This window comes from Emys orbicularis, chromosome 6 (assembly GCF_028017835.1).
Source record: "Emys orbicularis isolate rEmyOrb1 chromosome 6, rEmyOrb1.hap1, whole genome shotgun sequence".
Lineage (NCBI taxonomy): Eukaryota > Metazoa > Chordata > Testudines > Emydidae > Emys > Emys orbicularis.
This window is the reverse complement of record NC_088688.1, coordinates 51,653,937-51,942,294: the sequence shown is the minus strand read 5'-3', so window position 1 is coordinate 51,942,294 and position 288,358 is coordinate 51,653,937. Positions and strand designations below refer to the sequence as shown.

At 41.8% G+C, this 288,358-nt stretch overlaps 4 protein-coding genes across 5 annotated transcripts; 2 read left to right on the top strand and 2 right to left on the bottom strand.

Annotated features, from left to right (window-relative positions):
- Positions 1 to 111,600: 111,600 nt before the first annotated feature.
- Positions 111,601 to 131,170, bottom strand: LOC135879829 (V-type proton ATPase subunit S1-like protein). The gene is made up of 7 exons (XM_065405865.1): positions 131,076 to 131,170; positions 121,528 to 121,568; positions 120,581 to 120,642; positions 118,564 to 118,796; positions 115,308 to 115,358; positions 113,247 to 113,490; positions 111,601 to 111,903 (listed from the first exon to the last, which is right to left on the bottom strand). Exons 1-7 carry the CDS (start codon positions 131,168 to 131,170, stop codon positions 111,601 to 111,603), a joined length of 1,029 nt encoding a protein of 342 aa, XP_065261937.1.
- A 7,823-nt stretch (positions 131,171 to 138,993) lies between these two features.
- LOC135879932 (small ribosomal subunit protein uS12) lies at positions 138,994 to 142,121 on the top strand. Of its 2 annotated transcripts, none has more exons than XM_065405968.1 (4): positions 138,994 to 139,083; positions 139,573 to 139,732; positions 141,483 to 141,603; positions 141,928 to 142,121. In XM_065405968.1, exons 1-4 carry the CDS (start codon positions 139,080 to 139,082, stop codon positions 142,072 to 142,074), a joined length of 432 nt encoding a protein of 143 aa, XP_065262040.1. In that variant the 5' UTR covers positions 138,994 to 139,079; the 3' UTR covers positions 142,075 to 142,121. The 2 variants fall into 2 exon arrangements, with proteins under 2 accessions (XP_065262040.1, XP_065262039.1); XM_065405967.1 differs by having other exon boundaries at positions 139,573 to 139,803.
- Positions 142,122 to 144,073: 1,952 nt separating this feature from the next.
- Positions 144,074 to 146,798, top strand: LOC135879933 (small ribosomal subunit protein uS12). The gene is made up of 4 exons (XM_065405970.1): positions 144,074 to 144,146; positions 144,613 to 144,772; positions 146,044 to 146,164; positions 146,602 to 146,798. The coding sequence occupies exons 1-4, from the start codon at positions 144,143 to 144,145 to the stop codon at positions 146,746 to 146,748; spliced, it is 432 nt and encodes a 143-aa protein (XP_065262042.1). The 5' UTR covers positions 144,074 to 144,142; the 3' UTR covers positions 146,749 to 146,798.
- A 14,799-nt stretch (positions 146,799 to 161,597) lies between these two features.
- Positions 161,598 to 279,750, bottom strand: ATG10 (autophagy related 10). Its single transcript, XM_065407012.1, has 11 exons — positions 279,699 to 279,750; positions 277,127 to 277,252; positions 271,642 to 271,704; positions 269,639 to 269,667; positions 258,671 to 258,684; positions 249,182 to 249,202; positions 203,931 to 204,053; positions 193,739 to 193,836; positions 162,466 to 162,563; positions 162,050 to 162,169; positions 161,598 to 161,636 (listed from the first exon to the last, which is right to left on the bottom strand). Exons 2-10 carry the CDS (start codon positions 277,250 to 277,252, stop codon positions 162,058 to 162,060), a joined length of 684 nt encoding a protein of 227 aa, XP_065263084.1. The 5' UTR covers positions 279,699 to 279,750; the 3' UTR covers positions 161,598 to 161,636; positions 162,050 to 162,057.
- Between the last annotated feature and the right edge of the window lie 8,608 nt (positions 279,751 to 288,358).

The window sequence follows — 288,358 nt, the reverse complement described above, 5'->3', positions numbered from 1 at the left end:
TCTTTGACTCTGAATCAGTAATTTTAATATGTTAGATTCAGGTTAAAGGTGTCATGCTGTCTGGAGTGGCTCACAACTGTGACTGACAACCTTAGGTCAGACTGTCAGAAAACAGGACTGCGACCCCAAGCTCGTGGGATATTCTATAATTAGATTTCACCAAACCAGTCACTTACCCCAGATCAACTGAAGCTCCAGATCTCACACCAAAGACAATACTGGCAGCCAATTCTCTAAACTAACTAAAGATTTATTAGTGAAGAAAAAGAAATGAGTTATTGAGAGGTTAAAGCAGGTAAAATGCATTAACAGGTGAGCCAAAGTCTGTAAATCCAAATGATAGGAGAGACATAATAATCTGCCAGTTTCCCAACAGCCTTTTCAGCGCTACCCAGAATAACTCTGGGGATCTCCATCTTCTTGTTCAGTTATTCTATCCTGTTAGAATCCAAACAGTCCAGATATACAGGACCATTCCTTGAATCCATATTTATAGCTTCTTCTCCAGAAAACAATTTGAACAGTGTATTTACCCACATGGGCTTTCCTTTTGATGATGAGTCTGTGAATTCCGATTGTTGAACACAATGACCCTGGCTTTGAAGTTAGCACTCTTCTTCATTTGCATTTGAGTTATTTGGTCACAGGGATATACATAATGTAAATGCCTTCCATTACATTATAATAGGAATAGATAAGTGAAAACAATACAAGTAGCATTCCATTAGTTTTCAAGAAGTTCTAACACCTGAATACACATTTAGATTAACACACACTTTGATCTAGAATTATTTAATTACCAAACATGCATAATGTTAGTGTAATATAATTGTAAACAGGATATAGATGGGCAAAAACAATACAATTAACATTTCCTTTCATCTCTATTCACACACAAGTGAATTGGCCTATGGCTCTGGTCTGAGCTGGTCTGTCACCATCACAACAGGTATCTGATCGAATTCTGCTCTCAATTACACATGGATTTCAATGTGAGTTTCAAGCAGTACTGGTGATATACTGGACCTGACTCTCCTTTCTTTTACACTAATGTAATTCTACTGATGTCAACGGAGTTTCTCTTCTCACAGCAGTGGAAACGTGGTGTATCAGGCCCTATTGATTTCAGTGGGTTTGCACCAGGGTAAATTAGAGCAGAATCTGGCCCATTAGCTATATCAATTATTCTTTAAATGTATTAGCATAAAAATCAGTACATTTATCTATCTCATATATAAAGAAAATGTTCCTTATTAAAGACCAAAACTAAAGTCTGTCCTTTTAAACCAGGTCTTTCAGTATTTGTCAAACTCTTTATAATGGAAAAAGTCCTGGTTCAGTTTTACTATATCAAACATCTCTTTCCACAACATGAATTGAACCCAGTGGTTAATATTTAATAACAAAGCTTGGGTCAAATCAAGATGCTACAGTGATAAACCCCATACAAATGCCTAGAATAATAAAAATACCAATCTTCAGGATCTGTGAAATGTAAAGTCTCTGATGTTTATTCTAAACACTGTGAGAATTTAATCATTTGTATACACTTCTATATCCTTTGAGATTCAGCTTAAATTGCCTTCAGATATCTGACAGAAACAAGCATATGGTTGTCAGATTTTTCAAAGTAATGTACAAATATTAACTAATCAGTCCTCACAACACTGCTGTAAGGGAGGTATTATGGCACCCATTTTATACGTGGAGAAAGTCAGGCTACAGAAACAAAAGAGCCAGTGGCAGAGTTAAGATTAAAAGTCAGGTGTTCTTGCCTCTCAGCCCTATATTTGATCCAATAGACTCTGCTACATTACATTCAGGAGTTCAGATATTTGAAAGGCTTTTGAAAGGCAAAGTATCTGTTCTGCTTTAGATGCCTAGGGCAAAACTTCCAAAAGCATCTTATTGATTTAGAAGCCTATGCGTAGGGAGCTGCTGAGTAGAGCTAAGCAAATAACTGACTTTGGGGGAGGGGGGGAGTAGGATAGTTTTGAACCAAAACCATTTTGACATTTCGGGGGGGAGGGATGTTGGCTGAAATTATTCACCAAATTTAATCCAAATTGTTGAATAGTTTCAGAACCCCCCAAAAATTTATTTTCAGCAAATTTACTATTTGCTAAAAAAACTTGCATAGCTGTACCCCCATAGTGTTCAAAATCACTTTTGAAAATGGGACTCAGGTTCCTAACTCATTTAGGCAAATTTCACATCTAATTTACATTTAGTACAGCATCACCTTTTTCACAATGCCTGATTTGATCTCAAACCTTCATGACAGTGCTCAGTACTGTACTCAAAAGTGAAGCTCAAGTATAATACCTATATTAAACATGGCCTGTGGTTTATTCACTTTGCAGAGTGCCCATACAAGCGCCTCCACCCCACTTTTTTCTTGCAGTATCCCTGTGCAAGGCAGCCACTGCACATGTTGCCTGCTGGTCAAGTGCCCTCTGTGCCAGCGGTGACTAAACTAGCACAAAGGGGTGGTGTGGTGAACGGCTAATGAGCTGCCCAGGAGCCCCTACTCGAGTAGCATGGAAGTCAGTGAATTGTCATTGCAACACACACATGCTACTGTACATAAAGCATTACACATAGACCCAACTAAGAACAGAGAGTCTAAATTACTGATAACAAAGTAACACATCACCCCTGTGCAAACCCCAAGTAGACAACCTCTATGTAAGGTTCTCATTGGGTCCCAGAATGAAATCTTTGCCCTTCAAGCCCTGAGGCATCCTAGGCTCGAGTTTTATCCACTAGAGCATTATAAATGGAAATAAGAGTTTCTTTCTGTAAGGAAATGACTTAGGAATCTAAATCCCATTTTCAAAAGTGACTTATGCACTACAAAGTCTCAAGTTATGATCTATAAGAACTTGAGTAAATTAGCTCCAGAATAATAGACAGTAATTTCCTATGATCTATTTCAGAACTGAACTCTACAATCTCTACTTCAACAGCATAAATTGATCAGTCACACACAAAGGTTTGTTACTGAAATGTATGAATTTTAAAAAGCCATTAGACCTTGGTTTGGAGTAAAATGACAGGTGCTCTATGCAGAGCTTGTCATTTGATAAATTGATGTTTCCTGACACTTTAATTGATGTTTTTTTTAAGTAGTACTCCTGACCTATGAAGTTCTCTGTCTAAATACTTCTGAAAATTTGATTGGTTCCAGGTCAGCAGATCTTTTTCACTGCTTCTAGTGCTCTTCTGCTTTTCATCACCCTACCTTGAAATAAATGAGATTGCAAAGATTTCCAAAAGGCTGAACTGCTAAACAAAGGCATAGAGAAGTGCTTTCGTTTACATCCTTTGATGCACTAGTTCTAAACAGATTAACTTTGATTTTAAGAACAAGCAAGTCTGTTTGAAAAGGCAATATTTTTCTCCTTTGGGACACCAGTAAGAGCCATGGGGAGTTGCACAGGAGTATTTGAGGGCAAAATTTGGGCCTAAAGTTTTATTTATTCAAAACAGCACCATCAAATTCCATAAATCTATATTTTAGTGGTCCATATGAACCAAACAACATCATATAAAGATCTAGAAAATGTTTCATTGAATACCTGAAGAAAGATGCAAAGAATTTTCACTCACATTTAAACTTGTTATAATCCGACTCTGGAAAATTCCAAGAATCAGTGGTTGACTAGGGTATAACAACAAACATTCTTGAACTTCTACAGTAAGCAAGTAGATTTCAGGTTTACTTTTAGGTAGGAAGATAGAATAGGGTTTTCCAGTGGAGTGGTTGGTACAGATATGAACACTTCCACCAAGTTAAAATGGACTATTTATCTTGTTCCTTACTGCATTGTTTTTACATCAAACAATTCCTGCACAATCATCTATTTTTCTCATGAGCAGGGTGTAGCAGAATAAAGCTTTCTCTCCTCCTCTGTCTGAGATGAGGCTTCTACATGGTGATATTATTTTATCATCAACTAAAATGTTGTACACAGTGAAAAGCGTAACATCACCAGACATGTCACATTCCATTTATATGCTGCAAACATTTGGCAGAAATATTCCCTGGTTTGCATCTACTTTTCTCTAGCTTGCCATTTTACACTCTGTGCAGTAACTGTCATTTTAAAATCTGTCTGCCCACAGAAGCAGTTCCTCATGGGCAAGCTGGGGAGATAGATCCTGTCTGCCTTGTGGTGGGGACGAAACCATTGAGAAGTGGGGAAGAGGGAAAACCCTCAAGAAATTAAGAAACTAGTAGGAAGTTAGGGCAGAACACTTTTCTCCTACGTTCTTGAGGGCCTTTTCCTCTCCCTGTTCCTGAATGGTTGACTCCCATTCAGGCCACTGAAACAATGAACCTGCCCTGCAATGCAGACTAGACTGCTGAGTATTGCATGAGGAGGGGAGGAAAAAACACTTAACAGATTAGGAGGAAGAGGAACCAACCATCCCGTTTGCCTTCCCTTGGGAAACAGCAATTTGGGACAGTTGGTTCCTCTTTCTTCTAACCTGTCTTTTCTTTTTGCCCCTGCTGTCAATGGTCCAGCCTGCAAGAGCCCAAAAAAGAGCCCCAGACAAAGCCTAAGCCCAGACTTAATGCTGGGGTCTCATCCTCTCTTCAGCAAGGTCAATCGCTCAGTCACGTCCACATCTCTCAGGCTTTTCTAAGTGGAAACACTGACATAAATTTGCTTTTCATATTTTTAACTGAGATGTTGAGACTGATTCTCCTTTTCCTTAGACGCATGTAAACTGGAGTAACTCCACTGAAGTAAAGTTACAAGAGGGTAAAATCAGGGTGAAAGAGGAAGCAAGAGAAGTGGAAAGAGAGGTCATTTTTCTCCAAACTAAAAAGTGAATTCTCTCCATTTAAAGCCGTAAGTGCTTTCCCAGGATTAGCAGCACATCTAGTGATTCTAGAATCTGTTACTGAGAGTCCCAAGTTGATTTCCATCTGCATGAAACCTTGTATGAAATACTTTCATTTCATGTGCATAGGTATCTTGAAAATTAGATAAAAGATCCTTACCATCTGTTATCAAACAGGAGGTAACTGCAAATCTCAGGCAACACAAAAGTGAACTTTTCCCAATAAGGTACTAGCCAGTGAAACAGGGAGAACACAGTTTTGCAGCTCTTCAAAGCCATGATAGGGCAAAGGTTACTTGGCAGCATCATTCCTGCATATTTCTGGTAAAAAAATAATCAGAACACCAGGGCCAAACTTTGCCCTTGGATATGCATGCAGCTCCCTCAGACTTAATCCTTTTAGCACCTTTATTGATGCTCATCTCCCAGTGGCTACCAAGGACCTTGTTAGGCATACACTGTAAAGGTGACTCTCTATGACATCACATTTCAGCAAGGCACCATGACTCTGAAGGAAGTTTCACCAGTTAGAATGGAAGAGGGACCTGCTTTGCTGACAGGTGGGTTGCCAAAATTCTTCATCTAGAGTGGTGGTAAACCTAAAGTTGAATAGAACAGTTTTCTACCTCTGTAAATGAAGTTTCTGGAAAAAAGATTATGACCACATATAAAGAAATGAAGGTAAATATTTACTGGCATCCTCTGAGTACTAGCCTACAACTCCCCTTAACATTAAACTTAAATAGTGCATGTATGTAAAGGGAAGAGTATACCACTAGTAATGAGCAAACCACAGAAAGTTCAAAGAATCAGTTCAGGTAAGAACCCCAAAGTTTGGATGCTTATCCAAACCTTATCTGAGCTATCTGTATCTCTTGGTTCTACAAAACTGAGCAGGAAATCTTGCAAGAACCGTTTTTCACATACAATTATGTGAAAAACTATACTTTGAGTCTGGTTGGGTTGGGATTCTCTTTAGAATGGCTTCCTTCCAGCAGTATTTTGCCATTTCCATTTCCATTGCTGGTAGGACAGAGGTGCATGAAAATGAAAAATAAACCAAACATTTCTGAACCTCAAAAAAAAAAAAAAAAGGGCCGGTTTGGATTTCAGAAAGTGGTTTCAGTTGTCAATTAGTTCCAACCCATATAATCATATCCTGATTCTTCAGTCTCTTTTTGCCTGTTTTAGTAATGTCTGTCTCTTTTTATTTCAAGCAGCATTTGTGTATCTCATGCTGCCACACCAGTACATAACAATATCCTAGCCAAAATTTATCTACTTTTGAGAGAAACGTCTCAACTCCTGCAGTTTCTTAAACGCTCCACTGTATGTTTTGATGATTTAGTTTTCACTTATGGATATTCTAGACCACCATTCTATTCCAAAGATTGACACTCAGAGCAAATGGAGTCATTAAAGATAGTGCTGATACATATCACTCTATTCAATGAACACACCCTTATTTAGTCATGTTACACTTCTGTATCACCTTGGTTATTTCACAAACAGTGGCATAAGCTCACAGTAAGTACTTTGCTTTTCTATATTTCTAACACTCTTTCCTCCAAGGGTCTTGAAGTGCTTTGCAAACTTCAATTAAATAATCCTCAGAACCCCAGTTTGAAGCAGGAACTATCTAGTTTCTGATAGTAAGGGGATACTTTATTAGAGTAGGTCATGTCCCAATTTAAATCAAATTCTCCTATTTCCATTCATAAGGCAAAGCTAGAAATATGACATTTATAAGAATTGGCAGATGGTTTATGCAGGGAGAAGGATTTATATATGTATGTGTGTATAGATATCTGTTGTTGAAATCTCCACTCTTTGTTGAAACCTTTCCTGAGCAAGCTGCTGGGACTATATGGTGTCCTTTCTAATACAGGACAGATGGACAGTATGACATGGAAAGACATGTAGGAAGCAGAATTTCACCACTGTAAAGGTCACGTCAGAAGTAAGTTCGTCTTGCTAAACTGAAACCAAATGAAAATACGAGTTGTCTTGTAATTAGCTCTTTTCTTTTCTCTTTTCTTTCATCCTCAATTCCATTTACATAGTCAGGATGGAATTACTATGTGGTTACCTACCACAGCTTCTTATTCAGAATCTGGCAAGATGTGTTATTTGCTGCATAAAAGAGTGCTATCACTGTGGCAGTTTAACTCACTGATAGCCATTAAAACCCAGTCCTGGCTTCATTGGGCTCTGTCTTCATGGAGCCTTCTTCAACTTAAATGTAAGTCTGAACTTCCATTGAAGTTAGTAGGAGATTTGCCATTGACATCAATTGGGGAAGGATTGGGACCAAAGCCAATAAATCACCCCCTTCTTTTGCCTGGGTCTCGGTTTAGCCATATCAAGGCCTTATGCCCTTACCAGTTCTCTGCCAGGAGCTAGAACTATTTCAGTAATGTGAAAACAAAGCATAGTCTTTATATTTAATTGACATTGTCATGAATTCAAGTCTAAATATTGAGTAACTCAAGAAAAATATTAATGTTCATACTGATTAACTTTTAATGACTGTTTAACAAAGTCTAAGTATTTATTCTTGTGACTCACCGATGTTCAAATTTTAATAAATATGTAACATTGGCGTCAGTATTGTGCAGTGCAGGGCCAAGCAGGGTGGTGATTCTGGACTGCCAGGTGCAGGGAGCATTCTAAGGGTATGTCTACACTGCAAATAAAAAAAAGAAAAACCCTACGGCAGCGAGTCTCAGACCCGGAGTCAACTGACTTGGGCTTGCGCTGCAGGGCTAAAAATATCAGTGTAGATGTTCCCGCTTGGGCTGGAGCCTGTGAGGGGGCAGAGTTTCAGAGCCCAGGCTCCAGCCCAAGTGGGAACATCTACACTGCTATTTTTAGCCCTGTAGCATGAGACCAAGTCAGTTGAACCAAACTCTGAGATTTGCTGCCATGGGTTCATTGTTTTTTGTTTGTTGGGATTTTTGCGGGAGAGAGGGGGATGTTTGATTAGCATTGTAGACATACCCTATGAGGTGCAGGGATACACATTTCAAACTTGGGTGCCTAAAACTGGTCACCTAGCTTCACATTGGAGCACCTAAATGTGAATATAAATGCCCCCAAAACAAGTAATTGTTTACCAAAGACAGGTTTTTAGGTGCTTAAATTGTAACAACAGACTTAAGATTTCTAGAATAAAGATTCTCATACCAGAATAAGAGGCTAGCCAATGCATCTGAAAAGCAATCAGTTATTAACTGATAATGCATAGTTTAAAAAGTATTTCTTAAGGGCTTGTCTACACTTCCAGCGGTACAGCTGCGATGCTGTCGCACTTACTGAAGATGCTACCTACGCTGATGGGAAAGATTCTCCTGTCAGCATAGGTACTCCCCCTCCCCCTCCCATCAACATAGTGCTGTCTACACGAGGAGTTCAGTCATTATAACTGCGTCACTCGGGTGTGGATTTTCTATACCCCTGACTAACTTTGTAGTGTAGACCAGGGCTCCACGCTGAGAAGCATTCAAAAAAGATATGTAAGTGTGGATGTTCTGATTACACAAGATAGGATCAATTTTCATAAGTGGTATAAAGTCTCATGCCTCAGGCATAAACAAACTACTAAGTATTTGAAGTTGGAAGAAACTTCCCCAAAGGGGAGATTATTACAAAATTGTCCACTGTGAGGTTTAGAATCATAGAATATCAGGGTTGGAAGGGACCTCAGGAGGTCATCTAGTCCAACCCCCTGCTCAAAGCAGGACCAATTCCCAACTAAATCATCCCAGCCAGGGCTTTGTCAAGCCTGCCCTTAAAAACCTCTAAGGAAGGAGATTCCACCACTTCCCTAGGTAATCCATTCCAGTGCTTCACCACCCTCCTATGTTGTTTCTTGCATGGTCCTTTGAAGTATCTGGTATCTGCCATTGTCAGAGGCCCAATTTAGGAAAGCACTTTAGGAACGCATGTGCTTAACTTTAAGAATGTGCTTAAATCCAATTGATTGTATGAAGTGCGTGTCCTTAAGGGCTTTCCTGGTTAGTGCTATTTCCCTGAATTAGGGACTAAGGCTGTGTTTACAAGCTTATGTTGGCATAATTTACGTAACTTGGTGGGGAGGAATAAATCACCCCCCTGAGCGACATAAGTTACACTGACATAAGCGCCAGTCCCACCGACATAGCTTCTGCCACTCACGGGGGCTGGAGTAGTTAAGCCAATGGGAAAGCTCTCTCCCATCTGCTTAGAGTGTCTACATTAGAGAGCTTACAGCGGCACAGTTGCATCAGTAAACTCTCTAGTGTAGCCATGCCCTAAAAGGGGCTACTGAATTATAAGAATCATTGGGTCTGCTCTTGTATGGCAATTCTATGTTCCTAAATGCCTCACTTTCAGCACCCACCATTGACAATTTGACCCTGAGTGCTCTTAAATCTCCCAAAGTGAGGGACACTTAGCACTTCTCAAGGCACCTCATGGGATTAGACCCTTAATCGCTGATAAATAAATTGAGAAGTAACATAGTACAATACTATACCCCCAATATTTTTCACCTTGCATGACCTAGGAGAGGTATAAATTCACAGGTGGTTATATTTTCTGATGACTCAAACACTGGGGAAAATGAGCTGCAAACACACAGGGTGGAGCCGATTTTGGAAATCCAAAATGGTTTGAGAGGATTAAAGTACTGGCCAAGGAAGCCCCTATAATAAACACAATGTGCCAAAGAGTACAGCTAGGAAAGGACCACATGGAAAGGACCACAAATTCATGGTGATTATTATATGAAAGGAAACTGTTTTTCAGCCAATGGTGAATACAGTCTACTTGTGGTGTGCGCATATGGGAAATTAGTCTGGCACTCGGTAAAGCACAGGTGAATAGTAATTTGGAATATTGCATGAGATGGCAGTCACGCATTTAACAAGGATATTGCAAAGGCAACTATAAAAATATAGGGAAGATGTCTATGTTTTTTGAAATTATACGCTGGACTTGGTTTATACACTATAGCTTAGAAAAAATGACATTGGAAGAATATCTTAGAGGCCTATATGATCCTGGAAGGAAAGGAGGAGACCGTTGCCAATCAGCTGTTTGGAATCTTAGCTAATTTTAAAACAGGATATTGTGGATTGAAGTTAAGCAGGAGGAAAACAATTTGGTCAGAAATGTTTAAAGAAAAGGGGTGGTTAAAATTCAGCAATACCAGAAAAAGCTCAACAGAAACATAATCACAATGCAGCCTGTAAATGAATTTCTCAGGTTAATGTGGTAAAAGTTCCCAGGCCCATAAGGCCTAGCCTTGATACAATTCCTTTCTTTTAAATATTCCTACAATCCCATGTTTCTATTTCAAAAAGGCTCTCCTTGATTTACTTTCCATATGGAATTTCAAATTCTTTGGTTTTTTGGTAACACATTTCAGTAGCACAATTGCTCCCATACAATGAAATAACCTCTATTTAAAAGAAAAAATATATAATTTAAAATATAAAAAATCTACTAAATTTCTGAAGTACAATGAAACCAACTTATTGCAAGAACAGTAGTTTGCACCACATCCCTTTTTATGCTGACACAGTCCAACAATTCTTTCATTATTAAAAATGTCCAAATATATGTTTTCTTTCTCTCTCAGCTCAGACTCTGATCTTTTTACACCCATCTGTTTCTCTCTCTTGACTCTGTGGGCTCCTGGCTATTTTATGAGTCTCCAATATCAAATGGTTTAAAGAAGAAATGTCTCTGCTGTAGTTGTCATTTACTTTATCCCACATCTCTTGATTAGAATGTCACACCCTCCTTATATGAGACCATTACTTTAATCCAAGGAACAGATTTTTTCAGTCATCCTTGTTCCTGAAATGTTCTCTTTTTCCTAAATTCCTTGAACCTTCCTCATCTGTAAATTTACCTTTCACCATCTCCAGACCATTGTCAAAATATGCCCTCATCTTGACCATGCCTTCACCAAAATCCAACCCACTTCAGCTCAGTCATCCATGCATAGTTGTAGTTACTCCAAACTGCTGTGCTTGATTTTTATCAGCCAGAGAGCCAATGAGACTTTGGAAATATTGATTTTTTTTTTCTGACCTGCGCTGGTCTGGTCTGGTCCTTTTGTTTGTAATAAAATTATTCTCTTCCAACCTGCTTCAAAATTGCCAAGATATCAACTTTGACATCCTCATGCATAATTGGGATTACAAGACAATAAACAATGCAAGGCTGAATGTTCTGTTTGACTTGTAAATTCCCCAACAGTCTGCCAAAATCAATGGAGCTACTCCAGCTTTACACCAGTGTAACTGAGGGCAAAGTCTGATCCAGTGTCTTCAGCATTGCACAAATTCTGAGAATCAAGAGCTACCCTCATTAAAATATGTAATATTACTTTGCTTTCTATTTGTGTTGAAAGCAATTTGGGCCTGCTTATAAAATTTCTTATAATTTACATTTTTGTATCTTGGCTCCTGTTGGTGTGAGGCAGAGCAGTTACCAATAACCCTCCTACATCTTGCACACACATGTTGGCCAAGCAAATTTTTGTATTCCTGGCTGTGGTCTATTTCACGTCATATTTATGCCAAAGGGATATATTCAATATAAGGAACAACCTCTTTCTCTTTGGGGACCAAATTATTCCCTCAGATGTACATATTTGATTCCAGTATTCTTTAATGTGAATCCCATGTTCCCATCCAGGGCAAAATTTGGCCCTCAATGTGTGTACTGTTCTTTTCTACTTTTGCAGATTTTTTTTTTGCAGTAACAATAATAACAACAATGAGTAATAAATCTGAAGAATATTTTTTGGATCTGCAGTATTGTGGTTCCCAACTTAGCAGGATTGCAATACACAACAGTTTGTATTTCAGTACATGACCACACTGTGAACATGAGTCACAGCTGAGAAAAAGTTATGAATTTTTTTACTAGAGGATTTGTTCAGCTCTTTTTGTGAGATATTTCTGTTGTCTTTATCCTCCTTGTAATTCTCTTGATTGCTGTTTGCTCTTTCACATATTCTATTCAGACATAAGAGGAGCAGAAAGTTTCAGACACATCTTCATCCTCATCTTCTGAGTCTCATAAATATGAGACAGTGTTCGCTGAGGTCTTAGAAGCTTTTTCTTCCAGGTTACAAAAGCGAAAGTGTTCTCCAAAATGGAGCTGAGGAGAGACAAAAGACTTTGGGGATTGGCTGTGCTTGTTCCACTATTTTCACACTGGAGATCCTTTGTGAATTTGTTGGAGGCCACCTAGGATATGTCCCCACAGCAACTGGGAGGGTGCTTCCCAGCGTGGATAGACACACACTAGCTCTGCTTGAGCTTGATGCTAAAAGTAGCAGTGTGGCCACAGTGGAACAGGTGGCAGCTCAGGCTAGCCACCCGAGTACGTACCCATGTATCTGTCTATGCTGGGAGTCACCCTCTCTGCTGCTGTGTAGATATACTCATAGATTCATTTGACCATTTTCTTTGTAAAAGTCATATGATTTCTTGGAAAGGCAGAGGAACAATTTGATAGGATTTGTACAAGGAAGAGGTGGCAACCAAGAGGCAATGATTGATGGACCTTACTGGTAGGCACTGAAATAGATTGTATTGGATACCTGTGTTTTCAAAGAGATGTTTTATAGATTATAAAGCCAGAAGGGCCCATTATGATGATCTAATCTGACCTCCTGCATAACATGGGCCACAGAACCTTGCCCAGTAAATTCTATGTTGGCAAACAGGTGTGGGTTGTAGTTGCCATGATGATCAGCAGTTTAATCATTAGTTGTGTGCCTGGAAGAGAGATACCTAGCTGAGCCTTTCTATGCAATAATCCCAAACTTGGTAGACTTTTATTGCTCATCTCCCTGGTTTATTACTAGTTTTTTAAGTAATGTAGCTCATGTTATGACTGTCATGAAGTACAAAAATATGCAGTGTGTTCAGATCAATCCCTCTAAAACATTGTTGAAAGATACTCTGCTCGATGAATACTGGTAATTTGTTCATATTTTTTAAAATTGCCTGCCCAGTTTTAACATCTCCAAAAACAAAGCAATGGAGTTGTATGTTCAATATATTGTGCAACATATCGCATACAACAGATCATATTCCCACACAGTGATATTAAACCACAGGCTTAGTTTTAAACAGAACCATGCACTATAGTCCATCCACCATTTGCATGGATGGAAAGAAAATTGCAAATGTAGAGAAGATAACTCATTCTCTTATTGATGTCTTTTGCTTCAGGCCAATAAACCAACAATGATGTCAGTTCAGTCACTAAATTACCAAGTGGGGGAAAACTTCAAAACTCAGCAAAATGCCCTTTGGGAAAGGATACATAATTGTTAAATTAAAGCCTCCACTCCCACACTCTTAACCACAAAGAAAGAAGGAAGCTTTAACCCACTAGCCAAACTGCTTCTAAAAGAGAAGTACACAGAAAAGTAAACATATGTTAACATTAGCTAAGTGGGAGAGTTTCTGATATCTATTCCCACCTATAGTCAGAAGTAGTGTATGTTCTTATTTTCCTATGAAGGCTTTGGAACAATGATTTTAATTACACTATTTTTCAGCCACAGTAGAATAACATTTTTCTAGCATTAAAAAAAAAATCTAAGGTTACAGCTATTCCAGCAGAAAACAATCTTCTGAGACTATTGAAATCCAGGAAAAATGTTTAGTCCTGGTGCTAAAGTTAATGCTGGTGATTCAACACTGTTCCTAGAACATTAGCACATATGGTCTGGGAGTGTGATAGAATCAGCCCTTTTGGGGAAGGAACCATCAGTAGGATTCATTTAGTGCTGAGTTTCCTTCTCCAGTATGATCCTCCTTTATACACTCTACTTATTTTTCACTCCTGAGTAATTTGAACTTTTATAAAGGCTGGCTCTGAAGACCTATACTGATTGCCAAAAAGTTAACTCTTCTGAAAATGGAAAGCTCCAAATATTCCTATGATAAAAAACCAGGCCAAAGAAATGAAAGGAATGTTTTTGCAGCTTCAGGACGAAAGGGCCAAATTCATTCTATAGTTTACTTCAGTGGAGTAACTATCAGGAATGAATGTGACCCATTATCATTTCAGATAAAATGAATATTGCATGTTTAGTATGACAGAGTCTCAGTTCACTGATATCTTCAATTGATTTCTCAATATTTCAAATACTGGGCTGCTTTAAATAAGTAAGGCACCTCACATCTGATTTCCTTAAGGTATATGTCACTTTCATTGAAACTGAGTGCAATAATGTTTTCTATTTTGCAGAAGCATTTTAGGTTCTATGTGTATTACTTACTAGATGTAAAACCAAACCAAAATCCTGTATTTCATCATACCCAATCTTTGGAAAAGTTCAGATCTGAACTTCAAAGCAACTCATTTCTCCACAAGAGATTAAAATTCCATTCCTACTTGTCCCCCTCACAAAATCAGGTGCTCAGATATTCTGGAGGCAATCAGATGCTACTCTGAGGAATGAGGTGTGCTAAGATGGGTAGATATAGGGGAAGTTTCGATCTGGATGCAGACTCAAACTTTTTAACTTGGGGGGGGGGGAGAGTATCTACATTTATCCCTGCATTTTTTTGTTCTTTTCAAGACTTTCTAATACAGATTTAAAAACAGAATAAAAATTAGAGCACTATAGAGACCTTAGCAGCAACACATGTGATCAGTTTACAGAGCTCTTGCTGCCCCTTCGAGGGTTAATCAGACATATATAATACTGTTCCCTGGAACTTTTGGAAAGCTGCTTAAGGGATGATTCCAACAATATGAAAGGTTTCATTTTTGCAAAGTTTATATTGGCCTAACTGTGTTGGATTTTATTTATCACATCCTGTGGACCACATTCACTCAAAGTTTTTTGAAGACAGCTTAGAGCTGAAATGGTAACCTTTTCTTCCTCTCATCTGTGAAAACTGAAACAAAGATTAATAGAGAATTAAGTAATAATAAAGTAAATATTTTTACTGTTTATTTTAAACATACAGATTATAAATTTTCATTTACATTTTGTTTCACACACATGTTGTGTGGAACATTGTGATCGCATGATTAGATAGCCAGAAAGTGCTGTTAATTCTAAGCTATACAGTTTGTGCTGAAACAAATCGGTATATAGGTTGCTTTAGGAAAATCCAACTGGAATATATAGTTACTAAGGACTGAAATCATACAGTTGTTGAAGCAAAAGGGACCCAGAGGAGTAATGTACAGGCAGCCTGAGGCCTGGTCTGCCCGAGAATATTAGATCGGCCACACTACATCACTCAGGGGTAGTCCATACCCTGAGCGGCATAGTTAAGCCAACCATGTAGACAGCATTAGGTCGATAGAAAAATGGGAAGAATTCTTCCATCGACCTACCTATCACCTCTCAGGGATGTGGATTACCTATGCTGCCAGAAGAATCCCTCCCATCCACCCAGATAGTGTCTACGCTGAAGTGCTACAGCAGCACACCTGTGCCACTGGAACATTTTACATGTAGACAAACCCTTAGATGTAAAAAAAGATTAAAGGAGTGTGAGTGCCAAAACACTCCACACTCAGCCCATAATGTCTCGGAAGTCACACCCAGAATATGTTAGTGCAGAAGCCCAGCAGGGAAATGCAAAGTGCTATCCACCTGAATGAGCCTGTGGAAAGGCGTAAGATGGAGGGGTGGAGTGGTACATTGAGGAAACAAAGAGGAAAAACAGTCCTGCTCGTCTCTCTACAATTAAAATAAACATCTAAACTCACCAAACTGAGGCTGTATCCTCTGTTTTTCTAACACTTCATTGAAACTGCCCCCTCTGGATCCATAGCAGGTGTACAGAAAACAGGGGAATATCATATTCTGGGAAACAAAACTAACCAGGAGACTAAAGCTACTGGGCCTGAGTCTCATTTACACAAAGGTCACTTTACACCATTCCAGCAATGTAAAGGAGCCTTACAGTGGAGTAAATTACATTTACACTCATGTTAAGGCCATTTTTATCCTGGCAGAGTGACATAAAGAGCCTTAGTGTAAATGGGAACAAGGCCCCCTCATCATCTTATTTCTATACTATACACTTTCACACTTAAAGTGTTGAATTGAAAGTACAAATCCGTGGTATATAAATAGGAACTGGTTCCCAATCTAATCCACCACAGGGCTCTCTGGTCCTCTTGGTGGAATTCCAACTACCAAGCACTACATTTATTTAAAAGAATAATTAGCTCTTATGTAGTACTTCATGGCCTACATTTTTGAAAGTGGCTAGTGATTTTGGCCCAGCCTTCGATATCTTTCAAGGACCAGATGTTCAGAAAGTGTGAGCTATTTTAGGTACTTATATGACTCCCATTACTATAGTGTCTGAACACCTCACAATCTTCAGTGTATTTATTCTCACATACCCCTGTGAGAGGCAGGGTGGTACTATGGGGAACTGATGCACACAGAGGTTTAGTGACTTGCCCAAGGTCGCAAATGAAGACATTGGTAGAACAGGGAATTGAACCCAGGTCTCTCTAATCCTAGCATAGGCCCTAAACACTAGACCAGGGGTCGGCAACCTTTCAGAAGTGATGTGCCGAGTCTCCATTTATTCACTCTAATTTAAGGTTTCGCGTGCCAGTAATACATTTTAACGTTTTAGAAGGTCTCTTTCTATAAGTCTATAATATATAACTAAACTATTGTTGTATGTAAAGTAAATAAGGTTTTTAAAATGTTTAAGAAGTTTCATTTAAAATTAAATTAAAATGCAGAGTCCCCCGGACCGGTGGCCAGGACCCGGGCAGTGTGAGTGCCACTGAAAATCAGCTCGCGTGCTGCCTTCGGCACGTGTGCCATAGGTTGCCTACCCCTGCACTAGACTATCCTGTCTGTCTCAACGCAGCTGCCTTCTCACTCAGGCCCCTTTTTAATAAGTTTCACATTGGCCATCTGAAAACTGAGGCACCGAAAATCACGAGTCACTTTGAAAATGTGTGCCTCCAACTTCAAATTACTCTGCACACACTAAATAGTTAATTCTAACTACACCAATGAGGTAGGTAAATAAGGAAGAACCAATTCCCATTTTATATACAGAAATTGACTCTGAGAGGGTAGGTGATCTGTTCAAGGATACAGCACCCTAAATATTCCATGTATAATTTCACAGAAATCTATTACCATTAAACATTTTTTCTGTGAAAAACTTAGTAAAACAAGTTGATTTGGCAATTTAGTCAGTGCCTTTTGTTAGATTAAATAAGGTGTAAAGCATAGCATGACATGAATTAATACATAATCCACATAAAGATCAGATTCACTAATGCACTGTGGCCTCTTTGTGTTGCTGTACTGGTGGATTTTAACTGTAAAGCCAGCATAGCCAGCTACAGGAAGACCACCCCAGTGTAGATGGATCCTAGGATGTCATAGAGCCAGCAAACTGGCTTCTTTGCCACTCTCTCCCTAATGCCAGCATAAGAGGACATGGCTGGGAAGACGGTGGTGTTCAGGATTTCCCTATACTCCAATGATGCCAGGTTGCCATATTGGCAATTTAGCATGATTGGCAGCTGAAGTAATTTAAAGCAGCTTCCAGGGTGCCCTAAATTATGCCAGGGGATTGTCCCACCTCACAGCAATCCTAGGATCAGAGGAGAGCAAAGGCCACCCATCCTGACCTAGGCCATGCACTTCCCAGGCATAGCTGAGGATCTGAGCACTAGTGTTGTTAAGCATGAAGAAAACGGTATAAATAATAGTGCTTTATGAAGAATATTCATTTATGCCCAGTTCAATGCTTTTTAAACCCCCTGCCTGCAAATTCACTACAAAAGATGTGGGAATAACATTAACTCCTCCTGCAGCAGATGATCCATAAACGGCAGTGCAAGTAGGGCGGTATGGTATGCCGTACCAGCAAGACATTTATAGCTGGTACGGCGTACCAGAAAGATGAGCAGCAGAACGTGGGGTCATTGGGCGGCCCCACGCTGGCAGCTCCTCCGGCGCAGATGTATCACACCCAGAACCTTCCACGCAGGGTCTCCTCCGTCTGTACAGCAGCCCCACCAGAGGACAGGGCGGTGGGTGGGGCTGGGGGTGGTACAGCCGCACTGGAGGACCTGCAGGCGTGGGGCCACCTGGTGCCCCATGTTCTGCTCCTTTCACTGCTGCAGTTCTGAAGGCACAGCGGGAGGAGGGCAGAGCCCCTCCTCCCCAAGTAAGGGGAGTGGATCATGGGGAGGGGACAGGGAAAGCATGGGGGCCCCAGGCTGCGGGTGGGACAGGGAGGAGTCGTGAGGAGGTCACGTGCCCTCCGTGCCCCCCCCCCCCCCGAACCAGTACGAAATGGATTCCACTTGCACCACTGTCCCTAAAGATGTGACCTACACAACATCCTTCCAGAGCCCAATCTGTATAATAAGGCCTGGCCTTTGTATAAGTGTTCTGCATTTTCTCATCCCTGCTATACCTCCTGGCAAAAAACAAATCCCAGTATAACAAAAGAACTTCCCATATACTATGGGATATGGCTATTGAATTGTCTCATGATCTTTAGGGGCTGCTTTGAGAACTTCATTCCTGGATGTGCTAAGTATTCTTGAATTTTAATATAAAGCACACTTATGGTTTGACTTTTTAACCAACTGGCTGCTTTGCAGATTTTTCTCTGCAGGGATTGTGCTGTACAGATGGAATGGGCAAAGTTTTCCCATGGAACTGTGCCTTTCAGAAGAGAGAATACACAGTCAAGTCCAAAAGTTTGGATCCAAAAACGAGTGCAGGCTCAAACTCCTATTGTCAGCCAGATGGAAAGGAATCATTAATACCAAAGACAGCAGTTTTGTACTGAGAAGGAGACCTGTATTGTTACAGATGTCAAGAGAATAGTCTACAGGGGGTGGGAGGAGAGAGCTGTTTACTGTTTAGTTCTATCAACTTTCCCTAGCAGCTGATCTCTAAATCAACAAAGCTCCACATTCAGATACCTAGGGAATCACACAGATACCCTTCTAGTGAGAGTCAATGGCCTCAAGCCATCAACCATATATGAGGGGGAAGCCCTAGAGAAGAAAGAAACACAAAACTGAGACTAAGAATTACTTTTTTAGAGTTTAAAGTAAACCAGTGGTCCAATTTAATGCTATGCCTCCCGGGAGAATGCACACCCCAAAGGAAGAGGGGCCAAAGGTGAGTTTACGCTAATCTATTGGTGCCTTTCCAGCCCCTGTCTGCCACTGGAGTAGTGTACAGGGGTTGGAGCGGGGGAAAGACTCTCCTCAGTTTTCTAAGACTAAAATGTCAAACAATTTATTCTTCCTGCTTTGCCTTCTCTGAACCTGCTGAATGCATAGATACCACCTTCTGTACCTGGAATCTTAGGTACTGCTTACACAGTGACAGACTAGAAAAGGAAAATCTGTCACCACATCTACTTACCCAACATGAATGACGGGCCAAATTCTGTTTCCCTTATTCACCCATTGTAGTCACAGTGGGTGAAATCCATCCCCATTCAGAGGGCCAGCACAAGACCTATGCAACACTTGGTTACCACTTGCACCCCATAAGGCCCTTTGACATTAAAATCTAGGAAGCAAACTGTTTTTTCAATTTATAAATACAAATGGTACCCATCTCAATCTCCAAAGGCCCAACCATTAGTTGCCACTGTTGCCATGGATTACATGTACAGTGTGTTCAAAGGAGATACCATGTTTTCATTCTTTAAGATAACTGTAAAACAGGTTGGGGGGAAATGTTTGGTCATTCTAAATCTAGGAGTCACCACACTAAAGGATAAACCTGAAATACTTCAGATGTTAGCCACAAAGACAACTGTAATAATGAAGTGCTTCTGCTGCTTATTTTGCAACACTGAAAAATGCTGTTCATAAAACATCTTGTTCTATAGATTTCTAAGTAGCCCATGGAGATAAATGTTCTGCTTCAAAAATGTTCCAATAAATAGATCCGTTTCTGCAGAAGAGCATAAAGTCCTATGAATTGTAAATCCTAGAAGGGAGGTGTCTAAAAAGAAAATAGGTGGTCACTGTGCATGTGACCCATCCTTAGTAGTAAATGGAAGGGGCATCTCAAAACACTTTTACAATCCAGTCAAGAGGACCAGTAACCAAACACTGGCCATTCAAACCATCTGAGAGGAGATGGGTGCAGACTGGGACATGAGGAGCAGTAAAGATACTAGGATTCAAGCAAGCTATGCAAGGAAAGGACAGAAAGGGAGCAATCACCATTGCCCTTATTTGTAATTGTTTTGTGTATGACACTTCTTGAATAAGCCAGAGAATGCATTAACTACTTCTAAAGCAATGAAAAGTAATATACAGTATTTAGAATTCTTTTCAATAAATGTGTGTTCATTTTTCTTAAATTCAGTATATTGTACACTAGCAAGGTCTGAATACAGTTCTATAATACAACTTTGTAATATTCATTTGGCATCAATAAAGTTCAGATAGTCTGAAGACACACACACACCCCTTATAGCTGAACACCCTAAACTCCAAACTCCATTACCAATAACAGATATGTAAGGATTATTGTGCGTAGAAAGGAAGAGTGCAATATTATAACCCACACTGTAAGACAATCATAAATCAAATTCATTATTATTAATAATTATTCATCTTCTTAGCTCTTATCTTAACTCTTCAGGACAGGGACCATAGTTTTGTTATATTTTTGTACAATGCCTAGCATATTGGGCCTGAGGTCTCTTGGTGATCCTGTAATATAATATAGTATTTTCCATTTGAAGAAACTTCCCCTATAAGTATGCTATTTCACAGGGTTTTTACATTTTCCTCCTACATGGGCAAAAGTGCAAGGATCACACATGCTGATATAAGACATAAAAGGATCAATTAATCGAGGTAATGCAAAGGACTTGCAAGGATTATGCTTTGCAAAGGACATGTTCCACTCATGATCCCTGCTTTCTGACATCATCCATGCGTGGTTCTTGTACTTTTGTATTTATAGGTGGTACTGATCACTTTTGAAGATAGGAAGGGGTCTAAGTGAGCCACTGGTACAATCTAGCATGGCAATTCCTATGTACAATACAGGTACATATATATTATTTAATTAGCACTCCAAAAGTATGTACAATATAATTCACATACTCTCCATCTAGAAAGTATGTGTATGTACAATGATTATAAATATAATTATTTCTCAGATTATTCATTCCAGATTTGTAAAGTGTTATTTCTTAAGATTTTCTCATCAGGCAGCTCAAGTTCAGTAGGAAAGAAATCATGAGTGATCAAGGATAGTCACAAGAGACTGAGGTTACTCCACATCCTGGCCTACACAACAGCTTTGATAGAAACCCAGGTGCAAAGGGACAGGCATCTGCGGATTACTTTGGAACCAGAAGGAGACCCTCAGCCAGGAATAGGAAGCCTCTCTCCATTCTGAACCTGAGTTCCTTTTCTTTTCTTGAACACACCTGCACTTTCCCAAATGCAGACTATATTTCTCCTAAACAAGAGCCAGATGAGAATGGTGAATGGAACAAGAAGTTCCTCCTGTGGAGCGAGGGGGAAGGAAGTAAAACATCACTGTTTTTTACTATACTCATTATATCTGCTAGACCTGTGATTCTTATCCTGGATCTTTGTGTTTATTTATTATTATTAATTATGTTGTTCAGGGAAGGTTGTTTGGTTTTTTAGGCTAGATTGTGACTTTAAGCACAGTCCTGAATGAGAGGTGATGCATAAACTGCACCACTTCAAAAGCCACTGTGGCTTGGAGACATACCTAGCATTCGCAATGACTCCCCCTTCTTGTGAAAAGGTGTAGTAATTTGCTGCTGGCCTATATTAATAGCAAATTACATCATGCTCCATTTAGCTGCACTGATCAACAAGTCAGGGACAATCCCCACCCACCTGCTCCAGGGATAGAGTAAGTAAATGCCCATCATCCACTTAGTCCTACCCACCCCGACAGGGAGGGAGTTGTAAAGGGAGTTCTTACTTCCCCTTCTTCATTTGCACAGCATGTAATCTGAATCACAAAGCCTAGCCCAATGTATTTACGTGAGTCTTGCTTGTATTGTCCTCTGTGAGCAGTGCTGCTGATTGGGGAGATAATTGGTGCTGAGGGAAAAGGAGTGAGAATGAGTCAACAGAATGATTGGGCACTGAATGAGGAAAGGTGGCTAAGTGGCGAATGAAGCAAGGAGTTTACTACATTTTAGTAGAATCCTCAAGAAGGTATTAAATGAAATTTTACTTAGTTCATGAAAATCAAAAATGGAAGACTTATTCAGTCATACCCTAATAATGCAGGTCATTCTGTACAATACATCTAAATTTGCAGATGATTCCAAATTTGTTGTAAACACAAAGGAGACTAGGGTGAAACTATAAAAGGACCTGGAGATGGGATGGGATTCCTCATGAACATAAGCAGAGTGAATAGAAATGAGGAAACATCATGGTTTATAAACACCTGAGGAAAGCAACAAAACAAAAGAGGAGGAATTATTTTGTTGTCCAAGGAAAAAAACCTCCTTGAGGTCACCTTAGTCAAAGAGGGGGACTGAGTTAACAACTGTTTAAAATCAGGAAAATATCTGTGTTCAGATTTTAACTTTCAAAGATGCAACTGCCCTGAGTCACCCAGCTTCACAAGGAGGTGGAACACTGTGGATGGACCTACTTCCTTTCATCAGTCTCACTCCTTGACACTGAACAGCAAATGGTGAGGTAAAGAAAGTTCAAACTGGATTCATTACTGGAAAGCAATGCTTGGGTAAGCTAAGATACCCTTTGAATTGTATGGACTCAGCAAAGTCAGAACAGGAAATGGGGTTATCATCACCATATGTGGACAGTGTCGACTTGGTCCTTTGCCCCCCAAGTCTCACTCTTAGCTGTGCCAGTGGCAGTTATATTCTTTTATATTCAAATCATTTCTGAAAAATTTCTGGGGCTTTCCTAAAAGGTTTATTTAAGATACCCAAAATATAGTAAAAAGCCTAGAGAATGCCTCACTCTTAAGTTAGACTGTCATGCAGAACTGTAAACAAGCAACACTACTGGGAAATTTGATATGTTTCAAATGGAACTCTCCAGCTTGCAAAATCTGCAGTGAGACCTGTCAGCTGTAGAGGATCAGAGTTACAGAATTATCTGCCTGAAGACCTCTCTCTTTAAAGGCTATTCAAACTAAAGCCAAGGTAACTGAATGCAGCACTTACTCAGTAACCATTAAACATATAATCAAACATAGTCTTACAGAATAAAGTATTTCCAGTCTTATAAAACAAATTGCCTTAAATCTGAGGGAGCAAGAAAAGCAGAGTTTAGAAATCACTCTGCTGAAAAGAAAGCCTGTGAATTAATCATGTAAGCATACAAAAACATTAATAGTTTTGAACACTGAACGTGAAAGAACATTTGTTCACCAGAGGTCACTCTTCCAACTCAGGGGGGAATTTTAAAGAACACATGTTGGAAAATTTGCCTCAGTATTTTTGTTATTTCACCCTTGGGCACCATTTGCCTATGAAAATAGATTGCAATGTAAAGCAATTAGCCTGGTAGCCAATGTGCATCATGGTGCTGAAACCCTTCAGGAAAGAGTCAGTGTTGCTTAAAGTAACAATAGCTCAGTGCTGGACCTAATTCTCATGAACAAGTATTTACTTTTTTTTAAAAGTCTGCCCCAAGCTAGGATTAGAATGAGCCAACTCCTAATACAAAACTATGCTCTAGTGCCAGCACTACAAAGGTAGCTGTAACCATACCCTCCCAAGAAATCTAATGTGGAAGGACAGGAGACACTAAGGGGGACGTTTAATGGGTAGCAACATGTGAGGGCATATTTGTGGAGACAGGAGCACGTGGGCCAACACATCTGTGCATGTGAGGTTCTTTGAAACCAATACTGACCTGGTGGGGATACCTGTAAAGATGATGGCGGGGGGTGGGAGAGAGAGCAAATGATATCAGGGAGGTTAAAACACAGGAAAAGTAACTGGGGAAGCAGCTGCAAAGAAGTTCAGTCATGAGCCCTTTTCTGACCCCATTTATGCTCTGCATTTCCTGAATTGTGAGGGAAAGGTGATGTAAAGTAGCGTTTTCTTATTTAAACTTTAAACCTGGAATTTGGTGCCTCTCTTTCAGTATTTTACCAGGTTAAGCACACAGCTATCTACGTACACTGATGCATAACTATTAAACCACATTATTCTGTTGTCAAGAGATACCATCTTTTGTATGTAAGAGAGTTCAACAGTTGTGTGGTACCATTTTTAACTAAAAATAATACGAAATAACTTCCTCTTATTTCACACTAAGTAATTAATTTATAACTAAAGGTTTTAATTTAAATTACAGTAAGGTATAGTCTATGAAAAGTATATGTGAACAGCATTAAGGTTTTGAGTGTAAATGCACAATAAAACCCACATTAAAGTTATACTCCTTAAAGTTGCCTGCATATCTCTCTCTCTCACACACACACGATAGATAATAGTGCGGGCCTCATTTTCTGGCCCAATGAAACGGCTTTGTGCCACTCACTGGAGTGACACAAAGCAGCCTTAAAGGTGTCCTAAGTGGCCAGCTGGGGATTCTCCTTATGTGGGTGAATCCCAGCGCAACACAGAGTTGGCATAGCTAGGTCTCTGCCAGCCCCCTGGTCAGCCTTCAGCATAGCATGCTCGGGGTGCACTGAGGAGGGTGCATAGCCGAAGCATACTGCATTCTGGCAACTCCTAACTTCTGGAACAGCCCCTTAGCAGCTGTTGCAGGTGACTCAAAGTTAGAGGAACATTAGGGCTTCTCTAACGTACATGGGGCCAAACTGGCCCCTAGCAACTCAATGATATAATGCAGTGCAGTGTATAAAAAGGACTAACACAGAAATGAAATCCAATCAATATAGTTCTAGAGCTACACCTCTACCCCGATATAACGCTGTCCTCAGGAGCCAAAAAATCTTACCGCGTTATAGGTGAAACCGCATTATATCGAACTTGCTTTGATCTGCCGGAGTGCGCAGCTTCCCCCCCCCCCCCGCGTTATATCCGAATTCGTGTTATATCGGGCAGCGTTATATCAAGGTAGAGGTATATTATTATTTACTAACCACAGTACAGTCAGGGCGCACAGTGCTGCTCAGCAGCTGAACTATGCAAAACAAACAACAAGGCTTTCTTTCTCAAGGAGACAATTCTCTACAGTGGGGAGCATGTTATGGCTAGAATGCTTCATAAAATTCAAAGATTATTAAAGGGTAACAATGAGTATTTTCTCCTTCTGATATTTCCTAAATGAATTTACAAAGAAGTCTTACATTATACCACCAGCTTCATTTAACCTCATTAGTTTTTATAAGATAGTTTGATGACTGTGATCTTTAACCTACCAGGGAGTCCATAAAGCTTAGCTTTAACACTTCAAAAGTGCATTTGACTAGCAAACAGTCTTTTACTAACCCGTGTTTTCAAAAGCAGTGAAAACAAAACCATGAGAAGACATTTTTTGGGGGAAAATATACAAGGTGTAATCAGTATTGCAAAAGACAATGGGGAGAGAAGAAGCAGAATAGCTGGAAATTATGTTCACAATGCTTTAGAGAGAGAAGAAACAAAGAAGGGAAATAATGCTAGTCTTAAACGGAAAGTGCAGAGACAATTGGAGGACTAAGTCCCATTAGCCTCCTGTCTCTAGCCTACAAATTGTTAACCTTGGCAGTGAGCAAGTGACTTACTGCAAATTGGATTCCAACCAAGTAAAGGAACGAGCAGGCTTTCAATCAATCCTGCACACTAATAATGCTGAATGAAATACTGACAAAGATGCACAAATATAATCTATCGCCATGCAGGCCATTTTTCCCTTTTTTCCCCTTCTTTTTAAAGTTAATTTAGTGCTCATGAAAGGTGTCAGATTGATAGGCCAAAAGACTGAAGTCTTTTGTTTTTCCATAGAATAGGCACAGGCAAAGCTTCCACATGCAACCCAGCCAGTAAGTTACATCCCAGTTCTGGCTGGAGCACCTTTGGAGGGGGTGGAAAGAGAATTCAGCGAAGGTTTCTCTGCTGGGACTGCCATAAAGTTAATTCATGCCAACTGTAGCAGTGTTGTTTTTTCTAACATGGTTTTGGAGCCTAAGAACTGAACTGAAATCACTAATACAATGGTCACCAAACAGTGAGTATATGGTAGGGACTTCCAAACACTCCCAACTTTTGTCAGCATTGAACCAAAGGCCTGGAGGTGCAAAGCTCTGTTCCCCTTCCCCCCCTCCTACCACCTTATCATTTGATTACCTGAGCCATCCTGCGCTCTCTGTGTAGACCACTTATTGACAACAGGAAAAGCTTGTGACCTATTAATGGAAAAGAAACCCCTTCCATTGACAGGTCTTCAGAACTGAAGTACAGATATGGTCGATACATTTAGTTCCTACCAAAACATAACTTGGTCTTCACTGTATATGCAGTAAGAAGAGCAGAAACAAGAGAGAGAGAAACAAGATACATTACCCAGGCCTCTGCTTGCAAAGAGAGAATGGAGAGGAGAAAGCATTGAACACCAACTGGAAGGAAGTAGTTGAACTAGGGTGACCAGATGTCCCGATTTTATAGGGACAGTCCCGATTTTTGGGTCTTTTTCTCATATAGGTTCAAATTACCCCCTACCCCCATCCCGATTTTTCACACTTGCTGTCTGGTCGCCCTAAGTTGAACCAACTCACATTTGCAAGGTGGTCTTGTCTTCATAGCTAACATGCCATGACCTATAAGAGTTAATACAGAAGCTCAATTCAGCCATGAAAAGGAAAAGATCACCATAGATAATAATGTCATTGATCAAGAAAAGTATGTCTCAGACAGCTGTTCAGATCTGAAAGAAACCAGATGGAAGAAATGAAGAGAAAAGCTAAGCCAGGCCAGAGATTCATCAAGAAGATGAAAAACATCATGAGGGGTAATGTTCCAAAAGGAGGTGCATAATCAGCCATGCTTCTGCTGATGGCATCTGGCTCAGCGGCATATCTTGCCACCAAAACAAATGAAACAAGAAAACTGTTGCCTGCCAAAGGTATTATTGCTATGAGATAATAAAATGAATCAGTGGATACAACAATAAACACAAGTAATATTCATTACTGTAAGAAAACAAATGCAATGACATCATCATGCCTAGTGCGGGATGTGCTGGGAGAAGGTTCAGTAAAATATGGGAAATAATAAAGTCTATTAAACCATCATGGAGACAGAGAACTCTTACTATAGAAGTAATAGGGATTTTCCTGAAACAGGCGATTGTCTAGAGGCTGATGATAAATTTAATACAGTGATAAAAAGAGAGAGTGGAAACCACAGGATTATTTAGGTAGGAAAGGAGAAGCATTGACTGAGGTATTCAAAATTATGAATTGCATAGTGAAAGAGTTTCAGTCATTCCTTTTACCTTCTACAGTGACTTAGAAGTGGAACACCTCATGAAATTACTGGACACTAAATGTAGAACCAAAAAAAAATATTCAGTTGATTTATACGTGTGATAAATGAAAGGCGGGGTAGCTCCCTTTTATAGACACCCAGCCAGTCAGTTAGCTATAAAATCCCTTTTAGTAGTTGTTCTCTACTTGCTTTACCTGTAAATGGTTAAAAAGTCTCCCTTTTTAATTTTTAAAAGTTCTAGCCTTCCCATTGGCTCTTTTGGTCAGGTGCCCACTCCCTAGTTAAAAAGCTAAAAGGAAGGGAGTGGGCACCTGACCAAAAGAGCCAATGGGAAGGCTAGAACTTTTAAAAATTGGGAAAAAACTTCCCCTTTGTCTGTCTGTGTTGTTCTCGGGGAGAGAGGAAACAGGGCAGAAAGAAAGCTTGGGCCAGGCATGAAAATCATCAGATCATACCTAGAAACGACTCATTTGAAACCCCAGATATGTAAGTAGATCAGGAAATGTGTAGGAAGATGCGATTAGGTTTATCTCTTTTTATTTCTTTATGGCTTGTGGACTCCTCTGTGCTAACCCCAAATGCTTTTGTTTTGCTTGTAACCATTAAGCTGGATCTCAAGAAAACCATTCTTGATGCTTAATTATTGTATTTTCTCTTTTTATATCTAGCAATAGCCTAAGTTTCCAGATGTATTTTCTTTCTTTTTGTTTTTAATAAAATTTACCTTTTTTAAGAACAGGATTGGATTTTTGTATCCTAAGAGGTTTGTGCACATGTTGTTTAATTAGCTGGTGACAACAGCTGATTTCCTTTGTTTTCTTTCTCAGCTCTTCCCCGAATGGGGGGGGAGGTGAAAGGGCTTGAGAGTACCCCACAGGAAGGAATTCCCAAGTGCACTTGGGTGGTGGCAGCATCTACCCATCCAAGGTCAGAGAAAAGCTGTAACCTTGGAAGTTTAATACAAGCCTGCAGTGGCCAGTATTAATTTTTAGAATCCTTGCGGGCCCCCACCTTCTGCATTCAAAGTGGGGAATCAGCCTTGACAGTGCGATATACAGAATAGTCACCCTATAAGATATATTTGTGCAGGAGATCTTGAGACAGGTTAGATTTTTAAAGTTGCTGGATCATTTCTAATACCTACTTGTAGTCATGCCAGGTAAAATAATGATAAGAGTAATCAAATGTTTCTTCAGGATGTAAACTGATTTCCCTTGGGTCAGGAAAGGAATTTTTCCCTTAATGTACAGCATTGCACAACTGGTTGAGTAGATCATGGTTTTGAATTATCATGTGCTGCCAGAGGCAGTATACATGATTCGATAGAGCAGTGATCAAATCCAGTATGGCAAATCCTATCTTCCTATTTCATCTATAATTTTCCATTTTGTTCTCTACTGTAGGCAATCATTGCACATAATGTCACAATTCACTTACTGTAGAACTTGAAAATTGCAGCAACGGAATCTGTAACATTTCACTCCATATTCTTTATGAAAATATGCTTATGATTTGAATGCACATAACTGAGATATACTTTGCGATATCATTGGAAAGGTTATGATTTACTGAATGTGATTATCCAATGTGTATTCCTGTATCATTTCTGTATCTGAAGTTAGGAATATTGACTATGTATCTGTATTTCAGCTATGCTACTTTGGGTGAAGCCCACTGCTAACACTTCAGGTACAACAATGGAAAAGTCAGACAGAGCTGATGGCCCATCAGCGAGGACAATGGACTGTGATAAGCTTGGCCTTCCTGCGGACCCTCCATACTGCCACTGACTCATGGACGCTGTGATCTAGAGTTAAGTGGTCTTGTCACCTGATACTAAACATTACCTGGGACTTCTTGTAACTTTCCTCAGGAAGGGAAGAGGGGTCAAGTTTGGGAAACAAAGGATTCCCACCTTATCTAAATCCTATTTAAGGGTAGAGAGGAAGGCAAACTGGATTGCTCCTCTCCATGGCCTGTCTGGCCAAGAAGAAAGACTGCTAGAGCCACCTGAAGGGAAGGCAAGGGGAGAGTCCAGACTAAGACAGGGGTCCAGTCTGAAAAGGAATATAACAGGAACTCTGAACCACAGAAACTTTGCAACCTGCCTAAAATAACATTTAGGGTGAGAATGTACATTCTGTAACCTGTTTCTTAAGTATATTGAGCCCAGCTTGCGTATTTTGTTTTATTTGGTCAGTAATCTGCTTTGTTCTGTCTGTTATCTCTTATATTCACTTAAAACTCACCTTTTGTAGTTAATACATTTATTTCTTGTTTATAATATAACCCAGTTTATGTAATTTCTACCTAGCGGGGCAAGAAGTTGTGCATATCTCCCTCCACATTGAGGGAAGGGGCGAATTTCATAAAACCTTTGGGTTTGTACCCCTTAAAGGGAGTGGGCACCAGCGTGTTGGGGCAAGCCCCTAAGGCTGAATCTTTCTAGAGCGGATCTCTCTGTCTCTCTCTGTGCAGCTGGGTGTGGCCCTGCCTGTGTGCTTGACTGGAAGAGGCTTGTGAGCCTAGCCCAGCAAGGCCAGGTAAAGGGGACCAGGTTGGCAGAATAGGCTGACTCAGTGGCATTCCAGCACATCAGGTGACACCTCAAAGATCCCAAATCCGTCACAGAATCATTCTGATATTAAATAAAAAGAATGTTGTATCTTCAAGAATTTGCAGTTTGCTTTTTCACAGTTCCTGAAAAAATTATGCTTTACATGTTGTTAGAGAGGGGAAGAAAACCAAGCCTCCTACAGCCAATTTTTTCTAACTCAGGTTTCTAAATTAGGCACCTAAATCCATATTTAGGCATCCGAATAAAATTGGCTGATTTTTGGAGAAATCCCTGATTTAAATGCAAATCTCAACTGCAACTATGGAGCTGTTTTAATGCCTCCATAACCCAGGCACAGCCAGGTTTTCTTCTAGGAGTTCATTTATACTGGGGAAATAAGCAAGAAAACCACAACATCATAATTTCTGAACTAAGCGTTCTTTGGAAGAATTCTGGTATTTCCAGTGAGTATGAAGCTGCAAATAGTAAAGCAGCCAATGTTCATTACATGCAACAGAAATAATTCTGTTCTGCAACAGATAACTGGATTTAAAGTCTTTACAAGCAAAAACAAAAACCATGAAGACAAAAATCATATGGATAAATCCACTATTATATAGAGATGAGAAATGCTTATCTGGAAAGTCACAGGACTTAGGGTGCCAATGATAAACAACTCTGATAGGACAAATGATGTGTCATGAGAATACATCTAATGAACTAATAGTATTAGATAAATTGAAAAGCACAATCGTGGCTCTTCCTCTTCTCTAAATTCACGGATAGAATTCTCTTTGGGGGCTTTATTGAGGTTCCATTTGCTTTGCTTTTCTTAAGCTTGATCATATCTTTACTTCACTGCCACTCTCTGTCAACCAGTTTATCTCAAAATTGACTTCCATTGTAATGAACCTGCTGCCTCACTGCTGGGCGCTGTGTTAACCCCCAACCCACTTCAACTTCCAGCCAGTAGAGAGCTCCAGAATCTGGAGTACAGGACAGGGCAGTAAAACCAGAAGCCTGGCTCTGGAGGGAGCCAGAGGCTGCAGGTGAGCAGGAACAGCAGCCTGGAGGCAGTAGCCTGGGAGCTGGCTGCAGAGACAAGGCTGGGCAGAAGGCAACCAGAGAGTCAGAGAAGAAGGCTGCACATAGACGTACGTGGTTACTGGCAAGGGGCCAGCAGGACCCTCAGTCGGTGAACAGAAGGCTGCAATCTCTAAGCAAGATGACATTGCAAGGGGTTACACCAGGGCTCTGTTACAGTCATACCTTTGGACTGGACTGCCTCCTTGGGGTGGGTTGTGAAGTGTTGGGTTTATCTTTTGATAGTTGTAACTGTCAAAGCAATTGTGCCTAAGGTATTTACACCTTCTATTTCTGGCAGCCCTACTGCAGAATCCTTGTACTTATTCAAAATGTGCAAATGTTCTGGGGAACCCATCGAGGTCTGGAGCCTAGTGCGTGGAGCACCTCCAGAGCTTGCCTCCAAGCTCCTTGTTTACCCACCACGCTACCAAGTATCTGAGGGACTGGTGTACCATAGCACTCACAACACCACCTTGCGCTGGAAGCAGGGACACTATTTTCTCCCTTCATTCCACTGTCTCCCTTTCAGTCTCACTCCTAATTTCTGCCCTTAGGCAGCATAACAGCTGCTATATTGCCCAGTGGGGCAGTCATGTCTGCGTGGTTGGCTGCATCAGGAATGCTCAATCCTGTACATGGCCCACTCCTCACAGATACCTTTCATTCTGTGGAGGGCACTTATTTGCATGATCTTACTCCTTGGATCGTAAATTCCAGCTTGCACACTACTCTCAGTCCTATTGTATGGGATGCACTGACACTGCATGTGAGTCATAATTCCTTTCAAGCAAGCAGTGCTCGCAGATTACTACACCTCAGTTCGTTGCTTGCTCTTACACAGGGGCATGGCCTGATTCACAGTCTAGCCTTTTTACTTTGTGAATCTGGCCTGGGTTGCAAAACTTTAAATTGAATAAATTGTTGTTGATAGGCAGGCAGACTGTTGTGTCTACACATGCACCACAATGTGATAGTGATACTTGTGATAAATTGCAGAGCTAAATATTACACTGAATTTATCATGCACCTTTGACCACCTCATTTGCCCTCTTCTCACCAACCCAAGTCCCTACAAGAATTATTCATTCCAAATCTCTGAACAGCTTCTAAGAGCTGCACATTTTTAAACTTTAGTTTGGTCTGAGGGGCAGGACAAACAATGTCAGGTGTAAGATTGCATACATAGAGATGTCAGTCAGCACATTATTTGAATACTATGGTCTCTTACTGTTGTAATCACATAAAATTTGATTCCAGCCTTCTCCCACACCAACCTAAACTCTCTCAATGACACGACTGTCTCTTTCTGTATCTTTTCTGTTAAGAATTTAATCATACTACTGTAATACAGTGTTCCTTTTAAGCAACATTTGATAGGGTTTCATTACTTTCTTAAACTTTTCACCATTTATTTCTTACCTTTCTTTCCTATTTTTTTTCCTTTTCTCCTTTATTATTATGTTGTGTGCAGTAAATCTACAGTAACTTCATTTTCTTTCTTAAAATGACTTAGATTCTTTTCCAATCTAACATTCATGGTGAATAAAACTGACTCAGCCTACAGTCAACTACTGGAATTAAATTTTCTTGCATGACATTTCTGAAACCAGAAAGATCAACAGATTAGATAGTGAAAGGTTAGGTCCCGGACACTTGTTAAGCTACTCCTCCTGACATCCCAGTGAACCTGTTACTCAACTTCTCTTGTGGTAAGAGTTGGAATTTTATCTTATTTAAGCCATGGAAAAGAGCATGAGAAGGGCAAAGCCTGATTATGGATGGTGGTTCTTTCTAAATGGCATCACAATGATGTTATCTCTTGTTAATGCTCTGACTCATTCTTGAGCCAATTGGACTGAAGAGGCCAACGGTGGTCAGACAGTTACACAGGAAGACATCGTTTTCTTTGGAATTGAAAAACTTCCCTAATCATCTCTCTTAATGAAAAACAAAAAACAGGAACTAACATACCAAATTAGGAGTTTTTAAAACACTGAGACTGGGATTTTCTAAGAGCCAGAGGGACTAGGTGCCCCATCCCCACTGACTTTCCCTTTGAAAATTCCAGCCTATTAAAAAAAAATCACGTAGTGGTCACCATTACAATTTTTACAATTATCATTTGCAAATAATTAATGTGACTGCAATATTTGTATTATTCTCCCTCTCATGGGAAACTCTACTATTTATTGGAACAATGAATTATGATATTAATATGAACCACGGGTGACAAAAAAGTACTGAACAGGATAGTGGGAAATTTGAAGGTGGAAGGAGCAAAGACCTAGGAATGAAGTTTAGGCAGCACTGCAAATACCATGGTAACATAAATTAGGCAGAAGGTAAACATTTCAATGGCAACTCTTGCACAGGTGCAAATTATTATGATTATTATTTACTAATGTATATTTCGCCATTCACATGCCCAGTGAGAAATATCAAGGATTATTTTCATTAAAACAAAAGAAATTCTATAAAATTCAATGCTATTCACATTGGGCTCAACTGTGCCTTTAGCTCAGCCCTGAGTAAGGAGAAAATACATAATTGCTCCAGCCCAGGAGCAGCCCAGAGAAGGAATGGAGACTCAGGGTGTCACAGTTCCTCCCTTTCTCCCCTCTTGGTCTCAGGATTGGTGGGAGGGGAAGTAAGTTATTGAAGCCTTTGAACATTTGCATCTTATTTCCCTTGACCTTGTGCTATTGTGCTCAGTGAATATGCAGGTTGAGGGAATAACCGAGTCGAGGTTCCACACATTTCCGGTCCACCTGCTGACAGGAGGATTATCTAGGAGAGAGCAGTGGCTACTCTCGGCTAGGATGGTACCCAAGATCCAGGCAGGCAGAGCAATGAGGTGGCACACAGGCGGGGCTCTCTCTCCCTTTGCTGAGTAAGACAAGGGCATAATCTACCCCATTAATAAGCTAAAATATTTTTGAATGGCCCTCCGAAATCATTATTGAATAGACTATTTTCTAGTATTAAAATATAAGAGAAGGGAAGTAAAACAGGGATGAAGGGAAACAACCCTGCTGGCAATCTACAGATTTGAGAGGGCAAAGTCTTAAAGCACTTGGCCTGCAGTTTTCTACAGTCAATATGAAACAGGACTTTGGGATCAAGCCCTATCTTGAGCATCAGTGTGGAAGTGTTAAAAGACTCTTACAGTGACACAAATCTCTGGTTGATAATGGTACTTGATTCAAGTGAATAGAGTTTTTAATAAGCATTCTGCCCTGAGGGTTATCAACTGTACTAATGGATGATATAAAATTGGAAGTGGAGCTCTGTTTAGGATTTTGTTTTGAATTTGTCACTGACACATCAGCGAAATCACAGTTGATGATAGGGCACCATTTTTAAAATGAGACGTTAAAGACTTGGTTTAGGAATGGAGGCAGAATATCAGTAGTTTTGACAATGAAATTATAGTGTTGGGAAAGTGTATGCTCCAGAAGTCTTGACTATTTTAATATTGGTGATGAAGACTGATGGGACAAATTCAGACCTTGTGTAAAGCGGATGCAACTGAAATTGACCCTGATGAGTCTAGACTCTAGATCAGTTGCTTCTTGTCCTGTAAGTTCAGGAAGGATTGGTTTAGTAAAAGAATTCTTCAGTGGTTGATGGAACTTGGGCAAAGTTTGTGTTCAACTTTGTATGGATGAACAAGAGGGGAGAGACTGTACACAGCCTCCGCTCCCTTTGTGAAACCGTGTAGGTGCTGAGCACAATGTGTCTCTGGCACAAACTGAGGACAAAAATTACATGATCCTAGTACATCTACCTGCACAAAGTGATGCTGCTCCCTCCCCATATGCCTTCAGAACCTACCACTCTGCCCCTAAGGTGGGACTTTGCCTTAAAAATTACAATATCCCTTAGACTCTGTGCATTTATTTTAAACCATCACAAAACATAACATTTAAAAAGAAGGAGTGATTTAAATGTAACCAGTTACCATCATCAAATTCTCACTTCCTGATTTCCCATAGAAACCCTGTTCTGATTCGAATCACTCATGTATACTGCAAACCTATCATTCCATCAGAGAACAGTCTTGGCTATAAATAACTTCCTACTTCAAAAACTAACAAATTACTTTGATGCATTATGAACGTCAATGTTTTCAATTCTCTAACATTTTTGCCTTGATCATATGATAGGAAATCATTAAATAGTAGAGAACACCTTGTTTCCATTTACTATTGTTATCTTTATGAGAAGGCATTAACCTCTCTGCCCTATTAGATATTGGTATCAATAGTATCCAGATCAAACAAGTTCAAAGAAAATCATCAGCCCAAACTGAGATACTGAAAAATATTTTTAGGGAGCGTTTTTTATTCTGAATGGTCCTGTCTTCTGCCCATGCAGTTGTATTGCCCACCAAATCAGTTAAAAATATTTTTGTGTGTCCTTAGTAATCAACCAAACAAAGCGTCAAAAAGTAAAGCAACTGGCTATTAATCACATCTCTTTGATAACCCTGACCCTAATAAAGCATAACATCTGTCTTGTGTTTTTTGTGGCTGAGAGCCAAAGCTTGGATCAGGAAACAACTATTTCACTGGTCAGATGTTAACGGTGCACAGCATGTTGCCTTTATAACCACCCTGCAAGCCCAGAGAATTTAATGGAACTGTCTTTTATTTGGCTCAGTCACATCTACTAATATTACTGGAGTGAGTGACCCATGTGATCAGACAGGCAAGACATGTCTAGACAGATCCAAAAGTGCCCACTCCCTTTTCCAGAATTAGGTAAGAGCTGAAGATTGTGAATGGGATAGATACATTCATTGCCCAAGTTCACACTAACAGTGCCATTAATTACTGTCAATACAGATACTTGAAACAGTAATTATACAGTAGTATCACAGGAAGGACTATATTCCATGGACTGAGCATTTAAAAATACCAGACATCTGTATAATCTTAATGTTAACCAGCACCAAGAAAGAGAGAGTGTCAGAGAAATAATTAAGATATCAAAAGGAAAAGTAGCGAGCCAACAACATATTTGAAATTAGAAGTTCAGTATTAATAGACCTTGGCTTCATCTAATACCTGAGCCCAGTACTTGGTCCAGGTATGGAGATGGTTGGTCCATTAATCTCCTGCTATGCTTCACTACCTAAACATCTGCTTTCAGCAGTAAGTCTTTCCAATATCTTTCAGAGGTGTAAAGAGTCTTTAGAGAGTTAGGCTGATGAGCCCAGATATTTTGTATAGATGTTAGCAGTTATATATAGATGTGTTTTCCCTCAAATCCTGTTCCCAGTGGCCAGCCTGACATACTCGGTGATTGATGAGTATCACCAAGGAGAGTCAATGGCATGGCATCAGAGATGATACACACATGCTGTTGGAGTACGCTTCCCAGATCTAGCCTATGTGCTCTGCAGGGGGCCAGTGGATCCATGAGCTCCACCCTCTTGCCCCCTCCTTGTCTCAACCCTGCCCTCAATCCTACCTGCGCAACAGTACATATGGAGCCCTGACTGGAGCTTACCCTCCATGTGGTCCTGAAATCCTCCCCTACACCCATGCCGTGGACTGGTTCTGTGACCCTCTATATCTGGGGGCCCCGGATTAACTAAATTTGGAGAATTTAACTTAATGTTAAAAATAACTTCACTGTAATCAGTGCTAGGTTTCAATTTAAAATTGGATTAACTCTGCAGACTCAGTTCTCTAAAATAAATGGAGTTGTATTAATTAGTGATCACAATGAAGCCAAATATTCCTCTTGATGCAGTAAATTATTACTGTTTATTTTGACATAGATCATTAATGACAAACTAAATGTGCTCATTTATCACATGAATTTGTTCTATTTCTTTTTGACAGCCCTGGCAGAACGAACTACTCAGACTAATAAAAAAAGGCAAGAGCAAAAATATCACCCACCAATCCCTGGCATCACTAATGTTCTGTATAATGCCTTGCAGAATCATCAGTACATTTTGCATTTGGCATTGTTTAAATGTAACATTGCCAAACAATTCTACCTGTTAAGCAGTCCAGCATTTACAGCACATCAAAGCTATTCTATAGAGCTCTCGCTATTATAGTTATTACTAAGTATTTGTATTACAGTAGTAACTAGATGCCTCAGCCAAGATCGGAGCCCTGTTGTGCTAAGTGCTGTACAAACAGATAGTGAGAGATGCCCTCATTCCCTCTCCACTCCAGGCCAGCTCCACCTCTAGCCCCAGCTCCTCCCTCATCCCCAGTGCTGCCACCCGATCCACCTTCAGCCCAACCTCCTCTGCTGAGCCAACTGTGCTGTAATGGAGGTGGGGGGAGGGCATGGACAGATTCAGTTACTGGTAAGGGGGCACAATAGGAAAAGTTTGGGCACCACTAGTCAACATTATAAGCTTTGGATTTTCTGTGGGCTTTACTAGCGAAAGCACCAGTCTTCAGGCCCTGCAATTCAGACTACAGGATGCTGTGCTGTGATTCCCCCATGTGCATGCTGTGGGCATGAATCATAGAATAGAATATCAGGGCTGGAAGGGATCTCAGAAGGTCATCTAATCCAACCCCCTACTCAAAGCAGGAGCTATCCCTGGAAAGATTTTTACCCCACTTCCCTAAATGGCCCCCTCAAGGATTGAACTCAGCCCTGGATTTAGCAGACCAGTGCTCAAACCACTGAGCTCTCCCTCCTCCCATATAGATAGTCCTTCAAACAGGACTATATTAATATGAACTAGGTAACATTTCATTTGTTTCCGCAGGATCCACATGGGGAAGGTAGAGCGCAGCACTTTGAGGCATACTGATATTCAAAGGTGGGAACTGTGAGGCAGTGTAGACGTGTCCTTCGTGTGCCTAGAGGTACACAAATGCACCAAACAATATATTTTGAGCATTTTAGTTCCTAGGATCCCCCAATATCATGGGATTTAGTTGTTCATACGCAACATAATATGCCCATTAGAGATAGGGGTGATTGATGAGTATCGCCAAAAAAAACTAATGGCGATTTACTGGCCGTTGAGAGAAAACAAACACATCTTGCTAACTCTTGAAAAACTTCTGGCTGCTTTAAACATACAGCCTGACTAATGCACTCTGCTTTAATGCCACTGAGTACACTTCGATGGCAATTGACCTCCATGTGGTGTTAGATAGTTCCCGGGTCAGAACTATCATGTAGAACTATTTTGCCCAATTTTCAATATACTCCTTTCTATAAATGAGATGGGGAAGGAAGAAACACACTTTCTGAGATTCTTTAGGCTGTGATCCAGCAAAGCACTAAAGCATGTGCTCAATTTTAACCACCTGGGACTACTGAAAGTGAAGCATTTGCATATATCTCTTCTAGAGTTAGTGAACCAAACAAGAAAATGTTTCCAGCAGCTCTGCAACCTAATTGTTTGGAACCCAATCTTTCCCTCTGATACCTGGGACAAATCCCACATGACATTTGGAGAATTTTTTATTTTTAAAAAAATCCTAAAAAGGTCACATCTACTATATGGGGCTACTTTATAATGTGGGGAGTCTTTCACACTCAGGCTAAATGCATGGCAAACCAGGCATGGGCTGATACCCCATACTCATCAGGAAAGAAAGTGGTTGCCAGATGAAGTATCTGTTCTAATTGCATCAAGTTAATGGGACTTTTGACACCAATTTCAATAGGAGCAGGAGCAGGCCCTATATTATTAACTGGTAACTTGTGATATTTATGTACTTTAAAAGACCAAGAGGTAGGCAAAAGCATGAGGTGATCAATATTTTACAATGTAAATAAATAGATTAAGAGCATCTCTCTTATTCTAATTATATACAGTTCACTATATAGTTTCGACAAAGGAAGATGTTGGTATGGCATGGTATAGCACTGAGAAGAAACACTTATCAACAATAGATAAATTGAAACCTGAATAGTGGCCACTGGGGTAAGTGTAGTCTGCACAGTCTGCCAATATCCATCCTGACACCACTGACTCAGGTGAGTACCTTACCAATCCCTCTCTATCTACTAACCCGGTCAGCTCACAGCTCTGACTTGATAGTGGAAGTGGGAAGGCAGCTGGGGTAGATAATTTTTTAATCTCTATAGGGCTGTAATTATCGTAGCTGAAATTCTTCATTGGCTTCCCTTTTCTTATCAAGAATGTAGTTACTACAGCTTGTTGGAGAAACTTTAACAGAACCATATTTGGTCAGAATTTGTGGTTGTCTCGAAATGGAAACACTTTGTGAAACAATGTTGGCAGAATTTATTTTTTTTTAAAAGTTATTACAATATTGAAACATCCCATTTCAGAACGTAACGTTTCAGTTTTCTGTTCTGAAATGACTTTTCAGTTAATTTTTTTTTAATTTTATATATTTAGATATTAATATATACTTTTTTGGAAAAGTCAAACTTGAAACAAAACTTTCAGTTTTGTTGAAACAAAACATTTTGAATGCTGTAACAATGCAGCCTTTGGCAGGACACTACTGAGAGTATCAATTCAGGACAAATTGCTTAGAGCGGGGCAGTTACAGCCCAAGGCTGGGGTTCCTTCACTATTAAGGCACACCAAACCAGCCAAACAGAGAGGACTTCGGTTCCATTCCACTGGCTAACCAGAAGTCACACAGCAATTCCCTCAGACACTCCAGTTTCCCAGTATCACCACCAGCAGCCACTCCTTATGGGGATGAATGGTTATGAAAACCAATACCCCAGTAAAAGAAAAAAGGTTTTCCCGATCTCAAAGGACCAGACCCAGACCCAGGTCAATATACCAGTCAGATCTTACCCACAAATAATGCTGTTGCCAATCCTTTAGAATCTAAAATCTAAAGGTTTATTCATAGAAAGAAAGAAATATAGATGAGAGATAAAATTGGTTAAATGGAATCAATTACATACAGTAATGGCAAAGTTCTTGGTTCAGGCTTGTAGCAGTGATGGAATAAACTGCAGGTTCAAATCAATTCTCTGGAGTACATCCACAGCTTGGATGGGTCGTTCAGTCCTTTGTTCAGAGCTTCAGTTTGTAGCAAAGTTCCTCCAGAGGTAAAGAGTATTGAAGACAAAATGGAGGGGTTTCCAGGGCCTCTGCCATGTGGAAGGAAACCCCTTTGTTCCTACTGTGGAAAATCACAACAGCAAGATGGAGTTTGGAGTCACATGGGCAAGACACATGTCCATGCATGACTCAGTTTGCAGGCAGCAGCCATTGCTCACATGCTACCTTGAACGTCCCAGGAAGGCTTCTCACATGTGGATTGGAGTCTCCCAAGGTCCACTGTCAGTTAAGTGTTTCTTGATGGGGCACTTACTCAGAATAGTTCCTCCTCAATAAACTGGCCAAATGCTTCACTGGTGCTCCTTAGAATCAAACACATTGAGATACACATACATAGCCAATATTCATAACTTCAAATACAAAAATGATACACACATACAGACAGCATAATCATAATCAGCCAATTACTACCTTTTCATAGACACCTTACTTGACCTTCTTTATACAACATTTGGTACAACTATAGGACTTTGGTTGCAACAATGATCTACATGGTCACAGTTCATGTAAATAATGTCACAAATGCCCACATTTTTTTTAAATTTCCCTTCATGGAAAATTTAAAAAAAAATGAGTTTTGCTCCAACGGGAAACAAAGCCAAAATTCTAAATCTTTGAGAAGCAGAACTTCCATCCTCCACAGGTTTGCCAACTTTCCAATCGCACAAAATCAAATAGCCCTGCTCCTTCCCCAATGCCCCGCCCCTTCTCTGAAGCTCTGCCCTGCTCGCTCCATCACCCCTCCCTCCATTGCTCACTCTCTCCCCACCCTCACTCACTTTCACCGGGCTGGGGTAGGGTGTTGGGGTGCAGGCAGGAGGTGAGGGCTCCGGCTGGGGGTGCAGGCTCTGGGGTGGGGCCGAGGGATGAGGGGTTTGGTGTGCAGGAGGGATCTCAGGGCTAGGGCAGGCTGTTGGGGGGTGCGAGCTCCGGGAGGGAGTTTGGATGCAGGAGGGGACTCCAGGCTGGAGCAGGGGGTTGGGATTTGGGGTGTGGGGTCCTGACGATGCTTATCACAGCTCCCAGGAAGCAGCCTAGGGGTCCCTGCAGCCCCTAGGTGCATGGGCAGCCAGGGAAGCTCCATGTGCTGCCCTTGCACCCGCAGGTGCCATCCCTGCAGCTCCCATTGGTCACTGCTCCCAGCAAATGGAAGCTGCAGAGCCAGCACTAGGGGTGGGGGCAGCACGCGGAGCCTCCCTGACTTTTAATGGAGGCACCAGGGTCTCTTTTTGACTGGGCGTTCCAGTCGAAAACCAGACGCCTGGCAACCCCAATCCTCCACACAGCTCTAGTCGTTGTTATTCTTTTGGAAACATAGGGGAGAGTGGTGGATCTGCACTGTAAGTGTATCTCCTCATTTCAAAAAAAACTAGAAAGGGCCTTAATGCACTTGTAAAATCATGAAGCATAAAAAATGACCTTGCATAACTAGTCCTCAGGAAGAATACATTTTAACAAGTGCAGGTCTTGAACTGAAACTGTGTTTACAATGATTCTATGAATTTTCCCTCCCCTGATTATATTCAGTCATTGCTGGAAGTTGTCTTGCCTCTTCCTTTCACCCTCCCTATCAGTAAGTACACATGAACTCAAGCCAGGAATATTGTTTTCTTATTCTGTATTTTAGCCTGGAAACTCCTGTATAGCCAAGGATGGGGGAACCTGTTTCTATGTATAATACTGGAACAGCTGTCAAAACATTGGGGGTCTGATTCTCTTCTCCTATCAGTTTTACGCAGGGGTGCTGAAACAATTTGTATAGTGGAGATGCTGAGAGCCGTTGAACCTAACTGTGAATCCTGTAGATGATGGAAACCACTTCAAGCGGCAGCACCCCCAGCACTTCTAGTTCCAGGACCTATAGTTTTATGCAGATGTGACTTCATTAACTTCAGTGGAGTTACATCTGATTTACACTGGTATAAGCAAAGGAGAATCAGGCCATTGGAGTTTGAGATTTATCTGTGCTTGTCATTGTAGACAGAAGTGTATTTTTGTGATATTCAGAGTAACCAGAGCTTCATAAATGAAGAGCTTCTCTGGAGTAACATCTGCTCAAAATTATTCTGCCATAAAATTGATAGGTCCACTTTATAAAGCACCACTTTAAAAATGAACTTGTGACACCTTAAGTGGCTTTCCACAGTATGTAGTCGTGTGTGCCTGATGGTTCTCTTCAGTACACATTTTTACAAACCAGTTGTCAACAAAATGAATAGAAAGTCTTCTAACTCCTAGATCCCTGCCTCTCATCTATTTCTCCAAACTCAGCCTTCTTGACAACCCCCTCAGCTGTCAACAAAACATATAAATACAGACACAGCTGAGTTTGGGGTATCTCCATATTTACATAGCTTGCCACCCGGTGTTTCAGTCCCACAGCTGTTTCCAGCTGATAACTGTCTGCCTCCAACCATGGCTGTGCAGTTTTATTTCCTTGGGGAATATGTGTAATCATAAATATGATATGACTGTCCTGTTTGGTATATTAGTCTACATGTCTCCATTTGATGCTCCACAAATACTGTGTTAAAGCAATGTCTCTGGGACTGCTGGATTCCATACCTCTTGTACAATAATTTTAAACATTATTTTCACAGTGCCAGTATCATTAAAATAAAGTGGTCATAATGCCATAATGCCAAGTAAGGAGGGAAACAGGGTCAGTCTATATATGTGGTAGAAACTGTGCTTTCTCGAGATGCCTAAGTATTCAGCAGCGCCTAAGCACAAAGGGCCAAATATAGACCCAGCGTTAGTGGATGCAACTCCATTGAACTCGATGTGCTAGATATGGCAATATCCTTGAAAACCTTATTAATTTAAGTTTAAGTATCTTCAGTTTGCATTGTATTAAAAATGCAAACTTTATGTGTTATTGTGGGATTGTATGGAACTTTTCCAGGGGAAGGATGTGGCCAGTATACCTTGGGAAGTGTCATGAGCATCAAAGGACAATATTGAATGATGGTACAAACAGAATTAAGTGAGAATCTCTAGGGAAAGGTGTATACAAATTTATCCCTCTGTATTTATGCAAAATCTCAGCCATTTGAAGTTATGCCCTGAGGAAGGGACCTTTGTCTGCTGATCTCCTGTTACAAGACCAAAGGCCCAAGCTATATAAAGGGAAGAATGAACTATTCATAGTTATTCTTGTTCTGAGCAAAAGCTGTTATGAACTTGTAACCCACAGAAAAACTCATTTGTGGGGTTTGAAGAACGGACACCTACCAGAGTCCTTGTTGGAGTTGGTAGGGGGTGATCTCTGGTAAGCTGGTTGGCATGGGTGGATGTTCTTTTATTGTTTTTATATGTTTCCTCTGTAATGCTTTCACCCTAAGAATAAATATGTTTCATTTGAAAAAACTGTGTGGTAATTTATAACTGTGGGCAATTGTGTTGTTCAGCCTCTGAGGAGAAAGTAAAGAACAGACACAGGCCTATTTAGGCAGTCTGGCTTGCTGGGGAACTCACAGTGTAAGAACATAAGAATGGCCATACTGGGTCAGACCAAAGGTCCATCTAGCCCAGTATCCTGTCTTCCGACAGTGGTCAATGACAGGGGCCCCAGAGGGAATGAACAGAACAGGTAATCATCAAGTGTCACCCATTCCCAGCTTCTGGCAAAGAGAGGCTAGGAACACCATCCCTGCCCATCCTGGCTAATAGCCATTGATGGATCTATCCTCCATGAATTTATCTAGTTCTTTTTTGAACCCTGTTATAGTCTTGGCCTTCACAACATCCTCTGTCAAGGAGTTCCACAGGTTGACTGTGTGTTGTGTGAAAAAATACTTCCTTTTTTTTCTTTTAAACCTGCTGCCTATTAATTTTATTTGGTGACCCCCTAGTTCTTGTGTTATGAGAAGGAGTGAATAACACTTCTTTATTTACTTTCTCCACACCAGTCATGATTTTATAGACCTCTATCATATCCTGCCTTAGTCATCTCTTTTCCAAGCTGAAAAGTCCCAGTCTTAATAATCTCTCCTCATACAGAAGCCGTTCCATACGCCTAATCATTTTTGTTGCCCTTTTCTGAACCTTCTCCAATATCTTTTTTGAGATCGGGTGACCACATCTCTGTGTAGGCAGGGAACTGTGAAGCCTGGAAAAATCCCAGTCAGGAGGAAGAGAGACACGAGTCTCTACCCTGGAGATGTGATAGCTGAAGAGCTGGGAGCCCAGAGTGGCTTAAGTAGCTTAAGGGGCCATGGAGGGGGAATACAGGTGCAGTTGCCCTGAAACTGTGACAACACCCACGTACACCAAAGGCCAAATTCTGATCTCTGTTAAGCTGGTATCCATAGAAGTCAGTGGACTCACCCTGTATTTACACCACTGTGTTCAATGGTAAACTAGTTTTTTTCTGCTTTCAGCAGCTTTGGACAGGGTGCAGTTCAAATGCTTTTTATCTGAAAGCTTTTCAAGGACACACCAATACTATTTGATTAGCACACCACCTACCAGGAGCCCATCCTCACAAACCTTTACCTACACAAATAGTCCCACATATTCCACAGCCACTCTTATCTGAGCAACGACTACTCACGTGGGTGGCAAGGGTTTGCAGGACTAAGCCTGAGAATTATACTAACCCTTCCTCTCCCTGCATGCACAGGAATTTTAATTTGCCCCCCTCCCTGGGAGGAGCTCACTGCCCGCCACTGCCCCAGCCCCAGACGGAGCTTGCTCTTTCCCCACCCCGGCAGGAGCTCGCTCTTCCCTCCTTCACCACCTTGGCCCTGGCAGGAACTTGCTCTACCTTCTCCCCTGGCCCTGGTCCTAGGAGGAGCTCGCTCTTCACCCCGCCCCAGCAGGAACTCGTGCTTCCCTGCCTCCGTGGCCCCGAGACTGGAGAAGTTCTGTACCCCCCCAACGATTATTGGGAGAAGCCATGCCCCTGCTTGCCCCACCTTGTGCATGCCCATTTGAGACTGGAGAGTAAAAGATGACATCCATGATTACTTGAAATATTGCTTTTTGAAAAAGCTCCGGTTTAGAAATATTGCATGGGAATTCCTTTATGCAAGAATCTTCAATACAGCAGGACATGTTGAGTTGTACATCTTATCTATTTTCTCAGACACCAACATTTCAACTTAAAAAAAAAATCTTCATTTTCTAAGCCAATTTCAGGATTTTCTTTTGACTACCAGAACTGACAATGCTATGTGTCAGCACAACTGAATTATAAAACTGTCAGTCCAGTCTTATTCAGTGACCTCCACCCCATAGACAGTGTTTTACTGTAGACATTTCAGAGTGAAAACGGTCTTCTACTGAACAGGTTTTTGCAAACCTACAAAGGAGTTAAAAAAAGAATGAACCTTGTTGTTCCTCTACTACTGATCCATTCATTCGCTTACAGCTGAACTGTCACTGCTGAAAGCATTACCACTTTAGCAGCCAAATGGAGGATGTGGGCCAGAATAATCAAAAAGGAGATTGCAACAAATGATTTGGTTCTGGTCCACAAAGGATGGCAGGTTTGTGCTCCCTGAAGAGTATGGGTACAACTCTACAGGGACTCCCTCTGCACTGTTACACTTTTACTGGAAGCAAGAGCCAGAATGCCTACTACTGCGTAGATCCTTTGCCACATCCCCATGCAATGGGTAAATACAAGGCAAGCACTTTTAGCCATCAGGCTGGAGTAGTAGCCATGCGGTGGTTCTGTTGTTGATCCACAGCCTATGAAGGAGGAGTCCCCCTACCCACTTCACTGCTTAGAATTGGTCAGTCTGCAGAGTCATGCAGAGCTCACTTTGTCAGTATCACATCAGCCATACTTAAAAGGTGCGCCTCGTCCTCTACACAGAACTTTTACACAAAACTTTCAATAAATAGTGATAGCTAGTGATGGCCCTTTGAACACTGCTATCTGCCTCTCTGCCTGCCATATTAATTCTTGGTATCTGCAGCATCCACAGGACTAACTCTGGCTTTCATGAAATTGTGTATATTGACAGCTTATGTGTAAAAGAAACTTATTTTTAGAGCTGGTCAAATTATTTTCAACAAAACTTGTTTTTTTGTCAGAAAATAGTATTTTTCAAAAACAATTTTTTCATAATATAATATTATATATTCATCATATGATGATGATGAAACATCTTCCAGGTCAATAATTACTCAGGAGTCCGTTAAACAGTAGCTACTAAAGTTAGACATTTCTAAATCAGCAAGTCTGGATAACTTCCATCCAAGAGTTTTAAAACAGCTGGTCAAGGAGCTACTTAGACAATTAATGTTGATTTTTCACTAAGGGTGAAACTTACACTATCCGCCGGATCAGCGGGCAGCAATCGATCCAGCTGGGATCGATTTATCGCATCTAGTCTAGACACGATAAATTGACCCCCGAGCGCTCTCCCGTCAACTCCTGTACTCCAGCACTGCGAGAGGTGCAGGCAGAGTCGATGGGGGAGCAGCAGCAGTCGACTCACCGTGGTGAAGACACCATGGTAAGTCGATCTAAGTACGTCGACTTCAGCGCCGTTATTCACGTAGCTGAAGTTGCATAACTTAGATCGATTCCCCTCCCCGCCCCCCCCCAGTGTAAACCAGGGCTAAAGCTTGGAACACTAGGGAAGTTCCTGAAGACTGGAAGAAAATTAATGTTGTGCCAATATTTTAAAAATAGGACAACCCAGGTAATTATAGGCCTGGCAGACTGACATTGATCCTGGGCAGCATAATGGAGTGGCTGACACAGGACTCGATTAATAAAGAATTAAAGGAGGGTAATATAATTAATGCCAATCAATATGGAAAATAGATCCTGTCAAATCAGATTACAAGTTTCATTGGTAAGGGTAATAGGGTTGATTAATATATTTAGACTTCTGTAAACATTTGACTTCGTATGGTGTAACATTTTAATTAAAAAACTTGAATGATACAAAATTAACATGTAACACATTAAATGGATTAAAAACTGGCTAAATGATCAGTCTGAAAATGGAAATGGGGAATCATCATCAGATGTGTTTCTAGCGGGGTTCAGTTCTTGGCCCTACACTATTTAACATTGTTATCAATGACCTGGAAGAAAACATAAAATCATTACTGATAAAGGTTGCAGATGACACAAAGATTGAGAAAGTGGCAAATAATGAAGAGGTCAGGTCACTGATACAGAATAATCTGGATCACTGGGTAAGCTGGGTGCAAGCCAATATGTGTTTTAATATAGCCATCTCTACTGAATACCGAGGCTTGCGTGCCTCCACTCCAACAATTATTTTGGATTCGATAGAAAACTGAATTTCTTTTCTTTTCTTTCTCAATGTCTGTATGAGTTTTTCTGCTGAGCTGATTTATGGAAATTCAGGGGCTCTATCTAGTACCTGATTTGAGTCCTAATATTTCCCATGTTGGTGATTTGGTTCAATTAAAATTCCTGTAGAACATTTGCCATCAATACAATTACAGATCAATTAATTCTGACCTTTTTTCTCAAAGTGAAAATGGAAAACTGATCATAACTGTTTCATATTGGGGATAAAAAAGACATTAAACAGAAAGAGTTCCATTTAAAGATAATTTGTTTGGGAGGTAAAGTCATTTTGGAAAAGATTTATCCATTTACATATTTATAAATACACTTTCTCCCACACCCTCTCTGTTTTCATTAAAATCAAATGCTGCTTTGGTTGCCTCTCTTAGTCCTCCTGGTGCCAGTTGTCTCACAGAGCCAAGCCTGAGGGAATTGTCTGAACTGCCATTTCTCTAACTTGTAGATGAAGAGCTTGATTCATCCCTGCTGGGGACTGCTTGTTTGAAGCTCTCTCAGCCAGGGAGGACCACTGTGCCATTGGGGATTCCCCTGTGCCCTGGCCACACCCCCAAAGCAGCTAGTTCCATTCACTTTTGGGGCTGCATTAGCTTGGTACAAGCCTGCCAGTGGAAATGGGAGTATAGGTGGCTTGGATTACTGCAACCCCATTTATAAGCAGACTTTCTGCTAATTATTTGGAAACTCTGGGCCAAGTTCTGGCCCTTGTTCCATGACCTTTCTGTGGCTCTGGCCAACCCCAGCTGGCAGATGTCTCCTAGGGACCTGACAGCACAGTTAAAAGCAGCCCCCTTAAGATCAAAGCTGGGTCTGGCATAAAGCCAGCCCCGGGATCAGGAGTCATAACCATATCCCTGACAGTCCCCACCCTCAATAGTGGAGATGGGGCAATCTGAGCCCCTAACTTGCAGTGTCACAAAATTTTACATCATTGTAATTTCCAACAACATTTATTTTCCCTCAACAAATACATAATAATTTCTCAGTTATAGATTCAGTGCAGCTACGAAAACAAAATGCTGACAAGAAAAGCATTATTTCAGCACTAAAATAGATGTATAACCACAGAGAGGGATTTTCCCATGAAAACTGGAGCAGAAAATAAATCTGGAAAAGGACTTGGAAGAAAATTCATGTGAGTCTTTTTTTCCTTTTCAGATTACAATAAATGTCCACAGTATTCAACCCTGTGAAAATGTTTCGAGACAGACTTCACAACTAGAGTAAACCCTAAAGCTTTGAAGAAACCTACGGGTAGCCATGATTAGGTTTTACTTTAGATTCAGCTTAAACAGCCAAATCAATCTCTGACATACAAAAAATTGCCTATTACTTCTGCAGCCTGAACTTAGCAATGTCCATACATCTCTTGCTCCTTGCAGTGAGACCAGCTCCTAGATCACACCTTTTTAATAACCTTCATTTTTCAAGAGAGAAATAAAACCCAGACTTCATCTACTTGGTTAAGTAAATGTGTGCCTGGTCCAGCAGAAAAACAAGGGTTGCTCCTAGTTTGCTTCTGTTGCCAATTCAAAGCCTTGGTCTTGAGCTTCAAAGCCATCAGTAGGCATGTCTAGATTGCAGTGCGACTAGATTGCAATCACAGAGTGCAACTGCAGCTTGAGTAGATTTACCTGAGCTAGCTTTAATGTGGCTAGCCAGGTCCCACAGTAGTGAAGCTACAGCAGTGCATCCTTCAGCAAAGGCTAGCCCCACAAGGAGTTACCTAAGGTTCTGGGCAGGCTTGTACAGCCTGCGCTAAAGCACTCACTGCCACAGCTTCACTGCTCAGGGTCTTGAGCTAGACAGGTTAAAGCTAACTCGGGTATGTCTACTCAAACTGCAATCACACGCCTGGATTGCAGTCTAGACATGCCATATTGGCAGTGGCTATCAATGACTCAGAAAGACTGCCGAGCCTCTCTGGCACAATGCCCTATTTTGAGGGTTTAAGTGAAGCATAGGCCTTGCACTGGCCCTCATTTGACCCCTAGTCCATCTCCCATCTCACATTTTGGGGTGCAATCAAGACCAGTGAGGGATTGTGTGACCGCCTGCCCCACAAGCTTGGGGGCCTCACAATGCTTTGCTGTTGTATCTCACAACCCGGGCCACTCACCGATAGCCTGCCAGCATGCAAGTCACACCCTGAGTGTCTGTGTGTGATGGGTTGGATCACAGTTCCCCCTTGGGAACTGTCAACTGATGTGCCAAGACTGCTTCTGCCCCTGCTTTCCCTGCCAGCTCAGGATCCCAGCACCCTGTCTTGCTGAGCCAGACACACCCGTCTGCTCCAACACAGACCCAGGGTCTGAATTACTTGCCCCAAAGCCGCAGACTTAACTGAAAGCAGCTTACAGAAGTGTTCTTGTCTTTAACACTCAGATGCCCAGCTCCCAAGGGGGTCTAAAACCCAAATAAATCCGTTTTCCCCTTTATAAAGCGTATACAGGGTAAACTCATAAATTGTTTGCCCTCTATAACACTGATAGAGAGATATGCACGGCTGTTTGCCCCCCGCCCTCCCCCCAGGTATTAATACATACTCTGGGTTAATTAATAAGTAAAAAGTGATTTTATTAAATACAGAAAGTAGGATTTAAGTGGTTCCAGGTAGTAACAGACAGAACAAAGTGAATTACCAAGCAAAATAAAATAGAACACGCAAGTCTATGTCTAAGAAACTGAATACAGATAAAAACCTCACCCAGTAAGCTTCCTTTTACAGACTAGTCTCCTGGGTCCAGCAATTACTCACACCCCCTGTAGTTACTGTCCTTTGTTCCAGTTCCTTTCAGGTATCCTTGGGGGTGGAGAGGCTCTCTCTCTTTAGCCAGCTGAAGACAAAATGGAGGGGTCTCCCGGGGGTTTAAATAGACTTTCTCTTGTGGGTGGAGACCTCCTCACTCCTATGCAAAGTCTAGCTCCAAGATGGAATTTTGGAGTCACATGGGCAAGTCACATGTCCATGCATGACTCAGAACAACAGGTAGCAGCCATGGTTCACATGCTACCTTGAACGTCCTCAAGTAGACTTCTTATGTGGATTGGAGCATTCCAAGATCCACTGTTCTTTAAGTGCTTCTTGATTGGGCACTTAACTTTGCAAATTCCTTTCTAAAGAAGCTGACCAAATGCCTTACAAAGCTTACTTAGCAATCAAGCAAGTATACAGCCAATATTCATAACTTCAAGTACAAAAATGATATATGTGTACAAATAGGATGAATAGATTCAGTAGACCATAACCCTTACAGAGATAAGTTACATGGCACATGTAGCATAAAACATACTCCAGTTATGTCATATTCCCATAAAGCATTATGGGATACATCGTCACACTGTGTATAGCTGTAGTCCTGGTCAAACAGCTCTGACCCCAGTCAGCAACACTCCAGTCACACTCTGGCTTCCAGCAGCCTTGGTTACTATTTGCAGGGTGACCACAGCACACTCCCAGTTCCCAGTTTTCTCCAAAACATGTGTTCTGCACTGTCCAGCCCTTTCTTGATGGGTCAAATATTTAAAGTCCATTGCCCCTGTAAAGGGTCAATACTCAATAGTTTGCTACTCTAACTGGAGTTACCAAACAATTCTGTTTAGACACAACATTGGATTAGTTTAGATTAAAAATAAAACAAGTTTATTTAACTACAAAGAGAGATTTTAAGTGAGCAAACTACAAGGTATTAAAGTCAGAAATGGTTACAAAAGAAATAAAGATAAAATGCTTTCTAATAGCTAAAACTTAACAAGCTAGACTTGGTTCAAAGTAAAATCCTTACACCGGGTTCCCTGCAACATGGCTGATCAAATTTTCAGGTCAGGATCTTCCCTTGAAGTCAAAGGGCTGGTTCCTTTGTCACCTTAAGTGAAAGAGAGCAAGGAAGATATTGTAGGGTATGTTTGCCCTTTATTTTTATAGTCCAGTCATCCTTTGAAATGCATTTTCCTGAGGGTTACCTGCAGATATCGTTCACTCCAGCTGTGAGGATGGAGACATGGAGTCTAGAGGTGAAAGAGGTTCCATGTTGTTGTTTGCTAAAATGCAGATCAATCTGTGCCTGCCCCCCTTCATTGCCAAAGAATGGCCACTTGACAGGTGATTGCCAATCAACTTTGATGACACCTGGCTGGAGACATCAGCTTGTCCTTTGTCTTTGAGAAACTGGTTTATCCCCTCCCCAGACTTGTCTGGTAAACACACTGTAGTCATAATTTCAGGTTATGTTCATAACTCTTAATATACGTTTCATACATACAGTAAGAATATTGACAATCAGTTCGTTATTCATTTTTAAATGATACCCTACATGGCATATTTTATAGAAAGATTATTACAATAATGTGTACAGTGTAAATACAGGGGTACTTTCAGTCACTCTGGTATTGTGTCAAGTCTAGTTTTAAATTTCCCATGTGATGAAGCGTTCATCACTTTCCTTGTGAGTCCAGCCCACAGTCTAATAGTCCCCTCCTGGGCAGGATTTTTTCCTGCTATTCACCCTACACTTTCACATTCTGAATTTCATCCCCTTCCTCTTAGATACATCCTCATGCATGATCATAAAGGACAGAGCAGGACTTAAGACTCTCTCCATTACAGTGAGAGCTGAGGGAAAAGAGCAGCCAGCCAACATCAGCCTGTAGTTGGCAGACATAAGCTATTCTGGATGTCAGCTAGGTTTACTACATCAGCAAAATAACACTCCACTGAAGAAAAGATTGTCATCTTCTTTTATTAATTTCTTTTTATTGCTTTTGCAAGAAAGTCAACTACAAAAGAAAATGTTTAGATATGTTATTCAAGAAACCGCCTTTAATATTCCTACCCACCAAAGAAAAACATAGGGCCTCATTTGGTCTCATATCCATTTTACATCTGGGTGATGCTATTGACTTCAATGCCATTATTTCTAATTTACACTGTAATAAACAGGATAAGAACCAAGACCATAAAACACTTTAAAAAATACAAAGGATTGAAAGAATCCAGATAATCAGGTCTTTTCATCCAGAAATTCAATCGTCGTGGTCCAACTCTTCAGAAAGCAGAGCTAAAGACCTCTGAAGAATATCAGGCTCATCCATATATCTGGTTTTCAATAAAACTATTCCCTCACTCCTTCAGATATTTTTTCTACAAAAATTTTCTCTTTTTGCCAAACATAATCCTAATTGCACTCTGTCACTGACTCCTTCTGCAGCCTAAATGGGAATACTAATATTTACCTAATTCACAGGGGCATTATGAGTATTGGAATTAGTTAATGTTTCCAATACACTTTGATTACAGAGGGTGAAATTCTGATGTAAGTTACAATGGTGTCAATCTGAAGTCAGTGAAGTTATTCTGGTCTCATTCAACTCCACGGTAATTAAGAGCAAAAATTGTATCAAAAAGCAAAGTTTGTTAAATGTTGTTATAATCCAATGATTTTTTTTAATTGTACCTCCAACTTCGACGTTTTCTGGGATTAACTCAGACTCAGACAATTTAAAAGACGGAGCCAGCAATTAAGCAATTACTAGAAGTTGTCTAACACGGCAAAAACAGTGATTGTGGGCATTTGTTTGGATTCCAGTTGCTGTTTGGTCTGAGCATGTTCAGATTTCTTATTATTTGTGTTTTTTTCACACAAATGACCGTGCTTCATACAAATCCCCACAGTCACAAGCAAACAAAGGCATTTGTTCATGAACATGAGTACTCATGTGTTTGCTATTTTCTATTTATTATTCATTATTCTATTGCTTGAAAAATTTCAGTGCCCGAAACAGGGAACAGAAACAACACCATGTGATTTAGGCATGTCTACACAAGCAAGTGGTGCTCATTTAACTATATAATTGTAGAAACTGAAGCAGATAAATCACTCCAACACCTTTGTGTGGACAGTCTTAAATTATTATTTGTATTATGGTAGCACCTAGAGATCAGGGCACCAACGGTGGGCACTGTGCAAGCATATAACAAAGAGACAGACCCTGTCCCAAAGAGCCTAATGTTGATTTAGATTTCTTACTGACTTCAGATACTTTGATATAAGGGACTTTTAAACCAACTGAAGAGTGTCCACATAAGGTGGTTGCACCAATTTAACCACATCACTTCCTAAACTGTTTTAATTAAATCAGTATAACCTGTATGTAGACAAGGCCTTTAGGGGCCCAGTGATACCCACCACAGTTCTCAGAAACCTCACAGGCTGAAAGGCATTCGTTGAATCTATTCAGTAAAGACATATAAATAAATACATTCACAGAAGTGGTATCAATTCTGAAAAACTCACAAATAGAAATAAGAGGCACATGTCTCCGATAATTTATTCACACAGAATGAGTCAATCAGCTCTACAAGTGACTAGTGTTTCTGAATGACAAAAAGATCAAAGTTGCTATCTCATCTTTTATTACAGATTTTGAAAAGGTTTTTGCTATCAACTTCAGCACAATTACTGGCTCCTTTTGGCACAGCCCTGCCAATGGCTCCCATTAATCTCTATGAATACCCACCATCTTTATTGTTGTATGGGAAGCCATTGCTATTATGTACAGATTTTCCCAGTGGCTCTGCTTGCTTATTGAAACAGCCCCCAAACTAATGAATTCAAGTTAAATTGAAAAAATCCCTGCAACTGACTCAATTTACTTAGTCATGTCACATTTTTGTTAACAATAACAAACCACTTCCTGAGCAAAACAATACGATGTCAGTGAATCCACAATATTTCAAAATTATGTGCTAATCCATTGGTATCCAAAGGGTTGTTTCTGGGAATATTAGTAGGTCAGCACAATGCAAAAGCTACAGCAACTACTTCTCTGGCTTTATTTTTCTTCATAGTTTTCTTCTTTTTAAAAAAATATAGTTTAGGGCTCACCTGGGTTCATTCTTGGTAGTTCAAGAAGACTCCCATTACCCCCTCAGCATGGGAGGTCAGACTAAATAAAAGAACGCCAGTAACAAAGTCAAAGTCACTGTATTTCTTCTGTTAAGAAAGCAGCCGGCACAGAGAACTGATAATTGGATCCAAGGTTTGTTCCCTTCTAAATCAGCCTTTTCTAATCTAGTCCAGGGTGGCAGTGAACAAAAGTTGTTACCATCTGATGAATGCTTTGCAGTCTAAGTCCAGTTTCAAGAGAACAGGTCTGTATATCACAAAAGCCACTGTGGCAATTGACACCAACTGGCACCTTTGTGGACATGCTTAGCAGAGAGACCAACAAATGAATGGTCCGTGGAGACTAAACTACCTTCTCCAGCTACGGGTTGAGGTGCACTGGCAGTGCTGTGGCCTGTGTTCTACCTGCTCTGTGGATTTCAGTCTCATGGCTGTGACTCCCGGCACCTCTCAAAAGCACTACATTAAAAGAGAGCAAAACAAAAGTGCAACCCCCTAATACTGCCACCGAAATTCAAGTATAGCAGTGAAGCGACTTTGAGGACAACATCCCCATTCATACCCTGGCAATATGGGACATGATTTTGCTTGACTTCTACTTTTATTAGCCTTAGTCAAAAACTAGTTTCTTCTTGTCAGCAACTTACTGTACAGAAGAAGGAATAAAATCAGACTGACATAACTACCGTAAAAATCAACTTGGGAGTTAGCTAGAAGTACACCTCTACCCTGATATAATGCTGTCCTCGGGAGCCAAAAAATCTTACCGCATTATAGGTGAAACCGCGTTATATCGAACTTGCTTTGATCCGCTGGAGTGCACAGCCTCCGCCCCCCTCCCCCCGGAGCACTGCTTTACCGTGTTATATCCGAATTCGTGTTATATCCGAATTTGTGTTATATCGGGTCACGTTATATCAGGGTAAAGGTGTAGCTATGGCAAGTCTCTTTTTTAGTTCCACCTGGAGATCCCTTTAAAGATGTTTTCAAAGAGAAAACCTTTTTGGGGAAGCTAATGACAAAGAAAAGGAGGGAAGACTCAACTCTGATAAAAGAAGCCACGGAACACATCCAAGGAGTTATTAAGAATTGTTTCCAAAAAAAACCCCAAAAATCTCTTGGGATAAACTTGCTGGGAAAGCATTTAAATTTAGTCACATCCATCTTAGTGGTGCGTCATTTGCCAGCACAGATAAAAGGTAGTGACTGATATGAACTGTTTCAAATCTTTTTGCTTATCCACACCTTTGAAAAATATGCCAGGCTTTATTTCCTGTCCATGATTCAGAGAGGCCCATGCTTTCAAACTGTCAGCAATCTCTCCCATGCATTCGGAAAATGAATATCTCCATGCACGTATGAATAGTAGTCAAGTGCAGCATTAGCCCATGCTTTGACCTTTTTGCAATGGATATGTAGAGTGACTACAGATGGTTTACCGGAACTTAGAAACAAATCTCAACATAGTCTCTTTCCCGCTCATCTGTTTATTATACCTCTTCCTTTTGTCTCTTCCTGAGGGAATACACAAGTATCAGTGTGTAACAGGGGGCTGAAGTCCTTGGACAAGTGCATGTATCCCAAACTCTGTTTCCAAACTTTGGCCTGAGGGTGAGTCAGGTGACCAAGGGTCACATGCTGATAGCCCAGAGGCGGCACTTCAAGAGGCAGCCTGTTCAGATAGAGAGGGGACCCAGGGTCAGGGGCTCTCTGCCCTAATCAAGTGGGAGGCAGGGAGCCAGAGAGAAAGCCTCAGATGGAAAAGAAACAATTTCAGGAATGAATTGTACAGCCTAGGCTGCAAGGTTTGTAATTGAGTTCACATTGAACTGTTCTATTTTGTTAATAAACCAGACCCCAAGCAGGGGATGTTACTTGTACTATGTCAGTTGTTCATTTATTGGGGAGACCTGATAGGATGACCAGACAGCAAGTGTGAAAAATCGGGACGGGGGTGGGGGGTAATAAGAGCTTATATAAGAGAAAGACCCAAAAATCGGGACTGTCCCGATAAAATCGGGACATCTGGTCACCCTAGGAGACCAAGAATGGGGGAAATTGAGGCCGCAGACACAAGACAGGGCAAGGTAAGTTGACCATCCCTCCTTTGCCTCCTAGATCTTATTGAGAACTCCAGCACAAGGCTATAGGAGGAAATCAATTTGTGACTGAGTGAGATCTTGGCACAGGAAGCAAGAAGGAAATCCACATGTGTCTGAGCAAGCTCTTCTTGGGCTCTGAAGATACTTAGTTATTTGTGGGCCCATTTTTTTTACTTGCCCTCATTGACCATTACCCTTGAATTCAAAATGTTACATTCTGACAGATGGTTGATGAGCCCAAGGGTGGGCAAGGGTTAAGAAATATAGTCTCTTAGCTGGGGGGGGGGGTCACTATTTTAGCAACCACATAGTTTCCCTCTCCTCCCTGCCTCCCTGAAAGGCAGGAGAAAGGAGAAAAACTAACCATAATCCATCAGTCAGAGTACAGTAAATCTATCACAACCAAGGCCCAAGGTCATTGCTTTCAAAGAGAATTTCATTGCCTTTCAAATACAAGTCAAGGCGTTTTTTCTTTCTAGCGATGACAAGACCTGCCCTCGGGCTGCAGGGCCATTGCAATTGCACTGGGGAAATATTGCTGGGATTCTGAAATGGTTCTCTAGTCTAATTCAGAAGATATGAAAAGCAAGAAAAGGAGCTCATGTAAAAAAAAAAAACCCTAGCTTTCCATTCCCCCCTCCCCAAACTCTTTATCCCGAGCTAGATCTGGAAAGTGGGGTTTAGAGTGGCTCACATTGCAGTCACTTTAGAATTCTCCTTTTCTAACAGGATCCTTTAAAGTAAATGGCAATGGCCACCATGTGAGAAATGTCTGGCACAATCCAGTTTTGTGAAGCCTACTAGTCTAGGAAGCTTCCCAAAAATCTGAATTCAATTTCCAGGACACTAAATGTTGTTTGCCTGGTTACAACATACCAGAAGCTTCATAAGCTTTTTGTTTTCCATTAAGAAACCAATTGAGTTAAATTTTGGATAAAAATTAAAACATCCCAGCTATCTATTATTGCTTGTTCATTGTTCGTATGCTGTTCTACATTTGTCCTCTTCAGTGAGCTATTGCTCCATAGGGGCACTACAATTCTAAGAGAGCACAAACTCAAACCACATTGTAAATAGTAGATGGCTTCATTTAATCCAGCATGTATCCATTGGCATCAGAAAGCGCCCCAGCCTAGAGTAGCAGCAGGCGACCTGCAAAAATGATCTCAGTCACAGTCATTAGATATTGTCTGCTGTATTCTAGTGCTGGGTCATTGTTTTCTTTATTTATATATTTTTAATTGCAATCTAAATGGCTTCCCCACAGTAAATTGTCACTGTTATATAGACGCTTTAAGAGTCTCCATGTGCTAGTTAAAAGCTGCCACTCATGCATTGGCCTATTAAACTCTGTTAGCAAATTTACTGATCTGTTCCTCCATTATAACCATTTTGAAACACAGGCAGCTGACGCCCTCTGCTGATTCACTGCAGTTTTTTCTGTTTCTGCAGAGAGAGAGAGAGAGAGTGCTAGTTGGTATTATTTTCACTCCTAATAAACATTTGTGCCTTGTCAACAAGCTATTGTAAATAGCCTTCCACCAAAAAGTCTGTAACAAACATACAAAAGAGCATACTGTTAATTACAGTCTTCTTTTTCATTTTAAACTATAACCTCTTTCTTTTTCTATTTCAATCTTACCATGTCAATATTGATTACATTCAGATGGTGTCACTGTACAAGACAGAAGGAAATTATAATAAAAATGACAGGCATTAAATCTTGTAACCCCACTGTACTCTACAGAATTTTGTTTTTTGTTGGATAATTGCCTCAGATACACATAATTTACATTTGATCAAAAATTATTAGAAAATTCACTGAGGCAAATATATGGCAAAAACCTTATATATACTACTCAGAACTTGATCCTGTTCCCATTGCCTTTAATGGGAGCAGGAGCAAGTCCAGGCTGTGTTCTTTAGGCCAGATTTTCTCTTTGTTTATTCAGTCTTCTGTTGTCCATGTCATGGCACAGGTCATCCATTGGAAAAAAATCCACTAGAGTAGATTGTTACAGCCCAAGGCAGTTGTAATCTCTCTTTCCCCATAGGATTAGCGACCCTGGAAACATGAAGGACACTGGGCAGGAAAGGGGCCATGACCAGAGGGTATCTAGCTTTATGGGATTACATTGTAGTATGTATTTTAGTAGTCTCCTGGAACCACTGAAGGAGAATTTCATGTCAGTGCTCTACCTGTGTAGTACAGATTTCCTTTTGCTAAGGCCTTGTCTACACTACGAGAGTACTTCGATTTTAGTTAATTCGACTATGTGGAATCGATATTACTAAGTCGAACGTGTGTGTCCACACTAAGGACAGTAATTCGACTTTGTGAGACTTTGTGAGTCCACACTAACGGGGCAAGCGTCGACATTGGAAGCGGTGCACTGTGGGCAGCTATCCCACAGTTCCCGCAGTCCCCCCTGCCCATTGGAATTCTGGGTCGAGCCCCAAATGCCTTCTGGGTAAAAAAATGTGTCGAGGGTGCTTTTGGGCGCCTGTCGTCATCCGTCCGTCACTCAAGCCCTCCCTCCCTCCCTCCCTGAAAGCGCCGGCGGGAAATCAGTTCGCGCGCTTTTCTGATTACTGACAGCGCGGACGCCACAGCAGTGCGAGCATGGATCCCGCTGCGACCATCGCTGCAGTTGTGGCAGTTCTCAACGCCTCGCAGCTTCTCCTCCACCTGTACCAGAGGCAGCTGCAGATCAATCATGAGAGGAGGCTACGGCACTACCGTGACGGCATGAAGTCGGACACTAGCTCCGACCTCTCTGAGAACATGAGACCCAGCGCCCAGGACATCTCGCTGTCACTGGGTCTTGTTGATACTGTTGAACGGCGATTCTGGGCCCGTGAAACCAGCACGGAATGGTGGGACCGCATAGTGCTGCAGGTCTGGGATGAATCCCAGTGGCTGCGCAACTTTCGCATGCGGAAGGGGACTTTCCTCGAACTGTGTGAGTTGCTGTCCCCTTCCCTGAAGCGAAAGGACACCCGGATGCGGGCAGCCCTGACTGTCCAGAAGCGAGTGGCCATAGCCCTCTGGAAGCTCGCAACGCCAGACAGCTACCGGTCCGTCGCTAACCAGTTTGGCGTGGGCAAGTCTACCGTGGGGGTTGCTGTTATGCAAGTAGCCAGGGCAATCGTCAAGCTACTGCTATCTAAGGTAGTGACCCTGGGAAACGTGGAGCTCATCAGAGATGGCTTTGCCGAGATGAGATTCCCAAACTGCGGTGGGGCTATAGATGGGACTCACATCCCTATCCTGGCACCGGACCACCAGGCTAGCCAGTACATCAACCGGAAGGGCTACTTTTCCATGGTGCTGCAAGCACTGGTGGACCATCGGGGACGTTTTACCAATATCTACGTTGGATGGCCTGGCAAGGTTCATGACGCTAGGGTGTTCAGGAACTCTGGTCTGTGTAGACGGCTGCAGGAAGGTCTTTACTTCCCGGACCACAAAGTAACTGTTGGGGATGTGGAGATGCCAACAGTCATCCTCGGGGACCCTGCATACCCGCTAATGCCCTGGCTCATGAAGCCCTACACTGGCGCACTGGACTCAGGGAAAGAACTATTCAACTACCGGCTCAGCAAGTGCAGAATGGTGGTGGAGTGTGCTTTTGGCCATCTCAAGGGGAGATGGAGAAGCCTACTCACTCGCTGTGATCTCAGCGAGACCAATATCCCGATTGTGATAGCTGCTTGCTGTGTGCTCCACAATTTGTGTGAGAGCAAGGGGGAGACCTTTATGGCGGGGTGGGAGCTTGAGGCAAATAGCCTGGCTTCTGATTACGTCCAGCCAGACAGCAGGGCGATTAGAAGATCACAGCGGGACGCGCTGTGCATCAGGGAGGCTTTGAAAGCCAGGTTCCTGACTGAACAGGGTCTCCAGTGACTTTTTACTTTGTGGACACAGATGCTGAACCTGCCCCCGTTTCTTTACCCAGTTACTGTTGACTATCCTTCCAAGTTACATACCCCCTTCCCCACCTTCCCAACAAATAAAATCTGTTCTGTTCTGTTAATGAACAAGGTTCTCTTTTTTACTGTTTTCGCGGGAATGTTTTAAACCGGGGACGGGCTTAGTGTTTTGATGCAAATGATGCTTCTAAAGTCCGGGAATGACAGGCTCCGCAGTGCTGGATTGGTTGTTTCAACGCAGCCTGCCAGCAGTACTGGGCGGGACTGGATGTATGTGTCGGCCAAGTGACTTTCTGGCAGGGGGCGGAGGGTAACAGATCCCCTGCTGCGTGGCTCTGTGATCCAGGATAAGGACCGCGGCATAGGATCTCTAACTGCCCTCCCCCGACACAAAGTCACAGATCAACCCCCTCGCACCCCAGAACAAGAAAACCGCCTCCCAGACTGACCAGGGTAACTGGTGACTGTGCTGTGTATGTGTCCTGATGCTGGACCTGCCCCCGCCTCTGTAGCCTGCTACAGGTGACTGTCCTGTCCAAGTAACAAACCCCTTCCCCCCCTTCAGACAGAATCCCCTCCAAAAGACACTCTCGGAAACAGTACTTAACAGAAACAGATGTTTTATTATGAACCGCACATGAAAAGGGGGGGGGGGGGGGAGGAAACTTGGACATGGGCTAGTGTGAGATGGGTAGGAAAGGACTTTTCAAACTTTGGAACGAGAGCCTTCCATTGCTGCAGCAGTGTGCAGTGGCCGACTGACAGTTTTAACGGACCTTGCCGCCCCTCCTTCTTTGTACTTTTGGTGAGGGGGGTGTGGGACTTGGTGGCGGGGGAGGGCGGTTAGAGATAGACAGCAGCAGTGCTCTGTCCTCCTGCCTCCGGTCTTGCAGAACATCCACAAGGCGCCGGAGCGTCTCCGTTTGCTCCCTCATTAGTCCAAGCAGGGTTTGAGTAGCCTGCTGGTCCTCCTGGCGCCACCTCTCCTCCCGTTCCATGACTGCTCTGTGCATTTGTGACAAGTTCTCCCTCCACTGTGTCGTCTGGGCTGCCTGCTCTCGTGAGCACTCCATAAGTTCATAAAACATGTCTTCACGAGTTTTTCTCTTCCTTCTTCTAATCTGCGCTAGCCTCTGGGAGTGTGATGCCAGGCTGGGTTGGGAGACAGTCGCAGATGTGTCTGTGGGAATGGGAAAAAGGGAGTAAATTCCTGAGACAGATAAATGAAGTTGCTAACAAAGAGCATAGTCTTTCTCTGTGAACAACACCATGCACTGCACCTTTCACATGCGCACTCAGGACAAGGTCAAATTTTCGGCCCTCGCCTTAAGTGTCTGGGGTCCTGCAGTTGCGATCAGAGAAGCGTTGCAGGACACCTCTACTTCTGCTGCAGGAAAACATGGTAAGCCGTAGACTAGTGGCAGCTTAAACATGTAATAGTAGCACTGGGCTCCTTTCGCACTGAATGCAAGGCCACTCTCTGCTGGCAGCAATCAGGGAAGCATGAGCTCTACCCCTGTCCCACCACATCGTGGCTGTCCCCGGGAAAGATCCCTGTATGCTGCCCCTCTGCCGCCTCCACAGCGTGGCTGTAAAGCAGTCCCAATACTAACATTCCCCTCCCTAATTTAAAGCAGGGCGTCATGTGTGACATAACACTCATGAGGATCTCGGAGACCGAGAGGGGAAGGATGCTGCGTGAAAGCATGCAGAGGCCTGGGCCGTATGCCGCCATGCTGTGCCGCGCACTGATCCCCGACTACCTGATGGACTCATGGCGTGGGAACGTGTGTTACCACGGGGGACCAAACAAGATCGCCCTGCCGTTGAACCTCGTGCGCATGCTGGAGCGGTACCTGCAGGAGAGCTATGCCGAGCTATCCCAGGAGGACTGTCTGTCCATTCCCGGGCACATTGACCGCCTTTTCATTTAAGTTCAGCATTACGGACTACAGAGTGGAGCGTCCTGTGGTGGACTAATCATGAATATCCGGACAGTACTTGATTTTCTATACATAGTTAGGAGTAAATAGTTCACTAAGCCAACTAAATCATGAACAACAAATTACTAATATAGTTAATATTCCTGTTTTGTTATAAATAAAAGTTTCTATGTTTAAATGAGTGACTGAAAAGCCCATTCTTAACAATATAAATATTCCACTTATGTTAAAATGAAATGTTTAGATGTTTAAAGCACTCACTGCTTGATCCTTCCCCTGATTCGGTGTCCGGGGTAAGGGCTGTGGACGGTTGGTAGGGGATCTCGGTAAGGGTGATGAAGAGCTCCTGGCTGTCGTTGAAATCAGCGGTGCAAGCGCTGTCGACTGCCTCGTCCTCCTCATCTCCTTCCTCATCTTCCCCGTCACCTAACATTTCCGAGGAGGAACCGGCCGTGGACAATATCCCATCCTCGGAGTCCACGGTCACTGGTGGGGTAGTGGTGGCGGCCGCACCTAGGATGGAATGCAGTGCCTCGTAGAAACGTGATGTGTGGGGCTGGGATCCGGAGCGTCGGTTTGCCTCTTTGGTTTTTTGGTAGCCTTGTCTCAGCTCCTTGATTTTCACGCGGCACTGCGTTGCATCCCGGCTGTATCCTCTCTCTGCCATGGCTTTAGAGATCTTCTCGTAGATCTTTGCATTCCTTCTTTTGGAGCGCAGCTCTGAAAGCACGGACTCATCGCCCCACACAGCGATGAGATCCAAGACTTCCCGATCAGTCCATGCTGGGGCCCTCTTTCTATTAGATTGCACGGCCAACTCTGCTGGAGAGCTCTGCATCGTTGCCAGTGCTGCTGAGCTCTCCACGCTGTCCAAACAGAAAATGAGATTCAAACTGGCCAGACAGGAAAAGGAATTCAAATTTTCCCGGGGCTTTTCCTGTGTGGCTGGTCAGAGCATCCGAGCTCGAAGTGCTGTCCAGAGCGTCAACAGAGTGGTGCACTGTGGGATAGCTCCCGGAGCTATTACCGTCGATTTCCATCCACACCTAGCCTAATTCGATATTGCCATTTCGAATTTAGCGCTACTCCTCTCGTTTTCGAGGATTACAGAAGTCTAATTTAAAAGAGCTCTATTTCGAACTAAGTAGCTTCCTGGTGTGGACGGGTGCAGGGTTAATTCGATGTAACGGCGCTAAATTCGATATAAGCTCCTAGTGTAGACCAGGCCTAAGAGATGATAAATTAAGGTGAGATCCAGGCAAAGAGAGCTGTTTAAAGATGAGTTTCAGGGGTGGTTCTACCCTAGTAGCATCCCCTCAGAAAACTTAAATCAAAGTAAAACAGATGTACCTTCCCCTAGTTCTGCACACTATTCACCGCTGTTAATTCATTGGGCTCATAAGCTTCTGAAGACGGTTGGGAGGGGGGATCTCTTCTAGTTCCCAGAGGGTAGTGATAAGGTATGTTTGATGGACAAGAGCCATCCTGGGTGAAAACAATTTGACAGTGCAAAAGATGAAAGTGGAGAGTGACCAGAGCAATCAGTGCTATATCCTTTGAGTACCTATCATGATAATAGGTCAGACTAAAGAAACAGACCCACCTACTTCTGCCAACTACATTTGAACAATGAAAGATCGTTGAAGAAATGCTCCTGACAAGGACTGACATAAACAGTGCATGACCCAGCTCACAAGTGGAAAACAGGAGAGAGAGGGCGGAGCAGGCACCACTTGTGGTTAAGTGCCAATGTAAGAAGGAAGCCTGCAGTTAAAGAGATATTTTTTTAAAGCTTTGAGATAAGCTAAGGGGCTGGAAGCAGACTTAGCTGAGGCATTTAAGATTATGAAGGACAAAGTAAAAACTCACCAACCCCTCTTTTTTTGCCTTGGCCCATCATGTAAGAAAAGGGGTATGTTAGGAGATGATGTAAAGAGATGCACAGAGGACTCTATGTACAGTGCACAACACGTTTTATTACTGGTCCCACAAAACCCAGGAACTATGCTACACACTCTTGACATCCATCTATTGGCACCTTGTCTATTAACTACTTACCTATATACAGACATAAGAGTTCTCTTGTAACATCTCTTCCTATGAAGACAACTGAGTAAATTCAATTCGCTCAATAGTCTGAAACTACACCTCTACCCTGATATAACGCTGTCCTCGGGAGCCAAAAAAAACTTATTGCGTTATAGGTGAAACTGCGTTATATCGAACTTGCTTTGATCCGCTGGAGTGCCCCCCCCCCCAGAGCACTGCTTTACCACGTTATATCCGAATTTGTGTTATATCGGGTTGCGTTATATGGAGGTAGAGGTGTACTCGGCATCTTCACAGCTTCCACTTCACATGGTTCCACTTTGAGTCCCTTCCTTCTCTTGCTCTTTGCTCTCAGAAAATTTCTGTGCAGCTAGATTTTCTGCCATCACCTTTGCTAACTCCTAAGGGTCACCCCAGAGGTGAACTCCATTCATAGTCATTGACATTTTCTCCTGCATCTTTATACATGTGGGATCAGTCTTCCCCCACTCCTGCTGGCTTTAAAGGTTATTTGCTGTAGGCAGTAGATTCTGTGTGCAGTGTGATGTAAAACTGTGTACTTGGCTTCTTTTGGTGTATTTCTCCAGTCCAGTAACACTGCCCATGAGTCTTTTTTATCCCAGTATGCCCTTTTTAATAGTTTCTTGGTAATCTTGACAGCTGCTTCTGACTTGCCATTCGTATCCACAGTATGCAGCAAGGCTGTGATATATTTGAATTCTGCTCATGCTGCAAACTGCAAATTCCCAACAGGAAAACTGAGGTTCATTATCAGTAATAACAGTCTCTTGAATTCCATGTCAGCCAAACTGAGCTTTGCAGTGTTCAATAATAAAGGTTGCTGTTGCTGTAGGTAAGGGATCTATTTTCTCAATAATCCAAATAGTAAGCAACCATCACAAGGTATATTTGATTTCCTACTACACATAAATCCGTGTCTACCTTCCTCCATGAATGATCAGGTATTATAAGTGGCTCCTTTGTTAAAGACATCTGGCTGGAATTCTGCAGCTTGTAGCAGAAATTCTTATTATTAAACCTAAGTGCATGATGTTGCACTTTGTACTATTGAATTTCATCCCATTTCTGCCATTCCAGTCTTCAAGGTCATTCATATATTCCTGTATAATATTCAGATCCTCTTCTGTATTGATGATGCCTCCCAACTTGCATCACCAGCAAATTTCTTTAGCACACTCCTGCTTTTTGTGCCAACATCATTCATAAAAATATTGAATAAGATTGGTCCCAAGACCAATCCTTGAGGAACTCCACTAATAACTTCCCTCCAGTCTGATAATTTGCCTTTTAGTACAACCCATTGCCTCTGCCCATTAGCCAGCTCTTTATCTACCTTACAAATTTCCTAATTTAACTAATAACTTGATTCAATGGAAGACAGGTAATTCAAAACTAATATAAAGAAATATTCTTCATACACAATCTGTAGGCAGTCTGTTGAATTCACTGTTGCAGGAGAGCATGGAGATAAATCACTATAGCTGGATTATAAAAGGGGCTGGAAAATTTTATGACCCACTGTGCTGTAGCTATGTAAATCTCATGATTCAAGCTGCAAAGTTATCAAGCACAGTTTAGGAAGACATTATTTCACGTAAAACATTACACAATTGGCCAGGGGCATTGTGAGTTTTTGTTTTCTGCTTTCCCCAAGAAGCATTAAGTTTTCCCAGCTCCTAAAGGCAAGATAATACACCTTTGAAGGCCCCAGAGGTCCAGAACACAGGCCTACAGAACTGGTAAGCAGCTTGGATTTCCACACGGCCACCAAGTGGCAGCTGTAATAAGGTTGTGCTCCACTGCCCATTACAGCTGTGAACACAGACCATGGGCAGGCCTGCCTCAAGGGGTTTGACAGCAGCAGCCTCATGGCTCCTGATTGGTTCCCTGACCTATATAAACCTAAGGGGTGTTTCAGGAAATTTTCAGTCAACAGTGTGGCTCTCCTGTAGATGCTATGATGATTCTGGCTCCTTGTTCCTAAATGCCTGGCTTTGACCTTGGCTTGATTTGGATTTTGCCTCCAGACTTGGACTCTGACCCTTGGTATCAGCCCTGGCCTGGAACCTGACTGTGAACTTCCCTGCCACTCTGAGCCTCAGGTTTGCCCCTGCTCTGACCCTTGGTTCCGACTACCCTTGTTGGGCTCCAGACAGACATAATAAATCAATGGGAAATCTTATGTTCCTGAGCAAGCCAAGTGATAAATATAGGAATGGTAGAATTAAAGCACTGAACACATGGTAATAGGAGTAAGGAAGAGTAGACTAGTATTGGAGGAGAGAAGGGGAACAGGACACCAAGTCAAGAGGTAAACAGAGGTAAGCTGAGGAGGAGACAAGATCGGAGACTTAGGAGATCAAGGTTCAATTTCCTGCTCTGCTCTATACTTCCTCTGTGACCTTGGGTAAGTCCCGTAAGCTCTCTGTGCCTGGGTTCCCCATCTGTAAAATGGGGATATTTATACCACCTTAACTCACAGGGATGTTGTAAGGATAAATGCATCAAATCGGTAATACTCAGACTGAGGCTCGCAAGCGGCTCTTTCATGTGTCTACTGTGGCTCTTTGCAGCACACTGCGTGATTTAATTATTAACAAATCTAAGTTATTAACCACTCGGATGCTCTTACTATGTTATTAACCAATTGTAGTTGGTAAAATAGTAATACTTAGTCATTTTGCTGTGCGAATGATATATAACTAAATATTGCCCCGTCATACTGTTTAAATATGGATATATAGTACTATAGTAAAGGAAACAATGAATTCACACTGCTGTGGCTCTTTTGGGTAATGTTGATCACTAATTTGGCTCCTGAACCACTGAAGTCTGAGCATCACTGTATTAAATGATTGTTTACAGTACTGCAGATACTATGGCAATGAGGGCCATATAAGTAAGATATGTAGGTAGAAACATGATTATGAATGCAAAGAACAAGATAAAATAGACAATAGGAAATGTTCTTTACATTGTAGTCATCCCATCATATGACGTTTTTAAGGAGGTATCTTTTTCCTTTATTCCACCCTCAGCTGGGAGCTACAGTCACTTTTTCATGTCTAAATGCACCCATGTTCTTCATGTAATACATAGTTGTCAACCTATCTCATTAACTATGTTCATGTAGAGCTATTTTTCAGATTAAGTTTGACAGGCATTTCAGTCAAACACCCTCTCCTTATCACTGAGAATAGCTCCTTATCACTGAGAAGAATGAGACTTCAAGCAGGTGTTGACACATCTTCTGTCAAACAAGTCTCTCAGGATGAACTGATATTGATTGAGATCCTTTCAGGTGCTTTCCATTAGCATCATCTGTTACTGGGCAACATCTATTACTTATTAGTATCATTTAGTATTTCCATTGTTAAAGAATAATGGATGGATTGTTGGCCTGTCTGGGGTTAGCAACAGCAGCTATAGTACATCCCAGTATATACTAGGATTTTGACTAGGACTCTCAAAGAGAACTAAGAGTTAGGTGCCCAATGCCCATTGGTTTCTTTGGCTGGGAGGAGGGTGCCTATGGCCCTTTTGAAAATCCCAGTCTTGTGTAGAATTTATTGTTCTAATGGGTCGGAAAATGATTGCACAACTTACAAATAAGCCACAAAGAGGACCACTGTCAGAACAAGCTATGAGAAGCAGCACTGTATGCTGGGATCTATTGTTTCCATGGGATGCACCTCCATATTAACAAGGAGGAAGGGCCATAGGAAATGGTTGGCCTCATTTGCTTGTGGACTGAACTTTGGCCACCCTGATTCTAGCCCTTAGAAATCAGCTGGGAATTATTTTGTTGCCGCTAAGAAGAAGATTCATTTTCAAGCACAGCAATTTTGCAAGCATTATGTGTTTTACTGGGGTTAACTAAAACAATACCAAACAAGTGGATTTTTCTTAGTAGAACAAACAATTAAATATGGGGTTTTAATTTATCTTTTTTAAAAAAAACAATCACTACCATGCTTACTTTGTTGGAAAACTTAGCTCCTTCAAATTTGCCTGTGCACGAGGTATCTGGAAACAATTGGCTGATGAGTTAAACAAAATAAGAGCCTTTGTTAAGCAGTAGCTCTTGTCCACTGCTGTTGCTCATGAATTTATTCACTCAGATTCACCCAGCTGCAGAGGAACCCCCAATGAAGAGAACTGCTGTCATCCTTCTACGTATGGGATTGTGAGCTGTGGAGAGGACAAACTGGGAATTCCCAACCTGGTATGTTCAGCAGAGCTGAGCTCCATGTCATAGAGCCATAGGCACAACTGTGGAGTGACAGGTTGTCTTTCAAATAATATTTAAAGGACAGATCACCCCCTCCCATTGAGTCTTCCCCAGATTGCTCCATAGGGCAGGCAGGTTTGCATTTATTCTCTTTACAGAATTAGCTGGGAGGTTTCAGCCCACTGAAAAGCTTGGATCCCCCAAGATCCATGTGAATTTTTGTGGATTTGCTAATGACACAGGACCATCTTTATGGAGCTTCTGTTGCATTTTTGGGAAAACTGTTTGTTCTAGATTAGTCTACTTACTCCACAGAGGCACCCTGGGGTTGCCTGAGCTGTGTTTGAAAATTGTTCATTAAAGGCTTGATCCTGCAGTCCTTAAACAGACAACAGTCCCATCTCTTTATTAGGAGAATCAGGCCCTTACAAAGGTCAGTAAAGTATTTCTCAACTCAACTGTAAGGGCTGAGGGCCTAACTCAAAGCCTACTGATGTTAGTGGGAATCTTTCCATTGACGTCAATGGGCTTTGGATCAGGCCCCTAATCAGGGGTGGCTAACAGGCAGCCTAGAGGCTAAATGTGGCTCCAGAGTTCCAGAATATGTTCAGCATTAATTCAGAGCAGCCTGCAGAGAGTAGAGATACTAGTTGTTTTGGGTTTTTTAAGTGTAGTAAAAATTAGGCCCTTTTAAATTTGTTTATATTTGAATGAACCCACTTAAATGTCTGATAAAGAAACGAGCAATATTAATATATCTACTGAATCCCTACTTACAATTAACATGATCTTAAAGATATTTGACTTTTGAAAAGGTATTAAATATTGTGTCACATCTGTGGCCTGTGAAATTAATGTGTATTGCCTAGTGAACTATCTTTCAAACAGTAAGGCTGGTTTTAATTATCAGTTATTCTAGGCCAAATAATAAGGTCTCACTTAAGCTCAGTTGCAGGTATCACTGGGGTCACAGTTAGAGAGATGAGATACAATCTGCCATTCGGGACCAAATGCAGGTCTGCTGATGAATATGAAATACCTAGGGTTTGGGGATTTTTTTCAATTTTTAAGCAGCTTGAGAAAGAAGCTTAATTGTGAAAGTAAATATTCTTGATTCACATTGTATCATAACTAAGCCAGTAACCAAAGTTAACAATTTTCTGCATTTAATTTAGAATTTGCCTCTGTAACCAAAAATGGAATAGGTGCATGACTTTTCTTTTTAAATCCTCAGTTGAACTTGAATGTGAGTCAAAGATCTTATCTGATTTTTCCTAATTCACAGCAAATTATATAAGTGGCTTTTTAAATAGGTCAGAAATACTCAGAACAGAAAGAATGCTTGTTCATGACCAGTCCAACATCATTCAACATATGTGTTATTTGCCTTCATTCAATCAGAGGTGCATGCTCCACTATTGCTCTGGTAGGCCCTGCTTCAGCACAGCACTTGAAGCACGTGCATAACTTTAACTTCAAAGGCACATAAGCCTGTATTTAAAATTAAGCACCTGCATAAAGGCAGTGCTGAATCAGGGTCTTTGGGCTTGATTCTCTAGCACTTACACACACGTAATTCTCATTGAAGTCAATGGGACTTTTGTGTGTGTAACAACTGCACGATCAGACCCATTATTGTATCTTTTATAATTCAGTGCCAGTTTGGGTTTTTTTTTTATAAATATTGTCATTAGACATTACAAGCCTAGCTTTCATGATTAGGTACATGCAATTACACATGCTAAGATGGGTACGTAGTTGCTATGATTGCCCACATACCTCTGGTAATTGCACACTAAATGGCAGTGAGCTGTGTAACATGCTCTTTGCCCACACAATTACCTGATTTGCTTTCACAATTAATTTACACAATTATTAACTGTACAATATTGCATAGGTAATCAAACACACCAGATTTTGAATATCAGGCCCTCAGTTACAAATAAATTAGTATTAAACAGAAAACATCTAGAAGAATGCTGAGAAAATATGCACATAGGGTGAAATTCACCTCAGCACATAGGAATAGGTCCTATTTCTTCATGAAAATGTTCAGTAGAACTTCCTAGTGGAAAGTGAGCAGGATTTGCCCCAAAAACATATTTTTTAAATGAACATGGTGCAGATGTCACTATTTTAGATAGACAGAAGTATTAATACAAGTGAAAGGAGTATTTGTAAAGCTAAGCAATGGTTATTAGCAAATAATCTGTGTTTCAAAATGTCTGGTGTATTAAAAAAACCAGCAAACTTATATCTTGAGTGTTGTGGCCAGGAACATCTATTCTATTTAGTAATGCAAATACAGTGCTCCTAACAAGGGTATTTTTAAATTTTTACATGTTACAGTCTTATTCCAAGGTTCCAGAATGGAATGCTGGGTCGTCTTAACAACCATGACTTGGACATTTGCTTTGTAGGAAAAATATCAGCAGGAGAGCAAAATATGTAAATAACTCTCCACAGGTTGAGTGTAATTGCACACGCTGGATGTAACAGTGTAATGCATGTTCTTAGTCCAGATTAGTTTAAATTCTTCTTCAAACTAACCCAAAGGAAAAAGTGTAGATGAAATGTTTCCATGAATAAGAAGCCCAGTGGTTGCAAAGTCAGTTACAGTAAAAAAATAGCTGATACTGAATCAAACTTTTTTGTGGTAAGTAAAATGTTCTTTACATGGCAAGTAGAAACTGTATATACAAAAGAAGACAAGTTCCAACAAACAGGGATTTCTTAGTGTTCTCAGCAATCAGAACCAAAAGCCTGAATCTTAGCTGAGTTTGTGCTGCCTTTTATTTTTCAAATGCAAATAAGCTTGTAGTGGGGTGGTCACCCGTTCCTGCCCTGAAGGACTTGAAATCAGCCCTTAAAGAGGGCTGCAGCTCTGAATGCTGGGCTGATTGGGGAAGCAGCCGCAGCTGGGCCACGCCCCAATCAGGGCCCAGCTGGCCCTATAAAGGCTGGGAGCCAGGAGCAGAGACTTAGTCTCTCTCTGTTTGTTGAGGGAGATGGGCCTGGCTGCAGGGAGCTAGAGACAGAGTACCTGACTGGAGCAGGGCTGGGGAGCTCCAGCCTGGAAAGTCCTAGGCTGCGGCCTAGCAGAAGGCTAAGGGGTACTGGGGGTTGCAGAGGGTGGCCCAGGGGTAGGCCAAGGCAGCAGGTCCAAACCCAACCTTGCCAGTGATGAGTAGGCTGATACTGTAGTCTGCCCCAAGGTGTGGGGCTAGACGATGACTGGCAGTAGCCTTATACTGAGGAAAGGTGGGAATAGTGGGTAGGGGTTCCCTGGGGAGGGGAGACCCTAAGACTGAGGGGTTACTGCTAGGGGGCAGCACCCCAGGTACAAGGGCACTGGGGTCCAGGGAGGGACACGGGGGCCAGAGGACAGGCACATCACTGGCCTGCAGAGGGTGCTCCTGGGTCAATGAGCTAATTCCCAGAAGAGACCAGCAGGAGGTGCCCCAGGGGTGAGTCCACTCCTCTACAAAGCTGAGCCCCCATTTGTTTAGGGAGTGAATGTCAATCAGATGGCACCTTAAACTGAAATCTTGTTGTCGTTTCATGAAGAGGTTTGCCCACTGTCATAGACTGACATTTCTCTGACTGTCCAGTCTGTCTGTCTGAACTGCCCTCCTAGCCAGCTGTATCTTGTTCGTAATACTGTCTGTGCAGTGTACAGCTGGTCAAAATATTTCAATAAAGGACAATTTTTGTGAAATTTTTGCAAAAAAAAAGTCCCTATTTTTCAAGCAGCTCTAGAACAGTACAGTATTTCAGGCCTTAGCCTTCTCTCCTGACAAAGGCAAAACTCACAATGAGGTCAGTAAAGGTCTTATCTGGGTCAGAACTCCAGGATTAGGCCCATGTTTTGTAAAGCACTTCGGGATAGAAAGCACGATTATTACATTATCTGCCTAAAAAAAAAAGCTTGTTAAGTTTGTAGATCTGTTAAGCTTTTCCACAAAACCACATTCCAATAACATAAAGAGCCTAAAATCTTTTTAAAAGCAAGATATTCAGAGTTCAAGCTGAAAATGTGATCCTAAGTTTCCGTGTTGTGCCTAGGTTTTGCTAGCCATTCGTTAATATAGTGCATTCAGAGTTTGAAAAATTGTGTGAAAAATTAAGTTAGAGCTTCAAGCCCTAACCATTAATTTGTCAACAACCAGAGCTCCGGAGAAATGCCTGAGCTAGCAAAGTATGATAGACTGTGTTTTGAAGTCAGACGCTAACTAAACTTTCAAAAAGTTATCCATAGTTCTAGAGCCATTAAAGTCAACATGAATCACATGACTGAAACCCTACGACTCTTTGAAAGTTCATCTTATGGCTGTAATAGGTTTTTTGTGGATTAACATTGTCTCTTTACCCTATTAATAAAAACATCAAGAAGAAAACAGCCCTTGATTATGTGGATGGGAATTGGCGATGAGGTACGGTACCTGCCTAGTTTCTAATCCACTCAAACAGTGTGGCTTTGAAAGCTTGCTTTGAACTGAGACATGACGAGGCCGGCATTCTGCTTAGCAAAGCCAGTGCTGCAGGAAAGGAGTAGAAAGCGCAAAGAGACAATACTGAAATGAAATAATAGGATTGAAAAGCAGATAGAGAGCAGCAAAAAAATCAAATATTCAGCAGTGGTGGCCTTAGACACCCACACAGGGAGCACCATTGCTGCTACTACTAAATTTTTATTTTTAATTAACATCTGTAAATGCAATCGGGACACTCATGGGCAGAGTCGAGGGAAGTAGATAAAGGGCCCAGCAGCCAGTCCAGTCTCTGTCATAGTACTCTGGTTGTAAAGCAGAGATCACCTACTCCCACCTTTGACTGGGCTGGTCTGCTGCCCTCTCTTCCCTTCTCCAAAGATGTGTGTTGTCCTGAGACACAAGGATAAGGACACATCAGATCTGGGTTGGATCCAGCTGCACTGCCAGCCCTGAAAATCCCTACACTCCCCAAAGCAGAGATGAGACCAACAGCAATTATTTGTGGACTTGTCAATTAGACTTTCAAATTCCTGACTGCTCCCACAAATCAGGATATCCAAATAACAATGACGATGCGATAAAAATCGCAGGTATAACTATGCACCAACAATTTGTGGATGCAACAGAGGAGACTCACAACAGGAAATCTGGTCCTAACCATTAAGTTTAAATAGAGAAATGCTCCATATTTTCAAATAGTATTGGGAGGTTGTAGAAACTCCATTTCAGCCTAAACAATTCCTAATTAAGGGAAGCCATGATCAAAGAAAGGAAAAAATGCCCATTTCTATAATGATGGCTTTAGTTTAGATTAGATAGAGGAGAACCAGTAACTGCCATTATCATAATCTCTTTAAGATGTCTAAAGCTGTACATCAGTGGTATGAGACTCTACAATATCAGCATAATACAAAGACAGATCTTTTTCTACTTGACTACACTGGTTCAGTCAGAACCCAGAGGTCAAAGTTATATATATCATCATGACAGCTGGGTGGGTGATGAATATCCCAAAGGTTACAAAGCAAATAAAGGTAATGTTTGCAGTTTCTCCTACTCTGGAGTCTTATTGCATAGTAGAGACATAAAATAAAGGATTCAATGCTGTTCACCAAAGGAATTTTATCTATTATAAAACTGAATTATATTTTCCTGTTTATTTACATAGTGTGGGGATTTTCAGAAACACTCTGCATGGGCTTAATTGTGCTACCACTGAAATCAATGGGAGCTTTACCATTTACATCAGTGGAAGCAGAGACAGACTTACACTGGGCGTTTTTGAAAATCCAACCCATACTGTACAGCATGAAGAAGGAACCCACTAGCAGAAAAAACACTGGGGTTTGTGGATTTTTTTGGTTGTTTATGGGGGTTTTGTTTTGGGGGGGGGTTGGGGGGGGGATTGGTGTTGTTTTGAGGGAAAAGACAAGAAAATCCCTCCATTGGAGGATGGTAAAAAGAGAAGACTAAAGCAATGCTCTTCTAGACCAATCCCCCAAAACACTAGTTTGGAAATTTGTTATCCAGATTTCAGCAGTAGTCAATGGCAAATAATTATATAACTGGTCTGAATATTCCAGTGTTGAAATATTTCATATCAGCATTGGAGATATCAAAAATGTTCAAATATCAATCACATTTGAAATCTAATAATGTCTGGAAGAGATGTAACCAAGGGCTGGTCTTCACTACCCGCCCGGATCGGCAGTAGAAAATCGATCTCTCGGGGATCGATTTATCGCGTCTTGTTGGGACGCGATAATCAATCCCCAAATCGACGCGTGTACTCCACCAGCGCAGGTAGGAGTAAGCGCCGTCGACGGGGGAGCTGCGGCGGTCGATTTGCCGCCGTCCTCACAGCAGGGTAAGTCGGATCCGATACGTCGAATTCAGCTACGCTATTCCCGTAGCTGAATTTGCGTATCTGAAATCGATCCCCCCCCCGTAGTGTAGATGTAGCCCAAGAGACTCACCCTAATGACACTGACACCGGGAGAGGGAAGGTACTGAGGTTTAAGAAGGCCAAGAGGAGAGCTGAGAAATATATGGCCCCATGAGAATATGTCTGATACTCAAGTTATTACTGTCTTGGGTATGGTTGGGGTCATGTGAGTGGTGGAGGGGTCTGCCTGCAGATGTCAGTGGCTCACAACAAAACTAGATACAACCGCATGTCTGCCTAAAAAGTTCTTTCTTTCTTTGAAATTTTCTCTACCACTGGAAGCCATAGACTCTGACTATACACCTCTCACCCATACAAATGTGTATGGCCTAAAGGATTCTTATCTTCTTCAGATAATGGGTTATTCAAGTAGTCAAGTTTTTGCCCATTAATTCATTTTGGGCCACCTTTGTCCATGCTTTTTTTTTTTAAAGTTCTTCTCTGCATTAAGTATCAGAGGGGTAGCCGTGTTAGTCTGGATCTGTAAAAAGCAACAGAGAGTCCTTTGGCACCTTTAAGACATCTGTTAGTCTTAAAGGTGCCACAGGACTCTCTGTTGCTCTCTGCATTAAGTGTTTCTGTGTTGGCATCTAGGAGCTTCCTGTCCCCAAGGAGACTGAGGGAGAGAGCTCTGCTACACAGTCTCTGAATGATGTCTAAACCCAGACTTCCTCAATGGGAATGCATTGCACTACCAGACATAAGAGCTTTTTTCAGCCCGATAGCCTAGCACAGGGGTAGGCAACCTATGGCACACGTGCCAAAGGCGGCACGCGAAACCTTAAATTAGAGTGAATAAATGAAGACTCGGCACATCACTTCTGAAAGGTTGCCGACCCCTGGCTAGCAGATAGCATAGACTGATATTCTATCTCTTTTTTTTCTTCCTTACCTATGATGGGGTTTAAATTTTTACTATTATGATCTGACTTTGAAGCTTGCTGTTCTAATAGGTTAAAATGGTTCTTCTCCAACTGCAATAGTAACAGCATTTCCTTATCTCTAGTCCCTTTGCCTGAGAGTCTGACTTCTTCCCTAATGTTCATGTGGTACAAGCCACAAAGTGGATCTCTTATCTAGAGCAGTGGTCTCCAAAGTGGGGTGCGCAAGAGGATCCTTGGGGGTGCGTGGCAGGAGGAGCGGGAGTCCGAGCGGCTTTTTTTTTTTTTTTGCTTCAGCAAAAAATGGTAGAGCCAGCATGGCAGGGGCTGCGTGCTCAAAACTTTTTACTGATGGGGTGCGCGATCAAAAAAGTTTGGAGACCACTGATCTAGATCATGATTCCATACTTTGCACTCATTCATGCATTGAACTTCTATCAATCTCTATGGGAGTTTTGTGAGTGGATGAAGTGTAGAATATTCAACAGAGATAACAGATCCACGGGGGGTGGGGGGCGGGATTTTATCCTATACGATTTTCTCTCCATTTTATAATTCCCTTTCCACCTTCTGGTGTTCAGCAAATACAGGAAAAGTCTTCTTGGGATTCAGTTACTTATAGCCTAAGTAGGTTTTGTTAATCCCTCCGGCTTCAAAATAATTATGTAATATGTCAGTTACAGAACACAGATGCATTGTATTAGCAAGAATGTAGGGTGGCTTTAAGCTAAGTCAACTATTATCCTTACCTGAACTAGTGCTCTGCCTTTATCCCCTATTATGTTCACAGATTTCAAAGGGAACTCGGGTCCTCTTGACCTCGAGCATATGTACAGTGGAACTTTCAGCACCTGCAGGTATTTAGGAGTGCAGTCTATTGTTACCAGGCTTTGTACTGATACAAGTCTGTTATTAATCTAACCCCTAAGTCTACTGTAGAGTGGAATGCAGCAGTTCAGGGGGGATGGGGAGGGGAGGAATGAGTTTGACAGAAGGAAAAGACATGTATTATTTTAAGATCTTGGGTTTTTTAATCCAGAGTCGTGAGCTTTAATCTGCCTTGAAGTGGCATACACAGCTATTTAAAGTAAATGCATATTTTCACATGTATTATAGCAGTGCCAAGAGGCCCTATTCAAGATTGGAGCCTAGTGTGCTAAGCACTGTACAAACACACAGACATGGTCCCTGCCCCAAAGAGCTTACAACCTAAAAAGACAAGTGACACAAAGAGTAGTGTGGAGGCATGATGGGGTATGTACTCCACAACAGGCTCTGAAAGGGTTAATATGAGCCTGAGAGGCCAGTTAGGCTACCTGGCTGCAGCTGGAGGATGGGCCAGGCTTAATTAAAGATGAGCCCCAGGTGGAAGAGGAGCTTCCTTAAACAGAGGAAGTTCAGAATGGACAGAGGATGTAGGGAGGAACAAGATGTGTAGTCATTCTATGGGACTAGGCAGGTTGTGAGGAGAAAGCCCAGGGGGAGAGTTGGCCCAGGAAGCCTGGCAATTGCCAGGAGAGATATGGAGCAGGCTGTAGTGGTGAGCCCTGATAAAAGGGCAGCATCTGGACTTCCAGGAAGAGAACGCTGGGAGGTGTTCAGTTGAGGGACAGAGCAGGGGAAACAGAGCTGTAGAGAGGGTAAAAGGTCAAGCCCAAGGAGGGCAGAAGTTGGGTTTACATTTGTACTTTTAGTTTGACTCTTTGTTAAGAGATTCCATGGGGAGGGCCCTGTCTGAAAAGAAGGTGAACCAAGAGAGGCAGCAGGAGAGAAGGCCTAAGAAAGGCAGCAGCAAGAAGCTGCATGGAACAGATCTTGGCTGCTGGTTAAAGGGTCCCTGAGTGGGAACCTGGAGGGCTCAGGTTCCCCAACAGCCTCTGGTGAGGTGGTTTGAGGACAGAGAAGGGGACAGGGATGATGGTAAGCCCTGAGAGAAGGGTGTGAGGTCCCCTGGGCCCAGAGTTTGGAGCTGGTGAAGACCTTTTTGCAGGGGCATTTGGACATAATTATTACTTCATCTTATTATTAGAAGTGCCAACTATCCTGAACTGCCTCTCAGTTGAACCATTACAAATTGTCTGATTTCTTATTGGCTTCATGATGGAGGCGAGACTTTTAGAGATGTCCGAAGAAGGTGAGAGCAGTGACCTTGTGGCTCAGTACAGAAAGGGTGTCGTGTTCCATGCATAAAGAGCAGTGTGGCAGAAGGCACAGAAGTTTGTGTAAAAAGCAACTCTTTCCTGACATGAGTGCACAGATACATGGTGCGTCTCAGTGTTCTGAGGGTTAGATGAGGACTCCCAATGTTTTCCTTAGTGCAGAGCACTTAGAGAGTATTAAGAGTATCTCCTGGATCACCTCCCTGTCCATTCATGATCACATAATAATCCTCTGGCAACTGCAAGAGTTATTTACATGGTATTACCTGGTAAGAGGAGAGAATTTGTGTATTTTAGCTTCTTTTAAAGTGATAACTGGTTTATCCTTTTCTGAACAAAGTTGACTGAACGGTGACTACTTTTGCTCTTCATTTTATGTCCCTCTCCCCCTCATTCTGTTCCTCTTTCTCTTTCTCTCCCTTGTAAGTGCTTATTTGCTCTCTGATCATCTTCTTCTCCCACCATTCCCCTGAACAGACAGTGGCCATCTGCTTTAGGAAACTAAATAACTTTATCTCATCAGTTTTCAATTTATCTTCCTTCGTAAATATAAGGAAGCACAAGATAATACTGGTTCCTCTTCCTTGTTACCATCTGCTTTTGCTGCTCTCAGTTGTCTTTTTTGCAGAAAAGATGCTGGACACCTATCTAAAAGAGGAAAGACAGAACCATGTCACTAGCCAGCTCTCTGTGGCCTCCAACAAATGACTTGAGGACCACTAGTGGTGTACAGACTATAATCTAGGAATCACTGATTTAGATAACTGCTTGGCATGTGAAAATCTCCCCTCATAGCCCCAAAAAGGAAACATCATGGGAGAATAGTGAGGAAGAGGAAAGAAAGCAACTTGAGTGCTCTAAAGTGCGGTTCCCACTCACTTCCTGTTGCAGCAATTGGAAGTATAATCTGTGAACAACAATCAGCGTTCATGTCACACTCCCTGTCAGTACCCAGCCCAGGACGGGGAAGCTAATGATCCAACCAGCAGACCAAATTCAGTCATTAATCCTGGTCATGTACCACCTGAAGCATGTTGCGCATATGCTAAGAAGCAGCAGCCCTGTTATGTTTGACTTGGATAACTGAGTAATGGATTCCTCAGGCACTGTAGGGGCAGAGAATCCCACATACAAAAGCAGGAGCAAGGGACAATCAAGTAATCACACATATGTTTGGATTCCCTCAGCGACCTCTTTCCGCTCGTCTTCCCAAGAACTCAATTTGACTCCAGCCTTCCTCACTCAGGTATCATTATCTGGCATACAGCAGTGCTACGCTGAGTTGATCAGATTCAAATGCAGGGGGGATGGGTGCAGGGTACATCACAACTCCAAAATTACACAGAAAACTTCTCCCTTTTTATATATATATAGATAGATAGATACACACACACACACACACACACACACACACACACACACACACACACACACATCTCATTGCATTTACTATATATTGCATCACACATTTTTGGCTTGGCTTGGTTACTTTGCAGGAACCAATCTCTGTGCAGCCTGCACTATCCATGCACTGTCCATGGTTTGACTTCCTCTTTACCTCATCTTTACATTCCTAACTTATTTTGTCCCTTGTTATCTAGTCCGTAGTAAATATTTCCCTGGGTGTTCTCCCACTTACCTTAGTCTGTCTTCTTAGCCTACTGACCTATTTATTTAGCTTATTTAGCACAAACATCCTGTTTTCAACCTGATGATTACATCCCTAATTCTTCCAAAAAATGAGGCCTCCCTCCATGTGTTACCTACTCATGTCAGGCCAGGCCTCAGCAACAATATAATCAAACAATATAGGGCAGATTTTTTTTAACAAGTTATTCAATTTACTGAGGTGGTGTGGCTAAGGTTTCTAACTAAGAAACCCCTAAATCACTATGCTTTTGTAATAAAGTTTGGTCAGGCTATTTTTCACTAACTGTGTGGGATATTAAAGAAACAGAATTGAACATATGCTTCCTAGCAACCAACATGATATGAAAATAAGCTTGCAGTCTTCATTATCTCGTTCTGCTAAATGCTTTTTATATGTAAGCAGGTAGATATTAATCTGCATTATATGCATGTTTCTATTTAAAGATGACCTGATGTGATGCTCTGTTAGCCTTTGAGAGCCTTATCAGTCAATCACTTTGGTTAAACTGGTGCAAACCTTTATGGGGACTCTTCTTTCAGAGTGGCTTATTTAGGTTGAAATTAAAACCTGGTTTTAGGCCTTGTCTGCACAAGCCTTGTCTGTAATTATATTACTTTAACTGTACTGATATTATTAAAGCATCCCAGTTCCCCCTGGCCTGCACACAATTATCAGCATTGTTATGCTGGAAGATGCTAATGGCTGTTATCAAGCAGGTCCTTAACCATTAAGCAATCACAGACCTGGCTAAAAACAATGGGTGTGCTAGGCACCCTTCATTCAGGCTAAATGGAAGGTGCAATTAAGTTCTTTTACATAATGATAACTGGAAGCAATAGAAACCACTGCCCCAAATACCCATCCACATGACAAGGTCTGAGCAAGAACTAACCCGGGGAAGAACAAGAAGGGTTTCCCCGGGATTGGTCAAAAACACAGGGGCAAAGTTTGGCAGGCTGTGTGAGAGAGAGGAAGAGAGCAAGAGAAGCAGTTGGCATGGCCATGACAGGAGCCTTATTACTCCCAGCGGGAAAATTAGAGGGAAAGGAGGAGTAGTCCAGTGATTAGGGCACTGGTTTAGGACATAGTTGACCTGGATTCAGTTCCCTGCTCTGCCATGACTTCCTGGGTGACCTTCTGCAAGTCACTCAGCTTCTGTGTTTCAGTTCCCCATAAGTAAAATGGGGATAATAGTCCTCCACCTCACAGGGGTTTTGTGAGTAGAGAGACATTAAATTGTGAAGTGCTTTCAGATCTACTGATGAAAAGCCCTATATAACATTACACATTATTATTAACTATACCAGTATAAGGCACCTTTGATACTGATAGAACCATAACCACGCTAGGGACTGTATGGATTTAACTATTTGTTTTAAAAAAAAAATTAGCCCCCTGATTGAAATAGGTACACTAGTATAAAAACTGTGTACAGCCAAGGCCTACTCCAGAGAAGTCTGTTTTGTATGTAATCTTTATTTCTGTGACCAAAAAAATCCTCTTTAGGAATATCTGCTTTTTAGAACTTATACCCATGCAAGTAAACACAACCATAACATGGAGCTAAAAACTTTACACCTTTCAATGTATTTGCAGCTTTTGCTCTGTACATCACAGGGCAGGAGAGGCCATAAAATAAACTCTCTAGTGGCTTTATTTGTGCTACAAGATGTAAACAGAGAAATCCAGGCAGGCTAAACTCTCAGTGGTTCTATTTAAATCTTGTTTCCCTAAGATTATGTGATGGACTATAATTAACAGTGTTTGGCATGACACTGAGATTGAGAAAAGGGGGTATTGAAACTGGAACTGAAATGTAATGATATTATGAATGAGGTGTTTCCTTTCCTGCACTATCTTGCTCCCTAACTGTGCAAAGCGTACACGGACTGTGTCGGGAGTTCAGACTTTCTGTAGCTCAATCTTTTAAATGTTTTTTTTTATTTACGCATTTTTGGCATATTTTCATATCCCTTAAAACTTTTGACAAACGGGCATGATGGATATCCACTGCAAATGCTAGAATGACAGACCTCTTTGTTACTGAGCTGAGGTGTGGTTCTGGCAAACTTTCTAGCCAATAAAGCCAACTTGAGGTTTATGGGCTCATTACCTCTTTTCCCTCCAATGCCTCAAGAACAAACATCAGCACAAGTGAGATCCAAGAAGGAACATGCCTTCTGTCATCTGAAATATGCTGCTGACTTACTAGTTCAAGAGTTGACATCAGAACCTCAAAAGGAGACAGCCATGATTTCAGTCTGCAGAATTCTGCTAGTTAGCACCAAATCTTCTTACACACTTGGATGAAAAATGTCAAAGCTTTCACTGAATAGAGAGCGCCTCTTAACATAAGGATGGTTCATCTAGCTGAGGGAAAATGTTTAATGTAAATGTATGCTGAAAATACACATTATACAATCTTTTGACTAAAAGAAATGATCTGTAAGGGAAACAGAGACAAAGTGGGTGGGATAATCTCTTTTATTGGACCAATTTATGTTGGTGAGAGAGAAAATTTCAGAAGAGCTCTGTAAGCTCACAAGCTTGTCCCTTCCACCAACAGAAGTTGGGCCAATAAAAGGTATTACCTCACCCACCTTGTCTCTCTAATGTCCTGGGACCAACATGGCTACAACAACATTGCCTGTAATGGGAATAGCCAGGTTGTTGGGAACCCTCTATTTCAGAGATGTGTAGGAGGGACTAAAGGGGACCCCTTATTAAAAGGAATTTCCCCTTGGAGTTCTGACTTGTTCTGCACTAGAAGAGTGATTTAGTGATTACAAATGGAGCCCTGCCATTTCTTGACACTGCTAAATCACCCCCCCCCCCCTAGAGAAAGGGTCATAAAATACTTCAGAAGAGGGTTTTTCCACCTTTGGAACAAGCCGGGTTGCACCAAATGTCAAGCACTGTTGTTGGTTTGGTTTGGTTTCGGGGGGTGGGAGGTTGTTTTTGTTTTTTAAATAAAATATCTCACAAGAAGATACCCCCGGACTCCACGCCAAAGATTTCCTAGAGACACCCTCCACCTCAAATTACACAAGCACAATACTGCTCCTTTATCCGTATACTTTCCAACGTATCTTTCAGGAACAAAGAATAAGTACACCCAGGGAAACACACTTAACAGCAGTTAAGCTTCCTTAAGCTATGGTTCTATGAAGTGGCTTGTTTAAATAAGAAAACAAATAAATAATTTCCCAGTCTCTCTTCCCTCCTCCCTGAAAGCGCATACACCCCTGGTATATGGCATTGGCTCCCAGGCTGAAGGAGAATTTTTGTGGGACGCTTTGTGCCATGTTAAACTATTGGCAGCACATTCCTCCTCTGTTTCTGCTCTTTAAGATCCTGACCCAAAGCCCAATGAAGTCAATGGCAAGACTTTTAATATTCCCATTTTCTTCTTGTATTGTGATGATTGCAGTGATATAATTAAGAGGGGCCTGATGTTTCTATTATAAACTTGAATTCATATAATTCTCTTAATTAATTTTCCTCTGACCTGAGCTTGGCATTCAAATTTGCAGCTAAGAAAAGTAAGTGTGTGTGTGTGTGTGTGTGTGTGTGTGTGTGTGTGTGTGTGTGTGTGTGTGTGTGTGTGTAAACAATGGCCTACTTTTCAATATAAAAAGATCAATGTATTAATTAACTCATATACTGTGTTTTTTGTAGGTTCTCTTTGAACCTAATTAAGTTTTAAGACTTACCTAATATTTTGTAGGCACCAAGTGAACTGTCCAGTATTGCCCATTGATGTGGGTGGAATTTACATTGCAAATTACTGAATATGTTAATCTTTTCAAATCCACTTCTGTACATGCTTTTTCATAGGGATGTTTAGGATCACGCAGTCAATGCTGAGCTGTTTAACACACTTCCACTGAGCTACTGGAGCCATTATGATGTCAGTGAATATTGTTTCATTGCAAAAGTTTTGAACTTCGTGCCTCATCAGTGTAATAATTTTTCCTATTCTAGTAGCTTCTTTCTGGGCTTGCTTTTCCTAGTTCCTGTGCCTCCACATATGGGTAGAAAACTTGGGGGTATCTAGTTTCACCAGTAATGGTAACACTCCATTTTATCCCCCCTTGTTTACATAGCACAAGCATTAGGATTCTTGTTGCCCGTTTGAAGCAGTTAAGCAAGGCTTTTTTAAATAAGCCACTTGTTTTGTGCTGCCTGAAGGATGAGACTTCATCAGTAGGCCAATTCTGTCACACAGGACATGGGTGCCTGGTGCTACGTGTATAAAGCATGATGTCATCAGAGTGCTTACCACTTCTGAGAGTGAGATGAGGTGCACCATATGTTATATAAGAACTTGGAAATTCATTCCATAGAGATAAAATAATCATCCTCAATAAACAAAATTATCATGATGGATTTTTCTTGATACTCCCAAAACCACATGCTAAATCAAAGTTTAGGGGCTCTCCACCAGGGGGTGATGAACAAGTGGCAGAGGGTGGGGACCAACTACCCTTCCAATATTGCTAAATGGGAAAGGGGTGTCAGCTAGACCATGGTTAGACAGGAGTGGTGTCCTAGTATGAAAAAGATTGAGAACCATTGTTGTAGATGACTGGAACACTTATATCATCATAACCACTTTTCCATCTACTGTAGCAATAATTTAAATCTCTTTGAATATTCGAGAAGAGGGGAAAGTCAAATTCTAATGCAAGGGGTGACAATCCTGTATTGAGCCAAGGGATGAAATAACCAAGTAAATTGTATTGAAGAGTTATGGTCTTTGAAACACCAAGTATGGAGAAGATCTGTCCTTGTGGGTGTGATGCTCTGTACCTCAGGGGAACACCCAGCACCCCCATGTTCATCCTTGTAAAATGATTGTGTGGTATCCAATGCAAAGTTTGTTATGTCGGGTGTCTTCGGAAGGCTCATGATGCACTGAGCATTGTTGTTATAGTAATGTTATGTTATAGGTCATAATTTCATGTATATAATTATGAGGCTGAAAATGTGTCCTCATGGCTTAAAATAAGCCCAGGCAAAAACTCCTCATCAGGGCATGTGTGGGACAAATCCAGCCCAGCCTCATAGGAACAAAGGACACTGGCCTAGGCAGCAAGAAAAGGTTCTGTTGGAGTCCCCTTCCTTTGGTCAGTTTGGGACTGCGATGAGGTAATGCTCACCTGACTCTGAAGGGGGGTGTGGCGGGGCCAGGCAACCCCGCCTTAACCCAGAAGGAGTTAAGCCCCAGGGACTGACAGCGGAAGTCCCGCCTCCCTGGGCGGACTGGGCATGCTCCAAGTGCTATAGAAGTATAAAGGGAGGGAGACCGGCTCAGTCTGGGCTGGAGCCCGTAGGCGAAGGACCTGCCGGGGAAGCTCCTGCGGCGGACCAGCCACAGCCAGTGGCTACGCCGGGAAGAGACGCCGTCCACGGCCCGCCGGCCCCCCGGCGCTTAGAGGAGACCCAGGGGCCGACCGAACTCGCCGAGCACCAAGGACCCGTCGACTCCTGGGAGACCCCAGCGGAGACTCTGGTAGGAAGGGACCCCGGGAGGGTGACAGAGTGGTACCTCCCCCCCCACGGGGAATCTCAGCGTGTTTCGGTCGGAACCCCCCCGCTGAGTTGGTGAAAAAGCCTCACGCTACCCTCCACCCGAGGGTCGCTTTTGGGACTCCGGCCGCTAGGCCACGCTACCCTCCCCCCGAGGGTCGCGTTTGGGACTCCGGCCGCTAGGCCACGCTACCCTCCACCCGAGGGTTGCTTCCGGGACTCTGGCCTATAGGCCCTACCGCCCGGTAGCCACGGGCTGGGTTCCAGACTCTTGCCATTAGGCTGCGTCCCCTTGAGGCAAAGGGGACGTCATAGACTTTGGCCGCTAGGCTATACAGCCCTGGATTAAAGGGCTAGTTGACAGACGGTGGCGGATAGTCCACGCCGCCCGCAACCTTAGGGGCGTGGACCGTCACAGGGGGGCAAAGCCAAGAGGGAAGAAAGAACATGATAAAAGGGAGAGACTTTGCCACACTATTCCTCTCTCTTCTACCTACATCTACAGACACCACACCAAGCAACTGAAGCACTGATCAAAGGGGAAAGCCTGGCTGAAGTGGTGAAAAGCATTTAAGTTTGTAAAGGCATTGAAAGTGTTAAGATCAGCTTAGAATGTGTTTTGTTTTATTTCATTTGACCAAATCTGACTTGTTGTGCTTTGACTTATAATCACTTAAAATTTATCTTTGTAGTTAATAAATCTGTTTGTTTATTCTACCTGAAGCAGTGCGTTTGGTTTGAAGCATGTCAGAGACTCCCCTTGGGATAACAAGCCTGGTACATATCAATTTTTTTGTTAAATTGATGAATTCATATAAGCTTGCAACGTCCAGCGGGCATAACTGGACACTGCAAGACGGAGGTTCCTAGGGTTGTGTCTGGGACCAAAGATATTGGCTAGTGTCATTCGGTTGCACAATCCAAGGAGCAGCTTACATGCCAGAGCCTGTGCGTGAACAGCCCAGGAGTGGGGGTTCTCACAGCAGAACAGGGTAAGGCTGGCTCCCAGAGTCGAGGATTGGAGTGACCTAGCAGATCACTGGTCCATATAACACCAGAGGGGAACATCACAGTGGGAAAAGACTATTTTTGGGTTGCTCTAATCTGGACTAAATGTAATGACTAATGCTGTTCAAATAACAAAACAAATTATTTGCACAGCATTTGATTTTGAATTTGATAATGTATTTGGTGAATATTAGTTGAACATAAATAGACCTGATGCAGTAATGAAAACACTTGTCCGTAGATAAATACTGGGCATCTGGCACAGCAATTCTGCTGAGGGAGGTGACCTCAGTCTTCTTTCCACTTCTTTATAGAAGTGGCTATAATGTAGAAGACTGGAAGTATTACTGCAACAGTAGTTCTCAAGTGTTCTAGGAGAGGAGGGGAGGAATCTGCATAGATTGATGCTGCTGGCCAGGAATGGGGAAAGGCATGCTGCAAATCAGGGCAACCTTGCTCCATTCTCTGGTTTTTCTCCTAGCACAAATCCTTAGAGAAGACCTGTTTTCCCTGTGGTAAATTCCTGTAAGGTGCAGCAGAGAAGGGTGTGGCTGGGAGGTGTAATTTGCATCACCCTGTGGCAGCAGGAGTGAAGTTGCTCCACAGTTTTAAGAAAAATGATGCTAATGAGCACTACTCTACCAATCTTTCTCCTATTAAAATCAGTTGCAGATTTCCCACTGACTTCAATGAGAGCAAAATCAGGCCTACAATCTATGGACATATTAATAAATTACAATGTAGTTCAAGATATGGTTACTGCATAGCAACCGTTCCAATAGTGAGGGGCCAGAGTTATTTTCTGATTGTTGTGAGATGGAAAATGAGACAATGCCACAAGGGGCATTGCTAGCCTTTTTTTAAAAATAGCTTGATTTACACTTCTCAGTCTGCTCATCTGCTTTCCATAATGGTGGAAAACAGCCAAATGCATTTTCCACCTATCTTGCGGCATTGTGCAATTTTATACAATGTAATCCAGCTTGAATAAGAGTTTTAAACTGCTTAACAGCTTTGGAGCTCAAAGGTTGGTGTCATAACTTGTAAGTCATACAATTTACAGATGATCCCTTTTACATTATAAGAACAGCTATAGTGGATTAGACCAATGGTCCATCTAGCGCCCAGTATCCTGTCTTCCAACAGTGGCCAATGCCAGATGTTTCAGAGGGAATGAACAGAACAGGGCAATTATTGAGTGATCCATCCCCTGTCATCCAGTCATAGCATCTGGCAGTCAGAGGCTTATGGACACCCAGAGCATATCCCTGACCATCTTGGCTAATAGTCATTGATGGACCTATCCTCCATGCAGTTAGCTAATTTATTTTTGAACCCAGTTATACTCTGGCAAAGAGTTCCACAGGCTGACTGTGTGTTGTGTGAAGAAGTACTTCCTTTTGTTTGTTTTTAAATCTGCTGCCTATTAATTTCATTGGGTGACCCCTGACTCTTGTGTTATGAGAAGAGGTAAATAACACTTCCCCATTCATTTTCTCCACATCATTTATGATTTTATAGAGCTCTATCATACACCCCCTTAGTCATCTCTCTTCGGAGCTAAACAGTCCAATCTTTTTAATCTCTCCTGATATGGAAGCTGTTTCATGCCCCTAATCATTTGTGTTGCCCTTCTCTGTACCTCTTCTAATTCTAACATGTTTGAGATGGGGCAACCAGAACTGCATGCAGTACTCAAGGTGTGGGTGTACCATGGATTTATACAGTGGCATTATGATATTTACTGTCTTAATATCTAACATATTTTTTGAATGCCATTGCACATTCATGAAGGATAGGTCAATCAATGGCTATTAGCCAGGATGGGCAGGAATGGTGTCCCTAGCCTCTGCTTGCCAGAAAATAGGCCACAGGGCATGGGTGACTTGATGATCACCTACTCTGTTCATTCCTTCTGAAGCACCTGGCATTGGCTATTGTTGGAAGACAGGATACTGGGCAAGATGGACCATTGGTCTGACCCAGTATGGCTGTTCTTATGTTCTTATTGACCAGATGTTTTCAGAGAACTATCCACAATGACTCCAAGAGATTCCTTGAGTGCTAACAGCTAATTTAGACCCCATCATTTTGTATGTATAGTTGGGATTATGTTTTTCCAATGTGCATTACTTTGCATTTAGCAACATTGAATTTCATCTGCCATTTTGTTGCCCAGTCACCCAGTTTTGTGAGATCCCTTTGTAACTCTTCACAGTCTGCTTTGGGTTTAACTATCCTGAGAAATTTTTATCATCCGCAAACTTTGCCACCTCACCCCTCTTTCCATACCATTTATGAACATGTTGAACAGCACTGGTCCCAGTGCAGATCCCTGGGTGACTCTGCTATTTACCTCTCTCCACTGTAAAAACTGACCATTTATTCCTACCCATTGTTTCATGTCTTTTAACCAGTTACTGATCCATGAGAAGACCTTCCCTCTTCTCCCATGACTGCTTGCTTTGATTAAGAGTCTTTGGTGAGGGACCTTGTCAAAGGCTTTCTGAAAGTCCAAGTACGCTACATCCACTAAATCCACGTTTGACCCCCTCAAAGAATTCTAATAGATTACCGAGGCATGATTTCTCTTTACAGAAGCCATGGAGACTCTTCCCCAACAAACTGTGTTCATCTATGTCTCTGATAATTCTGTTCTTTACTATAGTTTCAGCCAATCTGCCTAGTACTGTATTTAGGCTTACAGGCCTGCAACTGGTATAAAAGCTGATTTAAATCATAGGTTACATACCACAGTTAGTAGGTCTTCAATTTCAGTTCCTTCAGAACTCTTGGGTGAATACCATCTGATCCTGGTGACTTATTACTATGAAATTTGCCAATTTGTTCCAAAACCTCCTCTACTGATACCTTAATCTGGGACAGTTCCTCAGCGTTGTCACCTAAAGAGAATAGCTGGGGTATGGGAAACACCCTCCCATCCTCTGCAGTGAAAACTGATGCACAGAATTCATTTAGCTTCTCCACAATGGCCGTGTCTTCCTTGAGTGCTCCTTTATCATCCTCAATCATCCAGTGGCCCCATTGATTGTTTGGCAGGCTTCCTGCTTCAGATGTACTAAAAATAAAAAATAAATAAAATAAAATACTTCCAAGTTGCTCTTCAAATTCTTTTTAGGCCTGCCTAATTATACTTTTGCACTTGCCAGAGTTTATGCTCCTTTTTATCTTTCTCAGTAAAACTGCTCATACTTGAAACCCTTAAGGGTCCGTTTTCAAAGCAGTTTGTAGGAACCATGCAACCAAATCCCGTTAACAAACAGTGAGTATCTTCTATAGTCCTCTTTTGGGACACCTTCCTGCTAGGAGTTGAGCATGTTCAACTCCTCCTATTCAAGCTGAGAACCTCACAGGATTGGGCCCCAAAATTGCTTTGATCATTTAGGTGGTATGTATATTTGAACCAATGCACAGGGATTAATGCTAATGGGAAGGTGTAGGCCTGAAGCCTCTGCAAGCTTGGTTCAGCAGTCTGTAATGAAGGCCTGAACAGTGTGGATAGACAAAACTGATGGTTATTTTGAAATACGGATAACATAGGAGCCAATGTTCCCTTCCTGCATGAAAAGGTGCAGGAGGCTGAATACCTTGCCATAGTCCCATTGGCCTGAAGAGGCTGGGATTTGCACATGGCCTCAAAAATAAGCAGAGTCCAATGGTTGCAGAACATGAAATCCCACAGAGCTCCAGCTGGACACCAGGTGTTTTTTTCCTCCATGCTTTTCTGCCCTCCTGCCACCAGTACTTGCAACATGGTAAGGTCAGAGGCCACCCTGCCATAGGCAATCCATAGGGGGGGCATGTGGGGTCAAATGTCCCTCTCTCCCCCCGGATTGCTGCTTGGCCTGCTGGAGTGGGGAGGGAAAGGGGCTCTGTCCTTCTCCTGCTGCTCCTGTCCCCTGGCACGGTTGGTCCCATGGCAGCCTAGCCCTGGTGAGGAATAGAAGGGGCAGGACCAGCCACTTCTCACACTGGCTGCTCGTGGTCGCTGCTCTGTGCAGTACACCAACTGCCTGAGAGAACCTAGCTGGGGAGGTGGCAGTGGCCTGCCCTCTCCACTGCCTGCCTGGGCCTGGCTTCCAGGGACGGGGCAGAGTGAGCCAGAGTCCTCTTTCCCCCCCGTATGTTTCTGGCTCTGCGGGGAGAGCGCAGTGGCTGCTGGCTGGGGGCAGGGCAGGGGTGGGGTCGCTGGGAAGAGGAGACGTGGGGCAGCCACATGCCCTCCCCTTTAGTTTTGTGCCCCCCAGTATGGAGAGGCACAAGTCATCTCAGATGTGCTGTGCGATGCCTTCAGGGAGGGGGTCCCAGAGCACAGAGTGGGAGGTTGTACTTCCCCAGGCCATATTAATGAATCCCCCTTTTGAACAAAGCACTTAGAGCCTACTTGAGGATCATGAGTGGCTGTTTCCTGACTCTGAACCTGGCTGCATCCCCTCTTAAAGCCTCTCTGAACAGCTGCTCTCATCAAGAAAAACAGTGTTTGGTGACACTGTGATAAGGTTCACTCAATAAACCAGGCATGGGAAGCAGTCCAAAACATCTTGGGACTTGCACATAGAAATAGATGGTTTAGCTCCTTCAGGGCAAGGTTGTCTTTTTTACAATCTAGGCTGAGTAAAAGGTGATGGGATATTTTACTGGCCCAGGAACAGACCAAGAGAGTTACATGGTTCCTGTTTTGCTGCAGGGATCAAGTAATTTGCATCAGCCCTGTGCCTGGCACAGATTACTTCCCCTTCCACACCAATGAAGCTGCACTGGCTGGCACACTGGGGGAAAGAGTGACAATGCTCTGCTCACTCCAGACCCCATCCCAACTACTCCTAACCCATTCCCACAGTGGCTCTACACAATAGGGCTACTTGTTTCCAAATCATTAGAATGCATGGTGGAGGAGACCTCATAAAACCTCTGCAGCTGTGAAAAGAACCTGGGTAACCAGAGTGAGATCCACGGTGCCAGATTAAATAGTGACTCGAGCCTGCACAATTAAACTAGCATCCCCCAGTCTTAATTTAATGCTTTCAAAATATGATGAGTTCTTGGAGCTTGTTGAAATCATTAGTTTCATTCTGGTGGGTGATAAAGTGACACATTAAATGTTCATTCTTGGCACTGACATTCATCATAATATAGGGACCTACCAAAATACGTGGGAGAAGAATTCCTTTTCAGAACTGTGGTTGCATTGTTAAACTTAAAAACAAAATAAGAGATCTTCACTGGAAGAGGCAGCAGAGGCCTCCAAGTTCCTACCTAGGGTGAGTTCAATCTGTTTCCCTTTCGGATCTTTGACCCACATCTATTCCGATAGTGGGGCATGCTTTCTGTAAAACTGCTTTAGAAAAGCCAACCGCTTCATGCTTTCAAGAAAGCTGTCAAATCTGCCCATTTGATGTTGCCATCCTGGAATTCACCAGCAACTCATAGTCCCAGTGTTCCCTATACTCCCGAGTTCAGAGGAAGTAACAACACCATATTACACCTGGGTTGCTAGGCCATGAGGGAGGGAAACAATCCTTTCTGACCCCAGCTAGTGAACTGTTTATGCCATGAAATATGAGGATTGAGAACCCGGCTAATTTTAGCCTACCTCATATAACAGCAGTTGCTCTTCTTATTTAAATGTCTGTTCATTTTGTGTAATCTTAATAAGCTATTTGCATCAGAAACTTACTGGCACAGGCTATTCATTTCAATGTGTTGCCTTTAAATATTGTGATCCTTTGTTCTTAGATCAAGAGCAAAAGGAGATAAGGTTACTTGATTGACTTTGACCATTAATATATCATATTTCCACTTTTCCTTTCCATACTAAATAGTTCCAGTCTTCTTAAAGTTCTCCTCCTGTGGATTCCCCTCTCTAGGCATTGAACAATTTCCATTGCTTTATTCTGTACTGATTTTCTTATACTGTATCCTTCTTTCATCTCTTCTCAGGTGACAGCTAGTCATCTGTCATAAGCTTTTCAGGATATAAGGAGGGGAAAGACTTTTCATGTCTCTAATGGTATCAGGTTGCAGTTGTAAAGGAGCTATGTTCTTTGTATGTATCTGCATCCCCTTACTAAGCAATATGCCTTCATTGGACAAGTGAGCTTCATCACAGGCAGCCCTGACCTGACCCGACCCTCTTCTGAAGAAGAATAGCACCTGAAGCTTGTTGAGCATTCCCCAGCCTTGCTATGTCTCTTAAAGAGATCATGGGAAATCACATGTGACAACAAGGAATGAACAGGGGAAGAGCTAACCCTAAGGAAAGGAGCTACAGGAGTGCAGACGCCAAGGGCGTTCATGCTTGTTAAGTCTAAGATCTCTCATACAAAAGGAAGCAAGGAAAGAAAGGAGCAGGGAAAGATGAGAAAAGGCTGCTGGTTTTGGTTTTGTCTTCCTGCTGCATCTACTTCACAGTTCTGTTAGGTGGACCATCAAAGGCTGTTAGTCCTTTGGGAAGCTCAAGTAGAACTGCTGAGGGGCAAAAAATGACAAGAAGGACTTGCATGACAAGGGCACAAGTAGAAATCAATAGAAGGAAGATTCTCACAGATGATCTGACATGGTGCAGGAAGAGAAAAGATCAGAAGCTGGATGCTCTTGGGGCTAATTAAAGAAATAGCAGAGCTTTCTTTGTACAGACTAATGTCTGTCTTCTTCTTAATTGTCTCCCCCTGTCTGTCAATCAAAATGTGAGAAGTAAAGCTGAAGTGGGAAACAGAGGATATGAGAGAGAAAGAACTCAATAAATGATATGCTGAACAAGTGGCTCTTGCTGCAGGGCATAGACTGTTCACCTGTGGGAGGTCAAGAAAGATTTCCCCAACATGTACAAGATAACATAGATAGCTAGGTTCACTGTAGGCATCTTCTAATCCCTGACGCATGTGGTACTGACAACTGCTGGAGCCAGGATAACAGACCCAACAGCCTGAATTACTAGTGCCTGATCCAAAGCACATTGACTTCATTGGGTTTTGGATCAAAACTCTATATTTCAAATGAATGCTTACAAGATATTGCCTAGATAGGTTAGACAGACCAATACGCCTGTCATCTAAAACTTGTTTCGTTTGTTATCTGACTCACCGCACAAGTGCTAGACAAAGTCCGGTAAAGAACCATGAAAATGAGCACCGGTTTCTTAGCTGTCAGATCTTTATATTGTAGTATAGATCTGTGTTCTACCATCCTAGAAGATATCTTCTTCTTCTTTTTTTTGATAGACTCAACAAGGACTGTCAAAACAAGAGCACTAGCAGAGTAGGCATGCAATCCTATTGCAGCAGGACAAGGTGCACAGTCTGCCTATGGCAGGATAGGAATGGGGTGGCAATGGGAAATGTCTGAGCAGGGATTATATATGAATATGAGTTTTCAGACTTGCAGTCACTTTTGTTGCTTTCCTCTGAATTCCTTCTCATTTGTCAGCATTTTTCAGGTAGCAAGAGACCTAGAAACTGAACACAATATTTCAGGTATGGTCTCATCAGTTCTATCTAGAGTGACTATTACCTCCTGAACACCTTTTTGTATGCAGCTCATAACTATATGTGTGTGGGGGGGAGGGGGAGGACGAACCATCCCCCCTCCAACCAAATCACATTTTAAGCATGTCTAATTTCCTGTCTAATACGGGAAGTGCATCTATATAAATCCCATTAATTTCAATAGGCGCTTTATGTACCTTTTCAGAGTAAAATAGACCTTTAGGTCTACAGAGCCTGCTTAGGCAGGTATAAATGACTGTTAGCACAAATATCTATCTGCTAACATTTCATCTGGTGTGTGTCTTAGAGGGTGAAGAGGTTGATATGTTAAAACTAATGAGAAAGGTTAAATCCTGCTGGCTGTACGAATCAACAATGAGAGCTCTAAGTGCTATTTATCAGTGATCAGGTCATTGATAAAAATGTTAACGTTTGCAGGTGACACAAAAATTGGGGGAGTGGTAAATGAAGAGGACAGGTCACTGGTACAGTGTAACCTGGATCACTTGGTAAACTGGGCATAAGCAAACACTATGTGTTTTAGTACAGCTAATTGTAAATGTATGCACCTAGGAACAAAGAATGTAGGCTATAGTTACATGATGAGGGACTCTAGCCTGAGAAGCAGTGATTCTGAAAAAGATGTGATGGTACTGGATAATCAGCAGAATGTGAGCTCCCAGTGTGATACTGATCAAAAGAGCAAATGCAATCCTGGAATGCATAAACAGTGGAATCTCGGGTAGGAGTAGAGAAGTTATTTCACCTTTGTATTTGGCACTGGTGCAACCACTGCTGGAATCCTGTGTCTGCAATTCAAGAAGGTTGTTGATAAATTGGAGACGGTTCAGAGAAGAGCTACAAGAATGATGAAAGGATTAGAAAATGTGCATTAGTAATGGACTCAAAGAGCTCGAGCTACTTAGCCTAAAAATATCTACATGGGGAACAACTATTTAATAATGGGCTCTTCAATCTAGTAGAGAAAGGCATAACATGATCCAATGGCTGGAAGTTGAAGCTATTCAACAAATTCAGACTGGAAATAAAGCGTAATTTTTTAACAGTGAGAGTAAGTAACCACTGGAACGATGTACTGGGGTTGTGGTGGATTCTCCATCATTGACAGTTTTTAAATCAAGATATGCCCTAAGAATTATTTTGGGGAAGTTCTATGGCTTGTTATACAGGAGGTCAGACTAGATGATCACAATGGTCCCTTCAGGCCTTGGAATCTATAAATCTACGAAAAGATAGTAGTTGCAATATAGCCTATGGATACAATTATTTATTCAACTACCATTTCAACTTCTGAGCAAAATTTTTCAAGGGATCTGTATTCAAAAGCATGGACTGGAAATAAGTTGATTAAAAATTCCAACATCTAGTCACATAGTCAAACACTGACTAATTTCCCCCTATCCCTCGCTGTGTAAGCCCTAATAGCACACAAGCAGAGTTTGACAGGTAGGGTTTGCGTGTATTTTGACAACCGACCAGATACATCCCCTGCAAATATGCAGAGGGACAAACTTTGCCCCCTCTGTGTTTGAGGGAGAACTCACCGGTTTGGAGGGTGGGTGGAAGAACTGCTCACAACCTCTCCAGGTGATTCTGCAGAGGGTTGGAGCTTTAAAATCTGTCAGAGATTAACCAGATGATGTGCTGGAGCAGCACATCGCTTAGCTGACCTGGCCATGCCCCCTCCCAAACAGCACTTTCCATTTTGGTGGCTGTATCAGCTGGCTCCAACCCTTCCTTGGCAGAGAAGGGGTTGCAGGCACCTTGTTGCACTTTGCTCCCATTCTAGGTGGAGTTTCCTGCTGGGATCCTGCAATCTGGACCACCAAAGGAAGTGAATGTGACTCTTACCTACCTCTAATCATTGATTGTGGATGAGAACAAACTAGTTTAATATGAGCTCTTCAAGGCAGGGGTCAGAGGTTTATAGATTATAAGGTCAGAAGAGACCATTATGATCTAGTCTGACCTGCATAACACAGGTCATCTTTCCCTTTGTGTTTATACAATGCATAGCACAATGTGGCTACTAAGTACGACCGGAACACAAACTACTAATACCAAATCTCAGTTTTTGCAAACATCAGGTCCAGGACCAGTTCCCCTTCCTGCTTCAGATTTTACTAATCAAAAGAGAACACTTCAACTCAACAGTTTCATTTCTAGGGCATGGAGTTTTTTGTTTGCTTTAGTTTTTAAATTCAAAGTAAAAATACAAAAAGGGAAATGATTCCTTAAAATAACGAAATGCAAGTCCTTAGAGAGCAGTTTGTAGCACAGTTCCATGTGTTTGCATTTCCAGTGCTGATGCAGTGGCTTCATGAGCTTCTACCTAACAAAATAATGTTATGGAGGGAAAATGGTTGGTGGAGCTGAGATAGGAACTAGCTTTTTTTTACCAGACGAATTTTCTACAAGATCAATTGATGTCATTTGGAAAACTTTAAAAAGTCTATCATAGTGTATACCGTGTTCTATCAATTTTGTGTCACCCCAACCCCCCATGTTTCCTTGTCCTGCTCCTATAAAAGACAATGGGGAAACTTTAGCACTGTAAGATCTGCTCCATTATTCTGTGTTAGTGACATAGTAACAATTTCCTCATTCACAAATTCTGTTTCTGATGTAAAATATGGAATAAGCAGCCACAATGGATGAGAGCTGAAGAAATAAAACTACTGGCATCTAGCCTGGGATGCCTTTTACATTGTTTTGCTAGTGAACAGCAAACCCCTCTAGGCTCTGTTCACGCACAGTCACCAACATGTAAAGTCACACCCAGCTGAATACATGAATGCTATGTCTAGCCGTCCATGAATAGATACGGTGTGACACCTACATATCCCTCAGTCCCAGCCTTGCCCCCCAGAAATGTGCATCTTGTATCGTCTAGTGGGTTACTGAGCAGTACAAGTTCATAATTAGTCAATCATTCCAACAAAGGGTAATGAATATGCACCAGCCCTGTTGACCTAAGTAGAGATTTCCCACACACTGTAATCAAATAAACTGGTTTATATAAAACAGTAAAATAAGTTTATTAACTAGAGAAAGATAGATTTTAAGTGATTTACAACTGATAAGGCAGAAAAGTCAGAGTTGCTTACAAAAGAAATAAAAAGATAAACACACAAGCTAATTCCTAAACTTTACCAAGACCAATAAGTTTAAAAGCAAAAAGGTTTCTTTCACCCACAAGCTTTCCACAATCTGCACTGTCTGGAAAAATATCCAAGCCAGGACCATTCCCCCCAGTTCAATGCTGTACCATTGTCTTTTAAGCAACCTTGCTGCCATGAGGAAAGATGGGGGAGGAGAGGAATCTACAGGCATTTTTCCCCCTTCTCATACTCTGACCGTTTGTACTGGAAAAGTCTTCACATGGTCATGGGGTCAGGCAGTTCCATGGTGTACATGAGCTGCCAACTGTCCTTCAGGTAAATTGTAAACTTCTTGTTTACAACTTCCCTGCTGGTGAATCTCCAATTAAGCAGGTAATGTCCTTTTAGCATCTAGCTACTGTGCTAGTGTGCCACTTCCTGGACACTACAGTGCAAATAAGTGATGGCCACATAAACACCACCCTATGCCGGAAACCTACGGACCACTATACTTACCTAGTATCAAAGGGGTAGCCATGTTAGTCTGGATCTGTAAAAGTAGCAAGCACCTTATAGACTAACAGACGTATTGGAGCATGAGCTTTCGTGAGTGAATACCCACTTCTTAGGATGCAAGTGGGTATTCACCCACGAAAGCTCATGCTCCAGTACATCTGTTAGCCTATAAGGTGCCACAGGACTCTATACTTACCTACATGCCTCCAGCTTCCATCCAGGACACGTCACACGATCCATTGTCTACAGCCAAGCCCTAAGATACAACTGCATTTGCTTCAGTCCCTCAGACAGAGACAAACACCTACAAGATCTCTATCAAGCATTCCCAAAACTACAATACCCACCTGGGAAAGTGAGGAAACAGATTGACAGAGCGAGACAGGTATCCAGATGTCACCTACTACAGGACAGGCCCAACAAGGAAAATAACAGAACACCCCTGGCCATCAGGACAGCCCCCAGCTAAAACCTCTCCAGTGCATCATCAATGATCTACAACCTATCCTGGAAAACGATCCCCCACTCTCACAGGCCTTGGGAGGCAGGCCAATCCTCGCTTACAGACAGCCCCCCAACCTGAAGCAAATACTCACCAGCAACTACACACCCACACCACAGAAACACTAACCCAGGAACCAATCCCTGTAACAAACCCCGTTTCCCTCTCTGTCCCCATATCTACTCTAGCGACACCATCATAGGACCCAACGACACCTGCCACACCATCCCCAGAGGCTCATTTACCTGCACATCTACAAATGTGATGTGTGCCAGCAATGCCCCTCTGCCATGTATATTGGCCAAACTGGACAGTCTCTATGTAAAAGGATAAATGGACACAAATCAGACATCAGGAATGGTAACATACAAAAGCCAGTAGGAGAACACTTCAATCTCCCTGGGCACCAATAACAGATTTAAAAGTAGCCATTCTTCAACAAAAATACTTCAAAAACAGACTTCAAAGAGAATCTGTAGAGCTACAATTCATTTGCAAACTTAACACCACCAATTTGGGCTTGAATAGGGACTTGAATAGTGGCTGGCTCACTACAAAAAGCAAGTTTCCCTCTCTTGGTATTGACACTTCCTCATCAATTATTGGAAGTGGACCACATCCACCCTGACTGAATTGGCCTTCTACATTGGTTCTCCACTTGTAAGGTAACTCCCTTCTCTTCATGTGCCAATATATATTTATGCCTGCATCTGTAATTTTCACTCCATGTATCTGAAGAAGTAGGTTTTTTACCCACAAAAGCTTATGCCCAAACAAATCTGTTAGTCTTTAAGGTGCCACTGGACTCTTCATTGTTTTTGTGGATACAGATTAATATGGCTAACCCTCTCATAGAGTGTGCTTTTGTCTTTGAGAAAATGGCCTGAGGGCATTACCCAGAACTACAGCAAATTTTCAGTAACAATCATATAACAAGATCTCCTAGCTCCATATATAATGTTGATTCACACATTTTAACAGGACAGTGGTTCAGTAGATTGAGATTTCAAATGATACCTCACAAGGCATACTTTGTACAAAATATATCATAGCCGTATAGAAAAGTGATGAATATGGGGTGTCACAGTAATGAAGATCAAAAGAAGAGAATCACAGATTGGTTTCTTTGCAGAATATTTCTAAAAGCTTTCACAAGATGTCAACCTCTTTACGGGACAACTCATTATACTGGAACATGAGAACTCTGGTCTTGAGGAGGGTCAGAGAAACAATGAATTACATAGGCACAAATTCCAGGAGGCCCCTTCTGTTTTTATACATAACCCATACATTCAGTTAAAATACTGGCTTCTTGAGGACTGAACCAGCTCAGATGCCTGCAGAATGAATGACTCTATCCTGGTTTCCACTAATTTCTTTCCTTTGTTTTGAGAGCAGTCCGTTGTGGGCAACAGGAAAGCTGGGCTCAGGATCCACTGGTGACTTCTGCTAATAAGTGACTATTGTATGTATTGTTATGAGGTAGAAAAACATGTCATGGCCTGGCTGGAATAAAAAAATATAGAAATAATCCCAGCTTTGGATTGGTGTTCTTATAAACCAAAATAAAGAACTGTGGTTTACCATTTATTTATCCATTTCCTTATCAGAAAGAAAAAACTGCACTTTCCTGGGAAATTGCTGGTCTTAAGGAGACCACTAAAGGCTTATTACTACAGTCAAACTTTGGGATCCTTTTCTTACTAACAAGCTCCTGTGTGTACTTGAGCAAGACCAGATAGTCTTAGACTTGAGCTCTATTATGCTAGGATGGAAGGAGAACAGCTGAACAAAAGGTGGAGACACAACCGCCACAATCTAATAAGGGATCCTATTCTTTATAAGTCATTTTGGCAAGGAAAAGTACGGTAGCCTTCCTCCCTCTCTCACCTCCCCCAGCTTCCATTCCTCCTCTGTAACAAATATGAGCCTCTGAACATATGGACACAAACTGTACATCTCTCATTACTAATACACTAATAAATACTACTTGGCACTTGTGAAGTTCTTTACATGTTGAACACACTGTACAAATATTGATTATATGCAAATAGATATTGTAACAGGCTACCCCTCCTCCATTAACTTGGTTGCAGTTGAATCTGAGAGAGCGTTTGGGGAAATAGGATTGAAAGAAAAGTGTTTATTGTGGCCTGTCACCAGATCTAGAGAAGTTAGGTGCTGCTTTGTGAGGGCTCTGGCTAAATAAAGTTTGTTGGATTCTATTTCACTTTCCACAGGCGCAGTAGTCAACCCTATCACAAGGTTGTTCCACTGGGTATAAGGGACCAGTTCCTGGGTGAAGAAGTGGCTCAAACTTAGCTCTTTTATACAGTTCCATGTGCTGTAGTATCTGATCACCTCATAATCATCAGTATATTTACCTTCACACACCTCTGTTCAGAGGTAGGGCAGTACTATTTTCCTCATTTTACAGATAGAGGATCTAAAGCTCAGAGAGGTCAAGTGACTTGCTCAAGGTCACACAGGAAGTCGGCAGTGGAGTAGGGACTTGAACCCAGAAGTAGCCCCGTCTCAAGGCTAATGTCCAAACCACTGGGCCACTCTTCTCAAAGTGAACTCACCCCAGCCAAGGATGATACTGGTTGTAAGGGGAAACTGCCATGATGAGTCAGCAGAACATCGTGCCTGCCTTCCCCTGAAGGCATCTGCATTAGTACTCATTAGTGAGAGCCAAAGGGTGTTAAATAAACACCTATTATTGGTGAAAGTTTGAGACCTTCATTATAGTACAGAGATAGAATGTGTGATTTTTTTACTTAGTTTGGGACAGCGACAGTGTAAACTAGAAGAGAAGTGATCTAGCATTAGAATAGGGAAGTGAATCATTAAAGAGTCTGCTTGTTTTAAATATACTTTATCTGTGTGTGGTGCTTAGGGGGATGTATGCTGACCCAGACAACAGTAGTGTTTTGTTAGATGTAAGGTTCATTTGGTTAATGGCCATTTATAAACAATCAGGATACGTGGTTGGGAAGATTAAGGCATCATCTGGTTCCAGAATATTTAGGAATGCTGACCGTTTGGAAAATATTTAGCAATCCTCATCTGCATTTCTAATCTCAGAGGGGTCATAATTTTAGGGAAGGGCTGGTTGGATTGTGTCAAGTGATACAAAACTGAACTCTATTTATTTAGATGGAACCATGAGGAGGAACAGAAATCCTCAAAGGGTTCAAGAACTGTCTGAAAACATCAGGGCCTTGCTGCCTGAGCTGCCAACAACATCTAAAGGGGACATTGATGTTCTGGGGGCCAGAGACTGGCCATGAAGGGGAACCAAGCAAACACTGAAGACTTGGTGCATACAAGCACACAAACGCCTCCCATTGGAAGGGAGTCTGATTGCTCAGGCTCAGTTATGATGCTATATATTACTGTCTGTTTCACCTCTGGTTATAATTTCATCTTTCCTGAAAAACTGAATGACTGAGACAAGAGCTGAAGAGTTTGCTTATAATCACTTGGGCATAAGGATCAGACTTTTCTTCTTTATTCCCCACTTATCAGTTACAGTGAGGATCTGGCTGATTTATTAGGATCACTTCCTAAAAGGCAGGTAGGTTCCTGACTGATAACCAAGAGCACTTAGGTATGCTTTTTAGACAGTTATGGAACCCATAACAAAATGGTGCCATAAGGGAGAGTCCTTCAATTTGCTGAAGGGAGCCTTGAGCCAGGCAGGTATTATACATAAATTAATTAGAATTTATATTTTTATTTCAGTCGCTCCTAGGATCCCCTGTGGTGGACCAGGGCCCTGTTGTAATAGGCACGGTGAAAACACACTAAACAAAAAGATGGTCCTGGATGGGTCAAGAGGGTTATGAAAGTATATGTATATGGTAAGGGTTGACTTCAGTGGAGCTTTGTTGATTTGGCCCTGAGTGTATAAAGACTTGAGAAATTACTTAAAAGTCTATATTAGTCTCAGTTATTAGGGGTTTATTAGAAATTGTGCTGGTGATGTATGTTGTGAGGGATTAACCACCATATGACAGATGCAATCTGGGAAGGAGGCGTGGATTAATTGGTGTTTGGAGTAATAGTCCAAATATTAATGGCTTTGAACATGGGATTGATTTCTGCCCTCCACCTATAGGTGCCAACTTCTCCTGGCACTGGTGGGTGCTCGACCCCCCCCCCGCTCCTGCCCCGACTCCACCCCTCCTGCCCCTGCCCCGCCCCCATTCCAACCTCTTCCCCAAAGTCCCTGCCCCAACTCTGCCCCCTCCCTGCCCCTGTTGGACTCCTTCCCCAAATCCCCGCCCTGGCCCCGCCTCTTCCCTGCCTCCTCCCCTGAGCGCACCGCATTCCCGCTCCTCCCCTCTCCCTCCCACAACTTGTTACGCCACCAAACAGCTGTTTCGCGGCGGCAAGCACTGGGAGGAGAAGCGGGGATGCAGCGCACTCAGGGGAGGAGGCGGAGGCGAGCTGGGGTGGGGCAGGGAGCTTGGCTGCCGGTGGGTGCAGAGCACCCACCAATTTTTCCCCGTGGGTGCTCCAGCCCCAGAGCACACATGGAGTCAGTGCCTATGCCTCCACCTTCCTGTACACTACTGGAGCTGTTTGGCCAGTATGTAGGTATAGCACTAACTTGAATCAATAAACTTGTTTTATTTGCAGACTTTTACTTCAACAAATGAAGGAACCTTTCCAAGTTATTAGATGAGTAGAATGGATATTAAGATCATTCCTTTATTTGAAATTAGCCTGCTAGAATGAATTTCAGATTGCACTGTTGTTGATCATAGAAGAAAACCTCTGCTGGGTGTAGAGGCAGATGCACAATGATGTCTCTTGTGCTTTTATTTTAGTTATTGGATGCTTAGGGTGACTAATAAAAATTCTTTATCCAAAAAGGAATTTCAAATCCATTTTGTTTAACTTAAGCAATGGGGTACTGTTGAACCATAAGAATTTTAGGGAGGTTAAATAGGACTAATCAGACTTTGTACAGATTAACCCTAAATCTCTCACTCATTGAATACAGTTAGGAAAAGGAAAACTTTCGTCTCCCAAGGGGCAAGAGTAGGAAGCATGAGAACTGCCTAAGAGGTAGTGCGTCTAGCAGTTAGAAAAGGAGACTGGATTCCATTCTCTGCCACTGAATCATGTGACATTGGCTAGGTCACCAAACTTCTGTACTTAATCTGCCAATAAAATGGGTGTGATAATAACTACCACATGGTATTGTGAGACTTGCTGTGTAAGTCATTGTGAACATCTCAGGTGAATGTTGCTGTGACATGTACAAGAGTGTATTGTTATATAGTTTGCACACTCTCATGACCAAACCCAGGAATGCTCCGGGTTTCATCTGCAAATTCCCAATCGCTCTCTGCAGTATGTCTTCCCTGCACAGCAAGCTTTGCTATTTGAAAGCAAATCAAACAATAGGCTGGAGGAGTGGGACTGACAACAGGCTGTCCAGCATTCAGAGTGATCAGTAACTTATTTCTCAAGGTGCACATTTCGAGAGATTTAGTTTATAAAGAAATTTTAGGGAAGAAAATCTAGGCTAGTCACACCCTCAAGTCCCAATCCTGCACACATTTTATGCACGTGAATAGTCCCACTGAAGTCAGACATCATTGAAGCCAGTGATACTTGCCACAGTCACCTACATGAAATTAAGCAAGTGCATTAAGTGTTTTCAATATCAGGGCCCTGCCACTTTCTGATTTCAGAGGGGCTCTGCAGCAGCGCTGGGGTCTGTCTGCATGGAGCAGCTTGAAAGCTTGGGACCTGGGTTAGCAGCTCATTACTGTGCAGAGCATCCCCTGAAGTGGTACATTTTCTACCTAGCACACTTAGATGTTAACTGTACCTGCAGATTACGGGCACGTGTTTGTGTACACGAGATTTTGAATGAACACAATTGGACTGCAAAATTAAAATGTATGCCATATCTCACAGTGGTTCCTCTATTAGAGAGTCAAGCGGGTGAGGCAATATCTTTTACTGGACCATCTTCTGTTGATGAAAGAGACAAGCTTTCAAGCGAACAGAGCTTTTCTTCAGGTCAGTGTTTTGCTAGATAATAAAGAAACAAGTAAAACAAACAGTACATTATAACTTGACTTCTGTATAATGTGGCCTAATTATCTAAGGAGTAAAAATGCATAATAAGTGTTGCTTGGAATATATGACAGTCTTTATATGTGCTGAAAATTAGTTCTCCATTCTATACAATTATTGAATGTAAAACCTTTTTAATTTATAGATGCAACTGTCAAGGGTGACCACCAGGAGGCTGTCATGTTCTGAATGAACAAAAATAATACTGTTACAGTACAGACATAATTTCACTGTTAGATACCTACAAACTCAGTATTTGTTGGTTTTTTGTATACAGTTCCCATAACCTTTAAGCAGTGTTTATCTTTCTAGTGGCTTACAAGAGAGAGACAAACATGTGAACAAACAAACATGAAATCACTACATAAACAAATACGATTCTTCAATTATTTCCACATAAATTCCTATAGGAATATTATATAACTCACTACGCAGATTTCCAGCAGAACACGAGTTCCCTTTTATGACAGGACAAATCTGCCTTCCACGAGCTTTACACGATGACTTCCCCATGCACGGTGACCCATTAATCTCTATAATATTTAGACAAGATTGTACTTACAGATATATGTATCTATTTAATTGTCACTGTAAAAATTTATACAGAACTTAAGAAGGAAGCCTAGATCATACTGAGGCCAGAGTTATCAATCTGGATCTTAAGAGACATTTGCAGAGCATTAATTTTTGTGTAATTACATATACATATTTCATCTGTTCAATCAGTGGATAGGGCATTAGACTGAGATTCAGGAGATGTAGTATAGGCTCTTGGGCTTCACATCTGTTTCTATTTTCTCTCCCACCTTCCATCTGATCTATTTACATTGTAAGCACTTTGGGGCAGGGACTGTCTCCTACTCTGTTTATACAGCACCTAGAACAAAGAGGCCTCGATATAAGTTGGGGCCTCTAGGAGCAACTGTATTACTAACAGTAATGTGATAAAAGAATACTGCTGACAGGAGGTAATCATTTATTGCAAGTAATTTGAGGTGGGTGTTTGAATTACTATTCATTATTTGTATTATAGTAGCACCTCGAGGTCCCAGTCAGAATTGGTCTGCATTGTACTAGGCGCTGCACAAACACAGAGCAAAGGGTGAACTTTGCTCCGAAGAGCTTGGCATTTCAAATCTAAAAATAATTCAGAGATTTTCAAGGCCACAAGGCCACCTAGCCTGACCTCCTGTGTAGCACATGCCATAGAATTTCACCCAGTTACCCCTATATTGAGCCCAACAACTTGTATTTGGCTAAAGCATATCTTCCACAAAGAGACCTAGTCTTGACGTGAAGACCTCAAGAGATGGAGCATAGACCACTTTCTGTGGTAGTTTGTTTCGGTGGTTAATCACCGTCACTGCTAAAAGTGTGTGCCTTATTTCTAATTGGAATTTGTCTGGTTTCAGCTTCCAGCCAATGCTTTTCTCACTAGACTGAAGAGCCCATTAGTAGCTGGTGTTTTCTCCCTATGAAATCACTTATGTTATGATCACGTCACCTCTCAATCTGTGCAACAAATGGACAGAGGATGAGAGTAACAGGGATAGGAACACAGAGTCTGTATCTTTCTTTACATATTTTACAATAACGTATAAAGGAGATGAGGCGGCTGTTGGAAGTATTTATAGGGCAACAATCCAACAGGAGGAGCACAAAACCCTGTGAAGGGCCTGCGCAGTGTTGCCAACCCTCAGCATTGGAAAATCATGTCAGATTCCCCAAAACCATGAGATTGGCTTAAGGATTTTTTTTTTTTAATAAAATGTGGGTTCTCTTTATTTCCCTTCCGGTTTCTGAGTCTCTAAGGTGCTCTCAGGTCACATTTTCAACCTTTCCTCTGCAACCACATAGGCTAGAAACTTACCTTTTCCTTTAATGAAGGCTGAGATTTTCAAGCAATTTCTTGATTTCAGCAGTTGAGGCTCTAAGAAAAAACCCTGATATCATGAGTGTCAGGGTTAAATCCCAAGAGCTGGTAACACTGCTATTGCAATGAGCTTCATGAGATAAGCAGTGAAGGCAAACTAGTATCCAATATTGTAGAGGCTGGATGCCTCCTGCAAGGTGCTAATCTCCCTCATTTCCCATTGACATCATTAGAGTTGCCACCTCTGAGATGCACAAAAACTGGTCCCTCTCTCCCAACAAAAAGGGTCCTGGTGCCAACTATCGCTAACTTTCCACCAGAAGCCTCTACATCCAGGCACCCTCCAAGGAGCCTCGTCCCTCGGGGACCCCCCTCAATTGTCCCCTCCCAGGAGTCCCTGCCTCTCCCACCCCACTCCTTATCCCTGCCAATGGGAGTCTGTCCCACTTCCCAGTCCTCTGCACCAAGAGAAGCCTCATGGTTGCAGAAGGATGAGGGCCCGGCCTGCAGAACAGGCCCCAGGTGCTGACCATGCTCTCATCCATGTGATGTGTACAGTAGTAACAAGATCATTGCATAGCCACATATGTGCACAGCTTACAGTGAACACTGATCCCAAGTGGCAGAAAAAATGGCACAGTAAATCTTTTTACCGGCAACCAGCAAAGCTAAACAAAAAACGGCCAAGTGGCAACCCTAAGTCAGTGGCAGTGTGAGGGGAATCAGGGCTGCACAGGCGGCAGCACCTGGAAGGGTTGAATTCCCAGTGCGCCAGGCTTTTGGGGAATCTTGAATGCTGACCACTTGGGAGGAGGTCATGTTGGTTTAGATGCCGATAGCATACAAGGCCCCTACAAGTTCTGTTTCTACACTTAATTCTCAACTGTGCCATGAATTTCCATCCTAAAATTTTATCCCAGGTAATTGTGAATGGATGGGTTCTACCTTGCCCTGCACTCTCTCCTGGCAGTAACTTCTCTAATGCTGGTTGCTGGCAATGATGAATTGCTGTAATGTCTCTTCAACTGTTTAAGCTGTTATTGGCCTGTGGGATGGGTCAGTATTGAGAAGTGGGACTTCCATGGCATCCTCAGATGTCACAGAATGATGCTGATAGGTGAACTTTTTCCCCCTCTCAGTCACTATTGAATCAAAGTCTCAGCGTGGGTTTAGTGCTGCTGGAGGTGTCGGTTTACAGATGATGTAAAACCAGAGTCCTGACCAGTTGCAGATATTGGGATCCAATGGTACTTTTCACAAGAATAGTGGGATTCACCTGAGCATCGTGGCCAATTTCCTACTTGGAAATTACATTCTGCTACCGGAAATTCCCTTTCTGTTCTAAAGGACAATGATAGTCATCACTGATTATTGCTTTGCTTTGTGTTGAACAGCTGCTACATTGCAAGGCAGAGGTGGCTACATTTTACTGGTGGATGAAGTGACCCCTTCTCTATCCTTAGTTATTACAAAAATGGGTGCTGTACAAAATCTTGACAAAGATGGACAGACAGAGATCGGAATCACTCCCTGTTGTGTATGAAAAAAAAAATCAAAGTCTTCAGGTAAACTAGTAAAATAACCAGTGTTAATTAAGAGAGATGAATTCAAATTACCAAATCAAGATGGAGTTTCCATCAGTGCTTCACAAGAACTCCACACACCCCATTCTCCTGTAGGATACTCCAAGATAACACCCAGTCAGTGAAGCACAAGACCCAGAGAAAGTGATGAGTGGCTCTGTGCAATTCAGAGTGACATGTTTTTAAGGAGCTATCTGCACCTTTGCAAAGTGAGTAGAGTCACTTTAAAGGTAGTCGGGAGCTTTGCCATTTTACATCTCCTGAAGATGTGGCCTCTTGTTTCTGACAAAAGGACAGCTTTGTGAGATTAGACAGAGCTTTGAGCAGAGTATGCCAAACCTGCACTAATACTGTTGAAATTGGGGTTGCCAACTCTCCCAGATTGTCCTGGTATCTCCAGGAATTAAAGATTAATCTTTAATTAAAGATCATGTCATGTGATAAAACCTCCAGGAATACATCCAACCAAAATTGGCAACCCAAGAAACTTGAAATGTGTACCTTTAAAAACCAAACCAACCATGAAAATTTGCTTTTTAAACAGGATTTCTTTAAGGGACTGCAATCCGATAGTGCAGGCAATTGTGGTAGGTCACCTAAATCCTGAGAGAAACACTGTAGGTAAAACAATAGCAAAAATCAAGAGATGCCTTACAGCTCTTATCAGGCTCATGAAAGAAAAGTAAAGGATCTGAAGCGATGGTCAGCACTTCAAGTATGATACCCTTCTACACTGCCAGTGTACGGCAGAGGAATTGGAAATCTGTGTTTTTAGATGTTTCTTTCGCAGACATTAGGGTTCAGAACCTAAGGAGTCCCCAGGGTAAATATAAGAAGGAACACTGTGACCCACCTAATGGTGGTCCATAGAACTGCTCTATAGTCCTCCAATAACTGTTGCCCAAATAGGAGTGCTAATGGTTTTTGAAGGAAAGTTGACTTCTGTATTATTTCTTTTAACAAGTAACATAGGTTCCAGAACCTTTGAGGGCTTGGGGTGGAGGATATGAGCAGTCATCTTAAAGGCTGACCAGTTCCCCATAATAAGTCTATTCTCCTTACACCGCATATGATGTTGAATCTAAACAAAGCAAGGTAGTCATCTGGAACCCAAGACAGAAGAACTAAGGTTGATTTTGTTAATGAAAAGTGGCTCATAAGGAAACTTTTTACCAGTGACCCTCTTTTAATACAGAACAGGGCACTGAGACCAAATGGATCCTTCCCTGTAATGTGCACTTGAACACAGCTCCACAAAACGCTATTATTAACATAAACCCCAAACCGTTTAGGGGTTTTGTCCACTTGAGGGACTGCCTTTCCCCTGGTGTGGCTGATGTAGTCTCGCTGGAGCCCCAGTGGTTTTAAGAGTGAAGGAGATGGCTAGCTAGGGCATTTTCCTTGGGGAGTCCTCAATTTTGGAACTTCCTCCCCACCTTAGTTCCAAAACAATCCTAATCTATTGACCTCCAAAGCATGCTGTGAGGCCCATCTATTTACCAATCCTATTGTAGTGAGAGGCATGATAAGAATTGGCATTTGTGAGTCCAGGGGCATTGGCTGGGTATGGTTTCATCTCTGGCTGGTATTGTCTGGTTTTGTGGTTAGAAGAAACTGCTTTATCTGGTGGTAGTTTGTTGTGGGGGGGGGCTTAATTAGCCTAAGGTACTTGAGATAGATGCTTCTGAAATAATTCTCTATACATCTAAATAAATATGTTGGGTTTATTACTAAAACCACTCTACAAAATCAGGCATGGAACAGAGTTGGTTGCGGAGCTGAAGGGCCAATACATTCCAATAAATACTGATGTCTAGTACTTTCTTGAGTGCAAAGCTTCTCATCTGATCATTGTGCATGGAATCTAAAAGGTGAATGCTTCAGGTCAAAACTTTGCAGTCTACAGCCTTTGGGTGCCACTGGCTAATTAATGGACCCATATCTATGTATCGCTGACCTTGATTATCTCCTCTTTGATTATTCCTTTAGGTATCTATATAAAATTCCGATGACAATATGTGATTAATTTTCCACAAATAACAATAGTTTACACATCACCTGAACTCCCTTAGACTTCTGCATAAGTGAATCCTTCTAGATTTGTGGATGTGTTTATGTAAAGGTTAAACTAGAGCAGATAAAACATATGACTGATATTAATTTGCTTATCCATTTAATTCAGTGTAACCATTGATTCAGATAGTGACAACTGAATGTACTAACTGTGGGCCTTATCCCACATCCACTGAAGACAATGAAAGCCTTTCCATTGACTTCAAAGGGAGTTGGGTCGGTTTCTACATTTGACCTTTTTTTCTGCTGAAGGTATGACATAAACTTACAGAAAAGTAACATGTTTTTATGTTTACTGCTCTGTACCAAGTAATACACCTGATATGTTCTGCAAATCATGTTTGAAACAAAACAAAGAATGGTAGTATTAATATGTATTTGTTTTAACAAATATAAGTTGTTTCTTCATAGTACTAAAACCTGATCTTAAGCAAATGTTGGACAGTCAGACTGGCATTTTGTGCCAGTTCAGCCCATTTTTAAGCAACCAATTAATTTTGATCAAGTTTGCTTGTTTTAGAATGTCCTAATTGTTCTAAAATGTTGTTTATATGACACACACAAAATGCTCTGACTGCAACGCTCAGACTGACTGTGCAAATCCATGTTTTTGTCTTACAGGACTTGATCATCTTCATCTATGAGAGTGTGCTTTGGCAGTCACAGCCTAGAGGGCAGCTTTATCGTGTGTCCTACAGTCTGTCACTTACTCCTGCTTATTGTTCAACAAGGATCTTTTTGAAGTGCCTCACTCAGTGAACCACTTGCTCCAGAATGACTTCACCAGCACGTCTGTGTGTTGTTGGGCCTGATGAATCATCTAACTGCAATGCACTCCCAACAGGAGTTTAGGACATATCTCCGTGAGTGCAAGGAACCCTAAAATAGCTCCATCTTTAACTACAGTTTGGAAAGAACATATTCTATTGATTAGCTTCTTTTCTCTAAAATTAAAAAGAGGGTTGGTTACTAAATCTGGGTTTGCAAAAGATTTGCCAAAATATTCTTTCAGGATTGGCTTTGGCCCAATAGCAACATGGGTAGCTCATTATTACCTTCCTTCTTGCTGAGAGCAAGAGCAAAATTAAGACAAATTTTGGGTCCTCTAACCCTGGCAATGTCAATTGATAGGATTGTTGACAAGATGAAACTTTTATCTCCCACAGGAGGGAGAAGTGAAAATTATGTCTTGTTTCTAAATACCCCTTGCACTGCTGGGTGGCTTCCAGCCAACCTACTTTATATGTATTTTCAGGTGTAGAACCACCATGTAGCTGTGACTTCGATGTCTTGTATGGGAGACTGACAGGATTTAGTTGTAAAGAAATTAGCCTAGAATTAAAGTGTGTAAAAACCCATTTTCTCTCTTTTGGCATAAAGCTCAGCAGGTGAAGTATGGGAAAGCCTATGGCCAGATGTCTACAGCTCCACCAGCACCTCAACAAATTAAGTCTCATGCCAAAACATAGAAAAACATTTGAGAAGCCACAGTTCCAAAGATCCATCACCATATCACTGGGGTGGTGGATGATATTAAAATGGTCTTTATGTAAGTGGAGAGTATAAACAAGGAGGAGAAGGATTTTTATGATGGCACAAGGGGAATAAAACTAGGAATAACTGAATAAAATTATGACAAGGAAAACTTAAGATGAGAATCAGCAAAGACTTCTAAGGGGTGGAATCTATTTATGCTGTTGCATATACTTTCTAAGGAAAGGATGGAAGCTGTTTTGCCAGGGACACTTAATACAGACTGAATAGACCAATACAAAATACAGTGTAAGGAAAAGTCTCACCCTTTGAGGAGATGAGCTGGGAGATATATTATATTATTAATCTTAATATTATTAATCTTTATTTAACCCTAAGGTTCTGTTACCAATTCCTCTGTTCAGTGTTTGTAGGTGGCTGTAACAAATTGTTCTGGTAATATGAGAGCAGACTCTCACCACATTCATTTCCTCACTCCCATGGGAGATTTTTCTATTGTTTTGATTTCCAAGACATCTTTTAACTGGGTCTCAAGCAATAAGCCAGAGAATGGCTAAACAAGCAGTCTGATATATTTATTTTTTCTTTGATCAAATAAATCATTTGGTGAACACTTTTAGCTACTGTACAACTAAACAGCATAGAACAGCAGAAAGAAAATACCAATAGCCTGAATGAGACACACTCTTCTAAATATAGACTTTACAAAACTGTTGACTTCTAAGTTCATAGGACTCATTTCCATTGCTTCTCAGTGGTTCTTTTTCATCTGCCATGTCACGGTCTTTCATTTGTGCAAAATAGGCAGGAGAGGCTTTGCTTTCATAATGCCTATCAAGAGACTTCAGGTGGATCAACATATGGAGAGCATAGGCCAGGACTAGAAGCAGAATCAGTGACATAATCAAGCCCATCAGAATTGCTGGTGAAAAAAAGGATGCACAATCTTTGGCATAAGCAAACTGTCCTCCTTCAATGTTAAAGCCTTGAATCTGTTAAGAGAGTAAAAGGATTTATATTAAAAATCCTCACTTTCTTGGTTAGGGGACAGTTCATGATTTTGCTCCTCCTGCTAAGTAAGAATTTTTAAGCCAATGTTTGCATATCAAAAAAATGTATCTAGCAGCACTGGTTGGATTTGATTCACTCAGTTTATTCAGGTCAATGTTTTAGAAACAGTCAATAATTCTAATCCCCTTGGCTTTGGGGCCCAAAGGATTTGCAGTTTGATTTTAAACAAAATCTTAGGTGATCACTTTTGAGAGCCAAGTCAAATTTAACTATAAGCTTGATCACTCTGGTTTACATTGACTCCTTCAAAACAGTTTCCCTGTTTCTGATTATACAAACATGGACACAGGTATCCAAAAAATGTCCAAGAAAACACTGACAGTTGCCTACCTCTAATAATTAGATTGTGGGACCAGATTCAGTCCTTGTGTATGTGGATGCAACTCCACAGAAATAAGCAGTTTTGCATTCACATCTGGTCTGAATTTGGCCCACAGACTATAAATTTCACCTATGGCTGCAAACAAGTGAGAGTTACTTTAACTCTAAGATGAAGTAAATCTGCTATGCAGTCGTGCATAGAGAAGACGGATGGGATTGGCGGCCTGTCTCAGATTGCTCTGGAGTTTTAAAGACTTTCCCCTCTTTTGTAGCTACCCTCATCTTCCTCCTCTTACCCATCCTCTATTTATTTTGCTCCTCCCTAGCTGAAGGGTCCATTCCTGGGTGAGCTGTTAGCCTTGGCCTCTATCTCCCCTAATTCTGGCCTCTAACCCCCCTAAAGATAAGGAGATGAGGTCAATGACTGTTGTAAAAAATCCGCCTTGACTGACCTCAGAAACGGACCCAGGTGTGATCTATTCACAGAATGTTGGGCTATGGAACACTTAACTTTCTTTCCCAGCTGACTGACGGTCAGCTGGAGCTGCAGGCCCTATGCAAGGACAACTGGACTCTTGCTGACAGTGCTCAATGAAGGCTCTACTGAAGCTGGTCTTAAAAGCCCAATTGCCAAATACACAAAGAATCATTTGTCAACAAAGGTACAGAGATGTAGAGCAGAAGGTGACACTCCTATGTGTTGTGCTGACGTATATCCCTAAGAAGAAATTAGATACCAAACCGGTGCAGCCCTTCATCTCCCTTAACATGAAGTTAAGTACAAGACTTTAAATCTTCTTTTCTGTTCAATTTCTACTCCTTGATCCATCTCTGGAGATCCTATAAACTGCTTATAGTATGTCATTGTTTTCTTGGCACCAAGGCCTAGAGGTGCCAGTCAGCACACCTGTGACATTTTCTTGGCTTAACTTCATCTTATTACCTGGAAATCGATAAAAGTGACTTCCCAGAGCCTGGACACATCGTTTGCGGAGCTGGACATCAGGAGTGCATCATACCTCTGCAAGCTGCTCACATGTTCACAGTGATAGGAATAACTTGCTGGAGCATATATTCTGGTTGCGTTAAATGTTGCTTGCACAGAATGGTTGTAAAGCAGCTGTATTCTGTATAAACTAAACCAGTTCTGAACAGACAGCTTGTAATAACTGTTTGTCAATAAAAATCTGAAAATAATTTTTAAAAAAAGAGAGAATTAGTAAAGTTGCAAAAGTGAGGGCATATACGGTTGAATCCAGCATGTAGAACAGCCATACAGGATTCATTGAAGTCGACAGATCTATGCCAATTTACACTACAGAAGGATCTGGCTCTTTCTGCTGCTATATGGGAGACCTGAGTCTGGAAAATAATTTTTGATTCCTTCTTGCTGCAGCTGAAGAAGATCATTGGGCACACAGGACTGGTCCCAGGCTGAGCAAGGGAGTCACAAAAATCCTGAGCATCTTCTGACTGCCTAACTATGGAACAGCACTAGAAGAATATCATCCATTCTGCTTCCCTCCCTGCTGTTACAGATCACATGCTGCCCACGTAGATGACTGATAAGAGGCAAACTGGCAGAGGAAAACAAAGTAAAAATAGATGGAAGAAATTCCACTGGTTAAAAAACTTAACTCAGCCAAGCAATGGGTAAATTAGAAAACATCATATTGCCACTAGCTTGTGCTCCCATGTAAATATAGTTTTCCAGACCACATGTAGGTGAGCTCTGAGATAGAGGCCAGGCTTCAGGGAGATAGCACTATGGATTAGTGGTTTGGAAGAGGAACAGGGAGCTGGGGAGAAGCCAGCTGGATGAAAAGCTCAAGCCCAGGGTGGACAGCAGTAAGTTAATGTGTTTGGTTTTGTTTGAGGGTATTTGAGTTCTGCTGTGTAAACTGGGGAGAAACCTGCTACTCTGAAAGAAGAATAGGATTGAAGAGGAGCCCAGGAGGGGCTGGAGACATTGTATGGATGAGTAGAATTTGCTGGACACTGTCTATTTTGGGGACACTGACTGAGGTGAAAGTAAGCTGATACGGTCCGGTACGGCGTACCGGCAAGAGCCAGTACACCATGCCGGATCAGACCAGCTTCCCCAGGCTGGCGATTTAAAGAGCCTGGGGCTCCCTGTAGCGGCCGGAGCCCTGGGCCCTTTAAATCGCCGCCCAAGCCCCACTGCCAGAGCCCCAGTGTAGCGGCGGCAGGGCTCGGGCAGTGATTTAAAGGGCCCAGGGCTCCCCACAGCAGCCGGAGCCCTGGACCATTTAAAGTGCTGCCCAAGCCCCGCTGCTGGAACCCTGGGGTAGCAGCAGCAGGGCTCCATCGGTGATTTAAAGGGCCCGGAGCTCCGCTGCGGTAGCGGCGGCTGGAGCCCCGGGCCCTTTAAAATCGCCCCGGAGCTCCCAGTCGCCTCTGCAGCTGGTAGCTCCGGGGGTGATTTAAAGGCCCCAGGGCTCCCAGCCGCAGCCGGAGCCCCTGTGCCTTTAAATCTTGATTTAAAGGGCCCGGGTATTTAAAGGCCATGCCTCTTCCGGTTGAGGCTATGCCTCTTCCGGTTGAGGCCACGCCCCCTGTTCAGGACTCCAGCGTACTGGTAAGTCCTTTAAGTTACTTTCAGCCCTGGACACTGATACTCTGGAAGAGTTGAGGCTGTAGATGACCTGGCTGGAGGGCTGAGTCACAAGAAGCAGTGGACCATCAGGAGGCCTACCTAGATGAGGGGAGCCTGAGGTGCAGCAGTGAGGCCACTCATCTAAAAAAAAAAATAGGGGGGAAAAAATAAAACAAAAAGAAAATGTATTTAAATAGGCAAACTCCATTAAATATAATTGTCTGCTTTATACTTCACTATATAATTAACAAATCTGACTCACAACCCTTGCTGATACATAATCCTTCTCGCAGTTAATTTCCCAGACAACTTGCATTGCAAGTCATTCAGTAGATATTATCGTTTGATAATCTAATAAGTGTCTTTATCCTTATCTTGTAAACCTACCTAATAACAAGCCCCTTGAGGTTGTCCATGTCACCAAACTTAAGTGAAAGCCTAGATCAAAAAGAAAACAATGTCAAGTTGAAATGCAAATCTAAAGGGGAAAAAAAACTGACATTCATCAAAAGAGCAAAACATGATTACAAGAGACAGTATTTTGAGGCTTTATTCAAATTCCACTGCACTCAATGAAAAGATTTCAGGGATGAAATCCTGGTCCCAATGAAGTCAATGAGGATTTTGCTGTTGCCTTGAGAGGGGTCTGGATTTCACACCAGGAAAGCACTTAACTTTAAGCGTGTAGTTAAATCCCATTGACTTCAACATCAGTGTACCTAAAGCATAGTCAGATGAGATATATGTGCTCCTTCACAAATCTATATATATTTATAAGGCATCTATCACCTTGGTATCTCAGATAAAAGTATTTCATTAATGCAATAATATAACCCGTTCTTTGTCTTATAGACCCTGCTAGAGCATTAGAAATCCATATGATAGCTGAGTTCAAAGTGTTGCATTTATTCAACATCACTGAATCAGTTTAAAGATGTTGATTGTAGCAGAGCTCGATCCAGCTTATTGCCCAGTCAGTGAGGACAGCTGTGGCTTACCACAGTAAGAAGCATTGTTAGGTCAATTTTAAAATAGAGCCTTAAAATCAGTATGATTATGTAAATATTGCTCCAAGTACCATCTTTCTACTTTCTCACAAGCTAACAGATCCATCATTTCATTACTCTGTGGCATACAGTTTTTTTATTTAATGATACCATTTTGCATCTTAGAAACCATCTGTGTAATTGACTTTCATATCTAAGATTAGATATTGTTACACAATGAATTATCATGCATACACTTACGTCACTTTAGAACTTAAGGTGGAGGGAAATTAAAAGCATGATTAGTCAGACGATTTAATACCGGCTCAAGACTGGATGGGTTTCAAGTGCAGAACTAATTTCTTCAAAGCTCACTTAACTCACTATCCCGAAATTGGGTCCAGTGAGCAAGGAGGAGGATTTCAGACCCTCACTTGCTTAAATTATGCCAAAATCAGACATAAATTGTGCCGATCTGATTATACCACACAGCCGAACCTCACATTAAATTCAGTGCCTGGGACAGGACTCTCTACCTCTGTGTTTGTGTTACACATATAGTAAGTCCAGACACATAAGAAGCCAAATCCTTGGTTATAGGTCCAGCTGCTTTGTGCTGATCTAAAGGCAGATCAGAAGATTCTCTTAACAAAGTAGGGATATAAGAGCCTGGCTAGAATGGGAGGGGATGAGGTGGAGTACAAAGAACTCTGCCTTATCTGCAGCCTGCAAAATTTAGAGCAGCCCTTAGGCCCAAAATCAGAGGAGCAGAAAGGGAGCTTCCACCCTTTCCCCTGCTCTCCTCAGCAGCACCAAGTGGAAACAATGCATCTCAGGATCTGGCCTGAGGTTTCTATTTGGCAATTCCTGTGAGGCTAATCCTGATTCAGGAGTCTGATTATCTATTTTCCTCTCTGCACAGCATGGATTTCCACATGCAGGGAATTGGGTTAATACTTAAAGACTGACAGAAGCACATGGACCAAAAAGGCTTTCTGTTAGTATATAGCAGGACTCCAGCAGAGTTTCCAAGGATTTGGTCAGAAAGGTTACATAACGCTTTGACATACATCTCCTAATGCTGGCTAGAATAAAGTGATTTTTTTTCTTGATTTAGACAATAGCCAACACTAACAGGATACAATCTTGTAAAGTTTATCTCCTGGCCCTTTCCAGCAGGTTTTTCCATGAGATCTGAGGCAGAAGGCTCTCTATTCTAGTAGCCTATTGTTATTTTATTTGTTGACCAGTAAATTTTCCCAAATATTTTTATTTTATAACAACAAATGACTTTAAACTGGCCTTACAATCCAGGTTTGTTGTGAGAATAAATACACTAACAACTGTGAAGCACCCAGGCACTAAGGCAAGAGGAGCAATATAAGTACCTACGATTGATAGAAAGTTTCAGGATTTTGTTTTGTATTTATCTCCTTAGTCACTGTAAAGTGAGACCAGCTATTTTGATTCCATTTGAAAATGTTGAACACGTGAATTATTTTAAATCACTGATTTTTTTTGAAGTACTATGTACAACTGTAAAACTGTGCATTGCCTTTCAAACCGTTTCACATTTGTGCAGTTTTCTAGTGGGATACGGTCTTTACTGAAATGTTCCACGTACATTAGGAGGTTTCTAGCTCTGCACTAGCAGACAGGCTTATTGTTTTGAAATTTATCACTTCTTTTATTATGAAAACTAACATTATTTCTTCCTCATTTCCCTTTCCCCTCCACAATACAGCTCATTCATGAGTCAGATTCTGATTATTTAGAACAGCAACTGGCTTTCAGCACAGTTATGCATCCTCTACTCAATAGCATACGTGGATTTTGCTGTATTAATTTGGCACTTGTTGAAAACTGAATTATTTCAGCTACCATGGCCCAGTGGTGAGGGCACTCAGGAAGTGTGGATTAAATTCCTTGTTTTGCCATTGGCCTGCTGGGTGACCGCAAGTCACCTCTCTGTGCCTCAGGTTCCCATTTGTAAAATGGGGACAATTACTCTTACCTTCTTTGTAAAGTGCTTTGAGCTCTACAACTGGAAAGTGCTATATAGCAGCTAAGTAGTAATATTACTGCTGTGTGGCATCATATAGCCACATACAGCTTTACTTGCCTTTGCTTATTAAAGGCGTGATTCTTCTACCCTAATGCTGAATAGCATTTTACACAATGGTGCAATCCGATAGACTTCAATAGGACTATGTGTGGACTAAGGGACTACTCCATGTGAGTAAATGTCACAGATTAAGGTTGAATTATGGCCAGACCTTACATAATCACCCTCTACCACCCTTGCACAGCCAGTATAAAGGCTGCTGAGAATCACAGTCCCTGCACTCAAGGCAGCTCCCCACCCTGGCCAGCCACTTTCCAAAAAGGGCATGGGGAGAGGGCAGAGTATATGGGGTTGAGGACTCAACCCCCACAAGCAGAGCTGGCCCGCCACACAAGAAAGAGGATGCCAGCCACCCCCTTAAAGGGTTAAAGAATATGAGTCTTTCCCCCAGTGTAACAGGGGGAATTCTTAGGAGGCATTGTGCCACTGGAGCATTGTAGCTCCATCCCGCATTACAATAGGCTTTGCCCCAAGGATTAACTAGCATCCCCGCCAGTGCCTAACACCACCATGGAGTAGGATGTAGTCTTACATTGCACTGTCTTCACTGCAGTTGGAATCTCCAACATCCACAGTTGCATGAACGCCAAATGTCTTCTCTGTCAAGTCCAGCTGTGTATGATTTTTAAATTTAATCATTATCCTCCTTGCCCAGAAAAGAATGCAGGGACTTCCATTAACGGTGACATTCACAGGGCTGTGTGGCAATGTCCTCCAAGAGTCTCTTTCTGATTGTCCTTTTCTGCTCAAGTTGTAACTGACCACCTAATAAACCACATAAAAGATTGTTATTGCAGGAACTACTTTCCACATCACATAACGAACAGAATGAACCCAATGGGTCCAGTCCTCAGCTGCAATGAGCTCATGCTCAGTGCTACTCAGCTGGGGAGACAAAGATGGTTCTACCCACCATTTCCATCTCCTCCAATCCTGGGGATGGCAGAGGTCCACGCACACACAAGCATAGCCAGAGAGCTGATGTAACTCACATTGACTGTAATAGCCTCCTAGGGACTGGACCAGGAGCACTGAGGCACAGTACACTCCCACCCCTGCCCCTCCTATCCATCTCCAACCCAGCACAGAATACCCCCTACATGAAGGCGTGTAGCAAAGTTGGCATAACCAGTTGTACGCCGAAAGGGGATTCCCCTACAACAGGAGACTTCCCAGCTGCACCTTTAGAGCAGTTTTAAGCCCCCTTTGTTCTGCTGGAGCATTGCAAAAGGGATTTAGCTTGGGCCAAGGATCAGGCTCTACATGCTGAAAGTACTGTACAAATATTAGCCAGTTTAACAAGGGAAGCAAATGAGGCCGCATGTGTGTAACTGGAGCAGAATTTGGCCCAATATTGTTTTTAAACAAATGCAAATTTTTAGATAACTTCTACATAGGACCAGGGTCAGAGTTAAGGCTCCTTTGTAAAATTATTAGTTTATATGTTTAAAATAGGGAGTGTTGCATTTTGTCTCGAAGTCAGGACATTGACTACAGGTACTAGAAAGATACTGAACCCTCATGGTCAACTTTCACAGTCAAGCAAAGCTCCCATGGAAATGCCTATAAACAAATAAAAATGTCAGTAAGTAAAGATTTCAGTATTTAGCTCTAACTCTTAGTTTTTGCTCAACATTTCAGACAGACAATGAGAATTTTTTCCAGTGTGCAGACCTGCCATATCTGATAATATAGCTGTAATTTCCATGGAGCTGCATCTGTGTAACTGAGAATGGAATTTATCCACTAGGTCTTGTTCATATGAGACAAGTATTGTGTGTCCCAATCACACATACCATTTTATCAGACTCGATAGCTACAGTTAAGCAACAAAGTCTTGTCTTGACTAGTAAGTTTAGCATACCAACTCTCCTAGCAGCTCCTAAAAGACTCCCATGCTACTTGGTCTGACACATGGCACAACAAGACCGCTTGAGTGTTGTGATTTAAAACAAGTAGATGTTTGCAGAAGACCAGGAGAAAACTTACAAAACAATCACCAACAAATATAATTGATTACTATATTATTATGACATTATCTCGAGGAAAAGATAAACCTGTCCATCTTCCCTGTTATAATGCAGAACAGTTACCCATTAGCTCACTTAGGTTAAATTGCAACATTTGCAGGATTCCTGACATGTAAACCTTATTTTCATAGGCGTGTATCTTTGGGACAAGTCCTATGGTCCTTACTCAGGCAAAAGGCCCATTGAATTTAATAAACCAACAGTTTTCCCCTCAGTTTGATATTCAGCACCAAGTCATACAAGCAAATTCCTGCATCCCCTGCTCAGTGCCTCTAGATAGGTGTCAATACTCTGAACTCTCATTAACTTCCAATGGATGTCGACTCAGAACCTGCCAGGAACTAATCAGCAACTAGCAGGATCAAGTCATTACGAGGAATATCTGACTCGAGTGTGGGAAATCAGTATTGTACCACAATAATTAGACAAGGTTGATTGTTATCTCATGAAAATAATAATTAAAATACAATTAATTATGCCATGAAAGAACTTACAATCAGTTTTCTGATACCTCCATACCTGTGTAATTGCTACTTGTTTTAAGTTACGTTTTGGCTTCACACCACCCTCATAACGTCGGTCTACAGAAGAAAGAGATTTATGAGTATAAATGGAAAACAACTGATACTTTAAGATGCATGATGCTGCATGTTCTCTTGCAAAGATGGACCTACAGCCAATGCACCTTTATGAGGGCTCTATTGATTTATGAAATCTATTTCAGTTTGGTGCAAAAAACACTCATACACTGAGCTCATCTTTGCCCATCACAAAGCAATTTTCTAGCAAATTTTACCATTGTGGTACATCTTTTTTTTTTTTCTTCCTTTTAGAGACAAATCCTGCAGCCCTTATTCAGGTAAAATGCCAGTGGAAAAGAACTTCAGGGTTTAACCCGTGGTGCTGTAAATTCATCCACCTTCCATCCATTTAAAAGGGGTTCCTTGTTTCTTCATGCTTTGGACCACATTTTCAAAGGAGGGTGCACAGAAGGAGCCTGCCCGAGCCTGCATGCCCAAATGGGGGTTTTCATGCCGGTGTTGTATAAAGATACACATGAACTGTAGGCGAGAAAGCAATTACTTGATATATTTGCACAAATGCAAGATTTTGTGGGGAAAACACAATGATGTTAGTCTGTGTGTACACTCCCATTGCAGCATCCTTTGAATATTTGGCCCTGTATGTTTTCAATTGATGCCAAAAATGTAATATTTTATTTCATTTTGTTTTTATCAAGTTTACACCCATTGCTCTGGGGAAATCCATACAGTTTTTATTTTAACAGGGCTAATTGTTTAATTTGGAATATTTAAGGAGGATTGCACTATGGAGGGTGTATAATACTCTCATTCCTTGGCAGAGCTCTCAATGACTTCGATGGAAATTGTGTGTGGGATTCAAGGGCATACTTTGCGGCTCACCGAGACAATATCAGTGCATTCAGATTCATTTAAAAGACTTACCATTTCTTTGGGGCAGCTCTTGGTATGAAAATGCATGTGAACTGAAACAGAGGAGACAGAGAAAAATCTTTATTGTACAATTGTGTATTTAACATTTAAACCAAGCTTGCTGAGGAGAGTTCCACTTTGTAATGTTTCGTTCAACAGTTGTGCATTCACATGCAAAACAGCCAAAAGCCAGTGTACCCAGGAATGACAGTCATCCCAATATCGGAGGCTCTTTTGATGTAGAGCAAGCTCCTAATAGCCATCCCATCCCTACTGACAGAACAGAAGCTGTGGCCAAGGGAAAGGTTAGGGTTCCCCCCCATCCTCCCCAATGACCCTAGCTTTCTGTATCGGCACATAGGGGATACTGTCAGCTATTTTAATTTAGACCAATCTTCAGATTCCTCCAAATTACAGTGGGGGACTGACCAGTTCACAGCCAGCCCAAGAGCAAGGGGGAACAAAGCCAGCGCTGTGCACTCCTGAGCTGCAGGTAAAGATCGGCATCAGCACATTTAGGAAAATATACAAACCCTAAAATACTTTTTCCTACTTCAGGAAAGAGCAGACATAATCCCCCAGATATACGGCTGTTCAAAGGAACAATCATTCAAGGTGCCAAACATCCTCAATTCCCACTGAAGTCAATAGGCAAGGTGCTTGTTAAGAAAAGCTCAAGAAAACATTGAGTGAATGCCTGCCTAAAACTATTGTCAGTGTCCTGAAATTTACAACCTGTGATTAGCCTCTTACAACATTTAGGCCCAGACATTGAGTGCAGGGCCGGCGCTTCCATTTAGGCGACCTAGGCGGTCACCTAGGGCACCAGGATTTGGGGGGGCAGCAATTCGGTGGCGGGGGGTCCTTCCGCACTCCAGGTCTTCGGCGGCAATTCTGCGGTGGGTCCTTCACTCGCTCCAGGACCCGCCGCTGAAGTGCCCCAAAGACCGGGAGCGCGGAAGGACCCCCGCCTAGGGCGCCAAAGACCCTGGCGCTGCTCCTGACTGAGTGGGTTTCAACTGGTGCAGCTTTATTGTGGTCAGTGGATCTGTGTCAATTTATACCAGCTGATGATTTGGCCTGTAGGATCAAATCTTTTACAATGGACAAGCCCAAGCAAACAGGCTTTGTGCAGGTTTGCTTCATAGCGTATGGAGTGGAAACATCCCTCCCAATCCCATGGACACAAGCGTAGACACTCCTACACTCTCAGTGCTCTGCTAGCCTCCTCATAAGAACATAAGAACGGCCGTACCGGGTCAGACCAAAGGTCCATCTAGCCCAGTATCCTGTCTACCGACAGTGGCCAATGCTAGGTGCCCCAGCGGGAGTGGACCTAACAGGCAATGATCAAGTGATCTCTCTCCTGCCATCCATCTCCATCCTCTGACAAACCGAGGCTAGGGACACCATTCCTTACCCATCCTGGTTAATAGCCATTAATGGACTTAACCACCATGAATTTATCTAGTTCTCTTTTAAACGCTGTTATAGTCCTAGCCTTCACAACCTCCTCAGGTAAGGAGTTCCACAAGTTGACTGTGGAACTCCTCAGGAATTGTGCCTCCCTGTGGTGGATTGATTGGTCGATCTGCTTAGATGCTGATCCACTGGCTATGTGCCCATTTCGCCTGAGGCCCACTGCATGCAGGGGGTGATGATCCCCTCGCACCGGCTCTCCACAGCCTGTCCTCCTGGTTTCCTGTGATGTGAAACCACTTCAGTTCACCCACATGTGACACGGGAGGGGCAGAGCAAAAGAGTTGCCCCTTAGCCACTTCATCTGAGATCATGCATCCATGGGTTGGTTTTTTCCCCCTCATGTTTATTAGATTTAAATCCACCGTGCAAGCCAGTTACGAATAAGACATTTCTACAGGCCAGTTTCTTGAATGGTATTAAAATAAGCATGGTAGGTCAGTGTCTTAGCTGCACAATGGCTGGCCAGCTGGTGGATCCAGCCTTTGAGGATTCCTCCTGTATAAGGGGGGATTCCCTGGGCATAGCAACTGTAGGTCACCCCTTATCCCCACCCAGAGCAGGGGTGTTCCCAAGGAAAAGGAGGCATGTCTAGGATATCCCTATGCCCTGGCGTTCCCTGACTGCCAGAACAATCACTTGGGGCGAATGGCAGCAAGGCCTGAACTAAAACAATATATTCTAACTTATGCTGAGGGCCACCTCCAGGTCTGGAGGAGCATAAAAGTGTCTTAAAGCCACCTTTGCAGCACCTCCCCTCCTGCTCTTGTGCCAAGCCCAGCTCAGGCAGATCAGAGAATCCAGCTACATTCCCGATAGTAAAACTTCTAGGGTGCCTAACTATGCACCTCAGTGGAGCCAGGATTTTTCATCCTTAATGTTTGTTAAGGAGGCTTTGTCTTTATACCTGTTCCTCCCCAATGAGTGTGTGTATTTTCAGGCATACTCTGTGCAACACGGAATAAAAACATTGTATTCATTTCCAAAATCCTCAAACCCAGAAAGCAAAACTGAACAAACTAGAGTGGATTCTGTATTCCAGCTTTGTCCCTAACTACAAGGACTGGTGAACAGCTTTGCTCCAACCACTGTGCAGACTACGCTCTGCTGCAGCAGGAGGCAGCAACAAAACAGCAGCCATTCTTCTCAGAAACTGTAATAAACCAAGTAGAAAAGCCAGTTAAGCTTCTGCTGCTCCAAGGCTGAGACTCTAATTAGGGCTGGGAGAACCTTAAAAGGTTCTACATTCCAATCCAGTTCAATGTAGATAAGTACCATGCTCCTTCTTAAAATTCACCCTAGATACACCGCTACCTCGATATAACGTGAATTCGGATATAACGCGGTAAAGCAGTGCTCCCAGGGGGCGGGGCTGCACACTCCGGTGGATCAAAACAAGTTCAATAGAACGCAGTTTCACCTATAATGCGGTAAGATTTTTTGGCTCCCGAGGACAGCGTTATATCGAGGTAGAGAGCCAAATTCTGCTCTTAGTCACACGTCCAATCCCACTGACTTCAGTATGGTTGCACACTTTCAAGAAAGAGCACAATTTGGCCCATTATTCTTCACTTGCTATTCTACACTCTAGGTTAATGTTGTTGAGCGCTATTAAACAATGTCCATGTTTCACAGCAGAGGTGAGCATATTTCAGTAGGTGGTGAAATTATTCTTGTCCTATAATTAACCAAAGGTTGGTTAGATCCCTTGAAAGTACTGGGCACTGTGCATGACCTCACCCTTCCCCCTCTTTTGGCATCTTGGTCCACAGAGGAGCAGGAGCAAGTGTTTTGCTGTACTCTCCAGAGTGCAGAGACTGCTATTGTGGGAGACTCTTGCAGAGCTACATAAGGATAGGGGGAATTTCTTACATTAGCCTACACATAGGCTGGTGATGGTCTGGCCCTACTGCATTTATCAGTCTAACATATCAGGCTCCAACTTTTCTAAAAGTTCGGTGTGATGAAAGAAAATAGCCCTAAATCTCACACATTGTTGGTTTGTCATGAGAAAAGACTGGGGTGGGCCAAATCCCGGATTGTTTCCTCTCTTTTTAGTCAGTGGTTACTAAGGTAAAACTCCCACTCAAGTCAATAAAGGAGTCGGAACATGGACTTAAGGATTTGACATATTTTTATTTTCTAGCATTCTAACACAGAACATTGTATCTTGTAGCAAGCAACAGCAATGCAAGGGTTATTGACATTTTTCATGGTAATGTATATAAAAATGAGGGGAGGGGAGAAAACCCAAAAATAGGCATGCCAAAAACTTAAAGGCAAATGACTTAACATATAGTTATTTTACTGAACATAAAATTAAAAGTTCTAGGCCCAGTTTCTATTCAGACTAAACACTTTAATGCAAGGTTGCAAAATTCAATTCATTCCATCATATAGTGGGAGCATTTTTTTTAATGGACTAGTAAAATATCATCTGTCCCTCCACTCCCCCAGAAGTCTCCCATCTCAAATGGGGCTAAAATGAAGACTGTGACAAGTAAAAAATGAATACATCTCTGAGGAAGACTAACAATATTCAACACCAACCCCATGTCAGAAAACAGGCAGGATAAGGGGCATACTCACATGTGGAGCCATGCATATGTTATGTCCCTAGCAGAACAGTCTGAAATTGAACTCCTCAAGGCCCATGATTTCATGTTGGAAGCTTGTGACAAGTACAATTTAACACCCATATGTCTCATGCGAAAATGTACCAAAGCTGCTCATGCAGACACGTCAAGATTCTTCTCTCAGCAGAAAGACACTCAAAAATAGATGAATGTGCACAGCCAATGAAACAGTCATACCCCAGTGAGGAATTCATTGGAGAGAGTGATGTGAGACACTGCTGAATACCATACTATGACAAATACCATCAGCCACATGACCGTTTCCATTTGGGAGGTAGGTGACAACGTGACAGGCATGTCAGTGAAGTGACCTTCGGTATGTATTAAGGTGTGTGCATCTTAGGCATTTATAGAGTGCCAGTCACCATAGCAATTAGGAGTCTGAGATTTCTTCATTATCTATTGCTGCTCATTACTGCTTACATGCAAGAAAGTGCTATGTAAATTTCTCTCTTTTTCTGAGAAACATACTTGAGAAGATAGTAGTTAAGAAGCTATGGCAATACCTGCAGTCTTCAGTTTCCTTTGACCCTGGTCAGTCTGGTTTTAGGCCTGTGTATGGGACAGAAAGTGCATTGGTGACATTGGTTGATGATCTCCTCCCAGCACATGTTTATGCTGATTTTATTAGATCTGTCAGCTGCCTTTAATGTAGTTGATCATGAGGTGTCATTGGCATGTGTGAGGGCCCTGCCAGGAGGGTGTGGAACCACTTGGAAGTGGCATTGCCACTTCTTATACAGAAGGTAATTATGGGCAATTATTCCTCCACCCCACGGACTCTCTCGTACAGGACACCACAGGATTCTGCTCTGTCTGTCCTCTTGCTCAGTGTACGTGATGAGGCTTCTGGGAGAATTAGTAAATAGACATGGTCTACAGCAGGGATCTCAAACACACGGCCCGCAAGCTCTTCCCTGCAGCCCGCCAAGCTCCCCGCGCGCCCCCCCCCCGTTACTTCCTGTCGCCGCCAAACTCCCCTCACCCCCCCCAATGTGGCAGCTAAGCTCCCCGGGCGCTGCTCCCCAATGTTTGGGGCCGGGGTCTCTCCCCCGGCCCCACCTGCCGCCCCCACACACCTCCCCCGAGTGTCCCCTGGCCTCACTTGCTGCCCCCTCACCGCCCGGAGCCTGCAGCTCATGCTGACTCCCCTCCGCTCTGCCGGCTTCCAGCATCACCTGCTGCCGTAGGGTCCTAGTGCCCCTCTCCACTAAGGCCAGGTAACTGCCCTTCCCCTGCCCTTCTGCCCTAGTCCTGAGCCTCTCCAATGCCCCAAACCCCTCATCCCCAGCCCCACAGCCCTCACCCCTGCACCCCCTCCTATCCCCAAACTCCATCCCAGAGCCTGCACCCCCACCCCCTGCTCCAGCCCGGAGCCTGCACCCAGCACCCAAACTCCCTCCCAGAGTCTGCACCCCAGACCCCCTCCCCCATCCAAACTCCCTCCCAGAACCTTAGGCAGGTGGGGGTGGAGTTTGCGGGGCAGGTTCTGGGCACCACCAAAATCTCTACAAACCTGACACCCCTGGAAGAGGCAGAGCAGGGGTGGAGTGTTGGTGCAGCCCAGTGAAGTGGGGGGGGGCTTTAATGAGTGTATATATTTTATTAAAATCGCTTGGAGGAGGAGGTGGAGAAGAGACGGGGCAGGGACAGCGAGGGGGGGGTGTCAGTGATGTGGCCCTCGGGCCAATGCACTAGTCCTCATGTGGCCCTCATGGTCATTTGAGTTTGAGACCCCTGGTCTACAGTGTTTGCAATACATTGATGATACCCAGCTGGGTATCTCCATTATATCACATCCACTAGAACAGAACAACCCTGTGTCTGCAGCAGATTGGGATTTGGATGCAGGCTAGCTGGTGTGAGACTCAATCTGGACAAGGCTGACATTCATAGGCTGGAGAGATCACTCAGAAGCAGAAACTAGTTTTAAAAGATTATTCCGCACAGTTTCACATTGAGAGAATGTATCTGCGCTTGTGGACTGCACCGGCTGCCTGTGGCTTCTAGGTAGAGTTCAAAGTGCTGTTTTTGCCTTGCTAAGTCCTGAATGGTTTGGACTTGAGTTACCTCAGATCTCTCCTCATGCTGCACTACTGTGCTTCTAATCAATGGAAGAGGCAGATTTGGAGCCACCTCAATGTAAAAGAAAGGGAGCTGCTGGTAGGGGTTCCCGGTGGTCTCCGAGAGCCCAGTTTGTTAACCTTCCAAAGCTCATCTTTTTTTATAGACATCTGAGGAGGGAGCAGGGAGGAATCAGGTTGGGAGGGGTTGTTGATTGGTTTATAGCAGGATTAAGTTTATGGTAGGATTTTCTCTGACTGTAAATGTAAAGGGATATAAGCAGTTCTACTGGTTATTGTAAATGAATATTTTGTAAAGGCGCTCAGCTTGGGATGGGCACTATCTGAATGCTGTCTCTGAGCGGGGAATGTGTGGCTCTCCAAAACCCTACCACCATCAGATCGGCAGCATTCAAATTCAAAGGACAAGTTGGGGAACTCGAAGGAGATCTGCTGGAGCAAGGCTATCCTCATAATATTGATGGGTAGATCTCAATGTGTGGAGGATTTTGGCCATGATGGACCATTTGGAGCACATTTCATGGCTCTTCTGCTGCTTTTTAAACTTGCTGGCAAAACTGTAGGTCAGAAATATCATGGGAAGACGGTGTGAAAACACAAATGAAAATGCCTTTAATCATTCTCAGGGCTCACCCTAGACTTATGCATAACAACATTCTGAGTAATAACATTGTAAATGTGAATATGACGAGAGAAACTAGCCGAGACTATTACTGCTAGACCTCTACTATTGGCTAAAAGGATCACATGAGCTAGAAATTAAACTATAACACACTCAACAAAGAGTGACTAGACCTGCAACACATTTGAAGCAATTTTTAAAAATATAATGAAATAACTCCCAAATTTATGGTCACTTTTCCACCTCTTTTAAACTAAAAACTTCAACTTCAGTATAATGTGTTAAAAGCATTGGCCTTTCTTTAGAATTGCAAATCTGAAAATAACTGCTCCATGTCCATGGTATATGTCTGTGTCTGTATTGCATGCTGAAATTACCATTCTAAGTTTGTCAGGAGCCCAATTGAAATTGGCTTAGCCCTAATACAAAGCACTGGAATGACTAATCACTATGTAAAACCCAACTAAATAAGATTATATGTATAAAGAAGTGCAAATTCCTACTTATCAGATGACATTATCAGTCTATAAGGTAATGAAATCTTTTTTCCATCTGAAAAAGCTCATGTAAAAGTATAGGGCCTACTTCTGAAAACCTTTATGTGAGTGGCCCTTATTCACACATGCAAGCTTATTGATTGCAGGGGGAGTTAGGAATGATCAAGTGAGGAAGAGTTTGCCAGGTGTAGTTTTCATTTCAGCAGATAAGGCAGTTAAAGGGAACTACATTAATAACACAAAATACAATCTATAGTATTATTACTGAATACTATCACTTTGAAGTGCAGATTATATCAGATAACACAATGTTCAAAATAAAATAGACTCCTGTAATATCTTCATTACTCCTTAAAAACATATAAAAAAAGCAGTGCAGCCCACTAATGTTATCCAACTTCAAACTGTCTGACTATTGCTCACCTAGTGCACTAGTTTCAATTATTTACACAATATTTTACTAGAAAATAACATTTGAGCCACAGGTAAATCAAACATAATGCATAAAAGAAAAAAACAGTTTGCTAGTGGACCATATAGCTACGTACCTGATTCTAATCTTAGGGTACAAATACACCAGAAGATGTGATTGTAGAGTGGTAGACATACCTTTCCCAGCTTTAATCCAGCTAGAATGGGTAAAAATAGTAGTGAAGATGAACTTCAACCCAAGTATGTACCAAGGCTCCTTGGCCTACTCACGCTACAATCACACCTTTGTTTGCAGTGTAGACGTACCTTAGTTACGCCAACCACAAGTAACTTAACTGAAGTGAATTCACTTACACTGGTGTGAAATCGGTGTAAGTGAGATCAGAATCAGGCCCAAAATGTAGGTTTCTTTAATGGAATCCTCCAATGAAAAATATTTTATTAGAGGTTTTTTTTTATTTCTTATCATTAACAAACAAATCCCTACAAAGATAGTTAGCTTTACAGAGGGAAGCAATCATGCCTTTCAAATTATACTGTATTATTTTTATAGTAATTTCACAGGAGGAAACATACCTTTCAGAGACCCACATTTAAATAATTTTATATTTTAATTGAAATTTCACAATTAAAGGACTTGATTCTGCAGTTCCAACTTAGGCGAAACTCCCACTGACTTTAATGGATTATGCCTGAATAAGGTCTCTAAGACCAGAACCTAAGAAGTAACAAAACTGTAGAGCTTTGTTTTTTTTAAAAAAGAAACTGAGTTCAGTATTACTCTTGGTGACTTAACACGTGAAGGGTATGATTCTACTTCAGTCAAAGACAAAACTTACATTAACTTCAGTGGGAACAGGATTGGGCCTTAATGCATTAATCTTTCTTATAAAGTGTGTGTGAAAACTCAATTAGTTCCATTCTGTTAGAACATCTTACTGATCAAAGAAAAGTGAAACTGCTAGGAGGCACTAACTGATTTAGAAATTGCCAGATGAGAACAGAAAATAAACTATTTCAATGAAAACATATTGTAATATTTATAACTGACTCACAGATCTCTTAATACAAGCTTAAGCAAATCACCACATGTCCCTGTTGCCCAAAATATTCAGATTTTATTGCCAGCTGTGATCATCAGCATATTTGATCTGCACGTTATTAGTGACTGTGAGACATGATGCAAATAATTAAATTTGGCTATTTTCACTTTTATAATGCTTGGCTTTAGAAAGCACTCTCTCTTTCTTGTCATTTTCTGTGCCCTTTATTTATACTATATAAAAAATAGAATGCATTCAAAGACAATGGCAAATAAAAATACTTAGGATTAGGAACAATTTTGTCAGTTTAATATTTCTTGCAATGTTGAACCTAGATTTCAATAATATTCACGTTACAGAAATGGAATATTTTAGAACCTTTGTTTCTTGGCACCTCTGCTGCTATTTTATTTATAGTTCTGTTTTAACAACTGGTTGGGAATGAAAAAGTGAGAAAAGCGTTACAATGTAATCAAGTATGAGAAAGAGATCACTAGGGCATATGCCTTTTTAGACCACTGTAGACTTATGTATAAAATAATTTGAAAGAGATACAGTAACATTTCATATCTTAGAGTTGAAAAGGTTCATTTCTGCATGAGTCCTAGATGTTTTAAAACTAAAAATATTCTAATCCTCTGCTGCCATGCTGAACTTTGATCAAATCTATTTGAATAAGACACAAAGTAAAATTACAAAACTACAACATTTAAAACATGCATTCAGCTTCACCAAAGTAGTTTGTTGAAATGTATCAAATTACTGACCTTCCATCCATTCTTACAAACATTTGATCCACAGAGACTGAAAATCCTACACATAAAAAGAGAAGTAAAAAGCTAAAAGCAATGTTTTTTTCCATTGAGAAAGGAATCTGCCTCTCCTGACCAAGCACATCTGTTTTTGCAAAGAGATCAGAGCTTGTATTCTCACAGATCATGTGATGGATAGCACCTCCAGCCAATAGGAAGCAACATTTGCTACTGCATCAGTTGGCATGTACTATGTAAACATAAAAAGCCTTTTCTAAGCCACTCTCGCTGACATACTCTATTATTCATGTTAATGAATGATTAGAAAAGAACTGAGTTCTTGGGTCCTAGTGAGTTAGGAAGTGAGCTGTCTTTTAAGAAAATAAATAATATTTAAAAAAAAAAAACTCTCAAAGCTCAATGGAGCCCGCCACAGGTTACTCATTATTGTAGTTGACCTCTCCCTTGAAAAGTGAAAACTGTGATTTCAAATAATAATGTGACTTTACCTTCTGTAATCACACTCAGCTGAGAAGGTCACATTTTAATTAATTAAGCCTCATAACACCCCTGAGAAGCAGTTAAATATCTCAAATTTACAGATGTGGAAAGTGAGATACAGAGAGGATAAAGACCTCTTTTGGGGGGAAATGGCATCAATTTGTGGGTGCTTTACTTTCTATCTTACTAGGTTTTATCATCATAATTAACTTTAAAATTTTCAGGTGTCAATTGATTTTTAGGTGCCTCATTTTGGCGATGGCCACTTGAGATGCCTGGGTCCCTTTGGATCCCTGGGGATTTGCCAGGGTTGATAGCAGGACCTGTGGCCTTATCCACAGGGATTCAAACCTTGCCATCTTTTGGAATGATGTGGGGGATGATCTGGGGCAAGCAAAGCAAGTGGTCAATTGGCAAGCCACTCTTTTACACACTCTGCATCCTATGCAACTTCTGTAAAGCATGGGATGACCCTGTCTCCCTTTACAGTTGCAGTACCAGACAGAGAGGCAACTCAATAGTCCCTTTCTCAACCTCTTTATCCAGGAATTTATGAGTCCCACTCTTGTCCAGCAGCTCTCAAATCATAAGGCTGATCCTAATTCCTTATCACTTTCATATTTTTTCCAGTTCTTATTCTCCACACCTGTTGCTCTTTCTCATTTAATGTTGTTTCTTCCTCCTTGCTCCCCTTCTTTTCTGCTCTCCTCTCTATTCAATATTCTCTCTCCACTCCCCCATTTCTTCATCTCCAACCCTGAAGCCCCCACCTTTCTCTGTTCTTCTCTCCCCATCCCACCTCCTTGGGACACTCTCTCCTTTCCCCCAGAAATCTTTGCCTTTTCCCCCTTTGAGTTGACCTCTCCCCCCAATCCCTCTCAGCAAAGTGCCTCCACTCTCTTCTCCTCACAGGGCTTCTCCTTTCCCTCCTCAGAGTTTCTCCCTTTTCATCCCAAAGAGGCTACCGCTGTTGCTGATGACTGACGGAAGTCCAGGTTCCCCCTTGCTCAATCCCCCATGCCTCTCTCTTCTCCTACTTAGGGAGCTGATGCCACTGGGAGGAGGTTAGGTTCCCCCTTCCTCTATCTGTCATGTTCCAGACAGAAACTGCAATCCATCCCTGGGCACAGAGCAAAAGGTTAGAGACTTTGTGGCCCTCCCCACTTACACACTCACACTGGGGGCCAATCACAAGCCACCTCAGATGAGGCCCCAATCTGCTGAATATATATAGTATCCCATATTACTTGGCAGCTAATATCAGATACCTGCTGATGTGATCACAGAAGTAAGCCCTACTTGACTGATTAAAGGCTCCAGTCTGGTGCATTCTAGATATAAGATTATGCCTGGGGCTTTAGCATCTGCAACCATTAAGCTCAAGGATTTACCGTCTTTAATTAATTTTTCCTAGAGTGATACAAAGGGTATACACTAATCTTAAAATCTCTCACCAGCTTGTGTTCAATACTGTTACTACCAATTAGGGGAACCCTGGATACTTCTTATGTGAGAATCCCAGCACGGAAAAAAAAAAAGAAGGAAGATCAGGTATAAATTGTTATGCAAGGCCTGGCTGAAAACAATGTTTTCTTTGAAGCACACAGATTTTGTGGCCCCCAAATATAAAAGAAACATTGCAGCAAAGAAATGCAGGGCCCTTGTACCGAGGGAACAAGGAGGGGCCACATATGTATTCAAAAATGAATAAGAACAGCCGTTAAAGTTACAGACCCGTCAGACTTTCCAGGACCCATAATCCCTATCTCCTGGAAATGAAATTCTACCTCCTGCCTTCTTTACAAAACTATTTCAAGCAAAAAATAAGACACTTTCACACTTGTACCTTTCAGAGGAGATTTCACACATGGGCTGCTATTTTCTAACTGCTCTTCAATATATGGCTTGGGAGGGGGAGCTGTGAAAGAAAAATGCTAAACTGAAAACCAGTATGATAGAAATCACTAGATGGGCATCCTATTACAGCAGTTTGTTCTTTTGTATAAAGACAAGACTTTGGAGAAGGATTTGGTGGAAGAATGATTCCTACACAACAGTAGGTAAGCCAGGGCTAAGTCAGTACTCACTGAACCAGTAACTTCTCTTCTAGCCCATTTAGTTTCCAAAAGATTTTTTTCCCCAAAAATTACATTTCTAGTCCTTATATTTCCTGAGTCATATGCTGCCAACATTTTAGCCAGACTCCCACAGAAAATGGCCGCCTTAGCATATGATGAACCCTGTGTTACAAGGGTGTATGTGATTGTAAAGAGAGGGCTACATACTCATTTGCTTGATAAAAATGCTTTTGCATAACCACAAGCAAGAAGAAAGGCAATTCCACCTCGCTTATTATAAGCTTCACTTTGTTCCTGAAAAGTATACAGTACTGACTTTTACACTGGCTATACACTTAAGACGTATGATGATACATACCTTTAACACTGTGCTGTACTAATCTGAAGTATGGGTCATGATTAATACCTTCTAGAAGAAATATTCGGCATTCCCTCCTCCTCTGGGAAATTTTTCGATAATATCTGGCATTCAATGCAAATTGCACAATCCACACAAAGAAAAAAAATGCTCTCAGAAGTATTTTTATGAGCTTCAGTAATAAGTAATTTCCGGAAGGACTGAATGAACAATACCAGAGAGGGATGAACTCCACTGGAAACAAACCATCCCTGACAGGTGTTTGTCCAGCTCATTCTTAAAAACCTTCATGATGGGGATTCCACTACCCCCTTGAGTAGCGTATTCCAGAGCTTAACTACCCTTATAGTTAGAAAATTTTTCCTAATATCTAACCTAAATCTCCTTTGCTGCAGATTTAAGCCCATTATTTCTTGTCCTGCCTTCAGTAGACATGGAGAACTATTGATCACCTTCCTCATTAGAACAGCCTTTAACATATTCTCTCTATTCATATCAGTCTATTACTGTCAAATGTCTAGCCTCTGTTGTAGAGGCTGCAGACTTTAGCAGTGATTAATCACCTGACACACAGCTCAGATGGCACACCAAGGACTAGGTCACTGGAAGCTGAACAGTTTATAAAACAGGATGCTACAACCAAAGTTGACAACAGACTACTGTAAAAGGTGCATGCTCTTAATTTATTTATATTCCATTAATAAGTATTGGGCCAAGGAAGTCTGGTTTTGCCACACATAATGAACCGGCTCCAGAAATGCTACATAAGAGCATGTAAGAACCTGGTCACAACATACAGTAGCAAAAATTAATACAAATTCTAGGGAAAGGCTCATTTTGACCAACCATTCTACCCACATGCTGCCTAACTCTCACTCTCACCATAAACTGGGATTCTGTGTCAATTCATCGCTCCACAAATCAGCTTCATTCCCTCAGCAGCCTGTTTCCCACACACTTAGACCCCGGCAGGCAGGTGGTACAGCCCCAAGCACTGGGCAGGCAGTGCAGCCCCCAGCACTGCCAGCCCTGGAGCCACCCAGAGTCCCTGGCCACATGCCAGCCACCGCTAGCCCCAGCCTGGCCACAGGGGAAGTGTGCCATTAGGAATCAGGAGAGGGCCTGAGGGCGGAGCATGGGCAGGGCTGTTTGGAGAAGCTCAGCCACCCATGGACCTCCCTCTGCCAGCACCCTAACACCCACAATAACCACTGCCCACCCTTAGTATTCTCCACACAGACTGGCCCCTGTTCCTTCCTACCAGGCCTCCGCAGGACGGGGACTGTCAGGCTTGCAGAAATTGAAGGAGCTGATTTCTGAATCAGAAATAAACCAAAGGCAACCTATGTTTCACACTGGAACCACAACTGCAAAGGTAGGCACCCAAATTTGCACCCCACTGCTCCTTCAAACACACAAAAGTGGAGGTAATCCAGATCTGTGGTTCTATTTCCTATCCACCAATACTTTGAAAAGGAGAAGCATCCCGCACCATGGGCACGAGCTACCATCAGAGAAGAGAAATGGCCCATTATTACCAAGTGTGAAACCATGGGCTTGTCTGCAGCCCAAGTCCAATCCCTAAAAAGAAGCAAATGAAATATAAACCCATCCTTTCAACGGCAACTCAACCCAACAAAGATCTAATGTGGGAGACAAGAATCCACAGAGATGGCAAGCCAACGAGAACTCCTCTCTTCTTATGAAGCTCATGGTGAGGAGGCTGACAAAAAGATTGCTCTAAGTGGAATGACTGCATGTACAAGTGGCTAGTTAGGTTTCTTGGCCTCCTTTTAAAAAAAACTGATCCCCAGACTGAAGTTAAAAAGAAAACAATCCAGCAATGTTAATTAGCGTCATCCACTGAGAATAGACAAACATGGGACATTAACTTGATGAATGTGTCTAGTTGCAGAGCAAATAAGAACTCATTGACCAGTCTGAAGAAGCAAAGAGAGGAGAAGCTGAATGAATAAAATATGCAGGACAAAATTAATTCCCTCAGCTATAACAGACAGAGATGGCTTGGGCTGTTTTTCTTTAACCATCCTTCATGGGCTCAGTATCGCTAACTTTTGTGATGTTATTGTAAGTCTTTACTTACAATAGTTATTGTAAGTCTTTATCAGTGTTTTTCTGGTAGACTCAGCTCCTGGATTCGTGAGTATGTGAGAATCTCAGCTAACCCTAAAAAAAGTAACTTTCTTTCCCTTGTGGTTGTGGAGAAAACCTGGAAAATGTGACCCCTACAGGCACAAACATGAGAAGGTGAATAGACAACTCACTGTTGTTATCTGGTGAAACTGTGTGCTTCGTAAGCTAACCTCGTGATTTTGGGGGCCCTTGGCTCGTGCTTTCTGAATGCTTGGGGTTGGCAATGCTGCAATGTGAGACCAAACTAGAAGATAATAAGGTGATTAGTAAGTCAGCATGGATTTGTCAAGAACAAATCGTGTCAAACCAACCTGATAGCTGTCTTTGACAGGGTAACAAGCCCTGTGGATGGGGGAAGAGGTAGATGTGGTATATCTTGACTTTAGTAAAGCTTTTGATACTGTCTCACATGACCTTCTCATAAACAAACTAACGAAATGCAACCTAGATGGAGCTACTATAAGGTGGGTGCATAACTGGTTGGAAAACCGTTTCCAGAGAGTAGTTATCAGTGGTTCACAGTCATGCTGGAAGGGCATAACGAGTGGGGTCCCACAGAGATCAGTTCTGGGTTTGCTTCTGTTTCCGTTTAATATCTTCATCAATGATTTAGATCAGGGGTTCTCAAACTGGGGGTCGCGAGGTTATTACATGCGGGTCACGAGCTGTCAGTCTCCACCCCAAACCCCGCTTTGCCTCCAGCATTTATAATAGTGTTAAATATATTTTAAAAGTGTTTTTAATTAATAAGGGGGGGTCGCACTCAAAGGCTTGCTATGTGAAAATGGTCACCAGTACAAAAGTTTGAGAACCACTGATTTAGATAATGGCACAGAGAGTACACTTATAAAGTTTGCGGATGATACCAAGTTGGGAGGGGTTGCAAGTGCTTTGGAGGACAGGATTATAATTCAAAATGATCTGGACAAACTGGAGAAATGGTCTGAAGTAAATAGGATGAAATTCAAGGACAAATGCAAAGTACTCCGCTTAGGAAGGAACAATCAGTCGCACACATACAAAATGGGAAATGACTGCCTAGAAAGGAGTACTGCAGAAAGGGACCTGGGGGTCATAGTGGATCACAAGCTAAATATGAGTCAACAGTATAATGCTGTTGCAAAAAAAGCGAACATCATTCTGGCATGTATTAGCAGGTGTGTTGTAAGCAAGACACAAGAAGTAATTCTTCCACTCTACTCCACGCTGATTAGGCCTCAACTGGAGTACTGTGTCCAGTTCTGGGTGCCACATTTCAGGAAAGATGTGGACAAATTGGAGAAAGTCCAGAGAAGAGCAACACAAATGATTAAAGGTCTAGAAAACATGACTTATGAGGCAAAAATGAAAAAATTGGGTTTGTTTAGTATGGAAAAGAGAAGACTGAAAGGAGACATGATAACAGTTTTCAAGTACATAAAGTTTGTTACAAGGAGGAGGGAGAAAAAAATGTTGTTCTTAACCTCTGACGACAGAACAAGAAGCAATGGGTTTAAATTGCAGTAAGGGAGGTTTAGGCCGGACGTTAGGAAAAACTTCCTAACTGTCAGGGTGGTTAAGCACTGGAATAAATTGCCTAGGGAGGCTGTGGAATCTCCATAATTGGAGATTTTTAAGAGCAAGTCAAACAAACACCTGCCAGGTATGGTCTAGAACAGCGGTTCTCAAACTGTGGGTCGGGACCCCGAAGTGGGTTGCAAACCTGTTTTAATGGGGTCGCCAGGGCTGGTGTTGGACTTGCTGGGGCCTTGGGCTGAAACCTGAACCCCACCGCCTGAGGCCAAAACCGAAGCCTGAGGGCTTCAGCCCTGGATGGCCAGCAGGGCTCAGATTACTGACCCCCTGCCCAGGGCTGACGCCCTTGTGCTTTGGCTTTAGCCCCCCTGCCCAGGGCGGTGGGGCTGGAGTGGGCCCAGGCTTCAGTCCCCCTCCTGGGGTCGTGTAGTAATTTTTGTTGTGAGAAAACAGTCATGGTGCAATGAAGTTTGAGAACACTTGGTCTAGATAATACTTAGTCCTGCCATGAGTGCAGGGGACTGGACTAGATAACCTATCAAGGTCCCTTCCAGTCCTATGATTCTATGAAATCCTGCACACACACCGCCTCCCGCTGACACCAATGGGCGCAGAACGGAGCCCAGGGCAGGCACCAGGCCTTGGGAGGGAGGGTGCGAGGACACACATTCGCCCGCAGAAATGGAGCAGGCCCCTTGCCTGTATCGCACCTGCCCAGCAGCACCAGGTGGGGTTGCCAAACCTCCAGGATTGTCCTGGAGTCTACAGGAATTAAAGATTCATCTTTAATTAAAGATTATGTTAAGTGACAAAACCTCCAGGAATAGGTCCAATCAAAATCAGCAACTCTAGTGCTAGGGCGTCCAGCCCAGCTGGGGCAGCCACCTCGGGGGGGCGGGGATAGGGTGACCAGACAGCAAGTGTGAAAAATCAGGACGGGGGTGGGGGTAATAGGCGCCTCTAGAAGAAAATGTCCCAAGTATGCGGACTGTCCCTATAAAATAGGTACATCTGGTCACCCTAGTGGAGGAGACTGCGGCTCCGCCAGGGGGAAGGGCAGAGACGCCGGGGGCAGCCCTAGCACTGGGAGCAGCAGGGCACACAGCCAAGGGCCGCCGCTTGGGGGATGCCACAGCGGAAGGGTAGAACTGGGCCAGGCGAACATACCACCTGGTGGGTGCGGCGCCATGAATTCTGGGAGTTGTCGTTTCCCTGACAACGGCTCCCACTTCCGGCTGTGCCCCTTCTCGGGGCGGACGGTGCCGTCATGGATTTTGCGACCGTCTCTGCGCCGGAGGTGCGTTTCTCATCAGGCGCGGCCAGGCCGCCTCGCGCGGGGTCCTCGCAGCGACGTGTAGGAGCCGCGGTGCATGCTGGGTCTCTCTCTTTGCGGCTCGGGCCAGCAGCAGCGCGATGGGTGAGCGGCCGGGGCCGGGAGTGAGGTCGGGCCCCCTCCCCCGAGCACGGGGCCGGCCCAGGCACAGCGTGTCCCCAGGGGCTGGGGCCCGTAGGCAGCCCCCACCCGCCCCGGGCCGGGATCAGCAGCGCTCGCCCGGGGCAGAGGGTCCCTCCCCCGGCTGGGGTCGGCGGCGCCGCCGCGCTCAGTTGGTGGCTCCGTTTTCCGAACCGCTAAAGGAAACGAATCCCCCGTAACACGCGGCGTTCCGAGCCCGGCCGTTCCCTCCTCTCCCCCCCGATCGCAGCGCTGCGGGGGGGATCGGGGCGCTCGGGGGTGTTAGTCGGGAGCAGCTACGTGCGTTCCTGAGATCTGAACAATCTGCTTCTGGGTCCCAGGTTGACCCAGTCGTTTAGATTCCGCCTCAGGTTTAGTTGGGCGCTGTTGTCTCGTGTTTGTAGTGTGTGGCACTGATTATTTTCCTGTATCCTGCAAAATTCTGTTACTTAGGTAAGTGCCGTGGGCTTCGTACTGCTAGAAAGCTTCGCAGCCACCGCCGGGATCAGAAATGGCACGACAAGCAATACAAGAAGGCTCACTTGGGTACTGCCCTGAAAGCCAACCCCTTTGGAGGAGCTTCCCATGCAAAGGGAATTGTCCTGGAAAAAGTGTATGTGAAATCCAAGTGTATACTGATGAGACAAGCTGTGAACTTGTACTGTTTATCGTGCTTAGTGTCTGGTAGGGTTGTTTTACTCTACCTAATAACATATGATCATAATATATTTGCAGCCTTTGTTAATTTGGCTGCAACTCTTATTGATTTCAAAAAAAAAAGTAACCCTGATTTCTGCACCATCCATTGCCTTTTTTTAAGTCATTCAGGGCAGAGTTTCAGGCTTTCTCTTCATTTTTGTAGTTGAACTTAATAGTTAGGTCCGGGTCATCAAATATCTATCTACTTTACACACAGTACCATCCCAACATTATTGTACATAACACTTGAAAGACCAGTGGTTCTTAGACAGCTATATTTGGGATTTAGAAGATTGTTTGTAAATCCTGTGTTTTAACATAGTTCTCCCTTATGCTTAACAAAAATGAACTATGCCTGCAGTTGTTGCTATCTTTTTTTCCTAATCTACTTCTCCCGAAGAATATGAATCAATATATCTTCTTGGTCTGGGGAGTAGCTATGCTTTGTATATGACCCTTCAAAAAGGGGATGTCATTTCTCCAACATGGGCATCTGCTCTCCAGAAAGAAAATATAAACTTCTTAGACTAGTAGGAGAAAAAAATGCTATTAAAGGAAATGTTTAGTGATGAATGAATTTCAAAGATAACGTCAGTTTGAGTCCATTCAAAAGTTGTATATCTTGGTTGTGACTGCCATTTTAATAGGAACATAGAACTATAAGGTTGGAAAGGGACCTGGAGAGATCATCTAGTCCAGCCCTCTGTGCTGAGGCAAGACCATACCAACACCATCCCTGACAGGTGTTTTTCTAATCCGTTCTTAACACTTCCAATGATAGAAATGCCACAACCCGTCTTGGAAGTCTATTCCTGTGCTTAATTATCCTTATAGTTAGTTTTTATCCTAATAGCTAACCTAAATCTTTCTTGTTGTAGATTAAGCCCACTATTTCTAGTCCCACCTTCAGTGGACACGGAGAGGAATTGATCACTCTTTATATTTGAAGACTGTTACCGGTTCCTCCTGCATCTCTTTTCTCAATACTAAAGATTCCCATTTTTTTCACTTTTCCTCATAGGTCAGGTTTTCTAAATCTGTATGATTTTTGTTGCTCTCCTCTAGACTGTCCAATTTGTCCAAGAATTGGGAGGCTTAATGCAGCTCTTTAGACTCTTCGGCCATGCTGCCAGTTAATGGTGCAGTGTTTTGTTTTGTTTTTTTACTTTGAAGAGGGACGTTTGGTTTCATGAGATGTATTAAACTAGAAATTAACAATTTTGGTTAAAAAAATGTTTACTTATTTTACCAAACAAAACACTTTAAAAATTATAAGTGGCAGTTTCCTTTATGATTATTCCTGAATGTGGAAGCTGAATTAGAGTTGGGTGTATAAAAATATGGACACAGAGGGAAAAGAGGTGGAAGGATTCTGCAGCTGTTCCTGAGGAGAAGAGCTGGTACATTGTAAAGAGCTGCGGGTATCAATTTGAAGAGCCAATTCTTTGTTACAGCTCTGTTGCATTTATTAAAGAAACTGCTTCTTTTGTGCCCCTCTACTCCAATTTCAAATGCTCTAAGGAAGTTTAGAAATTTGTTTTTTAGTTATACTCTGGTTTCTCTTCAGATCGTATACATCTTTCGCCTTTTACTATGTACATTATACAGTTGATGCCAGCAGATGGCTACTTTCAGTTACAGCAATTACTTTTTTTTTATTTCAGTGGTGTAGAGGCTAAACAGCCCAATTCTGCCATCAGGAAATGTGTCAGAGTTCAGCTGATCAAGAACGGCAAGAAAATAACAGCCTTTGTTCCTAATGACGGTTGCTTGAACTTCATTGAGGTGAACAATGAATCCCTAAAACTTTTTGTTGTAAATTGGCTCCATGTAATACAGCTCAAAGTTACATTATCGGCCCTATCTGTGCAGGGGCCTGTGGTCATCTGAAGGAAATTATTATTACTTTCTGCTTAGTAATATTATTTTTAAATGTCAAGTATCTTAATCAAAACATGAGCATTTACAGTACATTTACATGTAAAGGGTTTGTTCAACCAATGCAATTTGCTTTTCTAAATATTCTTAAACTTTTTTTTATTTGGGTTCTCATTTGACTGAAAATTGTTTAATTGAACGTAGTAACAATCTTCCTTTCTTTCATTGTAGGAAAATGATGAAGTTCTAGTTGCTGGCTTTGGTCGGAAAGGTCACGCTGTTGGTGACATTCCTGGTGTCCGCTTCAAGGTTGTCAAAGTAGCCAATGTTTCTCTCTTAGCCTTGTACAAAGGCAAGAAAGAGAGACCACGATCATAAATTCCTGTCATGCCATCTAGGCTACTAATAAACTTCCGTTTGATAAACGGTGTGGTTTTTCAAGTCCTCCATGCAATGAAATATTGGGGCACATGTTTTGATGAACATTTTTTGAGTGTACTGTTGCTTTTTGAAACACTTAAAATATTGTGCTAGTACCTGAAAACATGAAACTGTTTTTTTTTAAAAAATGGCTTTATTTACTCTAAACTAAATTAAAAATTCCCCTGTATAAATGCAGAAAAGTGGATGTTCCCAATTTAACGTGCAGTTAGATCTAGTATCTTTTCTAAAGCCGTGTCTACACTACAAAATTATGTTGACCTAACTTACATTTGTGTATAGCCACCGCAGTTATAAAATTGCTAGTGTGCGCACAGGTGGTTCCTTGTGTTAGTGGTGCGCATCCATTACCAGGACCACTTGCATCAATTGTATTGGGGCATTGTGGGACAGCTCTTGAAAGCTAGTAACAGTCAACATAAGCAATGTAATATCTCCACTGACACTGTGTCAATCCAATTACATCAACCATGACTACTCTGCTTGGTGTTACTAAATCAGAGTAGAGAGGCACTTACATCGATGGGGGCCAGATTTAAGTTGAGACACTTCCACAAATCTTGTTAAATTAATACATTCACCTGTTTTCCCTCCCCATGAACTTTACACTCTCACAAAAAAGCTGAAGAATCTAGAGATGGCAAACGAATAATGGGTCAGGATATCTTTACAGGATCGCTGGCTTAAGCTGAAATAATTTAATTCTTTTTGCTTTAACTTCCTTGGTGGTATCTGGGGTGTAACAGCTGCTCCAGCATCCTTCCTCCATCCAGCTTATCTAACAGCGTGGACCTTTGTACCATTGTGATCATTGTATGTGCGGGGTGAGGATGCCCATTCTCCTTCAAGGCGAAGCTACAGGACTAAAGTGAGGGGTCCTGAGGCAGGATGCGGAAGGTTTGTAGTTGCTGCAAGCCTGACCGCCTCAGTCTCCAACTGTAAGAGCCCATCGGGGGCGGCTGCAGCTCTGCTGTCTGCTCCAAGCACGGGGCTCATGGGGGTCTTTCAGCTGCGTTACAGTGACAGGAAGGTGCTGGCTGCAGGCAACAAGGGCCTGGCTCACTGCAACTCACCTCGCTCTGAACACGGCCTAGAATATGTATAATTGCAGAGCAAATATAAACTCATTGACTAGTTTAAAGAAGCAAAGAGGAGAAGCTGAGTGAATAAAATATGCAGGACAAAATTAGTTCCGTCAGCTATAACAGACAGATGGCTTGGGCTGTTTTTCTTTAACCATCCTTCATGGGTTCAGTATCACCAACTCTTGTGATGATATTGTATGTTTCATCATAATGGTATTTTTCTGATAGCGTCATCTCCTGGACTCATGAGAATCTCAGCTTCACCTAAAAAAACCTAATTTTCTTTCCCTTGTGATTGTGGAGAAAACGTGACCCCTAAAGGCACAAACACATCAATGGTGTTATGTGGTGAGACCTTGTGCTTTATAATCCAACCTCATGATTTTGGGGGCCCTTGGCTTGTGGTTTCTGAACGCTTGGGCTTGGCAATGCTGCAATGTGAGATCAAACCACGCACGCCACCTCCCGCAAATGCCAATGAGTACAGGGGCAGGCACCAGGCCTGGGGAGGGAGGGTGCAAGGACACACATTTACCAGCAGAAATGGAGCAGGCCCCTTGCCCATATTGCGCCTGCCCAGCAGCGCCAGGGCGCACAGGGTGCACACCTGGAGGGTTGGGAGGCTGCGGCACCGGGAGCAGGGCATACAGCCAAGGGCCACCGCATGTCACACGGGAGGGAAAGAGCTGGACAGGCTTGGCGCCCCGAGGCGGCTGGGCGATGCATTCTGGGAGTTGTAGTTTCCCTGATAAAGGCTCCCATTTCCGGCTGTGCCGTTTACGTTCCCTCTTCTCTGCGCCGGAGGTGCGTTTCCGATCAGGCGCGGCCAGGCCGCCTCGCGCGGGGTCCTCGAAGCGACGTGTAGGAGCCGCGGTGCATGCTGGGTCTCTCTCTTTGCGGCTCGGGCCAGCAGCAGCGCGATGGGTGAGCGGCCGGGGCTGGGAGTGAGGTTGGGCCCCCCGAGCACGGGGCCGGCCCAGGCACAGCGTGTCCCCAGGGGCTGGGGCCCGTAGGCAGCCCCCACCCGCCCCAGGCCGGGATCAGCAGCGCTCGCCCGGGGCAGAGGGTCCCTCCCCCGGCTGGGGTCGGCGGCGCCGTTTTCCGAACCGCTAAAGGAAACGAATCCCCCGTAACACGCGGCGTTCCGAGCCCGTCCCGTCCCGCCTCCCGCACCCCCGGGATCGCAGCGCTGCGGGGGGGATCGGGGCGCTCGGGGGTGTTAGTGGGGAACAGCTACGTGCGTTCCTGAGATCTGAACAATCTGCTTCTGGGTCCCAGGTTGACCCAGTCGTTTAGATTCCGCCTCAGCTTTAGTTGGGCGCTGTTGTCTCGTGTTTGTAGTGTGTGGCACTGATTATTTTCCTGTATCCTGCAAAATTCTGTTACTTAGGTAAGTGCCGTGGGCTTCGTACTGCTAGAAAGCTTCGCAGCCACCGCCGGGATCAGAAATGGCACGACAAGCAATACAAGAAGGCTCACTTGGGTACTGCCCTGAAAGCCAACCCCTTTGGAGGAGCTTCCCATGCGAAGGGAATTGTCCTGGAAAAAGTGTAAGTACAACTGAAGTGCCCGTGGAGGTTAGCTGGAGAAATACACTCCAGCTACTGTGAGTAGTTTGCTTGTGGCAACTCCACTGAGCGCTAAAGTAAATGCTGTTTAACTTCATTGTAACTGCCCAACTCTGAGAGTTCTTTATCACACGTTATATATAACAGGCATTAGTGCTTGAATCTGGAGGACTATATTGCCTTTTGCATTATGTACAATTGTTAGATACATTTTTAGTTAGGTTCTGTTGTCGTTCGGAGGTCTTTGTGCTTGATTTTTGCAACATACTGTTTTATTTTGGAAGTCATTTAATAACATTATTTATCTTCAGAGTGGAAGGCTTCTTAAATTTGAAGGTTAAGGAGATGTACTGCTGAAAAAGGGAGCGGGCCTCATTTTCAAAAGTGCTGAGTCCTCTCAGATCCTATTGAAAACCTGTTAGAACAATAGAAATTCTGAATTTTTGAAAATCAGGTCTTGTGGAAAAATCCACTGTGTGATGTTTCTACTAACTTAGTGCTGGGCATTTTCTGAATAAAGCCTGTCAATCTACTGATTTATGTGGTGTGTTTTGGACAGATGGCTATTATGCATTACATTGACAGCACCAGAGCTATTTCTTGTTTGTTATCAGGAGTGAAAAATGTTTGCCCTCATGCCACTCGATGTCTATAATTCTGGCTTAAATTGAAATGCTCACCATACTTTATACAGCAACTAATACCTGGACTTGATTTTTTTGTTTCAATCTGTATTTTGTCTGCAGTTACCACCCGTCTCTGAGGTCCCCTTCTCTCTTCCCAAATAAAAATCAGAACATAAAGACCTCACGCCTGGGTTCCTGTTAGCATTTTTAAGCCTCTTATTTAGGAGGCTAGACTATTCTGGTGGCTCAAGCCTCCAGGGTGCCATTGTACTGTTTCTAATTTGCAGTGTCATTAAGTTAGCATTTGTCCCCATGGAACGCTTCCCTCTCCACTCCCCCCACCCCTCCTAGTATTGGCTCAAATATTTAGGAAGCGAAGGGACCATTTGGGGCATTATTCTTTCTTGGACCAAGATACTAGACAAGCTGTGTTTCAGTAATTGTCCATTAAATGTTGGGTTTTATACTACTTCATGAAAAACAGATACTATTTACATTCTCCATAGAATGGAGTTGTACAAAGTGATCCAGCGTGTTTAATGTAGTGGTTCTTGATGTTCTAATAGAGATGTGCTAAAATAGTCAAGCAGAATGTCAGTGATGCCTTTTCATGTGTTTCCATTTCAGTGGCGTAGAGGCTAAGCAGCCTAATTCAGCCATCAGGAAATGTGTCAGAGTCCAGCTGATCAAGAACGGCAAGAAAATAACAGCGTTTGTTCCTAATGATGGTTGCTTGAATTTCATTGAGGTGAATAATTTATCAGCAAAAGCTTATCCCAAGTGTATTTGACTGAACTGGGGGATGGCACGAGCAGGGGCCGTGCCCACTGCACTTTATGAGATGATGGGCAGAAGACAGACATTAGAAGTGCTCTTTCACCTTCCGTCTGCCACATCATGCCTCAGCAGTGCTGTTACAAAGTAAAGGAGTGTCCTAGCTAATATTTGTTCTTACCAAAACATTGAAGGGACTAAAGTTCCAAGTCTTTATATCTGACCACCACAGTTCTTTTTGTTTTGTCTGGCCTTTCCTGGGAGGGGCTGTGATATGCTTAAAGCTATTGGGTCAAATTTGGGATGCTCTAATTTCTCACAGTAGCCAAAAGATACATTGTGTTTCAGACATATGCATGAATCTGATGTTGATTGCTGTGCAACTGCAGTGTTTCCTGTTTTTAATTCTAGGAAAACGATGAAGTTTTGGTTGCTGGTTTTGGTCGGAAAGGTCACGCTGTTGGTGATATTCCTGGAGTTCGCTTCAAGGTTGTCAAAGTAGCCAATGTTTCCCTCTTAGCCTTGTACAAAGGCAAGAAGGAGAGACCAAGATCATAAACTTTTGTTACTCTGTTAAGGATGTCAATAAAAATGTTCATCTAAAGAAACCTCTTGTGTTCTTTTTAAATATTTTTTCTTTTTGAGAATAGTGTTGATTTTCTAAATGAATTGTTTGTAAATGACATGCGTGTAACTGTGTTTCAACATCTGTAGTGCCCTGTTTGCCACTAACTTCTTTTTCTTGTAATAAGAAATGTCTTACAATTGACCAGGATAAAGGTGCTCAAGTTTCTTAATTCCATCAGTACTTCTGTGCACTACTCTAGCATTTGTTATATCTGTTTTACTTAGCTGGAGGCTTACAAGATATTTGTAAAGATACTCTAAAACCAGATTTTTAGCATACAAATAGTACTGGATCTGTTTGAGTTAAGAGTGGAACTGGTTGGAAAACTAGTTTTTTCTTCTGGAAAATTTCAAGGTTTTGGCAAAACTAAATCCAGACTTTTTCAGTTCTAAAATGAGGCCTCAAGGAGTCTGTAGTATGGGAGCTTCATGCTCCCATTCCCTTCTATATGATGGGCTCCCTGGACTATTTCTCCCATGATGCATCAGTTTCCCCTTTTGATGTGGGGAGGAGGTGTATTGTGAAGTCCAATGGGGAGCCTGTCCCATAGAACAGGAAGCATGAGGCACTATGGCAGTACTTCTGAATCAATGTTTTTGCTTTCCGTGGAAAATTAGCCCAAAAACTTTCAATTCCCAGGACATTTTTTGGTCCGGGAAAAACAAAACATCCATTAAACAGTTTTGATGAAAAATTTTCAAACAGACCCAGTTAAAGCACAGCTAAGAATAGTTTATTGAAATAAAAGTTTTCCTTCTAACTAGTAAATCTGCTTAGTTAAGCGCTTGCTGAGGTAAACTTGGGAGTGCTTGGCAAAACTGGCTTATTAGCCAGGCCTGGTGCTGGGGAGATGTAAGCAAAGGTAGTAGGGAAGAATCCCACTTGCATCATCCCAGTTTGTAAGCCTCTATGGATACCATGCCAATGACGAGTAGCATGTGTTCTCTCACTGTTGAGGTGGGTCAGTGGATCTCCTTGATCTATGATGCCCTACTCTCCAAATGCTGTCATGCAATTAACGCTTGCAGATTCCCAACCCTCCTGTTGCTCCACTGAGCAGTTTCTGCTACTGGGAGACCCTGCACAGACATGGGGGTAGTATTTGTCCTTACATTCAGAATCCTGGGCTGGAATCATGTCACTTGTTGAGTCATTGTCTGGCAGAAACAGTGTTCAGACGGATATGCACCAGTGTACCATGTGAGAATGTTTCTGCTATGTTTAAATAAAGAAGAGTAGAGACTCTCATGGTGGGTAAAAATGTAGCTCCTCTGGGAGGAAGCAAGTTCCACTAATAGGAGATGAGTCTGGCAGTTGAGTTTTAGTCCCAGATCTACCACTAGTTGCTGTGACCTTGAGCTAGTGACTTAACCTACCTCTGCCTCAGGTTCCCTGTCTTTTAACAAATGGGGGTAATGATACCCTTCTTTGTAAAATACTTGCCTGGGTGTAGCACGGATTTTTACTAGTGCTGAAGGGGGAAAATGCAGCCTTTCCTTTAAGGTGACTAGAAGGGTATCTCTTGGTCATGAAAGGACACTGCTTAGTCTATACTGATATTGTGTTGTTTTTGCTGATGTATGTGGGAAGGTTGAATGCAGGTACTGTATTTGAAGTAAGGGTTAATTCTATTAACTACAAAATCTGAAAGAAATAGTGGAACAGTTGTTGGCTTATTTTTAGATTGAAACTTTCAGCTTCAGAACTGGTAAATGATTGTTCAATGTACTTTGTGAATAGGCTTCTTTTACTGCTATATGTTTAGAAAAGCTGGAATTTTATCTCTACAGCCATGTTTCCCCAAACCAGGCTATTCCCGTGGAAACATTGAGTAAGTTTCCTCTTACTCCCGGTATCAGACCAAAAACTCAGGTTTGTCGGGAACTGGTTTGTTCTTTTGTGAACCAGCACATGGCTGTTTGCTGCCCCTCTCTAGCAGGAAAGAGAGAAATATACTGTTGAGGTTTTTTTTTTACTTATGTGAAAAAATACTCTTGGAATGGAAAATGCTCAACGGAAGAATTAAATGTAGTGGTGGACTGTTACATTTACGCAAGGGTTTGGGGTGCTAGTAGGAAGAGTTGTAGTTCCTAGAGGTTTACAACCAAATTTTCAAGTGACCACTGATTCTGTGAGCCTCAGTTCTTAGGAGCCCAACTTGAGACTTTGTGTCTGATTTTCAGATGTGGAGGGCAACCATCTCCCCCTCAATAAAATGTGGGTCCTTGCCCCTGACAACCACATACAAGGTGTCTAAATATGCAAAAACTGAGGCGCATAACTCAGATTTTAAGGCCAGAGGGACTATTGGATCATCTAGTGTTATACAGATCAGACAGGCCATCAGAGTTCACTCAATTGCTCCTACATAGCTGGAGCCTGGATCCTAAGCAAGGAGAAAAATCATAAGGAAAGGTTGCAGGTGAAACTGGATGAACAAGCATCTCAAACAGGTGTTTAAAAGAAAGCAGAGAGCCTACAAGGGATGGATCAGCAAGGCAAGCTACCTCTTGGGAGGTCAGAAAGTATAGGGAAGAAGTCAGAACTGCCACAATCTAACCAGAGCTGGACCTTGCAAAGGAAATTAAAACCAATACTGAAAGGTTATTGAGCCATATAAATAAAGAAAACAAGGAAAAGTGGGACTACTAAACACTGAGGATGGGGTGGAGATTAAAGATAATCTAGGCATGGCCCAACACCTAAATGAATACTTTGCCTCAGTTTTTAATAAAGGTAATGAGCTTTAGGGCAGCGGCAGGGTGGCTAACAAGGATATGGAAGTAAAATTGTGATGTGAGATGGAAGCCAAACTTAAACACTTACCAGATTTGCCCTTACTTTGGGGTATGCTAATTTATTAGGGTTACTCTTCGGGGGGGGGGGGCAGTGTTCTGTAATTCTATTAATGTACTGCTTGTGTCACTTGTGTTTTCATATGGAGCTCTACTTCTCCCTCTGCAAGTCCCTTCCCCATGGAGCTATCCTGCAGGACCTAGGTTCCCCAGGGCTGGGTTCCTCCAGAACCAGACACCCACCAAGTCTGAGCGAACCGGGTCAATGAGCACTTTCAAGCTGACCCTTTTTATGCCCCTGGACTCAGTGGGCTGGGTCAAGCAGCACTTTCAAGCTGCAACCCTTATATGCCACAGGTTCAGCATGTCCCTCTCCCCGCTTGCATGTTACAATTGTACTGGTAGTAACCCACTTGATGAGCAAACCCCACAGTATTTTTGGGCGCTACAGGGATCTTTAGCTTAGGTAAAAGAAGCGTTGCTGCAGAGTAAATGGGGAAGCTAAAAACACAAAAGAGTAAAGTTCAGCGAGAGAGAAGCAACCAGCTTAACCATAAAAGTTATTTATTGAATAATAGTGGTAACTATTGGTAACTAAGGAGAGCGTAAAGCAACATAATGTTTACATTATTAAAGGTTACAAAAGTCATATATAGAAAACTATGCCTGCCTGGGGTAGAAAAGAAAACAGAGAGAGAGAGAGCTAGAATCTCACCAATCCATGAAGCTTTAACTGGTCGGGGTTCCAAGGTTATGGTGGTAGCTCAGGGGCCTGAGCGCTGGAGACAGGCAGCATGATCAGTCAGGAGAAGATGGAGTCCCAGTAGAACTGATACAGAGTTTGGATCCATGCATCAGAACACTTACTGGAGCATGAGTAAGGGTTTTTGTAGGGGAAAATACAATGGTTCAAGGGAGAACACTAGATTTGTTTATGGGTAAACTGATGACTCAAGGGTTTTCTTTAGGCTAGACAATAGGAGCTGATCACTCCTAGCTATGGGTGATGTTTCTTCTCAGGAGCTCATAATGCAATTAAGCTGCTTCAATATTTTGGATATCAATCAAGGATTTGTTACTAGAATTGGTCTCATAACTGCTGGGCTGGGTGTGTGCAGGCGTAGTTCATTAACATCTGGAGCAGAGATCCCGAGGATGCAGTGCTTCCGTGCTTTTCTGGTCCCAGAGTTCAGTGCGGTTCTTGCCTTGGAATCTCTGTTTTCCATTCTGTATGCTAATGGAGATGCCTCCCTGTCCCATCTTTGATGCAGATGAGGCTAGGGGAGTTGCCTTAATCTTGTCACCCTTGTCATGAGGGGTCTAGGTGTGTCTCCCACTGCCCTTCACTGCTCTCTGCAAGTCTTTTTTCTGATCGGTTTTGGTTCCAGCAGAGGCTGGGGGGTGGAGGGGAGGATGTCCTTTCATGAGTCAGACAGGCTGGATACTGCGCCCTGGTTCCCCAAAAACACAGAACTGACTGGTATCAACACTTTAATGGGACCAAAACGGGGAGGGGGGAGAGAAGGAGAGAGGGGAGATACTATCCATCCAAAAATATTAAAGGAACTGGCACATGACATTGCAATCCATTAGCAAGGATTTTTAATGAATCCATGAACTCAAGGGGCATACCATATAACTGGAGAATTGCAAATATAGTACTTCTATTTTAAAAAGGGGGGGGAATAATCTGGGAAACTATAGACCCCTTAGCTTGACCTCAATTGTATGCAAGGTCCTAGAACAAATTTTGAAAGAGTATAACTAAAGACATAGAGGTAAACAGTAATTGGGATAAAATATAACATGCTTTTACTAAAGGTAGATTATGCCAGACCAACCCGATCTTTTTCTTTGAGAAGATAACTTGATTTTTTTAAAAAGCAACAGAGAGTCCTGTGGCACCTTTAAGACTAACAGATGTATCGGAGCATAAGCTTTCGTGGGTGAATACCCACTTCGTCAGACACATTATGCTTATGCTCCAATACATCTGTTAGTCTTAAAGGTGCCACAGGACTCTCTGTTGCTTTTTACAGATCCAGACTAACACGGCTACCCCTCTGATACTTGATTTTTTTAGACAAAGGAAATGCAGTAGATCTAATCAACCTGGATTTCAGTAAAGCATTTGATACAGTTCCACATGGGAAGTTATAAGTTAGCAGGAGAAGATGGCGATTAATATGAGAATAAAAGGTGGGTAAGGATCTGATTAAAGGGGAGACTACAATGGGTCATACTGAAAGGTGAACTGCCAGGCTGGAGGGAGGTTACTAGAGGAGTTCCTCAAGGATCAGTCTTGGGCCCAATCTTATTTAACATTTTCATTAGTGACCTTGTCACAAAAAGTGGGTGTGTGTTAATAACATTTGTGGATGACACAAATACAGAGGCGGACTGGAATATCATACAAGAAAATGTGGATGACCTTGAAAATTGGAGTAATAGAAATGGGATGAAATTTAATAGTCAAAAGTGCAGTTATGGACTAATAACAATAATCTTTGCTATAAGCTGGGGATTTATCAATGGGAAATGCCAGAGGAGGGGAAAGGCCCGGGTGTAGTGGTTGATCACAGGATGATGACGAGCCACCAATGTGATGTGGATGTGCAAGAGGCTAATGCAATCCTAGGGTGCATCAAGTGAGGTAGTTCCAGTAGACGGGAAGTGTCAGTACCATTGTACAAGGCACTTGTGAGCCCTCATCTGGAATACTATGTGCAATTTTGTTTAAGAACGATGAATTCAAACTGGAATGGTGCAGAGAAGGGCTACTAGGATTATCAGAGGAGCCTCTCTTATGAGAGGAGAAGTAAAGAGCTTGTCTTGTTTAGCTTAACACAACAAAGGCTGAGGGGAGCTATGATTGTTCTCTAAATACATCAGAGGGATAAACACCAGGGAAGAAGAGCAGTTATTTACGTTAAGTGCCAATGTTGACAAAAGAACAAATGGATATTAAATGGCCATCAACAAGTTTAGACTTGAAATTAGACAAAGGTATCTAACCATCAGTGGTGTAAAGTTCTGGAACAGCCTTCCAAGGGGAGTAGTGGGGTCAAAAAAACCTAAGACTGATCTTGATAAGTTTATGGAAGGGGTGGTGAGTTAATACAGATAATTCTTTCCCAGGTGTCTGGCTGGTGAGTCTTGCCCACATGCTCAGGGTATAACTGATTGCCATATTTGGGGTTGGGAAAGAATTTCCCCCCAGGTCATAGTAGCAGAGTCCCTGGGATTTTTCACCTTCCCCTGCAGCATGGGACACAGGCCACTTGCTGGTTTGAATTAGAGTAAACGGTGGACTCTCTGTAACTTGAAGTCTTTAGATCAAGATTTGAGGACTTCAGTAACTCAGCCAGAGGTTAGGGTCTATTACAGGAGTGGGTGGGTGAGATTCTGTGGCCTGCAATGTGCAGGAGGTCACCCTAGATGATCATGATGATCCTTTCTGTCTTTATGGCTAGGTCTACACTACAGCGGGGGGTCGACCTAAGATACGCAACTTCAGCTACGTGAATAGCGTAGCTGAAGTGGCGTATTTTAAGTCGACTTACCTGGCTGTGAGGACGGCGGCAAGTCGACCGCTGCCGCGCTGCCGTCGACTCCGCTACCGCCTCTTGCCGTGGTGGATTTCCAGAGTCGACGGCAGAGCCATCAGGGATCGATTTTATCGCGTCTTCACTAGACGCGATAAGTCGATCCCCGATAGACCGATTGCTACCCGCCAATCCGGCGGGTAGTGAAGACGTGCCCTAAGAAACTATGAGACAAAACCTATTTTCTGTAGAACCCATATTGACTGGCACAATTCATATTTCTATTGTTTAATTCTTTATTAGTTGAATCTATCAGTTTTTTCCATTATTTTGTCCAGAACTATTGTGAGGCTAACCAGCCTATAATTACCTGTGTCATCTTACTGGCTGTTTTAGACTCTTGGCTTGACATTAACATTTTTCAAGTCTTCTAGATTGCCAATATTTATTAAAAATTAACAATCAGGCCAGAGATGTCCTCAGCCAACTTTTTTAGGACTTTTGGATACAAGTTATCCAGGCATGCCGATTTATCACATTCTCTTTTGTTGCTGAGGGATTGGAAAGGACTTTATTGTCATGTGATATTAGTGCATCATCCTGCGTCTTTCCAAATACAGAACAGAAGTATTTATTTAACACTTATTCCTTTTCTGCACCATTATTAATTTTACCATCTGTCTTTGGTAATAGGCCTATATTATTGTTGATTGTACAGTTAGGGAGCATGTCTGAAAATGTTGGCCTTCACTTACAAACACTATTGTAAACAATTCCTGGTGGTGGGATTCGGGCTAGTGTGAGGCTGTAGTTAGTTCATCAAGAACCTGAAGCTCAGACCCTACTATTCATTCATGGAATATCAGTTGGGTTTTTTAAACTCACTACTCTGGTTTAGAAAGAGCCAGTAGAAATTAGAGCAGCTTCCAGAAATATTGAGGAAAACGATTTCAACACCAGCAAGCAAGAAAGATAGCAAAGGGAAAGTGTTAAAGTGAAGTGGTAAGTGTTCAGGCCGGTAAGTGCAGCTGATATAGTTTCCTAATGCAGAGTTGTCATGAGCTGCTTCTGCCACTAGGTGCTGCTATTGGTATGATGAGGGAGAAAGTTTAAAAAAAAAGGGGGGGGAGGCTGAAAACTAGAAAGCTGTTTAATTGCAGTTAAGTGCAGGGCCGGCTCTACTGTTTTTGCCGCCCCAAGCAGCACGCCGAATTGCCGCTGCAGACGGCGGGAGCAGTCCGTGTGTGCTGTTAGGGCGGCACGCGCGTTTCCGCGGCAGCGGCAATTCGGCGGCAGCTTCTGTCTTCTGTCTTCAGCCGTCCGCGGCGGCAATTCGGCGTGCTGCTTGGGGGCAAAAACACATGTACTGCCGCCCCTTGCAGATTGCCACCCCAAGCACCTGCTTGGAAGGCTGGTGCCTGGAGCTGGCCCTGGTTCAGTGAAAGAAATCTTCAGAGTGTTGAATCTAACTTTTAATTGAATGGGGTCAAAGTTTTGAAGGGCTAAGTATCCCATTCCCCTTACAGCCTTTGGGCACCTGAAAGCATATCTGGTGCTATAGAGAACAGACATGCTCCCTGTCCTGAAGAGCTCACCATCTCAATTCAACATGTAATGGGCCATACACAAACAAACAAAAAAAAGGGGGGGGGGGGGGGGGCACAGAGAGGAAGAACATAGGTGCCAACAATAAAATCAGGTGGAGACTCAGGTATGTGCACATCTAGCTGTTTGGTTTTTTTTTTTTTTCTTAAGGCAGATGTTTTTAACTCCTTGCAGGCAATGCAGCATGAGTGAATTTGGAGGAAGGATTTCAGTGAGGTGAGGAAGGTGGGTTTGGCACAGGTAGTGTGGAAGAAGGCCATGGAGATGGGAATGGGAGAACGGCACAAAGAGACATCAAGGCTAGTACTTTGTTTCAAGTTGAATTTTAATTTGTTTAATGAACCCATGTTATTAGGTCATACAGGCTAAACAACATGTCAAACGGGTGAGTTAGCAAATGGCGTCAGGATTTGTCCAGAGAACACGTTTGTGTATTCTGCCAGCTTGGAGGAGCTCAGACTTGTGTTATTTGGAAGAAATGATGCTCCGGAAAGAAAGTCAAAGCCCAAATAAATTAAAAAGTAACTCAGATATTTGACCTTCCTATACAAATGGTTTCACACTTTATAAATCTTACAACCACCCGCTATAAAAGCCAAATCCCCCAAATTTGGGGGGGTCAATACAAATACATCAGAGAGGAGCCTGGAGAAGAAAGAACTAGTTCCGCTTTGCTGTGTGATTCTTTCATCAACACTAGTCAATGTTCCTGCTTCATAAAGCAGGGCATGTATAAATATTAAAGCAGATGGTTGACCACAGTAGGCAAGTGACAGCTAACTTTAGGATGTGAGAGAATGAACCTTATGATGCTTGGAGAACAGTATCTCCAGCATCTGGCTCAGTCTTCCCTTGGCCAAGTAAAGCTTGGCTACGATCTACTAGTAACAGTTCCGGATTTTATTTTGGATCAGGTGCAAAGAGAAAAAGGATTAGCTCATTTCTAGTTTGCCAAATCTTTTCTCACACAGGCTCAGCCAGTGTGCCACCCTGCTTTGGGCTCTCGTTGGCTCTGGAAGTGGAGGAAGCATCAAATATGGAGCTACGCCTGCTATAGCAATAGCCAGCAACGTGAGCTTTTCCCTCTGCATTTCAAGGTGCTGTACACTAAAGGTGACATGCTGAAGTTGAGGGGATGGGAGGTTGATTCAGCAAGCTTCCAGCAGTGTAACCCAGGGATGCAGATCATTGGTGGTGAAAATTTTCTCACAAGGGGCTGCGCAGACAAGGGGTGGGCATGGATGGAAACATGGTCTACCCAATTAGCACCCAGGCCCACCCAAATCTGAGCCTATGTGAATTCAGAAGCCAATGTCCATGTGGTTGAGGCTCAGGGAGACTTGGCTTAAGAGAAGTTGGCTCTTGGCCCATCTGCAGAACACCATGGCTGGCCCCATCCCTGCCTCTACCCAGTGCTGCAAACTTCTCCTGGTTCTCAACAACTTTGGTGTCAGCCAGGCCCAGGCCTGCCGACAGCAATTCTGGGCCCCAGGGCAGAACAGTTAATGGGCACTCTTCCAGCACGGCCAGGGCTTCCACATGCCTGACCGGCTGCCTTCGCTGTCGCCGGTACCACCCCATGCACGCCAAGGAGCCCGGCGGCCCGCTTGGGCAATTTAAAAGGGCCTGGGGCTCCCAGCTGCCATCGCCGCTGCAGCAGCCGGCGGCCCCTGGGCCCTTTTAACTCACCCAGGCACCCCCTGTCGGTGGGCCTGGCCGGGCGCCGCACAGGCGCTCACCAGCACCCCCAGCCTTGACAACCCAAGAGCTGTGGGGATTGCCCATTTCCACTGGCCAGCCCAGTCCCTGGGCTCCCTGCATGCAAATTCCTTCTCTGCATCCTACAATCCTGGCCCCCAAGAATTCAAATAAATGTAATATGCAATAGCAATATGTATCTAGTATAGTAATATGCAAAATACATATTTTGCTGTGATCTCAGAACTTTGGTCATTGCCCATCCACCATAAATTGGGGCCTACCCAAATTTCCACTCCTAGCTACACCACTGGCACACACTCTGCTCTGTCAATGAGCCTGAAGCTGGCCAGCAATGACTAGGAAAAGGGACATGGGTAAATGAGGCACTGAATTAGTGTCTACCTCTATCTACTGCCTGCTGGTGTGGTTTAGGGAGAGCAACCACAGAGGAGCAAACTGCCTGCTCTCCTCCAGATACGACCCTCCAGGGTGAATTAAGCGCAGGATGTTGCTCTAGCAAAGCTACCACAAGATAAAAATCCACTGGTGCTGCAGAAAGGGAGGTTGTGTTCTGACAGGCTTGAGAATAGGGAAAGGTGTTTCAATAAGGTCTTCTATAAACATCATCCTCTTATCAAACAAGTGAATGGCTCCCCAACCTTCAGTTAAAAATCCTCCCTACTAAGTCACAGTTTTATCAGTCCCTTGAATTCTTAAGTGAAAGTTTCCTTGGAGTTTTAAAAAAACAAAACTTGGTGACAACCTAATGAAAACTAGGGCCTAACAGTGGTAAGCACAGCACTTTCTTATTCCCACTAACGCTCCCCAGCAGTACTTTCCCAGAATGCTGTTCTCAAGCTGGTCTTTTAAATTTAGCAGTCAAGCAGCTGCAGCCTGAAAGTGGGCAGTAGGAGCTTCTAGCTGTATCGTTCTCTTCCAGCTGGTAAGCACTTGTTATGACTTCCCTTTCTTATTGCTAAGGGGGTGAATCACAAAAACACCTTTAAAAACTGTGTCTTTTACAAGATACATAACACATTACCGTAAGCTAGACTTTTTAGATGACAGAATTATAAAGGAGCCAGTAGGAACTTCACAGTTCAGGCTGTGTTCTAATGGAATAGAAGTTACTCAATATTTTTTTGTTGCGACTGAAATTCTGTGTAATATACATTGAAATGTAAAAGTCAACAATAACTCACTGAATCATAGCTGTGTCAGCTGGCAAAGAACTATTGCCCCAAATTCATTCCTGGAAATATGTCAATGAAATCAATGGAGTTAGAACAGGGATAAATTTAAGTTACTTGACCATATCCTGCTCTAATGTTGCCCAGTGTAAACTGAAATCAGTGTAGTCACTACTGATGAAAATGAGCATATTAATTTGACTCAAAGAATATTTATTCCAAAACCAAACTTTCTATTGGAGCAGATTATGCCTGGATGCAAAAAAGAAGTTTACATATGTAGAACAGTGTTCCTGCCTCCCCCAGAAACCAAAGGCAAACTACAAGAATCAGAAAATGTAACAAGCCCCATGTGCTCAATTGCAATCAAAGACAAGTATTGGTAGCTTCCTTTAAGAAAGAGTCTCCAGTAGTAGGATTTTCAATATTTCTTTCCAGATTTCAGACAAGAAACTTAAGGAGTTTTAAAACTGCTTTATAATTGAAAACTTTTCTGTAGCAGTTTTGCAAAACTTAAAGAGTAACCCATGCTGCCAAAAACTTAGGTGTTTTGGAACATACTTGCCAAACAAAATGAAATATAGCACCGGTGATTGATATAATTTTGAAATTAGATAGGATTTTTGTGAGCAAACGTGTTAAATGTTTTACAAGGTCACTAGATTACTTATACTAAATATTTTTTATTACTGTTGACATCTTAGCCAAAATACAGAGAATTTTTGAACTAACCATCTTAATGATTTGACTCTTTAGTTGTTTGTTAGTGCTAAATATACAAACTTAAGAGATATATGATGCGGTTTGCCAAATCACTCATCTATGTGTCCAACTCTCCCACTTGCTGTAACCCTCCTATTTATCTTCGCATTTAGTATCCATTATCATAGTATCTAAGCAACTGTGAGAGCAGCACCAAGGTGCTCATTATTAATTGGTTGGGATTTAGAAGGGGTTTATCAGCTGGACATGAATGGGCTTCAAAAACTGGAAAAAGTTTGCTTTTCAAAGTAGGTGCAGGGTGTGTTATTGGTAAAGGGTGCTCCTGGAGGTATGGTGGGAGGAATGTACTGGGGAAAAAAAAGTCCCTGGTGCAGCTACCCATGTGGCATGTGCCTGGGGTTAGCTCTTCAAGGACAGATCTGAAATCAAAGACAATGTGCCATGCTTTTTCCAAATCATCCTGGGTCTTGTTTACAACGATACATGAAAGAGGGAAAACCACGTTGTACAATGGGGTCTGTTGCATCTAAAAGGAACTGAATGTCGATTTCTCAGTTCACATGGCAACCCCATTTCTTTGTAAGGCTTGGATGAAACAGAGAGAAAATCGGGTCTGTAAAGGAAAATTGACTGAACAGAAGGGTGGTGAGGGTCCATTCTGTTGGACTAACTTCATACTTACCTCACCAGTCTAAGGTTATGCTAGCTATGGCCTCATATGAGTAACTGCATTAATAAATGATACAAGCTGAACTTCCTTTGTCTATAATTATATCCCATGAGTTAATTTATCTAATGCTGTCACATGGGCAGAAAGACTGTATTCACAGTAACGCCTCAGGGCAGTGTTTTGTGGAACTTGTAATAAACAAGGATTATCTTAGGTAAATAGTATAGAATAGTCATGACTGGAAGGGGTATTATCAACAAGTCTGCTATGCCTGGAAAACAGGAAGTGTTAGTCTCCTAGAAATAGCTAGGAAACTATGCAAATAAATTTTACTCCAAACCATTTTGTTACTGCTATTTTCTGACAAGTGGCCAAAAACTAGTCCAATAAATAAGACTTTGAAAGTGAAAAAGAATCTGTTGGTTCCTTATCAAGGAATCCTCCACACTAGGCCTATGAAGAATATTTTAAAACAAGCACTCCAGCTATATACATTAAATCCTACTCTGTGCATTCTGTGTCATATTTTACTGGCCCTGTATCTTAAAAATTGAATTTCTTGGGGGAAAGGACTTGTTTATTCTGTACATTTGACCCATAGGTCAATGCTGGGTAACATCTGCAATGCTACATAAAGATAACCATGAGCTAGATCCTCCAATATGGCCATGCAGCAGTCAATGCACCTGGTGCATATGTGTGCAAACTTGTGCATGCACGTATATGGAACTGTGTATTTTTTGTGTGCCTCCCCTGCCTGATCCCGAGGACAGTGGGAGCTAATTCAACCCTCAGTGCAAGTAGAGCAGGCTTCTCTTATTTACACTGGGACTAGCCGCCATTCCAGTGTCCCAGGATTGCCAAAACACAATTTGCTCTGGCCACACCTCATCCTATCTCTTATGCTGGGGTGGAGGCAGAAGCAGTTGGTGCAAAGCTGGCTAGATTGACCAGCTGGGAATCTTCAGCTGGTTGTTTGAGCCCCTTTGCTTCACTGGAGCAGCACAAAGGGCATGAAGCAAGGCTGAGCATCTGGGCTTCTAAATACAGATTTAAAATCGTATTATTTTCCTGTTGTTTGTTTCTCCTCGTGTATAAAGAGAAATAATTCTTCTTTCAATGTGTGAAATAGGATACAGATATTGTTTACAATAAAACATACATAACCAAATGTTTTGAAAAGAAGGCAATCTGACTGCTGTCATGAAAAGTCATCAAAAAACTACATTTTACAAGTCATGGAGGGAACAAAGATATCACAGATCATTAGAATCCAGTATAGGATAAATAATGTGTTTTAGTATCATTTACTATGAATTCCAAATGGCCTGGCAAAAGAATTTCACTTTGTCAATAGCATTTTAAGGATTGTATTATGTTTCACATCACAAACACACATATTGCAACTAAGTTAATAACATGAAGATAATAAAACTTCCGAGAACACAGATTTTTAAATCCCATAAATTTTACATTTGCAGTTTTGATCCAACATATTCTAATATTTGACTCCCCGTGTAAGTGTCATCTTCACTGAACACATAAAGGCAAAATCTGTAATTCTTATCTACTGAGCAACTGTACAAAATAAATTCAGAACACTCGGAACAAAACGTGATTCAGAAGGAATCAAAAACTGACTGTCGTACTAAAGTTATTTCTAGCCTGTTTTTTGCTGATCTTGGGGCCCTATTATACAATCTCTAATCACTCAAAACTCCATTGATATGAGTGGGAGTTTAGCTTGAGTTAGGACTGCAGGATCAGGCCTTTACTCATGAATAACTACTAGCTCAACCAGAAATGCTAATTTACTACAACAGTACCTTCCCTTGGAGACAAAATCCTTTAGAAGTAGTGAAGAAGGAAGAAGCAGAATGCTCACATGATTGTACCGAGGCACCCTGAATTGTAGAATTGTAGAATTTTAACCAATACATAGACTATTAGTACTATTCATCTATAATTCTGACCCATTTGTTCAATTAAGCAATACATATACAATACATTCTCCAATACACCCTGAGGTATCTGATGATCAGAGTTTTGGCAATTAAGTGTCGCTATCCTCTCCAGGTTACATACTAACCCTAAATTGGAATCAAGCCCATGTTCACATATATAACTGCATCATTGTGGATGTTTGCAGACTGATAGCATACTTCTCTAGATACACAGTGGTGCTGTCTGATATCTTTCAGAGTAGAATTAAATCCATTGTTTCAATCCCATGCCAGAAAACTCAGCCTTTTATAGGTGTTCTGATATAGTCTCAGTAAAGACCAAACCCAAGGAAAAAAGGAGGGAGAATCTGAGGTAGGAAATGAGTAAGTGAATCTTAAAGAGTCAGTGCTGTCACATGGAATGGAGCTTGTGTCTGGGTGGAACATGAGGCGTCACTAATTGCAGCCAGCTCTTAGGTGTTCAGCTGTCATCAGGCATGTTGCTGCCAGGGGGAAAAGCCCCAAATGGCAAGCCTTACTGAGCTGTGCTGACTGGCAGGGAACTGGGTAGTTTGTGTCAGATCCGTTGCAGACATGGCTGCAGTAGCTTTACAATTCACAAATACCTCTGCTTCAACTTGGGGCCCTGAAGTGGAGACATTGAACAAGAAATCAGAAGCAGTGGAGGAGGCAAAATAAAAATCACTGCAGTGCAAGTACATTAGATCACACCATTAAATGCGCGCTGGAGGAGTTAAGCCAAGAAGCTCTGATATTGCTGAGACAGCAGTCCCAATACACAGAGCATCAACACCGTGGCTTTCAATGGAGATCCTTCCTGGCTATTAAGAAGCGTGTTGGCAGAGTGCCAGAAGGACCTCAGCTCAGCTCTCCAGTGAAAAGCAAAATGGTAATGACACAGGGAGTGACTGGGTGTAAATTGTCAGATGGAAAATCCTCAGCACTCCTGAACTGAAGGCTCAGAAGTAAAAGCTGAAATGCTTGCAAACTAGAATCTGATTTTATATAAGACTAAAAAATATGCCATTCCCCTCTTACCTTTTGATTTAATCCGTTTTTGTATTCTGTTCAGACACTAGTTTTGCATAACTCAGAGGTAGATTTAGCCCTATAACTGGGCCTACAATACTCAGCCATGATGTAATGTAGTTTATATTCCTAAAAAACAAAGAAAACATGCATGTATTATAAAAATCTTTACTGACGTTCAGATTTATGCCTGAAAGTCACCTTATACCAGACAACTTTCTTTACAATGAAGTTACTAATGCGCTTTACGCACTTTGAGTCTATTTTAACTTACTGGATTTAAGTGAAAACACAGAGTTTTACTACACACACATGAGGGGGTGACAATTTCTTGACTGTTGTTCTGACCTTGCAAGTGTACACAACTGATTTACATACATTAAACATCTTGCTATCGCCTCACAAACTGCACTGGTGTTCCTCACCTGTTTTCTCTTTGTGAATTAGCCAATACAGGAGCCATGAATTCATTAGTCCGGCAGGGATGAAGGACAAAGAATGGTTGACCAAGTAATGGGTGTTCCTGAAAGAATCCATTAGTTGTTTTTATTATCAAAATGGTTTTAGGAAAAAATACAACATGCTATTTGAACAAAAAAAAAATGGGCCAATTCCTCGATAGTGTAATTCAGCAGCTCACTTCATTGAAGTTACACAAAGGATAATTTGACCCCTGTTGTTTTAGTAACACTAAAGGCATTTAAGCAATCAATATTCAAGTGTACAGTTTCTAATTCTGAAATAGAAATAAGTGTACCATGTAGGTTATGCTCTCATTTTAATTATGATGCAAAGGTTTTCAAAGCAGCTCAGGTTACTTGTAACAGCAGTGAGGAAGTTAACAGCTGAAAGCAAGTGGGCAAAGTTGCCATTTAAAAGTATGTTCTGACAGAATGTAATGCATACCCCGGCTGAGGAGACTTCACTGAACAGCTCCTTGACAATCAGGCCAGCTCTACACTACAAACTTATGTCGATATAACTACATCACTCAGGGGCCTGAAAAATCCACACCCCTGAGCAACCTAGTAATACAAACTTAATCCCCAGTGTAGACAGCACTTCTCCATCAACATAGCTACTGCCTCTCGCGAAGGTGGATTGACTATCCTGACAGGAGACTCTTTCCTGTCAGCATAGTAGCATCTTCACTAAAGTGCTACAACAGCGCGGCTGTGTTGCTGTATGTGTAGACAAGCCCTCTGATCATGATCCTTGGGTCTTGCCAAGTTAAAACCATCTTTGCCCTTCATCTGGGGATCAGATTGGGAGTGGGGGTCTCAGGGCTATTTTAACTTCCTCGAACTGGTAATGGCCCTGAACCTCTGTTCATGTGGACTAGAGCTATCTTCCAGTCCATACAAACAGAGAACTGCAGTTTTCTTCACAAAGAACACAGTCTATTAACAAACCAAAAACATGTTTAGTTAATGCTGCAGCAGGACATACCTCATCCACCCCAAGTATTAAAAGCATAGAATCATAGAAGATTAGGGTTGGAAGAGACCTCAGGAGGTCATCTAGTCCAATCCCCTGCTCAAAGCAGGACCAGGATCAACTAAATCATCCCAGCCAGGGCTTTGTCAAGCTGGGCCTTAAAAACCTCTAAAGATGGAGATTCCACCACCTCCCTAGGTAACCCATTCCAGTGCTTCGCCACCCTCCTAGTGAAATAGTGTTTCCTAATATCCAACCAAGACCTCCCCCACAGCAACTTGAGACCATTGCTTCTTGTTCTGTCATCTGCCACCACTGAGAACAGCCTAGCTCCATCCTCTTAGCAGCCTTCAACTACCTGAAGGGGGATCCAATCAAATACCGCCTCATGAAGTAAGAAGTTAAGGGAAAGGCTTTGTGCATTCCTTTTCACCTTGATATCATTTACAACACTGTTGATAACAGTCCAATGCTTCATAAGGCTTTCTCATTCATCACAAAAGCAATACATGCCACGACTCACTCAAACTTGCACTCTAATGCAAAACTTTAACAATGACCTAATCTGTAATTATATCAACAGATTAGCACCTCTGCTTTAACACTGCTAAGGTATCACTGCACCAAAATAAACAGAATCCTACTTCATCTCCGCACTCAGCAAGGGGCATAAGCATCTAGTATGCCACAGCTAGGAGCAATCTGAAAATGATTCCAGAAAAGTAAAATATCAAAATAGGAACACTCAAAACAGGAACAGGTACCCGCTCTCTATCTCTCTATCTATTTTTACACAATACCCGTACTTAGTTTAGATAGGGCCAAGAAGCTCACACTGGAACTCAGTGGGGTGAAGAACAGGGGATGTGAGCATGTATATAAAGCCAGCATAAAGTTCACCTTTGCACTCTCCTAGTCCAAACTTGGCTCTGTGCAGAGCTTGAAACTGTAGTTGGGGATTGAAATATAATCTCTGGAACACTTGGCAATGCATTGGGTTGTGTAGGTGGGTACATTTCCAGTACAAGTTCTTTGATAGATACTGTACGTTCCTATGCTGCTGGCTTCATTTTCACAACATCCCTGCCACCCATGCTGTTAGCTGATGCTCTTGAATCAGTCAGAACTCTAAAGAGTGCGAAAGGGCAAGTTCTTTGACGCCAGAACCAACGCAATGTTAAACTCATGAGACAAATGCTGGATGGATGCTGGACTCCCTGTAATACACTGTCCCGATCACATCATTCCAATCAGGGTTGCAGATGCTGCTAAAAATACTGAGATCTGTGACAGACTGAAGAGTCAGCACAGCATCTATATCCAGGCAATAAACTACCCCACAGTTCTATGTGGAGAAGAGCTGCTGCCTATTGCCCCTACTCCTCATCACACACCTCAGATGATGAATTATTTCCTTGAGAAACAGGGCTTGACACTGTAGCTGGGGTGACGGAGGCACCCGTGCCGCAGGCCCTTAAATGCACTGTGTACCGGTAACAGGGGAAAGTGGCAGTACAGAAGCCACAATACTGATTTTACACTACTTGGGGAGGCCCCTACTCCATGCGGCTGGATACACTAGCTCTGGGGCCAGATTTCAGCAGTGGTTTGGCTGTATTTTATTGAAAGATCTAGGTCTTTGCCTACACTCACCAGCAAAATGTTCATAGACTTAGTCTCCCTGCAGTGTAATGAAAAACTCACATTTCCTCCATTCCCCAGCCTATATCAGGGGCAAATCCTGGCCCCACTGAAATCAGGGGATGTTCTTCCACTAACTTTATTGAGATCAGGATTTGCCCCACAGCATTTAAAATATTTGACTAATAACTGGGGGCCCTCTGACAGTGGCAGGACACTTAGTTCTAGTGCTAAGAACATGCACATGGGGATAGCCAGCATTTTCTTCTAACATAATATTCAGAGGCTGAAAATATTTTCAGACCTCTTTCTTTTACCTCTTCAGTGCAAACAATTAATTCATGCAAGACTGCTACCATCTGCTGTCAGTAATAGTGAACTGATGCTGTTCTGCACTGAGAAACAAGTGCCTGTGTGAATTAAGTATCTTTGCCATTCAGCTGCTAGTCTGAATCAGTCTGATGTCTCTAAAAGACAGAGTTCAGAGAAGTGGTATTCCTTGGAGGTATTAAAAAGATATTTAATGCTGTTTACATACTATTAAAGCCCTCCCCCACCAAAAACAAAAATTGCACAGCAAATAAGCAATTAGTCCCAGCAACCTTAAATATAATGAATAGTGCAAAGAGATATGTTCACCCCCCAAATTAACAAAGGTGATTCATCTAGTTCTTGATTTTACTTGCTTCTACAGGGCACAAAAATAATTTCACTATCTGAATATTCACATTTTCTCCTCAGTGTCTTGTAGTCCATATTCGGCCTGATCCTGCACTGAGCTGGGCAAAACACTCTTAGGTGAGTCAGGAATGCAGGCCTATTGTTCTATGTAACATCATATTAATTCATTGTTCTACATCTTTCCTCTTCAAGTACCTCCTTGCTTTGTAACTTAATGATGCCTGGAGCTTGAAATATTTCCTAGACACCTTTGAGCCAGATGTACATATGAAAGAGCTGGGTGCATCTTCACTATGCGGGAGGAACGTTCCTGTCCCACCCGGCTGGTAAGACTGTAGCTGGGATTTTTACAAGCCTACTATTGTCCTTCCTTAGTCCCTCCAACTTTCATATCAGGCTCTACATCATGGGTGTCTGATAACTGTCATCCTTCTATCTGCTGGAATGGAATAGAGCACTTTACCTCTTCTTCCTGTCCTGGCTGCTGGGAAACAAGAGTGCCAAAATAAAAGCAAGTGGGTTTTTACAATACTCGTAGCTGCTCTTCCCTCTTGTTGATCATTGAGATTTTAATTGAATATCTTTGCATTTCTCCATAGGTGGGTTTAATCATATATTGCAGTGCTCTACAGCCAAAATGCTTCTGAAATAAATGTAGTCAAACTTTACTAATTCTGGGTCACTGAAAATGAAAATGATGCTTAAAATTGTTGATTGGCTCTAGTTTTCAAGATATGCTATTGGGTCAGTATATACGACCCTTGACTTGGGAATGGCGGAGGATAAGTGAGTTATAAAGGGAAGGGATCTCAATTTAAACCAGAAATGACTAAAATACATCTTTGACTGGATCTATGAATAAATCTATGACTGGGTTTGGACAGTACTTGCTTTTTAGGCAAAACAATGAATGATGCAATCTGAAGCTGGTATTGCGTCATACATGATATGAATTGCATCATGTTATTCCTAGAAGTCATGGATGATGCAATCATAACGAAGCTTACATCACTCTGCTGAACAAATTGCCCTATATCAGCTCTAGAAATCATACAGTGTCGTGCTCTCTTATTTGTCAGTGTTTGATTTTGCAAAGGGACACATTTCTGTTTAGCCAAAGTGAGCAGAGATGCCTCGTACTTGTGTGAACAGTGCAGATAACTGCTGCTATGTTTGTGGTGAAGTGACTTTTGCATCACAAAAGCGCAGTATAACCACTATGGTTAAGAAAGCCTATCACCTTTATTTTGGCTGCAAAATTGGAGATCAGGACAAGAGGTGGGCCCCACACATATGCTGCAACACTTGTGCAACAAATCTTCGCCAGTGGTTGAACAGGAAAAGGAAATCTATGCCTTTTGCAGTGCCAATGATTTGGAGAGAGCCAACAGATCGTACCAGCAATTGTTACTTCTGCAATGGTGCCTCCAGTTAGGAAAGATGTGTCAAAGAAGAAAAAGTGGACTGTGCATTATCCAAACTTTTCATCAGCTATACGCCCAGGACCCCACGGAGAAGGACTGCCGGTTCCTGATGCACCAGAATCATTCTCACTTGAGTCAGACGAGGAAGAGGAAGAGGATGAAACTTCTGGTCCTGAACCATCAATGTCACAGGACCCACATTTTCTCCCATCCTCCTCCTCTGAACCACACCTCATAACACAAGGTGAACTGAATGACTTTGTCAGGGATTTGGAACTACCCAAGAGTAAGGCAGAGCTGTTGGGCTCCAGACTACAGCAGTGGAATCTCCTGGCAGGTGATGTTAGGGTTTCCATGTTCCGTGACCGTCAAAAGGATCTTGTCCCATTCTTCTTCATGGAAGGTGATCTTGTAGCCTGCAACAACATCGATGGTGTGATGGCAGCCCTCACATCGTTCACGATCCAGATGAGTGGAGACTGTTCATTGATTCATCGAAGACGAGTCTTAAAGCTGTTTTACGGCATAATGGCAATGTTTTGCCATCAATTCCAGTTGGTCATGCAGTCCATATGAAGGAAACCTATGACAACATGAAACAACTTTTGAGGTGCATAAACTATGACCAACATCAGTGGCAGCTTTGTGGCGATTTGAAGGTTGTTGCTCTCTTGCTTGGTTTGCAGACTGGATACACAAAGTACTGCTGTTTTCTCTGCGAATGGGATAGTCGTGCAAGAGATTCCCATTACATCAAGAAAGATTGGCCACTCCGACAGTCATTGGAGCCTGGGAGGAAAAGTGTTCAGCATCCACCACTTGTTGAATCAAGGAAGATTTTGTTACCACCCTTACACATCAAGCTGGGTCTGATGAAGAACTTTGTCAAGGCCATTGACAAAACACAAGCAGCTTTCAAGTACCTCCGTGGAAAATTTCCAAGGTTAAGTGAAGCTAAGATAAAGGAAGGTGTCTTTGTTGGTCCTCAGATTCGTGAACTTCTTCGAGATGATGCATTTGACCACGCACTGCGTGGCAAGGAAAAGACGGCATGGAAAGCCTTCCAGTTAGTGGCAATAAATTTTCTCGGAAACAACAATGCAAACAACTACAGGTTGTTGGTGGAAAACCTCCTCAAGGCATACAAAAGCCTTGGTTGCAACATGTCACTAAAGATACATTTTTTGCACTCTCATCTAGATTTTTTTCCCACCGAACTGCGGAGCAGTGAGCGACGAACACGGCGAGCGATTTCACCAGGACATTGCAACAATGGAGAAACACTATCAGGGCAAATGGAGCCCGTCAATGCTTGCAGACTATTGCTGGACAGTGACAAGAGATGCTCCATTTAATGAATACAAGAGACAAGCCAAGAAGCGCCGAGTAGACACTGAATAGGACTAAACTATGTACAGAATAGTTTTTTGCCTTTTGTTTCATAATAAATTTTATTTATATAACCCTTTTGCTGATTTTTAAAGTGTCACATAAACAGAACAGGTGAAATATTATCATGTAAAGCAACCATAAACACATGAAAAGACCTAGGTTTACAATTTATGATTAAAACTCTACTATCTACACAATATACATAGACATCAAATGTAAAAACTTAAATATCTTAGAAACAGTAGCCAATCAGTTGTTTTAATTGTCATATTTGAATTCAGCACATCAAAATACATAATAAATAGCACATTTTATCTCTGAAGCAGACGACTTCTCAAAAATTGTAGACCAGTGTTATTTTTAATATTCTCTTTCTGGAATGCAAGCAGCTTGCCACTTCATTACTGCAAAGGCCATCACTGCTCGGAATGAGGAAGGTTTCTGCAACACTCCCTTCCATTGGCTTCCTGACTGCTGTGAGGGAGCCAGTGAAGTTTAGTCTGTTACTCTATCCCACCTCCCACTCTATTTCTTGGGTCCTTCTCCCTGTCAGTAACTCCACAGCTTGCCTCTGTCACGTTCTCAAGCAGAAGCAGCACCATGAGCGTGACATGATTCTTGAAAGTGTCATTGCTGTGCACAAGATTCTGAATAGCAGCAGTGAAGCTGACCAGTTTTGTTAATTTCATGCTGCTGATGTTTGGCAAAGATTTGAGCAGATGCACACTGAAAAAAGACAGTGTCGCTTTGGTCCATATTTAGAAGGTTGTCGTCACAAGCTAATCACTGTGAATTATTTGTTCAGCTCTAATCCAGGAAATTGGAGTTCATTACAGCTGTTTACTTTAAAGACCTCCTTTACCAGCAAAAGTAGGAGGGAATCCCATCAAGCAAATAGCTGTGTCTAAAGTTGGAAATTTAAATGTATTCACTATTGTGCAAGGATGTACTCAGCCCTAAATAAGAGACATGAAATAACATGAATCTGTACTGCTTGGAAGTGTTCAAAACCTGAAGGTCAAGGATATGTGCCATATAGAATGTACTGCATGTTTTGATGTGAAGTTACAGAAGACCAGGAAATCACAACACATCATTAGCCAAGGTCCACCAAGCACCATACCACAAAAACCTCCAGAAAGGTCAGGCAGAGGCAAGGGAAAAGGCTGCTGAGGGCTCAGTTAGAGAAAGTGGGAAGTCTGTCTAAATCCTGAATTCCAAGTCCTGTACACAATCATGTCCCCATTCTTGTGTTAACCAGCTGTTATCATGCTTAATGTAAATTCAAGGTTAAATCACTGAATCTGCACCTCTGAGAAGGAAGTGATGGACAGTTGTCAATACATATGTAAGCATTATCACAGGAACGAATGGCACCTGTGGAACTCCTTGCCAGAGGATATTGTGAAGGCCAAGACTATAACGGGGTTCAAAAAAGAACTAGATATGTTCATGGAGGATAGGTCCATCAATGGCTATTAGCCAGGATGGACAGGGATGGTGTCACTAGCCTCTGTTTGCCAGAAGCTGGGAATGGACGACGGGATGGATCACTTGATTACCTGTTCTGTTCATTCCCCTGGGGCACCTGGTATTGGCCACTGTTGGAAGACCGGACACTGGGCTAGATGGACCTTTGGTCTGATCCAGTATGGCCATTCTTATGTTCTTATGGCATGAGAGAGAGCGAGAGAGCCTCTTATTGCCAGATCACCAGTTCAAATCCGCCCCAGGTTGGTAGGAGCTGAAAATGATCATTGTACGATGGCCTTTATGAAATTAACTGCCAGGTTTTATATAATCAAAACTGGCATTATTTAATGCCTTTGTTGATAATTATAGCAGAGAAGCCAATGACTGAATCAGCCATGGAGAATGAATGACCCTAGACGTGGTCCCTCCAGGTCAGTGTTGAAGCACATTGGCAGGGCAGCGTAGGAATCTTGCACTACTGCTGTCTGTGGTGCACCCATTACTCCTGGGGGAATTCTGTGCTACTGCGCGTGCACATATTTAATGAACCCCGCAGATTTCTAATTCTTCACACAGAAAAAAGCTTCTGCCAAAATGTTGCTGCAGTTCTGCCTTTTGCCCACCAGAGGGCGCTGTGGCGATAGAACAAAGTTGCAGCTCCCCGCAGCAACGGAGAGAGCTGCCTTCGCAGTGCTTGTCAAGCCAGGTCAGGAGACAGGGGCTGTGGGGTGCAGGGAGGGGCAAGTCAGACAGGGACTCATAGGGGCTAGTGGGGGAGGACAGACTGGGGCGGGGGTTGAATGGGAGTGGAGGCACAGGGCCACAGGGGGAGGGAGGTGCAGAGACACATGGGGACAGAAGCAGATGTACCTGACTGAATGGAAGAGGCTAGGGGTCAGCCAGGGTCTGCATGGGGGAAGCTCCCTAACAATCCCTCCCTGTCTCCCCCCAAAAAACCTGTTCCATACTTTTCCCATCCATACCCAACAGCCCTGCAAGTTCACACCCAGGCTCCTTCCCAGCAATTTACTTCCCTCTCTCTCAGCTCCTCCATTACCCCTGACTCCCCCAAGCCTTTGCACTGCTTCTGAGGGGGAGAAATACGGTTCTGTATTGTAGTTTAAATGAATTATTACTCAGAGTTCTGTATTTATATGCCTAGTAAGGAATCTACTGTCAAAAAATTTTCCTGACTCTTTTTTGTTGTCTGTATTGTTACAGACATACTTGCTGACAGGTATTTTGAAATAAATGACCAAAAATAATTGAAACTGGTGTGATTATATTGTGTTATTTTGACAATTAAAATATGCAGAATTTTGCAGAATTTTAAAATATTGTGCGCAGAATTTTTGACTTTTGGCGCAGAATTCCACCAGGAGTAACCCATTCTGTGGATTAACAATGGACTTCAGTCTCTAGCACAGTAAATCCAGAATTCTTCAGAAGCACTACAAAAATGTTCTGAGCGAGAGTGAACAAAAGCCCCCTGAGAGTGCATTTCATACATATATTTATTATCTGCTGCACCTATGTGTTAGAATGGTGATACGCCATATGCAGTGAAGTGGATGCTGAACTATATCCTAAGGAAGCAATACTATACATTAACTCAGTAGTTCTCAACCGGGGTACATGTATCCTTGGGGATACGCAGAAGTCTTCTAGATATTTGCCTAGTTTTACAACAGGCTATATGAAAAGCACTAGTGAAGTCAGCACAAACTAAAATTTCATACAGACAATGACTTGATTATACTGGTCTATATCCTATATCAGCATTTTTCAACCTGGAAGGGAAGGGGTCACGAGTTATTTTATAATTGTATGGTAAAAATGAGAGAGCACTTTTTCACTAATAGTGTGCTGTGACACTTTTTTGTATTTTTATGTCTGATTTTGTAAACTAGTAGTTTTTAAGTGAGGTGCAACTTGGAGTACACAAGACAAACTAGCCTCCTGAAAGAGGTACAGTAGTTTGGAAAGGTTAAGAACCACTGCTTTAGCTGGTCAGAGCTGTGTATTAGCCAGAAGAAAAACATGAGTCACATTGGGATTTTCAAGCACAAACCTAATTTCAATGGGAAGGGGGGGAATCTACTTATTTTTAGCTAGAAATTAATCTTGTTGCAATGTAACTCATGTAGTGGTAAATTTGCAGAGTAATGTGCAGGAGGTACAAATCGATTCCCACAATTGCTATCTGCAGTTGTACAGAATGGAATCTTACATTTATGGGTTGCACACAACTCTTCTGGACAGTAATGGAATGCCAGGCAGTGAGTCAGTTTATTTGAAATCTGCTGCATTATTTTCCTCTATATAACCCCACACAGACTCATAATACAATCTGTTCAGTGGCATAAGTTGGAATCCATCATATCTGCATATCTCTTCTGAGTCTTGCCCAACTTTCATGGGAAATTGAATTTTTGCAAGCAGCAGCTCCTGTGGATTTTTCAGCTCAAACTGTTGTTTAATTTACCTTCTGTGGAAAGACCTCTTTATTAGGTGACATCAAGAAAGATTTTTAAGGATGGTCCAAACCCATTTTTGCAGCTGTTACCTCAGCTTCTGGCATGGAACATGCAGAGAAGGCTGATGAGCAAAAGATGTGACAGAGAGAAGAGGGTTTTTTTGGTATGGTATTTGAAACTAAACTCAGTTTTTCTTAGTTACAGCAAAAAGAAAATGCAAACCATAAGCTACTTGAGTAGGGCTGGCCCTAGATCAAATGGCGTCCAGGCAAGGAACGTCTTCGGCATGTGCTGCTTTCCCCCCCCCCCCCAATTTGTTAAACTTTTTAATACTTTATTTTTTATTGCATTTGTAGCCCATTTCATGACTTTTATGCATGATTTGTATGCATGAGTATCCAAAGACTGGCCAATGGCATTTTCAAATGATAAAATAGCAAGCAATGTCAGTCTCTTGGCAACCATTGTCAATCGAAGATATGTTTTAATGAGCTGTGTTTACCACTCGTGACTGTGACCGGGAGTGTAAGCAGAATCCTCAAAGCTATCCACACATTAGGAAAAGTGTCCTTCAGCTCTGCATCATGAATGAATTGGAGAACTTGAAGTGGAGAGTACTTCCCGTGTGGCAAAATGTGACGGATGTTGTCCAATTTGACATAGATGTCTTGATCATTGATGTTTGAACATTCCCCATGTGTTAGCGTCCGGTGACGGTCCCTGCAATTGTTCAAGAGTGTTTTCCTGTCTGCTGGCAGCTTACTAAGGTCATACAAAAAACCCAGATCTTTTTGTGGTGCTTCATTTGTCCAAACCTTTCGTCCATGGAGGTTAATGAGGTTAATGAAAAATGAATCCACATATGGAATATCAAAACATTTTACTTCAAACATTCTATTTTTTCTTTGTCACTAACAACAAAAACAGCACCCTGTCCCGTCCCTCCCCCTCCCCCCCGCCAAGCCAGCATCCCAGGTGGTCGCTTGGGTCCCCTGCCCCTAAATCCTACCCTGTACTTGAGGTGCTCAAATACTACAGTTAATGACCACCTTTTTTCTTCAATGTGTGCAAGAGCAGCACTCTGGGAAGGGTGTCAGTCAGGGCTTTATTTGCTCTTTCTTATCACTCCCCTGTCAACAGTTACTAATTAAACTAACTTCCATTACAAGGTTGCAAAGAATTAGAAAAGGAGCAAAGTTTTATATTTATATTTTATCTTCTGCAGTGTAACAGCCTGCTATGTACTGAAATGCCAGGGATCAATCAGAACAGTGACAAAAATGAGTATTTCCAAAGCACAAGTATAATTAAACGCAAAACTTCCATTGGGTTGGATTATGTCATTTTATCTGGCTGCACATATTGAGATGCAACCTCAGAGCTGGTGCTAGAAATAAGCAGACTAAGCAATTGCTTAGGGTCTCAAGCAGCTCAAGGGGGCCCCCTGTTCACTTTTTCAGACTCTGTATGGGGGCAGTCCCCAAAATATTCCTGCTTAGGGCCCCAGTGGGCTAGCACCACCTCTGTGCAGCCCAAAATAATTTAGGGAATTAACAATAAACATCATTCCAGGCAATGGTTAATTAGCTGTAGGTAGCTAGTCTTGCTCCTGCTCCCCCAGCCAGCAGGTATTTTGTTGTCTGTACATCTCCTGTAACAGAGCCATTTATTTTCTCTGTCATAACTGGAGCATCTCCAATAGTAATGGCTTCTATTTTCTCCAGTGCTACATTAAACTGCCTTAGAACATCCATCATAACATTTATGGCCTCTCCATTTATATCGCAGTGAAAGGGATTCGTGTCCAAAACAGCCTCTGCCACATCCAGTTTGCATGATGTTGCTTTGATAAAAATCATTCCTGGAGGGATGTCAAGCCTTTTATAAAGGGTGCTACTACTGAGTGCTGCAGCAGGCACTGTTTGTGCTGGAACATTTTTCCAACACTACCTGCAATCTCAAGTCAGTCTTCTGTCCCACAGAAGAAGGTAGAAATAATAAAACTTTTTTTCACATAATCTTTTCCATTTGGGGCAATGAAAACAGTGATGCATTAAATTAAGATACACTGCTTCCTCACGTCACATCTGTAAAGAGTTATGGTCATATCATGCCATCAGTTTTAAACAGTACTTGCCAATGAAATCAATGCCCATCTTTAACTCCTACATCTGAAGCTTATGCTTTCACAAGTATTTTATGTTACTAAATTTGTCACTATAATCTTTATTTTTTTTTTTTATAGTTTAAGTTTATGGAATGATCCAATCTCTCTCCCTCCCTCTATCTCTGCTGTACTGGTCAGCCTTACCAATAACAATATTACAGAGCAGATAAACACTTTCCTTCTGTTAGGAAAATGGAACACTTCTCATGTAAAAACAAAATCAGACGTTTCCTTGATCCAGCACACTGCATAAGCCAGTGTGCAATTTTAGGCATGTTGAACTTGAAGTAACTGGGATTACTTGCATGCTTAAAGTTACACACCGGCTTAGGTGCTGTTCTGGTCATGCCCTAAAAGGGAAGTGATTTTTTTTTATGAACTTGGGGGTGGGATTTCAAACATTACAATGCAGCCAGAAATATTGAAGTGAAGTCAGCATATTCATTGTGGGTTTACAATGATCGATCACATTCCCTGAGAAGGCAACAGGACAGCAACAGCAGTCACATAAAAAATATTCCAAATTCTCTCTCTCTCTCTCTCTCTCTGCACTTCTGCAGAAAATGTTGCCCCAATAATGGAGTTGCTACAACAGAAACTCTATTACTATGGAATCGCTATATTGCAGAAGCAGCATTTTTATAGAATTGCAATTACATAAGGAACTTGTATCATTCTGATAGAAGTTACAGATCACAGTAATAAAGCCATTATAATACTAATTGTACAGTACTCTGTTTTGCTTACTGATGGAGATTGTAACATGTCTATTAAAGCAGCAATTTCATAAAAATGTTTTAGTAATAGGTTTGGTACTGGCTATGCAGACGTGATAAGAAGAACAAAATGCTTCAGAGTGGGCAAAATGACTGATGGAAGAGGTTTGCTGTAAAGGCAACATACTCCAATGAAGACTAAAAAAGCTCCACCTATCTTATGAGCTGTGGTATATAACACACTGTCTTAGGCCATAGATCCTAGTTGTCCTGCTTTCTATTTACAAAGAGAAGCCCAGCCAATTTAGTGATGTAGTGAGCCCCGGAACCTTGTTTTCAAAAGCAACTCCCATTACCCAAGCCCTCTGAAAAATCAAACAATAGAGTGGAGGAGTTACATGTATCTGTCTGTAGTAGTCATTCTTCAATAGCCACTGAAGCACAACTGCTGATGTCTTGGAAGAGATGCTGCACTCCATCCTCTTAAATAATCAAAATAATATTGCATTGATGCTCAGCAAGGGTGGGATTTTGGAGGGGGAAATCAGATGAAAAATAATGGGAAAATTACAGAGGGAAGCAATCTTTTTCCACTACTGAACACCTGTGCAGGAGTACAGAAAAAGGCAGAGATGTTTTGATTTAAGTCAGATTGTACTCTGAAGAGAAACTACGTTACAGTGGCCCCTTGTTACTCAATAGATCTGTTCTCCATGTTTATTCAGAGTCAGACCATCTGACTTTAGTAACATGTCAGTTTTTACTCCTAATAACCTTGCAGAACCAAGAGAAAGTGAGCTGCATACTATTTCTTCTTCATGCATACTACTTCTTCATGCATCATCAACAGAATTGTAAATTAAATTCCAATTGCAGGAGCAATTAATTACACACCAATTCCACTGAAGAGAGTAGGGTTGCATACGTGTGACTAAGACTGATTAAGAAGTCAATAGGGTTGTACAACACACTTGTAACAGTAGATACAGTTTGGTCAATGGAATCTTCATTACCAGTGATGCATGAGAAGGAAAGATCTTTTTAGTTTGACTTTCAGATCCCACGGTGAGTTTGCAGGACTGGCAATTATAAACGTCTTACTTCTGAAGTGAGCACACTTGATTTGGAAATTATTAAGATGGTGAATATTGAACCCCCGAATGACATTTTTCCTGCCACTTTTTCAGAGCAGAGGTGCACTTTAAACTAGAAATGTTAGTGAATGATTATGAAAAATAATGCACCACAAAAAGGGTACCATTTCTTAAAGAGCTCAGTGCCCGCATGAAGAACAGATGGATCAAATTAACTCTAGGTAAGAACAGGGTGATGCTTGTCTGAAGGAGTAAATATTTCAAAGAACAAGCGGACACACCATCCTCTTCCACAGGAGTCTGCCTCCCATTCATCAAAATGGGTGTCACAAGTGGTAACTTCCCCTCTACCTGGGGGGTGCTCAACCCCTCAACACTACCCAGACCCCACCTCCACCCCACCCCTTCCCCCGAAACCCCCGCCACTGCTCTGCCTCCACCCCACCTCTTCCCCGTCTCTTTCCACCCCCTCCCCTGAGCATACTGTGTCCCCACTCCTCCTCCTCCCTCTCAGAGCCGACCTGAATGCTGCAAAACAGCTGTTTCGCAGTGGGCGGGAGGGGGAGAGTGATCAGCGGGGCCACTGACAGGGGAGAGGCGCGGGGGGGAGAGCCTTGAGCTTGGCTGCGGATGGGTGCTGAGCACTTGCTAATTTTTCTCCTCGGGTACTCCAGCCCTGGAGTACCCACGGAGTCGGTGTCTATGGTGGGTGTAACATCTTAGGGTATGTCTACACTGCAATAAAACACCTGTAGCTGGCCTGAATCAGCTGACTCAGGCTTGTGGGGCTCAGGCTGCAGGCTATAAAATTTTAGTATAGATGCTTGTGGTTGGCTGGGGCCTGGGCTCTGAGTCCTCTTTCTGCCTGGACAAGGATCAGTGCTTGATACTCTTAACCTACAGCCTAGGTTACAGTAATTTATTGTACCTGTTGATGAAGGTGGAAACAATACAAAAACTCCTGCTTGTGCAGAATGTAGCAGCCCATCTTCTCAGTGTAATGGCATGTCATGAGTACATGACCCGGGTGCTCCACACCCTCAACTGGCTGCTAATTCACTTCCCTGGTCAATCTTGGGCTTGTTCTTCAAAGCCATTAAAATGTCAGGACCCAGCTACATCAGCCAACCATATCTCCATCCATGACATCTGTTTTGTTCTTCACAGTGCCTAACACAATGCATCACAATTCCTGATTGGGTCTTCTAGGAGCTATTGCAATACTAATAACAATATTGAGTGAGAGGGAAGAATGGTATCTTTTAATTGCCAACCCCACTTCTGTAGTACATTAGTATTTCCATAGAAGATCCAGAGAAAATCAAACCAGCCCAGCCTTGTGAAGCTTGATCTGATGAGCTCACAGCAATAAGTGGTGTGGCTGCAAAATTAGGTTTAAAAGGCTAAAGCATTTTTTCATTGTAGAAATAAAACACATCTCAGAAGTTTGTAATTCAGTTGTAAAAGTTTTCAAGAGGGATTTATAGTGGGAAAACTGGTATGCAATTATATTGTCACAATTGGCACCTCAGTCATTCTTTCAAGAAAATAAACAGATGACTCGTTGCATACTTGCCAAAATAAGATTAATTTAGTTGTCAACATTTTAGTAATCTTGTATGAAGTCTTAATTAATTACTATTTAAAATCTGTTCTGAAGTTAAGAGATTCATCTAATGTGTAAAACTTGAAGATTCAACAAGCTGTGGAAGTATGGATGAGATGAGATGTGAGCCAGATTTACTACCCTGATTAAGTAACGAGGAGTTAGGGGGGAAAAACTGATTTTTAAAATCTCTCCCACCAGCATCTGACAAATATGTCTTTAAAAAAAGGTTCATTTTATAATCCTAGGAAATCTTGGAATCTGATCAAACTAAGGTTGAACAAAGGGATCTCAGGAAAGGAGATGACAAGCACACTTCTCACAAGATTTATAAACCAGAAGTATTACAACCAGCAAAAGAAGAATGGTGTGCATTCCTATCTAAGTTTTGCAGTTTATAAAGAAGGCGAAGAGACCATTTGATATAACAGAGTAGAAGCACAAATGAGTATCATAACCCGGTGAAGCAAAATCTTTGCTGCAGTGATCAGTAACAGGATGACCCATTTATCTCTGTCAAATACATATAGCACTGAAGTATCAATAAAAGTATGACTGAACCTTCATGTATGCAGTGTGGTAGCTGCTCTCAAACGAACACAGAAAAAATAACAGACCAAAAACACCGTATCACTCTGTATCTAACCTTCCAGTCCTCGTCCTCAAAGGAAACCTGCACAACACCTTCAAACAACGAGCCTGAGAGCTTAAATTCATACCATGGCTAGGCATTAAAAATCATGGACTGGAGACACTGACACTGAAGTTAGACACTGGCACTAACCGTTCCTCCCTTCCTTTTCTCCCCTTGTGACTGAAGAAGTGTTAACAGGCAACTTCACCTTGAATGGTCCCTTGAAATATGTGTTAACTATTTATGCTAAACAATCTGTTCCACGCTGTATTTAGCTACAACACCCTGGTTATGTCTACACTGCAGTTAGACACACACAGCTGATCCATGCCAGCTCACTCAGGCTAAGGAGCTGTTTAATTGTGATGTAGATGTTTGGGCTCTGGCTGCAGCCTGAGCTCTGGGACCCTTCACCTCGCAGGATCCTAGCATCTGGCCTCCAGCCTGAACCCAAACATCTGCACTGCAATTAAACAATCCCTCAGCATGAGCCTTTTAGCCCAAGTCAGCTGGCACAGGCCAGCTGCGGGTGTCTAATATCAGTGTAGACATACGCACTGACATTTCCCAGACCTGAAAAAATGCTCTGTAAGCTTGAAAGCTTGTCTCTCTCACCAACAGAGGTTGGTCTATGCTGAGTTTGCCTAGAAAAAAATTCCCCCATCCTTTCATCATGTCTAGTACTATCTGACTGGCTATGTGCATTATAGAGCTGCATTCTCTTTCTCCTTCTAAAGCATCATGAATTGGCTACTACTGGAACTAGCACTTGCTGGACCAATGGTCTGAGGTGGTGTGGCAAATCTTATGTTCCTATGTAGAGAAAGAGGACTGTTGATATTATTCATGGTAGCTCTTGTTTGTTTGTTTGTTTGTTTGTTTGTTTGATAGAATCAAATTTAAGAGATGATGTTTTCTCTTATTAGAATCTCTGTGAAAGCTACCTCTTATAGTAAACTTTCCAGACTCAAGTAAAATAGGTGATGAAAAGTTCTAGAAAATTTCAGAGAACAACCCATCATCTGGATGGCTGTAGTCTGTCAATTGAAATCTTTTTCTGGAGAGGAGACATTTAGGAGAGAACAGTCCTTTCCAGTTATTACAGAAACTGAATCTCCGTGGAAAGAAATCTACAGTGAGCACTGATACCTAAATGGCCAGTAATGAAAATACCACTGCCAGAATGAAAATTAACAGTGGACCTTTCATCAGCTGTGGCAGTGCATCTCAACATTTTCACGCTAGTGACCCCCTTATTTGAAGTTTAAAAAAAAAATTTTTTTGACCACCCCTTACAATTACAATAAAAGTATCAGTGGTAACAATAAGCCTATGTAACTTGTGTGTGCTTTGAGAGGTTGACAGAGAATACTTGACCTTGAAAAGTAAGGGTGTGCAGGGAGTGGAGGAAAGAGATTTCCTTAGCATTAGACTGCAATACAATTTTCAACACCACAAAACCCCCTCCCTGATTGCTTTTTGTGCCCCTTCCCTCTGGGGGATTGTGACCCATTGCCTGTAGCTCAGCGTTTCTCAACCATTCTCACTTCCCTCAGATTGTGCTAGCAAGTTCTCTCAACTTTTTCATAGGAATACATACATGCTGTAAGTGAGGATGAATGGTCTCCGTTCACTTCCGGGATTGCAGGTCCCCTGAGGGAACGGACACAGCAATGCAAGCCATCTGCAACCTGTACAGTGCTGGAGAGACAAGAGGAGGGTGGTGGAGCCACCCAGTTTTGCCCATAAAGTGAGCAGGCCCAGACCAGGAAAGGGATGTGTTGATTTAGCATCACAGGTGGAGTTCCTGTGGAGCCCTAACCAATAGTTAAAATTGCCTTCCATAGGACAAACACCATATCCAGTGCAGCTATATCCCCAGGGGTGAATAGATGGGACAACACCCCAGGCACTGGCAGGTGGGAATCTGGCCCAAATATATATATATAGCTGGAAGGTGTCATTTGTAGATACGTTGTTTCCAGACACTTTTTATTATTATATATTATTAATATAGTAATGCCGGTGTGCATGGAGATTTACAGACATGTAAGGAAAGGTCCATGCCCTGTGGAGTTTATACTCTCAGATAGGCATCACAATGACTGCAGTGGGTAAGGAAGGGGAGCTCTCTTCTGCTTTATCTGGGGATTCAAAAGCAACTTTCCTATAGTATGAGAGAGCAATCAATACAATTAAGTTGTAATTCATTCAGTTCATTTTGTATTTGTGTGGAAAGCAGTATTCAACCTCCATCTTATAGTTCTAATCAATTCAAGTAACAATACAGCTATGACTTGAACCTCCATTCTGAAACTGAGCTACAGAAATCTGCAAGGAACCCTCCACCCCTTTCCTTATCTTTAAAGCATCACTCAATCAAGTATGTGTACGTTGTATTTTTTAATATTTATGCAGTTTTCTGAAGAATGAGTACCTGCTCCCACTGATGTCAAAGGGACTTTTCCCCAGGGCCGGCTCCAGGCACCAGCCGAGCAAGCTCGTGCTTGGGGCGGCAGATTCTACGGGGCAGCATTCCGCCCAATCCTAGGGCGGCACGGCTGCTTTTTTGGGGTTTTTTTTTTGTTTGTTTGCCTATCCGGCCGCCCTGTAGGGGGCAGCGGCGCGGAAGAGGGGAGCGCCCTGCTGGGAGCGGGCTGCGCACTCCGTCTGCCCCAGCCGGTGCCAGGTCTGTAGCAAGCCCGGCAGGGCAGCCCGCGTCCTTCCCTCCCCGCCGACCGGAGCGGAGCCCTCCCGGCAGGCGGCGTGGCGGTTGGGGCCGCGTGGCAAGCGCCCTGCTGAAGCCCTGGCCGCCCCCCTTCTCTCTCTTCCCCCGCTCCCTCCCCCTCCACTAGCCGGGGCACATCTGCAGCGCAGGGAGTCCCCCTGCCCCCTGGCTCCAGCCGCGCCGCAGGGTTTTTTTTTGTTTTTTTTTTTGCTTGTGGCGGCAAAAAAGCCAGAGCCGGCCCTGCTTTTCCCATCAACTTCAAAGGAAGTAGTATCCATACCACAAACTGCTCTGTAAATGCTAAAACCTTATCATCATTAGACGAAAGCATCACTAAATGGAAAACTATGCAGTAGTGTTTATTCTAAAAATCAAAAGTACTTGCTAGCTTCAAGAATATTATGAGTGGATTGTATGGAGTAAATAAAACCTTTACGTTCAATAGATCACAGAAAATTTTAGCTTGAAATAAATATTCAGCTAAACTGCCCTTTCTTAGGCTTTATTTTCTGTAACGACTTTCCAATCTCTGCTGGTAAGACTGATATCTCCCTTCTCTCAGGAAGTAGTAATTCAAATAATTTCCCAAAAATATTAGCAGGGGTCCCATAGCAACTGTTGATATGACTCAAAATGATTTAAAAGGCGATCTTAGCAGCCTTCTGTTAAGATACATTGTATGTAGCCTCCCCCACTTAGCAGAATCCCACAATATGGTAAGAAAGATTTGTATGTCTAAAAATAGCTACCTACACACATTTTTCAAGATGCCTGAGCCATAATGTTTTAAATCTTCCCAACTACAGTTTCAACTAGATGTGCTTCTACAACACTATCAGTGTTCTGTTAAAAAGAGTTTAGAATCTTTTTCCTTTTTAAAAAAAATCACACCATTAACATCCCTGACACTTTAGAAATAATGTTTATTGATTTTTGTGTTAACACTGCCATAAATTAAATGATGTAATGGACAGAATTATTGTACTATAAAGAACCTGTCTTTCAGATTCTTAACTACATATTGAAAAAGAGCAGATTGTGGATTAATGTAAAAATAGGCCAGTTCTGTGCTGCTATTTGGGAGACGGGTGTGGATAGAGACTTTTATATGTGACAGAATGAACATATAACTGGGTGGTTACCACAGCCACGTGCTAGGTACCAGGACATCACAACCCTTCTAATATCAGTGCAAAGAAATACTACTAAACAGAGTAAGTTCCCTAATTATTATTATTATTACTTATTCTTATTGGAATAACAGCAGCATCCAGGTGTCTCAACCAAGATTGGGACTCAATTGCATTTGGTGCTGCAACAACACGAGGAAGAAGATAGTCCCTGCCCCAAAGAGCTTACAATCAAAATAAATCTAACTTTTGTCTTCCTTGTACTACCCCAACTGTGTAAAACAAGTAAGGAGGGAAATGGTGATTCTGGGTAGGATTTTTTTAAAAATTCAGCACTGGTCCATCTATTTTCCCACTGAAGTCAGTAGGAGTTGTGTCAGATTAACACTGAGCTTTTTGAAAATCCCACCTTCATTTTTATCTTATATAGTTTAGAATTCTTTTCCCCTAATTTCACATGTATTTTTATAGTATTATTTTGACTAATTAAAATCAAAGACCAATAAGAAATCTCAATTGAAAATGCACAACAAAGATATTTAGGGTCTGATACAAAGCCTACTGAAGTCAAAGGGAGACTCTCAAGTGGTTTCAGTGAGCTTTGGATCAAGCCTTTAGTCTTTACTCATATATTGGGTTTCCATTAGTTAAATTTATCAGTTCAGAACTAGGGTTTCTGCTCAATGTACTGTTATAAAATAGATTAGGACATATTTTTTACTACTAACTACTATTGCTTCTTAGATTGTAAACTCTTCAGGCATGGAACATCTTTTTGTTCAGTTTGTACAGTGACAAGCACAATGGGGCCCTAATTAGTGACTGGGCTCCCAGGTGAAATCACAATACAAATAATAATTTAATTTTGGTGCTGCCAGTTCTTTCAGATGAAACTTCCACTTTCCTCCTACTGCACCAGAAATAAAAAGTTAAGCCAGTGAGGAACTTTCCCCAAAATAAGTCAAAAGTGGAACAAAATGGGCTAAATCTTGAAAAGTATTGTCCACTTGTAGTTCCTATAGCCACAATGAGCATCCATGATTAATGTGCAAGGGATGCCCTCAGCCTGGTGGACATGACTTGTTCCATGGATTCAGGTGCTTTATCTGAACATTCAAATATGATGAACAAGATCAAAATTTCTAAGTTCCATGTAAACAAAATTACAAGGCCCCCAGAGCTCCAATGGACTTTCTCAGAAGAGATTAGTAAAGAAAATCTATTGATTCAGATGAAAGGGAGAATAAATTTTGGGGGAAACCAGGCATGGGAGAGATAATTAATTACTTGGGCATTATGGAAGCTTAAAGATCTGTAACTTACAGGACAGGGCTCCTAATTCATCCACTTTTGTTGCAGAAGTGTTAATAATGAAATACAGTATGTGAAATCAATTAAATAAATGAAAGCAAGTTTGTTACAGAAGATAAAGTGTAGAATTTTTTTGAGAATTGTATTAATATTTCAGATAAATTAATCACCATTCCAACAGAGTATCTGAGTTGATGAAGCATGAACTATGTGGAGGAGAAACAGCAGGGACACTATCAGTCCTAGTTCTATTAGCATTAGCATCTATACCTGGTACTTTTATTTTAAGGGTTATACTAGGTGGATCTTTAAGTTAAAGTGGCAGAGTAGCAGAGGTCTTTTACTAGAACATCACATGGAGAACAATGATTTCCCATATTTAAAAATGTATTATAGAGTTTGAAAAATGGTGAACCACACACTACAGGGGAAATAAATTTTGAAGGAAAGTGTTTCTTCAGAGATCACTATTCATAAGCTAGACCACGGAGTTTATCTTTTCTACATGGCTTTGAAAGAGGGGCCCAGGAAAAAGCAGCTTTGTGAGACCAGCAGAATAAAGGGGGGGGGGAATACAATTGTAGGACACCTTTCACTCTTAAGGATCTCAAAGTGTTTTAAAAACTTCTGGAAGGGAAACATTGATGGAAGAAGATCTAAACTAAGAGCAAAAGAGCCACCGTGGAGTTACGTGGATTAGCTTTGCTCTGTTTTGGCAAACTATTGTAATGACTGTGGACACCACAATGCCCTGAATGTCAGCATTGTGGTGACAGCAGCTGGTGCACCAAATTAGATTCTGGGATGCTGAGGAAAAGGCCAGAATCAGAGGAATTTGTCATATACCCACATGTTCCTTTGTTACTTGTTCTGTTGGTGGGAAGGAGCGCCTAGCACGATGCTGTTTTAGTGTAACAGCAGAGGTGTCTGAACAGCTTTTTTAATAATAAAAAAAATCAATAAATTCCACAATCCCCCACTACCTTCATGTTCATGAGTCAGTTCTAAGATTTTTAGACAATTTCTGCAGGACCTTCAAATCATCAAGTGTTTGTCCCAGTTTTATAGGGCAGTTTTTCAACTGTTGAGTCTCCTTCTGCAACAAGGCAAATTGATTTCTATCCTTGGAGGTTTGATTTTACATTCCATCATCACTAAACATTGATTAATCCTTAATGCATAAACTCTCTTGTGCTTATGACTTTGTGTTTCTCAAGGGAAGGTCAGGGTTTATTACAATGTCATACTCTTAAAACAAAAAACACTTGGTTACTGGTGACACACTTGCTACTGATTGCTATCAGCATGCTTCTTCATCAGAATTTTTTTCTTGTTTGTTTTAAAATGGGGGTGGGTGGGATTTTAAACAAGACCTCCACATGGCAAACAAAATCAGCCATATTGTCCCTTCAACAAAAAATATATTTCTAGAGTTTGGAAAATTTATTACCAGTTTTAATGAATAAGCAATTTCTAAATATTTCTGTATCATCTGAATGGTGTCCAGAGGCCTATGTGAAATTAATGGGTGATCTTAATCCAATTCCTAATGAATAACTGTTTACATCACAAAATCCATTACCAAGTGATACTCTCTGTAAGAGAGGTCAATCAATGAATAAACACAGAGTTCGAACTACTCTGTTGTCCCTAGATGTGGTCCCTCCAGAGTAAGTTTGAGGCATGTTGCCAGGACCGGATGAAAAAAACTTGCCCTGTTGATGCCCATCTCTTATCCATTCTGTGTGAAGAGGACTTCAAACTCGAAGGCTGTCATTTTGACACCTCTTCATGAGCGCTAAATTCACTTATAGTTTGAAAAAAAATTAAATAAAAAGGATACATAGATAGTTTGGGACATCTTCATTCAAGTTGCTTTGTTTTTAATATGACATTACTTGAATAAAGCCCCATTTGTTTTAAAGTTCAAATGGCTGAGTTATTAATTGAAAATTAGCTACTGGGCATATGCAGTAAACCTTTCAAAACACTTTTTATTGTATGCAACTTTATTTAATTTATAGGGGAAGGTGAACCAGGTACCTTTCAGTTCATGAAATTTCAGGTGAATGTGCATCATGCTGTGAAATCTTCACCATTGCCAGACCGGTTTTCAAAATTGGGTATCTAAATTGTAGGTAGCTAAAACTTGAAGCCACTTGTTTTTATCACCTCTCAAAATCAGACCACTTTTACATAGGTGCCCAACTTTAGGCACTCAGGTTTGAAAATTCTGTCCATAAGTCTTTAGGAGTTTTATGTCCACTAATAATTTTAAGTTAAGATTGCAAAAGAACTTTGAAGCGAAAGTATCTGCATATCAAGAAACAATACAGGTAAACAAAAGCTCAAGAAATCTCAACTATGGAAATTAACAATAAAGGAGAAGTGGATACTCTAATACCCTCGCAGTTCAAATAAGTGTATAATTTACAGTGCATTAAAATAACATTAATTCTGCCCCATATTCTCACCCTTCTATCAACATATGGACTGAAACCTATCTCAGCCTCTAATGGAAAGTTAAACTCATTCTGTAGAGAGGACCAAATTTCATTTTAGTTAGAAGTCTGTGGGTCTGGTTGTAAATTTGACTACATATTACCTGTTACGGTTCAGGGCAACTGCACGTGTATTTCCCCTCAGTGGTTCTGCAAGGTCACCATTTCTCAGGCTTTCAAGCTTCCGCGCCATTGCTTTTCTTGTGTGGAGACCCGCCTTTTATTTCTTTCTGACTCGGGTATTTCCAGGCCACAAAATGCCCTGTTTTTACTGTGTTATTTCTGGAGCAGACAGGCTGTTGAAGTACACCGGCTTGCTTTTTCTTCAGAAACTTAACAGTGTGAATGCCCACAGTTATAGATACCACACATCTTTCTTTCTGCAAGCCAACTTTTATTTTTAAAGTAAAAAGCATTACAGAGAAGATATAGTAAAAACATTAAAAGAATCTACATGCCTGCTATAAGCTTACCAGAGATCAGCCCAAGTCTCACATGGGCTCTGGTAGGAGCAGTTCTTTAACACCTCACACAAGGTGTTTCTTTCTGGGTTTTAAGTTTTATCACAGCTTTCAGCTCAGAACAAGCAAGCAGTTTTATGGAGCCTCAGTAAGCTCAATTTTTCTAGTCCTTCTCTAAGGATTGGGGTTCTCCGTGGACCAGAGGTCCTGTTCATTTGCTCAATTAGGAAGAAGGCCATGAGTCCGTTTAAAACTAGGCTATTTATTTTTTTTAAATTATTGGTTCCTGGAGAATTTAGTTTGAACTAGTAAATGCAAACTTTACTAAGGGATGCCTTTAAAAGGGCTAATAACTGGAGGAATTATAGTAGCATCCCCCTCCTCTTAGAGGAGTTTCATACTATTCCACAATAACACATGCACAACTGCAATTTTAATACAATAAACCCCAATGGTATTAGCCTAATTCAATAAAGTTTAATTTCATTCAATAAAGTTTATTTTAATTCCATAAAGTTTTGTTCAGAGTACAGCAGGACACTATCAGTTTGTTACACTATCCTCAATCCACAGCAGATCTCCTGCTAATGGCAGGTTGTTTCCACAAAGATAAAGGGTAGCATCTGGCCTTTAGAAAATTAAACTTTTAGATATTATTGATTATTAGGTGACTGTTTGCTGCACTATGCATCATTCAGTGGTTAAGAGATTCACCACTGAGATTTCTGCCTTTTATTTCAATTCCTTCTTCATTCAGCTTTCTCTGTATCTGTCCCTTTGTGATCCAACCTCCTTTGGTCTGACAAAGACAAACATGTCTTTGTTTCTCCTCCTCTCCTTCCTCTGAATTTCCCTCCAGGCAGCAACTCCCAGCTTCCCATGCAGTAGTGTTCTCTGAGCTGTCTCCAATTTTTCAGTATTTTTCTGGTAATGTTGTACTTAGAATTTAATGCAATATTCCAGGTGAGGTCACATCAGAGCCATATGAAGAGGAAGTGTTACCTCTGTACTGTCTGACATGATGTCTCTTTTAGGGTTGTCAATTAATCGCAAAAACAACGAGGAGTCCTTGTGGCACCTTAGAGACTAACAAATTTATTTGGGCATAAGCTTTCATGGGCTAGAACCCACTTCATCAGATGTATGGAGTGGAAAATACAGTAGGCAGGTATAAATACATGAAAGGATGGGAGTTGAGGCAACCACAAATATTTAAATAAATGGTATTCTAATATTGTTTAACAGTGTGATTAAAACTGTGATTAATCACAATTATTATTTTTAATCTCATAAATTGGGATTAATTTTCTTAATCGTTTGACAGCCCTAGTCTCTGTGTATCTACCCAAAACTGCACTGGCCTTTTTTATTGAATATTGCAATGTCAAATGGGTGTCTTTTGCAGCCATCTATCACCGTTATGGTCTTTTTCTTTATCTCTGTTTTTTAAGCTTCTCCCGCCACTGAAAATGTTTTCAGATCATTTTCCCCCGGTTGTATTAGCTTGCATTTTTTCAGGTTGAGTCTCATTTTGTTACCTTCTGCTAATATTTCAAATCTCTCCAGGACCCTTTGTATTATTTCTCTGTCCTTGCTATATTTACAACTCCTCCCAAATTAGCATATCCATCAATGTCACAGACATAGTGTTTATTCTCTTCCACTTTATCAATAAAGATATTAAATAAGACTTATTTAGTATGAATCCCAATGGTACCTCTCAAACTGGGAATATAACTAACGGATTTAATAATTCATTTTAAAAAACAATAATGCTAGAAAGAAACAAAATGTAGCACAAAGGAATATTCCTCTGTGATGGAATGAAAATCTGCAGATTTGGTATTCCAAAGGATGACGCTGTAACATTGTCAAGGATGGTTACACATCAGAAAGCAGGTCTGGGATTCTGTTCTGGTTTAAACTCAGATAGAGAATTCAGCTGAGATAGAGCTGAGGAAAGCTTTGTTTGCTTACAGCTCAAGATAAGTTACAATGGAATTATGTTTGGAGACTCTGAGCTTCAAGGAAGGAATGGATTTCTAGAATCCACTAATCCTAATAAAGATGAGAAGGGACTATTTCCTGAAATATAAGAACTGGAGAGAAATACCGGTATAAGATACCTGTGAAAACACTCAACAAATTAATGCTAAACTTTTTAGGATGTAATCATGTGACATCTGCACCTCCATTACTGACTTTAACAGAACCCAAAATTAGAGTTGGCAACAATTCTGAAAAAGCATCAGTAATCCATAAATACTACTTAATTTTCTTGTCATTGCCACATTAAGTCACTTCCAATTCACACAGATCTTACCAGGTGTGCTAAATTGATGTCATTATGAGCCATCAGGAAATACCCACAGAGACCTGTAGCAACATTTAGAAGTTTCGTTAAACAGCTGTGTGTTTGTATAATTGATTTGTATTATTTAAAATGGGAGCAGTTAAAGCAACTTATCCAATGATGTAGAAAAGGGATGACTGAAAATTCCAGGGAGATTCAGTACGGAAGAAAGCCAATCATTGGAACTTCAGCTGGCAGATTTAAAGATTATTATGAGAGGAAGTGCAATTAAATCATCACAGTTTATCAACTATCTTTATAAAACACTATGCAACTTATCAAGCTAATTTATTTATGAGAAATTAACTAGTTGACTTCTGCCTATTGCAATAAAAAACAGGCTAGTCAATAAAAATATTTCAAGATAATTCCTCAGCAAGTGAACATGACTTCCCATAATAAATCTAAAGTAACTGAAATTAGTTTAAAGGTTACCTTAACCATATGCTCCAACATCCTAGTAATTACAGCTATGCTCTTACAGACCTGATTCATATCTCAGATGCTGGTTTCAGATATATGCCTGCATTTAATCACACAGCTTGTAAATCACTGACATTGCAACACATATGTGCAAAGTATTGCAGCAAGATTTTGTAAGACTCCTAGAATACAAGCCCCCAGTGTGTTAAAATGGAGTTAAATCCTAAATGTGTAAAACAAATGAAGCTTGATATGACTTTCTACTACTACTCGTAAACCAACTACTGAATCCAAAATATCAAAATTAGCTCTAGTTTGAATTCAAATGGCATTGTGAACCAGATGTGATTTGCTCAAAAATTTTGTTCATGTTGGAATGGTGAATGGTTTGTAGAATTTTTTATGATTTATCTGAGTACCATGAACTTTCTCTGATTGCTGTTCATGGCATACGGAGAGTTTTCAGTTTGATTTGGTGAGCTAGCAAGTGACATCCACCAAGTGACCTGTGTCCCTAACTAGTTAAATCTATCTCATGTGACCAAGTGCGTCAGCCCAGATAAGCAGACAGGGAAGGGTGCATGTCAGTTCAACTGTCAGATCTAGAAAAGACTTTCTTGTAGTCCTAGCTCCTGTTTTGGTGTGAGACTGGCAGGCAATTGCTTAGTATGTTTATTACCTTCTGTAATTCCTTTGTGAATAGTCTTATTTGTATGGTAGTTTTTTATATTTGGTCTGGCATACCTATCTCCCAGTTTTACAAGGGGAAATGTGTTTGTTACACCAGTGGTAGCTGGCACTAAAAATATGTGAGAGTGTTGGCAACACCACTAACTGCACTGGTTCCTTCTCTCCCACGTGACTCCCCACTGCCTTGTTATTGTTTTTCAATCAGACCAAAGGAGGTTGGATCACATGTTAATGAGCCCTCAACACTCAGCTTCTCTCTGGATCAATCTAAAATTAACACCACCGCACATAGAAATCTGCTCTTCTTGCAGGCTCTCACTCATAGCCATACCCAGAAAGGAGGGACTCAGCAGGATCAGTACCCCATTTCACAACCAGGGTGCAATTGGAGACTTTGGACCAAGTTCATTACTGCTGTGAAGTGGTGCAACCATGCCGAATTCAATGGAATTCCAGTCTTAAACCAGTGGCAAACTCAGCCTTAGGGAGAAGATATTGCACAGAAAATTAATGAAAGTATAAAACTATTAAAATATATATCCAAAATAATTAGTGGTCTTATTGGTGGGGCTTAGCCCCTAATTGCCAGCAATCCCTGTATCACACTGATGTCTGAATTCCCTTGAGCCATCACCCTGAGGACCATAGTCTGTATTATTCCTGAAAAGAGAGTTAAACTCATTCTGCAATTTCCCCATTTCATAGGAAATCACCTTAGTATTATATTCAATTAATATCTTGCTGCTATAACTGTCTCTGTTTTGCAAAATGGTTTCCCCTGATATTTAAGTTCACTCTGGACATTGGACTAAGATGTAGTGTATTATTCCTGGAGAGGTGCCACAAAGACATTAGCTTCAGTGCAAAGCATATTTTACCAGCCAAAAAGCCTGTTACCACAAGCTTGTGTGTATAAGTGTGTTTCATGCACACCATTTGGTGTTATGTATCTCAGGGCAGTTTTATTTCATTGCTCCTTTACAGGTAAACATCAGCTTTGCTCTTGGCTTCCATTATTCTAATTTTACACTGTACACACACATTCTGTCACTGAAACTTCCTTTATTCTCAGAAACATTTGTATTACGATTTACTCTTCCTATATAGCCGTAGGTGTGGCATACACTGTTCTTTTCACAAAAGAGTTTGATTGTGGCTTTCAGCGACAGCCCACAGGTAGGGGAGGTGTTGAGGTGCAGCAGCTAGGAAGGCACATTGCTTATGGAGTGCACACAGCAGAGGCTTCTGCTACACATTTTTACAGGTTATAGCATGCACTCGTTCTACATGCCAGGACAGCTCTGTTGGAAAGTACAGAGGGTGTAGGGCCTGTTCCATCCCTAGCCCTAAGGGGTTCCTAGCACTGTTGCTGGCATTAGAGTCTCAGGTCCTTGTGCACTGGAAATGCAAGGACTGAGGGTGATCCTAGCTCTGTCAAATAAGCATAAGGGAAGGCTAATTGCATTGTTCTTGCCCAAAGCAGAACTAGTCACTATCCAGCTTTAAATGAGGAAAATTTACAATTTGAACCATGATATCCACTGGAGAAGACCAGTTTATCGGCTACCAGATTTTATTAAACTCTGATTTGCTCATCCTTAGTGTGACCTGTCTATTGCAGACTAAGTAATGCATTGACTACAGGTACTTATTAACAACAGTTGTATTCTGCAAACTCACAGGCAATACCTAGAAGTGCACAACAAACAGCATACATACAATCTCAGTTGGGGTCTCCAAGCACTGCTGTGATACGAAGAATGAGAATAGTTTGGGATTGTGCAAACATGAACGCAGCTCAAATTCCCATGACTGTGCATCTTTTATGAATGTGATTCATTGTTTGTTACTTGTATTATGATAGCATCTAGAGGCCCCAGCTGAGATCAGGGCTTCACTGAGCTAGGCACTGTACAAACACAGAGTAAGAGAGAGTCCTTGCCCTGAAGAGTTTACACTTTAAATAGACAAGACAGAAAAAAGGCTGGGGTGGAGGTGGGGATGAGGTAGCAAGTAGTACTATCCTAATACTACAGTGGGGAACTGAGATATGGAAATTCTACAATAATACAGACACTAAATAACATGTCCAAGGTTATATAGGAGGCCTGTGGCAAAGCCAGAAACTGAATCCAGATCTCCTGAGTCCTGCTTAGAGCCTTACCACAAGGCCCATCCTTGTCATGCACAATCTAGACCAGAGGTGGGCAAACTACGGCCCGCTGGCCATATCCAGCCCGCGGGACACTCCTGCCTGGCCCCGGAGGCTAGCCCCCGGCCCCTCCCCAGCTGTTCCCCCTTCCCCGCAGCCTCAGCTAACTGCACCGCTGGCGCAATGCTCTGGGTGGCAGGGCTGCGAGCTCCTGGGGCAGCATAGCTGCAGAGCCTGGCCTAACTCGGTGCTCTGTGCTGCACGGTGGCATGGATGGCTCCAGCTGGGTGGCGCGGCTGTAGCGCTGCCAGCCCCCAGTGCTCCAGGCAGCGCGGTAAGGGGGCAGGGGAGTTCAGGGTGGTGGGCAGGGGTGTGAATAGGGGTCGGGGCGGTCAGAGGGCGGGGAACGGGTTGAATGGGGGCAGAGATCCTAGGGGGGCAGTCAGGAAGGAGAGGGGGGGTTGGATGGGGCAAGGGTCCCGGGGGGGGGGCAGTCAAGAATGAGAGGAGGGGTTGGATGGGGCGGTGGGGGGGCAGTCAGGGGTGGGGGTTCCGGGGGCGGTCAGGGGACAGGGAGCAGTGGGGGGGGAATGGGGCAGGGGTCCCGGGGGGGGGGGGTCCGTCAGGGGGCAAGAAGCAGGGGGGCAGGGCCGGGCCACGCCTGGCTGTTTGGGGAGGCACAGCCTCCCCTAACCGACCCTCCATACAATTTCCGAAACCCAATGTGGCCCTCAGGCCAAAAAGTTTGCCCGCCCCTGATCTAGACCATTTTCTAGAGGGCGATTACTGAGAAAAGACCATAACTGTATTGGAACACTAATACTAATTCTAGTGACTTTTATTGCAATTTAAGATATACGTGGTTTGATCACCTTTAGCAGAGGATAGTAAAACAAGTTACAAGTACAGTATTGAGCTACTTTTTCTTTTAAAACACTGACTTCATTAAGTACTGACTTTAAAACACATAGTCAGCAATAACAGATTATTTGACTAACAAACTAACTTTGTCCTTCAATTTTACAAATTATTAGTTTATTTTAAATCGAAAGTTACACTTCAGTCTTCCTGATAACGTAATTAGTAGCCAACCCATGAATCACTGCACAATACACACAAAGCCTCTTCTATTTTAATCGGTGAATCTAATGCTATCTAGTCTCTTGGTAAATGAATTCCATACTGTAAAAGAATAGTAGCATCTAACCTGTTGTGTAATGGTGTCCCAGGGCCCCTCCAGTAGACGAGCCCGGTAGCATTCATGAACGCCTTCCCAAATTTCATCTAGAGTTAAAGGTCTTCCATCTGTAAAAAGACACATACAGTACTCTCACAGTGATCTTGTATTAAATATATAGAATGCTTCATATAAATCTGAAAAATACTGATTATCTGAAGATCAAAACAGACATGACAACAGCAAAAACATAACTGGTCAAATTCTGTGCCAGTAATTCCCAAGTAGCACAGCTCAAACCCTGATCTGTATGTGCACTTAAAACTATGCCTTAAACTATCTGCTGCTCAGTTTCCCTACATGTGAAATGGAGAGAATAATTTAGCTAACACACTATAAGAGAGCTGTGAGACTAAATTATGTTTTGTAAAGCTGAGCTCCTTGGACAAACGATATATAAGTGCAAAATATTTTTATTATCAAATATTTCACAAATACAAATCATGAATGAGAAACAAAATTCTATAAACAAAAGGTAAATACTTTTTAGTGTTCTACAGACTTTTCCCCCCAACTGTATTCATACAGTATTTACTGTTATGTCCTGGATATTACCTGTGGAGTTAAAATAGAATTATGATATAAGATTAGTGTCAACCACTTTGAAAATAAGCATGTCAATTTTGTATCAATATTTGTTTTTGACAAATAGCAATAGAATATTTTGATCTATTTCCAATAAGTAGCTTCATCTTGGCATTTATCGGGTGTCAGAAGACCATTATCCTGTGATAAATAGTGCTAATCCATTGACATTTTCGTGTCTGTAAAATGAACAAGATTTATTCATCCAATTAACATTTGAATGTCATGTTTAGATACAAGTAAAAAACCAACTACCTACAGCCTCTCTTTTATCTTATTTTCTGCACACATTTAGAAAACAACACTAAATTCTACTCTGACATAAGCATCATACTCCAGTAGCATCAAAACATGTGGCAAATTAAGCGTTCGAGGAGCTAACAATATCCAGTAACTATATTTTGCCATCCTCAAGAACATGTGGCTTGTCAGACCAACATGCCCTCTGTGTTGTGATGACAGACTACAGTGGGATAGGTCAACAGTTGACATTAAAGAGAAGTTTGTTAATTTATGCTTCTTAAATTTGTTCTAACTTTGGAAGGATTAATGTATGCTCTTAAATCGCATCCTCTATGCAGCTATTACAAGGCTCCATGGCAACTTATTTTCCACATTTTTCAGCCAAATTGAAAGTACAAATGCAAAATCTAGGATATACTAGATTTGTGATACTCTAGTGTAGGACTTTAATGCACATCTAGGTTTCTATATAGTACTCCCACCCTGGTATCTGTGAATCTTCAATGTGATACTTGAGCACTTTGAGATCCCAAAATCACTGAATAGATTACTCTGATTCTAAATGGATTTACTCTGCTTTAGTATTATGGAGGCACTGGTCGAATATCCATAGTTAAGAATGAGCTGAATTTTGCACTTAAAGCAAGATTTCTACCACTTTATGTATAAAAAAATGCAGCATATCCTCCTCAAAATTACAGCACTTAATCTTTGAGTTATAGAATAAATTTTCTGAGAAATTACAAATCCATTAATTTAACTGAATTAAAAATAATTTTAAAATGTGTCCTTTAAAAAATTTAGCAGCTGATGTCAGTCATGGTTTGGCCCAAAAGATCTCAGTAATGAAAAAACAGACTCTTCAAGCTTCCCATATAATTAACTCACTGAAGTCTTGTGTATAGACTACATTTGAAAAATATTTTTTAGGATTAATGGTTATACTTTGTCATTATTCTACATAACTGAAAGTTTTTCCTTCAGCAGAGACTAAAGAATAACATTCTACTTCAGATAATTCAGCCAAGAATTGTTGCCTATCGGCTGCCATCTCCTATTGCTGGGACTGAAGCCAGAGGCTGTCCTTGGGCACAGATGGCCACTTACTCCATTTTCCTCCACTTACCGTATTCCTCTCTGCCTGCTGACAGTGCAAGGGGCCACTATCTTCCCCAGCTTGTCTGAATTACCATTGGGAACAATGGGAGGCAGTAGCTATTCTGAAAGAGGGCATCTTAACTGAGGGAAGCCTGTGGCCTCAGTCCCACTGATAATAAGAGGAGACGGTGGACATGTGGAAGGAGGAACTTTCAGTAATGAAGAATAATGGTAAAAATTACCATTAATTCTAAATATTTGTTTCATACCCATGGCACCAAGTTTATTCTGGGACAACGAACACTAAAATACTTTAATCATAAACATATATTGTTGTTTCATAGCCTTCACTCTGCTCGGCAGTGATGCTATTTGAATGCCCAAACTGTGCATTTCTGTACCTTAACATATTTTGATTTACATTTAACCTTGTCTGAATTTCCTGCATTGTTTTGTAACAATTATACCATCCCTGTAATGTATTTTACCCTAAATTACTCTTAACCTAAAGTCCATTTTAATGTAGTTCATCTGGGAATTGATAAAGATGGCATAGCTGCAGCTAGCTATTGTTTTCCCCATAAGCTCCTACCTTAATTTACCAGTCTAGGTCTGCTGAATGATAGGACATCTTCCCAATGGTGCCCTAAATCAGCCAGGTGATTCCCCTGGTTTGATCCAGCAGCCAGAAGTAACAGGTTATCAAGCATTTAATGGATATGAGGACCATCTGTGTCGGTGGGAAGAATTAGTGCCTGAAAGTCTGGCAATCTTCTCTCATAAATATCTAGACTATGGGAGGATGCAGCATGACTGACCAGAGGATTGTTCTGGTAGAAAGTAACCTGGGAAGGAGGGAGGTGTTTGTAGTCTTATTTTTTCAGTGATGGTGGTAAGGGTGGTAAATAGCAGAAATCTACTCCCAGCAAACATTTGACTAGAGCAGTGTTTTGTGTTGGGAAGTTCACTGGTTTGCATGCACTTGGTCAATTGTTTCGAGTTATTTTTGTTTGCTTGTTTTTGCTATACTAGCTTTACACGCCTTTTACCTAAAGCAAATGCACACAATTTTTACAAAACACACATCTATATTCTGTGGACACTCCAAGTCCCCCAGGCCCTATGGCTGCCAACGTTCATACATTTAGCAGCCTTATCACATATTCCTGCAGCCCAGCTAGATCTCACACAGCCAACTGGGCAGCAGAAGTAGTCTGTAATTGTTGCTGCTAACCACAAGGGACAGTGTGGCACCTTTGCCTCTTGTGTCTCTACTCCCACTGTTGGATCAGAGCAGGGAAGGTGCAGCCATAAAGAGGAGGTGATGGCAGCCGGAACAGCAAACACAGGGTAGTGGAAGGGAGAGAAGGTCAAGGGCCCAGAGTTGGCCTTAGGTCCTCCAGCATGCACCCACCTATCCATCCCTGCCACTGCTGCCAAGTTTTGTGCAGCTCCATGTCCTATCCCCACCTTTGCTTTGAGCAGAGTGCATTGACCACAAGTGGAAATTTGTAGTTTAATGAACTAATTCACAAATAATTTATATATAAATAATCTGCATACAATGTCATAGAGTGAAATGAAAAGTGTTTCACACATCAATACTTCTCCTGTGTCATACAAGATTTACTGTGCCTTGACAAAACATAGGTGCCATTAAAGTCAAAAAGCCAGCACATGATATGTCAAGAATTTAGAGTTTTAAAAGACTCCAAGATTTTGGTTCAGAACCTGGAGCACATGAGACTTACTGCTAAAGAAGCACTAACCAATACATCCGCAACAGTGGAGACTGAATGTGGACTCTGACACCTACCCAAAGGAAAATGGGAAAGTTGTCTTGGGAAATGCCCAACCAGGAAACGTTTGATTTTTTTTTTTAGCAGAGTCTAAAAGAGGAATGAGCAAAGAGGTGGGAGTTAGGAACTCCTGAATACTACTCCTGTCACTGCCACTAACTCATGATAGTATATGACCTTGGACAAATCAATTCACCAGACCAGGTATATGAATCTAGATAGACACAAGCAGCAGCAATCGGCACCAAGCTTTTCTTAGGATGGAGGCCTTATTAATCAGAGCCTCAGATCTTCACATTTTACCTCTCTGTGAAATGGGCATAATCAAATTTCTTTGATAAATGTTTTTCCATATTCCAAGGTGGGTTATGCACCCCGATGCCAGCAAGATTCAGGAACATCCAGAAAACAGTAAAGAGCATCCCTTCTTGGCACCGAATGTTTGGAGCCAAGACTATATAAGGGCTGTGCAATTCCAACTGCTTCAGTTTCTTCCTTTCTACAGTTAGAAAGGTTGCTGCAGATGTAAAAATCTTGGCTCCATTCCCAGAGAGCTGAACTGGGGTTCTCCCAAGTTTCTATCATATCTTTTTTTCCTTGTAGTTTAGTTAATTAAGGGTTTTAATTTGTTAGACTTCTAGTTAAAGTTTTGTTTTCTTGTTTGGCTTAGTTTGACCCCATGCTTGGCACCAGGAGCATCATGGCTAAGTTGTCTCTTAAAGAACCAGAGAACAAGGTCCTGTTCTCAGAACTGATGTGTGTGGTCTCAGGAAAGCTCACTACCCGACTGGTGTTCAGCGCCCCAAGTATTTACACCTCAGGCCCACAGGCAGCACCAGATTGGACATTAGGAAAAACTTTCTGTCAGGGTGGTTAAGCACGGAATAAATTGCCTAGGGAGGTTGTGGAATTTCCATCATTGGAGATTTTTAAGAGCAGGTTAGACAAACACCTGTCACGGATGGTCTAGATAATACTTAGTCCTGCCTTGAGTGCAGTCCTACAATTCTAAGCTTGCCTTATGATAGTGGCCTTACAAACCAGAAGTTCCTAAGAGAGTTAGAGTGCAATCTCCACTACATTCCTGTCATAGTTTCAGGGTAATTGCACCTGTAATCCCCCTCCATGGTCCCTTGAAGGCACCTACTTAAAGGCTTCTGGCTCCCAACTGTCCCCTCTCTTGGGTGTAGACTCGCGTCTATCTCCCTCCTGACTGAGGTTTTTAAGGCTGTGCAGCTCCCTGCCTTATGCTGTGATATTCTCAGCAAGCCAGGCTGCTTGAAAAGGCCAGCATATGCGCTTTGCTTTCTCTTCAAAGGGTATGAACAACATAAATGCCAGCAATTATAAGTTACCACGCAGCTCTTTATAAGTAAGTACATTTATTCTAAAGGTGAAAGCATTACCAAGAAAACATATTAAAAACAATAAAAGAACCTACATGAATTCTAAAAAGCTTATCAGAGGTCACCTTGACTCCAACCCATGGGTTCTGGTAGGTGTCAGTCTTTCAAAACCCACAACTGGGTTCTCCTCATGGTTAGAAATTCATAACTGCCTTAGATTCAGAACCTGAACCCAGGCTGGCCAGTTCAGCCATTGCTTTATATGGCTTGGGCCTTTGATCTCCAATCCCTGGGATCAGGTAATCAGCAGACAAAAACCCTCTCCTCAGGGCATAGCTTCGGAAGGCTCGATTTTTGCCTAACCAGAGGTGAGGAATTTGCATTAACCTCTCCCTGGTGTTCCCCAGGAAATCCACTTCACACTTATTGTCCAAAATGTCCATTCTTGTCTGGCACATTTTCAATATAGTCCTTTGAACTACCACGCCTCACATCACATCTTCTGCCTGGAGAGATTACCTACAGTCCCGGCCCACAATAATACATAAGGTATTCATTTAATACAAAGGACCCAAAAGATACTTAAACTTAATTCAATAAGGTCTCCCAAGAATGTGGCAGGACATTGCCATATCTGTCACAATCCCACCAATTCTCCTTTTTCACCGCTAGCCAGCATCTGTGACTCCTCCTCTGGCTGTGAGGAGAAAGAAGTGGTGGGTGACTTGCTTCATTCTTTTCCTGAAGATCAGGAGTGATAACCATGCCCACACGCTACATCCGCATAACCACAAGATTATGAACAGCTTCAGGAGCTGTTGGAATGTATGGAAGATTCCTTGGAGCCAGAGACCATTACAGTCCATAGAAATACATCACCTCTTTGGCATCTTGAAGGCTAAAGGAAAAGGAAAGTTACTCTTTTGATTAATGCAGGGTTACTAGACCCAGCCCAGGACTTCTGGTTCATGCCAGCATCGAAGAAGGCTGACTGCTTACACAAGCTGTCTCAATGAAATCTAATAGGCTACATCAAATACTTCAACAAGGATTCCTGTATTTCTTCAGCTATCCTACTCTTGGATCTTTGGTAGTCTCAGCAGCTAGGGAGAAGATGAAGGACTTCCATTGGAAAAAGGCAATGAAGAAGGTTGAATTTGGGGGAAGGAAAGTATATTCCTCTGGGACTCCAGGGATGTCTCCTGCTACCAAGCTGTAATGGTTCTATACCAGTTTCATCTTTGGGAACGGACGCTTTCACTGCTGGACCTTTTGCCAGAGGTGCAGCAGGAGTCAGTGAAGGACTGTTTCAGAGGGATATGTGATGCCTAAGAACTTTCTCCTTGTGTTCTACGATGCTTCTAACATATCTGTTAGAACAAGGGCATCAGGCATCACATTTAGTCATTATTCACAGATGAAGTCTTTGCCCTCACTAAGGCATAAAGGTCTTTCCTGTAAATTGACCCTCAAAGTCTACAAAAGTCTAGATATCGTCCCTAAATGTTTTCATTCTATGCAAATTCAAGTCCTTCTGACATTTAGGGTAATGTAGTTTAATTTTCCCTGGATAAGGAGGAGATTTCAGGAAGAATTCTAGGTGACTGTCAGTTTCAGGTAGGTATAAAGTTTGGATGAGGATAAAGAACAACTTTGACCCTGTGAAATACATTGAAGGGAGAATCAGCCATTAATGTCTGCAGCTCATTCGCTCTTCTTGTACATGCGAATTAAAGCCGGACAAAGATGTTGCCACTGACCATGAGGCTCTCAAAGCTGCCAGCCAAGAACAGTTGAGAATCTTAGTGGAAAAGTCCAAGAAACAATTTCTTGGGGAGCCTTTTTTTCCCTTTAGGGTGCAGCCAGAGACTGACTGAGTAACTCCGTTCAAGCTGGAATCTTATACAATAGGAGAAATGAAGGATGTAATTGTTCTAGAACAGTTTTTTTTTAAATAGTGTGCCTGGGAGGGTGCAGACTTGGGTGTGCTGGCACCAGTCATTTTTATAACAGACAATGTAAGGAAGTGCTCATGAATATTGTAAAATATACAAAGCTATTTAGTCTGGTTGAACAGAGGAATTATTATTTCCTAGGCTGGCCTACAGGTCTAATGACCGCTTAAAATATTGCAGTGCGAAATCTGAGTTTGGGATTCCAGTTTAGCCCTTTCCTGTGGGAGCATGATGATCAAAGTTCCTAGAAGGGTCACAGCTCACATATATCTCTTGCAATCCACTCTCATTAATGTAAAGGGAGATACAAACAGGTTTCAATGGAAACCATGCACAGCCCACCTACTCCAGAGAATCCTAGCAATGCAGGATATTTGGGATGTACTATACCAAAAAGGGGAGAAAGGAAGGATCCCAGGGAACCCCAGAGGAGACAAAATAATTTTCTAACAATGATTCTAACACAAGGGAAGTTCCAAAATATTTCAAACACCAAGATTTTAGTTTAAGACCAATTTTACATTTACATTTTTGCAAGTTAAAAATTAAATTAAAAAAGAGTGAACTGGCCTAATAACATGATCCTGTTTCCAGATTTAGGGTCCCTGTAGCCCTGGGCCTGGAGAACTTTGGACCACATAGGGGAGAGAGAGAGTCGGAAAGAACTGCTCTTACCACCTAATATATATGCAATAATAACAATTTACAGAGTTGCCAAATTTCATATGTTGTAAGCAGATAAATAATGAATTCATAGAATATCAGGGTTGGAAAAGACCTCAGGAGATCATCTAGTCCAACCCCCTGCCCAAAGTAGGACTAATCGCCAGACAGATTTTTGCCCCAGATCCCTAAATGGCCCTCTCAAGGATTGAACTCGCAACCCTGGGTTTAGCAAGCCAATGCTCAAACCACCGAGCTGATGTAGGTCTGAGTATGGGGTGTTCTCCCACCCACTCAGCAAACAGAAGAGCTGAACAATAGTGGCTGTCAGAAGAAAAAGGGGCAAAGGGTTATCAAGGGAAGAATAGTAGCATCATAATGAAAAGGCAAAAGTGGGGACCAGGCAAGGCAAAGGAGAAAGCTTGCTCAGATGTCTGTCATAAATAGTGATCTGTATAGTCTGAAAAAGTCATATTGGGGGGTTTGGATAGCACCAGGCAGTAAGTAGATAAACTGTATCAAAGGAAGGATTTCAAATATCCAAAAAACTATGCTATACAGAATGAAAATAAGAGATTTAGTACTAATAGAATATTCTTCTGGAAAAAAAAGAGTTGGATGCCAGTATTTGTATCCTCCTCTCTTCAAGCCAGTAACCAAAAGAAAAATGTTAATAAGGATATAAAGAGACTCCAGATGACTCCAGAAATTCTCAAAAAACCCATAATTTTCCACTGTGAAAGATTCCCAAGAAGTGTGTTAAAAACATAATTATACTTGTAGGAACAATTACAGTTCTGTACTGCAAGGGGAGCTGTTGGCACATAATACTAAGATTGTGCATTAGCTCATCCACCAGCTTCTGTAATATCCACTTCCAGCTATAAGGAGTCATGTTTCAACACCTCCGATTCCCTGATGCTGACAAGCTAAACAACTTGTTTTGTCTCTGGGAGCTCTTCTCTGGTGATTAACTGCTTATAGTGAATACTAATTATATGAAAGTACAGTACTATAGAAATACTGTTTCCTCTACCTGCAGCATCACCATTCTCTTACACAGAGAAGGTATACTGTTAATTCAACTAAAACCAAGAAGATGACATTTTTCAGCACCACAAATAAATTAATCAGCCTCTTACTATGTTATTTCGAGACAGCAAAAGTTACTGACTAGCAAGAGTTTCTTTATCCTTCTGCCTGCAAAACAAGTTTAATGACAGATTATTGCACATTTGTAAATGCTTGTAACAGTCCTAGGAATAAATTTGCAACATGAAGTGTGTGAGAATTTGTGATCTGTTGGTGGTTACGGAGACTGAGCTGTATCCCCAATTCCCCAATTTGAACATTTACCCCAAATTATCAGTTCTTAGAAATTGCACCTCAGACTAAAATCTTTTCACCAGTGAGTCTGAGAATTTGTTCTTCAATTTTAAATCTAAAGTGCTTGTTAAAATGCTAACATTGCAAAATTAGAAGTGATTAAACAATATAAGTCCATGAGTGATTAAATCTACCAAACACAGTCAAAGCAGCTTAAGTGACTTTTTAATTAAAAAGAAAAATATCACAGGCAACATTCAGATGTCTTCATCAAGATAAAATTTGAAGATCATTCAAAACACAAAATCTGCCATGCAGGAGACAAAGTTTAGAAATGACCTCAAGATTCCAACTCCTCAGCCCCAAGTGCATTGTCTTTGGGAAGAGGAGAGAAGCACAGACAGTGCTGCAGTATAATCACTCTATGCTTGTTGATTAAATAAGCATGACTAACAGTGGCTATGAAGGGAGACAGTGTGTTCCACTTTCCTGACAGGAGAGAGAGTGAAATCAGTGGCAGTAGTAACTGGGCAATGGGTGATAAGATGTATAGATTAGGGAGAAAATAAACTATTGATTTCAGTCATTTTATGCAATGTTTTAAAACTGTTTCTTCCAGTGCAAACTGATTTTATGTTGGTTTTATGTTTAAAATATTTGGTAACTTTTAAAAACTGTTTAAATTAGAAAGAAAGACAGCATACAGACTGTTTTAAATGTAAATTTTGACCTAATCATTGTGGATCAAATTCAGCTCTGAAATAAGCAGGCGCAACTCAGCTGAAGTCACTGCAGAACAGCTTATTTATTCCATGGCTGAATTTGATGCTGTAGCTTTAAGTTCTTTGTATTCATTTAAAGAAATCAAAAAAGAAAAATGGCCAGCAGGTTTCGTCAACTATGGGCATGATGCCAGGAGTCTAAAGATCAGACTTCTCCAGGCTGAGATGATATCATCTACTCCAAGGTCCTGAGGCTCACAGTGTCTGGAGTATCAGAAAATTTACTAGTGAACACCCCATCTCATATTTTTTATATTAAACATGATTATTATACTGCCAGTTGAGTACAAAATCTGTTTCAAAGCTTCCACTTCATCCCTGCATTTTTTTCTTTTACTATGTGTTTAATGTATAACAAGTCTTACCTAAAAAGCATGCCCTAAAGTAAAGCACAGGTACTTCGTAGCTGCTGGAATACAAGACATGATACTCATAACGAATCACTTCTGATGTTGCACAGATTCCGGCTACTTCAGAATCATCCAGGGCTTCCTAAAACAACAAACATTAACACAGTACTTCAGTAAATTATGGGCTTACCCGTAAGGAGAAAATAAGGGTTACCGTTATAGTAATTAATTTAATAAATATAAGCAGCAGACATGAGAGGAATTGTCCCTTACTGAACTCTCATCAGTTGAGTCCTGAGGAAATAGTAAGACCAGAAAGAAAAACACGAAAGCCCCAATTCTGCAAAGATTTACCTACATGCTTCACTTCACACACCATGAGGAGTGTGTATATAGTTAAACCCATGTGTAAGTCTTTGAAGGATTGTGGCCTTAATTAATCCAGATTGCTTTTGTGAGACAATCAGACAACAAAGCAACTGTGGAAAATCTTTATCACAATACTTTTAGCAATATGTTGGCTACAGCAGCTACTCCCTTCGTTACCCGTTACTGTTGAAGATCATCCTACCAACTGAAGGTGAAGTTATAATAGATCCCTAAAGAATCTGCAGGTTTAAAACAAAAGGAAGTATTTCTTCACACATCGCACAGTCAACCTGTGGAACTCTTTGCCAGAGGATGCTGTGAAGGCCAAGACTATAACAGGGTTCAAAAAAGAAGTAGATAAATTCATGGCGGATAGGTCCATCAATGGCTATTAGCCAGGATGGGCAGGGATGATGTCCCTAGCCTCTGTTTGCCAGAAGCTGGGAATGGGTGACAGGGGATGGATCACTTGATGATTACCTGTTCTGTTCATTCCCTCTGGGGCACCTGGCATTGGTAACTGTCGGAAGACAGGATACTGGGCTAGATGGACCTTTGGTCTGACCCAGTATGGCTGTTCTTATGGTGGTTACTTTCCAAAGGATAATTCATTTTATGCAGAAAATTCCGAGTTCCATTTTTAATAAGAGCTATTTTGCAAGAGGTTGTGTTGGTTAATAACCACTTCTGAAGTTGAGACAATTTTTCCCCTCCTCTTACTATATGCTGCTAAAATCAACTTCAACTATAGATTGGGCTCCACCTCTTCTGTTTGTTTATAAGCAGAAGCATTCCAATACATTCCCAGGAGCTCCCAATTACCAGCTTACGTTTTGTATCTTCTTTTACCAATGTATGAACATAAGACATAATTTTCAAAAGGTGCTGAGCACCCATAGTTCTTATTGACTTTACAACCAATTGCGAAAGTTTATCACTCTGAAAATTAGGCCATTTACTTTTTAACCCTATTAAATAAGCTAATTAGATATACTGGAACAAATTTTCCAAGAAGACAAAACTGAAATGTCCACAAAATGCACGTGCACTTGTTGAGCCTTGAAAACCCTGAATTTGCATACACAAACCAACTGTATGCCCCAAAGGGTAGGTATACATATACAAATATGGGCTTTGTGGGTGCACTAGTACCAACTAACTGTGAATATTTAGTTCTTTGCCCAAGTAAAATGCCAAAGACTGAAAGGGAACAATGAAGAAACAGCATTTTTTAACCCTCAAGTTGTTACAACACATAAGACAGTTAAAGCTATTTTGTATTTTTTCTTAGATCCTTAACTCACCTTAATGCTTGCTCTGCCATGAATCAATCCATGAGGGAGATGCAAGAACTGACAAACTAAGAGTAACCATAGAGAACATACTATGACTTTTTGGAAAGCCCATGTAAATTGATTTCATCCAAATAGTATTTTAGACAATCAGGTGTTGCTGATAAGAGTGTACAAGACTGTGACTAGAGGTCCCAGATTCTGGATAGCCACATACCAGTGTAGTTGGAAATAATGATAACACGATTTTAAACATTAAATTAAGATATTTAGAAAATCACAGCAGCTCAAAGAACAAAAGAATTCTGGGAATAATGGCCAATTGCAGAAAGCTTGATCTTAGTTTACCAAAAAACAGATACCTAAAGCACTGAGCCTGGACATTAAAGGAAATCCTCTCTGTTGACCCAGCTTTTAAAATCTTAGGTAATGAGATATTAAAGACAATATGCCAGAAAGGACAACACTGATTACTGTTTTTGACTTCACCAACCAGATACAGATCTGTATGCTTTACCCAGTTCACATATAATAGACTAAGAACACACGTTTTCCCTCCTTCCCTCATAGCAATCCTACTGATCAGATGTATTGGGAGCCAATACTATGTAAAAGATTTTTTGTGGAAGAAAGATTGATATTACTTTTGCCTAGTAAACTTATAATTCTTTAAACTGGATATATCTTCTGGGCCAGTGCTTTGGTGAAGAGCATAAATGGGAAAAGAAAAGAGAATGGAGGGCGATGGCAGAAACTAAAAACAGCAACTAGGGATCAGCCCAAATCCCCTCAAACTTTGAGGACCTTTGGATTCAGATCTGAACCCAGATCCAAACTACATAACTTAAGACAATCTCTTCCTGAAGCAAAACTTAAAATGATTCTTTGTGAAGACATTCATGTTTCGTAGGTTTTTATATTATGGGTTTACGTACTATTTGGCCATTAGATGACCTTGCTCTGAAACAGGACTGGATAAGTGTGACATATAGTGAAGTACTTGCTGAGTCTCTTTCTTTTGTTGGCTGTGCTGTACTGTACCACTGATAGTTCCAGTGCTGATATAAATTTTTAAATATTGTTCTTCCACCAAAACAGTCCTGTACATGCATGTACACCCTTGTGTGTGTGTGTGTGTGTGTGTGTGTGTGTGTGTATGGAAAAACAATGAACATCACTTTAGTCATTAACATTATATTGATTTCTAATTTGGAATTATTTTTAAACTAGAATAAAAAAAAACAGTCACCCTCTCTTTCACCCAAAAGCACATGGAGAAATAAGTAACATCTTTACCAAAGAGCTGCCTTCCTCAATGTGAGTTCAGCAGAACAGGCCTCATGAATGTTCTGCTATCTTGGAAGTGGTGGGTTAAGATATGAGCAGTCTGTCGCTAAAAATTCTGCTTCTGGGGATTGCAGGGAGTTCAGGGTTTGAGCAACCTCTGCAGAAAAACCTTAATTTTCTGGAGATGAACTGGACTAGGGAATAGAACAATGAAGGAGTCAGAAGCTCTTTCTGATGACCCTGTTCCTCAAGAGGGAGGAGATGGACTACAAAAAATCTCCCTTGAGGATTCCTGGTGTTACTGGAGGGAAATTAGATTACGATATGCCTCTCTAGAGATCCTACTTCTCAAGAGACAAGAGCTATTTCATCCATCAGTGGCATCCCCAAAAGAGTACGGACACCTCTGGAGGGTTAGGAACAGGAAAGAGCAGGTTGTGCAAGCAGTCTTCTCCTGAAAAGCCAGATGTTTTAGGGAGCTGGAGGTTGACCATTTCTCATTTTGTATTAACCTGGTTTTTGCTTTTAAATGATGGTTTGGGCTATGTCTGAAACAGGGAATTCAAAAGAAGGCAAAGCTTAAGGAAGCTTTGGAAGACAAAAATTTTCCCTTCTCTATCCTGTAACAAGTTGGAATTTGGTCTAGTATACGAAGCTTCTGTTATTCAAAATATGATTTTTGATCATTCAGATCTCTTTGCATGCTATATATATATATAGTGACAAGTGGAAGCACTACTGTAGTCTGTATACTTGCATGGACACTTGAATCCTTCTTAGAGCTATTTCTAATCCCTTTTCATTTGGGTAAACAGCAGTGGCAGGACTTGTTACATAAAAAGATACAGTACCAACATGTAATCCTGTACTTTATAGTCTCTAAGAATGATGCATAGAATTTAACATGGGAAAGTAAATTTTGGAGTCTACAAGCACTCAGAGTGTCTCTTTAGCTGGTGAGTTGAGCCTTTGCTAAAGCCATGTTCTAGAATAAAATGAACTGGGTCTCTTTTTAAGATGATCTTTGGCGCATTTAAGACCTTGTTCGTGACTGAACAGAACCCACAAAGACTAAGCGAATATTACATTGGCCCAACAGAAGATAAGTCTGAGGGGGTTTTAAACAAAAGGCCATAGCTTTTTGCATAATCACTAACAGAGCCATAAATAACAGAAGGTATAACTAATACATAAAAATAAAATCCAGTTATTTTCATATAAGCCATGTGATAGCCTATTTATAGGTTGTTTTTAAAAATTTTAATTTGTTCCTTTCCTTGCTATATATACTGCTGTCCTGCACCCTCTGAGCTGTTAAACAGTACTTTATGTACTACGGTATTATGACAGCTACGACGCAACATAAATAATTTACTCTTGAGCATTGATAGGTCATAACATGCACAGTACCATTGCTCCAAAAATATTCCTGGAAATATAAATATTAAAAGGGTGAGCTAGCTCTGTTGTTGAATTGATGGATTTTGTTTAGATACTCACTATGGCAAAAAGATTTATCTGCACAGTGGATAAAATGCTAATTTTATTAAAGTGTTATTAAATAGGGATTTCTGGCTAAATTATAATTCCTAGAAAAATTACACAGCCACTTGATTTCTCAGTTCTTGTTTCTCCATAAGAATTTGCTTGCATGGCTGCCACACTGCAAGGGAAAACTGAATCCAGGACTGACTGACTGACTGTTTCCTAAACAAATTGGGAAGTTGTCATCAGGAAGCATCTGTTACTTTATTACTCTCACGAAAAAGCATTCTCGTGCTATCATAACGGACTATTGAGCAGATGCTTTAAAGCACTATACCCACAGCAATGTATGTATAATAAAAAAGATAAGCAGCTACAGCCTAATTAATGATACTGGTTCCTTTATAAATGCATTCTTACTAATTTTAATTGATCAAAAGTTGTCTTCGACATTTTAGTTCTCTCTTCTACCCAATATATTTGTTCCGTTCCTTTTAAATGATAAAATATTTACATCAATAGATAAGAATTGATGATGCACATCCTTCTGAAGGCAAAATAACACATTTCTTCTCTAACAAAAGATACTATTTTATCCCTTTGTGAGGCAGAAAACAAGTTAAAGATCGTGGGGGGTGAAGAATTAACTTGTTTTTGACAGTATTTAATAAGAACTGTATCCATGAGGGGTAAGGCAGGTCATGTTGGGAGGATAGGCCTCAATGGGAAGGATAGGGAACAGAAGTTGATAGCATGAACTGGGAAGGAGACAAGAGTTACATGATCAAAAGGAATCTGTGTCTTCCCCTCTCCCACCCACATACACAAAAAGAGTGTGAGCCTGCAATCCTTGTCCCACCAAAATTCCCTTTGAAATGCAGGATGAGGACTTCTTTGGGAGGAGAAGGGGGAGGAAGTGCAGTGATTTCACCAAGAGCAGGCACATTTCTCCTTGTGATGAAGTTACTGTTGCCTATCCTCCTAATTCCCATGTTTGTCATCTCCCACTGGTGCCATGACCCCCATGCCCTCCTGCTGTGGGTTAGCCACTTGGGAGGAAGCAGGGGAAAAGGTGACACATACAGAGTTACTGGTATTGTTAGTTTAGTCATGAGAGGAAAGATGTACTAGTAAGCTAGGTTTTTTCAGTTGCTCGGAATGTGTTTGCTCTTGATATCTTACTGTTTTATGCTCTAACTCTGACAACAAATGAATAATGTTTGTGCTTCTTAATGTTTCTCCAACTCTGTGGTTCTCGTTTTTTCAAGTATACTGTAGGGAAACAGAAACGCTCTCATGGAGCAGCTCCCCACCCAGCCTCCCAACTCCACGCTTTCCCTTTGGCAAGTACAGTGCTTGGTCCCACAAACATGTACAACTAACATTAAGACAGTATTAATCAGATAAGATTAAATAAACTTTAATGTGAAAGGTGTAGTTGCTTGGATAGATTGTATTAGGGATCTTGATTTCTTCCCCCTGCATGTTTTTTACATTTATTAATACTGAGTCTCCCCTTGTTGACTGCAATCCCATCTGTTCTAATCTCCCCAGGTCACTTTGCAGTTTGGTTTTGCCCCTCTGTATGTTTGCTGTTCTATGCAGAATCTCAAGGCTAACCCATCACAGACACTGAATTTCTGGGCCTGATTCTCCCCTCACTTACTATGGCGTAAATCAAAAGTAAAACTGGGGAAAAAAGCAATGGAGTAACATTGTGTACAACTGTAGTGAGATAAGAATCCAACCACTTGACAGCAGCCTCCCCACAACCCCAACAAACATTTATGGCCTGAAAGACACACCAGATGACATAAGGAGAGAGTGTGCCTCCTGACACCTGATCAGGAGTTCTTCCCAGGCTGGATGATAACATGAAAGCTAGACAAATTGAATAATCTGTGCAGTTTGCAGAGCACAACTCTGAATTTCAGTTGTTGTTCAAGAAGTGACAAGTGGACCATCAAACTGAAGTTTGTTCATCACAATGATGAACAGTGAGAAAAAGACCAAGACTTCCCAGGGCTTCCAGCACACATCCAGGGTAAGTTATTTTTATTTTCACACAGTAACAGGACTTCAGCTCTAGAAATTCCACGACAGCCACACAGAAGAAGATAGGCCCAGGTTCTTCAGAAGACTGCACATCTGCATGAGGTCACTGACTCCAACCTCTATTAAATATGTCTATTATAATACCCAGAGGTCTTAATCAGACTTGGGGTTCCCTTTATGCCAGGTGCTGTACAAACACACACAGAAATATTGTCACCAGCCTGAAGAACTTACAATCTAAGATGACTGATGTACAAATGTGATTACCACATACATCCATTTTTACATACATACATTGCAAATGTTCTTTCTTGGAAATTGATAAAGGAAATGTCAACTATCCCCATATGCTTTCCAACATAGCCATCATTAATTCACTGATTTCTTATAAGCTATGTGACAGAGGTTGGTGACGTGAAGAGATCTGAAGGAGTAGAGTATAGTGGTTTTATGGATTACATTCATTGAGCAGATCCATTCTGTGAAAGTGCTTGGGAGCTATGGATCACCACTTCTATTTCTGTATCAAGCTTATATATCTTCCAAATCTGTTGGCCTGGTGCAGACCTGGTTAAACATGTGTAAGATGCTACCATACCCCTAACTGCTACTTAACACAAGCAAAAAAATTCCCCTTAAAAACAGTTTCTTAAGCATTGTCACTAACTGCTAAATTCCCAGAATGATCACAGTTAGAAATGGATGAGCCCTTTTGAACTCAACAGTTTCCTTGGAAAGTTACTAAGTTGCCACACAAACAATTCAAAAGTGAACTAATGTAGACAACCAATGGATACCAGTGGTCATATAGATTTTTCATAGTTCAGCTCCCAAAGGAACATCCTTTTATTGCCTGTCAGTACTCTTGCTATAAGCCTGTTAAAGAACCTAGTCATTATAAAAATGATTCACTTCCCTAGAAAAAGATAAATGGGGAAATAGAGAATGCAACTTTTTTTCCCATTCACAGCATACCAATAGGCAAAATCCAAGCATTCCATCCCCAAAGAATGCCATACATAAAGTTATAATAGTTTCTCATGCATTAACAATAATTTCTAATGGTTGGAAATTAGATTTGTCTTTTGATTGCTCTAAAACTGTTATCACAAGTGAAAAGCAGAATCTATTCAAGTGAAAGAAGCAATAGACCATGAAAACTTGCTGTACATCTAAACGTAGAGATTTCTTTCAAAATCTCTTTATTCTTTTTGTACTGTTATATTGAGGCAGAATTACAAATGTCTAGGATTTGTTGGGGTTGTTTTGTTTTGTTTGTTTTGCAAAAGCTGAAATAAAACTTTTCTTTAAAAAATATACAAAATTCCACTTAGTGCCTTAGATATATGAGCTTTACCATTTTAGGAATACAATGAGGATATTGTATTTAATATTTTGGAATGTTAGTAATTTTAATTTTTTTATAAATAGTACATACAAAACACGATAATCATCAGCAATATGAAAGCATCATCCAAAGATTTATTAACGTATGAGGACAAGTTGCAGATCTAGAGATAAAGATTCAGCACAGTTATTCAAGGTTCATAAAAACAAACCAAATATATAACAAACACTGTAGTTATAACTGCAGTTAGTTCCAGTGATGATTTAATTAAAATAAAAACAAAACAGCACAAGAGTATGTGTTAAATTCTATATTACTGAATTTCTCTCATGAACAAACAAATATAAACCAGGTAATACACACTGACATATGCAATATTTTTCAGAAATGTCAGCAATTTACTGAAAATGGAAGCAAGTGGGAGTTAAAAAGAGTAGTTAATTACCCTGCAGTAACCGTGGTTCTTTGAGATGATGTAGTCAGTGTGGCTCTTACTCTAGGTGCATATGCGCCTCATGTGTTCAACCTCAAAATCTTTGTTGAATACAGCATGCATCAGGGCACTGTCTGTGTCCTCATATTCATATAAAAGGCAGAGTGACCCTGACCACAGTTCCCTCACAATTTAAAGCCTGTGTTAGCTGAGGACTTTGAAAGAATGGATGGAGGATGAGTTGTGGATCCACACTCACTACATCTCAAAGAACCATAATTACTGTAGGGTAAGCAATTGTTCTTTCTTCTTCAAGTATGTGTCAGTATGGATCCTAGTGTAGGAGATTGGCAGGTAGTATCCTCTTCAGGATGGTGGGCATGAGGTGTATCAACTGCATCAGTTCAACAGAGTATGGAGTACAGCTCTCCCAAACTTTGTATCTGATCTAGCAGCCAAGCCCACTGCACAATGTTTGACAAACTTTAAGAGGCTGCTCCCCATAGCAAACTTGCAGATTTTGGACACTGACATTTGGCACCATACTGAGGATGCTACTGGAGCTCTGGTGCAATGAACCCTAACTGTCAGTGGGAAAGGAATATCAGCCAGTGGCAGCACAGTGAGATAAAACATGTCATCCATTTTGAAAGTATTTAGATTAAAGGGCTTGACATTTGTAGAGACCAGTTACAAATAGATGTGGGGACTGCCTGAAAGATTTGGTCCTATCAATATAGTATTGAAGAGCTCTGAATATGTCCAAAGTGTGCAGCTTCTTCTTTCCTTGCATAGAATATGGCTTTGGGAAGAACTCAGGTAAGCTGATTGATTCAAATGGAATTCCAAAATCACCTTGGGGAGGAATTTTCCATGAGGTCGCAGTACTACTTAATCTCTATGAAACAAGGTATACAGAGGGTCTGCCGTGATTACCTGGACCTTGCTGACTCTTCCGGTTGAAGTGAGGGTGACCAAAAATACCATTTTGAGAGTAAGATGGTAGATGGAGCAATCCAATCGGGACACAAAGGGGACCCCATAAGTCTGTGAAAGATGATGTTGAGATCCTCTGCTGACGCAGGGTCTCTAAACAGTGGGTAAATATGCATAAGACCCTGTGGAAATTTGGATACTATTGGATAACAGAAGATCAAAAGTGAGTATTGGTGGATAATATGCAAATATTGCTGCCAGATGGATCTTAATCAAACTGAATGAGAGTCCAGAGTGCATTAAGTGTAGCAAGTAGTCCAGAATCTTTGGTATCAGGGCCTTCACTGGGTCTAGACCATGTTGAGCTACCCAGATCGAGAACCTGTTCCATTTAGGAAGAGCCAAGTTTTCCTCATGGACAGTTTACAGAACCTTTCCATGGAACATAGCAAGCCAACATCCAGGCAATCAACTGCAGCAACCTTGGATTTGAATGGAATACTTGACCTTGATCTTGCAACAGGACTAGGAGGTTGATCAATGGTTGCATGGACATCTGCAGCAAGTCCACCAGCCAGAACTCTCTTGGCCAGTAGGAAGCTGTGAGACTGACTCCCCCTGATCTCCTCTGTCTTTAGCAATCATGCTGGGAATCACTAGGAAGACATAAAGAAGGCCCTGATTTCACTGTAGAAGGAAGGCATCGGGCAAAGATTTGGGGGTCATTAACATTGGGTATGAAATCACTGCATTCAGTAATGACCAGAGAGTGATGGATCTGTCTTGAGATAACTAAGCCCTTGCAGTGGTGGAATCTATCCTGTTATGAACTCTTATCATCTGTGAAGGGCTGAGAGACCGTTTCTTGTAGTTCACCAGCAAGCCAAACCAAGAGAACACAGGGTGAAGCAGAGGCCTGATGTGATTTGCCTCCTGTCAGCCAGTCAGACAGATACAGGTAGACATGGATACCCTTCTTCCTCACGTGCACCTCCACCACCGTGTGGCATTTCAAAAAAACTCAGTGCCTTGGAAAATTCAAAAGGCAGTACTTTGTACTGACAGTGACTTGTCCCCAATGTGCATCTCAGATACTTCCATATCACCATCCACCTTGCCCACAGGAAGTACATGTCCTGTCGGTTGAGAGCCACAAACCAGTCCTGAGCTTGGAGGGCTGGAATAATAGAGGCAAACACCACTATTCTAAATCTGAGATGATGTATGTATTTGTTTGGTCTCCTCAGATCTAGGAAAAGATAAAGATCTCTTTCTTCAGAGTGAGGAAATGTTGGGATTAGAAACCTCTTCTGACCCTGTACTCCTGTGGTACTCTTCTATGGTTTCTAGACAAAGTAATTAGGTTACTTCTGTTTCCATGAGAAGGGTCCTTGAAGAGGGACAGTGAAGTGAATTAAATGGTGCAGCCAGAGGCAGCAATGTCCAAGACCCATTTGTTTGCTGTAATGTCCACCCAGACCAAATGGAAGGGAGTGAGGTGGTTTCCAAAGGTCAACTCTGCGGTGGTTTTAGCATGGCTCTCAACCATCTTGTTAAACCTACTGCTTCTGGCAGGGAGGTTGGTGCACAACAGAGGAAGAGGAGAATGGATGCCTCCACAAATAGCAGAGTTGCCTTCCGGGTGGATACTCAGGCCAGCAACTGTGGGAGAAAGATGGTATTCTCGGTCTCTGAGGTGACTGGTACTTGAAGGGCTTGCAGTACTAGTGCTGCAGTATAAATGCCCAAGGATCTGACTGTCGCTCTGGAATCGGAGCAGGAAGGAATGGCAGATTGTGCAAGGGGCAACAACATGGGCTTCATCGAGGAAGTAAAGGTACCACTGGTGTTTGTCGCTCACAGAGAAGGTGTGTGGACATGAAGCACGGGTTTGGGGTTTTTTTTTAAGCTGACTTGTCAAGACATAATCCTTAGGTTTCCTTTTGGACTTCTTCCCCTGTTGGTGAGATCTGCCAGCCTATCTACGTAGAACACTAACACTACAAAAAACAAGCAAAAAATTACTATCTACAGCTAAATACACAAGAAAGAATGGACAACCAACTCTCTTAACAAGGCTAAGAACAGGGAGGAACAGGAGTTCCTACCCGGGCCATGTGGCGGTAAGAAGGAACTGGGGCAGCATTGACCCGCATGGCCTCTTATAGTCTCGGCTGCGCACACAAGGACGATGCAAAACGCATGTGCGGGTCAACAGACTCTGCTACAGAACTGTTCTGGCCCCAGCACATGGCACAAATGCGCACCCATATTTGGAATCCATATAGGACCATCACTCAAAGAACAAGAATTATTATCCTTGCATTGATAATCTCAGCAGTGACCCAATTCTGGTCCCACTGAATTAAATGGGAAAATTCACACTGAAATCAGAGGGAGCAGGATTGGCCCTTAAACTCCTTTCATTTTATGCAAGAAAAACGCAGATCCTCTTTAACTTCTCAGGCAAAAAGCTATGTTAAGATGGAGTTAAGACTGAGAGTATGTATCAGTAATTTAAGGGGGGAAAGCATCACAGGGATGATGTAAATTACAAATCCAGGAAATTCAGAGTTAAGGCTACATTTAAAAGAAATTGATGCTAAGAGTAGGAGAGTCAGGCAGAGCCTAGTCCTAATATCTTTGTGCTATAAAGAGTCCCTCTGCACTCTTCTGTCAGTGCTCCCACAACATACAGTGGAGCATAAGCAGCAGTGATATGAGAAGCCTTTCAAGTATTGATGCCCAACCTAGTACGCAGCCTTGGAATCTTTAAGGAACAGTGAGAGTTGGGCCAAACTACCAGTCAGACCAACAGTCTTTCATATCATTGACTCATTACAATCAACAAAATTGTTGCATGCTAATTCGCTGTAGAGGAAGGGTGGTGATTGGTTGAGTTACCTCTCATGTCACAATGGCCCCATTTACGAGTTAGCTGTGCTGTTGATCTGAGCCTGTTGGTAGCCTATATAATCACAGCATTTAGAAGAAAAAAAACCCTTAACTCTTTGTAATTAAGCTAATCTAATTTATTCAAGTATAGCCTATGTACAAGATTTCAATTAATTCTAACTATATGGAAAGTTTGAAATGTGTGTGTTAATTTCTTATTTAGATCATTTGGGACAAACAAGGGACCAACACAGATGCTCAGTTTCTTAAAGGACTCCATTGTAATTATTTCAACTAATAAACTAAATATTTACTTATAAATTCTCAGAAAATTCATTCTCTACTCAAAGGGTAAGTGCTTTAAGTTTAGGGGGGATATACTGTATTTTTCACAGAATCATAGAAATGTAGGACTGGAAGAGTCCAGACCCCTACGCTGAGGCACGACAAAGTAAACCTAAATCATCCCTGACAGGTATTTGTCCAACCTGTTATTAAAAAAAATTAAGTTGATTTGGCATTATTTGTTCTTGGCAAATCCATGGGGGTTATTCCTTATAACCCTATTATTCTCTAAGTGCTTAATTGTTTAATTATTTGTTTTAGTATTCTTCCAAGTATGAAAGTTAGGCTGAATGGTCTATAATTCTCTGGTTCCTCTTCATTCCCTATTTTAAAGATAGGTATTATGTTTGCCATTCTTCAGTCCTCTTGGACCTCACTCGTCCTCTGAGTTCTCAAAGCTAATTGTTAACAGTTATGAGATTGCTTCAGCTAGTTCCTTAAATACTTTAAGGACAATTTCATCAGGCCCCACCAACTTCAATATATCTAACTTATTAAAGTATTCTTTAATCTGTTCTTTCCTTACTTTGGCTTGGTTCCTTCCTCCTTGCTGTTAATATTAATTGTGTTGAGTATCTGGACACCATTAACCTTTTACTGAAGACTGAAGCAAAATAGGCATTAAACACCTCAGCCTTCTTGATGTCCTCAGTTATTAGCTCTCCTTCCCCACTAAGTAGAGGACCTGCACTTTCCTTTGTCTTTCTCTTGTTCCTAATGTATTTAAAGAACCTCCTCTTTTTTTATCTTTTATGTTCCTTGCTAGTTGTAACACATTTTGTGCCTTAGCTTTTCTGATTTTGTCCCTACATGTCTGTACTATTCTTTTGTACTCCTCCTTAGCAATCTGTCCATGTTTCCAATTTTTGTAGGATTCCTTTGTGATTTTCAGGTCATTAAAAGAGCTTCCTATCTTTCCTTCATATTGGGATAGTTTTCAGTTGTGCCTTTAATATTGTCTCTTTGAAACTGCCAGCTCTCCTGAACTCCTTTAGTCCTTAGATTTTTTTTCCCCTGGGACCTTACCTACCAGTTCTCTGAGTCCGTTAAAGTCTGGGTTTTTTTTGTTTTGTTTTTTTTAAGTCTGTTGTCCTTATTCTATTGCTCTCAGTCCTTCCTTTCCTTGAAATAAGGAAATCCATTTCAGGATCACTTTCATCCAAATTGCCTTCATCCTTCAAATTCACAATTAATTCCTTCTTGTTGGACAGAATCAAGTATAAAATGGCTGTCCCTCTGGTTATTTTCCCACACTCTTAAATGAGAAGTTGTCCCCAATATATTCCAAGAACTTACTGGACATTTTTCGCCTTTTAACTTCTTAAACAGATGTCTGGATAGTTAAAATCTCCCATTACTAACAGAATATTTCTGTTGTTTGTTCAGGAAATACCTCATCCACCTCCTCTTCCTGATTTGGTGGTCTATAGTGGACCCATATCAAGATGTTACCCCTATTTTTTTTTCCATTTTCCCCAGAGACTTTCAACTGGTCTGCCCTCACCACCTTCAGAACAATCATCATGCATAACAAACTAGTTGAATCCCTGCTTTAAGTGCAAAACAGAACTCAACCTTAACTATGGAGTCATAGCAAGTGTCTCCAACCTATGTATATATGTGCTCTTTTTTAAGCCATAAACCCAATTAGCAAAGCACAATATAGAAATAAATATTTTGGGTGGACAATATATGAAAGCCATCTTCCTTGATAGACTGCAGTTTATTGGTAAACTACATTCTGTGATTTTTCACATGATCTTAGCAAAACCAGAAATACAGTACTTGAACTAGCTGATACTATCTCCTATGTAATTTAATTTATCTTTGTCCTTAAAGGTGAATGGAAAACTTAAAAAAAAAAATTCAACTGTTCCAGATCCCAAATTTCTAAATATGTATAAAAATATAGCTGAAAAACATTCCTCCTTTATTTTCCTTCTAAGACCCTAATGCTATTTCCCCTGGAAGTCAACAGCAATATTCCTATTGATTTTGTATGGAACTAGATTGGGTCCTGTTACTAGAGTTCAAGTTTTGCTGGCCCTGCACAAGTTATTGCATTACTAACATCCTATGAAATACATCTCTCCTATCCTGTTAGGTCAACTGTTGCAGGAAAAAAATGCAGATCCCTGGAATATCTATATAGGCATGTAAAGACAAAATGTATAACTAGAAAAGGTTCAGTTACAACATAAACTGTATGCATATTTAGTTTGTCAACCTAACACAATTACACCCTGAAACTTGCTGTGCTCCAAAGATTAGGATTTGCTTTTCACTGACTCAAGGTCAAGCAAACACTGCATTTAGATTTTGAACAATATTCCAGGTCACAATGAATCAGTTAAAATTATCCCTCTTCAGGAGAATTTTTTTCATATGACAAGAAAAACCTTCCTAATTCCCTTTCAGGTTAAGTAGTCAAACAAGAGTATGTGACTGAACACTGCTGTAATGGTGGATAGCACTGTCTAAATTAAATGACATTGAAACTATAGTGGTCTATCAGTACCATAACAGAGGAAGGATACAAGAAAGTATATACAAGAAGTGGGGATACCAGGAAAAAGGTACAACTAGGAAAAATTATTATATAGAGTAGTGTTGCCATGGTTATTTTACACAGACATGCAAAATCAAAATAGTCTGTGAATCGTTAACTACGTGAATTCATCTTAGTAACATGACACTCTTTTGCAAGTTGAAGTAATTGCTCAGTGGTAGGCCTTGAAAGTTTATTCGGTGTATGAGTGCAGTCATTTTAATAGCATACACATATCCAAAAGCTCTCTTTAAGTCTTGTAACCCAAGGAATAATTGAAAAACAGTTAGAAAACTGAAAACTTCACAATGAAAAACATCACAAATGTCAGATGGAGCTGAATTTTCAATAATCAAATAATATTAAAAATCTTGAAATCTGAGAAAATTAAAAAGCTAAAATAAAGTACAATTGACTCTTCAGCTGTAACCTAGTTAAATATGTTAGCTGCTCCCTTTGCTGGCTCTGTAGTAGCAAGTAATTAATTAACCTTATTCTAGGACAGGGGTTCTCAAACTGGGTGTCGGGACCCCTCAGGGGGTCACGAGCTGTCAGCCTCCACCCCAAAATGTGTTTTTAATTTATAAGGGGGGTTGCACTCACTGGCTTGCTATGTGAAAGGGGTCACCAGTACAAAAGTTTGAGAACCCCTGTTCTAGGATATAGGATCTGCACTGCTACCAATGATGTTGTCCAACAAAGTAAAAGATATTTTTCTTTTGTAATTTCAAGATCCATTAGAAACACAAACCAAGAAACAAAAATTTGCATTTGGTAAGAAACAAATATTTCCAAGTGTCTAAGAAGATGGTATACTAAATGGAGAATTTAAAAATTAAAATCTCTAAAAATATGTTCTAATTTAACAAGAGGTCATGGGCTTGATGCTGGAATTACTGAGTGAAGTTCTATGGCCTGTGTTATGTCAGGAGGTCAGACTAGATGATCATAAAGGTCTAGCCTTAAAATCTGTGGGGGGGAAATAAATTTTTTTTAAGTGTTCTTGACAGTGATCTCTGACTATTGCTCAGAGTGTTCAGTGAGCACTAAGACTTGTACTGTGGCTTTTAAGGCCCCTACAACATTAGAGGAAATGCAAAGAGTATTAAAGTTCTTGGAAGTATTCTGCATTTGAAAAATGTAATGTCTCTAAAGGTACTGGAGAAAGAATGCAGTCGTAACAGCAACTGCTACACTCTCCCATCACTGCCAACACACACCACTAGCCATGACCCACTGGTAACACTAACCTTTCCACACAACCCTCATGTTCAAAGGGTTGAATCTGGGACATACTAAGTGCTCCCAATTTCATTTGACTTTAGTGGAAGTTGATGTGTTCAGGACCTCATGAAATTGAAACCACAGAGAAAAATCAGCAAAATTTTGGCTAGTAATGGTATAGGCATAGGCAGAGCATTTCATTTGCAAAGAGAGATGCTGAATGCAGGTTAAGTTGAACTGGAACTTTACCGAACCCTGTAGACTACTCCGTCCATACAGCTGAGTTGCTTCCAGCCTAAGTCCCTGCATTCCTGGTTCCTTGGTGTCCCGTTAATAACAATCCCTTAAGGAAACATGGCCCCTTTGAGTCCAGTTTCACTGATCATGATACACAGAGGAAGCCAGAATCTAGATCTAAAAATGTTTGGTTACACTTTGTCTCCTATAACTTCCTTCAAAAGCTAATTTGTGGCTTTGGGAATTAATATAGCCACTCCTAGGTTAATTAAGGGGTCTCAGGGACTACTTTATGGACTCCTTTCTTTTTTCAACTAACTGGAATCATATCTCAAAGGATGAAGTATTTAATTGGTTAAAGTGTTCTTGTTTTTCTAAAATGAGTTATTCTAAGTACCCTGAAGACATTTAATTTCAAAACAGGAAGCCAGTGAGAAGAACACTCAGTTATTCTAATCTTGTACAGATCTTTTGGAAAGTATTTTCCTAAACATTTGCTGAAAGAATCTTTTCTTGTACTGCATGCTACTACACGTAGCCTAAATGAGGAACTGCAGAAATCTCAACACATTTATTATTTAAATTACTCCTGATTATGTAAAGGAAATAATCTAGTACCCAGTATCAAAATTCATTCTATCTCTTCCTATAATTTATTAAACTGTAATCATTTGCCAAACAAAAAATTCAGTGAAAAGAAAAATAGTTTAAGATTAATAAGTGATTTAAAAAAAACCCCACATACAACTCTATACAAACAGAAAAATCTGCTGCTGAGGCTGTCTGGTACTACTACAAAACTAAAGGCCAAATCTGATGTTTTATTATAAAACCCTGCAAAAAAGTTGTTTATAATGCAGTTGTAAAATTCTCTCTGGTGTAATTTTAGAATAAGGGCTTAGCACACACATGATATATTAAAAATGAATTACTTAGGTCCCATGCCTGTAATGTGTTGGGTGCTCCCATGCAGATTCCCATTGGCTTCACTGAGACACAAGTGGGCCCAATGATCTTCCCCAGGCTACAGGTTGCACGATCTGGGCCTTAGTGAATGTTTATACAGACTTTTCAACATATAAATATATTATGATTATTATACAAACAAAAGTCAGGTGTAGCCATTTAATTTATAGAAATTAAATATGCATGTATGTACATAAATGTGTATGTAAGGTACAATAGGGTATGTATATAAGAAGACTGCAGGATTGACACCTGTCTGTGTCACCTGCAGAAGTCAACATGAAACTTCCAGCACATCATAACGCACACACCTCAACACAAATCTCCCAGCATAACCTCCAGACACAAATCAACACAACCAGCACATACACATCTCCCAGCACAACACTACAATCAGCACACACAATAATCCCAAACACAGATAGCCCCTCATCACAGCACACACCCCTCACTTGCCACCCACACAAAACACAAAAATCTCCCAGCACAACACACACACAACCTCACACTCACTCATACTTACCATAAACTTGAGTGGCAAAGCCATGGGTCATCACTAGTGTGTACACATATTATTACACACAAACTATTTTAAAAGAATATTTGTAAGGTTGCAAAGTTGAGCACTCAAAAGTTAAGGAATGCCAGAATTAAGGTTGCCTGTGCAATTTTAATTCAGCCCCGTTGTGTGTACTCATGATACAGTCTTTATCATGTACCGATCATGTTCTAATTTTTCCCTAGGACTCCTAACTTTTGAGCGCTTGACTTTGCAACCTTAAGGCTCTTTTCATGTAGCTTTTTGTGTGTAATTTCCTAGATTTTTAGAAAAGCAAACAAATACAAATTCCATCATGTGGCATCAAATTGATTCCTACATGGTTCATCAGTAGGGTTGGAAACTAGATTCACAGAACAGATCTCTGCCACTTGAGCTAACAGAGCAACCAATACCAGTAGCAGGTTATCATCCTCTATGTTGACCAGCACTGGGGAGGATGAAAAATATATTTTGCCAGTGGGTTTCACAGATATTTGCTGAGAGCAGAGGAATGGTGAGACTCTGGAGCCTTTGTTTCCATTCCAGGCTGCATGAGGCAGTGTTCTCTAAGGGGCACAGACTTCTCCACTGACACCTACAACATGTCCCTGTCCCTGTCCCAGTCCAGTCTCCTCCCTGCATCTGGCTCCTTCACTCGGTCCCATTCTCTTTTCATACAGTCCCAGACTCTACTTCTCAGGCCTCTCATCCCAGTCCCTTTGCTCAGCTAGTCCTAGTTTCCTCCTCCAGCAATCCCTCCTTGGGATTGCTGCCCAAGTCCCAGTCTCCCTCAACTCTCAATACCTCCCACAGCCAGTCCCAGTCTCCTTTCCCAGCCAGTACTAGTCTTCCCCCTGGCTCCTCATCCAGTCTCTCCACATCTTCCCCTCGGCTTCTTACCCCATCTCTCTCCATGTCTTCCACCCCAAACTCCTTTTCCAATCTCAGTCTTCTTTCTCATATACTCCCTGGCTCCCTGTTAGTTTCTTTGCCCAGCCTATCCCAGTTCTCCCCTCACACCCCAAGTCCTGGACAATCTGTCTTCTCTCCTCTACCCGCTCAATTCCACCCACCACCACCCACATTTCTACCCATCACCACCCACAGGCTCCTTCCCCAACCAGTCCCAGTCTCCCCACTTTCCTCTAGCTCCTGGTCCACTCTCAGTGTTCCCTCACTGGCTCCCAATCCTAGCCTTCCTGCTCAACCAGTAACCGTACCTATTCCTAGTCGATTTTTCTATCCCCACTCCAGTCCCTGTCTTGCTAGATTCCTTGTCAAAATCTACTACTTTCCCTCCCCCTATTCCAGCTTTTGTCCCTTCTACATGCAAATCACACAGCCTCCTTCTTCCACACTGCTTGGTGCCAGCAGAGGGTCATTGATAGAACAGGGGAGACAAGCTCCCTGCTCTCATTTCCAGTATCTGGCCCTAGTCTGAAGAATATGGGAGTAGCAATTACAGGGAAAATCTGGCTTTGCCCCTATAACTCTGGGCAGTTGCTCTCTGGGGATGGTACATGAACAGTCCTGCCACACATAGGCGCTGCAAGGGGATGGCCCATAGATAGTCACTCTGTGGGGATGGAACATGTGGCAGTCTGGTCAGCACTAGGAACTGTGAGAAGCTCAAGCAAAAATTGAAATGTCCATCCTGTGGAAAATTCTGATATTTTAGCATTTATTATTCCCCTAATCAGGACAAAAAGTGAAATATTAAAATATTTCATGGAACTAAACATTCAGAAAAATTTCAATTCTGAAATGGTGAAATGTTTTTGTTTAGCATTTTCTAAACAAAACATTTCAATATTACCAAAGCAAAATGTTTCATTTTGGTTTATTGAACTGACTTGAAATGTCTCATTTAGAGTCATTCAACATTAAGTTGCATTTCCCTATTGTGGTGTATTCCTTCATGGGAGATGTTGTGTGGGTCTGATGGGTCTGATCTGTGGACCAGGTTGGCTGGCTGGACAATGTCTCCCGCGATGCATCCATAGCCATATGACTCCTATAATATACCACACTGCTCAGTCAGGAGAGAATGTGCTCCATCATAGGAGGTATAGCCCAGCCAATAGGAGAATGAGGACATTAGGCACTCTGAACTACACTTCCCATGAGACAGTGTGCCACAATGGGCCAATGCTGTTTAATGCTGAATTGCCTCTAAATGAAACTTTTCAGGTCAATTCAACACACCAAAATATTTTGATTTGGGCCAAACTGCCCCTAAACAAAATGTTTTGTATTGGTCCCCCTCCCACCCCCAAATTAAAAGATTGTTGGCAATGTCAAAAATTTCCCATGGAAAATTTCAATTTTGTGGAAACTGCATTTTCCTTTGAATGATTATTCCAACAGAAAATTCCCAACCATCTGTAGCTCTGGTTTGGCAGCATTGACTGAAGCAACACTATATGTTTTTAAAACTGGTTGAAATTAGAAGATGAAATTAAAAAAATATAAGGCAGCCTACATTATTTCACAGTGAAAGTTGTGTATTTCATATGGACAGTAAGTATTTTTCAAATCAACTTCAGGATTTTCATTATGTGAAGTTACTAAGCATACTGAAAGTAAGCTCCATGTGCCAAATCATATAATATTAGGGTTGGAAGAGACCTCAGGAGATCCTCTAGTCCAACCCCCTGCTCAAAGCAGGACCAACACCAACTAAATCATCCCAGCCAGGGCTTTGTCAAGCCGGGCCTTAAAAACCTCTAAGGATGGAGATTCCACCACCTCCCTAGGTAAGCCATTCCAGTGCTTCACCACCCTCCTAGTGAAATAGTGTTTCCTAATATCGAACCGAGACCTCCCCCACTGCAACTTGAGACCATTCCTTCTTGTTCTGTCATCTGCCGCCACTGAGAACAGCCTAGCTCCATCCTCTTTGGAACCCCCACTTCAGGTAGTTGAAGGCTGATATCAAATCCCCCCTCACTCTTCTCTTCTTCAGACTAAATAACCCCAATTCCTCAGCCTCGCCTCGTAAGTCATGTGCCCCAGCCCCCTAATCATTTTTGTTGCCCTCTGCTGGACTCTCTCCAATCTGTCCACATCCCTTCTATAGTGGGGGGACCAAAACTGGACACAGTACTCCAGGTGTGGCCTCACCAGTGCCGAATAGAGGGGAATAATCACTTCCCTCAATCTGCTGGCAATGCTCCTACTAATACAGCCTAATATGCCGTTGGACTTCTTGGCAACAAGGGCACACTGCTGACTCTTAGCAAGCTTCTTGTCCACTGTAATCCCCAGGTCCTTTTCTGCAGAACTTCTGCTTAGCCAGTCAGTTCCCAACCTCTAGTGGTGCATGGGATTCTTCCTTCCTAAACGCAGGACTCTGCACTTGTCCTTGTTGAACCTCATCAGATTTCTTTTGGCCCAATCCTCCAATTTGTGTAGGTCACTCTGGACCCTATCCCTACCCTCCAGCATATCTACCTCTCCCCCCAGCTTAGTGTCATCTGCGAAATTGCTGAGGGTGCAATTCATCCCATCATCCAGATCATTAATAAAGATGTTGAACAAAACCGGCCCCAGGACCAACCCCTGGGGCATTCCGCTTGATACTGGCTGCCGACTAGACATTGAGCCGTTGATCACTACCCGTTGAGCCCGACAATCTAGCCAGCTTTCTATCCATCTTATAGTCCATTCATCCAATCCATATTTCTTTAACTTGCTGGCAAGAATACTGTGGGAGACCGTATTAAAAGCTATGCTAAAGTCAAGATATATCACATCCACCACATCCAAATGCGTGTAAATGCACAACATGCATTTACATAGGCTGTAAGAACAAAACCAATTTACTACAGATCATCAGGGACAGGCCTACACTTATGTCAGATTTTTTCTTTGTTTAAAAAGACCCCCACATTAAAATAAAATCAAAGGTGTAACTTCAAATAGCCAAAATCCCAAAAGTCTAAAGTTTAAAGCATACATGCTAACTCTGCCTATTTTTGAGCGACTTTCAAGTAGCAAGATATCTCTAGTTTCCCATTATTTTCCTCCAAAAAGTTCTCAAAAAAGTGTACTGCATTTCAATGGAATGTTAAAAATATCCCTATTTTTCTCAAGTACAAAAATCCGTACTTACCTACCCCATTGGGCTTAGCAATTACAACACATCTGGTAAGGAAAACTATCCACCCTTTGGAGATCCCCCACACTGCCAAGCCACAACAGGAACTTATATTTCAAACTAAATTCTGAATTTCCTGAATACTGGGGGTTAAGCCATCCCTCCAGCCCTATTCTTGTGTGTGTGTGTGTGTGTGTGTGTGTGTGTGTGTGTGTGTGTGTGTGTGTGTGTGTGTGTGTGTGTGTGTGTGTGTGTGTGTGTGTGTGTGTGTGTGTGTCCTCCAAATGCTCAGAGGTATGGGACACCAGAGAAATGTGCAACTACTTACAATGCATTATGTTACCACTCAAATAGAAAATGTGGTTACTACTCAAGCTGCAGCAGGGGAATCCATAATGATATACATGATCTCATTACCACAAAACATGCAGCAGGAATTCCTTATAAACATACATGCTTCACTAGGACAATCTAATGTTTCCTTTCTATTGTTCAGATAAGTTTTTAAAGTTGGAATGAAACAAGGGGCCAAATTTATCCCTGATGTAACTCCACTGGCTTCAATGAAGGATTAATGTAAACCTTTGGCTACATCCCATTTTACTATAGAATATTGTGTATCTATATTTTATCTTGAGTTAAAGCTTAGTGTGATTCAAAGTGGCACAATTATCATACAGATCTTGATCCCGAAACTCTTACGTGCACAAGTAGTCCTTACTTACTTACATGGGAAGTCATATTGACTTTGAGAGTAAAGGCTTGTTACTTTTGCAATGATCATTCATTCTATAGACTAACTCTAGATAGAAGGTAAATGTGCAAATCTTAAAAAAAATTGAAAGAAAGAGACACTCCTAAATAACCATAAACTGCTTTAACCAGGAACATGTCAACAGCAAACTAGAACTACAGCAACTACATGTTTGTGCAGTGTAGAGTTCCCATCTTCATACCTTCCAACAGTCCCAGGTTTTGTGGGACTGTTCTGCTTTGAACTCTAAACCCGTCAGTCCCAGTTGAAGGGCAGTTTGCCCCAGGCTCCCCCATTTCTGAGGGCACCCAAACTGAGTGCCAGGTTGCAATGCTACATGGGGTCACAGCACCACTCAGGTTTGGTCTAGCCATTACTTCTTCTCTGTCTCTGGAGGGGTGGCAAGGCCAAATTTGAGTGGAATTGCAACTTCATGTGCTAGGTTGCAACACCAATCAGTGTTGGTCTGTCAGCCCCTTCGTCTCCATCTGTGGAAGGGCAGATGGGCCAAACCTGAGTGGTGCTGTGTCCCACTTTAGCCACTTGAAATGCTGAGAGTTATGCTTCTTAACAGCTTTATGGGTTGTATGAGGAAGGATTTTGATGCCAAAATGTGTCTCAACTTTGATACAGAATAATTAGTCGCTTTACAAATAAAAAGATAGCTTTATTCCCTTAACTTCTAGCTTTGCAAACACAACCTGGGTCTGTGAAAACTTAGAAAGGTGAAGTGACTTAACCAAGCTTACACAGCAAGTCAGGGAAACAGCTGGCACTTGAATCTATTTCTTCTGACTCCCAGTTCTCTGCACTTACCTATTTGATTGCATTGCACCTCCAAACATACAAAACAATTCTAACCAACTGATTTCACAATTTATATTTAACAAAGCAACTTTAAAACCTATTCTGAAGTTTTAACAGATAAAAGCTTTTATGGACATCAGTGACCTTTAAACCAAAGGATGTTAGTAAAATAGGCTTTAGAGACACATTATTTTCAAAACCAAACATTCCAGAATCAAAATCAAATACTGTCAAGCTGTGATCATTCCGTGGTAAAATATCAATGTGTTTAGAAAGTCCTTTTCATAATTGTTTAATTTAAAATTAAAGTGACTTACAAACCACGCTTAAAGTTTTATCAGAAGGTTTGAACCATCTTTAATCACAGTACTGTATTTACACAACCAAGTCTCAGAAGACCTTAAAATAGATCTCAGAATCTTCACAACTTTACCCACAGTTGAATTTATTATTGGGGAGGGAGGATTAAAACAAATCACTATAACAAAAATAATGAATTTGTATCAAATATCTAATTTTAAGATTTAAAAAGGACTGCCAAATTGTTATATAAACTAGGCAATCTGCTCTAGAAAGCTAACTGCCACTTGGTTAGCCAAGAGAAAATGTAATCTTCAATAGTGGAGGGAAACACAAGCCTGAAAATATCTGAAGGGTGAAATTCCCAAAGATGGAGAATTGTTTAGGTTGGTACAAGGATATTACTAGGACTAACTGGATAAAATTATATCCCTAATCGAATTTATTATACTGGCAAAGGTTCCCAGTGAAATCCTGGCTACAGAGTCTGATCTACCCTGATGATGCTGGAGGACTATCGGCAGTATCAGACATGTTTATGATCTCTTAACACTGTAACTGAGAGGGTGAGGACATTGACACTTTAGCAGAGGATTATTTTATTCAAAATTATTAGTATCCACTAGTTAAACAGGCATTAAACAAAAACCAAAGGATTTTAAACATTCTGACTAAAAATTCTCTTCCCTTTGTTTCTTGTGATGTCATTTACACATTAGCTCTCTAGTCATGGAGTCTTCCAGACAAGAATCTGAATTTCTAATGTAAAACAGAAGCAGACAACACCAGTTTTTAATTATTATTTTTTCCAGAAAAACCCTTTCAAGGCTTCCTTTACATCAAAAGCAGCCATAAAGGACACAAATCCGAATTTTCTAACTTTTCAAGGCTGTTTGTTTTTAAAAGAGTCTTAGCCTATGATTGTGATGAATGATGTGTATGTGTCAAATGGGTCCAGATAAAGACTTGCTTTCTAGATGTTGCTGTTGACTGATTACTGTGTATGTGCTTGACGGAATTTAACTGTGAATTTCCTTTTTTTTTTTTTAATATTTGGGTTGATGGTTGTACTTGAGCAACCTTAGCTGATGCACAAAAGAGTGTTACACAAATCCATTTCCCTTGATTATTAAATTGCCTGTAAACAAATATTAGTTCATGGATATCTTTCACAAGAGATGGTCTCAAAAATTTTGAGTGCGAAGGAAAGGATATAATAAATGGAGCAGGTTACATTTTGGGCTTTACTGGCATCCGGGTCTTGCACGATGAATGTGTAGTAGATCAAAATAAAGTCTAATAGTATCTAAAATCAACCAACCTACCTGGGTAATTTTATAGTCCTCATCACATTAGTATATGAGTGCCACCAAAATAACTAATTTCATCTGGCTAGTTTCTTAATCACATTAAAACTGAAGGAACTACTAGTACTATAGATGCTTTTAAATAATGCGTATGCTTGAGCCAACTGCTATATACTATTCTAAAACAGAAAGAAGAGTTATACAGAAGAGTTTACACTGGATTGAAATACTTTGGTATACCATTGCTGACTGAGAATAAAAGGAAACATCTGCATAAGGGAGGATTCAATATAAGACTCAGGAAAATGTATATCCAATCCCCTGCTTGGAATTTATTAGAGATTTTTATTTTGGTTTTAAGTTTTAGGGACAAATTCATCCCTGATGAAGAGTTTGTTGAGAACTATCAGTTATGTAAATTATTCTACTTGTATATTTCTAAAATCCTTGCTTCAGCTCCCTAAAAGAGAATGTACATATGTACAGAACATCTTTGATACAAAAATAATAAATGCATAATGGTGTTTTAGTTCCCTGTAACAAGCCTTCCAGAGAAGCAACATATTAAATTGCTCTATGCTGTTTCAAATTTGACATGAATTTAAAAAATGTCTGTCATTAGCTGTGAATGTTCAGTCTGACTTTCTGTAATGTCCACTCTGTTTCATATTTAACTTTCACCTTTTTATACAAGTCTTTTGCCTCTCAGGTGCTTTATACTTTAATTTGTACAACCCTCATGAACTCCGTCTTTAGGAAATCATGTCTATCTGTGCAGAAAAACAAACAATTATATCATCTGCATTAAAGCTTGTTATTTTGATGAAGAAATATGACTGTGTTCATATTATTGCTATTGATAGTTCCCATTGTAATTAGCAATCTGTGTGTCAGACAAAATTAACTTAAGAAATGTTAAAACCATAATTCTATAATCAAGATAATGAATTATTTTGCAACACACATTTCCACTAAAACAATTAATATATGGGTATATTTTGCACAACCTCTCCCTCCACTTGTGACTGTGGATGATCTTTAATACAGCAGAACCAGAACAAGAATGCAGACAGAGGACAGGCTCCTAGGAGCCCCTGCAGGATGCCCACGTCTGCTGTTTGCCCCACAAGGGCTTCCTGGGGATGGCGGTGTACATAGGCATGGAGGATTGGTGTGGGCCAGTGGATCAACGACTGTGCAGATCCAAATCCACTGACCATATGCCTGATATGCGGTGTAGGGGGTGAGGAGCAGCTGGTTTTCAGAAAGGAAATAGAACTCAATGTAGTATTTCTGAAAAAATATTGAGGGGCCCTCTCTCATTTAAAGAAGGGAAATGAAAATTAAATATATTTGCAGATAGCTTTTATCCAATCTTCATTTTATCTTTATCAAAAACGTATTCACCTCAAATCCTTTACAATCTACTTGCTCATTTTTACAACATAAAAGTAAAATAATAAGCTTGAATAAATTACATGCAGATGTGTGGGGTGGCGGCAAGGGCAAGGGAAGTTAAGAGCCATGTTAATATTCAAATTCATATATTTCAGTCTGTCAGGCTTTCAGCACTGATGTATAAAATGGCATGTTTAAAAACATTTGTTCGTTTTCCAAATGACTGCACCTTCAGCCAGTAGAAGGCGGGTAATACAGACATTTTAATAGCATATGTTCTTTACCTCATAACACTATTCTTAACTACCAATTAATTTTAGTGTTATTAAGAAGTGCAGTTTGTGAAGCTGGAACCTAGGGTATGTTATGCTATATTAGAGAAAACAAAAAGGCTAGTGGATTTAATTATTCGGTAAGCATTTGGGGGAAGGGACTGTCCATCGATATAAGAAGATTCCAGGATTGTCATTCTGGGTCACTATGAAGCCTAGAATGCCTTTTGAGTCAGTGTGAAGTGATGAAAACAGCAATAAGCATGGTTGGGAGCTTTTTTTGGTTCAGAATATCACCAGGTTCAATCATCTCTCGGATTCAGTTTGTTACTGTCCAATTTTTAACTTATCAGCCATTTTGACTTTACTAATTACACCTATGAGAAACTCAATTAATCACCACCCTTACTCTACAGCTAATTTGCATGCGATACTTTAATTGGTTGTCTGAGGGAGACTGCATAGACAATCAGAAATGTAGGGCTGGAAGGTACCTCAAGAGGTCATTTAGTCCAGCCCCTTGCACTGAAGCAGAACCAAACATACCTAGACCATCCCTCCCAAGTGTTTGTCCAACATGTTCTTAAAATTCTCCAATGACAAGAACCCCACAACATCCCTTGACAGCCTATTCCAATGCTTAATTATCCTTATAGTTAGAAAGTTTTTCCAAATATCTAACCTAAATCTGCCTTGATGCAGATTAAGCCCACTACTTCTTGTCCTACGTTCAGTGGACATAGAGAACAATTGATCACTGTCCTCTTTGTAACAATATTTGAAGACTTATCAGGTCCCACCTCAGTCCAAGACTAAACATGTCAGTTTTTTAAATCTTCCTTCATAGGTCAGATTTTTCTAAAGCTTTTACCATTTTTGTTGCTCTCCTCTGGACTCCAATTTGTCATCTTTCTTAAAGTGTGGAGCCCAGAAACGGACACCATACTCCAGCTGAGGCCCCACCATTGCCGATACAGCAGGACAATTAGCTCCCAGGTGTTACATATGACACCCCTATTAATACACCTCATAATGATATTAGCCTTTTTCACAACTGTATTACATTGCTGACTCATATTCAATTTGTCATCCACTATAACCCCTAGAGCAGGGATTCTTAGACTTTTGTACTGGTGACCCCTTTCACACAGCAAGCCTCTGAGTGCGACCCCCCCCCTTATACATTAAACACACTTTTTTATATATTTAACACCATTATAAATGCTGGAGGCAAAGCAGGGTTTGGGATGGAGGCTGACAGCTCGCGACCCCCCGTGTAATAACCTCGTGACCCCTGAGGGGTCCCAACCCCCAGTTTGAGAACCCCTGCCCTACAGCCTTTTCAGCAGTACTATCATCTAGCCAGTTATTCCTCATTTTGTATATGTGCATTTTATTTTTCCTTCTTAAGTGAAGTACTTTGCACTTGTCTTTATTTAATTTCAACTGTTCACTTCAGTCCAATTCTCCAATCTGTCAAGGTCATTTTGAATTCTAATCTTGTCCTTGAAAGTGTTTGTAAACCCTCCCTGCTTGGTGTCATCCATAAATTTTATAAGCATGCTCTTCACTCCATTATCCAAGTCATAAATGAAAATATAGAATAGTACTTGATCCAGGACTGACCCTGTGCAACTCCATTAGATATGCCCTCAGACTTTGACAGAAAACCATTGATAACTATTCTCTGGGTATGTCTTTCAAGCACTTGTGAACCCACCTTGTAGAAATTTCATCTTGATCACATTTCCCTAGTTTGCTTATGAGACTGTCATGTGGGACAAAATCAACATATATCATGTAGATAGCTTCCTCCCATCCACTAGGCCATTAACCCTGTCAAAGAAAGCTGTTAGGTTGGTCTGTCATGATTTATTTTTGACAAACCTGGGTTGGCTATTACTTATAACCATATTGTCCTCTAGGTGCATACAAATTGATTGACTGCTTAATAATTTGTTCCATTATATTTTGAGGTATTGAAGCTAGGAACCAGGTCCTCTTTGTCCCTTTTTAAAGATAGGTACTATGTTTTCCCTTCTCCAGTCCTCTCAGACTTCACTCATCCTCCATGTGTTCTCATAGATAATCATTAGCAGTTCTGAGATTGCCTGAGTTAGTTCCTTACATATCCTAAGATGAATTTTATCAGATCCTGCCAACCTCAATACATCTAATATATTTAAATATTTTTTAATCTGTTCTTTCTCTATTTTGGCATTCCCTCTCCCTTCCCTGTTAATATTAATTGTGTTAAGAATCTGGTCACAATTTACCTTTTTAATGAAGAGTGAGGCAAAAATAGGCATTAAACACCACGGCCTTCTTGATGTTATCAGTTATTAGTTCTCCTTTCCCACTAAGCAGAGGACCTACACTTTTCTTTGTCTTTCTCTTCTTCCAAATAAATGTATAAAACTTCTTCTTATTGCCTTTTATGTTCCTTGCTAGATGTAACTCATTTTGTTATACCTAGCAAGGAACATAAAAGGCAATTTTATAATTACATGCTTGTGCTATTCTTTTGTACTCCTCCTCAACAATCAGTCGTTGTTTCCACTTTTTGCAGGATTCCTTTTTGATTTTCATGTCATTAAAGAGCTCCTGATGGAGCCATATTGGCCTCTTACTATTTTTCCTATCTTTCCTTCTCATTGGGATAGTTTGCTGTTGTGCCTTTAATATTGTCCAGCTTTCCTGAACATCTTTATTCCTTAGATTTTCTTCCCATGGGACCTTATCTACCATTTCTGAGGGTTTTTTTTAAAGTCTGTTTTTTTGAAGTCCATTGTCCTTATTCTGTTGCTCTCAAATTCCCTTCAGATTCACAACTAATTCCTCCTTGTTGGTCAGAATCAAGTCTAAAATGGCTGTGTCCCCCCCCCCCCATATTCTTAAGCAAGAAGTTGTCCCATAGGCATTCCAAAAATGTATTGGATGTATTGGACATTTTGTGTTTTGCCATTTTATTTGTTCAACAGATGTCTGGGTAACTAAAGTCTCCCATTACTACCAAATCTTGTGTTTTGGGTACTTCTGTTATTTGTTCTGGAAATGCCTCATTCACCACCTCCTCCTGATTTGGTAGACATCATCTGTTTTTTTCCCCCCTTTTATCTTTACCCAGAGATTAGCAACTGGTCTCCCTCTTAGCTCCTTCTGGACCTTAGATAGTGGATTGTTTAGTCCAGCTGCCAGAGTACTTCCCAACCACCCACATAACAACAGACCAACAGACACAATATTCCCAAACATACACAACCACTGATCACAGCACACACCCCTCATTTGCCATCCACACAACTCTCCCAGAACAACACAACCCACAAGTAAATCAATGCAACACAACAACACACATAACAATACAACCAGCACACACAATAACCACAAACATCACTCTGAATCCTAGAAAGTCTGCTGAGTTGGTGTGAAACAATGGAAATAGCTATAAGCATGCCCGAGAGCAATTTTTTGTTCAGAATATTACCAGTTTCAATCATCACTGGGATTCGCAGTCTGTTACCATCCAGTTTTTAAGTTCAACCATTTTGGGCTTTTTTTTACACACACAACTTTATGAATTACACCTGTATGACAGCATTGCCTTCAGCTACTAGTTACTAAATATCTGTACAGTGCTCAGTACAAGCAGATGTCTAACTGATCATCTAGACTTCCACATGATACAACCACTGCTGATGTGAGGGAAAAGAGTCTTCTTCAGTTCCTTAGAACATTTCTGTAACTCTTGGCTTCACTGAATCTTTAATCTCAGCCAAAAAGATAACTAAAGTAGTCTCCCTTGGATATATCTTAGTTTCTTTCCCTCTGCTACTATTTATCTCGGCAAATGTTTAGTTGTGTAAAATGTCATGGGATACACATTGTAGGAAATATGCCGGTTAAAATAAAGTTGAGTTTTAATTGTTCTGAAGTGACTCTGGCTTCTACAACCCAAAAGGCAGGAAGATAGCTAATAAAGTCCAGAATAAACAAATAAAGGCCATAGAACCTTCATTGGGTGGGATAAATCTACTTCATAGTGACTGTCTTTGCAAGGAAAGGGGTTCCATGGCTATGTGCCTTGGATAGGGCTCTTACGACAAAGGAAAGCTGGCATAAGATTGCTCAGAGCTCCCAACCACTGAGGAGAAAAAATTGGAATACAGAAGCATAACAGTGAATTGTGTGCTTGCTAGGTCTTCCTGGTGTACTTACATGATCCACAATTTTCACTATAGCCACCTGTTCTCATATTGCAAAGATAAATGGCTCTCTATTCCGTTACATCTGTTTTTAGGATGTCTGGTGATATAAAGATGAGAAGAAGGAATTCCTAAATCTACTTCAGAGAGACAAGGTGGGTGAGGTAATCTCTTTTATTGGAGGAACTTCTGTTAGTGAAAGAGACAAGCTATGGAGCTACACAGAGCTCTTCTGCAGATCTGAATAAAAGATATTACCTCACCCACCCTGTTTCGCTAATGTCCTGGGACCAACACGGCTACAACAACACTGTAAACATCAATGAGAGATCTAATTCATTCATTCTGAAAGTATTAGAAACTTGGAGTCAGATTTTCAGAAAGTGAGGCCCGAAGTCCATGCAAAAGGTATATATTAGTTTACATTTGCATACACAGTTACCATAATTGCACATGTATGTAGGGTATTAGCACATATAAATGGGTATTTTGCACCCAAAATTGCAGTAATTGCATGCATATGCAGGCAATCAGATTGAGATTCTGTGCTGCTGAAACACAATGCAGAACTCACAGCCTTGGGGAGAGAGCAGGCTAAAGTGGCTATAAACCACCTTTGTGTGCTTCTGATTTGGTGCTGTTCTTGGGGCTGTAGTGTCTCATGGCATAACTTAGATGACTCCTGGGGGAATTCTCTCCCAGCCAGATCCATGGATTTTGTGGCCCCTTTTCCTGGAGCAGGGGTGAGAATCTCATCTTCAAATATTACAGAGACGGGGGCCATATAATAAGCATTACAGGATTAAATTAAAAAAATGTGTATGCAACCTGTTGTCTCATTTTCTGATCATCTCACCCATAAAGCAGCTTTGCAAAACTTAAAATGTACCAACATAGGCAAAAAATTTAGTCACCCACCCTTTACTATGGCTATTGATGATGATGAAAACGAATGATATTTTACTCATCCATCCAAAAAGTTACTTGCTGTGGACAAGTGGGTGACTAGAATTTTACAAAACAGTTTTCCAGAGGTTGCTACTAGACATAGTAGATATTTCTTATTTCAAATGTTATTGTAACCTAAAAAGCTGCAAATCCTCCAGAACTGATTTCTAGTTCCTTTAATAAATACTATTTCCTAACCTATTTTTGAAGGGATGGGCTGTGGAGGCTTTCTGCATTCCTCCAAATACCCAGGGATATGATTACTTTTTATCTATCATGACTAAAAATACTCAAGAGAAATGTTGAATATAAATAGTACACACAAGGAGAGACGGGAAATGGGGTGGGGCATTAGCATTTGTTCTGAAGCCCAGCACCGTGAGGGAGATGATTATCTTTGTTCCTTTTTCTTTTGAGGTTCATTTATCTATATTTTTTACTATACGGTTATTTGCTATTTCACTAACTTTACTGAAACTTTTCACTTCTTATTCACTAAAGGTCAGCTTCTGCCACCCTTATGTAGAGTACCTTACTCCATAAGTATTTCTATTGATTTCAGTTGGACTATTCATGGAGTAATGTACTGCTAAATATGAATAAGGGTCCTACAGTATGGTACAGAGTAAGGCACTACTCAATGTGAGCAAGGGTGGCAGAATCTGGCCCTCATTTTATTATATTATTATTAATTGGTTTATTGACTGTCATTCAAAGCCATGTGATTATTTCCTGTTTTTAACTAAAATAAAACATTGTTTGAAATGCCTGAAAGTGTTTCTTTTTTCCTCTCTTCTATTGTACAATACTTGGATTTTGTAAAACCTGTATCAAATATACCAGTGCAACAGGGATGGTATTTAAGAAGGCTTTTTCCTGCTATCAAGCTGACGTGTTATTGAATTCAACACTGTTTCTGATTAAGACTTCCAGATTACTGGAGGCTGCAATTTACTGTTCAGGAGTCATAGTTTTATTTAAATATTTTTAAGTATTATTTAACTCAGAACCTATTTACAACTATACAATTAATTTACCATAGGATGATAGAAAAGGTAGTTGCAAGGGCCCGATCTATGATCAGAGCAGGACCAGAAAGGGGATGGAACAGCCACCTTTCCACTCTCCTGATCCTGAAGCTGAAATTGCCTTCAGAGCAATTTACAACACCCCTACAGCTGCTCTAAAATTAGTCACCAAGCTAGTCACTAGCTTCTTTGCAAAAAATCACCGGATTGCATTATGCGGCAGCTCCACCCCCCTCCACCTCATTGCACTCGTTTCTCCTTGCCCATCCCTTTTTTTTGTAAATACCTCTACATACTACTACCTAGTTCAATTCCAGGTTTAAAACTCATTTTTTTATATTATTATTGTTAAACACTAAGAGTTTGCTAGACCCACAATTTTGATTTGATTTCCTTGAGAAATTAGCTGCATTACTTATGTAGCATTAGTTTCTTCCATGTACAGCTATTAAACGTGCTTCGGTCAGCCAAAGAAAACGTTATTTTTTTTTTATTGTATATTATTTATGCCTTTAAAGAATGTTATCCTTTCTGAAGGACCTTGCACTTATTTTACTGAATAACTAACCATTACAATTAGGGCTGTCGATTAATCACAGTTAACTCATTCGATTAACTCAAAAAAATTTATCGCAATTAAAAAAATTAATTGCGATTAATCGCAGTTTTAATCGCACTGTTAAATAATAGAATACCAATTGAAATTTATTAAATATTTGGATGTTTTTCTACATTTTCATATATATTGTATTCCATGTTGTAATTCAAATAAAAGTGTATATTATTTTTGCTTACAAATATTTGCACTGCAAAAATGATAAACAAAAGAAAAAGTATTTTTCAATTCACCTCATACAAGTACTGTAGTGCAATCTCTTTGTTGTGAAAGTGCAACTTACAAATGTAGATTTTTTTGTTACATAATTTCATTCAAAAACAAAACAATGTAAAACTTCAGAGCCTACAAGTCCACGCAGTCCTACTTCTTGTTCAGCCAATTGCTAAGACAAACAAGTTTGTTTACATTTAAGGGAGATAATGCTGCCCTCTTCTTATTTAGAATGTCACCAGAAAGTGAGAACAGGCATTTGCATGGCACTTTTGTAGCCGGCATTGCAAGGTATTTACATGCCAGATATGCTAAACATTTGTATGCCTCTTCATGCTTCGGCCACCATTCCAGAGGACATGCTTCCATGCTGATGACGCTCATTAAAAAATAATGTGTTAATTAAATTTCTGACTGAATTCCTTGAGGGAGAATTGTATGTCCCCTGCTCTGTTTTACCCACATTCTACCATATATTTTATGTTATAGCAGTCTCGGATGATGACCCAGCACATGTTGTTCATTTTAAGAACACTTTCACAGCAGATTTGACAAAACGCAAAGAAGGTACCAATGTGAGATTTCTAAAGATAGCTACAGCACTCGACCCAAGATTTAAGAATCTGAAGTGCCTTCCAAAATCTGAGAGGGATGAGGTGTGGAGCATGCTTCCTGAACTCTTAAAAGAGCAACACTCCGATGCGGAAACTACAGAACCCGAACCACCAAAAAAGAAAATCAACCTTCTGCTGGTGGCATCTGACTCAGATAATGAAAATGAACATGCGTCAGTCCACACTGGTTTGGACTGTTATCGAGCAGAAATCATCATCAGCATGGACGCATGTCCTCTGGAATGGTGGTTGAAGCATGAAGGGACATATGAATCTTTAGCGCATCTGGCACATAAATATCTTGCGACGCCGGCTACAAAAGTACCATGAGAACACCTGTTCTCACTTTCAGGTGACGTAAACAAGAAGTGGGCAGCATTATCTCCTGAAAATGTAAACAAACTTGTTTGTCTGAGCGACTGGCTGAACAAGAAGTAGGACTGTGTGAACTTGCAGGCTCTAAAATTGTACATTGTTTTATTTTTGAATGCAGTTTTTTTTACATAATTCTACATTTGTAAGTTCAACTTTCATGATAAAGAGATTGCATTACAGTACTTGTATTAGGTGAATTGAAAAATACTATTTCTTTTGTTTTTTACAGTGCAAATACTTGTAATCAAAAATAAATATAAAGTGAGCACTGTACACTGTATTTTGTGTTATAATTGAAATCAATATATTCGAAAATGTACAAAACATCAAAAAATATTTAAATAAATTATATTATATTATTGTTTAACAGTGTGATTAATTGTGATAAATTTTTTTAATCTCTTGACAGCCCTAATTACAATATTTTCAGTTCCTTATATGTGAAAAATAAAAAATACCTTCATCTGGAGATCCACAACATAACTAGCTGTTATCAATAGTACAGGCTGCTGTCTCCCATAATACTATTGTATTTACAGAAAGTTAAGAGATCTATGATGATTTGATGGTTTTGAAAGTCAACAGGTAGAAGTCCAAATACTCTCAAGGGACCTTAGCTAAGTTAGATACTCTGAGGAGAGCTTCCAAAAAATTAAGCATTAAGGATCTCAACAGGGTTTTCAAATGAAGTTACCTATAAGACAAGAGGATAATCAAGTACATTAATTGAAAGAAACCAATCACAATCTCCATCTCCTAGATGATTTCCTATTCTACTCTGTTTTTATAGGGTGTCCATTAAGATGGCAGATTTTTCAGAATTAGAAGATTAAACAAGGAGACTGATGTCTCTCTGTGAGGAGAGCTGCTTCTAGAGATAGGGATGAACCAACATTTAGTAATTAAGTAGTGAATCCACTGTGGCAGCAGAGTGCCTTCTGACCTTCAGCCTCTTCTCTTGATCCAGTGGCAACGGGAATAATAAATGAAATTACTATTCCAGATTAAATTCTGGGAGATCTAAATGGATCAATGAATAAACAATAAAGTCCAAACATATCAAATTTGATTACTGATGGCAAAGATTAGAATCTTAGTGCCAATGGATACCAAGGCTATTCTACAAACCCAGGAAACTTTATATACAAAAGCAAGGAGCAGACTTACATCATCATACAGCCATTTTCCACTTTCATTTTAAGAAAGATGATTACCACTGAGCCTAGGCCTAAGAACCAAACATGCTACTATCAAATCAGAGCCCAGTTAGGGCCAGATTTAGTTCCCAATGAAATCAGAATGAGTCTTTCTATTGACTTTAATGAGAGTTGGATCAGATACTTCATACTCACTTTTTCTGAAACCTGCCAATGGTTAGCAGTGCTTCATGTATTACTACAGCTGCATAATTATGAAAACAAGGGAAAAAACACTTTGAAACATAAAAAGGCCTGTCCAAAAGAAACAACAAATCCTTTCATTTTAAGATTTTTTCCTTGTATTTAAACACAAAAAGGAGTACTATTCCAGTGTGTTCTGCTTTAGAATACCTCTCCTTTCCAGAAACTCATAATTTCCAATCCAGCACTAGCAGTGATGAATGGCTATGAGTCCTTCCTTGATAGTTTAATAGCTGAGTTATAGCCTATAACCTTATCAAAGCAGCAGCTTTTAAAATGTTCTACTTTGATAGGCTTGCATGGCTTTCTTCATTATTATTTAATATTTATATTCCAGTAGTGTGCAGACATCCTAAACAGGATGTGGTCCTAGTGTACTAGCTGATATACAAACACATGGAGAGAGGCAGTCCAAACCTTCAAATGTGTATAATCTAAGACAAGCAACATACAAAAGATGAGAGAGAAGGATACAATCAGTATATACATTTGAATTTTTTTTTAATAAATATATGACTGCTCTTCACCTTAACCTGATTGGCTGATTTCTTATAGGCATCACAGCAAATGAGGATTTGGAGGAAGGATTTGAAGGACTTCTAAAGGATCAGTTCAGGGAAGGGCATTCCATGCATAAGGGGCAGCATCGGAATTTTAGTGGGAAGAGTGGCAAGCAGGCAGTAAAGGCTGGCATTGATGGTGGAGCAGATGGGGCAAGGGGTGATGTGATAGGAAGCAGAAGCACGTCAGTAGGGAGGGGAAGTGCCTTGAAGGTGAGGACTTGCTGTGATATGAAAAGGGAACAAATAAAGATTAACAGTAGCCTTCCTACTTGTAACAAGGTGGAGAGTGGCCTCCCTCTGATGCTGACAGGGAGGAACCACTCCCTGCCCACTGGTGGGTGGAACCAGGCCAGGCCTGCCCTTTGGGCCAGAAGCAGAGGGGCAGAACAGGAAGTATAAGAAGCGGGGCCTCCAGCTCAGTTGAGGGAGAGCCAGGGAAGAAGTCAGATGCTGCTGGCTCCTGGACCGAGCTGTACCAACCCCTGCCTCTGGAGGAGCTGCTGGAACTACCGGCTACCGAGAACCCTGAAGAGCCTGAGGGCCCATGAGCCTACAAACAGGTAGGGGTAGGTAGTAGCCCAGAGACACCAGACATTAGTCCAGTTGTGTTGCTGAAACCACAGGCAGCATGTTTCGGCAGGATCCCTGCTGATCCAATAGCGGGATTCCCTGCCGCTCTTAGGGTCCTGGGCTGGGAGCTGGTGGAGTAGGGTGGGCCTGGACCTCCTACCCCCTGCTGCCAACTCCACCCCTGGGGTGGCAGCCTACCCACCTTAGGCTGGACAGCCTGCGTTTGCTTGCTCTCTGCCCAGCCAGGGATCTGGGCCACAGACTGCTTTTGCTCTGCCCAGGCCAGAGGGTTTGAACCTGACTGCTGTCTGCGCAGCCAGGGATCTGGGCCCTAGACTCTTTACTGCCTTACTGTGCTAATCCCCTGTTGATCGGCTCTCAGCGGCTAGGTGGCGCTGCGAGGTGGAGTGGCCTCCCTCTGACTCTGGAACGGAGGAACCACTCCTCTACACTACTATACAGGTTTTTTTCTTCCCCCAATTACCTTAACATTAGCTCACAGAACAGATTTAATTACCTCTTTATGAGCAAAAAAACATATGTCCGAACAGTCACCTCTGTGACTCTCTCAACATATGGTGTGCATATTGTCACTTAGACATTGCACTCTTCAGAACAATCAGCAAACCTTTAAAAGCCATCTCCCTACCCATGTGAATGGAAGATTTGCATGTGGCTGAGCCACAGAGCTTTACTGAACCTGCCTTGCTAATTATTAAGTCATTAGTCAACCCCAAACATGTAAAATTGTCATAGTTCTGTATTCACATGGACTCTAGCTGCTATTATATGCATGTAAATTCACAAGACAAAAGAATGTCGACATAATTTAATAAGACTATAATGTTTAAAAACAATTTTTCAGCACAGTCACAAGAGAATAAGGAAATTTCTTTTAGTGAAGTGATAGCTACCTTGCTTACAGTTAGTATATTATACCCCTCAGTGGTACCAATTATTTGGCATTTTTCTTAAAGCTTCAGGTCCTGATTAAAAATAAAACGTGAGATTCTCATGTAAATGAAAAGTAAGTCTCTAGTCCTCATGGTTGTGAGGGGAAAAGTGGAAAATGTGAATCCTAAAGATTCCAACACCAGAAGACAAATAAAAAGAACTAAACATGCATTATTTTTTAACACTTGAGCTGTCAATACTGTGACCTTTGGAACTCCAAACAATCCAACTAAGTTAAGACACGGTCATATGACCAAAAATATTTTTAACTAATGCCTTGTAAACTTGTCAATAGTTCTTTAACTGCTTAACTACTGGCTTAAATAATGGCTTAAATCACATAACAGCTCAAAAATGTATCCAACACAGGTGAAGTCTGATGCTGCTACACAAGTGGAGCAAAAAGACTCTGGGTGAGGGACATTTAAACTTATTCCATGCTTACTGCACCATTTAGGACATCTGTACTTGATCTTGTGTTGCATTTTACTCTTATTTGACACACAGAAATGCAGCATTAGTTTCCTCAACTTGGCTTCTAGATCTGGGCCAAGATTTTCAATAATGAGCACTTAAATTTAGGGTACTAAATCCATATTTAAATGGCAAAGTGGCCTGATTTTCAAATGTGCTGGGCACTCAGAAGTTCCACTGGTATCAATGGGATCTCCTGAGTGCTCAGTAATTTTGGAAATCAGACCACTTACTTAGGAATAAGTAAGCATAGTAGGCATCTATTTTTGAAAATCATGGCCTAGATTGGGATGATAATCTTGCAGTCACTTACCCAATACTTCTCAGATCACCCCATCTCATGGAGGATCACAACTGTTTGCTATTGTCCCAAGAGTGAGGATTCACACTGACAACAGCTGAAGGAGAAAAAAATGGTTACTGACCACAGTAACTGTGATCCTCGGATATTATTGCCCATATGGATCCACATTTCCATTATAAACCACATTTTCTGGCTGCTGAAACTTTCCATACAAGATCTTAGTATGAACTTTGCTGCTTTTTCAACAAAACAATCCATACATTATACAGACATTTACAAGTTTGACAATTATTTTGAAATCTTATAACACAATAGCTAGTAGCTTAAAATTGAAAGTGTGCAAGTTATTAGTCTATTATAATATTGAATCATAACAAGCGGCCAAGATGTTATAGTTTTAAAACTATACTGCAAGCACGCAATACATTTTAAAATATTTTTTTATAGGACATTTACTGCATAAAGCACTGTACTGTATGCTGGTTGTATAATTCCAAAGCTCCACTGCATTTCCAGTCCACCAGGTACACAGCTAGGTTTTTTAAACCTCCCTAATTATCCATAAGACACGATGTGTTTCAGCTAACTCAGTCTCTCTTGCTTTCTTTGAAATATTCATTTTATTTTATTTGAAAAAGGACAAGAACTCCACAAATAAATGAAGCAATATTTAAAGGGATACCACTCAGGATGTAAGACCTCAAAACTGGCCTCACATGACAAGTATCCCAAATTGGAGATCTTACCCTTCAAGATTACAATCATATACATCTTATTAACAGACCATTTCTACACCACGATATAGATTATTAAAAAGCCCACACAATGTACAATGTGATTTACTGTAAAAAAAAAATGATATGTATGTACTATCATAAGGAATCAACATGAATTTATTTACAATTTTATTCCCCCAAAAATTATGGTAAAAGAAAGTAAAGGTTGCAAAGTCAAGTACTCAAAAGTTTGGCAATGCCAGAATGAAGGTTGCCTATGCATCCTAAATTTGGCCCTCGTATGTATATGCATTATAATTACATGACCATATTACTTACGTGATCACATACTGTTACCTGATCTTTAATTCTTTAATTACATGATCCCATACTATTTTTTCCATATGACACCTGCCTCATTTAGTGCACAGGATGGCCAGTACTCACTGAATGGGTAGATATTAAATATTTATTTCCATACACATCTTTCAGTGTGTGGCCCATGCCATATTATTGCACACCACCCAAACCATGCACTGAATACAACTGATTTATTTCCTCATGGGCTTTTTGGTGGTATTCATCACCATAATATTTGAGTTCTTCACAAACATTCATGAACTTATCTTCACAACACATCTGTGAGGAAGGGAGGTATAATTATCCCCATTTTATAGCTTAGTAACTGAGGCTCAGAGAGTTTAAGGCCAAAATTGTCCACTAATTTTAGGTGCCCACTTTGAGACACCTGGGACCTGACTGTTCACAGTACTTAGCATTTTTATGCCACTTCATATGTGGCCCTGGGGTCAACCACACTGGCCACTGCAGAAGTCACTGCAGAAGTCTGCAGAAGTGACAGACACGGAGCCCTAGTCATAATGTACATGTATAAGGGGGCCAAATTAAGGTCACCTGTGACACCTTAACTCTGGTATTTTCTGACTTTTGAGTACTTGACTTTGGAGCCTTAATCTTCTAACATGGGTGGGTGTAGGGGGCGAAGTTTTTGCATGTAATTACCTAGGTTTTTTTAAAAAGCAAACAAAAACAGAAATTCCATACTGTAGAACCACACTGAACTCCCCACATGCTTCATCAGTACAGAGTTCTATCACTTGAGCTAAGGGAGTAACTGATAGTAATAGCAGACTGTTATCCTCTTTGTGGATCAGCTCTAGAGCAGATGAGAAAAATACTTGCCAGTTGATTTCAAAGATATTAGTTAGAAAGCAGAGGAACACTGAGACTCAAGAATCCTTGGTTCTATTCTAGGTTCTGGAAGGGACTGTAATCTAGTGGTTACAATCTTTCCTTATCACCCTCACCACTATCATCACCTACCTTTTGTGTCCCTAGCATCAGCCCTTAAAGCCTGTTTTTGTCACTCCCACCATCCCCAACTGCAACCTTTCTCTGCCCCATTCTGCCCTTCACACCCTGTCACTGCCCAGACCTCATCTGCAGCCTGTCCCTGCCCACTTCTCTCCTGTCACCCCACCCACACAGCTTGCCCCTTTCATCCTTCTGAGCCTGCCCCTATTCTCTCCCTACAACTTGCATTTTCTCCATCTCACCCCCCTCAGCCTGTCTGCCCCACCTGCCCTGCTCCCCCTGCCCTGACCACTGTAGTGTGAGGACATAAACTGAAGAGCCAGCATGTAATTAAGCCGCAACTAGAGAACTTCCTAACTGGAAAGTTGCTATGTTTATTAAGTTCCCTGCTGCAACACATCCTGGACCTCACTGGTAACTGTGGAGGACCAGGAACTCTATAACCACTCCACATCTCCTTTTCTTTATAATAAAAGATTAAAACAAATTATAATCCAATGTATACACGCACAACAATTCAAAATAAACTTCAAATTCCTTAGAACTCTTTACACTACTATATCCCCTTATCAATTGCATTTAAAAATAGTCCTCAGCAGTATTCTAAAGATCAAATCTGTGAGGGAGATCTGATCAGTCTTCCAGACCATGTTCTCATCTCTGTTGAGTTTGTGTGTGGAGTTCCTTGTGGAGAGGACTCATTTCCTGATAGAGTGCTTGCAGACCCCAGATCCTCTCTTTGTTGTGTTGGGAAATAGTGAAGATGAACACAATTCCTCCAGAGAAGTATTTTTAGAATCTCCACTAGTTTCAGCCAAGTTCTGAATTGTTCCAAATATCTGGAGGCTACTAAGCCAAATATTGTTCCCTGGTTACAGTTCAGGTGGTGCTTTTGTTCTTCGCTGAACATTGAAGTTTTGTTGCTGCTGGATTTTTATTTCAGCATTCCATTTTCAAAGTTCTGTCATTGGGCCATTTAAGTTTAAGTTGTATCCATGCTACAGACAAAGGCATCCTTCACTGTCTTCCCATTAGAAGATCTGCTAGAGATAGTCCAGATGCAAGTGGTGTTGACCACTATGTCAGGAGTACTTTATATGGGTCCAATGATTTTTGCAGAAGTCTTTTAAAAGTCTGCATTGCTCTCCTTCCCCCCCTCACCCCGGTTGCTTTAGGGATAATGTGGACTACTAGTCTGATGGTCAAAATCAAAGTCCTGTGCAAATGCTAAGAATGTTTCAGAGATAAATAGAGTCCCATTCAGATATGAGAACTTCACAAACTCCATATCTTACAAACATCAACTAGTTGCTGGATGACTTGTGCCAATGTGGTCGGTGTAAGTATAGTGAAGTCAATATATCTGGAGAAGTAATCAACTACACTAATGTATGTGTACCCTTTCCAGAAAAACAAGTATGTGGCTACCCAATGCCAAGGTCAGTCAGGAAGCTTTGCAGAGAGTAATAGTTCTGGCAAATATCTTCCCCCCCACCTTCTTGTTATATATCTTGCAGCCCTCTACTAAGACCTGAAATTACCTACTTGGACTGGGCCACTATACAGATAGTTATGCTTGTGCCCAGGGCTGTAACCAGGGCAGGGTGAGCGGGACAGCTGTCCAGGGCGCAAAACTGCAGGGGCGGAAAAATGAGGTGGAGAAATGAAGGGGGAAAACAGTGTGGGGTGCAAATATGCTTGCTTGCCCCAGGCGCTAAAGTGCCCTAGCTACGGCTCTGCTTGTGCACTGCACTTGTTTATACTTTGGTGCCCCTCACAGATTTTGGAGAGCACCTCTTTCTGAAGTACCATAGGATAAGAATGTGCTGTCCTTTCAGAAGAAGGCCATCAGTCACGTGAAAGTCATTTCGGTCCTCCCAATACGGTAGTAGGTCTGTTAGAAGCTGCCTTCTTCGACCTCACCCTCTTTGGCAGAATTGAGTCATCTTTTAGTTGTTCATCTTTAATTTGCTGAAGTCAGCTGGCAGATGCTGGAATTGCTGCCAGAACTAGGTCAAAGTGTACTTTGACATATTTCTCTAAAAGCCTTTTCTTCTTCCATTGGTGGCTGCTAAACTGGGACTCTGGATAGAGTGCCTGCTACTATGAGTGCTTTCCCTGGTGTGTCTTTAATGTTAAAAGAAAATCGCATCAGCCATAGTCAAAATCTTTGAATACTAAGTGGAAAGTCACCATGTGGTTTTGAACCCAATAATCCCACTAAGAGCTTGTTGTCTGTTTCTATATTAAAATTCAAGCCAAACAGATATGCACTGAGCTGTTCACAGAACCAAGTGACTGCTAGAGCTTCCTTTTTCACTTGAGCACATTGCTGCTTGGTTTCTGTGAGGATTTTTGATATCAACGTAACAGGTCTCTAGTCTCCTTCCAGGTGCATTTGTGTGAGCACTGATCCTAAACCATATGGAGATGTGTCCACTGCTACTGTTATTGAATAGTTTACTGAATATTGTACCAAAACACAATATTCAGTAAACTATTGTATTAAATACATTTTGCTGTGGACTATCCCAAATCCAAGTATTGTGACCGTTATGGAGCTCTCTTCACTGTTTTGTTAGATGAGCTAAATTTGGTAAGAGTTTCCCAAAATGATTTGTCATGCCCAGAAACATCTTTAGGTTTGGGTAAGGTGAGTAATGTCTTCAATTTGTTTGAATTTGGCTGAACTCCTTGATTGCTAACTATGGGTATGTCTACACCCAGCCGCTAGTTCAGCGGCTGGCAATCGAAGTTCTGGGTTCGACTTATCGCGTCTTGTCTGGACGCGATAAGTCGAACCAGGAAGTGCTCGCCGTCGACTGCGGTACTCCAGCTAGACGAGAGGAGTACCGTGGAGTCGACGGGGGAGCCTGCCTGCCGCGTGTGGACCGAGGTAAGATCGAACTAAGGTACTTCAAACTTCAGCTACGTTATTCACGTAGCTGAAGTTGCGTACCTTAGTTCGATTTGGGGGGTGAGTGTAGACCAAGCCTATGTATCCTACAGATTTTATCTTCTCCTCTCCAAATAAACATTTCTCTTTGTTTCAATATTATTTGATGCACTCTCCCCTGTGCTGCTAGTATGTAAGTCACATTGCTATTCTTTATCATTTCTTGCATTCTCAGTTTGCTGTAGCTTTTGCTAGTGTGAGATCTGGGTCTAACTTCTTCTGGCACATCGCTTCTGATGGCACAAACAATGAGACACTGGGTGAATGACGTAGCCACTCTAGCATGGCAGCATCATCCAGAGATGTCAAGTGCATCCATCCACCATCAAGATGATAGAGAGCAGTCCGTAACCAGATGGCATGTTGTTCTTGAACTCCCCAGGGGTAGCATGGAGAGCTCAAGAAGCCCCAATGGTAAAGACATGAGTTAAATCGCCTGTCACCACAACGTATCCTGGTGTAATGAAGAAGGATCTTTTAGTTCGTATTGTCATTCTGAGGGGCACGTGAGAGCCGATTCAGAGAGCCTACAGGATGCAGTTCTGAGTTGTTTATCTTCCAAGAAATGCACCACTGATCTAAAATATAATCTGACGTCTCCTGCTGACACTGTTCATTAGGTCACGTCTGATGTACTGTCTGAGAGGCTCAACTATTTCAGAAAAGGGGCATCTTGACTTTAACCAGCATTTTTGATGTGGCTTTCAGATTAAATTGCGAAGTAAGCTGTCTTGATAGTTGGCTGTGCACAGTAATGCATCCAGGATCCTGCCTTTGCACCTAATAGCTGGGAAGTGAGGAACAGAAGGCTAGAAACTGGAGTAGTTCAGGTCGTACCAGTAATAATATGAAGGGCAGCGCCAATCATTGAATACAACTTGCTGATCGTTGAGTCCAACTGAAACTGAGCTGGTAAATTGGTTGTTCTTCCAACAACTATCCTGTCTCTTATTAATTCTTCTTGTAATATTCCATATTTGCAATGTTCAGCAAGACTATGAACTTCAGTAATAAAAGTCTCGGCTGTTTCCTCTTGTTCCTGATGCTTCCATGAAATTTGGCTCTTGCATATATAATATTCTGTCTGCCTATTAAACGGGCATCAAAAGCCTCTTTCACTTGGGAAAAAAAACATGAGTACTTGTGGCACCTTAGAGACTAACAAATTTATATGAGCATAAGCTCAATCAATTAATCTTAATTAATTAGCCTCTTAGAGTTGGTATGGCTACTTCCACTTTTTCATGTTCTCTGTATGTATATATATCTTCTTACTATGTTCCATTCTATGCGTCTGATGAAGTGGGCGGTAGCCCACGAAAGCTTATGCTCAAATAAATGTGTTAGTCTCTAAGGTGCCACAAGTACTCCTGTTCTTTTTGCGGATACAGACTAACACGGCTGCTACTCTGAAATCTTTCACTTGGGGTATTCTTTCTTTTCCTCATCAGTGAGGGATGGGGCACACAAGGTACGATCATCAGCATCACACATGGCAAATATCAGGGATTTACCTGGTATTTTTGTGCTTTCCCTGTTAAACCAGAAGCCACCCGGAATTACTAAAAATCTATAAATTCAGCAAGGCCAGCTGCTTCAGTTGCTAAAATTAAACTTCTCTAAAAGAGCCTTTTGTCCTAAGGGCTCCATCGCTGCATTGAGATAGGGCTCTGCCTCCTTCCTGCAGCAGCTTTCACAGGGCTCCTCTCTGATTATCCACTTTCCTTGCTTACTTACCACTCCTGAGGTCTCTTTTATTTTCTTTACTCCTTCTTTAGAAAGAGGGACAGGGACGCCAGAACCAGAGGTGGCCGGGGGGGCCATGCCCGCCCACTTTTTAACATGCCTCGAGCAGGCGGAGCAGTGGTGGTACAGGCTGCATTTTGTGGCAGGGGAACTAATAAGATGATCCACTCCTCTGCCGCAAAGCGCAGACCCTGCCAGCAGTGCCAGCCTCTTCCTGGTGGGAGGGGCTGAGGTGGGCCTTTCCCCCCCTTGCCACGAGGCCCCACCCCTGGCCTGGCTGGAAGCCGGAGCCGAGCCGTGGTAAGAGCCGCCCAGGGACCCCAGGCCACTGTAGAGAGCCATGGATACTCCACTTGCCCTGGGCAGCATCCCCCAGGAGGTGGGGACATAGGCCAGGGGAGCCTTCAGGCACCCCCACCCAGGGCAGGTGGAGGATCCGGGGCTCTCCACTGTGGCCCGGGCTCCCTGGGCAGCTCTTACCACTGCTTGGCTCTGGTTTCACCAGGAGGCGAGGCGCCAGGGGGAAGAGGAGGAGCAGGGCCACAGTTCTGGTGCCCATGGTCCCACTTCTACACAGGCTCCGGCACGCCTGGAGAAAGATCCACTCACTTCTGACACCATATAGTGTGAGGACATAAACAAAAATAGTCATGCTTTAAGCAGCAACTAGATAACTTCCTAACTAGGAAGTTTCTACATTTATTCAGCTCCCTACTGCAAAACATCCTAGTCCTCTTTAGTAACTGTGGAAGACCAGGAATTCTATAACCACTCCACCTACCCACGCACTTTGTCTCCCCCCATCCTTTCATGCTGGTCTCTATCCCCCACCACCTCTTCATTCCAATCAGGCTTCCTTCTTCTCCTGGGCTTTAGAAGTGTAAATACCAGTGCTTCTATATCGTGATGCCAACTTTTCCCAACCTAGCGCTAAAAATTTCCCAAATCTGGTGAAAAATTCCCAAAGTTTTTTACAGTGCTTCTATATCCTGGGAAATTTCCCAAAACCTGGGAATTTGTGAGTAAAATGTTTCAACTTGGGAAATTGGGAATTTTCATTCAAAACATTTTACTCAAAAATTCCCAGATTTTGGGAAATTTCCCAGGATATAGAAGCACTGGTAAACACTGAGAGCACAGGAGAGGTTGTCTCTGTTTTCAGTCCTGGTGCCTGACACCACACTTGTCCCCGGCTGCCAGGAGGAGTTATTGCAGCAAAAGCCCTGCTCAGCACATGCAGCCCTGGGATGGAGCATGCCCAGTGAAGACAGAATCTTTGGAGACTTACCAAACTCCAACAAGTCTCTGCTGACCATGCGTGAACTGTGATTTTTCAGAGGCTTACAACTTGTACAAATTTGGACAAGTTATTTTTCCCTAATCTTGTTCTTGGAAACAGCAGAGTGTTTTTTTGCTGAAACTTTCCAAAAAACTAACCCTGAGGCAGACACCTGGCATGGAAAACTTCATCCTGAAGAATTGAAGTTTACCAAAGTTATAAATAACTGAAAATGGGATCTTATAATTGGAAATGCTGGGCAACCTTAGCTATAGGCGCACAGTAAATTAGAGGAAATCTATATGTTGTGCCTTAGCAACTATTGGTTTAAAATAGATGCATTTGGAATCCTTTAGACTTTTCAATAGGGTATATCCATCCATGGTCGATTTTTAGCTGTGTTCTGTTCAGAAAGACTAATACAAACTTTTGAGGTCCTTCAATCTCTCTCTCCTTTTTGGCCCCGCAGGAATTCGGCCTCCCTCCCCCAGACCTAGCTGATTCTCCTTCTCTGAACAGAACTCCCTAACCCTCCAATAACGACAAAAGATACAATCCCCATCATGCAGGCAGAGAGTCTCATGCTCCCTGCCTACCTCACAGCACACCCATTCCTGTGTCCTTTCACTGATCTGCTCTGGTCTCTTTCACACCCACAGCCTCCACTTCAGATATATCTAGCCTGTCCCCTGCTGGTTCTCATCCTGAAGAGAGGCGGGGAAATTGGTGACAGGAGAGTAAGGTACATCAGAAAAGCAAGATAGGAAATGAGGGAACTGGTGGGAGAAGGGAGAAAAGACCAGACAGACAGACCTGCTCTTCCTAATAATCCAATCCTGTCCCCATCTTTTAGTCACATTAAACCCTCCCTTCTTCACAGAAAATTAACAGTGTCCAGATGTCACTCACTTACAAATTAGCTCCAGTAATTCTCAGAGTTAATGTAATGTTAATGCTGTGATATTAGCTAACACAAGCCAGGAAATTTAGAATGAAATTTGAAATTTCTGCCTTAGCTAGATCCTTTAGAGTATTGTTAGTGGAGATCTCCACTCCTGGAACTAGACCTGAACACTGCACTGCAAAAAAAAAAAAAAAAAAAAACCACAACACACACAGTTACTTTCAAATTCAATGATGTTTGGATTCAGACTGACTTTTTTTCTTCAAATATTAATTCACATGTTTGACACTGATCATGGGTCACAATTTTGCACCAAAAAACAAGCCAGTGAACTACCTTTCTCCCAATTTGTAAATATTTCCATACTATGTAACTTAAGCTTCATGTCCACCTAGTGACTGATGTAATATATGATTAAATGTATTTATTTCAGTTTATACTTCATGTTTTTCCTCTATTCTGATAATTTGCCAATAAAATTTGTTTCTACGACAGCTGAGCCTAGCACACAAACTGACAGGGAAATGCAAAACACCTTCAAAGAAAAGCACATTAAAAAGCTTAGAAATCACCAGAAAGCTTTAACAGCTCTGTTGGCTGTTGCACAATGGGATGCAGGAATTGCAGTAATGTTCTTCTTCCATCTGGTGCCTGCAAAGTTGCTGTTTTCAGAGGCATTCATTACTCTAAGCAAACTGTTCACTTGTTCGTTCATCGGAGGCTGCCCATTATTCTTTGGGAAAGTCTTCAGTTGTGTCTCTCCCCCATCGTAAAAGCTGGCTGTCTTTCTGTATCCCATTTTATCACCTGTCCCAAGGAAACATGCATCTCCTCTGTCCCAAGCTAGGGTGACCAGATGTCCCGATTTTATCGGGACTGTCCCGATATTTGCTTCTTTGTCCCGCGTCCCGACCAATGTTTGGTCGGGACACTGGACAAAAAAGAAATGTTGCCCTCCGCTCTGGCACTTGCGCCCCCCCGCCCCGGCTCCGCCCCCTCCTTCCCCCATTGGCTCCCTTCCCAAATCCCCACCCTGGCCCCGCCTCTTCCCCAACCACGCAGCATTCCTCCTCCCTCCCAGGCTTGCAGCATGGCGGGGCAAGCCTGGAGGGAGGGGGTGGCGGCGGTGCTTGGATCCTGGAGCTGGTGAGTCAGCTCCGGCACCCGGGCACCAGGCGGGCGGGCAAAGGGGAGCTGGCAAGGGAGGGAGACGGGGGGCTCAGCTGTGAGCCCCCCGCCACGCCAGAGGGCTCCTGCCTGAGCCGTTGCACCCTCGGGGCCGGGAGCGCAGCCTGGAGGCTGCTCCAGCCCTGCAGCCCGCGGGGCAGCGCGGTGAGTCCGGTCGGGGACAGCGCGGGGGCGTGGGCCGAATCACTGCTGCTGCCGGGGAGCCCCGCGCCTCTCCCTCCCGCTCGCGGCTGCGGCTCCTTCCCGGCGGGACGTGCCCCCCGACCTGCCCCGGGCACATGCGGCGCGCGTCCAGCTGCTCCTTCCCGCCGGGAAGGAGCCGCAGCCACGAGTGGGAGGGAGAGGCACGGGGCTCCCTGGCAGCAGCGGGGATTCAACCCCTGCCGCCCACCCGGCTCCTGCCCGCTCCGCGCTGCCCCCGCCCGGACCCACCGCGCCCCGCATATGCCCGTGGCGGGCCGGGGGGCGGGAGGCTCCGTGGGGAGGGCAGCGCGCGGGGCCGGGGCCTGCTAATGCCCCAGGCCCTTTTTAAACTCTTTTTTTTTTTTTGCTCCGCCCCCCCTTTTTTTTGCTCCGCCCCCCCCCTTTTTTTTTGCTTCCCCCCCGTCCCGATATTTTATACTGCTAATCTGGTCACCCTAGTCTCAAGCAGAGTCTTTATGTTTTATTGTCTTCCTTTTTGGCTCACAACACTTAAATCTTATCTATCATATGACATGAAGTCATTCCCCAAAATTCAGGCAGAATAGTAAATGCTGTTTGAATTCAGTTCAAATGACCTGGGCTCTTTTGCTACCACCAGAGATCATCATGGGAAAATCTGCTCATTCAGGAAGATGAAAAACCTTCTGTCAAGGCTCCTTCCCCACTCTGAACTTTAGGGTACAGATGTGGGGGCCTGCATGAAAACTTCTAAGCTTAACTACCAGCTTAGATCTGGTCCGCTGCCACCACTCCCAATGGGCTAACTCCCTTCCCTGGGTAGCCTTGAGAGACTCTTCCACCAACTCCCTGGTGAACACTGATTCAAAACCCCTTGTATCTTAACACAAGGAGGAATTAATTATTCCCCCCCCCCTTCCCTTTCCCCCCACCAATTCCTGGTGAGTCCAGATCAATCCCCTTGGACTTTAGAACAAGGAAAAATCAATCAGGTTCTTAAAAAGAAGGATTTTAATTAAAGAAAAAGGTAAAAATCATCTCTGTAAAATCAGGATGGAAAATAACTTTACAGGGTAATTAAACTTAAAGAGGCCCAGAGGAACCCCCTCTAGCCTTAGGTTCAAAGTTACAGCAAACAGAGGTAAACACCCTAGCAAAAGGTACATTTACAAGTTGAGAAAACAAAGATAAAACTAACACGCCTTGCCTGGCTGTACTTACAAGTCTGAAATATGAGAGACTTGTTCAGAAAGATTTCGAGAGCATGGATTGATGTCTGGTCCCTCTTAGTCCCAAGAGCGAACAACCCCCCAAAACAAAGAGCACAAACAAAAGCCTTCCCCCCACCAAGATTTGAAAGTATCTTGTCCCCTTATTGGTCTTTTGGGTTAGGTGTCAGCCAGGTTACCTGAGCTTCTTAACCCTTTACAGGTAAAAGGATTTTGGAGTCTCTGGCCAGGCGGGATTTTATAGTATTGTACACAGGAGGGCTGTTACCCTTCCCTTTATAGTTATGACACTTTCAGTTATAGATGTCAGCTTATGCTAAACAATGTAGTTCCCTGTCCTCAAACACACATGCAAGCAATTTCCCTTTACTTTGAATCCACTTCCACTGTCTCATGCACAGTCCACTTAAACTGTGAACATTTAATTTTAACTTGTTAATAAACATGTCTAAGACATGTTTGAGCACATCCCTGGCTAGCTGGAACTGGAAGATTACACTACAGTAACAAGATGAAGTCAAGTAAAAGATAGCTGGTATATTTTGAGATAATATTTTCTCATATGTCCAGGCACAGCTATCTGTCCCATACCATCAGCCAAATTCATCCTTGTTGTATGCTGTAGTAACAACCTTGAAGTTAATGGTGTTGCACCCACTTACACTAGTGCTGGATTTTAAACACTTTGCTGTGTATCAAACTCAAAAGCAGTCCAAGAGTACAAACTTGTAGATTGCCATAGCTACACCATTTACAGAGAGTACATATTACAAGTCTTTGATCCCTACATAGAAACCAAAAATTGTCTCCTCCCAATAAACATTCACACCTTGGGAAGCATCACACCGTGCTGGAGGATATTCAAAAGACGTGAAAACTTGTATAGCAGCAGCTGAGACCATGTTTGGACCTTTCAACAGCCCCTGTAAAGTCATTGTGACATCAAGCTTGCTAAAAAGCTGGGCATCTTCAGAACCACAGTTATACCAACTCTATTGTATGGCAGTGAAACGTGGGGCTGAGGAAGGCTGAAGAGCAATTCTCCCTTCATCAGCTGCTCCATGGTAACTGGCAGGGCAAGATCAGCAATGAGCATATTCATAGCTGAACCAAGCAACCACCTCCATTAGTACTGGTTCAGTTTCAGTGGGTTGCTAGGTATGAATATATCATTAAGATGGAAGACCAACCAATTACAAAGCATGTTTACCAAGGAAAGCTGCTAAACAAACAGTGATCATGTGGTCACCAAAAGCTTCAGTGGCGTGATAAAATTGCCAATTATGGCTGTAGGCTGAATCTCCAGCCAGACCATCTTAAGAACCGAGCTACAGATGGCTCCGGGTGGTGCTGTGTCCCTTTTAGAGGGATCAGGGCCAAGTTCCTTGTGAGCAACAGCGTTCTCAAAACAGAGGGTTAACTGAGTCCCATGAGAGACACCTGCAGCTAGTTCGGTCATTACTAGTCCCAGCTGGGGTCAACTAGGAATGATGGTTAAAAGAAGAAGGGGTGCATACTGACAGGAGGTTTGCAGGCTCTGTGGCTGAGAAAGGAAGGCTGCCTGAGTAGGGAGGCCTAGGCAGTGACAACCCAAATGGGATTGCATGAGGTAGGCCTGTCTCTAAAGGGTTCCAGGCAGGGAGAAATGGAAACAGGTTGCAAGGGAATCAGAACAGTCTGGTAAAAAGGCTCAGACTGGAGAGGACTCTTGGGAATGTGCCTGTGGATGAGAGAAGGACAGAAAGTATGGCACCTGAGAGAAAGAGATTGCCAGGACTTTATAGCAAGTGAAACTGTTTTCCTGTTTTGTTTTAAAGTCTTTCTGTTGGCCTGTGTTTCGGGGCCTGAGAGACCTGGGGTACCCCAATAAAGAAAACCTTATTTGGAGTGGCTATCTGAGTAAAGGAATGTGTGAGGGCTTGACAGAGCAGCTGGGCGTGACAGCCATTATGGGGCACCAGGGAGCTGACTTACCCCTGACATGTAGTGTAGAATAGTTACAAGGTTGATCTACAAGAAGCCTACATACCTTTGGGATTTGCCATAATGGTGATGACAATGAATTTGAACATCCAAATGAGGCAGGGTAAATTACAGGTATTACTGACCAACATGTTTTATATTTATGGAACATATTTTCCTATCAGTGCAAGTTTCTAACTCTCCATCAATACTAATGCAAATTAAATATATCTCAGAGAGAGTAGACCAAAAATCTCACACAAACTATGGAGTGGGTTTAACATTAAACTTGAGAGAGGCTTCATTTTCTGACCTCTTGATCGAAGTAAAAAAGCCACAGAACCAAACATTAAAACAAGCCCAGGAGGGTATGAATTTAAAAAAAAAAAAAAAAAACAGTGAGGCCAGCTGAGTGATCTAATGATAGACCAAGATGTCACTATAAGGAAAGGGAATTCAAGACCCCACCTCACTCTTCCACTACCAGGCCTTCACTCCTTCTCTTCCAGAATAGGAATGCTGAGTAGACAAGCAAGCTCTGTCCCAGATGGGACAAGGAATTGCTTCATATACCTTTACAGTGATCCCTCTCAACAGTTCAAGAGCAACAATGATGAGCTCCAAAGGGAGCCACAGCCAGCTCTCCTCAGCTACAAGGACAGTACCAATGATTTGGGGATCTTTCAGGTAAAAAAGTAAAGAAAAAATTGGGATCACAAGAGTCTGGCCTTAACCCTGAAGGACAAAAAGAAAGTCTACATTTTGAGCATATTCTTTTAAACTTTGTTAAACTTCATTCTCTGCTTACAATTCTCTACAGTAGATTTAAAGTTTGATTGCTGCAAATAATGCAGCAAATCCAAAAACTATTAAAATGTATTAAAATAAAAAAATCTTTTTCAAAAGGTAACATATGTGACCTTAAGAGCCCCTTAATGCCAATGGTACAGGGTCCATTATACTGTAATTAGTATTAGGCCTGACATCCTGACTACCCCCAAAACATTGTTGTCATAATGTGTATCCAGGAGATATCATGTAAGGTATCAGATGTAAACTGGTGATGTGCTGGTCAGGAATATCACTAAGTGATGTGTGTATGGGTTGTTTATAAAGAGATATATATGTGTGCTGGAAATATGTTCTTAAAATGTATTTTGGAGGCAGTGCATAAGCCAAGACTGCCCTAGACAAAGGAATGTGGATTTACCTGTCTGACTGGCTTGATCACAAGCAGAGGACAATGAAAGCACATTTATATGTAAGGTAAACAAAGCAATCAAGCTAACAAATGGTGGAGGAAACAGCTTATTGAGCATGCCAGAGAACAGAATTTGAGGCAAAGACAATGGACTTTGGGAAATATAAGGGGAGCAAAAAGACATTCTAGGTACCCATCACTTAGGGAACAAAGGGGACAGCACCTTCTGATGCTGTGAACATTGGCCTGGAGGGCTAGAGATGCTGGTAACTTGATATAATGAGAAAACTGCTTAGGCAAAGATTGTAACTTGCTAAAATTAAGTTTTAGTCACTAGAAACTGTGTTTTGTTTTGTTTGTAACCAGACCTGTCTCTTTTTCTCTTCCTTAGTATCACTTAAATCTCTGTTCTTTATTCACAACGTTTTTACTGAAACGTTTTACTGAAACCCATCTCCGTTCTTTATATTAAAGTAAAGAGTGATTCCTCAGCTAATCTAATAGGCTGGTGTGTACACCGTCTCTTTGGAAGCAGCACAGTTAATTTCTGTGAATGTCCAGTGAGAGGGACTGGACATTGCAGAGAGATGACTCTGGGGAACTCAGGAACTGGGGGGATTCACTGATTATTATTTGCAATGCAAGGTTAAGACTGACAGTGTCTCAAAGAGCTTGCTGGTGAGGTCGACAGACTGATGTGATAGGGCGCAGACACAAAGTTTAAATCCCAGGAAAGCTTTCTCTTGCTGAGGCAGAGAGGAAACAAATCGTTCTGTGTGTGTGTGTGTGTGTGTGTGTGTGTGTGTGTGTGCGCGTGAGAAATGTAACACTCTGCAAAGTCTACTTCTACTCCCATTCTGCCGTAAGAAGAGTGCCACAAGACAGTATTCATTTTGTTTCATATAGTAAACAAACTAGGGAAACACAATCTAGATGGAACTACTATAAGGTGGGTGAACGACTGGTTGGAAAACAATTCCCAGAGAGTAGTTATCAGTAATTCACAGTCAAACTGGAAGAACATATCAAGTAGGCTCCCACAGGGATTGGTCCTAGGTGCAGTTCTGTTCAATATTTTCATCAATGATTTAGATAATAGCATAGAGAGTACACTTATAAAGTCTGTGGACAATACCAAACTGGGAGGCGTTGCAAATGCTTGGAGGATAGGATTAAAATTCAAAATGATCTGGACAAACTGGAGAAATGGTCTGAAGTAATTAGGATGAAATTTAATAAGGACAAATGCAAAGTATTCCACTTAGGAAGGAACAACCAATTACACACATACAAAACAGGAAATGACTGCGAAATGACTGCCTAGGAAGGATTACTGCAGAAAGGGATCTGGGGTTCATAGTGGATCACAAGTTAAATATGAGTCAACAGTTAACACTGTTACAAAAAAAGCAAACATCGTTCTGGGATGTATTAGCAGGAGTGTTGTAAGCAAGACATGAGAAGTAATTCTTCCACTCTCCTCTGCGGTGATATGGCCTCAACTGGAGTATTGTGTTGAGTTCTGGGCGCTACATTTCAGGAAAGATGGGGACAAATTGGAGAAAGTCCAGAGGTGAGCAACAAAAATGATTACAGGTCTAGAAAGCATGAGCTATGAAGGAAGATTGAAAAAATTGGGTTTGTTTAGTCTGGAGAAGAGAAGACTGAGTGGGGACATGATAAATTTTCAAGTACATAAAATATTGTTACAAAGGGAAGGGAGAAAAAAGTATTCTCCTTAACCTCTGATGATAGGACAAGAAGCAATGGGCTTAAATTGCAGTAAGGGAGGTTTACGTTGGACATTAAAAATCTTCCTAACTACCAGGGTAGTTAAGCACTGCAATACATTGCCGAGAGAGGTTGTGGAATCTCTGTCACTGGAGGTTTTTAAGAGCAGGTTAGGCAAACACCTGTCAGGGATGGTCTAGATCAGCGGTTCTCAAACTGTGGATCAGGACCCCAAAGTGGGTCATGACCCCCTTTGAATGGGATCACCAGCGCTGTCTTAGACTTGCTGGGGCCCAGGGCCGAAGCCCGAGCCCCACTACCCAGGGCTGAAGCCAAAGCCCAAGGGCTTCAGCCCTGGGCAGTAGGACTCAGGTTACAGGCCCCTTGCCTGGGGCTGAAGTCCCTGACCCTCAGCTTTGGCTCCCCTTCCTGGAGCTGTGGGGCTCGGGCTTTGGCCCCCCCAACCCAGGAGAGTGGGGCTTGGGCGGGCTCAGGCTTTTTTTCCCCCTCTTGGGGTCACGAAGTAATTTTTGCTGTCAGAAGGGGGTCGTGGTGTAATGAAGTTTGAGAACCCCTGGTCTAGATAATACTTAGTCCTACCTTGAGTGCAGGGGACTGGACTAGAAGACCTCTTGAGGTCCCTTCCAGTCCTATGATTCTATAAGTTATAAAAAGGACAATATTATTATTATTTTTACAAATTAATAATTAGATGTTGGCTTTGCAAGTCTGGAACAAAGAGTGTGGAGGTCTGGCCATCCTATCTATTTATATTGTTCATTAAAATGTTTGCATATTCTTCCCTAACCTACAACGTTACCTGCCAGTCAAAGGTGAACAAAACAGATATGTTGACTTGAAAGATGGATCTTAGAGTGCTCCTGAGTGCAGAACAGAGGCATGTAGCAAAATGCCATTATTGGTCTATGGGAGTGGGCACTGCCCTATATGATAGTTACAGCACATTACTGCACTACTACAACTTATTTTAGAAGAGTCAAAGAAAGGTATATGCAAGACTGGGAAAAAACAGGCATTCTGAGTCTCACTATAAACAGGAAACAGTTAACTTTAATTAGATTATATTTTTGGTAAAACAGTATTGGCAAACACTACATACTTTGTGGTTGTGAGTTCATGCTATAAACATCTGACAATAAGGGCTGGATTGTGAGATAATAATCTGCCCTGAGTAAGGGGCAGTGCATTGTTGCAGTGTCTGTGCAGCAGTCCAGGAGTGAGATTGTGATTAGAGTGTCACAATCTTCCTCCTGGCTTCCCCGCTGCTCCAGGAACGGAGTTAACTGTGCAGTGTATACCTGGCACAGCGTACGCTGCATGACATGTTCTGGAGGTGGAGCTCTTTGCCACCCTTTCCACCCACTGCCCCCCAGCCCTGACTCAAAAGGCTGTATGTGTGAGAGAGAGAGAGAGAGAGAGAGAAATGTAACACTCTGCAAAGTCTGCTTCTACTCCTGTGCTGCTACCCAGGCTGTGAGTAGCTCATTTACACCTCTGTGCCCTGTGCTAGTCAGGGCACAATTTAGTCCTACATAATTTCTTCCCAAATATTTTATTGCTCAATTAAATGTAGAAAATCCCTGATCTTTACAACCCACTACTTTACAAGGGTAGATAATTCTAAGCACATCTAATTGTTTTTAGGAATGCTGATGATATTTTAACATTAATCCCATTCTTATCATATTTGACATCACTCTGTCAGTTTTAATTTATGTATTTATAGGGCTCTCCCTTTGTATTTTGTAAATCTCAATGAAATTAACATTAATCAATTCTGAGAGATTGTCACCAAGGTAATTTTCACATGTACTGCTGAATTCTAAAGTAAAGTATGCTACTAAAACCAAAGCTATTAATAATAACCTAAAGCAATGATGCAAGTATGGAGAGTAAAGAGAGCACACAGCGATTAGATTCAAAAGAAACAGACATTTCAGGCTTATTATGCAAGCCTGTACAATTGCGAGATAAAGCAAACTGTCAGAGTAAAATTCAGAGTAACATTGCTCTTTTATGTATTTTATTGAGCTTTTAGCCATGTGCCTAGCCCATTTAAGAGTTGTATTCAATAAAAACACTGCTAGGCTTCCACAGTCTGAAGCCTCTTTCAAATCCTGAACAATCCAGTTCTGGAGGCTTCACTGGGTAACTGTGTGGTGCAGTGGCTAGTCAGTGTTTCTATTAAACACAGATCTTTCAAGCTATGTAGCGACAGTTACCTTCCCAACACCAGATGAAAAATCATTTTATTATAGTGTATATTTTATAGTTTTACCAAAATACAAAGATCATAGTGTAAATTCCAAAGCTCCAATTGCAATGAATCTATTGAATGGCTCCATATTTTTCCACAGTATATCCGTGCACATGAAACAGCATACAGGTAATTTGTTAAAAATGCATTATAGTTGTAACATTTTAAATAATACACAATAGGTCTCTGATGCCACAGGACTTAAAATAAAGAAGTGTCAACATGACTGTCACCTTCAGTACCTTTCCCAGATGCAGCATCTCAGATTTACTTTTTCTTTTCATTAAAAAGGTTAAACTATTCTGGAGCCACTAATCAGCGAGTTGTGGGGGGTATGTGTGTTGTTGTTTTTTAATTAATGGTGAAGGTTGACAACGGACAGAGGAGTATCAAAAGCTGAAGACAAGAAATATCTGGTTTTAGACCAGACTTAAAAAAAGAAATCACTACACAAGTATATATTTTTAAATTGAAATTTAAGGACAGTTTCTGATCTTTCACAAGTTCTTCCACTGGCATAACTGCCTGGATTGGACTCTCCAATTTTTGCTCACACATCTGAGGTTGCATGTGCTTAAGTCATGCATGTGCCCACTTAAAATCTGAATCTGAGTATATTCTAGTCTTGCATAAAAGGACACTTCCCCCAAAAAACTGAGGGGAAAAGAAGAACGGATCATTTAGGTGTCAGATCTAAGATGTGACCTACATACCCCTGCAACTTTTGTATGGCATTATATGCAATTTTAGGGCAAATCAGCCTGAATATTTCATAGGCTGAATACCAGACCGTCAATGGAGTCTAGCCGAGATTTAAAAAAAAAATTACCACTTCAGAATAATGACATAATTCATTTAAAAAGACAGTTTTTCATACATTGATATAAGCAAACCATAGGGTGGGGGTTTTTTTTGAAAGATAAATCCTTAGATTAAATGGCTTGCAGAATTAAACATAGACAACAATTTAAAAATCTCAGTCCAGACTTTCAAAAATGTTTGTCTCTCTAGGTTTGATATGGTTACTCATCACAATGGTATTTGTCCCCCTAAATAGTTCATATTTAACCTTAGGCACCCATTTTTGAAAATCTTAGAGTATTAATTTTATATAGTAAACATTCTAAAAAGCACAAGAATCTACATTAAACAGACACTAAATTACACCCTCTGTATTTCTTTTTTAATGTCTTGATCACGAAGCCAAATTAGGGGGATTATAAATACCTTTGTTATATCATTACTGTATTGGGCTTTCAAAATTCAAGTATTAGGAAAACTACCTTCACTTAACATAATCTGAATGATGCTTGCTTCATAAACAGGATGAGGTTTATTTACCAAGGGAGTTGAGGAAGGTATCCTGTTGAGATTATGCCTGTCTTCAAACCTCTACTACTGTAACGGAACTGTCACATTCAGTTACAAAATTTGAATTAGAACTTTTTAAAAATTCGTTTGATGTGGAGTTTATTTGTTAATATTAAGTGACAGCTTTGAATGTTATGATAGCAGATAAAAAGTTGAAGTCACTCTACGCTAACATGCTAACTAGAGGGAGATCATTTTTGGAGGTCATACAACGTGCTTCAGTTCTCTCAAAAGCTTCATAATTAATTTATATATTTTCTTTGATATTCTTTCTAAGGTTTGTGGAAACTTATTAAGCATATTCTACTGGGTAAAACAGAACAAAAATCAAAGAATACTTAAAGATAGAGGAGAAACAAGATCAGAGCCCTACCACCCACAACGATAATCAAGCCAGGAGCATGTCGTCTACCTGTCAAGGGCTACATGTGAGTGCTGTTGCTCAGACTTGCCAGAGATAACAAAGTGACTGTGTCCTGGTATAGCGAAGTTTGGGAGGGGGAGAGAGCTGACCATGCTTACAGCTCTTCAGAAGAGCAGAAACATTTAGGCCATTCCATTAGAATATAGACATTTCATCAAGAATGACACACTTAGGACACCCCAGAGGCTGGGAATATGTGGTACATGAATTGCCACCTCCCTCTCTCCTCTGTCAACACAAAGTTTTTCCTTTCTTGAGATTTTTTTTCCAGGTCAAGGGAAGGGTGTAATGAGTATACTAAAGTTTCTTACAGTTTTGATGTTTCTTAAACAATATTATTCTTTTGTCATTTTTCACGGTCATACACCAGTTAATTAAATTCACACAGGATGTATTTTTCTGTGGACTGCTAAGGACTAAATCAATTCTCAGATTAATGCATTAACAAAATCACAAGTATCTGAGTGTTCTAAGCAGGGCATGAGATAACAGAGAAGATCTCAGTATATGGATCTTCTCAGGAAACAAAACAAAACAAAATCAAATATAATTTCTGTGTGGGGTTCCATCTCCCTGCCCCAATTTGATGTTCATTTCCAAACAGTCATACAGACAGGAAAATGGACACTCCTGGAACGTGCTAGAAAAGAAAATGAGGAATGAACTCTAATTTGGAGGCAAATAGTGGCCCAGCTGGTGTGGCAGTGCAGGGGCATCAGGGGACGCAAGGCAATTTACCCCCTAATGCTGGCTAACTTTATCACAGGTATCAATGCAGAAGGAGAAGCAGGCTCTACAAATTCTAGATTCCTCACACGGATGGGCAGGAGGAGACTGAACAGAGTCTTGGCTCTCCTTCCCCATCCCATGACATGGCAGCTAGCATAGCTGTTCTGGGGAACATATGCTGTGCCAATAATAGATGCATCACAGTTTACTGCCTCCCCAGATCATCAGGGAAACAGGGTGGGAATTTGTGAGTCTCTGAGCAGCTTCCGGGGAAGTCGGGTTGCCCCTTACTCTGGGGTCCTGACAAAACCTCCATTATGCCCTTAATCGGTATAGAATACTTGAATTTTTTTTCCTTTTATAAAGATCCCTTTTTCTATTCCTACGCAATGCTGGGTTCCATTACATGTATTTACATTTTTTTCTTAAGTACTGTTTGTTAGGCTTTTACTTCACATTTTTTACCATCTAACAAATACTGTGGTTGTGCAAATGTTTACATTTTTGTTCATCTTATTTACTTTTGCACAAAAAAGAGAGTTGTTTTTATTCTAAAAATACTGGTTTTGTTTGGAGAAAAAGGATTAATAATTACAGAGAATTGGGATTTTCACATTTATGTTGTTATATACAAAACAGCATAGCTGAACAGTTAGATTAACTCATATTCTGGAATACAAGAGAGATGTCTGAGGCAGTCCCACATTTTCTTATACAGGCGTATGGGATGGGCCCCATGTTAGAATAAGTATATAACTTTAACTAGACCAACTGTAAAGTGAATGCTCCATTTTCTAAAGGAGAGGACTGTTCTTGAGCATTCTCAACCTGCCTGCTGATTTATAAAGTAGCAATGACGGTAGCTTCAGAAATGGTTTCACAATGACTCCCTTCTTCTGAAAGAATTGAGGCAAACCACACACACAGAATTATTACTCCAAGTAACTGCTTCCGCTGGGCCATTTGACTAATAAGGAAAAAGAATTTATAAAATGAATCCAGGTTTCCCTATTTTTGCCCTTTTGAATGTAAGCTCCTCAGGACAGGACTGTCTTTATTTTGAGTCCTGTACAGTGCTTATCACACTGTCAGTACTTAATAAGACATAATCATAATAGTTCTGCCCTCACACCTAAAGTAAAGCTGTTAACATAGCATTTAATAAAAGCTAGGGATGGATTAAGTTGATGGTAAATACTGAAGCCTAGAATGAGGGGCACTATTTAAGTTCATTGGTCTACCCAGGCTCACAACAAAATAAGTGAAATATGATTTTGTGGCATTCTCTTTGGGGCAGGGTGTGATGAAGTGGGTATTTTCTGTAATAATAGACAAACACATTTATTTGGGCATAAGCTTTTGTGGGCTAGAATCCTTCTTCTCTGCACCCTCTTCTCTTCCATGTATTGGGAATATCTATTCCCCTGTACAGACCTCTGGAATTACAGAGGTTCTAAATTTACGCTTTCTTGCTGATAATCTTAATTTCATCTTTGAGAACCTCTTTTCTGAATTTCTCTACATCACTGCTACTAACATGAACCATGATCAAAGACTCCACCCCAACACTTATTAAAGTATTATCTACATGCATTTCAGCAAATGATCTGAATGCTCTCATAGTAATCAGCCCAGATATTTATATTCCTGATGTTAGCATCCCACCCCAGCCTGTTTACTAGATCCCAAGTCAGCAATCACCTCACTTCACAGATCTTAGGCACTTCACCCTCAATCAAAGTAAATGAGGTATATTTTGAGGAATGTTTTCAGTTTACTATTTTTTTAAATATAAGAAGTGCTGTTACAAATTAGGTGTTTTTGAGCACAGGTAATAAGACGTACAGAATCTTTTAAGGCATTTTAAATATTACATATTAAGATCCTGAAATATTATGTTGCTTGATATCTGGGTCCATGTTTTAGGACATTAAAAATTTAGCTCTATAAACCATTTTTGTTTTTGACTTGTCAATCCCTCTAGAACTGGTGTTTCTCTTGAGAGTTAGACTCAATAGCTTTAAGTGGTGCTGATTCAAAACAATCACTCAAAGGGAGTTAATTCATTACAATAAAAAAGTACCAAGAATTTGGCACAATAGTCAGTTTCTGTTCAAAAGTAATTCAGTACATAAACAGTGATGGGTTCATGTAGGTCAGAATTGAAGAATATTGTCAGAATTGTGAGAGATAACTAAATAACATCAGAGTGGTACCCATGTTAGTCTGTATCAGCAAAAACAACGAGGAGTCCTTGTGGCACCTGAGAGTCTAACAAATTTATTTGGGCATAAGCTTTCGTGGGCTAGAACCCACTTCATCGGATGCATGAAGTGAAAAATACAGGAACAGGTATAAATACATGAAAGGATGGGGGTTGCTTTACCAAGTCTGAGGTCAGTCTAACGAGATAAATCACTTAACAGCAGGACACCAAGGGAGGAAAAATAACTTTTGAAGAGGTAGGAGAGTGGCCCATTACAGACAGTTGACACACCTTCTTGTCCTTTGTTTGGATATGGCGTCTTCCTTAGATCTTTCCGTGATGGACAGAAATAACGTTGGTAGCTTTCTGAAAGACTTTGTCCTTTCAACGTAAAAAACGAGCGCCCTTTGGAGATCCAGGGTATGAAGCATTGCTTCTCATTTGTTCCCACTAGGTTTTGGGAAGAATGATGGGAGATGGATTGGTTGATTCAAATGGAACGATGAAACTATTTTAGGCAGAAATTTGGGATGTGGTTGTAGGGTAACTTTGCTTTTGAAAAATATTGTGTATGAGGCATGTGCCATGAGGGCCTCCAGTTCTCCTACTCATCGGGTAGATGTGATAGCGACTAGAAAGGCCACCTTCATTGAAAGATGGAGAAGTGAACATGTCGTTTGTGGCTCAAAAGTCCCCCCTCCCCCAGGCATTGCAGCACCAGATCCTATGATAGAGTAGGGGCTCGTATTGCAGGATAAAGGTTACAAAGACCCTTTTATTGGTAGCGTTTAGTGGTAGGGTGTGCAAAGATCAAAAAGTCATCCACTTCGTGGTGGAACGCCGTGATTGCTGTGAGGTGTGCCCTGTTAGAGCTCACTGAGAGACCAGATTTCTTGAGTTCCAACATGTAATCCAATAAAGGAGAGGTAGTTGCTATTATTTGCCTATTCTGGCACCATGTATGGAATCTCTTCCATTTGCGCAGGTTGATATATCATGTAGTAGACCTTCTGCTGTTTACCTCCTCTGAACAGATCATTTCATTGTCTCGGAACCATGGAGTTGCCATGCCTTCAGGTGTTTGATGACAAATGTCATTTCTGACATATGGCCTAACAGTTGGAGGTAGGTCCTGGCCGATGTCTGTGGGCTGGCTTGCGTTATAGCAATTAGGTGGACTAGAGTGGAAGCTACAGCCTCTCTGCCCAGATTTACCAGAGGGTCGGGTAGGCCCCCAATGAACTCCAGTCTCTGCACAGGTGTGAATGTTGATTTGTTTGTTTGTTTGTTCATTTTAGGCGTAGCTGTGTCTTTTCGGTAGCTGCTAGGGCCCCTTCTTGAATTGAGGCTTTGAGTAAGCACTTATCATCCAGATAGGGGAATATTATGACCCCTCATCTGCAGAGGTGAGCTGCCACCACCGCAAGAACTTTTGAAAATCCCCTTGGAGCCATAGATAAGTTGAAAGAGAGTACTTTGGAGTGGAAACAATCTGTTCCCAGAGCAAATCTGAGAAACCACCTATGTGAGGGATGTATCGTTATGTGGAAATATGCATCCTGGAGGTCGAGGGCCTAGTGCTGGAATTATTGTTGCTAGCATGACCAACCTGATTCGCTGGGTCTTCCTGAATTTGTTGAGTCTTCTTAAGTCGAGAATGGGATTCCATCCTCCAGTTTTTTTTCTGGGTTAGAAAATAATGGCAGTAGAAATCCTTCCCTCTGTGTTGTGTTCGTACTGGTTCTACTGCGCCTAGGCATACAAGACGGGTTTACCTCCTGTCACAGTAGGTGTTCGTAAGAAAGGGTCCCTGAAGACGAATGGGAAGGGAGGGTGGGGAGGGGGGGATGAAGGTAAATTGGATGGAATAGCCAGTCTCGATTTCTAATACCCATTGTCTGATGTGATGTTTTGCCATGCTGGATGGAAAGGAATTAGATGGTCTCCGAATGGATGGATGGTGTCCAGCAATAGAGAAAGTGGAAGGTGTCTCTGGTCCTCGACCAAACCCTCAAAACTGTTGTTTAGAGGGAGGCTGCTGAGACGTTGAGGGCTGAGAAGGGATTGGTCTCCGCCTTGCAGGTCTCTGCCTCTACCTCTGAGGCTGGGTGTAGGGCACGGATCTAGATCTTTGTGTCAAGTAATACTTCCTCTGTTCTTTCTTTTGTGTAGGTGTGTATATGCCCAAGGATCTCAGAGTCACTCTGGAGTCCTTCAACGTGTGAAGGAACTCATCTGTTTTGGCTGCAAACAGCTTGGGGCCTTCGAACAGGAGATCATCAACAGTTAATTGTACCTCTTTGGGAAAACCTGAGAGGTGGAGCTAGGAAGCTTGTTGCATTACTAAGGCCATGACGATGGAGTGTGCCACCGTGTTTGTGGAGTCCAGTGAAGTTTGTAAATCTGTGCAAGCTAGGAGTTGTATATGAAAGCTTTAAATTGTTCCTTTTTGTCCTCAGGTATGTGCTCAATAAAGTCAGACATTTTTGAGTAACTGGAGTGATTGTATTTGGCCATTAATGCTTATAGTTTGCAATCCTGAACTATAGGGTTGCTGAAGAGTAAACTTTACAACCAAAAAGATCCAATCTCTTCAAGTCCCTGTCATATTGGGTGGATCTGGAATGGTGTTGTTTGCTCTGCTCATTCACGGTCTCTACCACCAGAGAGTTTGGCGTAGGATGTAAAAATAGAAATTCCATCTCCTTGGAAGGGACATAATATTTTTTTTATTCGCTCTTTTAGAGGTGGGTGGAATTGTTACTGGAGTCTGCCAGATGGTCTTGGCTGAGTCCATGAGCACCTTGTTTATTGGGAGGGCAATCTTGGAAGAGACTGAAGTCTGGAGGATGTCCAACAACTTATGTTGTGACTCCGCAGCTTTTTCCAGCGATATCTTCAGTGACTCTGCGATCCTTTTAAATAGTTCTTGGAACTGTTTAAAGTCATCCCCCATTGTGGAGAAGGGGGAATAATAGCTTCATCCGGACAGGAGAATGAAAAAGTGGCAGCTGGGGTGACTTCCTGAGTTGAAGTCTCCTCCAGTTCCTTGACTGCCTCTTCCGGAGGTTCGGAGGGTGATGGAGAATGCCTTGACCTCTCCTTGTGTGGACTGGGAGGCTTAAGATAGTGTTGGCGGTACACTGCCCATGGGTCTCAGTAAGGCCATTGTGGTGGGAATGGCATTAGTGGCAGCATCCATAGGTGTATATACCATCCTTGGGTTTCAGGTCTGGGGTGGTATTCATGTTTCTCTAGTGGACCTGGTCTGGTAGCTGTGTGGGTAGGCAAGGAGTGATGGGAGGAGTAGATTTCCTCTTCCATCATCATCATCATCATCATCCTTGTCGCTGGATAAAGGAGGAGCTGATCTGGGTAGTGTGGTAAGTTGGCACGGTATCGAGCATGCTGGAGTAAGGTCAATACCGATGAGTGGAGATTCCGGTGCTGAGAAGACTAAAAGGTCTTTATTTCAGACAAATTGCTGTGGTACCGAGAGCATCGGTACTGAGGAGGGTGTTGCTGGTAGTACCAGTGCCTTTACCATGGTTGCTGGTGCTGAGGATCGTGCGCTATACGCTGTGGAGGCAGAAGGTGGCGCCACAGACTTTAGCGCTGCTGCACTGCTCAGTGCGGCATGTGTGAGCAGCTCGAGCGGTACGGAGGCAAGGATGGTAGGTTTCCCTTTTGTGCCTTTTTCTGAGCCAGCTCACTTAGGGTCTTTGGCTCACATGGTAACCAGGATACTGGACGGTCCCGCTACCTCAGAAGTGGATGGTCTCGGTGCAGTTGGTACCAATGGGGGCTGATGGGTCAGGGATTGTCTCTTTTTGAAGGGTTCCCAAGAAGGGGAGGTCAGAACCAGTTTCTTTGTTGGAGTGCTCCTTCCTCTGAGAGAATGGTGGGGAACCTCTGTCAGATGCCACTGTTGGAGACCAGTGCCCAGGAGGGGTCCGTGATCCCAGATCGGACGCTGGACACAGAGACTTCTCCGTCATGAGGAATTTTAGCTGTAGGTCCCTTGCTTTCCTGGCACAGGCCTTCAGATTGAGGCAGTGGGAGCATTTATGTGGAACGTGTGTCTCACCAAGGCAGCAGACACACTCTGAATGCCCATCAGAAACTGGGATTGACAACCGGCAAGTGAGGTAACATTTAAAATCTGACAGAGGGTCCTGTGGCACCTTTAAGACTAACAGAAGTATTGGAGCATAAGCTTTCGTGGGTGAATGCCCACTTCATCAGACGCAAGTAATGGAAATTTCCAGAGGCAGGTATAAATCAGTATCAAAAATCAGATCACATATTTAAAAAAATTCATTCTGAGCTCAGTGAAAAATGAGGACCTCCAACTTTACTTTACCTTTTTAAAAGTTTTTTTTTTTAAAAAAAAGCACTATATATAGTAAAAGCTTTGTTATCTGGCATGTTGGGGGAATAGAGCATGCTGGTTAGTCAAAAATTCCAGTTAACTAAGAGTTATATGGAGGGAGGGAGTTTGGGTGTGGTTGGTAAAGTGCCAGATAACACAGATTTTACTGTATAAGAAATTGATACCACAATGGAAGTGATTTCCATTTCTCTCTCCCTCTCTAAGATATTCAAAAATATTCACAATTCATATACTGACTTACTTCAGTAAATATCAATATTTACTGTCCCTCAAGGTAATTGACCTCATATTTTGCCTTGATTAATATTTATCTCTTAGGTAAGTAAACCTTGATGTTCAGTTTTTTTAAAAAGTGAATATTTCCTTAATATTGGTAGATCATGGTACAAATAAGTACCATCCTTCCATGATGAGGCTGTATATGTGTATTACAGATTTTAGTGAATTACATTATTGCCTCTCTGTTTCCTCCCCAATTCATGTATAAACTGGAAGGAAGAGGATAAGATTTTACATGAAGATTGTTCAAACCCACTGATCATTCAAGACCTGAATATTCTGACAACATGCTAGTATACCAGGTACCAACGTGGGTTTTGTTGTTTTGTTTTCTAAACAACAATAGAAAAAACGTTTTGCTCATAATTTATTTTATATACACAAGTTTTAAAGGCAAATCAATACAGAAAGCTGTATTTACCTCAACATGTGTCAATGTTTGCTCATCACTTTCCTTAGTGCTGTCCTTGAAAATTGATGGGGCATTTCCATTTTTCATTTGGAAGTGTGTTTTACTCATATAGCCATCAGGAAAGTCCTGTGTTCAGAAAATACAAACCAAAAACATTTTCAGTAATCATTTAAATATGCAAAGTTCTAACTGCTACCACCATTCTACAGAATAAATAAAACACAGAATTCTGGCACCATTATGCCAAGCATTGAAGTTCTGAACCTGCTGGTAGAGGGGTCCTAACTGCATAATCTGCAGTATCCCCTGATGGCCAGTTCAGAGCAATTCTAACAGCTTTAGAGGAGGCCAACTGCCCCACTAATTAAAATAAAATGTGATACAGCTGCTAAAATAATGCATCAGTGCTAGATATCTGTGTACCCGAAGGGGTGGCACAAGGAAGCTATTGGAAAACATTGTATTGAGGTCTGGAAGAGAGTTGAGCAGCTGAGGGCATAGGTGGAAGGTCTCAGGAGACAGGAAATAGTGTAGGAGACAGACAGAAAGAGCAACATAGTCAAAGTCATTTTTAGTACACCTCTACCCCGATATAATGCTGTCCTCGGGAGCCAAAAAATCTTACTGTGTTATAGGTGAAACCACGTTATATTGAACTTGCTTTGATCTGCCGGAGTGCGCAGCCCCACCCCCCCGGAGCACTGCTTTACCGCGTTATATCCAAATTCGTGTTATATCGGGTTGCGTTATATCGGGGTAGAGGTGTATCTGACACCAAAAAAAATTTTCCCCAGGAACAGAATCATAAGAAGACTATTCGAACAAAATGGCATGAACTATGTACAATTCAACCCCAGGTGGGGAAATTGTCCCATTTGCACCAAGTGGGCCTAACGTGTATTGGATGAAAATAGACTCTTCTAAGAATTAGAGTGCTGATGACATTAAAAAAAACTAACTATTAATGTTCTTAAAACTGCAACAGAGAGGAATGCCTGAAGCCCACTACCAGTAAAGCCCTTGAATGCTCATTAAAATCTAGATCTGATCTAAAACCTTTTGCATATAAAAAGACAGTTAGAAAAAGGACAGTTTCATAATATTAAGATAACATCTATAAAAACAGTGAAAGCAGAACAGGGGTTGATGGTTAAATTAAACAAGACACTTAGCATCTCTCTCTACTGGAGGTTTCTGCCAAGTGCAGCTACATTGATGTAGTCAATGCAAACCCATAGGATAGATAAGGTGTACCTGTGTAAGAGAGGGCTCACACTGAATTTACACTTACCTGTGTAAATTCACAGGTTGTGACACCAATTCATGCCCTATTTTGCACTGGTGCAGTATATCTGTAGTAAGGATTTGTACCTGCATACCTACAACCATGTAGTCACACGAAAACAAATTTCCCTAATCTTCAGCAAACTCCTAGGGTTAATTTGGATTTTTCCCTCTTGGGTTGCATAACCTCACACACAGAAGGTCAGAACTGGGGTGAGGGGACCAAATTAACCCTAAACATGCTCTCATTTTGATCATTTGGATGATTAACAATTTTCATCTATTTTTATAGATCAGCTTTTTTCATTTAAACCACATACAAGCATGATACAAGTACTTTACAACATATGGGCATTTACACCACTGCCTTGCACAGGGACCATTGCAGAGCTTCACTTCTCCATAAGGGGCATTCAAGAGGAGAGTTTGCCTCAGACAAGCACAGTTTCTGCAAGTGCACAGACCTCTGGTGTGCAGAACAGCAATCTGCTCCATCCTTTAAGAGAGAACAGCCTGGGCCTCAGACTTGGGGAAGATGAACATGGCCATGATGACCCTTCCTAGGCTTCATTCCCTTTTTACCATAGGTATTGTGATAGGTCCTTGAACAACTGCACAAGGGTGGAGAAAGACTTTTGGTGGGTTTCTCCACACCCTGATATACATCCTTTAAAATGAGTTTGTCAATTAGAAATAAGACATGGGAGAACATGTTAATAATGGATTGCTGGAAAATGCACACTCTGAAAGGCAGCAAAAATACATGGAGAACAATAAATAGTATCTGCAAGCTAAGGACTTATTTCTCAAAGAAAACAAATAAATTGGGGTTTTATTAGCTGTTTCATTACATTTTATTTTAGACAAACAAACACAGACAGCATATGTGCAACATCTGATGTAAAAGGATTCCATTCAAAACAGTCTCTGAACAAAACTCATTAATGTAGCATTAAATTGCTTGACAAGGCTGCAAATTTAACTATAATTTAACTCTTTGGTTAATCTACCATTTCTGACACAGTTTCGTTCGTTTATTCTGATCTTTAAATCAACATGTGTTCCATTCTAACACATTCATTCTGTCTTGTCTTTTCTACGATATTACAAAATATATTTAACTGCAGCATCTGTTATGGGCTATTTATGTGCTTTGTTCTTATCAAGTTTCATACCTGAAACAAGATGATAATGCTGGTTATATATATTTTTGTTAGTAAACTTTTAACACAGATAATATTTGAAAAATTGCCTTGCTCTTAGCTTCTCTTGCTGCCATGCTATATTTGTCTTCCCACTAAATCTCAGTGGGCCAAATTCACTGACAGTGTGCTTATACATGGGGTGTTCCTGATGGCAGAAAGAGCTGCACCCTCAGTTTTGAAGTGCCATAAGGGCAATCCAAAAGGTGGACAGAAATGACTGAAAAACTAGGCCTGACCTGAATAGCCAGAGAGTCCACTTAAGTGGCTTTCTGGAGAATTTTCTATTTGTGGACCTCCTCGAGAGCTGCACCAGGCAATTAAACCTGCCTACATGGGCAGAAAATCTTTGGGGAAGAGAAGTGGAAGAAATACCACCTGCCCTCCACAGGGTTGAATTGCCCAGGGGAGAGGGGTACAATGAGCTCTGATGGAGCAGGGGTGGGCATGTAATATATACTTCCCTGAACCAGCTTTTCCTGATGGGTGAAGAAGGAGCCCAACCTCTGCATGCTTCCAAACTCTACAGCCTGTAATTTCCCTGGAAGCTATACCTGTAAAAGCCAGGAACCTGTGGAGTTAGTATTCTCTATATTTTATACCAGCAAGGTGGTGGGAAGGCACCTCTTGCCACCACTAGGCGTAGGGGACCCAAGAAAGATAAGCATCTCCCATGTTATAGAGCCTCTCTAGTACAACGTATATTTATGTATAAATGAATCAATACACCTGTAGGGACTTTTCTCCTTAAAATAAGGGAAGACAGTTCGCCTGTACTTAAATTGGCTTATAAATAAATGTAGATCATAATACATTTGGGTCACAATAGCCTTTGACATGGTTACTTGTGACTACATGGGGATGAGATTAACCTATTTGCCTATTAAATAAAATTTATAATGAAAGCAAATGCATACATGGCTTTGGCAGAGTAGATGTAACTGCCTAATTTGTGCAATATTCAGTATTACTACCCAAATTCAGCTTCATCAGGTCTATAGGTGATGCACTCCTACACTGCAGGTTGTAGTTCTCCCTTGACAAGAGAGGGTCATAACATAATATGGACCTCACCCTCCACATCTATACGTACAGGGTTTTGCTTAGACCAGGTGAGTTTATGACATGATAGCCTAATTCACAAAGTTGGATGCTTTATCGTTTAAATTTAATTTCTACTGAATTCATGAACAGTTCTACAACCCTGACTTGCATGAGTAGTCTCGCTGACATCAAAGAGACTATTCATGTGAGTATGGAATGCAGGAATGGGCTCCAAGTAAATGACATCAGCAACATTAAGAGTACACCAAACTGTTCCTGACACATATATATATTCGGGGGAGGGAGGGGAAAGGGAACAAAAAAACTGTCTATTACCCATTCTGCTTTAAGACACTCATCTCTTTCAAGGGAAATTTCCTCCCCTGATTATCACTGAATAAATGGATGTTCTCCATGGCCAAGTTTTATCACAATCTGGAATCACAGAGTCGCCAACTTGGCCCATTAAAAAAAAAATCTCACCATTTTTTATATGTGAGAACAAAAAATCTGTCTCATTTCACTATTTTCAGCCAAGCTTCTATTTCACAGAAAGTTCAAACTTTGACCCAAGTATTGAATTCCTGGTAGAGGCTCAGAGCATCTTTCTGTTCTGAATAAACTCCTCAGACACATAGCCTTGGACTGAAATCTAAGGTTTCAAATGGCTGCCTATATGAAAGGGTGCATTGTAACTCTTTTGCTAATATTTTCACTCTTTTAAAAAAATGTGATTTAAAGAGAAATTGCAATTTGTGGCTGAAGCCATGTTCTTCCTTTTTACCAGAGTCCTACCTTTTTTGCAGTGAGAGTCTTAAATTCTAGTTTACAAATTCTAGTGTATAGGGAAAGTATTGTCACAGATCTACAAGCCTTCAATATACTTTAAAATATTATAAAGATGACTTTAAACATTGCACATGGTTTTCCCCAAAGTTTTAGAAAAGGATGGAGAGGGACTAAGTCACTAAATAGAATTACTGGTTTAGTTTCTCAGCTACAGCCATCTTTGCATTTTCTAATTCTGTGTAAAGGGCCAAGCCCTCTGATGTGTGTGCTAGAGCAGCCTGGGAGATGTTCTATCGCAACAGTTCTCAACCAGGAGTTCGGGCCCCTCTGGGGTGCTGCGAGCAGGTTTCAGGGGATCCTTCAAGCAAGGCTGGCATTAAACTCACTGAAGCCCCAAAGCACAGGGCTGAGGCCATGGGCACTGAGCCCTGCCACCCAGGGCTGAAGCTGAAGCCTGAGCAACTTAGCTTCATGGGGCCCCTTCCCTGCTTGCTACCCCCTAACGCCAGTTCTGACTTTTGTAGACACAGGTGGGCCATGGAGTTTTTATAGCATTCTGGGGGAGGGAAAGATAAGGTCAATAAGGCAGCCCCGGCACAGAGAAGCTGGGAAGAAGGTGGATTAGAAGTTGCTATGCATGCAGTACCCCACAAAATGTATCTTGTTACCCTTGAGTGATCCACTCATGCCTAACTACCCCAGGTTTAGGTTCTGTATCCAGCAGTGTATCCAGCACAAAATTTTCATACCAGAGAAGAGAATCTGGGCCAATGTGTTCAGTGATGAATGGAAAAGATTTATAAATGAAAATGGCAAATTACATCTGAATGGCTCATTTTGATATTGTCTTCAACTAAGTTAAAAGTAGGTGAGAAGTTTTCAGACAAGGAAAATGTTTGAGGGCAGAAAAAGAAACTGGATTGGAGAGGCATCATGGTTGAATGAGACTAGGAGTCAGGAGACCTCGATTCTAATCCCAGTGTCCCAGTAACCTGCTGGGGAAGTCACTTCACCTCTCGGTGCCTCTCTTTATCCTCCCACCCTGTGTTTGTCTTGTTTATTTAGGTCATAACTCTTCAAGGTGAGAAAAGTCTCTCATTATGTGTTTTAACAATGCCTCGCATAATGGGGCACCGCGTTTGGGGCTTGGTTGGCTTGCCAACCTGCAGGACATGAAGGAAAACCTTGCAACAATAAGTTTTTATTAAATATCAAATGACTGCCCATACCTTTATACTTTTCCACTCCCAACCATCTCCTATTTGCTGTGAATGTTTAATGAACTCTGCACAACACTGCTTGAATCTATTTTCTTCCAGATAGAAGTCATCTTCAGTATCCAAGTTAAGTGACATCTGCACAGAAAATGGAATGTTAGTATTGGCAGCTGCAATGAAAACTAAAAATAATTTGTGCTGATTTTATATATATAAGGTATACAAGCAATTCAACAGTAAAATAACCAGTACATCAACAATTTTAAATAAATATTTTTGTTTCTTAAACTAAAATAAAGATTTATTTCTTTGATTGTAAGGTCTTTACAGAAGGGACTGTGTCTTATATGATTCCAATCCTGCACATACTTCCACCTATGAGCAACTTTACAAATATGAGTAGTTCTAGTAAGACCAAACTATCATATAAATTCTAGAGGCAGGCCCTCACACTTAATAAGGGGGTTTTCCCAAAGAAAGGGCCCAGCCCTATAAAATGCTGAGCACTTCCTGTGAGATGCGAGTGCTCTGAACCCTCATTAACACCAAGAGTAGTTGAGCATTCTTAGCACTTCTCAGGACAACACATTGCACGACTAGGCCCCATGGGTCAAATCCTGGTCCCATTGAAGTCAAAGGTAAAACTGCTGTAGGTTTCAACAGGACATGACCGCCCAGTGTGCCAATATGGCCAAAAGAGCTAATGTGATCCTGGGATGCATAAACTGGGGAATCTTGAATAGGAGTAGAACGTTCCTTTACCTCTATATTTGGCACTAGTGTGACCGCTGCTGGAATACTGTGTCCAGTTCTGGTGCCCATAGTTCAAGAAAGATGTTGGTAAATTGGAGAGAATTCAGAGAAGAGCCATGAGACTGATTAAAGGATTAGAAAACGTGTCTTATAGTGATAGACTCAAAGAGCTCAGTCTATTTAGTTTAACAAAGAGAAGGTTAAAAGGTGACTTGATTACAGTCTATAAAATATACAAATATTTTATTATGGGCTCTTCAGTTAAGCAGAGAAAGGTATAACACAATCCAATGGCTGGAAGTTGAAGCTAGACAAATTCAGACTGGAAATAAGGCATACATTTTTGACAGTGAGGATAATTAAGCATTGGAACAATTTACCAAGGGTCATGGTGGATTTTCCATCACAGACAATTTTTAAATCAAGATTGGATGTTTTTTCTAAAAGATCTGCTCTAGGAATTATTTTGGGAAAGTTCTATGTCCTGTGTTATACTGGAGCTCAGACTGGATGATCACAATGGTCCCTTTTGACCTTGGAACCTATAAATCTAGGACCAGGATTTTGCCCTAAAGCAACATTATTTGAACAAAGTTATAAAAAAAGTTAAATATTACAATGGTAACTCAAATTAGGAAATAAAGTCTATCTTCAAACTGATATAAATTCCTTGGGAACAGACTGTGGGATAGATTCTCTGCTGGATGTAACAGAAGAGGGATACTGCAAGGGAGCAGATTTTGTGTCGGCCCCAGCAGAGATTAAAGCATTCCTCAATGTACTTTAATTAACGCTGGCTGGTTATAGCACGCAAGTGCCATCTACCAGTTGCAGATTGCCAGAATACAACATGATTCAACCACACCCTCTCCCCACCCACCTATAGGAGAGGTTTTAAGGGGATGGTGCAGATGCCAGATGGGGAGACGTGGCCAGTTTACAACCTCTTGTAGCACAAAATCTGGCTCTGTGTTTTTATGCTTTCTATAAGACATCATGAGCCCCTATGGTGCTATATACAAATATTTAATGATAAAATAAATAAATAATAATAAATAATTATATATCATGTGTCTGGGCAGTAAATGTGGGCTGACAGCCATACCTTCTCAGAGGAGGTGCTCAACAGCTAGCAAGATCTAGCCCTAAATCACTAAACTCCCACTCTCCCCACATAACAAATGTATTTATATAATTTAAACCACATTATTTACAGTGTGAATGAACCAAACCTTTCTCTATATGTTTCCTAGACGTGAGAAGAGGAGAGCAAAGGAAAACTATATATGATTAACATGTCAGTGATTCCTAAGTTTTTCATTCTATTCGATCAAAGATGCAAAACAGCAATTAAGTACAATGCATGTAAAGATCCTGAAGTTCTAATGAACATTTTAAATAGAACTATGTGTTTTAGTAAACACCTAGGGTAGGTTAAGGCATACCCTAGGGCAGAGGAAGAAACGAAGGGGGAGAGAAATACTGTGGTGAGCATGGGGGAGACAATCTGGATGGGGAGAAGAATACAGAGGAGAAGGAAAGGGAGGTGAGCTTTTCGAAGCACGGGAAAGGAATGACCCTGCACACAACAAGGTACAAAAACAGGCAGGCACCAAGGGAAATGCACAGACAGAGGAACGGGTCTCAATATCCTCGGGACTCAGTCTAGACACGGGATGGGGAGTATACAAGGTGCAATTTATAAACACGGGGTGGGGATATCCTGGGTGAAGTCACAGTGCATCGGGACCCAGCATGGGGAGGGAGTCCCTCGGGACACCGGACGGGAGAGGCAGCACGCTCGCAGAGCACTGCCCGCACTGCCACATACCGCTGACAGCACTGCGCCCCTCCTCCGCCAACTGCCAGTCTCAGGTGGGGACACTCAGCAGGCTCCTCCCCTCCCCGCTCCGCAAGGGAACGGCCCGGCTCAGGCAAGCGTTACAGAGGCAAGGCCAGGGACCCCAACGCAGCCTGCTGCGCATGCGCCCACGCCCATTATGAGCAGCAAGGCACAGAGCGCGAGTGTCCGCGCGGGTAGGTTTGGGCGGGGCGGAGCGGAGCGGAGCCTGGCGAGGAGCCCAGCGGTTAGGAGTCGTCCGGCTGAGGCGCCCCGGTGTCCCCCAGCCAGGCCTTGGCAGGGCCCAGGGGCTGCCGAATGGGAGAGCCCCGCCCCCTTCGGGGGCAGCGTTAGACATGAGCTGAGGGACCAACCGCTCGGGCCCTCACCTCGGCATCCCTGGGCTCGCGCTCTGGCTGTGCCCAACCTGCCTTTCCCTAGCGGCAGGACGTGCCGAGCTGCGGGGCGGCCTGGCACAAGGGCAGGCGAGTCCCGCCCAAACCCCCTTCCTGCTCCAGGTGACCTGGGGCCTCCCGGTCAACCCCAGCGTGTGGCGCGATCCGCGAACACACCGACTGGCCCCTCTACACAGCTCACCTCGTAGCGAATAGCGGGTGAGCGCAGAACGTGCGTCCCTGTTCGCAGCGGCCCCGGCGTAGGCTTAGTACGGGGGAGGGGAGGAAGTTCTGCTTAGTGAGGAAACGTGGCCCCGCTATTTCTGCCTTCCCCCAGTCGCGGTGCCCATAAGGCCCAAGCCCTGATCCCGAACTTCAGAATGCTTGGGAGGCTCAATGGAGTCACAGCAGCAGCCAGCAAGTTCAAAGAGCTCTGGCCTGTGACTCGCGCCCAGCCCCATGTGAGCAGCACATAGAATGTGAGCCTTTTGAATTATTATTCTTTCTAAGCAGTGTACTCCTTTTTTTTTTTCAAAAAAAAAAAAAAAGTGTCGTGCAGTCCTTGAAGCTGAATCCTCTGTCAGTTCGCAGAACGATTCTCTGAATAAAGGAAGTTTCCCCACATTAGATTATAACTTTCAAGTTACCACCAGGCTGGCATCAACTGGAAGTAGTGAGCCTACTATAGGCCAAATGTTCTGTATCCTGTTACCACTTAGCTCACCTATCCAGTCCTTCGTATTTGTGGCATTTAGATGTATGTGGCTGAGTATAGCAGTATGGCCACCTATAGGCTTCCCCCTCCCCACCGCTTTTAATGAATGCTACTAAAAGACAGATGGCAAAACTAGAGAATTTTAGTTCAGATTGGGTTCACTACAGCAGCCCAGTAATCCTACTTTTATTTGAATATTTATAATTATTTATATAGATTTACCTTTCCTACCCCATGACTCCAGAGAGAGCGAGAGTGTGTGTGAGTGAGACTTCCTGTATTGAAAACAACTGGGGGAAAAACATGGAGTAAGGATAGAAGAGATCACCTGAGTGTTAATCACTTAATATTTCTAAGCATAAGCTATTGTTTTTTGGGGGAAATAATTTTAATTATTAATTTTTTCACAGCCTAAACCAAAGTATATCAGTCATGTACCTTTCTGGGCAAGGATTAGCACTTTTTATTTTCTTTCAGTTTGTGGATATACATGGCCTCACCTAAAACCCATTCAGGTCAATTGAAGATTGCTGTTGTAGATGTAGCCTTTATCATCAAATAACTTTAACTTTATAATATAATTAATAACTCACCTACTACAGCCATATGAAGTAGGTGAGTGTTTTTCTCTTCATTAGACAGATGGGAAAACAGAGAGGTTAAGTGACTTACCCAAGGACACAGCAAATCTGTGTCAGGACAGGGAATGGAACTTGAGTTCTTGGTTCTCATGGCCTGTACCTAGACCACATTTCTCAATACCATGTGTATGCCATTGTGTATTTGGATAGCTCAGCGTAGTTTCAAAAGGAAACAACCTGGGGGGTTAGGAAGAAGCATTCCTTATGGGCATTTTATTTCATACCTGCTCACTTCAGGGTTTCTTGCATCTTCATCTGGTTGCTGTTGGAGACAGGATACTGAACTAGAGGGACCACTGATGCGATAAAGCACTTCTTGCATTCTGATATTTTTTGGCAAATTTCCCACAGATGATGGCTGTTTTGGTAGTATCTACTTTACTTTAAATTATAATAAGCTTTTCTTTCAAACTTCTTTCACAAATGTTTCACATCATCCTCTTTGTTACATGTCTCACCTTCCTTGTCTGTCTTTCAACATTTTCCACATTAGACTAATATAGATTGAATTGGGGCAGGGACTGTGGGTGAAATCCTGGTCCCCAAAAAGTCAATAGTAAAACTCCTGTTGACTTCAGTAGGTAGAGCCCTACGCAGATACCAGTTTATATCTGCGGATATAAATTGGTATCTGCGGAACCGCAGGGCTCTCCCAGGAACCACAGCGGTGAAAGGAGCAGAATGTGGGGCTGCCGCTCCCAGGAGCCAGCACCCCATGCCAGCAGCTCCTCCAATGCAGCTGTACTACCCCCAGCCCCACCCACTGGGATGGGCACCAGTCTCACCGGCAGCTGTCCCTGGTCACGCTCTTGTATTCAAGCAGCACGCACGCCCCCAAATAGGAGACGCAGACAGCTGCGTGGAAGGGACAGGGCTGGGGGCGGTACAGCCGTGCCAGAGGAGCTGCTGGTGTGGGGCGCTGGCTCCTGGGAGCGGTGGCCCCACGCTCTGCTCCTTTCGGTGCTGTGGTTCCCGGGAGAGCCCTGCAGTTCCACAAATACCGATTTATATCTGCGGATATAAATTTGTATTTGCGCAGAGCTCCATCAGTAGGGTCAGACTTTCACCCTGTGTGTTTATTTCTCTAGACCCATGAAAACATAAGATGCTACATAAAAATTAACAATTTAAGGCATCAAAAGGTGATAATATAAAGCAGGAAAATTGGATTATGGGGCTCTGACAATAATTAAGAGACCTCATTTGAAATAAAAAATGTATACACACAGAGAACCATTTTTTAAAATTAGCTTTGATTAATCATTTTTAAACCTAATAAGATCAGAGTCAACATGAAAAAACAGCATCTGTAGACAATGGAGCAAAAGTCGTTATAATAGGACATTGTGTGATGGTATCATAAGAGGACACCATTATTAAGTTCTTTAATAGTCATACATCAAAACAAAAAATAACCAAGATAGCACTGTCAATTTCATTAAAACCAGTAAATCAGAATCTTCTAAGTCAACGTATAATGATGTCTTAAATATTTTGTACAGGATCTCAGCCACATCAGAACTACATATTTGTTGTATTCCCAATGAGTGAGTTACTTAGGCTTCCCAGATTAGATTCTACTCATATGCACATGGATATCAGTCCAGAGTAACTTCATAGATTTTCAGTGAGATTCAGGTTCCTAAGTCACTTTTGAAAATGGGACTTTCCCACTGCTTATGGACTACAGGAGTTAAATATCTGTGTAAATAGTTTGAGAGTCCTCCAGTGGCACTTATGTTCTATGTTTTAGTAACTAGCCAGAACAGCTATATAAAATTGCATGTTGTGTATATTAAACACAGTTATTTGGACCCATCATGTCCATGTGGTTTTCTCATACTATTACAGTTGTGTAAAGAGCAAAAACCACAACAGCTCCTAAGTCACTTAGGAACCTTTCAAAATTTAACCCAATAACATTCAAACTTCAGATTGAGTCACCACTAGGATCTGGTTTAGAGGGTATAACTCTTCAGTTTGGCATTCTGAAATTATCATTCCACATTTAACATTAGGAAAGCAAAGATGGATGGCTACAAGAGCTAAAGGAGAGAGTGTTTCATTCTTGATTCCTAGAAAGTTTCTTACCCCAAACTGATATACAATATGATGTTTAGAGAAGATTTTCCCCCATAAGGTAGATGTGGGGGGGGGGGGGAGTCAAGAGTGAAGCTGACTACACAAGAAATAGCATTCTGGAGCAGAACAATTATTATCAATCTCATCTGGTATGCTGCCTTTGAGCCTTTGCCAGATGTTTCACAGTGAGGTGAAAAGCCTAATAATGAACCAAATTGTTCAAAGCTAAGCTATGGGAGGAGAGTTCTTCCTGAGCACTGTTCTAATTCATCGTGTGCCTTGATGCATGGGGAAGGACTGATCTTGTATTATTTTCTTTCCCAATCTAACAGCAGATGGTCTTCTTATAGGGTCAATTTTTAAAAAAATTACGTAGATAAAACTGCAAACAAGGTAAACAAAAAGAGCTTAAACCCCCAGCCACTTGACAAAATAAAAAGCAGTAAATTCTCTAGGTTGCACCATATGGTGACAGGTCTTCACTGATCAAAAAATGTCCAAATAGATTTCTGTAACAAAACAAGATAGATATTTCTGAATAAACATTGACTGAAAAGAAACAAACTCAGCCAAAATGAAAAATGTATATCTGCAACATTCTAAACAAAATGTATTTAAAATAAAAGTGGAGAAATAGCTTTACTGTAGTGAAACATAACAAAAGTACAAGAGTCTTGCTCCTCGGCCTTTACAATACTCATTAGTATCATTCATTCCAGCTCTCTTTTTGACCAATCTAGAAGTGGCCATCATTACAAGCTGTTGACCACACATGTGCATCCTCACCAAAATGGGTTTATTTTCTGAACTTTCCTCTGCTGCACTCAAAACATGTTCTTTGGAGCCTTCTGTCTTTACAATTTTTTTTACAATGATTCATACAAAGGCTGAGGACTTGAGCTTCAACTGTACTAACACTTGGTGAAGCTAAATGAGGGAGAAAGGAAAAGTGGGTCTAGGTCACCTTTCTTAATGTTGGAGCTGCCTGGGAGCAAACTGGCCTCTCACAGCTGCTCTAACTTACACTGTCTCGAATAGTCTCTGGGGACTACCTTTCAGCCTCTTATCACATCTGATCCCTACAGTGTAATCCTTTTTATAAAGGTGACTTAAGCTGACTACATCACTGGGGGAATCTCCAGCACATAAACCTGACTGCATCTTTAGGGGAATCTCCAGGTTCCCATTTAGGGCAGCTTTAAGTTTCCTTGGCACAACTGACAGTCTGGACAGAATATCTGGGCCTAGATATTATCTATATTATCTATACTCTCAATTCTGGTTGAGAGTGCAAACAAGATAAGATTTAAAAGTACTGGCTAACACATGCTAACACACACATTTAAAAAATGTACTTTAGACAAGGTACATTGCCTTTAATATATGCTAAACCAGCCAACTTAAAGCCTTGACTCCTCCCTAGGTTTTAACCTGGCTATTTTAGAGTATGTTCAAGTATAAATTGCCTTGTCTAGTCTAGATTTCTGGAACATGTTTGTTAGGATATTTAGCAAACATGATACTAACCCACCTTTTATCTCAATCTAGACAAGGCCTGAAGCTTTTTTTCACTCACCTTAGCTACGCTCCAAAAGTTTGAGAGACTTTCAGAATTCAGATCCAGCTAGTAAATAAAAATCCAGTTGTTCTTTAATTCAGCTTCTTAGTATAAAATCTTCCATAACAATAGCTTATTCATCCAGATGGAATTCTACCTACAGCATGACTGAACATATGCTATTTTCTAATAAAGAAATCATTGAATACATCAGGTAGAATGATATTCTGGAGAACACTTTTCTTCATTCTGTTCAATGAACCATGCTAGATTACTTTTCTGATCCAGCAACTCTTGATGATTACCACCAAAGAAATCAGTGCTGAAGAGGACTTCTCGTATGGTCCTGATTCTGCAAACCCTTACTCATGTGAGTAATCCCATTAACTTCAATGGAACCTCAAGATAAACACATTGGAAGTTTTCAGTCCCCATTCCTTCTGTTTTACACAAGGCTTGTGGTTTCTTAATGCTTGTGGGAAGGGGGTTAACTCTAAAATCTTAGGCCTGGTCTACACTACGTGTTTAGGTCGACTTTAGCAGCGTTAATTCGAATTAAGCCTGGACACGTTCACACGACGAAGCCCTTTCTTTCGACTTAAAGGGCCCTTTAAACCGGTTTCTTTACTCCACCTCCGACGAGGGGATTAGCGATAAAATCGGCCTTAGGGGGTCGGAATTGGGGTAGTGTGGACGGAATTCGACGTTATTGGCCTCCGGGAGCTATCCCACAGTGCTTCATTGTGACCGCTCTGGACAGCACTCTCAACTCAGATGCACTGGCCAGGTAGACAGGAAAAGCCCCGCGAACGTTTGAATTTCATTTCCTGTTTGCTCAGCGTGGAGAGCACAGGTGACCACGCAGAGCTCATCAGCACAGGTAACCGTGATGGAGTCCCAGGATCGCAAAAGAGCTCCAGCATGGACAGAACGGGAGGTACGGGATCTGCTCGCCATATGGGGAGATGAATCAGTGCTAGCTGAACTCCGAAGCAGTAAACGAAATGGCAAAATATTAGAAAAGGTCTCCAAGGCCATGAAGGACAGAGGCCATAACAGGGACGCACAGCAGTGCCGCGTGAAAATTAAGGAGCTACGGCAAGCCTACCACAAAGCCAGAGAAGCAAACGGAAGGTCCGGGGCAGAGCCGCAAACATGCCGCTTCTACGCGGAGCTGCATGCCATTCTAGGGGGTGCAGCCACCACTACCCCAACCGTGTGCTATGACTCCCTCACTGGAGAAACACACAGGGAAGCGGGTTCGGGGTACGAGGAAGATGAGGATGGAGATAATGTAGATAGCTCACAGCAGCAAGGAAGCGGAGAAACCGGTTTCCCCAACAGCCAGAATATGGTTATCACCCTGGACCTGGAACCAGTAACCCCCGAACTCACCCATCCCAAGGCGTGCTCCCATCCCCTGAGGGCACACAGGGGACCTCTGGTGTGTGTACCTTTGTAAATATTACACATGGTTTAAAAGCAAGCGTGTTTAATGATTAATGATTAATTTGCCCTGGCAATCGCGGCCAGTACAGCTACTGGAAAAGTCTGTTAACGTGTATGGGGATGGAGCGGAAATCCTCCAGGGACATCTCCAGAAAGCTCTCCTGGATGTACTCCCAAAGCCTTTGCAAAAGGTTTCTGGGGAAGGCTGCCTTATCCCGTCCGCCATGGTAGGACACTTTACCACGCCAGGCCAGTAGCACGTGGTCTGGAATCATTGCATAACAAAGCATGGCAGCGTATGGTCCCGGTGTTTGCTGGCATGCAGACAACATCCATTCCTTATCGCTCTTTGTTATCCTCAGGAGAGTGATATAATTCACGGTCACCTGGTTGAAATGGGGCGATTTTATTAAGGGGATATTCAGAGGTGCCCGTTCCTGCTCTGCTGAACAGAAATATTCCCCGCTGTTAGCCACGCGGTGGGGGGAGGGGTGAAGTGATCATCCCAGAGAATTGGGTGTGGGGGGGAGGGGAGTTAGTTGGGTTTGTGCTGCATGTTAACCCTGAAACCGCAGCCCCTCCTTTTACATTGCAAACCCATTTCAAATGGCCAACCCAACGGGTGCTTGGTATGGGAAATGAGAGCGCTACTGTTTGAAACCATTCCCACATGTTAAGAAGGTTAAAAAAGTAAAAAGACTGTGTCTTACCATGGCTGCCTGCAAGCCGAAATCTGTGGCTTGGCACTGCGTGAGTGATCTCTCACACCAAACCGGCAGGCCCTCAATATAAGAGGGAAAATGCGACCTTGTAACGAAAGCACATGTGCTGTGTAATGTGAACAGCAAAATTTAACGTGAAAGAGTGTGCCCATTGTTCTCTAAAATGTGTCTTTTTTAACCACCTCTCCCTTCTCCTCCACCAGCTACAAATCTTTCTCCTTCACAGAGGCTAGTGAAGATTAGAAAGAGAAAAAGGAGGATGCGGGATGACATGTTCACAGAGCTACAGATGTCCTCCCACGCTGACAGAGCACAGCAGAATGCGTGGAGAAAGGCAGCAGGAGCAGAGACCGCCGCTACAGCCCCTGTGTAACCAACAGCCCTCCTCCCCAAGTTCCATTGCCTCCAGACGCCCAAGAACACGGTGGGGGGGCCTCCGGCCACCCAGTCACTCCACCCCAGATGATTGCCCTAGCATCAGAAGGCTGGCCTTCAATAAGAGTTAAAGTTTTAAACTGCAGTGTGTCCTTTTCCTTCCCTCCTCCCCCACCCATCCCGGGCTACCTTTGCAATTATCCCCCTAGTTGTGTGATGAATTAATAAAGAATGCATGAATGTGAAGTAACAATGAATTTATTGCCTCTGCAAGCGGTGCTCGAAGGGGGGAGGGGAGGGTGGGGTGGTTGGCTTACAGGGAAGTAGAGTGAACCGGGTGGGGGGGCGGCGGAGGGTTCATCAAGGAGAAACAAACAGAACTTTCACACCGTAGCCTGGCCAGTCACAAAACTTGTTTTCAAAGCTTCTCTGATGCGCACCGCGCCCTGCTGTGCTCCTCTAACCACCCTGGTGTCTGGCTGCGCGTAATCAGCGGCCAGGCGATTTGCCTCAACCTCCCACCCCACCATAAATGTCTCCCCCTTACTCTCACAGATATTGTGGAGCGCACAGCAAGCAGCAATAACAATGGGGATATTCTTTTCGCTAAGGTCTGAGCGAGTCAGTAAGCTGCGCCAGCGTGCTTTTAAACGTCCAAATGCACATTCCACCACCATTCGGCACTTGCTCAGCCTGTAGTTGAACAGGTCCTGA

Excerpts from the sequence above, each read along its gene's own strand:
- LOC135879829 (XM_065405865.1), bottom strand. The coding sequence starts at position 131,170 with ATGGAAAAAAACATTGCTTTTAGCTTTTTACTTCTCTTTTTATGTGTA. Across the intron at positions 120,643-121,527 it reads AGAGCTGCCCCAAAGAAATG|ACCGACGTTATGAGGGTGGT; the intron begins GTAAGTCTTTTA and ends TTTCTTCTGTAG. Across the intron at positions 113,491-115,307 it reads CTCAAGGGGCTTGTTATTAG|ATTTTTATTGACAAACAGTT; the intron begins GTAGGTTTACAA and ends AATTATTTTCAG.
- LOC135879932 (XM_065405967.1), top strand. The coding sequence starts at position 139,631 with ATGGCACGACAAGCAATACAAGAAGGCTCACTTGGGTACTGCCCTGAA. Across the intron at positions 139,804-141,482 it reads TTTATCGTGCTTAGTGTCTG|TGGTGTAGAGGCTAAACAGC; the intron begins GTAGGGTTGTTT and ends TTTTTATTTCAG. Across the intron at positions 141,604-141,927 it reads GTTGCTTGAACTTCATTGAG|GAAAATGATGAAGTTCTAGT; the intron begins GTGAACAATGAA and ends CTTTCATTGTAG.
- LOC135879933 (XM_065405970.1), top strand. Across the intron at positions 144,773-146,043 it reads GGAATTGTCCTGGAAAAAGT|TGGCGTAGAGGCTAAGCAGC; the intron begins GTAAGTACAACT and ends TTTCCATTTCAG. Across the intron at positions 146,165-146,601 it reads GTTGCTTGAATTTCATTGAG|GAAAACGATGAAGTTTTGGT; the intron begins GTGAATAATTTA and ends TTTTAATTCTAG.
- ATG10 (XM_065407012.1), bottom strand. The coding sequence starts at position 277,252 with ATGTCACTTAACTTGGATACTGAAGATGACTTCTATCTGGAAGAAAAT. Across the intron at positions 204,054-249,181 it reads GAAAGAGGCTTTTGATGCCC|CCCTGGATGATTCTGAAGTA; the intron begins GTTTAATAGGCA and ends TGTTTTAGGAAG. Across the intron at positions 162,564-193,738 it reads GGGACACCATTACACAACAG|GAACACCCATTACTTGGTCA; the intron begins GTTAGATGCTAC and ends GGATTCTTTCAG.